Here is a 288,358-nt window from a genome sequence, read left to right as displayed (position 1 = left end):
CCAGGTCAAGGCAGGCCAGGCAGCCAGCACAGAGAAACAAAACACAGTGGACAAGGAGGTCTTCAGAGTCCAGCAGTTGCTACAAAGACACATACCTCCAGCTGAAAGAAGAGCCAGTTCCCATGGTACAGACTGTTCAGGGGATCCAGTGCAATGAGAATAACCATGTTTGAGTGACAAAATTTAAAAGGCAGGAAATGAAAGCAATCAATGCAAAGCAATAAATACCAGTACAGCTCCTGTTACAGTGATAGGGTCCAAGAGTACCAGTTTTAAAAAATTATTTTGTCGTATTTTAAAACATTTAACTATAAAATACACAAAACACCTGTGTCTTTAGAAAACTATTCTGGTATTAATTTTCAACATGTACTTAAACATTCAATTGAAAGCTAAATTATTAATTAAATAGCCTATCAAAATCAAGTTTCATAAAAGTTGCTACTATAAATGACCTTTAATAGAAGTACAATTCTGAAAAGACAAGAAGGTCTAGAAATCTGGAATGAGTCTTGCCTCTGATAATGTCTAATAATTGTTTTGGATGACATATAAAAGATAACACTCTATATCTCATTTGGAATTCAACCATTTCACAATAGCAACTAAATGTACATAACATATACATGGTTAAGTATCTTTAATATCATATAATGTTTAGAGAAGAAACTCTTGTGATTCTTCACATGGAATATATAATATCTAAGGTTAATGCCAGCTTAAATTACATAGAACAAGATACTAAAGAATACATGCATGTGTGTGATTAAAAAGTTTATTAAGATATATGTTGGCCTTGGACCACAAATAAATTTGTACAATCAGCTAAAACCCACCATAATACATGAATACTGTGTCCAGAATTTTTCCTTTTCCTTTTTATTTATTTCTGTGGTACTGGGGATTGAACCAGAAGCCTCAAATACATTAGGCAAGTGCTCTGCCTTCAATACTACATATACAGCCTTTTTCATTTTATTTTGAGACAGGGCTGGCCTTGTTCTTAAGATCCTCCTATCTCACCCAGCCTCCTGAGTTGCTGGGATTATAGGCATGCACAACCAGGCCTGGCTTTTTTTTTTTTTTTTGGTACTGGGAATTGAACCCAGGAGTGCTTTTCCACTGAGCTACATTCCCAGCCCTTTTTCTTTTCTTTTCTTTTTTTTAATTTTGAGACTGGATCTCACTAAGTTGTTTAGAGCCTCGAAATATTACTGAGGCCAGGTTTGAATTTGTGATCCTCCTGCCTCAGCCTCTGAAGGCCCTGGGATTACAGGCATGCACTACAGTTTCCCAGCTTCTTCTTTTAAAAGAAAAACAAAACAAACAAACAAAAAAAAACTTCAGGAAATGTTGGTGAAGGTGACCAATGTCTTTTAAAACTTTGAAACTCGCAACTTCCTCTGCCTGCACATTTCACATTTTTTAGCCAAGTCCTTTCTCTGTTATATTTCACATTGAGATAACAAAATGGGATTCAGCCTGCTGTAAAATGAGGCTGGCTAATCAGCACAGGAGTGGTGTTAATTCAGCAGCAAGAGTCTTAGAGGCAGAGAATAAATGGTTGCAAGATAACTAATAGCAGATCAAACTGGAGCACAAAAACACTTTGTTGTGTATGATAATTATGGTCCGTTAGATGCTCTGAGTTTCAAAAGTTTATCTTCAGAAAATTGCAAATAAAGTTAGTTTTCAGAGACAGACTTTATTTACTGTATTTTCTTCCTGACCTGATTTTGCAAAAACCTGGTGGCATGACCTTCAAGAAAATAGAGAAAACATGCCCCTTATAAATCTCATTTTTAAATACATTTTAATGTTATGACCACAGCTCCTCTGTTTTAATGTTATAATTGTGTTATTTTAAAGCAGGCTCCAGGGAACACCAACATTATTAGCTAACTATAGAGAGTAAAGGCTATACGATTTCAACTATATTTAACTTAAAAACAAGTTTTCAGAAATCTTTAATGACTCTTAATAAGCCCTAGGTTAGTTAAAACTAGAAGGGCAGTCAAATATATTCTAGAGTTTCATCTCTCTTACCCATGAACTTTTGCTCATGTTGTTTATACCAAATGCAATTCCACAGAATTTTCTTTGCCTAATCACAAACTAAATATTTTTAAGGGCTGCTCAAAGTCAGAACGTGTGTGTGTTCGTGTGCTTGTGTGGACATGGACACCTGTGGTGTTCTGGTCAGGGCTCATAAATACAGACACCCAACCCAGGTGCCCCACTGAAGGGATATTTACGGAGGGCATATAAAGATTCTTGTAGGAATAGCGAGCTTCATGCAAAACAAGGAGACCTTTTCTATGTCTCAGGAACCAAGTGACCTGATCCTTGTCCTTCTCTTGTCTGGATTCTTGCACTATCCGAACATGTTCATCAGTCATGGTTTGAAAGCCTGGCTTCTCAGCTCCAGTGAATACCACCAACTGAAATGGCCCTTTGTGTTTCTTAGTGCAAGTTTCTGAAAAAGAAACTTGAGTTGGCAATGTGACTTGTGATCGACCCTTTTGGGGTCTCTAATTAGTAATCAATTAAATAAAAAAAGACATGTCACAAACCTGATTATGCAGACCTCTTGGACAGAACAGGAAAAGTAGATATGGTATATAGTAAGACATGTGCATATGGATAGTTATTACTTGTATGGCACATTAGAGCTTCATAATGTTACTTTTTGAAATTTACTCTTTGTCTTAGTCAAAATTCAACATAAAAAAAAAACAGATTTACTTATTTACAATGGAGCCACTGCAATACAGAGAATTGTTTCTTGGCCAATTTATTGATTTTTTTTTTTGGTGTGTGTGTGTGTGTTAAGATTTTTGAGTTCTTTATATGTCTTATCTGATGTGCGTGTGGTAAAAAATTTGTTCCCATTCTGTAGGCTCTCTCTTCACCTCACTGATTATTTCTTTTGCTGAGAAGAAGCTTTTCAGCTTGAATCCTTTCCATTTATTGATACTTGATTTTATTTCTTGAGTTTTAGGAGCCTTGTTAAGGAAGTTGGGGCCTAATCTGACATGATGAAGAGTTGGGCCCACTTTTTCTTCTAGTAGGTACAGTTCTCTAATTTAATTCCTAGTTCCCTGATCCACTTTGAGTTGAGTTTTGTGCATGGTGAGAGATAGGGGCTTAATTTCATTTTGCTGCATATGGATTTCCAGTTTTCCCAGCACCATTTGTTGAAGAGACTCTCTTTTCTCCAATGTATGTTTTTGGCACCTTTGTCTAGTATGAGATAACTGTATTTATGTGGGTTAGTGTCTGTGTCCTCTATTCTATACCATTGGCCTACACGTCTATTTTAATGCCAATACTATGCCGTTTTTGTTACTATTGCTCTGTAGTATAGTTTAAGGTCTGGTATTTTGATGCCACCTGCTTTACTCTTCTTACTAAGAATTACTTTAGCTATTCTGGATCTCTTATTTTTCCAGATGAATTTCATGATTGCTTTTTCTATTTCTTTTAGGAATGTCATTGGAATTTCTATTGTAATTGCATTAAATCTGTATAGGATAAGGAACTGAACAGATACTTTGCAGAAGAAGATATACAATCAATCAACAAATATATGAAAAAATATTCAACATCTCTAGCAATCAGAGAAATGCAAATCAAAACTACTGTAAGATTTAATCTCACTCCAGTCAGAATGGCAGTTATTAAAAATACTAGTAACAATAAGTGTTGGCGAGGATGTGGGAGGAAAGGCACACTCATACATTGCTGGTGGGACTGCCAATTGGTGCAACCAATCTGGAATAGAATAGAAAACCTGGAATGGAACCACCATTTGATCCAGCTATTCCACAACTTGGTTTTTACCCAAAGGACTTCAAACCAGCATACTACATACTACATCAATGTTTATAGCACCACAATTCACAATAGCTAAATTGTGGAATCAACCTAGATGTCCTTCAGTAGATGAATGGGTAAAGAAACTGTGGTATATATACACAATGGAATATTATTCAGCATTAAAAGAGAATAAAATCATGGCATTTGTAGGTAAATGTATGGAGTTGGAGAATGTCAAGCTTAGTGAAGTAAGACAATCCCAAAACACCGAAGGCCAGATGTTTTCTCTGATAAGTGGATGCTGATCTATAATAGGGGGGTGTAGAGGGGGAGCATGAGAGGAATGGAGGAACTTTGGATAGGGCAAAAGAGAGGGAAGGGAAAAGAGGGGGCAGGAAGGTAGAAAAAATGGTGGAATGAGATGGACATCATTACTCTAGGTACACATATGAAGACATGATTGGTGAGACTCTATTTTGTGTACAACCAGAGACATGAAAAATCGTGCCGTATATGTGTAACATGAATTGTAATGCATTCTGCTGTCATATATTACAAGTGAAAGAAAGAGAGAGAGAGAAAGAGAAAGAAAGGAAGGAAGAAACTACAATCCTATCAGATTAGGGCCCTTACCTTTATGACCTCATTTAACCTTAATTACCTTCTAAAAGACCTATTTACTTATACACATAGGGTGTTAGGGTTTTAACAAATAAATTGGGTGGAGAGAACACAATCCCATAGGAAATACAGCTGCTCACCACTGCAATTAACTGTGAAACAGAAAGGGGAAGAAGTGGGTTTGAGGGAGAACAGGACCAGGACTGATAAGTCACCACAACACTTCAAGAAAGCTATCATTAGTCTTACTTTATAAATTAGGGAAAGGAAGCAGTTTAAATAAACTTGTTCAAGATTACCTAGCTAGGAAATGGCTATGCCAGATTCTAATCCAGATCTTCTAATTCCAAATCCAATTAACAATGACTTCCACTGAGACTCCACCATGCATTTCAACTGCCCTGGACCCACCTTTCTCAGGAATTATATACCACTTTTATTCTTTACTTTGCAATTCATCAATGATTACTATTTTGTTTTATTTCTATCCTTTTTATGAGAAATATTCTATCATTCTACACCTCTCCAAATGAATCCAAAGTACTTTAAGATCATGCATCATATAATATCTCAAATGGCAACCATCCCATTGTCTGGGCATACAGTAGGTGCTTTGACTGATTCATTTCTTCCATCACATTAATAAATGGTTCTGTTTGTTCTTGTTTCTAAAACCTTCCATCTGTTTTCCAAAATGCCATAGTTTTCTGGTTACCAATCAAATTTTTCTGTGGCTCCAGGGAATCATCTATATAAATATTGTTCATTATTTTAGTTGTAATTTTATAGAATTATCTATTGGTAAAAATCAGAATCTTTAAATGCTTTCCCTCTTAACTGAGTTAACCTGTCAAAGTTATCTTTTATCTTCTCCATTATTCATCCTTATTGGGAAACTGCTCTCCTCTTTTGTCATAGCTGTCCTGCAAATATCCGGCTTGGTCACTATCAATTGGCAATATGTCATACCATCCTTTGCAAATAGAGTTTATAGAAAAATCAGAGATTCCTTTGAAAAAGCTCCTCAAGGTAAAATGATAATTATTTCTTTTGTCATTGCCTACATTATGAAATATGGCATACATTTTGCAATCAGAATAGTATTAGTACAATGAGATATAAAATAAAACCAATTTTTTTGTAACTCTTGCATTAAAATATCAAAATAATACTGCCTTATACATTACCATAACTTGGCTGCCATTCTATACCCTGTCTAGGTATAGAATCCCACTCCTTGGTCACAGCATCTTGAATGAGTGTCCCATTTTATGACAAATGTAGTGTATCAGTGGGCACATGAGCACAAGGTATATTAGTTGTCTCTTTGACCATACCTGACCAAAGATCATCAAGCTTCTGAAATTGCCAAATGGCCTTTTATAGGCTCAGATAACCTTTCTATTTAAGGATGATATTCTGGGTAGGATGGTAAGGACCTATTATTCCCAAGAATGTGATGAAACTTTAATCAGTAACCTATAAACAGTATTGTGTCTCCCCAACGGTTCAGAGGTCCAGGAAATAAAGTAGAAGTGAGACCAGTCCCTCTCCCTATCACTACCATGACATATTTTCAGATTTTGCACTTCCCTTCTGCATAGCTTTTGGCTTTGCCATATTAGATTCTCATTCCTAAGAGCCAGGGAATACAATAAGAATGCTACTGAACTTGGTTGAAGCTGTCATTAGCATGTGATCTCTCTGGGGGTCCTTATGTCAGTGAACCAGTGGTCAAAAAAATAAGTTGGCTCTTCTGTTAGAGAAAATAGGCCATGATTGAGATGAGAATCTAAGCAGGACTATGGATGGCACTCAAAGGATTCACTGGGGTATCTCTTGATGCTTCCCTGTCTAGTGATAATTGTGAAAAGGTGATTTGCAGCCATAGTACACTCTGGCATAATTGTGGCTCAGATGCCACCACCACCTCCCATAAAGACAGGGCCATTTCCACCCTCTACACTAGCCAAGCAACCTATACTAACTGAAGTGTTAGCCAAAGGTAAGGGACATACAAGATGGTTAAGAAATAAGGAGATGATGAATGTAAGTTATGAACATGAGACTAGCTATTGCAAGAAGGACTGCAGTTTATTTCTGCTGTAGTCTGAATAGTTATGTTCCCTAAACTTCATACACTGAAATTATAATCCACAAGGTGATGGTTGTAGGAGGTAGTCTATTGGATGTAAATAGATTTTAAGAGTGGAGCCCATGTGAATGGGATTAGTGCCCTTATAATATAGTCCCAAGGGAACACATTTACTCTTTCCACCAAGTGAGAACATAGCAAGAAGACACCATGAACCAGAAAGTGGGCCTTCACCACACATTGAATCTTCCAGCATCTTGATCTTAGAGTTTCAAGTTTCTAGAACTGCAAAATAAGTTTCTGCTTATAGGCCATTGAGTTTATGGCATTTTGTTATAGCAATTATTATTGTGTGGTATCCCCCAAAAAACTCCTGTTAATGCAGAAATGTTCAGAAGTAGTGATTATATTATGAGTATTGTACCCTAATCGGTCCATTCCAGTTTGAATGGACTGACTGGGTGATAACTGTAGGGAGGTGGTGCATGGCTGGAGGAAGTGGTCACTGGGACCTGCCCTGGAAGGGTTATTCTTCCCTACATCCCCATATCCTTCCCCCCTTATCCCTCTGCTTCCTGGTCCCACCACAAGATGAGCAACTTCCCTTGCCACTAGGCCTTTCCCCATAGTGTGCTGCCTCAGCTTGGGCCTAGAGCAATGGAGTCAGCTGTCTCTGGACTCAGACCTCTGAAATCATGAGCCCCAAATAAACTTTCCCTCCTCTAAATTATTCTTTTCAGATATTTTGTTCACAGTATCACAAACATTCACTAAAACAGCAACCTAAATGGTATAATTCCACCTAACTCTCTTATATCGAGTCCTTAAGAGATTGCAGCTGACTATCAAGTTAAAGAAGATACTGAGAGAAATTATATTTAATGGACAGCATGAGAAGATCTGAAGTTTACTGTAAGGAGTAGACCATACTGGATATCATTTTATAATTTTAAATCTTCTCAGCCCTACCTCTTGCCTAATCTAAACACAGTTTCGTGCAGGTTCTACCCTCAGTGCCACCTTCCAGCCCCTTGCCTTGGGCCTGTATTCCGTGCTTCTTCCTTCTACACCAGGGTTTCTCTGATACCATGGCAGAAGAAGAGAAAGACCTCTGGTCAGTAGTAAATGTGCAACCCAGAAGTGTGAGGAATTAAAACTGTTAAACCATCCTCAACCAAAAGGAGCTGGGATACAATGAATAAATGTTTCCTCCTTATGTCCCCCAGAAAAATAATTCTAGGATGCATTCCTAATGTGATTCAGAAGATTTGGGGTGGGGGTGGGCAGTTTCCCTAGGGGTATTAAATTTGATAAAATATTATTTTTTGGGGGGGAAGACATGTACCAAGGATTGAATTCAGGGGTACTTGGCCACTGAGCCACATCCCCAGCCCTATTTTGTATTTTATTTAGAGACAGGATCTCACTAAGTTGTTAGCATTTTGCTGTTGCTGAGGCTGGCTTTGAACTCCCAATCCTCCTGTCTCAGTCTCCTGAGCTGCTGGGTGATAAAACATTCTTTTGATAAAGTATTTTCTTTTTCTCTGTTCATTCTCTGTCTCTCACTCCTATTCCCTGAGATCATTTCCCAAATCAGTTGTCTTCTGCCAAGCCCTTTCTGTGGCACTACTTACACACTGGTTAACAGTTCACACACTTATTTATTCCCCAAAATGAATGTACCATTTATATTACCTCTACCAATGTAGGAGAATGTTTACTTCCACCCCATCTTCAGCATCATAAATAGGATATTACAGGAATTTTAAAATCTTTGACAATTCAACAGGTACATGTAACCGTTTGGATTCCCTTTATTATTTTAATGTACTTTTTTAGTTGTAGGTAGATACAATACCTCTATTTTATTTTTATGTGGGGCTGAGGATTGAACCCAGTGACTCATGTGTGCCAGGCTAGCACTCTACCCCTGAGCCACAGCCACAGCCCCCTTTATTTTTTAAAATCCGGAATGAGCTTAAGCATTTCTTTTCAAATGTTCAAAAATCATCTTTGGGTGAACTGCCTATTTCTATCTGTTTTGATTATCTGTTGCTGCATAACAAACCATCATAAAACATAGTAGCTCAAGGGGCTGGGGTTATGGCTCAGTGGTAGCGTGCTTGCCTAGCATGCATGAGACACTGGGTTCGATTCTTAGCACCACATACAAATAAATAAAATAAAGGTCCATCAACAACTAAAAAATATTTTTTTAAAAAACATAGTAGCTTAAAATAACAAGTTTTTCTCATAGTACCCCCATCTCCACTCTGCCCCAGGAATGCTGGGGACCTAAGCAGGGATTCATGCATGCTGTGTGAGTGTTCTACCATTGAGCTACAACACCAGCCCTCTCTCATAGTCCTGTGGGTTGTCCAATTTCAGCTGGGCATTTTCACTTGGCGTCTTGAATGCAGTTGTAGTCATCTAAAGGATCCACTGGGCTAGACATCCAAATCTGCTTCCTCATTCCCACATAGGGTGCCTTAATTGGGATGATGGGACCAGCTGGGCTAGCTGGACATTTCTCTCCACACAGCCTCTCCATGTGGTTACTTGAGCTTCCTCACAACATGGTGAGCTCAGATGGATTTTTTTTTTCTTTTTCTTTTTTTTTTTTTTTGTGTGTGTGTGGTGCTGAGGATTGAACCCAGGGCCTTGTACATACTAGGCAAGTGCTCTACCACTGAGCTACACACCCAGCCCACTTAGGTGGATTTCTTAAGTGTGAGCTAACCCCAAACTGGAGAGGTAGGTAGGAGCCACATAAGGCTTTGTATTTCTTACTTTACTTTCCAAACTTGAACAGTGATGTTTTTATTTTACTATATTTAGTTTTACAGTTTTTATCTGATTAAAGAAAATGATATCAGTTTTCCTTCTAGAGTCATAATACATTATTTTCTGTTAAAATACATTTATTTCTTTATGTAGGAAAGTGTGTCAATCTGAAGAAAATTATTAAATAAATAATAGTTTAGAAGACATTTGGCCATGGGAAAATAATAAAGGTGTTACAAATATCTGAAAGTTGGGAACTCCTATTAAAAGGGGATATCACAAGGTTTCAAGACATTTAAATATTATCTATGTATTCTGGAAACCCCCAGATTCATAGCTCTGTCTGAGATCTGGCTCTCAAGCTTCAGATTCATGTATCCATTAACGTTCTGGAAAGTACCATATATAATAATCTCAAATGATACATTCAAAATAAATCTGAGTCCTGCCTCCCTCACTAGCCTATTTCTCCTCTCTTCCTAATGTCAGTAACTAGTACCACTATTCATACTCAATGGCCTGAGTCAGGTACTCAGGAGTCAGCCTTGAGGTGTTCTTCCTCTCTGCATCACTCTCCTGTCTCAACTCCTTTCTATACAACCCACAGCCTAGCCAGGCTATTTTCAAAATGTATCTTGAATCCATCTACTTTTCTCCATCCCTAATTCCATCTCATGATTTAGCCTTTCATTGTCTCTGACCTGGATCGTGACAAGACCTTCCTAACAGAATGCTCTGTTATCCCAAATTATTTTTCACGGTGCTATCCTTAAAACAAAGGTAAGATGTGTTTTTTCCCCTACTTCAAACCGTCAAAGTCTCCCCATTGCTTTGAAAATAAAATTCAAACTTCTGTCCAGGGCCCATGAGAGTCCATATGATCTGGCTCCAAATCGATGCACCAAACACACATATTTCATGCCCCTCTCTGGCTTGCGTACTGGATTCCATTCTGTTTTTTACACATCAAGCTTGTCCAGCCTGGAGGGCTTTGTAATTGCTGAACCTCTTCCTATGGGTAGGAAGAAAGAGGCTGCTCATTCTCCAATGTAGCTTCCTGTGAGAGGCCTTCACTCACACTCTATGCAGAGTTGGCTTTACCAGTTATTTTCTGTCATCCTTTCTTCAAAGTAATTATCACAATCTGTGATTTCTGGGTTTATTTATTTGCTTAAAGCTTTTCTTACCACATAAATGTAAGCTCCAGAAGTATCTGGGGTACTGGTCACAATATTCCCAGCACCTAGTACTTAGCTTGAGGAAGGACAGCTGAATAGAAGGCAGATAGTAGAAACTCAAACATTTGAATACTAGATAGAACCAGCTATCTATTATTCTGAGGAATAACTTCCTTCAAATCACAAAGTAAGTGGAAGAACCAAGATCTGAATGCAGATCTGTCTTGCTCCAAAGTTTATGCTCTTTCTCCTGTATGATCCTGAACCTTCTTTACTCCACGCTACTGTGTTCTTAGTTACTTACTAGTTACTTAAAATTAACACTAATAAAGAAATAAGTGGTGTTCAATGTTAATTTTTTATAGGTTTTAACATGAAGATAAAAGTGACACCTTGAGAGTATTGGTAAAAATCCATCTGTGTGTTTAATTAAATTCAGTAAAACATTTTCTTTTCTCCAGAACTTTAATTTCTGATTTGTGCTTTCCTGTAGAAAGAGTAATATGGAAAACACTTTTAAAGTCTGAATTTATCAGCTTTCACACTAGATTTGAGAAATTATCATCAAGCTATTTTACTGTAGCAAAACCATCCAAGTCAGGGACGTTTGGCATGCCAGAAGACATCAGGCAAAATCAGCTACTCCGTGACTGAAGATAGCACTTGTCCTAAATTCTGCTCAAGCCCAGACGCTTCAAATGAAAAGACAAAAAACATCTACCCTGAGATGTTCCGGGTAGATCTTACTCATGGCTTATCTGTGTTTCTGTTTTAATGAAAGAGTACTAAGTGTACACTGTCACAGAACAAATAGAACATGGCTTGTGTTTTCCAATTTATGTAGTTGATTTCATGTAGTACCATTCATGTCTATCATGTTACTAAAAATATGTTTCTTCTCATAACTGAATGGTGTGATACACATGGTCATGATACATTGTGGGGAGAATCTTATAAAGTGGAAGGGTGCTAAATTAGTGGGTAAACTAAAGGTCACAGACCTAGCAGTTTCTCAAACTGTGTTCCATGGATTATTGGATTCAGAGTTGCAAGAAATGCTTGTTACAAAGTGAAATTCTTCATACCCTCCCCAGACTTTATCCTACATCTCTGAAGAATTATCTGAGGGATAATATACATGTGGAGAGATTCTGAAATAATTTTACACATTTATCACATGGTTGAGGTTAGTTATTTGCTCTCTTTTTGTAATACTAACCATTTGGGTAAAAGTAATACATCAAAATTCTACCATACTAATGTTTTATTTAGTTGTCATCAAGGATATAATTAGATAGAAAATTAGATAAACTATAAAGAAAATTTCTGGAAATTTTCCATTTTTCTTCAATTTTTGAGTGACCTAATTTCAAGAACATCAATTAAAATATGAGTCAAAAGACTTCATTTACCTTGCTTTATCTCTTCATGTGAACACATCCCATATAGTTAGATTACTTACTAATCCAGCAATGGCAATTATACATGGCAGATAATACGTTTTTGTTGTTGTTGTTGTTCAGTTTTGTACCCCTTAGAAGATAAGCAATCTGCCAAGAAATTTCCATGAGTAGTTAGATTCCTTCTGCATCCATATGCAATGCACTAAGTCATTAGTCTAAAGGTATCATATTTTCTGGGAATCCCCTCAGAGACTGATAAAAATGATAAGTTAGCTATTGTTGCAAGGTTTGTTTTTTAAAAAATAATTCCATGGGAAATTTCAAAGATAAAAATTGCCATATAATCTGTAATAGTAGAAAGTATCAAAACCACTCATAACTTGGTGCAAAAATCTGTAACTAGATTAACTGAAAGAATTGATAAACAATACAAAAGTAAGTCTTTTTATTACTTAACTAAAATATTCATAGTGACACAATCATTGCTTTTGCAATGCATGCAAGTTGTTGTTTCTGTATAATTTAGAACTAGTACTATAATATCTGCAATATTGATTATTACTGCCCTCAGGATCACATTAACCATTTTAATATGCAGATGCAGTTAATGTTTCACTAAAGTAATACCTATTTCTTACATGATTATAATTCAAATAAATCATTTCTTTCAGCATGCTTTGTCTTAGTATTCTGAATTATTTTAACTTAAAATTATTGCCTGTCTTTGTTTTTTCTGTGATTACACTACCTTTTCTTTGGAGATTATTTATTTATTTCTTACCTAAAATACATGAAGCTGAAGTATTTTAAATGAATTCTCTAATATCAGTATAAAAGTAAAACTGACTGATGCCAACAAGGTTCTGGATGTTCAAGGCTAGGCTGGGAACTTCTGCTCCTGTATTTGAGATGTATGCTAACCAAAAGTAAGTTGTTTATCACTAAATCTATTTATGCCATTTGTATTAGTTGATATAACTATATAATTTCATTAAACATTACATAAATCAGAAATATGAGTGCAAAAACCTTAAGCTTGGGTTCTATAAAAACTAAGTAAAAATGCTTCAAGAGCTTCAAAATACTTTAAAAAGTGCTAAAAATATTAAATTACATGTAGATGAGGGGCTGGGGATGTGGCTGAAGCAGTAACTCGCTCACCTGGCATGAGCGGGGCACTAGGTTCGATCCTCAGCACCACATAAAATAAAATAAAGATGTTGTGTCCACCAAAAACTGAAAAATAAATATTAAAAAATTCTCTCTCTTTCTCCCTCTCTCTTCTCTCTCTCTCTCTCTCTCTCTCTCTCTCTCTCTCTCTCTCTCTCTCTCTAAAATAAAAAAATTACATGTAGATGAGGCAATTGGGGGAAAAATATATGAGTTGCAAAAGTCCAGAAAGATTCCACATTCAGAGGTAAAGAGAGAGCCTACATTTTGGGAGCAAATTTTTGCCACATGCATGTCAGATAGTGCACTAATCTCCAGGATATATAAATAACTCAAAAAACTTAAACCCAATCAACAAGTGGGCTAAGGACCTAAACAGACACTTCTAAGAAGAAGAAATACAATCGATCAACAAGTACATGAAAAAATGTTCAACATCTCTAGCAACTAAAGAAATGCAAATCAGATCTACTCTAAGATTTCATTTCACTCCAGTCAGAATGACAGTTATCAAGAATACAAGAAACAATAAGTGTTGGCTAGGATGTGGGGGAAAAGGCACACTCATACATTGCTGATGGGACTGCAAATTTGTGCAGCCAATCTGGAAAGCAGTATGGAGGTTCCTTAGAAAGCTTGGAATGAAACCACCATTTGACTCAGCTATCCCACTCCTCATACTACACCCTAAAGACTTAAAAACAGCATACTACAGTAACACAGCCACATCTATGTTTATAACAGCACAATTTACAATTGCTAAGCTGTGGAAGCAACCTAGAAGCCCTTTGATAGATGAATGTATATATATAAAAAAAACTGTGGTACATATACACCATGGAATATTACGAAGCATTAAAAAAGAATAAAATCATGGCATTTGTATGTAAATGGATGGAGTTGGAGAATACTATGCTAAGCGAAATAAGCCAATCTCAAAAAAACAGAGCCAAATGTTTTCTCTGATAAGTGGATGCTAATCCATATGGGTGTGGGGATGCATGGGATAAGTGGAGAAACTTTGGATGGGGCAAAAGGAAGGGGAGATGGGGCAAAGGGGTAGGAAAGATGGTAGAATGAGATGGACATCATTACCCTAGGTACATGTATGATTGCACTAATGGTTTGACTCTACTTCATGCACAACCAGAGAAGTGAAAAATTGTGCTCCAATTGTGCACAATAAGTCAAAGAGCTTTCTAATGTCATGTATAACTGATTAGAACTAATAAATAAATAAATAAGATTCTACATTCATGCTGCTCTGCAATGTCTTATATGTTGTCTCCATATTAATGAGACATGAAGAAAATACAAATGAGATTATGATTTTTTTCCTATTATAAAAAGGGTAACTAGCATGCATGAGGCACCGGGTTTTATCCTTAGCACCACATAAAAATGGACGGATGAGATGAAGGCATTCTGTCCATCTACAACTGCAATAAAATTAACCAGAAAACAAAAGGTTAAAACCCTAAACAAGGGTCAAAACTCAAAGAAAATAACTCCACTGAACATTTGGTGAATGGATGCATAAAATACAAACTTTGGTTTTAAAATATGTTGTATAATTTTTGTTTTCTTTTTCCCCTTCACCCACTTTTTTGATTAACCAACTACATCAGCAATGAATGTGTCAACAGAGTGTTCACTGTATTAAATTACAATGTAGAAGGGACAGTCTTACTGGTGAGTTAATATTCCAATGTGTCATAAAAAAGCTGAAATTTTTTAACAGTATAAGATTTATATCATTTGGTAAAACATACATGTTTGGGAGCTGGGGCTATAGCTCAGTTGGTAGAGTGCCTACCTTGCATGCATGAGGCCCTGGGTTTAATCCCTGGGCCCTGGGTTCAATTCCCATCACCCCCACCAAAAAAAAAGTGGAATATCTTGTTACATTTGAAATAATATTACATAAATTGCTATGTCTTATGAAGTATATTACCATTTTTCTTTCCTTTTAAATTTCCATTTAAGAAATAGAATGAATTGATTTTGTTTTCTTATTTGTTTTGTTCTACTTTGGGGATTGTATTTTTGTTATTGTTTTAATAAAAGATGGAGGAAGAGAATACAAGGGTAATACTTCCCTTTTCAGGCTTTAGAATTAGGAAGTATAAACACCAGCAAAAGAATCTTTCAGAAATACATTTTATAGCTTTATTAAGGCATAACTGACATATAATAAACAGCACATATTTAAAGTGTATAATTTTGTGTTTAGATATATGTATATGTATATATCCCCTATGGCTGTATATTTTACATTCCCACCATCAGTGTACAAGAGCACCTGTTAATTCACCTTCTAGCTAACAGTTGTAATAGTCAGTTTTTTTAATTGTACTTATTCTAGTGGATGCATACTGGTATTTCATTGCAGGTTTTTGTTTGTTTGTTTCTTTGTTGTACTTCAAGTTTAACCCAGGGGCACCTAACCATGAACTACATCCCCAGCCCGTTTTTAAAAAACAGGATCTCACTAAGTTGCTTAGGGCTCTCTAAATTGCTGAGACTGGCTTTGAACTTGCAATCCCCCTGTCTCAGCCTCCTGAGCTGCTGGGATTACTGTGCACCATTCATTGTGGTTTTAATTTGAATTTCATAATTACTAATGAGCATATTTTCATGTTTTTTTTTCTATAATTTTTTTTTGGTGAAATCTCTTCAAATCCATTTTCTAATGGATTGTTAGTCTTCTTATTAAGTTCTTCACATATATTAGATAAAATTCCTTTGTTAGATATATGTTTTGCAAATACTTTCCTCTAGTCTGTGACTTACATTTTGAATTTTATAATAATTCCCTTTAAGTGGAAAAACTTTTACATTTTGATGAAATATAATTTGTTGAGTTTTTCTTTTAACATTTGTTATTTCTGCATCCTTTTTAAGAAATCTTTGCCAAATCTAGTGTTACTAAGATTTCCTACTGTTTTCTTCATAGCTTTTTGCAGCAGTTAAAAAAAATGTTCTTTTTAGTTATATGTGATAGTAGAATTTTGACATATTATACATATAGGGAGTATAACTTCCCATTCTTGTGGTTGTACATGATGTGTGGTTACACTGATCAAGTATTCATATATGAGCATAGTAAAGTTATATCTAATTCATTCTACTGTCTTTCCTATTCTGGTTCCCTCTCACTTCCCTTCATTCCTCTTTGTCTAATCCAATGTACTTCTCTTCTTCCCTCCCCTGCCTTATTGTGCCTTAGCATTTGCATATCAGAGAACATTTGGCCTTTGTTTTCTTGGGATTGGCTTATTTCATTTAGTGTGATACTTTCCAGTTCCATCCATTTACCAACAAATGCCATAATTTCATTCTTCTTTATGGCTGAGTAATATTCCATCGTGTATATGTACCACATTTTCCTTATCCATTCATTTGTTGAAGAGCACCTAGGTTGGTTCTCTAGCTTACACTGTGAATTGAGCTGATATGAACATTGATGTGGGTATAGATTTTAAGTCCTTTGGGTATAGACCCCGAGAAGTGGGATAACTGGGTCAAATGGTGGCTCCATTCCAGGTTTTTTGAGGAATCTCTATACTGCTTGCCAGAGTGGTTGTACCAATTTGCAGACCCACAAGCATTGTATGAGTGTACCTTTTTCCCCACATCTTCACCAACATTTATTGTTACTTGTGTTCTTGACATTTTGACATTCTGACTGGAGGGAGATGAAAACACAGTGTGGTCTTAATTTGCGTTTCTCTAATTGCTAGAGATGTTGAACATTTTTTCATATATTTGTTGACTAATTGTATATCTTCTGTGACGTGCCTGTTCAGTTCCTTTGCCCCTTTATTGATTAGGTTATTTATTCTTTTAATTTTTTAAAGTTTTTTTGTTTTTTTGGTAGATGGACATAATACCTTCATTTATTTATTTTTATGAGGTGCTGAGGATGGAACCCAGTACTTCACACATGCTAGTGAGTTCTCTACCACTGAGCTACAACCCCAGCTTATTCTCTTAGTGTTAAGTTTTTTGAGTTCTTTATATATCCTGGAGATTAATGCTCTGAGGTGCAGGTGGCAAAGACTTTCTCCTATTCGGTAGGCTCTCTCTTCACGTTCCTGATTGTTTCCTTTGCTGTGAAGAAGCGTTTGACACCATCGGATTTATTGATTCTTGATTTTACTTCTTGCATTTTAGGAGTCTTTTTGAGGAAGTCATTCTTAAGCCAACATAATGGAGAGTTAGGCTTACATTTTCTTCTAGTAGGTGCAGAGTTTCTGGTCTAATTCCTAGGTCTTTGACCCACTTTGAGTTGAGTTTTGTACAGGGTGAGAGATAGGGGCTTAATTTCATTTTGCTACCTATGAATTTCCAGTTTTCCCAGCACCATTTGTTGAAGAGGCTATCTTTTCTTCTATAGTTTTGGCTCTTATATTTAAGACTATAATTCATCTGAAGTCACTTTTGTTTACCCATGAATGCCGTAATAGGTAAAATTCCTATTTTTATAATCTTGCTGTCTATTTGTTCTATCATCATTTTTTAAAATATTTTCCTTTCACCACTGAATTACCTTAGCACATTTAAAAAAAAATCAACTGACCTTGTATATCTGAGTCAGTTTCCAAATTCTCTATTTTATTCCATTGGTCCTCTGAAAATTTTCAAGTGGCTCATTATTATATTCAAAACTAACTATTGTTATAGGTTGAATTGTGTCCACCTCAAAATATTGAAGTCCTAAATTCTAGTACCTCTGAATTTGACCTTACTTTACAGAGATAGTTTTTACAGAGGTGATTAAGAGATAGTCTTTACAGAGGTGATTAAGTCATTAGGGTGGGCCCTAATCAGTATGACTGGTGTCTTTACAAAAGGGGAGATTTGGAGACTTATTCATATAGGCAGAATGCCACATACACATGAGAAGACCAGCCACAACCAAAGAGGAAGGCCTGTAACAGACCCTTTTCTCACAGCCTTCAGGAAGACCCAGTACAAAACCCTGTCCTAAACTAGAAAACCTGGGGTGAAGGGAAAGTGGTGTCAACCTCAAAACTGTTAGAGAAGGTTTAACTCAGAAGAAAGGGGAAAAATAAGATTCCCAATGAAGATGAATCTGCAATAAAGAGGGTAAAATCAAATATGTAAACAAAATTGTTACTATGAAAGAAAAAAATCACCAAACTCAACACCTGGAAGAATTCATTCCCAAAGAAACTGAAATAATAGAACAATCAGAAAAGTGCTTGAAAATAAGCATGCCTTATACATTCAAAGAGATAATGGAAGAAACAGCACCAATAAAAGAAAAAAATTAGTTACAAAAAATAGGAAGAAATAGAACACAAACAAATTGATTTAAAAAATTAGAAATTCTACAAATAAAAACATAATCTCTAAATTTCATTTTAAATGAAAAAGAAACAAACAAACCTGGAATCAACCAATAATACAGCACAGGAAAATAAAGACATGGAAAATGCTAGAGAAGTTAAGAGAGATATGTGGATGGATTGAGAATTTTCTTAACAGGAGCTCTAAAAATAAAGACATCGGCACACGCCTGAAATCCCGTCAGCTTGGGAGGCTGAGAGAGGAGGATTGCAAGTTCAAAGCCAGCCTCAACAACTTTGAGGTGCCAAGCGACTCAGTGAGACTCTGTCTCTAAATAAAATACAAAATAGGGGCTTGGGTTGTAGCTCAGTGATGGAGCACTTGCCTAATATGTGTGAGGCACTGGGTTCGATTCTCAGCACTACATATAAATATATAAAGTTCTATCAACAACTAAAAGAAAAATTTTAAAGAAAAATGCAAAATAGGGCTGGTCAAGTGCCCCCGAGTTCAATCCCCAGAACCAAAAATATATATATATAATAAAGACTGAAGAAAGTGAGAATTTTCCAGAATTTAAATTAAATTATAAATAGAAAGCATGAATCCTTATGTTGCATTTAAAAAAAAATGGTGGCAATTAAATTTCTTGTCCCATAACTCTTTCTAAACCCACTCAGAGGTAGAGTCTGTATTACCTCCCCTTGAGAATTGATGGGCCTTTGTGAACTCCTGGACCAAAAGAGCACAGTCGAAGTGCTGCCACATGACCTCTGAGGCCAGGGCATAAGAGGCAATCACTTACCACTTAATTCTCTCTGAAGATGTTTGCCCTTGGAACACAGAAATCATTTGTGGATTGGCCACAGAAAGGGGAAGGGGAACCAACCTCCAGATTTCAGACCTATCTGAGCCCTCAACTGATAGCCAGCATTAATTGGCCAGCCACAGTTTCTTCATTGCTCAATGGAGCTACCCCAGCTGACACCATATGGAGCAGAGAGACAAACTCCAAGCCCTTCTCACCAAAATCTGCCCAAATTGCATATTTGTGGGCAAAGTGATTATTGTTGTATAAAGCCACTAAGTGTCTGGTGGTTTGTTATAGAACACATACAAACACTGAGAGGTTGCTTCCCAGAGAGCCTCACTGAAAAAAAATTATTAAAGGACACATTAAGAAAAAAGAAAAACCAATTAAGAAGAAAGGAGTAAAATGCAAGAAGAAATGGTAAGCAAAAAAGTTGATATGTTTTTTTTTGATAAATCTAGTTAACTAATAACTAAAAAATTCAATGCCATCTATTTATGTTGAGAAACAAAAAGATGAAATCACAATGGAGACAACATAAAAGATGAATTCATGGATACAGAACTAAGTGTTTTATTTTATTATTTTAGATGTTTCTAGAAACACAAAGTATATAGGAGAATATGTGAATCAATAGAATCTCTTATTCTTTTAGGAATATAATTCAATACAACCATTTGGGAAACAATTGGACATTATTTTATAAAAATGCAGAGCCATTTTAGAAGACAATTGGCACAATCCTGTAGACTTAGCCATACTTATTTTACAATATAGCACTTCTGTTCCTGAATATATTTCAGAAAAATTCTATGTATGGTTCAGAAGATATGTATTAGAATATTCATAGCAGCAGCATCCATCATTTCAAAACACTGGAAACAACCTAGATGTCCATTAGTAAATAAATTATAGAATGTGGAAGATGTAAATTATGGGAAGTATTTTGATTCTTGGTTTGGGTGGATATTCATAATACCCCCTCCTTTTTTTTTCCTTTTTTGAGGAAGGGCAAATAAAAATAAAATAGAAGTTAAAATGAAACAACTAAATATCATTCATGAACCAATGATGACAAATTTTATTAATTCAATTGTGTTTACCTGTAATCCAAATAAAATATAATATGTATATAAAAATCACCAAAAGGGGGTTGGGATTGTAGCTTGTTGGCAGAGCAATTGTGAGGCACTGGGTTTGATCTTCAGCACCACCTAAAAATAAGCAAACAAAGTAAAGATATTGTGTCCATCTATAACTAAAAAGTTTTTAAAATACTTTTTTTAAAAATCAATGAAAGGGTAAATTCTAAACTATGGTAGGGAGTAAGTAGGGGGAAAACCACTGGTTAAAAAAAAATCCATAACTCCATGTATATGTGTGTGTGTGTTCTTTTTCATTGCCATCTATAGAAAATTCTTCATGCACTAGTTACTGGAAACCAATGACCCAGACTGAGCATGCCCAGAGTCCCAAAAGGGTTAGCATCTCATCATTCAACTTCACATACTATCTTTGGAACTAGGGCAAAGGGTTTTTATTTGTCTTGTTCAAGTCTGTATTAGTGAAAATGCCAGTGACCATGAGTGTTAATGCGATTGCACCTTAGAAACACATGGCTTAAAATGCATGTTAGCAGAAACCAGTCTGAAGATGTCACTCAACAAAAACATTTCCAGAAGCTTAGCACTTAATTGGCCTTATTAGCACCATCTGCTCATCAGTCTTGCTTGTGGAAAAGTGTTTTCATCAGATATCAACAAGTTGAAAACAAGGCAGATCACCACACTTTGCTTTTAATTTGACACCACATTTTGCCTGCCTCTTATCACGGTTTTAAATCATCACATTAAATAAGTGAGTTTAATCATTGCACTTAACATTACACGTTAGACCTTGGTTTTCTCTGTGATCCCTGAGGCATGTGTAGATATCCAGAAGTCCTTTTCCTCCCAAACCTGCCTCTCTCAAATTGCATAATGGGACATTTGGAAAAATCTTCTCTTAGTGATGATATTCAGGCAAACCCTGTTCACACACTCCTTTTTTTTTTTTTCTACAAATCTGGTTGCACTGATGTATTAGATGTAGAAAAAATGTGCAAAGGAACTTGCAGAAATTGCCAGCTACAATCATATGCTGCATGAATGATTTGGATGAACAATTACTCCTAGCTGGGTATGGATGGTGGCACATGCCTATAATCCCAGTGACTTGGGAGGCTGAGGCAGAGGATGGAACGTTCAAGGCCAGCCTTGGCAACTTAAGGAGAACCTGTCTCAAAATAAAAAGTAAAAAGGGCTGGGGGTGTAGCTCATGCCCCATACCAAAAAAACAAAACAAACAAAAAACCCTACTATTATTTATAGAGGCATTCTCCTTGACAGCCTTTTGACAACTAAAGACCAAAGATTCAAGAGTTTACTGCATGGACTTTCTAGCTTAAATGTCTGCTTTAATATTATAAATTTAATGTAGTATATTTTAAAGATAGTTGTATAATAAACTAAAGAAATATTATAATTGTTACAACATTCATTTCAGAATTTGACTTAAAATTTAGGGAAAGTTAAAAGTAAGTTTTCAACTCTTTATATTTACACATTGTTTGAAATGCAGAAAAATGTAACATTAAAAAGTGATTATTTGTCAAAGTGGCAGTTTAGCCAAAGCTAACATAACATTGAAAATCTGCAACTATGTATGGTAAACAAATGTCGAGCCTATTTTAGGAGATTTTTCTCTGATTCCCATTTCCCCTGCTAACAAGTTTGGTAATTACACCTTGTTAGTTTAACTCCTCTTTCCAGCAAAGAATTATTAAGGCTTAGTAAAAGGGGTTCTTATTACAAGAACTTCATCATCACCTAGACAAAAATAATATACTGCATTTATTAGCTTTCTACACAGTAAAAGTACAAGTAGTTTAACCTATTACATTCACACATTTTAAGTTTCACCTTGTTAATTTTAAAATCTGTCTACAAAAATATGTACTCTGCTAATCTGGAAAGGATTTCTTACTCATGATGATTAGTACAGTATGACAGTTCATCTCATGTTTAACAGTTTTGAGTAAAGCTGTATTATAAGTAAAGAAAATAAATATATTAAATGTATATTTAACTTACTGAAATGGAAAATATTTGTTATGTTATTTATCAAGAAAATCTAATATCTATTAAAACTAATCTCAACATCAACTTTGTAGTACTCGTGACTAAAATGTTTATTATAAATCCTGTCATGGGGAAAAAAAAAACACACTAATTCAAATTGAAGGAACAATCTACAAGACAATAGGTCTATACCCTTCTATGAGATCAATGTTATGAAAGATAAGAAAGCCTGGGAAAGTGTTTTGGATTTAAGAAGAGTAAAGATGTTACAACTAAATGCTACATGGAATCTGTGATGGGGTCCTCAGTCAGAAGGTAGATTATCTATATAAGATATTATTGGGACAATTGGGAGAATTTGAAAATAGACTGCATATATGCCAATAATAATAGATTCATGTCAAATTTAAAGTATAATAGTTGAATTGTTATTAGATAGAATGTCTTTGTTCTTGAGAGATGAGAAACAGAGTGTTGAAGCATCAGATGTCTACAATTTATGCATGTGTGCGCGCATGCTTGCTGGGGATTGACCTCAGGGACTTACAAATGCTATCCATGCATTCTGCCATTGAGCTACATCTCCAGCCCCAGTGATTCACTTTTTAAATGAATCAGCCAAAAAAGTTTATGTATACACATATCTATAAATACATATATAAATACATATATAGAGGGAGGAGGGAAACAGCAAATATGGCAAAATGTTAATTTTTAATCTACTTAGTATGTGACTGTTCATTGTACTATTTTTCAACTCTTCTATAGCTTAAAAAATATAAAATTGGGAGCAAAAATGCTGAAGTATCTTATTTTAAAAGTATGCTGTATCTAACAATAAGTGAGGGATTCTTCCTCCTTTCTCACCCATGCCCTTCTATCCTCATGTCCCCCAATGGTACCCTTGTTTGTTGACTAAACTGGTCTGTCATTGCTCTGGGTCTCTGGTGTGATGCAGAAACAATTTGAACAATAAATTCACTGTAGCCATTGGCACATTCTGTTTTACAAGAAGGCGTTCATTTTCAAGCGCACATTATTTATTTAGTTCAGACCATCTGCATGTATTTTTTTTGTCCTTTGGCTATTCAAAACCAGAATTCATATGTTATTCTAATTAAAATAAAAATTTTATAAAGCTTGTGGAGAGGAAACTTTATTAAAAATAAAAAAAATTCTCTGTTTCTCAGTTTTCCATCTGTCAGTTAAGGAAACATTACCTGCCACGCCATATTGCTGTGAGAATTAAGTGAATTAAATATATGAAAAGACTGAGTTCAGAACTAAAGAAAGAAACTGAAGACATTAGAAGATGAAAAGATCTCCCCATCTCTTGGATAGACAGAATTAATATTGTCAAAATGGCCATACTACCAAAAGTACTATAAAGATTCAATACAATTCCTATTAAAGTTCCGATGATGTTCTTTAAATAGAAAAAAAACAGTACTGGAATTCATTTGGAAAAATAAAAGGCCCAGAATAGCCAAAGTAATCCTCAGCAAGAAAAGTGAAGCAGGAGGCATCACAATACCAGACCTTAAATTATACTACAGAGCTATAGTAACCAAAATGGCCTGGTATTGACACCAAAACTATGAAGATCAATGGTACATAATAAAACACACAGACACAAATTCACACAAATACAGTTATTTCATACTAGATAAAGGCACCAAAAACATACATTGGAGAAAAGATAGCCTCTTCAACAAATGGTGCTAAGAAAACTGAAAATCCATATGTAATAAAATGAAATTAGACCCCTATCTCTCACCCTGAACAAAACTCAAAGTGGTTAAAGGACTTAGGCATTAGACCAGACAAGCTGTGCCTACTAGAAGAAAAAGTAGGTCCAACTCTCCATCATCTCAACTTAGGAACTATGTTCCTCAACAAGACTCCTAAAGTGCAAGAAGTAAAATTAAGAATCAATAAATGTGATTTTATCAAATTAAAAAGCTTCTTCACAGCAAAGAAAACAATCAAGAACATGAAAAGAGGGCTGGGGATGTGGCTCAAGCGGTAGCGCGCTCGCCTGGTATGCGTGCGGCCCGGGTTCGATCCTCAGCACCACATACAAACAAAGATGTTGTGTCCGCCGAAAACTAAAAAAATAAATATTAAAATTCTCTCTCTCTCTCTCTCTCTCTTTAAAAAAAAAAAAAGAACATGAAAAGATATACAACCAGAGAAATGAAAAATTGTGCTCTATATGTGTACTATGAATTGAAATGCATTCTGCTGTCATGTATAACAAATCAGAATAAATAAATAAATTTAAAATACAAATTTAAAAAAGAACATGAAAAGAGAACCTACAGAATGGGAGAAAATCTTTGCCACCTGCACCTCAGATAGAGCATTAATCTTCAGGATATACAAAGAACTCAAAAAACATAACACCAAAAACCAAATAACCCAGTCAATACATGGGCTAAGGAACTGAACAGACACTTCACAGAAGAAGAAATACAGTTGATCAACAAATATATGAAAAAGTGGTCAACATCTCTAGCAATTAGAGAAATGCAAATTAAAACTACGCTGAGATTTCATCTCACTCCAGTCAAAATAGCAATTATCAAGAATACAAGTAACAGCCTGGTGTGGGGTGCACACCTGTAATCCCAGCAGCTTGGGAGGCTGAAGCAGGAACACCAACAACAGCCTTAGCAACTTAGCAAAGCCCTAAGCAACTTAGTGAAACCCTGTCTCACAATAAAAAATAAAAAAGGCTGGGATGTGGCTCTATGGTTAAGCACCCCTGGGTTCAATCCCTGGTACCAAAAAAAAAGAATACAAGTAACAGTAAATGTTGACAATGATGTGAGGAAAAAGGCACACTCATACAATTGCTGATGGGACTGCAAATTGATGCAACCACTCTGGAAAGCAGTATGGCGATGTCTCAGAAAACTTGGAATGGAGCCACCATTAACCCACCTCCTGGCCCTGACAACAGAAGTTAGATCCAGTATCCTTGGACAATTCTTGACCCCCACCCAGGGAGGAGAATCTTTCTTCAAGTGTGTGATTCTCTTCTTGACTCCTGAAGACGAAGACAAGCTAATCGGGGAAGAAAGATCTTCCAAGTGAGAAGCAGCCCTCTTTAGCCCCTGTTGATGGCATTGAAAAGGTTTAAGTAAGCTGGAAATAGATCTCTACATGATGGAGGGAGGCTGTCCAGAGCCAGTCCTGGCATCAAGTTCATGGAAATATGCTAATGAGATTATGTTTAGAATTTGCACTGTAGGGGCTGGAGTTGTGGTTCAGTGGCAGAGCATTTGCCTAGCATGTGTGAGGCCCTGGGTTCAATTCTCAGCACCACATATAAGTAAATTAATAAAATAAAGGTCCATCAACGTCTAAAAAAAAATTTAAAAAAAAAAGAATTTGCACTATATAGAATGGCTTGGTTTGAATAATAGGTGCTCAATAAGTGCTCTCTAAGTGCATGGATGAAACACAAACAAAACCCTCCTTTTTAACCTCTCAGAAGTATAAGCCTGTTTACACCACCAGGTGTTTCAGGGGGGGCTCTTTCTCCTTGGAGGATTTTGATATTTGGGGGTGGGTGAACAGCTTTTCACACAGATTTCTCCCATAAGCAAAACACAACTTGAGAGGAGGGAAGGAAAGGAGACTTTCAGATTCTCCAGTCTGTTTTTATGAGAAAGTTAGATATTTAGACATTTCTGCTTTATTTGTCCATCAGTACTCTCAGTCAGGAGACTAAGAAGCAATCTTTTTTTTTTTAATTAATATTTATTTTTTAGTTTTCGGTGGACACAACATCTTTATTTTTATATGGTGCTAGGAATCGAAACCAGCGCCCCGTGCAAGCCAGGCAAGCACGCTACCACTTGAGCCATATCCCCAGCCCAATCTGTCTGTCTTTTCTCTCATCAGGGAAGATGTAATATTAATATTGCTTCGCACATCTTTGCCATTTCACCAGAATTTTCCAGAACGCTAGGCCAGGGACAATCTTGGTAGCAGAAGGTAGTGATATGTGATACATCAGATATCCTGAAAGGTCCTCCGAGTACCCTGGGAGTAACTTTCTGAATTGTTCAGTCTCCCCTCAGTGACCCCAAACTCCTTCCTGTCCCATTTTCCATCTCTGTCCCCATTCACTTCTCTTAGCCTTATCCACTCAGTGTAAAACAAATACTCACACATCTATGTTTGTGATCACGTTACTACTGTTGCCTAAAGACCAGGTGGCACAATAAAATTATGGCTATCATTACATATACATCAGATGGACCTTGTCATAAATTAATTTGATTACAATACTAAACCGGCATATAACTAGTCTTTGCTCTGCACCTGTATCAATCACGTCAAACTTTACTAGACAAAACAATAACAAACTTCCTTCTGCCAGGCTGGGCAAACCCCTCTTCAACAATCTCTTTCTGTTTCTCGAATGTTTTATTCATTTTCTTAACATTGCACTGTCAAATAACTATTAAATGTTACACTGTTAATATTTCGCTATCAATAAAACTGCTTTCCATCAATAGTGACATTACTATCATTAACAATATTCAAGGGGATATGGCTCAGTGGCAGAGCACCTGCTTAGGATGTGTAAGACCCTGGGATCCATCCCCAGCACTGGCAAAACAGAAGAAAAGGAAAAAAATGTTCAAGGTGCTAATTCATTGCTAAGAAGAACTGAATCTGCATATGGCTCTGTTGCCCCAATTGGGCAGTCATCATATTCATAATTTTCCAGTGTTTACTGGATGCCTACTGTGTGTTGGTCGCAATGGTATTTTTACCTTAAAAGTACTTGCCTGAGAGTCATGTTGGATCATGAAGTTTTCAGTTTTTTTTCTTTTTCTTTTTGAAAATATAACTTCTTGTAGTTATATTTCAATTACATGATTATGTAATGATAAATGTGATACGGTAAAGTAAATTTGAAGAAAACAACTAGAGAGCATGCTTTATTGTATTTGTCATTAATATTTAACACTCAACCATCAGCAAACAATTTAACCTTCATTGCCCAGGCTCAATTAGAATGTTCCTTTTTAACTCAGCCTCCCCAGTTAACTTTTCATGCTATTTGATTTATGTGCTTTTGGTTTGCCATCATTAGTCTAAATAATTCAAAAACACTTGAGTAAGTGAACACTAAATTAGACAATTATTTCAATTGATTCATGTTTCAGTTGTTAAAAATCATACTTTAAGTAATTGTGAAAAGTTTCTCTAATTATAGACATGTGTGTGTGTGTGTGTGTGTGTATATATATATATATATATATATATATATATATATATTTGTCAAAAACAAACCAAATTATAATTTATGTTGAACTTGTTTTTCATCATAAAATCTAGTGTGAAGAATTTTATATTCTACTATAAAATGTTTAATATTAAGTTTTTAGGGGGCTGGGGATGTGGCTCAAGAGGTAGCAATGATAAACATTTAGGTTGGGCTGGGGATGTGGCGCGCTGGCCTGGCATGCGTGCGGCCCGGGTTCGATCCTCAGCACCACATACAAAGATGTTGTGTCCGCCGAAAACTAAAAAATAAATAAATAAATATTTTTTAAAAAAGTTTTTAAAACCATCAACATCGTTTAACATCTTTCATTTTTAAAGGAAAAGACTAAAATCTTGCTCTTAACTAAAAAAAAAAAAAATCAAGTGAATCTCTGTTATTGAATTATGTTCCAGGATTTACTTCCCAAAGCATAAGGCTTTGGTTTAAAAAGACAATATTACAAACTTGTCAATTTCTCTTACATATTAAGAAAGGATAATACTGTTAAAACAGTTACATAGGCGAAGAGAGTTGCATTGCACCAACAGTGATTTTTAATTTACATACTTAAGTAAAAATTAATGTTTTTATAAAATGCCAACAAATATTTATTTATTAAGATATTATACTAGATAAACCAATACATTGATTTCAATATTGTTCATATCAATAGAGATTTAAATGTTTAAGATGTCGATAACAAATATACACTCTACTTCTGAAATAGAAGTTCAACTTTTATAAAATAAAACATTTAAGTAACCATTAAGTATGTTGACAGGTAAATTAATCATTCACTTACAGAAGATGTCACAAGCTTGGGGTAAAACTTAGCATTTTGAAATTATGTAACAAAAGAAACAAATTCTTTGTTTTAAACAACTTTAATGAGAATATAAAATAGTTGAAAGCAAACACACTTCCCAATTTTAATTAAGTAGATTTTAATTTTGAAACAATAATCCTTGAAAACATAACATTAGTCTAATAAAAAGCATTATTAGTTTTTCACCATTTTGCATTATATATAATTAAACAATGAAAAATTTGTTCTCCATAGATGTTAGGCTGACATCTCCACTTATTACTACCTGTTTGTACTGGAGGCATTCTTTTGAGCTACTTCAAGTATTTTTTGGAACAAAGCAAAACAAAAAAAAAATTTTTTAAGTCATTACATATATATATGATTGATATTTCTTTTTCCAGAGCATCTTAATATTTTGTGTGGTCTCCAGGGATGAAGATAAAGTCAAACACTACATAGTACTATGTACTGTAGTCTTCCATTATGAGTGAGTTCTAAGAATATGAAATCAAGCTGGGCTTTGTGACACACGCCTGTAATCCCAGCTGCTCTGGAGGCCGAGGCAGGGGGATTGTTACTTCAAAGCCAGTCTCAGCAATGGTGAGGCACTAAGCAACTCAGTGAGTAGGACTGGAGATGTGGTTCAGTGGTCAAGTGCCCTGAGTTCAATCCCCAGTTCCAAAAAAATTTTTAAAAAGAATATGAAATCATACTTTGTTCTATATTTAAGTAGGCAGCAGTAATATACTAAACAATTGCAATAAGCAATCTTATAAATAGATACATATCTAGTTCTTACAACATGTCTAGTTCTTACCAAAGCATCTTTCTCTTGGACATAACTGATCAAAATATCAAAAAAGAGGGCCGAGGTTGTGGCTCAGAGGTAGAGTGCTTGCCTGGCAAATGTGAGGCACTGGGTTTGATCCTCAGCACAACATAAATATAAAAAAAGTATTTCTGATCATATCTGAAATTTACACACTGGCTTATAAAATGACCTAATATTTCCAGAATCTGTCAAGGAAAGAGTTTTCCCAGATCACTGGCCAAAAGTTCTAAAATTGAATGCCACTGAGGAATTTGGTTGAGTTCCACCTGAGATGGAAACAACCAAAGGGTTATTTATTCACTTACAGAACATGTCTCAGGCTTACTATCACTTTTACTATTCCCTGTATTCCTTTACATGCTTTTTTAGGATGAAGCGCCTTTATGTTGCCCAGGCTGGTCTCAAACTTCTAGGCTCAAGGGATCCTTGCACGGCAGCCTCCCAGCTACAGGGATGCCCAGCTGCCAATACAATCTTTATAAACATATTTAGTTCTTACCAAAGCATCTTTCTCTCGGACATAACTGATCAAAATATCAAAAAAGAGGCCTGGGATTGTGGCTCAGAGGTAGAGTGCTTGCCTGGCACACGTGAGGCACTGGGTTTGATCCTCAGCACCACATAAATATAAAATAAAGATATTGTGTCCACCTATTACTAAAAAATAAATATTTAAAAAAAATATCAAAAAAGAAGGCCAACTTGTTCTCTGGATCATCTTTCATATACTTACTCCCACTCTATCCCCCCACCCCCATGATCCCAAGAGGCAATTCTAAGCATCACCTCTCCCTCTCACACTACTACCCCTTTCTCAATGCAGTAGCATTCTGCAACCACGAAGGTCCAAAGGATAATATCAAAACAGAAACTGATGAGATTGGCTGCTTCTTGCTTATTATGTTTTATAATTTATATGGCAATTTAAAGAACCTTGAATTTTTTTCTAGCACTAACATTTCAGAGAAGAAGGGCCTTCCCTCTATATCAGGGTGTGAACCATAATTAGTCTAAACTAAGAGTGTAATCTCACCCTACTTTGTTAATGGTTGGTGTGATCTACATGTGTCTAGTTCTGACCAAGAAGACATGAAAGGGCGATTTTGCTCCAAGATGATCCCTTCTTTCTTCCTGAATATACAAAGACATAGCAGAATTGTGACTATGGGGTGTTAAGTCTGGAACTATAGGTCAGCATACTGAGAATGGCAGAGAAGAGCGCACCTGAGTTATTGAGTTCTGTATCGGGAATCTTCTATGTTTAGGCTCCTGGTTTTGTGGGGTATCTGAATGTCTGTATTGGTCTGGATGTGGGGTGTCCCCCAAAAGTTCATGTGTGAGACAATACAAGAAGGTTTAGAAAGAAATGATTGGATTATGAGAGCCTTAACATAATCAGTGAATTAAATCCCCTGACTTAACTGAGTGTTGACTGAAGGCAGGTAAGGTGTGGCTGGAGGAGGTGGGTCATTGAGGGCATGGCTTTGGCAAATGGAGTCTCTCTCTCTTTCTCTCTCTACTTTCTGATCATCGTGTGAGCTGCTTCCCTCCGCCACACTCTTCCACTATGTGCTCTGCTTCACTTGACCCTGAGGAATGGAACTGGCTTTCTATGGACTGCCAACTCTGAAACCGAGAGCCCCCTAATAATATTTTCCTCCTCTACAATTATTCTTGTCTGGTTATTGAGTCACAGCAGGAAAAAAAAAGGGTGACTAAAACAGGGTCATATAATTAATGGATGGGTAATCTGTTACTTGCAGTGGGAAATCTTAACTGGTTTTCTGAAAATCAGAAGATGAGACTTTGCCTGTTCCACTCAACTTCAAGTACTGTAAGTAATGCTTTTTAATGACACCTCTTTTGAAGAGAGATGTTTTCCTCTTTCATTCCTTTTCCTGACTTATGCTGTATACCTAGTCTCATTTCTGATAAGATTCTATTACTCTAAAGAAACTTTATGAAATTATAAATAATTAAAAATCCTTAAAGTCCCCCATTTTTATATACCTTACCCTATCTTTATGATGTACTAACTTTTAAAGTATAGTCAGACCTTCATAGCCACAGTTTCTGCTACCAATGGGTTTGTATATGAGGATTCAAACCAACCACAGATGAAAAACCTTTTAAAAAAATTGTATCAAGGCTCACATCAGTAATCCCAGCAATTCAAGAGACTGAGGCAGGAGGATCACAAATTCTGGGCCAGAATTCAGCAACTTAGTGAGGCCTTAGGCAACTTAGCAAGATGCCACCTCAAAATAAAAAAAGAACTGGGGATATAGCTCAATGGTAAAGACCCCTGGTTTCAATCCCCAGTACCCCTCAAAATGCATTTATATTGAACATTTTTCTTGTCATTATTCATTTAAAATACAGTATAAAAACTGTTTATAACATTTATATTATATTAGTATTGTAAGTAATCTAGAGCTGATTTATAGTATATGGGAGCATGTGCTTTGGTTACATTCAAATGTTAGGTTTTTTACATAAGATATTTGATAATCTTGGGGCTTTGGTATTCTTGGGGATGGAGTAGAAGTGGTCCTGGAACCAATACCCCATGGATATAGGGAAATGACTCCTCCTTAACCCCACCCTCAACACTAGAATGTGATTTCAGGAAAGGATATTAGAAAGTTGTAACCTGATTAGAATCTTTAAATCAAGATGTTAGAATGCCTTTAGGCAGTGGATTTTCAATCTATACACACATATCACTTGCATCAGTTTTCTGTAGGGCTTATTAAAAACTCAGACTCCTCAGACCCATCCAAGAACTCATGAAACTGGAGTCTCTAAAGTTGGGACCCCAGTACCTGCATTGTAATAAGTTCCCTCATAAAAGACTGAGCCACAGGATTGCAGTGATTTATTTTGTATAGAATTGAATTAGAGGTAAAAGAGGCTTTGAGATGAGGTGCCTGAGATGCTTAAATAATCCTAAAGAAGAGGCTGGGGATGTGGCTCAAGCAGTAGTGCGTTCACCTGGCATGTGCGGGGCGCTGGGTTCAATCCTCAGCATCACATAAAAATAAAAAATAAAGATGTTGTGTCCACCGAAAACTTAAAAAAAATAAATATTTTTTAAAAATTCTCTCTCTCTCTCTTAAAAAAAATGGGGCGGGGGGCTCCCTTGGCCACTTGCTGTGTTATGATGATTCCTGGACAGAGAACATACGAACTTCTGCACTTTCATCAAGTGAATGTGGCACAGTAAGACCTCCCCTTCTAAAGAGATCACTCATGTAAATAATAAGGAAATAACATAGCCATCTCTGATAGAAAATTTCTTAAAAAGGGAAGGGAGGAGAATAGGATTAGGAAAGACAGAATGACTGAAGTTTCCTATGTTCATATATGAATACACGACCAGTGTAACTCCATATCACATAAAACCACAACGATGGGAAGTTATACTCCATGTATGTGTAATATGTCAAAATACACTCTACTGTTATGTATATCTAAAAATAACAAATAAAAAGAGATTTTTTTAAAAAAGAAAGAAAGAAAGAAAATCTCTGACAAAAGTTGCCTTTCCATGCCCCACCTGGGAAAGTAATTAATCAGAAATGGTCATTGTCCATCACCTCAAGTACTAAAGGAGGATAATCTTCTTAAGGGAAAGAAAAAATGGACAGTTTGTGGATGTAGTGCTCCACCTAGACAAACCTCTTTTTGTTCTGCTTCCCCTAAAAAAGATGGTTGAATAGAGAGATAGAGAGTGTGGTGGCATAGAGAGTAGATCTCTAATTCCTATTTGGATCTTTGAAATGATTTAGAAATTAAGGAAAGAGAGAGGATTGAGTAACTAGTATAAGTAGTATTTTATTATTTATCAATATAATTTTGCATAAAGAATAAAGAGATTGCCAAAAAGTATTTCCGATCATATCTGAAATTTACACACTGGCTTATAAAATGACCTAATATTTCCAGAATCTATCAAGGAAAAATAGTTTTCCCAGATCACTGGCCAAAAGTTCTCCTAAAACTGAATGCCACTGAGGAATTTGGTTGAGTTCCACAAGCACCTGAATTATTTAACCAACTTACTGCATTGTTCTGCCCCATCTGAGTCTTCAGAAGACTCAGGAACTAAAAAGAAAAGAGACCCCTAGTCCCTAGAGACTTATGGGAGACAAAGGGCAGAGAATGTGATGAGTTATGGAGGTTGCAAAACTCAAATAACCAGATTTGAACAGATATATCTATTGTATAAAGAAATGGGCCTCGGGTAATTGACCACATCAAAATGGAGCATGACCCCTCTGAAGCCCAGCTTTAGCCAAAGGGTATCAGGCTGGAGGATCATTTGGTGTGAATGAGTCTTCCTATTTTTTAAAGGGAGCCAGAAACTTGACTATTTATATGAAAGCTCCCAATTTCTAAATGTTGGCTCAAACAAATTTTAAACATTATGAGAGCCAACAAAACACATCTTTGAGGTTGAATTTGGCCTGTGAGCATACACTTGCAACCACAGAGTTTTGCCCTCCAAGGTAAAATATCAAAGTTAAAAGACTATTGAGTGGCTCAGTGGTAGAGTGGTTGCCTAGCACGTATGAGGCACTGGGTTCAATCCTCAGCACCACATAAAAATAAATAAATAAATAAAATAAAGGTCTATTAACAACTAAAAAAATTTTTTTGAAAAAAAAGACTCTTAAGGTTTCCAAGTTAACTACAGAGAAGACAGATCGGTAAAACTTGAAAATTATTAATGTACTTTATTTCTCTCTGCCTTTCTAAGTACATATCATTGGCTCCAATCTACTTGAAACATTACATCAACTATTGACCTACAGGGAAATTAGTATTTTTTTTCAGCAAAAATTTTTAAAGAAAATGGCTATGATAATATGTGCCTTCTGATATTTAAAAGCTATTTTTTCTATGCATTTCATAGAAAGAAGCAGTCAGTAGTCCTGAGTGGATGTGGTAAACCAGATAAGTCTTATATTCCAAACAGTTAAGCTTCCCACAGATAAAGTAAAAGGAGCCACAGAGAATCCAGCCTGTTGTTCTACTGGACAATGTTTTTTCTATAAAATAGAACTCACTTCTAAAACAGAAAAGCCTAAAAAATTGCTTGATGTTATGCCAAATACATAGTATCAGGACAATGTTAAGTAAGACAGGCAACAGGTATTAAGGGAGCTAGGAAAAACACCCATTTCTGGAACCAGCAATCCAAGAGTTAACTGTTCAAAGAGGTCTAGAAATAGGAAGCTATGTCAGAGTCAAGATAAAGTACTTGGCCAGGCGCGGTGGTCCTGGCCCGTGCCTCTAATCCCAGCAGTTTGAGGGACTGAGACAGGAGGATCTTGAGTTCAAAGCCAGCCTCAGCAAAGCCATAAGCAACTTGGTGAGACCCTGTCTCTAAATAAAATACAAAAAAGGTTTGGGGATGTTGCTCAGTGGTAAAGTGTCCCTGGGTTCAATCTCCAGTACAAAAAAAAAAAAAAGACAAGGCACTAGTAGAACAGTCACTACAGAACAAGGTAGGTTGTAATCACAGGTCTCAAAAGTCAGTGGAGGGCCTGGGGCTTTGGGTCAGTGGAAGAGTGCTTGCCTAGTATGGATGAGGGACTGGGTTTGATCCTTAGCACTGCATACAAACATAAGCAAATAAAATAAAGGCATGCTGTCCAACCACAAAAAAGAAAAAAATATATATTTTTAAACTGCCTATAACAATCGTATATAAAAAAAGAAAACCATTAAAAAAAATGCTAGAGGAGATAAAATCTAGAACTGCTTTGTTCAATATGGTAGTAGTCTCCAACCACATGTGTTAGTCTCAGTTGAGATTTGGTGTAAGTATATAACATACATTGGACTTAGAAGGCATTATCAAAATGTAAAATATCTCATTAATTTTTTAAAAAGTTTTGATTACATCTGACAGTATTTGAGATGTATGTATTGGATTAAATAAAATACATTGCTAAAATTCATTGCACTGCTTTTTAAAAAAAAACTGTGGCTATTAGAAAATTAAAAATAAAATATGTATTTCATAGATTTCTCTTTGTCTAGAACTTAATATGTTAAGGCAAGAGGAAGATCAGAGACATCACGATTACAAGTCATGCCATTCACATTCTTCTGTACTTCCTGATGAAGGGAGGGGCTTAGGTGTGGGAGGTGTGGCAGCTTTAGGTTTCACACATAGAAAATAAAGTTAGGAGACTCGGGGTGTAGCTCAGCAGCAGAGTGCTTGCCTAGCACTTGCTAGGCACTGGGTTCAATCCTCAGCACCATATAAAAATGGACAAATAAAATAAAGGCATGCTGTCTATCTATAACTACAAAGAGAGAGAGAGAGAGAGAGAGAGAAAGTTAGGCCAAGGTGTGGTGGCTCATGCCCTAATCCCAGTTACTCAGAAGTCTGAGGTAAAAGAATTAAAACTTTGAGGCCAGCATGGGCATTTAGTGAGACCTGTTCAAAAATAGAAAGAACTGGAGATGCAGCTCAGCAGGGAACACTTGCCTAGCATGTGTAAAGCCCTGGGTTAAATGCCCACTACCCTCCCCCATCCCCAAATGAAGAAAGTGAGAAAGAGAACTCTGGTAATAGCTATACCTGATTTTGGTTGCTAAAATGAAGGAGGAACAACAACAACAACAAAAAGGTGTATGTGGAGGGATCTCATAAAAGAAGAGCATTAAGATAAAGAAAGGAAAGGGGGGTGGGAAGGAAGTAAAGGGGAGATATTGGGGAACAAAACTGACCAAACTATGTTATGTGCATGTACAAATACACTACAATGAAATCACTATTCTGTATAACTAATATCTACCAATAAAACTACAATGTATGGAATTCATAGGTTTTTGAGTATTATTAGTATAAAGAGATCTAGTAGGATAGTCTTGATTCCAAAGAGCTCTAAATGGCTACCCCTGCTAAAAAGGAACACAGGCAAATTCAAGCTGTCTGATATTTTTCTGTGATAGATGCATACAAGTAAATCTAAATATTAAGATGGAAAATCAAAGAAGAATTAATACAAGAGTAAAGTGATAGAATGAGATAGTAAGGATATTTGTAAAAATTTTTAAATTTAAAGCAAGCTTAAAAGAAATGCAACACATGAGTTAGCTAGACACCTATTACATCAGTCTTCTACATTGCCAATCATTAGTAGAGCTAACCAATCCTGAGACTCTGGTGGCATGATCTGGGAACAACTGCTTATCCATAGCTCATCTTTGGCTTCAAGATTTCTAGCTAGGCTCCATCAATGTCAACAACTGTAATATTCATTCTTTTGCTAGAATTGTATTTTCACCCAAATTTTCCTCCAACAGGAAACACCTGACTTTCCTACTGTAGGTTATTAAAGGTTTTATATTTATTTTAGAATAAAATCTAGTTCTCTTACCATTGTTTCTTAATCTAGGACCTATTGTCCCCCAATTGCTATTACCAATTGATACACTGGAACCAATGGCATGCTCATTCTTAAGCAGAAACTTTGCCCTTCTTTTTTCCTGTACCTGCACTATTCATTTTTCAAATCTTGACATGGCTGACACTTCCTTTAACAAGGCTCCCCTGGTTACTCTCTTGATCATGCTTTGTGATGTTGCCACCCAAGATCATTCTTATTTCATTGTTATGTTTAATTTTTTTTCTAACAATCATCACTGTCTGAACTGCCTTATTTTTTTTTACTTATTTATCACCAATTTATCCATCCTTTCCCCAAAAGTAAATTCTACAAGAGCAAGAACCTGTTCACTGTTATATCTTTATCACAGGGTCATTACAGGTAGTTGCACAATCACATCATAGTCTGTTAGTATATATATACACATGATGCCCTGCTCTCTAGGTGCCTGGGGCATATGATATTCAATAAATATCCCAATAAGTGAATGCAGATCTGCCTTTGTCCTTCAACTTCCCCTAATCTTCCTTCAGCTCTTTTGTGTATATGTGAACCAAGAGAATGAGACTGAAGCCTTGATATAGAAAAAAAATGAATTCTGGTCCAGGTGAAATTCCTTCCAAGTCATCTTCAAATCAACAAATTCCCTTGTATCTATGTTCTATGTTTGAACCTTTTTATTCTAGCTTGGAAAAGCACTCCAAACATTACCTCCACCTGACCCAAGACATATATGCTTCTCATTTTATAATCAAAACCTTTACCTTTTCATAACTGTTCTTCCTCTAAGGGTGGCAAGATCTTGGCAACTTTGAGCTGTTGTACTCATTATTGCAATCACTCATTTGGGAATTTTTAAAATGACTTACCATATGAAATTTCTCTTCTTTTGTATTTGTTCCTATTTGCCACTTAAATTTACATCTAACTTTTTATAGTGTATCCCTGCTTTTTCTTCTACTATGTATCATTGAGTAGACAGATTCTGTCTTTTAATTCTCTAGACAACTAATCATGTGTCCTGTACACAGTAGGTTCTCAAAATCAAAAGCTAATTTGAAATGATTACCTTTATTTTAAGCTGAGTTTCTCATTTGAAATGAAATCTTTAAAATGACCAATCTAGTTCCCTCTCTAATGATATATCAATGAATATTATTTAAGTATATAAATCCAACTATTAATGTTGTTTTTATTTAGAGGTTATTGAATCGTGTGAGGTTTTCTTTCTAACATTTTTGAAATTTTCTAATTTTAAGTTATTTTCTTTGAGTTTAAATTAAAAAGTTAATTAGAAAAAAAATAACAGAATTGCATTGTGTTTTTAAAGGCAATACAATAATTAAACAGATCTTAGCAAGTTTTGAAGACATAAATCCTGCTCAGGACTCAGGAGGATGTATTTTCAAGACCAGAGCCTCCCCCATGTTGCCTGTGATGGTACTGCCAGAACTCACTAGAAGGAAAAAGAGTAGTCAGGTAGTGTCAAAAGTCCAGAACCATGAGCAATCATCTTGGGTCAGAGCAGAAGAAGATAGGCAGAGAGAGGTTGGAGAGAGTTTGAAGTGGTAAGTAAGGAGATCATTTTATTTTATTTCATTTGATGCATTTTCTTTCATCTGATTCATCTAGGCTGAGGCAGGAGGATCATAAGTTCAAGGTCATCCTCAGCAACTTAGCAAGACCCTGTCTCAAAAAAAGAATGAGGATGTAGCTCAGTGAAGTGCCCCTGGGTTCAATCTGCAGTACAAGAAGGAAGGAAAGATGGAAGGCAGGAAGGAAGGAAGGAAGACAGACTCATTTAATTCAGCTTACTAAGTAAGCATGTCAGCTACTTCCAAATTCATAATCTCACTTTAACCCTTGTACTAATCTGTGGAAGGTATTTATACATCAGGTTTCAGATGGGGCAAATTACTTTCTCAGAAATGTAAATAATTTGTATTGGATCACACAACTAGTAAGTGGCAGAGATGAGATTCAAACCTCATAATGATTCCTCACAAAATTCAAGCAAGAGAAGCTTGGTATTTCAGAACTAAGGTTGCAGCTGCTTAAGTTCCTAGAGTGATACTTGGAAACAATCCTGGACACTTCTTCACCTGGTTAGCTTCAGGTGTTTTAACAGAACTCATCAAACCAGTCATTAATTAGTTACCCACAACCTGTTCAGACATGAGCAAGCAAGTAGGAGATATGCTGGGGTTCAGGCTCCACAGGCCTTGCTCAGTCAATCACATTTATTATATTTGCCCAAATTGTGGGGTGGAGATGGGAGAATGAGGATCACGTGGATTTGTAAGCCTCTGTCTCTGTTGGCCTAACAGTGGCAACAAACTGGGCAAGACAATTTCAAGTAAATTCTCAGTTCATTTCTTCTTACTGGATGACTCTTAGGGCAGAGATGAACTTTTCTGATATTTAATTTTCTTCTCTGTATAATGGAGAAAACAGCAGCAAATATCTTGTAGGGTTTAAGAATTGAGATACTATATCTAAAATATTTGGTTCAACACATATCATTTTAAGTATTAAATTCATAGTAGCCACCATGATCATATTGATTCGTCATAGGTTCTTCCCTCACTAGTTTCTCTTTCTGGTGAAGGTCAGCTAGTTTCAATTCTTTGCCATCTCCTGAGACCAGCTAGGGCTGAATGCTATTGCCTCTCCAGCTCTGGTTCTAGCTCAGATGTGCAAGGGGAAGAAAATTTCATCTTGTGATTGTCCTGAGAGCCCTGAACTTGCCCAGATTTCTGTTTAGTTATACCATCAGAAGTGGCCAAGACCAAGCAAAGTATAGCTATTTGAGATCTAGTAATCCATAGAAGATGCTCAGGTTCTACCCCTTACTTAACCTTTGTTCATCAGTTTCCTCATCTGTAAAATGAGGATGAGTACCACTTAACTGGAAGTTTTGGAAGATTGAATGATTAATGCAGGAAACAGGGCTTAGTATAATATGTGCATAAAACACTCCTTTACAATTTAAAGATGAAGACACTGAGATTCAGAATTATAAATCTGATAAATATCAGAGATGTGATGTGAACCTAAATCAATATGATACTAAATCCTGTGCTCCTAACCATAACTAACTATAACCACTTCTGCCAGTACGAAATATACTTATTATTTAAAAACGTATAAAGTTTCTTAAATATAATGTTTACACATAAATGCAAGTATGGATATGTGCTAATACTTTGTTAATTATCTGTGGCTTATGACATTTTTCTCAAAGTCTATATTCTTCATCACATCCACAGAATCTGGGACTAGAGCATAACCATCTTTGGTGGAGTAGGGGGAAACTGGGCTGTGTTCTGCCTATCACAGATACCCAGAAGTTATTCTGAAAACCATTGTTTTAGGGTAAACATCACTAACATTTTTCAAGTTATCAAAAGTTGATGAATGTAGTAGATTACAGAAAAAAGAATCATTCACAAAGATTTTTCATGTTAATAAATTGCTAGAAATGTGTGGTCACCCCCCCCCAAAAAAAGCAACAAAACCAGGAATGGGCTGGGGATGTGCCTCAGTGGTAGAGTACTTGCTTAGTATACACAAAGCCCTGGAATCAATCCCCAACACGATAAATAAAATAGGATAAAAAGTAATTTTAAAAAAAGGAAGACAGTGAAGCCCAAGTTACAAAGTTAATACAAAAAATGTTTATTTTGGCTAATTATAAACATTACAAAACCAATTACAAAAAATACAAATCACATGTATCATGATTTTATTTATTTATATCTATTTATATCCTATCTCATCCTTAAGGCAGAAATGTGACATGTATTCTGAAAGTTTGCCATTTAGTTTTGTACACCAAGTTAAGCTTATAAGAGAGAAAACTGTATTTGGAAGTCATTTTTTCTACTGATAAGGAAATCATTTACAGATGCTTTCATCAAAAAAAGTATGGCATCAATAAAATATTAAACATTGTTAATTATTATTTCTCATTAATGGAACAACAATAAAAAGAATTTTACTAGGCTACTTTTTTAAAATTTATTTTTCAGTTTTCGGTGAACACAACATCTTTATTTTATTTTATATGGTGCTGAGGATCAGAACCCAGCACCCTGTGCATGCCAGGCGAGCACATTATCGCTTGAGTCACATTCCCAGTTCCTAGGCTACTTTTTACAGATATCTAACATGTACATTTAGAAAGGCTGCTACACCTGCCTACCAGTTGCCTCCTGTATATAGTCTCATGGGGGAGCTACTCTATGCTTTCAAGAGCCCCACAGCAGGTAGGCTGCAGAGCTGATTTCTTCCTCCCACTCCTGGAGGGGTCTCTGCTATCCCCCATATGCACAGTTTCTTCCCACCATTTCTTCCATTCCTAACCTCTGCTATTTCTGCCATTCCTTTTACTCTCAAATCTTCTTTCTTCTTGTGGTTTTCAGCTCCTCTCATGTATTCCCTGCTTAATGGATCTTACAAAAGCTAGCAAGGTGGCTTTTATGAATAGTACTCATCTATCAGGGCACCTTGGGTTTTGGTTTGTTTTGGTGTAGTCAACCCAATGGCCATGATGCACAGGCTCAAACTTTGGTTTGATGCTCTTCTCTGCAACGTAATTTTTTTTTTTTAAATTATAGGTTCAGAGTTGTTCCCAAAGATTCAGAATTGTTAGGATGGATGATGGGCAGGCAAGGACTTAGAGTAATTATATTGGAATAACAAAATAATTCCCGATCTGCTTAAAATTTTTGAAAAGTGTACAAGTCCGAATGAAAACAATTAATTATTTAAACACTTTCCCAATATTAATTGGTCCTAAAATATATGTTAAAAGTGTATAAAATATCAATCAGAAGCATAACAGGTATACATTATAAACTTAGCTCCATCTTTTTCTCACTGAATTGCATTTAAAAACAATCGCTTATTGCCTAGTGAACAAGAATAAAGGATTCTGGACATGGTGGTGCATGCTTGTAATCCCAGCTACTGGGAAGGCAGAGAAAGGAGGGCCATAAGTTCAAAAGCCAGCCTCAGCAATTTAGAAGCTCCTAAGCAACTTAGTGAAACCCTGTCTCAAAATAAACATGAAAAGGGCTAGGGGTGTGTCTCAATGGTTAAGCACCCCTGGGCTCAATTCCCAGCACCAAAATAAATAAATAAATAGATAGATAGATAGATAAATAAATAAATAAATGGCAATTTAATTTTCTTAAAAAGTCCATTCATTAAAAATATAATTCAGTTAAAATCAGACTTGAGTTTATCATAACAATTAGCTAAGTGGCACTAAAAGGCACTAACAGAATTCTTAGAGAACATGAACCAGTAATGATACTTTTAACACTATTAAAAAATATACAAGTGAGGAAATATTTCTTCAAAAATACTGTAACATGATCTTTAAGAAATGCAGCTTTAGGGCTGGGGATATAGCTCAGTTGGTAGAGTGCTTGCCTTGCATGCACAAGGCCCTGGGTTCAATCCCCAGCACCACAATAAAGAAATGCAGCTTTAAAAGACAGTGAAGGATTCACTGGATGAATACAGTGGATTCGCTGATGATTCACTGGATGAATTAAAAATATTTCTGAAATAATGAGATAATAATTCTGGCTTGGTATTAAGATAAAACCTGATGGTACAAAGTTGTATAGTAACGGATTTATTTGGACAGTGTTTATATCTGGTCACCGAAGAAGAAACCTAAATGAAGCATCATCAATCTTAATCAAATGTATACAAAACTCCTTTGTCTAATGACTCATTACCTATTACCTTGCATGGATTTTATAGCAAGGAATCAAACTCTACCCCATAAGAATTATAGAAATCCCAGGAGTCAAATTCTATCCTATAAAAATTAGAAAAATTCATAAATAAAGGCTGGAACAACAAAGTCACCATGTAAGGAAGCCTATTTCCCCACATCAGCATTACAATGGGGAACATTCTTAGGTTTAAAAAATATACTGTGATATTATATAATACTATGTCTTGGGCACTATCATGGGTGTAATAATATCAGAGTATATACTGAAGAATAATAGTAATTTTGAAGATTGAATATGACTCCAGATCAATACCTTATTAAATTTGTGTCCTTTGATTTTTAGTACAATGCTAAGTTCAATAAGTATTTGGTGAATGTGTGGCTAAGTGTTACCTATATGTCCAGATGCTAACTAAAAGCCAAAATAAGGGAAATATTTTTCACATTTTCCTCTTAATCAAAAGTTCACATTTAAAGGAATATAGGTGAATGGACTGATCAACCCTATATTTGTGTTATTAACATCTTGGAATAATTAAAATATAAGCATTTCAAATAGTCACATTTCTAAATACATAATCCCATCTGAATTTGTGAAATGTTTTTCAATTGAGATTTATTTTCTTTGTACCTCTAGTTAATCCATTCTTTGCTTGTCCATTCTACCTTCAGAATGTGGGAGATACCCAAACTGACCCTTTCTACCACACCTTCATTGCTCCAAATGCCTTTTCCTCTCACTTAGATTACCTCAGTAACTTTTGTTTACCCAGCAGTCTTCTGTGTACCCTAAACACAGCAGGAGGAACTATCCTTCTAGTCAGAATGGCAGCTATTATGAAGACAAACAACAATAAGTGTTGGCAGAGATGTGGGGGAAAAGGTACACTCATACATTGCTGGTGGGACTGCAAATTGGTGCAGCCAATATGGAAAGCAGTAAGGAGATTTCTTGGAAAATTGTGAATGGAACCACCATTTGACCCAGCTATCCCTCTCCTCAATCTATACCCAAAGGACTTAAAAACAGCATACTGTTTTTAAGGGACACAGCCACATCAATGTTTATAGCAGCACAATTCACAATAGCTAAACTGTGCAACCAACCTAGATGCCCTTCAATAGATGAGTGGATTAAAAAAAATGTGGCATATATACAATGGAATATTACTCAGCAATAAAAGAGAATAAAATCATGGCATTTATAGGTAAATGGATGGAGTTAGAGAAGATTATGCTAAGTGAAGTTAGCCAATCCCCCAAAACCAAATGCCAAATGTTTTCTCTGATATAAGGAGGCTGATTCAAAGTGGGGTAGGGAGAGAGAGCAGGGGAGGAATAGAGGAACTCTAGATAGGGCACATGGGTGGGTGGGGGAAGGGAGGGGGCAAGAGGTTAGAAATAATGGTGGAATGTGATGGACATCATTATCCAAAGTACATGTATGAAGACAAGAATTGGTGTGAATATACTTTGTATACAACCAGAGATACGAAAAATCGTGCTCTATATGTGGAATAAGAATCAAAATGCATTCCGCTGTCATATATAAATAAAATAAATAAATAAAAAACAAACAAAAAAAAAAACACACAAAAAAACTATCCTCCCTTTCTCACTGAGGGTCAATCAGATAAGCCTCAAGCAATTTTGCCCCTGGCTATGAGCCTGACCTAACCTCCTACCAATTCCCTGCTTCTTAAATCTCCTCCAGACTGACTCTTCTCTAAGTATCTCAGGACCCTAGCACTCCCTGTTCTTCCTAGGAGGCTCTTCCTCATTATCTGCGTGGCTTGCTCACCCCCACCTTTGTATTGAGAGTCCAGCTCAAAAGTTTCTTCTGTAAGAAGCTGTCTTTCCCCCCATTATCCTACATAGCACTCCTTTCTCCTCCTCCTCCTCCTCCTCCTCCTCCTCCTCCTCCTCCTCCTCCTCCTCCTTCTCCTCCTCCCCCTCCCCCTCCTCCTCCCCCTCCTCTTTTCAAAGCACTTAACACCACCAGACATATTTATGTGATAGTTTATTCATTTTACTTCTCTCTCCCCCAGTAAGTTCTGGGAGGACAGGGATTTGTCATGAGCTTCTCTCTTTCTGAAACAAAACAAGTGTCTTGCTGTACCTACAGCATGCAAACCTCCTACTTACCTTGTTTCCCACCTTTTTGGAAAAGAGCTCCCCAGATATTCACATGGTTCAACCCTCAGTCATTCACATCTCTTCTCAAATGCTATCTCCACAGACAAGCCTTGCCCTGACAGCTGTCAACATTCTCTATCTCCTCTATTTTTCCTTCACAGCACTTATCACACTTGTATATTCAATATTTATTTGTTCTTTATTTACTGTTTTCACTTGCAGGAATATAAATTCTTGTTTGCCATTGCATCCTCAGCATTCAAAATTGTTTTTCAATAAATATTTGTTAAATAAATGAATAAGTATGAGACAAATTTGAAATTTTTGTTATTATTATTTTGTACTGGGGATTGAGCTCAGGGGTACCCTAGCATTAAGCTAAATACCCAGCCCTTTTTAATTTTTTGAGTCAGAGTCTTGCTAAGTTGCTGAGGTTGGCCTCAAACTTGCAATCCTCCTGTCTCAGCCTCCTGAGTTGCTGGGATTACAGGCAAATACCACACCCAGCTGAGATGTAATATATATTTATTACAAACACATAGATTCTCAAGATGAATACCCATTAGAGATTCATTTTATTTTGATCAAAAAATGTTAGAATAACTTTTAATCAACAGATACCATTAAAACATTTGAAAAATAAAATAATACAAATATTATATCATATGCCATAGAAAATATATTTTTTACTATTATATTCTATATAGTATGTTTTCTATAGTATAAACATTTTCTATAGTATAGAAAAATGATGCTCATCATATGACCTTTGGTCCCCCTAGTCCAGAAAAGCCACAAAGTACATGGAATTTGTCTCCATCCTTCTTCCTCTCCAAGAACATATCCTGCCTTCTACTCACCCCACTTCCCTTAAGAATCTTCTTCTCCATCATCAAATGGTTGAATCTCTTTTTGTAGTAACAACTAACCAATATTTGTCAATGACCAGAAAATTTGTCTCATTGATACTTCTCCTAACATATAGTCATTGAACCACTTTTACTAGAAAATGTCATGGATTCATTATAAGATTTTTTTAAATGCAATTATTAGCCTTAAGGAAAAAGGTATTAACTCAAGAAAATGTATTGCCATGACCTACCTGGTGCATAGAATAGCTAGACTAATAACCCCTAAAGAATAAAGTAGAGGGAAGAAAGTATAACTGCACCCAGAGGTGAATTTACTGTAAAATTTAGGTTTCAAGACTCCTCATTTGCATGAGGCTCCTTGGGAAAGACCCACATTATGTTTTTCTGCATTATTTTTCTTAAGGTGATTGTTGTATTATGGCCATTTTTATGAATGTGTATTAATTGTACATATTAACAGGTTCCAGCACATTATTTCAATACATGTATATAGGATACACTAATCAAATCAGGGCAATTAATTCCCTTTCATCATTTCTTTATGTTTGGAGACTCTGAGCTACTCTCTTTTAGGTCTTCATAAAATATATAATAGGTTATTGTGAACTATAGTCATTTTACCATGCTGTGGAACATGGGAACTTTTTCCTTCTTTTTCTCTGTGTTGGGATTCATTATCCAACATCCTTTAGAGATTCTTCCCTGACCATGTACATCAAACTACAAAAATGTTTCAAGACATCCCTGAAAAATGATCTGAGTGAGAAGAAACTTTTAGGAAGAGGGAATAGAGATGGATGGGATAGTAAAGACAGCAGATTTTCTGAACTAAAAGAAGGCCAACATTAAGGTGGCCCTCACCAGAGGGATAGGAAAGACATCAGATCATGGAAGGGCTGAAAAGCAATGTTAAAGATTCAGGACTTACGTAAGTGGTTTTAAGCTTGTGCTTCTTTTTTTTTTTTTTTTTTCAGTTCTGGAAGACTTTTTTTTTTTGTTTTCGGCGGACACAACATCTTTGTTTGTATGTGGTGCTGAGGATCGAACCCTGGTCGCACGCATGCCAGGCGAGCGCGCTACCAGTTGAGCCACATCCCCAGCCCCTAAGCTTGTGCTTTTAAAAGATCATTCTAGTGCTAGTGTGGAAAACAAATACATTTTAGGTCTAATTCTAAATTTGATTATCTATGTGAAATGCCTTTAAAGATTAATGGAGAGTGAATATAAGGATCTATGACAGAATATATTATTTTGAATTTTTATTTATTTTCTGCTCAAAAGAATATATTTTCTTTATTTTTAAAAAGTGGGATTATTGGGCTGGGGTTGTGGCTCACTGGTAGAGCGCTTGCCTAGGATGTGTGAGGCACTGGGTTCGATCCTCAGCACCACATAAAAATGAAATAAAGATATTATGTCCACCACCTACAACTAAAAGCTAAATATTTTTAAAATGGGGTTATTTCCATCTTTTCTACTTTTCAAAATCTCTATGAATACAAAGCAAATTTTATAATGATTAATTTTTTCCTTGCACCCCCCTCTGGAAGCCAAATTTTATCATTAGTTGTTCTTTTAAATTTATTCCAAATACACACAAAGAAAACAGCAAACTAAAATATGGAGAAATCAAAAATATACATATTAAAACTGTAATAATGGGCAGGGGATATAACTCAGTGGTACTCTGCTTGCTTGCCAAGCATGAGGTCCTATGTTCCATTCCCACGGCAAACAAACAAAAGACTGTAATAAACTTCCCTTTAACATTTATCAAACTAACAAAATATTAATAACACTCAAAATTGATAAATTTGAAATGGATTAGTGGTATTGTACATTTGGAGAACAAAATGGTACCAGGTAACAAGAGTTTTCTGAGTGTTTATATTCTTTGACCCAATTAACTTACTTTTGAAAAATTTTCAAAGACACAAGAAGAAAAAGGGTTTTAAAAAACAGTTTTGTGGGGCTGGGATTGTGGCTCAGCACTTGCCTAGCAAGTGTGAGGCCCTGGGTTCAGTCCTCAGCATCACATAAAAATAAATAAATAAAGGTATTGTGTCCAACTACAACTAAAAAATAAAATATTAAAAAAAAAAACATTTGTAGAGGTGCTAGCTAAAACAGTGACAATTGATAGTAATTGTTGACATCCTAAGTCAATGAGGCACACATGGTAATGGTTGTTAGAATATAATGTTTGTTGTGAGAGGTCCTAAGACTTGATATATATTTCTGGCCCTGGAGGCTTCAGAGTGAAATGCCTTCCTCAGGCAGTCTAGAATCTACGTGAAGGTTCTAGCACCTGGGAAAATGAACTGATGGGAATATGAACTGTCTCACAAGCTAAGGGTTGAATTAGGTTTCCTTTCTTGTTAGAATATTGTAAGGTTGTGACATTGTAATAAAATTTTAATGGGTAGACTTTTGTAAAACTACTTTGAGGAGGACAGATGATAAGTAAATCAGATTACCTACCATGACATACTTCAGAAGCTGTGGAGCAGACAACCTGAGGATGGGTATCTATTTCATAATTCTTTATATTCTTATACTTTAAAATGCAATTCTAGTGCTGGGGTTGTGGCTCACAGGTAGAGCCCTTGCCTAGCATGGGCAAGGCTCTGGGTTCAATCCCCAACACCACATAAAAATAAATGAAGACATTTTTTTAAAAAAGTGGAATAATCTTAAAAAAAAATACAATGCAATTCTATAATTAAATGATAAGGTTTTAAAAATATACAAATTGGGGCACTTTATATAAACATGTCCAACATACCCCATAAGAAAAATGAAAAGGCAGATAAGTTGGATAAACTATGTTTATATTTGTTATTATAAGTTTAATATTCATAATATACAGAGTTCTAATAAATAAGAGGTAGCTGACTACCCCAATAAAAATACATAACAACATGAACAATGTCAGAAGATGAAATGAAAATGGACAATAAGAAAAGATTTTCAACTTAATAATAAAGGAAAGGCATTGAAAAGAAAAGGAAGGAAGGGAAGGAGGAAAAGAGGAAGGGAGGAAGAAAAGTCTTTTGGCTTGTCAGAGATGCAAAGGAGTCATAAGAGTGATGTGTACTAGAAAAGAATATTCTCTTGTACTTTGTGGAATTGTAAACTGATAGCACGTTTCTGGAGTGCAGTTTGAAAATATGTACAAAAATTTTAAACAGACATGTTTTTTTGTTTTGATCCAGCAGTTCTGCTTCTAGAAATGTATTCTTAGGAGATAACCCTACAAGTAAGTACTGAAAGATATATATACAAGGGCATTCTATATAATACTACTTACATGGAAACCATCTATCCTTTAACAGGGCTGAGTTAAATAACTTACTGTCCAACTACACTACCTAGTTGTGTAAAAATAATGTAGCTCTATATTTAATGACATCAGATGTAAACAACCTATTATTTCACTAGAAATCAGTATACAAAACTGTGGATATAGAATTATCCAGTTATATAAAATCATATACATGTAAGCACTATAAAATGGCTAGAAAATTGACAAAATTTTAGCACTGGTTATCTTTGAGCCATGACTGCAAGAGATTTTCTTTCTCTCTTTTGCCTTTGTATATTGTTTTCATTTTTAAAGCAATGATGAGATACTATAATTAAAATTTTTTAAATTTTTAATCTTCGGGCTGGGGATGTGGCTCAAGCGGTATCGGGCTCGGCGGGCATGCGCACCCCTCTGGGTTCATCCTCAGCACCACATACAAATAAAATAAAGACGTTGTGTCCACCGAAAACCGAAAAAATAAATATTAAAAAACTCTCTCTCTCTCTCTCTCTCTCTCTCTCTCTCTTTAAAAAAATTTTAATTCTCTTTTGAAAAATATATGTAGGTTATTTTTCATAATCTTTGCAGCTACTACTTTATACCTAGTATTCATTTTAATCCACTTAACTTGTATTGTCAATTATGCAAAAAGTAAAAATAAAACCCGTTTTTGATAGTCTGAATACGATAATGCTAATTTAATCCTAAATTTCTAGAATTTTTCCTCCTTCTCTCATTATTTACATTTTAAACGCCACGAGTATGAGCCAACTCTTTAGATGGGAAAATCGTCTCCTCTGTACTGTAATATTACAGCCCTCTTCCCTCCTTGCCCTAACACGCACACGCAACCGCGCACACCATCACTCGCAGAGCCGCCCGCAGCCAGGGCGCCCCCGGGTTGAGCTCATCCCGGACCACAAGGACCGCCAGTGGACTGTTCCATTTTCCCAGAGCGGCGGGGGGGGTGATTTTTAGAAATAGAGCCTACTTAGCCCCATATTCAGTAAAAGACCTCACTATCCCGAATGTAAATAGTGTGCATTGATATAAGTGAGTCTGAGGTGAAACTTTGAAGTCGAGATTCTCTTCTCCTTATTCATAAAAGAGCTCGCTGGGAAGAATGGATTAATCCGAGGCTTCCCGCTCAGGTAAAGAGGCGACACAGGTTTCCCCGGCTTTTTTCATAATAAGGTAACTCTCCAAAAATACCGAGACCCTATCAATGTGTCTCCTTCCAGATGTACAAGCAGTCATTCCGTCCCTCTGTGTGAATTCTCCAACGCTGTAACAGGTCACGGAAAAGCTGAATGCTTACCTCGAACCTCAGGGGGCCAGAAGGTCAGGGCCCGCGGGCACGGGGCCCCTGGAATGTTATAAAACCTGCTCTGAAGCTCTGTATCCCAGGTATTTTATAGACTCCTGACAGGTGGCTGTGGACAGTAGTAGGAGGAAGATCTTGCGCCTTGGATTTACCCCAACAGCCCTGACCTCGTCAGTGTATTATCAGGTTAGAATACTCATTAAGTATAATTTGATTTTTATAAATTTTAATGTTTAAAGAGGAAAAAAAAAATCCACGTGCCCACACTTTTGGCCACTGTACTTGAAGCCGAGGCCAAAGAGAAAATCTCTAGAGGATTTTTACAAGGAACAAGAAGAAATGTAGGTTCATCAGGGAGGAAAGGATTCTAAGCACCTGTGTGCCTGGAACTCTACATTCCTTGTCTGATTAACTTTTCATTGAAAAACCTAACGAAATCTCATTTCAGGAGATTAACTTGCTCAAAAATACAGAAGTTGAGAAGGGGTGTGAGCCCAAATGTTACTCCTAAGTCCATGCTTTTTATACAGTACCATGTTGACTTGAAGAACCTTAGGATTTACTTCTCTCTTATTTTCAATTGAAATAATTTAACCAAAAAGAATAACTTGAAACGATTATTAGTTTGAGGTAGATCCAAAATGAAAATATAGACACTGGGATTCAGGCTGTTTTCTTACTCTAATATTTTTTTTTTCCAATGCAGAATTGAAGATGTGAAAAGTATTGTTTAAATTCTTTCTTTAAACCAACTAAGGTCTTAAGAATATTAGTAATATTTTTTCGAGAATATATGATAAATAATAACCAATAGTGCTATACGGTATATATACTATTTTTGTGAAACTTTGGGTTTAAGTAGTTATGAGGCTTTAGTTTCATATGATGGTGAATTGTTAGGACTTACCCATCCTATTTTTGTCTTTCCTATAAATTCTCTATGACTTGGGCCAGTCATTTTTAAGCAGTTTATTCATCAGTGAAACAGATGCCAACTTACAACAAATTAGTCACAGCATATTAGTTTCTTAGTAAAGCCAAGGATATTTGTTGGTTTTCCATTTCAGTAACATGGAAAGTTTCAGAAAAATCTGAAAAGTTAACTGGTAATTTTAATGTTTTTTTAGAAGAGGGAAGGAAGTTTAAGAGGGAAAATGTGTTTTGTGTTTTAATTTAGTGGTATCTAAGGAGTTTTAAAAATATTGCTTGTCATTGAATAAAATCAGTCCTTTGGGGTAGATGGCATTTTAAAAATGCACACATTGAGCTATTTTTGGGTAATTTGCTTAATATGAGAGTCAGAATTCAAACTTACCACCAACAACCATTTATTTAGTTGATTATATGCCAGTCATTGTATTAAAACTTTACAGGTGTTATCCCCTTTAATTCTTACTTTTGGCCACATGAATTAACCACAACTATAATTTCTAATTTCAGATGAAGGAACTGGCATTTCGAGAGCTAAGTAACTTGCAGGAATAGGAACTGCAACATCCAGATTCTTAACAAACACCATTCCCAGTATGTCTGAATAATCAAAAAGGAAACATTTTCAGGTCTTTCTTTCAGCACTCTCATCTAACACTACCACATGCCCTAATCCTTAGTAAAAGCAATGTGTCTAATCCAAAGTACTGGTTCTGGAGTAGGCAACCTATATAAAGAGGAAAGTTCCAGACAAATATCTGCATAAGGACCATTCCCAGATATCACAATCTTTTTAGATTTGCTCTGTTTTTAATAGTGCCTGAAGTGGCATCTTTAACTTTAGCCTTTGTAATCAAATATTAGTTTAATTGAGAATGACTGAGCTATATAATAAACTGTATGATAAAAATAGCTGACATGTGTATTTATAAATAAGCAAAATACAAATACAGTTTGATTATGATTTTTATGTTATCCCTAATTCTCACTCTGGAAAGGGTGAAATTTTTTACAAAGGTGGTTAAGAGCGATGGTATTATTTTCTTTGAACAGATGATTTTCCATGGTCTGGTGTGGGGAGGGGGGGAGAAAGAGACTGGCTCATGCCAATTTATGTTTCATTCCAGTCTGTATTGGTTTCTCTCTCTTTCTTTCTTGCAGTACTGAGGATAGAACCCAGGGGGTTCTCTACCACTGAGCTAAATCCCAACCTTTGTTAAAATTTTGTTTTGTTTTTTGTTTTTGAGACTGGTTCTAAGTTGACCAGGCTGGCCCTGGACTTACAATCCTCTTGCTTTTTAGCCTCTGGAATCAGTAGAATTACAGGCTTGTGCCTCTGCCCCCTGTTGTGTTGGTTTCTTATATCAGGGTAATAAACTAATAGAAATAAATTTAAATTCTACTGTAATTGGTCAGAGTTCATTTATCAATCAAGTTGTAGCAGAAGAGAGAGAGTGACAGATTAGGGAAAAGGACACAGACTATTTCACTCCTTAGAGGCCAAACTCAGGTAATAGTGTTAAAAGGAGATGGGGCTGATTAGTTACTTGGGTTGAGCACCAGGCTACAGAGAATGGAAGAAGAAAGAATTAATAGGGTGGAGAAAAGGTGAGTGCTGCCTTTGTTACAATATGGTCTATATAGCTAGTTTTCCTCTTTTTCTTCAAATGTTTGCAACCTTTCTATTTTGCTTTCTCCACAAAATATTTTTTTAAATGAAAACTTGTAATTTTTTGCCTGCATCTCGCGTGGGCGATGGAAATAGGGTTCCCCTAGGTGGAATGGGCTGCCTAAAAAATAAAAGCTAGGAAAAAAGAACGATGAAAAAACCACAGGACTCAGAAAGTAGTTTCAAAATCCAGGACAGGATGGGTAAACCGATCAGACATGGATAGAGCTTCTAGACTATGGCAAAATCGAGCTTGCGCTTGCTTTATTTATATTGGGAAACATCAAAGGCTTTCCATAGAATGTTCTTCACCAAAAATGATTAAAGGTGGGCTGTCCAGTTCCCAACTGGCTATACCCATCTCTGGAGCTACTACAAGGGATCTTCTTAGCAGAGCAGAGATAAAGGTCACACACATTGGGCAATCTATTGCCTTGGGAGAGACATGGATAGTTAGAAATGCCAAACCTAAATCTCCCTGGCTACCATACTGAGAGAAGATCCTCATGTAATTCACTCATGGCTTCCTGCAGTAATTTTTCCTTTTTATCAATTTAATTTATATCATAGAAAAGTTAGAAAATACAGAGGTGAAAAAAAAGAAAATAAAAATAACTAAATGTACTATTACTAAGAGTAACTCCTTTTACCTTGGGATATTTACTCTTTTAACACAAGTGGTGGCTGATTAGGTGCTAAGACTCCTAATTATCATCCCAAGCCCTATCAATTAGATTTAATTTTTCAATTTAGGTTTAGATCTAAATTTTCAAGATTGTGTTTATGAAATTATATGCTTCACATAGAAATGAAGTTTCAAACTGCTAATAGCAAAGACTACACATGAAAATAACATTTTAGGGTATACAATTTGCTTCTAGGTAAAAAATTGACCTATTACTGTTATATTGTATTTCTTCTCCCATAAAATCCTAACACTTCATATTAAAAAAAAAAAAAAAAAATCTTACTGGGCTGGGGATGTAGCTCAGTGGCAGAGCATTTACTTAATCTGCTTGAGGCCCTGCTTCAATCCCTGGCACTAACAACAACAACAACAACAAAAACCCTGAATAAATTGCTTAAATTCACACAAGTGCCTTTAAAAAAAAAAAAAACACCTTTATTTCATGCATTTACATACGGTGCATGAGGATTGAACCCAGGGCCCCAAGCATGCTAGGGGAGCACTCTACCGCTGAGCCACAATCCCAGCCCTTACAAGTGCCTTTTTAAAGTTAAAGATTTATCATTCTGTGAAGAGAGGAAGATAGCTGTTGCAGCCATCTTGCTGACCTCTCCACATGGAACTGGGTGTGGAAGATTCAGAATCAAACCTCTTCTCCTTCCCTGCTCCTATGAGATTTCTTTTTTATATTCACTTTTTGTTTTTGTTTTTGTTTTTGGCTTCGTGAGGAACCTTATCATCAAACATGATTGCTAGCAGTATTACCAAAAAACAAACAAACAAAAACAGATCCATGCTCGTATAAACTCCCAAGTATTCATTGGGGATGTCAACCCTCTTGTGGTCAAGAAGTCTGATGTAGAGGCAATCTTCTCCAAATGGGTTGCTCGGTTCATAAGGCTTTGCCTTCGTCCAGTATGTAAATGAGAGAAACACCCTGGCTGCTGTAACAGGAGAGGATGGCAGATGGTTGCTGTCCAGGTTTTAGATACCATTCTGGCTGCAGAGCCAAAAGTGAACAGAGGAAAAGCAGGAATGAAACAATCTACAGTGGATATGTATGACTCCTCTTTTGACATGGAGTATGATTTTCAATGGGATTATTATGATGGGATGTAGAGTTACCCAGCATGCACTGTTCCTCCTCCTCCTTTATTGCTAGGGCTGTAGTGCCTTCTAAATGCCAGCGTGTGTGAAGAAACATGCTGTGCCAAAGTGGCTTCAATTTTAAGAGTGGACAGCAGGGATCTTCTTCCAAGTCTGGAAAGTTGAAAGGAGATGACCTTCAGGCCATTAAGAAGGAGATGACCCAGATAAAACAAAATGTGGATTTTCCACTGGAAAGCCTGGAGAAAAAATTGAAAAAGAACAGAGCAAACAAGCAGTAGAGATTAAGAACGCTAAGTCAGAACACGAGCATAGCAGCAGCTCCCTGAAAAAAGATGAGCCTGTGTTTTTTGCTGAAACCACAAGCATAGTTAAGGGAACAGATACTTTGAAAAAAAAAAAGTAAAATATATTAAGAGTATATTAATAGAGTCATGATTCACTTAATGACAGAGATATGTTGTGATAAACACTTCATTAGACAGTCTTAGTATACTTACACGAAGCTAGCCAGATATTATAGCCTTTAGGCTGTGTGGTAGTACAGCCTATTGCTACTAGACTACAAATCAATACAGCATGTTACTATACTGAATACTGTGGAAAGTTATAACACACCAGTAATGTTATATCTAAGCATATCTAAACAAAAAAGGTGCTGTAAAATTACTAGGCAATAGGAATTTTTCAGCTCTGTTATGATCTTATGAAACCACTGATACGTACGTGGTCCATCATTGATCAAAACAACATTTTATGCAGTGCATGACTCATGAATGTAATATATATATATGTATATATATTTATATATATGTATATATATTTTTATATATGTATGTATATATGTATAGTTATATATATGTTTATTACATATATATGTTTATTTCCTACACAACTACTAAGAAACAAATGAAGAAACTCTGTTGATCTAATCACTTAATTTAAAGGTCTGCTTTTCTTATATCACTACAACAGAATTTTCATTTGAAGTTTAGATTATATTGATCATTAATCCAAGAAATACTGGATTCATTGATCTATAATTGTGAATATTGAAACATTTTATCCATATTTTCACTTTAAAAATGTTCCCACTTTTGGAGCTATGAAATTCTTATTTATTCAAAATTTGGTGTAAATTCCTTGTTTTCTTTTAGATTTGAACTATTTTTTTTACTGTAATTCTTTAAAGTATATGGGATTTGGTAGATGACAAGTGAGACACTAAAGAAATTTTTCCCAAATGTCCAGTTTTTACAGTATTATTTATTGAATAATTTTCCATCCCACTGTTTTTGTTTCCCAAGATAATTTACATGGAATGGGTATTGATAAATACCTATTGGGCATCTGTTGAGATCATCCTGTTTTCTAACTGATTCATATAATGTATATTCATGGGTTTACATCTTTTCAGTGCTAAGAACATCAATTATTAGGGTAGATTCTTTAAATTATTATTGACAGAGTATTTAGTTTCCATTTAAGAATTTTTTTGGTTATATTTTTAGTCTCAGGATTCTGTTAGTCTACTAAAATGAGCTAGATAATTTTAATCACTTTTAAGTTCTGATTAGTTTATAAAATCTAGAAATTTCTCATTCTATAAAACTTCAATGAAATGATCTGTCTAGACTCAGCGATATTTCAGAGAAATTCTTTAGTTATTTAAAAAGTGTGTGTATTTTGGTTGTTTGGTCTTGGTCAACTATATAATGTTTGGATACATAAAGAACTTATGAGAAGAAAATTACTTTTAAGCCCACTTGCCAGAGATAACATTTTGGTGTAGTTCTTTCTAACCAATTTTAGTGACAAAATTGGTATTACAGTATATTACTTCTTTTTGATTTTTTTATACCATGTTATGTGCTTATTCTCCTATAATTTAATATTTTAAAATATGATATTTTTATAAAACATTCAATTGGTAAACATTTAACTTTTTTATTTCTGATATAAGTAGTACATTATTTTCCTATGAGTTCCTCCAAAATACTTTTTGAAAAGTCAGTTCATATCTTGAGTTCTATTAATTTACCTTAATAACCTGTAATTTTAAATGATTAATTTTATTTTTACATTAAACAACTTAGAACTTCAACTGCAATTTATTTCAGTGAACAATAACAACCAATGCCCAAGTTAGTATTTTTGAGGACCAAGATTAAGTGGACAGCTTCTATAGATATTGACAAGACAAAACAAACCCTGGGAAGGTAATTTGGTGGTAGAGTCCTGGCTTGACATTCTTGAGGCCCTAGGTTCAATCCCCAGCACCACACAAATACACATACAAAAAGACTTGATGACTGATTGAATTGGTGGTGGATAGATGGCATGATAGATTAAAGAAGACTTCTAGGTTTTTGGCTTGAACGAAACTGGATTTTACAAAAAACCGTTTCCCACTATCATATGTTAAATAATCTATTCCTGTTCTTTGGCTATGACACTTTGTAGTTTCTTCCAACTGTTAGTACATCAGTGTGACAGTTATGTTACAATTATTTTAGCTTTACAATGTGTTTTAATAGTTGGAGAGACAAATCCTCTCTACCCATAATTCTTATTTTGAAAAATCTTTTGTCTATTTTCACCTGTTATTCAATATTAATATAGAATCATTTAAAAAAAATAAATTAATCTGAGAACAGTTTTCTTCTCCTTTTTTTTTTTTTTTTAGCTCTCAGTATGAAGTTTTATACATTTCTTTATATAGATTCCACACATTTCTTGTTAGGATTATTCTAAGTATTTTGTTACTGTTGTTATTGTGCTATTTTAACTGCATTGGATTTAGTTTACTTTATTGATGTAAGATGTCTAGATTGTGGAAACGTTGAAGAATGCTACACTGATGATACTTTAGATCTAAAACTTTTGGGCAAGGACCCAAAATTGTTTAAGCCCAAATATAGCATGATTATATTTTCTGTTTGATGTTGCAAGCAAGATATGTTCATATACTGAACTTGAGACTGCAGAGAAAAAAGTAAAGAGAACTGATGAGTTTGTGAAAGAACTATAGTTATTAATATTTAAACCAGAACGTGGGTAGTGGGTAGTTGTTACTTGGCATGTGCATTCATGTCCAATGCCAGCACTGCCCAGTGCTAACTGCAATCACAGAATTTAAAGAACTGCTGAGCTATTTGGTAGAAATAAAATCCAAATTTCAAAAGAAATTTACAAATTTTCATTAGCAGCTGACTTTAGAGTGATGTGTTTGAATTTTCTAAGCATCTGCCTTGTCAATGTGACTCTACTTCAAGAGCAACTGATTGAGCTAAAAGCAAACTATGCTCAACAAAAACCCATAGTATCCCTGAAATTTTTAAGATGAATATACATAACACACATTACTATTCTGAAATGTCTGGGTCTTTGGCCAAATTCTTGCAATATTTTAGTCTACCAACTCTTTTAATATATATTCTCTTTTTTGAACTATGGAAATCAAATCTAAGAGCCACTTTCAGTAATGTAAACCTGGATTGATAATTAAGATGGGTTCTGTCTATACATAGTCCCGGTTTTGTTTTATTTTAAAACAGCTTTATTGAAACATAATTCACATACTGTACAATTTACTCATTAAAGGTATACAAGTCACTGGTTTTTAGTATAACAACCATCAACAGTCAATTTTAGAACATTTTCATTTAGAGTGCATACACCTCTGCTTTAAGCAACCACTAATCTACTTTTGCCTGTATAAAATTCCCTTTCCATTTATACAGATCTCTTCTACGAGTTCATATGAATGCAATCATAGAATATATGATTTTTATGACTGGCTTCTTCCACTTTTCTTTCAGATTCATTCATGTTGCAGCATGTATCAGTACTTAATTGTTTTCTTGTGGTCAAACAATATACCATGATATGTATATATCACATTTTAATTTATGTATTTGTCTGTTGATAAACATTTGGGTTGGGCTGGGGATGTGGCTCAAGCGGTAGCGCGCTGGCCTGGCATGCGTGTGGCCCGGGTTTGATCCTCAGCACCACATACAAACAAAGATGTTGTGTCTACCGAAAACTAAAAAAAAAATATTAAAAAAAAAATTCTCTCTCTCCTCTCTCACTCTCTCTTAAAAAAAAAAACAAAACATTTGGGTTGTTTTCATCTTCTGGTGATTCTGAATATTGCAATAATCATTTGTGCACAAATTTCTGTGTGAACATATTTTTATTTCTCTTGAATGTATACCTAGAACTTCTGGGTCACGTGGGAACTAGATGTTTAATGATTTGAGGAACTGCCAGGCTGTTTTCCAAAGTAGCAATACAATTTTCCATTCCTATCAACAGTATATGAGAGCTCCAATTTCTCTTCTTCTTTGCCAATATGTGTTATCTGACTTTTAATTTTGGCTATTGTAGTGGGTATGAAGTGGTAGTCCCTTGTGGTTTTGATTTCCATTTCCCTTGTGACAATGATGTTAAACATCTTTTCATGTGTTTTTTGGCCATTTGTGTTTCTTCTTTGGAAAATGTCTACTCATTATTCTTAGTCCATTTTTTAAAAGTTGGGCCATTTGTTAGTTATTGAGTTTAAAAATTCATTACAGTAGATGCAGATCTCATATCAGTTATGTGATTTGCAGGTATTTTTCTTATTCCTTAGGTTTTTTTTCACTTTCACTTTTCTCTTCATGGTATCTCTTGAAACACAAATGTTTTAACTTTTGATGAAGTCCAGTTTGTAGGTTGATTTTCTTTTAGAAGCTGGTGCTTTTGTTTTCACATCTAAGAATCTTTCACTAGCTACTCAGGGGGATTGCAAGTTCAAGGCTAGCCTGGGCAACTCAACAAGACCCTGTCTCAAAATAAAGTAAAAACAATTAAAAGGCTGGGGGTGTAACTTAGTAGTAGAATACTATTGGATTCAATCCCCAGCACGGTGGGGGGGAGGGGGAGGAAAAAGGAAAAGAAAGAATCCTTTACTAAATTCAAGGACTTAACTCCATGATGATTTCCCCCCGCCACCCCCCAGGGGTGGGTTGGGGATGGGTGGCAGAGTAGTTTAGTACTGGGGGGAATTGAACCCAGGGGTGCTTTACCATGAGCTGCATCCCCAGTCCTTTTTTTTTTTTTTTTTTTTTTTTGAGGTAGGGTCTCGCTAAATTGATGAGGCTAGCCTCGAACTTTTAATTTTCCTGCTTCAGCTTTCTAAGTGACTGGAATTACAGGCCTGAGTCACTGTGCCTAGCCTACCTCCATGTTTTCTTCCTCCTTTTTTTTTTTTTTTTTAGTTGTAGATGAACACAATACCTTTACTTTTATTTATTTTTATGTGGGGCTGAGAATTGAATCCAGCACCTCACACATGTGAGGCAAGCACTCTACCGCTGAGTTACAACCCCTCCATATCTTCTTATGGATATATTTATAGGGTTTGCTTTTATACATAGGCCATTGATCCATCTTTATTTTTGCAAATGGTATGAAGTAGGGTCCTAGTCTTTTGCATGTGGCTATCTAGTTGTCCTAGTACCACGTATTAAACAACAGCTCTTGGTTCTTGAGCAGTTATATATAAAAGTATTCTAACTTTGAAATTAATTGGAGAGTACTTGTCCCATAATTTTGCACCTTTATATTAACAAAGCTGATTATTTGGACACTGCTTTGTAAGTCTATAGAACTAAACACTTTTGAATAGCTAACAGACTACAATGCCATTATTGTTGATTTAAAATATACATAGCCTTTTTGACTGTTGTGATTCCCTACTGAAAAACATGAAAACCTCAGAAGTATGGCATAATCTTCACGTCCACTCTTTCACGGTAGTTTCTATCTTACCATTAAGTGACAGGAACAATCAAGATCATGAGATTACCCTTGATTTAGAGGAATCAAAATGTGTGGGAACAGTGGAAACCAATGGTGACTGGCTAGATATTATAAGAGGGCTTGGTAGTAAGAGAGAGAAAGGGTTAAGGAGTAATGATAAAAGTGAAGCTACAGGAATAGTCATGTAGATGCCTGGATTGGATTGGAGTTGGCCCCTGGGGCTACAATAAACAACAACTTGGAAAGCTTAGAAGCTGTAACTCAATGTTAGAAGTATTGTTTAATGAGAATTTGCTTCTTAAAAATAAAATGTCATTACCTTTTCTCTTATTCTTTTAGGAAAACAAATTGTTTTCCTATTCTCCCACTTTCAAGTAAAATACAAAAGACATAGTAAATTAAGATGGGTAATAATAACTCCCAGAATTAGATAATATTTTTATAGGTTGATTCTAGAGCCGAGTTCTGTTTTGACTAAATACATCTTGTAAATAAAAAAGGTTTTCTTGAATGTTTTAGAGAGACAGTAGTAGACTATTAACAGAAAAAACTTTGGTAGCTTGCGTTTTCCTTAATGCTCCTTAGAATTCTTTGACTCTTTCTCATTTCATAAACGTCCCCTGGATTCAACTCTGACTTCAATTATTACCTATATGAAGATGACTCCCCTAGCTACATTTCCTTAATATCCACACATATTTCTACTTGACCACACATTTCTAACTGGGAGTCAACAGGCATCTCAAATTTAACTTACCCCAAATCCAAATTATTCTTAACCCTCTCTGCTTTCAGCCTATGCTTTTAAAATCTCTTTATTTCACTTTAATGGCACCAGTGTCCATCTAGAGAACTAAGCCCGATTTGTCAGTAGTACTTGACTCCCATCCTTTCTCTGACCTTATGTATTCATTGCTTCAAGTATTTTATACTTTATCTTTCAAATTCACCCTCTTCTCACCAGCCCTGTTTCCATAGCCAAGTCCTCAAATCTCATTTTAATAGTTTTCTAATTCCTCCTTCATCATTTTTTTGTACCTGACTTGAACAATTACATTTATTTTGATTCATCCTTCTCCATCCTTTTTCACATTGTCATTCCTTCACACAGCTGCCTGTTTCTTTCGATTTTAATTGAAATTACAAAAGCAATATAGCCACATCAAAAGTTATAAGTATTATGTCAAAGAGTATGGAAATTTTTAACAGGTGGATACATATTTCTGAACTGAATACAATTTCCAGGTTCACCATACATCACTAGATACTTTATTGCAATGTAATAGTACCTTTTTTTAGTGTTAACTTGCAGAGGTATTCTAAAATGCAAATTTTTCATATTTACCTGTGTGGAGTGAAATCCAAGCTCTTTTTAGACTGGAATACCAGTATCAGCCTCTACATTCTATCGAGATTTTTCAGATTATGAATAAAACAAACTTTCTAGTGTAACTGTAAGTTTTTATATATTCCTCCCCCTCTTTCGAATGGCTGGTTTCTTTCCTCCCTTAACTAGAAAATTATTTATCTTTCTTTAATGTCCAAATTTTACTTTTTTTTTTTTTTTTTTTGGTGTGTGTGTGTGTGGTGCTGGGGATTGAACCCAGGGGCTGTGTATGCAAGGCAAGATGAACTATATCTCCAGCCCAAATTTTATCCTTCTTGTGAAACTTTTTCCAAAACATCCATGTGTCTTTGGTACTTTCACAACACTTTTAATACAAATATTGTTTATCTGTTTTAAATTCATATGATCTAGTTTTCTGGGTTATGAGCTATATGAGGAAAAAGACCAGGTTATTCATTTTATATTCACTGTTTCCAGGACACAGGTGTAGGGCACAATACTTGATAAATGAGTGATCTATAGTTACTGTGGATACACAAATTCAAATTTTCATTAGGGAAATTAAACACTTATTTATTCAGAGACATTTTTTCATATTGAATAGTGATATCATGGTCAACATAGCTTTCAAACTAGTTTTCTGGTAAGCATTCCTTAAAGAGAGGTTTCACAGCAATATTGTAGGCAGATTTAAAACCCAAAAGATTTAATGTGACTACAGATAAGGAACTATCAAGTTTAAACTACTAGCCAAAACAGACAAAATTTTTTACAGAAAGCCTGTATGATGTGCAGAAAGTTCTTTAAATTAAAAACATTTATAAAGTATTGTCAAATACTACTGTGGCTCCTCCAAATTCATAGTAAAAGCCACTTATCTTCAGTCAAGCAAAAGTTTGTTTGCTTAGCTGTGATCTCAAGGAATTATCTGAATGTATTGAAGAAGGCTAATACTGATGTTAGAATTAGAAAGAAGGCAATACGAAGTTATACCAGAGAGGTGGTTTAGAAACTATGGAATTCAACAGTGTAAGACAGTTGATAAATCAGAAAGATAACTACTAAAGAAATTTGGGGTTTCGTGCTGTTTTTTAAAAAAAATTATTATTATTATTTGGTGGTAATAAGATTGAACACAGGGGTTTGTGCATGCGAGACACTCTATCAATTGAGCTAGCTAATACCCCATCCCCTTTGTACTGTTTTTTTTTTTTTTTTTAAAGAGAAATATATAAAGAACAATATTTAAAACAGTGCTAAGAGCCATAGCCAAATAGTAATGTGTGTGAGTACAAATTTCTGACTAAACTTTTATATTAAATTTGTTAGGGGTAGAGAAATTCTTTACTCAGACATGATTTTGTTCACTGGATGATGCTTTCCCTAATGTAACTATTCCTTTCTCTGGAGAGGTATGAGCTATAAGGATTGAGCTCTTTTCTTTCCTTTGGCTGTAAATTTATTGTTATAGTCAGTCTTAGATTGTTAAATAGAATCTAGATAAAACAGAACTATTTACTATATGCTTATGTATATTTTACTTCAGTGACAAAATTATTAGTTTTTAATGGACTTTCATATGCATTAACCTGCACATATCAAAAAGGAAATGGTTCTTGGTAACACTATTGCTACTTTATTCAGATGATTTTTAAAAGATCATTAGTAACTATTTTTTCCACATGTGAAAACATTAACAAAATTAAAATATAATTTTAAAAGCTCAGGCTGTTCATAGAATCCTAATAGCCTGCATTCATCACAACTTATATTTAATGGAAACATATAAATAGAAGTAGGAATACTTGTTTATTTGCGTTTTGGGCATTAAAATTACTTTAGGACCGATATGAGATGAATTTGTTTTAGATATCACTGCCATGATTAGAACTGACTTGACACCAGATGCCAATATGTAAAATAACATCAGTACATTATAACATAGCATTATAAAAGAACTGACCTGCCAGAGGTTTACTGTATACCTTCTAGTACACTACTTAATGATTTGCTTCTAAGTACCATTTACTTAGAGTTAGTGATTGCATATTGAATTTGTATGACTGGTCACATATCAATGAAATTAAATCTTTCAAAAAGACTTAATTTTGTCTAGTTCATAATGAAGATATGCTTCATGTCTTATGAAAACATTAAGTACTCAAGAAATAGATTTTTGGAATGAATAAACATAAGTTAAAAAAATACATACATACATACCTACATATATATATATATATATATGGCTAAAGCTTGCCTGGATCCTTTGTCCTGATTTGGACAGTGTTTCCATAAACCTTGTAATGACTAAGGACTAGGCTACTATAATTCTGTTTATTAATTTAACTAAAAAATGCTTGGGTCTTTAATTTTATTTTGACAAATGTTATCGAACACCCAGGTTTTTTAGAAACTTCAAATAATAATAGAGAGATCATCTCTATTCATTTAATCCATTCTCTGAGGCATTCTGAGGCTCCTAGAAGATAATAAATAAACTAACAGTGAAGTTAGCTACTGTATTCCTGTAAATATTTTTCATAAAAAAAGGTGTTACATTCTTTGCAATGGTTATAAAGGGTAGTGGAAACAATTCTATTCTCTATTTTATAGTGAAACATCATTATTTTACTTCACTGTAACACTTTTCTACCAAAACATATCCCATGTTTCTTAGATTAAGTGCATATAACTCTAACATAAGTTCAATCTATTTATTTGTACATACTTTATTTTTAAACAAGCCTTTCAAGAATCCAATTTCAGCTTTAAATAAATATAGAATTACTAAGAATGTTCACCGTTACATCTGGGTTGCAGTTCATCATGACTGTCATTGTTTTCTGTTTTTCTATCTTAGATTATTATACTGACACGTTCCCAGTTTTAAATTTCTATTTGAGTTTCTTTGCTTAATGATTGAGGAGCTTTTGTTTTGTTCTAATTCACATTTCACCATCCATAGGAAGAAAATCAGTACCTTAATGTTTGCGTATTTTACTTGTTCAGTTTTCATCATCTGGTTTTAAAAGAACTTTCTTTCATGCCAAAGATTCTTCTATGGTCTGTCCTTAATTTGAACACAAGTATATTTTTTTTCAATTTGCTTTCTACAGGTAATTTTGACATTTAAAATTACCACTTTATCCACATATGATATATTGACAGCCAGTCTCTCCTTGCTTAGAATTGTCACCCCACCCACATTTGATACATTGGTAGGCTTTCTCTCCTTCCTTGCTTTTTGTTAGACTAAACTCAAAGAAAACAGCTGCTACAACAGTTAATTCAAAACAGGAAGTCATGTGGTCTTCCTTTCCTTTCTACTCCCACTTTTAAAGACTGATTTGACTCCCCCTGCTGGTCAGTAATATATTTGTTTCAAAGTTTAATAGGTCATGTATTGCATGGGTGAAAATTTGGCTCAATAATTGAATTAGAAGTTCTTTCGCTAACTCTCTAGTAATTTTTATCTAGCTAAGGTTTTAACCATCCTAGGACTTATCACTTAAAGGGACCTGGCATCATGTCCAAAAAACAAAATTCTTATTAATGCTTTTAAATAAAATGCACAATACTGAAATCTACACATAGCAAAAAAAAAAAGGTGATAGTAATGTTTAAACTTTATCAGAACATTTCAATATAACAAAGTCCTTCTTTCATTCTTTTTGGTAAGATTTTTTTTTCATTCCAAGATGGCAATTTGCTTTGCTCTGTGATTAATAAACACTTGTTTTAAATTTGAAGGAAAGCTGGGATGAAATAAAAATATCTTTTGCCTCACATTTATTATTTTGCTGTATCAGAAATGTTAGATTAGAAAATCTAGAACAGATACATAAGTCAAAAATCTAAATACACCAAATGTAAATACACTAGAAAAAAATTCCTCCTTAGAATCCAACTATATTTGGCATTTTAACAACCTAATTTTATTTCCTACTCTTTATCTTAAGATCATCTTTCTGAAACCAGTATCAAATCACTAAAATATCATAGTGCTTCCTCTAAAATGTCTGATTTCAATCAGAAATTTCTAACATTCCTCTTTTTCCATTTTCTAAGGGGGACGAGTAACGAAAGACATGAAGTGTAGAAACTAAACTGTAAAAAACATGAACTACTGAAATTAACAAAAATAAAAATTTCCTTTTTTTTTTTTTTTGCCTTTAACCCAGTGTAAGAAATCCTTTTACAAGGCAGCAAACACACACAAAATGTTTATTAAAAAATACTTTTACCATCTTTGAGGTACTCTTTTCTTTTTTGTATTTTAAATAAAAAATGCTAGTCACAACCCACTAAATTACTTTCATGTTATATTATGGTTCATGACCAATAGTTTAAAACACTAGTCTAGGGCAGACACTTTTTGACTACAAACTAATCTATGCAAAAGGGCAGTTTAAATAACTTTATGTTGAAATTGTATTTCAGAGATGCATTTTTAAGGACCCTATCCTACAGCATTGTTCAGTGAAACATGGAGTATAACATGTAACTGGTCACTTTTAGAAACATAAGGTATAGATAGATAATAAAACCCATAGAGAAAGATTAATGAAAGGACAAAACTTTTTTTTGAGGGGGTACTTACTTGGGGTTCAACCCAGGGGTGCTTAACCATTGAGTCACATCCCCAGCCCTTTTTATTTTTTATTTTGAGACAGGGTCTCACTAAGTTGCTTAGGGCCTCACTGAAGTTGCTGAGGCTGACTTCGAAAGTGTGATCCTCCTGCCTCAGTCTCTGGAGCCACTGGGATTACAGGTCTATGCCACACCACCCAGCCAAAGCTTATTCTTTAAGACCAGAATACAGGCCAGAATAGAAGACTAAGATGAACTGAAGACATTCACGGGAGAAAAATTAATATAATCCAAACAAATAGATAAACACATTAAATAAGTCTCAAATACTACCACAAATTGATTAAGGTACTTAATTTTAAAAAAACATGAAACATTTAAGTCATTGGATATTTCTACAGTCTGCCCTCAAAATCTGCATCCTGAATAAACTCTTCATCAAATTACTTGAAAGTAATTTAATTATCCTAAATATGAAATAATTTAGGAGTCTAATCTCCAAAACATACATAATCTTTTGCCTTTCCTCAATTTTTAAAATTTATTCCTGTTAGAGATAATTTTATCACTAACAAAGGATAACTGGCAGGCATAAAATACACAATTTTCTAAATTTTTTTTATCCCTATCATTTCATATCAAATTGCATTTATCTTGAATATTATTCAGTAAAAATAATAATTCATAATTTGTCAGTTGTGTCAATTTTTGGTAATGATATTTAATACAGATAGTTAAATTCATTTAATACAGATACTTAAAATTCATTTAAATTTTTAAAAATTAAATTATAATTCATTGATCAAAAATACATATGAAAATATCCAGGAATATTCACCGCAAATAAAACTGAGCCATACAACTTATTCCTTAAAGCAAGGAGACAATATTAGATCAGATTAAAGATCAGGTTACCTTCCAAACTAAAATTGACAAGGATATAACAGTGAAATACAACACCACCCAAAATGAAGTGCTTTTGGACATAAAAGACTGAAAAATATAAAAATTAAACAAACTGATGGTATTAGGAAGCAGTAAATAAGTAAAAATGAAAAAAAGACAATGAAATCAAGAAATCACTATTATTTATAAGATCTCAACTTGGATACCTAAATTTAAGCAAGCAAAATACTAGTTGATTTGACAGGAAATACTGATAGGCACTGAAACAATTTTTTCCATTCTAATATCTAGAAAAATTTTGTATAAAAAAGTATATATTATATATATACATAATATATATTTATGTGTGATATATATATACACCATACTTACATATACATATATCACACATAAATACACACAAAAAACCCTTGAAGGCAATGACCATGTCAGTTTTCACTCATTATTTTATATCAGGGGCCTAGCATAAGGTTGATTAGCACCAAATAAGTTCTTACCAGTATATTTAAATGTGTGAGGGAAGAAACAAAAAACAATAAGATTTTAAATTAAAACTTTAGATTGAATGTTAAAATAATGTCAAGACTTTGTACCACGAAGTTTATCTACTACTGTTCCCTAGACATGCAAAATTATTAGTTCATCAGTAACATTTAAGAAAATATACAGAAAAGTAATTGTGCTTCCATAAGCAAACTGTAATTGTATTTTGAAACTGAAAAACAGATTCTGAGTTACTTGTATATTACTTAAAGCTATTTTTAAAATTAACGGGTAAACCTATAATGAATAGACTATTAGAAGAATATAACAATGTTTAATTGATGTATTAATACTTGTAAAATATCTGCCCAGGTTGTCTTGTCTTCTCCAAAAAAATCAGTAAATGAAACATGAAAATTTCTAACAGCATAACCAGACACTTATATATAGCTTCTAGTTACTAGTATATTGACTTATTTCAATTTAAAAAGCTTGGTTTCCTAGCTACTATGAAATAGAATTTCTCACATTTTATAGTTTTAAAAAATCATTTTCAATTATTATATTGCTATTCCAGGTGCCAACAGGTAAGTAACTATAAACAAACAGCAAACTAAATGGTATATTTAAATATCTGACCTCAGCTTTCACTGAACCTTTTCTTTTGAAGAAACTAAAAATAAATCTCTAGCTTTTGCTTTATTTGAAAACATAAGTAGTAGCCATGTGTGATCCTTTATATAAGGTCTCCTAACCTCAGAAGTACACACCTTTTGAATCACTGTGCTGGCAAACATTTTATGCCCAATAAAAGACTTGCTGAATGAACTTTTCCAGTAGTGCTGGATTTGGGCCGAGCCAACCAAATTCTCAAACTTCAGTTCAGTGAAAATAGTATGTATTTTCCAAAAAAGGTGGCAGGATGAAGAATGCAGTTTGAGAGACCCAGGAAACACAATAAATTGAATTAGCACACTACAGATATGATCACAGGATCTCCTAAACACAGTTCTCTAGCATGACTATTTACAAAGACCTAAAATCAAATAATGATCACATTTGTGGGCTCCTGGTGCTGTAGCGGTAGAAGCGATCGCTTTTTTTCCAGAACTCTGTAATAAGCTTCCATTTTTCTGTCTAAATATTGTTTCCACTTTTCACCATCTTTCATAAACTTCTCTACAGCGTAAGTACTTATTACAGGATACAGCGCAGAAATAAGGGGGAAGGGTATCAAAAGCATCTATCGTGTGGCATCATTCTAGCCGCTGAACATAATACCAGCGGAGAAAAATAAAACCTCCCGTCCTCCTGGAGCTTAACCATCTACTGGGGAAAGAGAATAAGACAAGCAAGAAAGATCCATAGTATCGGAAGGATAAAGCCAGAAAGGAGGCAGGGAAATCTACCCTTTAAACCGTGGCCCCGGAGATGACATTTGAGCAGAACCCTGAAGATGAGAGCCCTCTGGATGCTTGGGAAAGTGACCCCCCGCAGAGACAACAGCAGAGGCACACCCCCCCCCCCCACAGCGCAGGCCCCTCCCGGCGGAGGTCAAGGCTTTGGCAGTTAGGCATCCACGGACGAGAAGGGAAGCCACGACAGTGACTATGGCAAAGGAGCGGAAGATCTCAGTCCCCTCCTTGACTTCGGAGGCAAAGGCTAACGTGTAGGCAAGCTTCCCCGACTTTAGGCGTGTTGACATCTATAAACACAATTAACTTAACTGGATTCGCTGAGATGACAAATTTCGTCCTGTTTAAAACCCGCTTACCTACTGCACTTTTTACCTGAATAGCCCCTTTTCATCTACACAAATAAACAGAACAGAGATCTGAGGCACGATGACGTTACTTCTTGTTTTACAATAAGACTACAACGGGTACGGTAGGGTACGTATAATCACAGGTTGTACTCCAGCCTCGTCCAGTGCCTCAGTGTGTTCAACTGAGGAAAACGTCCGAAGTCCGCCGGCCCCAGCCAGCCCGCGGCCCCCGCGCTCCCAGCGCTCGGCTCCACCCACACCTGGACGCCGGGCCCGGAGCCGGCTCCGTCGCCAGCCGCTCCTCGCTCGCACAGCGTCGCCTACAGGCCTTGGCCTGACAGTTAGGGAAGAATCAGAACCACCAACAAAAAGCAAGTCCAGCAGCGACTACATATTTCCATAAACAAATGCATCACAAACACGATTCCAACTCAATCCAGCTGGGAGTCTTCTTCGCCTTCAAGGATTGCATCCTTAAGCCGCAGAAATAACCCACAGGAGGGCACAAAGTCTGGCCTTTGAGAAAGAGAAGGTATTTGATACATCCATCCTCTCGGCTGCAGGCACACCACTTAAAAAAATGCACCATCGCCGTGGAATCGCCGGCGTCCTCTGCGTGGCCGCCCAAAGCTTGACTCCCTACAGCTAAAGACAGCGACCAGGGGACACAAGCGCGGCCTTCACCCGCCGCCGCCCGCGGCCTGGAAGGCCCTCTGGGCCTGAGCTCCCCCACGCACACGACCACAGCAGGACTCGGCCCGGCTGCTGTCGGCCTGCTGGAAAATAAAGCCCGTGAGAGCCGGCCCCGAGCCGCAGCGCAGACGCAGCCCCGCAGGATCGACAATAAGAACAACATCCACAGCCGCCCAGTGCAGCAGGGCGTAGAAACGAGGTGCTGCCGCCGGGCTTCTGGTCCCGGCCGGGCTCGGGTGCTGCGCGGCGAGGCGGAGACGCGAGCCCGAGCGGCGGCGGCGGCGGCGGCGGCGGCGGCGGTGGCGGAAGTGGAGTGGGGAAGAGGGGGTGGTTGTTAGTGTTTGGCGCCGGCGGAGGGAGTCATTCCTGCAGCTGCACTTCCGGTCGGCATTTTGTTCTGAGAGGGAGAGACGGAACGAGAGAGAGACACACACAGGGCTCCTTCCCCCCGCCCTCCCCCCCCTCCCTCCGTCGGTACCGACTCACCCGACACCACCAAGCCGCAGGGAGGGACGCCCCCGCCGACAGGAGGATTGGTTCCCGGGTCCGTGGCGATGCCCCCCCGGTAGCTCGGGCCCCTGGTCGGGTGTTTGTGAGTGTTTCTATGTGGGAGAAGGAGGAGGAGGAGGAAGAAGCAGCGATTTGTCTTCTCGGCTGGTCTCCCCCCGGCTCTACATGTTCCCCGCACTGAGGAGACGGAAGAGGAGCCGTAGCCACCCCCCCTCCCGGCCCGGATTATAGTCTCTCGCCACAGCGGCCTCGGCCTCCCCTCGGATTCAGACGCCGATTCGCCCAGGTAAATTCCTGCTCTTTATTTCGGCGGCGGCGGCGGCGGCGGCGCCAGGTCCTCAGCGTCTCTCCTCCTCGCTCCCCTCCCAGCCGTTTCCTTAGCGGCCCCAGGTCTCTTCCACGGGCGAGTCGAGAGTTCGCTTCTCTCTGGTGGCAGCCGCCCTGGGTGGCGGTGGTTTTGTACCTTCTCCCTGCCGGCTCCGGTGACGGGGACTGGGCTCCTGCCGGGCGGCCGGGGAGGCGTAGGCCCGGCGGAGAGTGCAGGCCGCGGGCCAGCGGAATCTACTTGAGCTCGGGGATTAGGAGAGCTCCGGGCTGAGCGGAGCGACTGCTGGTCGGTGACAGGCCTCGCCCGGGAGAGGAGCCGTAGCTAGCGAGGAGGCGGAAACAATACAACTAACAGCAAATGTGCCCCGATCGTCCCCATATTTACAACTTTCCCGGTCCCGGAGTGGGGAACGTCCCAGTGAAACAAACAACCCCCCTTCTTCCCCCTGTGACCCCATGAAGGGAGGAAGTAGTTTCAGTTAGTGAGACAAATGTAAATACTCAGACACGGATACGGTGGTAATTCTTTCTCTTTTAAAAACTTGTTTTGGACATTGGAAAGTTAATAAAGACTCATTTTCTTTTTGAAAGAATAAGATCGTCCACATGAATATTTAATATAGAAAACCATGGTGTAGTAGACACTACACAACCCCCCCCCCCCCAGCTTTTTGTGTTGTTTGACAGTGTGTGTTGCACATGGACTTTTTATTCAGAGACAAGTATAAAGTACTTGACAGGTTTACTCTCCCACTTTATATTTGTATGCGTTATGTAAGGACAATTTTAAACAACTATACATAAAACACTCAGGTACTTACTGACCTAAACGTGTGCAAGCATACAAAGAATTTTAAATGTTCTGAGCATTGTGCCAACAGAAGGCTAAAACCAGTTTCTTTTCTTTTAAAGGATAGAAATTAAGTTATACTTAAAATCCTTAGGAGGTTAAAAAAAAAATGTAGAAGGTACCATCCTTTCATGTCAGGGCAGATCTTCTTGAGGTCCCAGGATTGTCATTGGCTGTTTGTGCCATGATGTTTGACTGTGTAATGAGAGAGGTGTCATTTTAATAGGTCAAATGTATCTGTAAATGCTGGAGAAAAATATCAGTTCTATCTTAACAAGTTCTAGTTCACGAGTAAGTTAAGTGTTTGGAGCCTGTTTATGGAGGCCTTGGTAATGTAGATTGTGTTAAAGGGGAAACACTAATTTAAAAGTCCTCAGTCATACAAATTGTATAGAAAAATGCATGTACCTCTGTTAGTCTCTTTTGATACTTTGTTTCATATTCGCTGAAGGAAAACTCTCATTGGTTAAAATGAAGCAACACTGCTCAATAAAGTCCCTTGTTTTACTAGTGGGTGTTACATTGGTTCAAATTTTTTGTGTCTTATTAAATTTTTATTGTCACTGTAGAATAAGTAACTTTTCTGGAGGTTATTTTTGAGTTTAGCATCCTGCTTACAATAAATTGTTCCACATTTCCTGCAAACGATCGGATAAATGTTAAAAAGAGTGAAGTTAATATAGCTGTCACGTACTAGGCATGTTTTTAATGCTATAAATCCGTGTAGTAGTCAGTAGCGTGTCCGTGATTTGTATTGGTCAGGGAGCAGTTTGAATTTTAAAAAGCCTGAAGCTCCTGCTGAGCCCCAATCCCGGCCTCCCTCCCTCCCACTAATCTCCCATTCCTGTCTTTGTGCTGCCTGCTCCTGTTAGACACTGTTTGCTACGGGGCCTCAGGCCTACAGCGGGTGGGGGGCTTGCGGGTGGGGGGATTGCCAGGGAGGGAATGCAGAGAGGAACACTTCCCGTCTTCAAAAAACAGAGGGTTTGATTTGGGGTGGGGTGGGGGGGCGGGTAGGTGCTTCATTATAAATGTTTTAAAAGCCCTCATATGTTTCTGTGATCATCTTTACAACTTTTATTTAATTAAAATACTGAGATGAATGTCAAGGGATGAACATATTTCCACTAAAGAAAATGCAAAGAGTTTTCTTGCTTCGTTTTCATCAACAGAAGCAACTTATTTTTAAAGTTTTATAGTTAAAGGGAGCCTTTTGCAGATGTTTGAAATCAGTGCGTTATCAGTTTATATAATTGATTTTTTTTTTTCCTTGAGTCTTTGGAATTAAATTATAGTTAATTGGTTCCTCTTATTTTATTTTCCCACATCTACATACTTAATAATTTGTAAGTAATACAGGTTGTGTGATAACTTTCATTAAGATAGCATAATCATTTCTTCAAAGTACATTTGAAAATATTTTTGGTTTCGCTCAACCCAATTAAAGAGGTCATTTTTAAAGGTGAAAACACAAAACCTAAACTTGAACTCTAAATTTTTGATAACTTGGTGAGAGAGAATAATTTGTTTCACTATGTTGTACTTTTGCTGTATTGGTTGAGCTAATCACCAGTGGTTAATCTTGCTTTTCATTTTTAAAAAAGTCAGTTAAAAGAGACAACCAGTAAGTGTTCCCAGTAATCTTATAATTCTAGTTACTGTTTTTGGAGAAATATTTACTAATGTACCTAAAGGAAATCTCATGAATGTGGTTTTTCTCGAATCTGCAGTTACCAATAACTTACATAATTTGAAAAGAAAGTAATTTTAAATATTGGAAATCTAGTGAATCAATGTCCAACATTAAATACTTAATATTTCAGTGCTTTGAGAGGTATTTTTAAAGCATTCAACTTTGTTTACTAAAGTTGAGTGCATTTTTGAATCTCTGCTAGGAATCATTATATTACTGTTTAAACCTTAAAAGAAGAAAAAAAATTGTATTTGTAGAAAAGTGACAATTTGAAATTCTTTTGAGGAATGATAAATGAAAGTTTTTAATATGATAGCAAACAAACTTTTGGTTCTGCAACAGTAATCACTACTAAATTTCAAAAATATTCTGAACGAAGATATAACAGTTTGAACAGTTTTCTCCTTTTTGGGGAGCAGGACTGCCTGATTCAAACGTAGTTTCTAAGGCTTCTTAAACTAACTTCCTATTTGGTTTTTGGTACCAATCCATCATCAAATTGTCATAGAAACACAAGAACCAACTAAATCAGATTTTGACATGGCCTATTGTGCTATTTTTTAAGTTTTTTCAAAATAAGATGCATAATTTTCAATGGGAGAGTAAATAAAAATTAAGTTTGAGTTTTCTATAATTGCATTTAACTCTCCTTTTAACTGATTGGGAGGTGGGGTAAATAAAAGAAATAAAATAAAATTTCCTTTTAGAAAAATGTACTTTTAATTTTGTTTATCATGTTTATTTGCTATAAAATATATAGGAAATTCCTGTCTAAGTACCTTTATAGAAGTTCGATAATTAACTGTTTAGTTGAAGATGCTTAGTTGAAGTTTAGTTGAACTGTTTAGTTGAAGATTATTTTAATATCTTAAGCATAATAAGTTGACTTTGGGGATAACTTATGGTCTTACAGCCTTTAAAAATCATTTTAAAATTCATTTTTAAGCAGTTTTTCCTGTTTTCAGCAGTTGTCATTTATAATTCTTTGCATTTTTAATTGGTCCCTTTCAAGGTGATCTGAGTCCATTTATAAATATTCTCATATTCCTGTGAGAGAAGTGACCAGCATGATTTCTATTTTTTGATGAAAAACTTGACACTTAGAGACCACGTGATTTGTGTAGCTGCTTGTAGTGAGTCAGTTGAAGGAGTTCTCTGACATTAATTTTTTTATTAGAGTATGTTGCTTTAAGAAATGTCTGAGCTCTAATTTTGAAACTAGGTATTGCTGAGTGTTAACACTAATACCATTTGTGACTTTTTAAATTATATGAGCTTAAGATACTTTTCCATTTTTTTCAAAAGAGGGATGGTATCTGTTTGCTTGTATTTTCCTTGTATTAAAATAGTACTTTCATATTAAAAAACCTGAACTTGTATGTATATGTTTGGTATTTAAATGACTGCTTTTATTTTTATATGTCCCTGTGAGGGAATGTAAGTGATTAATTATATATGTTGTAAACAATATGTAAGGTTTCCTGAAACATTTGGTTTTTAAAATTTTCTTTTAAAAAATGAACATAAGTAGAATTACAGTGGTTCTAGTTGATTTAAAAATAACCTTTATAACCAGGTATCTTAATTTCAGGCCCTCATTATAATTTTAAGGGGAATTTTATGTACCTAGAATATTTTGCCCGAGTAAGTTAAGTAACAAATGTGATTTTAGATACTTGTTTTGGTGTAAATCTGGAGTCAGTTTTAATGAATTGAGTTTTGTGAGACTGCATTATATTTTAAGGCATATTCCCTTCTTTTCCCAAAGTGATATTAGATTATTTCATGATATACCATTGCCAGCTAAGATTTTTACCCCATAAAATTTGAGGGCATATTATTTACTAGGAATTACTTTAAGTATACCCTTCATATTATTACCTCATTTAATTCTTCTTGCAAGCCCATGAGTAGAAACAGTTATTAACCACAGTTTACAAATGAAGAAACTGAGGCTGGAAAGGCATCAGAAAATTGCCTGTAGTCTTACAGTTAGTAAATGATTAGTCTGGTATACATTTATTTTTAAGGATTTCAGGGTTCTGCATTTCTAGTTTTAACAAAATCTTACCTTTGGTTGCTCGGTTGATTGGCTTAAATGTCATTTTGTTAGAGATACATACTTGAGAGAAAGAAACTGGAATAGAATTCAGGCTGTATATCTTGTACATATTCTGTTTTTGAGATCAGAAATCTTTGTTATCTTTTATTAAGATGTCTGTGAATATTTTTACTTAATTTTTTTATATGCATCTATTTTCACGGAAAATTCAGCTTTAGGAAATGATTTAATTTATAAAAATATGTACAACCAATTATAGTAGATGAATTAATAAATTAGTATGACTAATAACTTTAAATTCCAATATTTACATAGCAAAAGAATTTTGATCCTTTCAAAGTAATCAACTGGGGAGTTTGTATACTTATTCCAGAGCTATTACCATTGCATAATAACCTTATGGGAAACCCTTTTGTGATTACCTCTTAGAACAGTTGATACAGTTCTTTACTTATCCTATTATGAAAGTTCATTTTTGGAGGTGAGTTTGAGTTTTTAAATATAGTAAGGAAATTAGGACTTAGTAAGATCTTTTTGTATCAGACATTGTGTTGAGTGTTTTTACATTTGTGATATGTAGTATCATTGAGTGATTTTATGTGTCAGGTACTTACATGAATTTTCTCAATTCTTCAAGGTACAATATAAGGGTAGGTCTATGATAAAACTGACTTATTGGAATGGTTAAATGACAAGCCCAAAGTCACACAGCTAATAATTGCAAGAAAGTAGAGAATGGACTCTGGAGTTGGTGCTTTTACTATCATGATTTGAGCCTCCCAGTTACCCAGTGAAGTTATAGTGTTCTCATTTTGCAGATAGGAAAATTAAAGCTCATCATGTCCAGGAAGCTTGTCCTTCCTTAGTGGCAAATCTAGCATCTAGATAGAATTCTAATCCAAATATGTCTAATTATAAAATACCTCTATTCTTCCCATTCCCTGTCTCTTTGAGATTTATCATACAAATTTTGACACAAAGAATGAGTTTGGATATAAAGTAAGCAGACTGTTTTTCTTGTTTATTATAAAGAGATTTTTTGCTGTTGTTAGTTTTTGATGATGGGAATCTAATCCAGGGCTTCATGCATGCTAAGCATTAACTGTATCTCTGAGCTATGTTCCTGGCCTCTCAGAATAATTTTGTTCAGTTGTAGCTGGTTTGTTATTCAATTGTAGTCTTTAAAAATTTTTTGTTAAATCTATCTAATGTATGTCTGTGTGTACAATATGCATTTAAATAAAATTTATGTTTAAATATATAATTCTGGAATATAGTAAATACATGTAGCAATAGAATATATAACCTCAGAATATTTTGCAAATCCACTTTATTTTCATGACTATTGTGATTCTTCGGTTTCTTTTTTCTGAAAATGTTAAGCATTAAAAGAACCCCCCCCCCCAAAAAAAAAATACATTACATTTTTTAAATAATTCATGTAGGTAAATTTCTTTGCCATCTTGAATGTGTGAAAATATCGTTGAACAGACACACCAAACTCCTTTAAAGTTTTCTTTTGTATATATTTACCTTTTGGCAGAAAGGAAACACCTTTTCAGCACCTAGAAACATGAAATCGGCAGTATTAATTTATTAAAATTTTACCTTTCCTGAGAAATTCAGAAGCTGTAACAAATTTTGAAATGCTAGATTCCTTTTTGTTGGAGTTAACATATTTAGGTCACTTGTCTTCTCAATTCTAAAGAATTGTGAAATCTTGGGCAAATGAAATACATATTTGACCATTATTTTAAAAATTACTTACTGTTGTAGATAACCTTAAATCTAATAGTGTTCAAAACACTAATACATTATTGAAATTCAAACTACAGTTTACTTTAAAGATATAATCTTTATGATATTTAATTTGTTATTTGGAAAACAAAAATGTCCTTCCTAGCAAAGAAATACATCACTGCATTTTCTCAACACTACTGTCAGGCAACCCTTTTAAAACACTTCAGTATTTTAAAACTTACTTTTAGTTGTCTTCTAATAGAATTGTGGGTTGCTAATATTAGCTAAAGAAATCAATCATCTGAGTGTAGGCTATATATAATTTAGTTTTTCCTTGTTGATGGCTAAGTTGAAATTTTACATGGGTTTAAATTAGGGATAGCACCTTACATTATTATTATTAATACCAGTCTTAAAAAATTGTTGCACATGAAAAACAGTTTTCATTGAGGTTCTGCTTATGCCTCAGAAGACTCTTAATATTGAATGTTGAAATGTAATGGCCTAAAAACTTCTGTTGAGATCATCATTTCCCTTTTGAGAAAGGAATCAAGTATACAATATTTATCCCATAACCTCCCTCAGGTTATCCTGACTTAGATGATATATATCTCCACTAATTCTTTTATTCTTTCCCTTTTCTTACATTGCTCTCCCTTTCTCTGTCCACGTCCCTTTCTTTTTTTTTGGGGGGGGGCAGTGGGCTGTACCAGGGATTGAACTCAGGGGCACTCAACCACTGATCCACATCCCCAGCCCTATTTTTTGTATTTTATTTAGAGACAGGGTCTACACAGAGTTGTTTAGCACCTCACTTTTTTCTGAGGCTGACTTTGAACTCCTGCCTAAGCCTCCTGAGCTGCTGGGATTACAGGCATGCACCACCATGCTCCGCTGTCCTTGTCCTTGTCCTTGTTCTTTTCATCTTTGTCAATTTTTACATAGCATGTGAAATACAGGTGTTTGTTGATGTCCATAGTTAATGTGAATGGTCTTGTAACATGTTACTTTCCCTGATGAAATCTAGAGTAATTTGAAAGGCCTTAAATTCTGAGATCTTTATGAATTCAAAATACTGCTGCTGATGGGCTGGAGTTGTGGCTCAATGGTAGAACACTTGCCTAACGCGTGTGAGGCACTGGGTTTGATTCTCAGTACCACATAAAAATAAATTAATAAAATAGAGGTATTGTGTCTATCTACAACCAAAAGTAATTTTGAAAATCTGATGAAAAAACATTGACATTAACCATGAAAATGTAAATTTGTGTAGTGTTTCTACATTTTTTCTATGGACATGCATTACTTTTCAAAATGTCTCTTCAAGGACCAGAAATTTTTTTTGTAAGGAGAAAAGTAAAGCATAGTTTTTTGTGTGAAAGTTTCCATGATCACTTATTCCATTATAGTATTTATACAATTTATTACTTATACTTCTTGATCAAATAATTGTTCCTATGTCAGTCATACAGTGCTTTTCTTGTTTTAGCTATACAATAAGCTTTTGTTGAATTGATTAGCTCAAATTGAGCTGTAGATTTCTTGATATTTCCTCCTCCTCCTTTTTCGAACCGGGATCGGGATAGAAGCTAAGGACCTTTGTGCATGCTAGGCATGTGCTCCACCACTGAACATCCCCAGCCCTGTGTGATGTTTCTTAAAGGTATATCTTTAAGATATATTAGTGAATGACCACTATATTTCTGTTAATTTCAAAATATAATTTTCTTAAATGTAGGTCCTTGGGTCCTCTTACATATGGAGTTAGAATATTTTATTTACATATATACACCTGACACTACATACATACATGATATATAACTTGTATATAAAAATAATGAAAAATTTAAAACAGTTCCTTTTTCAGCTGTTAGGACTATGAATTATAGGAAATTTTTTTTTTTTTTTTTTTTTTTTTAAATTCTGGTCCATTGATATAATTGAGTGTAAGCTACTTGGGTTTATTTCAAGAGGGTTGGTAACTATTACTTTGTTTTAATCTGAAGATAGATTTATTATAATTTCAAATTCTATGTTAATTTAAGTATAATATATAGTAATGCAGATAAGTTAATGAGAAATATAGCACATTAAAATGATAATTAAAATAATGATTAGAGGTGCTGGGGTTGTGGCTCAGTGGTAGAGTGCTTGCTTAGCATGTGTGAGGCACTGGGTTGGATCCTCAGCATCACATAAAAATAAATAAATAAAATAAAGGTATTGTGTCCATCTACAAATGAAAAAAAATTTTAAAAAATAGTGATTAGATGACTACATTTTTTAAAATTATAAAATTTAAGTTTCCTTGTGTCCCTTTGTAAACAGTTTCTGATTTTGGTCCCTATGGTTTGCCTTTTCTAGAATGTGGTGTAATGGAATCATATAGTATACAGCCTTTTTGTGTCTTTTTTTCAGTTAGCAAATGTCTTTTGAGAGTCATTCATGTTTCTGCATATTTCAGTAGTTTGTTGGTGACTAAATTTTGAAATTGTATTTAATGTGCTACTCAGATCAAAGAGTATTATTAAAAATGGTATTTTTAATAGCCTCAGATATTTCTTTCAGAGCTTAGCAGCTGCCTTATTGAACATTTTATTTGCCCATTTTACCCTTTACCTGCCAAAATCTTGTGTAATTGGCATTATTTTTAAGTAGCATTTACTTGTATTAGTAGATGCTGTTAGGGTTTCTGTGCTCTACCTAGCAGGTGAACAAGGCAGTGTTTTCTTTTTCATTATAATTAAGTAGCATTGTGTGTTTTTGAACATTTAGCATGTAGAGACTAGAACAAGAAATGAGGGATGGTATGATAATTAACTCATTTTAAAAACTGAGTTCACATTTTGCTTTAAAGGTTAGTGTTTATAAATTTATGCTAAAAGTATAGCATGGGTTATAGTGAAAAACAGTCATCGCCCCTCTTGTAATGATTAAAGTTGGAGAAGCAGTGCTATTTGCTGAAGAGGAGGGCATGATGAGAAAAGAGTCAATTTTCTGCTCATTTTATTTGATCCTCCATCTCTTTTTGAAAAAGTTCTCTCTTTTGGGTTCAGGGATATATTCTCTTGCTACTCCCCTATGTCTTTGACCTCTCTTTATATTCTTTGCCAAAAAGTTCTTTCTCCACTGTCTATCCCTTTAAATATTTGTATTCCCAAGGTGATTCTTCAGACTTAGTTCTATTTACTCTTCCTGTTGATCTCATTGATTCACATGACTTATTACATGCTACCTCTGTGCTGATGACTCACAAATCTAGCTCCTGAGTGTATTCCTCTCCTGAGTCCCAGATCCAGCTCTCGACCAGGTACCTCCTGATAGTCCCATAATACTAGAAATTCAAAATCTGAGCTTATTCTTCAGTTCCCTTTTATCCACTCATGTCCAAAAAGAAATTATTCTTCTTAAAAATATGTGAAGTAATTTAATGTTTCTTTCTTCAGCTCAGTTGCCTAAACTAGAAATTTGGGATAATCCTTGACTTTTTTACTGAACCTCCAATCAACTCACCCAATTCTGACATTTAGCATACTTCCCTGAATATTATTTGAATCCTTTTCTCCTCTGATGTCTTGAATCTGAATATGGGCTTGAATATACAGCTTGTCAGATTGACTAAATACATCTACTAATACAAGTAAATGCTACTTAAAATAATGCCAATTACACTAGATTTTGGCATTTAAAGGGTAAAATGGGCAAATAAAATGTTCAATAAGGCAGCTGCTAATCTCTGAAAGAAATATCTAAGGCTATTAAAAATACAATTTTTAATAATACTCTACCATTTTAAGATGTTTAGAGCTAATTATGAAAGAATTATATATTTAGTGTTTGGATACTTTTGCTTATATGCTTGGACTCTGTTATTTAAAATGAAGCTGTCATCCTCAGTAACATCTACACTGTATATCCTAAATGCATTGTCTTCTGTATACTTTTCCATTATATCTGAGATCTAGGGCTTTTGACTTATAGTCTAGTATATCAACTAGAGTTTAAAGTCAGTCTTTATCTTTTCATACTTTACTTTTTGTAGTACCACATTTCATGGAAGTGTATGTTCATTGTAATACTCTGTTTATGTGCTGAGGAATAGTATCTGAGTAGAGAATAAAATGGAATAAGGGAGAAAAGGTAAAAGCAGGGCTTTTAAACTTTCCCATACTATAGAAACATGTTTACATTTTCACTTTAATTGTAGACAAAAGAAAACTAAATAAATAATTCTGTGGTGTGTGATACCTTTCAGTTGCTGGTCATGAAAACATTTTTAATGACAATAGTCAAATATATTGTGACTGCATTATTTGTGAGTGTGGAAATTATTGCTCATTGATTTTTTTAAAAAAATATTTATTTATTTATTTTTAGTTTTCGGTGGACACAACATCTTTCATGTGGTGCTGAGGATCGAACCCGGGCCGCACGCATGCCAGGCGAGCGCGCTACCGCTTGAGCCACATCCCCAGCCCCGCTCATTGATTTTTATAAATAACTTCATGCCATTTCTTCCTTAGAATAAGAAGTTATACCTTCACTTTCCAATTTGAACGGAAGGGTTTGCTTGGAGTTACTGGTTTAAATAATTCTGAGTATCTTTTTTTAAAAAAATTTTTTAGATGTTGATGGACCTTTAATTAATTTATTTATTTATTGTGCTGAGAATTGAACTCAGTCCTCACACATACTAGGCAAGCACTCTACCACGGAGCTACAACCCCAGCCCCTCAGTATCTCTTTTGTGAAGTACATCTTGAAAATCAAAGTAAGTGTTTTCTTCATTATATTTAGAGTTTATAACTAAAGAAACAATGTAAGCCATATTTTGCTCTGTTTTAACTACTGTATTTTAGAGTAAGTAAGATCAATGGAAAGGCAGTTTAAAAAGGCTGAAAGGAGACCCAGTTTGGTAGTCTTTGGATTCCTGTAGTGGCTTACCCATCGTAAACCCTCAAGAAACAAGTATTGAATAAATGAATTTGAGTGTATTTCAGTTTGGAGACAGGATTAATTAGAGAAGATGTGTAGGGCTTGCTAAATATTGAGCAAGTTTTATAGAAGAAAGAAAACATGAAACCCAAAAAAGGTTAGGACAGCATTGACAGCAAAGAATTGGTATAGTTATTATTTGAATTTGGACAGTTAGGTTTGTTTAGCTGGACAAGTGAAAGATCTATGTATAGAAATTCCTTCTGCTCTTATTCCTACTCTAGCTCAGCTTCTGGATCTACACATGTAACTGCTAAGAAACAAAATTGGTAGACTTCAGGCTAAAATGATATGCATTATCCAGATATGCACATTAGAAAATTAATCTGGAGGTGTAGGTGAGAAAAAGAAAGAGGTATTTCATATAGCTTTCAGTATTTTCCAATTGCTCATAGTTCCTGGTATATTTCAGGGGGCCATTGCACTGTCCCTAGTTTTCATACTTTACTTGTAGTACCACATTTCATGGAAGTGACTATTTACAATAAGGCTGTGACTGGTTTAGGATTAAGATCACTGTCTGAATCTCTGTTATCTGCATGCTGCACCTATACTAGTTATCTTACTGTTTTAATGATTCTAATATTTCAACTAAAGATAGCCACTGACATTTAGTGTTTTTAATGAAAATTTTATACTTCAGTAATTCTCCATTCTCTTTAAGTTTTCTTAGAAACCAAAACACATACAGTTTTCTGGTATTTTTTAAGGCTAAATTGTGATATTTAGAACTTAAGAAATTTTGAAGAAGCTCAGAAGTTGAGGATTTCACTTCATTTTTTTTATATTATAGAAATAATGTGAAAAAATTACATGCTGTTTGGAAAGTAGAGAACATATTTGTAATTTCAAATTCTGTTTTTTCTACTATGTATTTCAAAGGGGCTGTAGATCAGTGGCAGATGCTTACCTAGCATGAGAGAGGTAGTAGGTTCGATCCTCAGCAACACATTTAAAAATAAATAAATAAATAAACAAATAAAATAAAGGCATTCTGTCCATCTACAACTACAAAAAAATTAAAAAATATTTATATGAGCAAACTTATAGTTAAATATATGTATTTATAACATAAACATACGTATGTATACCATGGAGTTATTCATTCTTTTTTTAATTTATTTTTTAGTTGAAGTTGGACACATACCTTTATTTTATTTATTTACTTTTATGAGGTGCTGAGGATCGAACTTGGGGCCTTGCACATGTTGGATGAGCACTCTACCACTGAGCCACAACCCCAGCCCCTTATTCTTCTATTAGATATTTTATTTGCTTTTATTTTTCTTTATATAAAGAGGCAGAGAACATCTTTCTGTGTACTGTCCCCCTTTTCCCCCTTTCTGGTTTTTATTCACTTGGAGTAGAATCATGTAAGTAGAATTTGGGCCAAAAGATTTGAACATTTATATGGCTGTAATACATATTTCTGTAAAATAGTTTTACCCTGCCATAATTTTTATTTTCAGTCATATCTTAATTTATGTAGTAAATTCATTTTATTTTCCACATAGAATATACTAATTGTATTGATTATTCTTAGGTCATTTAAATGTGTTCTCCCAATATTGTGTCTGTAATCTCTTTTTAGTACATTTTTAACTTCTTGATGATCCGAATTATGACTTTTCAAACTGGGTATATCATTTGGAGATATTATATAGTGAAATTAACTAGGTTACTAGCCAAGTGTCAGTTAGGCCAATTATTAACCCAATCTTGTTTCTTCAGCTGTAAACTCAAAGAGTTTTACAAGTTTTATGATTTCATGGACTAGTCAAATAAAACAATGGAAACAAAATCTAGAAAAATCAGTTTCTAGGTAAGATCTGTTATTTAGTCCTAATATTGGAAATATAAAATATCCAGTTAAAGTTTGGTCATCAAACATTGGATGTATCCTGTTTCTCTACTCAGTGACCATTATGCATTGGGAATGGTGATATAAAAGACTTCAGCCTACCCATCAAGGATCTTGCAGTCTAAATAAAAATCATGTTGCAATATCTTAGTGCTGTGATTGAGATAAATAAAGGATACAGTAGAAGCACTGAGAAAGTCACTAATTTAGATTAGTGTGTCAAGAAGGTAAATCAAGAAAGCCCTCTAGGAAAGATGGTATATAAAATAGATTTTGAAAGCCGTTAGTTAGGTTCAAGATCGTGGGGCAACAGTTTGATTTTGAAAACTACTGATGGCTTAAATACTAGAGTATGGTTTGAAAATGGGCATGCCAAAAAGATTTGAAGCTGCAGAAAGGAGCAAGGTAACCAGGGGGCATGGTACATGCCTGTAATCCCAGCAGCTTGGGAGGCTGAGGCAGGAGGATTGCAAATTCAAAGCCAGCCTCAGTAATTTAGTGAAATCCCATCTTAAATAAAAAATATAAAGGGCTGGGGATGTGAGTTCAGAGGTTAAGTGCCTCTGGGTTCAATCCCTGGTACCCCGCCCCCCCCCCCAAAAAAAAAAAAAAGGATTAAAATGGTATGGTGGAGGCTGGGGTTGTAACTCAGTGGTAGAGCGCTTGCCTCGCATGTGTGAGGTCCTGGGTTCGATGCTTAGCACCACATAAAAAAATAAATAAATAAAAATAAAGATATTGTGTCCATCTATAACTAAAAAATATATAGACATATTTAAAAAGATATGGTGGGAGGGCTGGGGTTGTGGCTCAGTGGTAGAGCACTTGCCTAGCATGTGTGAGGCACTGGGTTCAAGTCTCAGCACTGCATATAACTAAATAAATAAACTAAAGGTCCATCAACAACTACAAAATATATACATATTTTTAAAAAGGGGTATGGTGGGTCCTATGTTGTTTTTGTTTGTTGTTTAGATTACCAAAAGATAATAGTACCATAATTTCCTAACAATGAGTTTTTCAGGATATTGTATATATTACTGTGAACTTAACAAAATGAATGTTCTTTTATGACTATTTTCTGTTGTGCAATGCTCCTAGGCTTTTCTGGTGTATTCATTTTTCAAGCTTAGTCTCAAGACTGCCCTTTCATTTAGTTTTAAACTAATTTGTACAAATAATGAAATCTTATAGTGAGAACTGTGTTACTTTGTTCATAAGAGTATTCTCCTTACAATTATAATTAAAGGTCTACTTTTAAAATAATTAAAAATGGGAGCAGCTTTTTAAGTGTTAAATGCAGGAATAATTATAAAGCTATCAAACTAATTTATCAAAAATAATTGGCCAGGGCTGGGGTTGTAGCTCAGTGGTAAGAGTGCTCGCCTCACATATGGAAAGCACTGGGTTTGATCCTCAGCACCACATAAAAATAAAATAAAGATATCTACAACTAAAAATATTTTAAAAATTGGCATAACTGTCAAAATGAAAATAAGTACTTTCCTAGGACCTAAATACATTTAAGCATCTTTACTTTTAAGCATATGTACTTTTGTTTTGTTTTGTATTTTGGCTGGAGAGGTTACACAGGGAAATTTTCAAACAGTAACTCTTTTTTGAAGATACAAGATAAATTTATGAAGTTTTTCCTTAGCTGTTCCCTTAGACCTCTCAATCATTCAACAAGAATTAATTAAATAACTGCTATATAATCAGCAAATAATACCTGTCATTTGATGCTAAGACCTTTTTTCCATGGTCCCTCCTGAATTTTACATGCTGTCTAAAGGATCCCTCTATTCTATTCTATTCTGTAAAAATACCATCTGTGAGGTGTAAAGGAATGAGGAATCATATGAGCAGAATTATTAAAGTTTAAGAATTAACAATAGAGATGTGTTTGGTTCTGAATGATGGACGGGCAATTGCTGGATACTAGAGAAGACATAGGATTGAGGAAAGTAAGGTAGGCAGATACTTTAAATGCATTTGAGAAATGGTGAAAAAAAGATACAACAATGCATAGAATAAGATCAGAAATTATGAACTGACTGATGTCTTCCTAAAAGTGTCTTTTATTTAAAAATTGTTGGGCTGGGGATGTGGCTCAAGCGGTATCGCAATTGCCTGCCATGCGTGCGGCCCGGGTTCGATCCTCAGCACCACATACAAACAAAGATGTTGTGTCCGCTGAAAACTAAACAATAAATATTTAAAAAAAAAAATCAATCTCTCTCTCTCTTTAAAAAAAAAAAAATTGTACCCTAAAGCTGATTTGTGTTTTGTATGTTGGATATACACTACTTAAAAGTAACTCAGATATTTGGAACCATGTTATAGTAGTGCTTAGCAAACATATGTTACTTTTGTTAGTTGACAGTGTACTTTTTAAGTGTGATTTGAGGAAAACTATTATTGTTAAATATATTTCCAAATAGAAATTTGCTAATGTGTGACATTCTGATGGGGTATTTGGAAGGAAGGTATTTGATTAAAAAGCAAAGTGTAATCAAATAAGCTTAAGTTACTCTAGCATTAAAATATTATAAGTAATCCTCAACTAATATTACTTAGCTATTTACTCTAGATCAAATATTCCAAGTAATAATTGCTTAGATGAGAAACATTCAAAGATAATTATGCCTCTAAAAGTGTTGTATTATAGTATACTAATGTATATATGGCAATATACTTAATGTGCAAAATATATTCAAATATAAATGTATCCATTATATTTGATAACTCATGTTGTATTTTCCTGCTGTACACCTTTGATCAAAATATTTACCTCCTTTTTTTTCCTCTATCAGTCCAAGTCTTACCATCTTTCTAGGGCTGTTTTTTTGTTTGTTTGTTTCTTCTTTCTGGGGGAGATGGCATATCAAAACTATGATTTTTTTTTCAAGATTAAAATCCTTTCCCTGTTTTTTCCTGCCCTATTTCATGTGATTTTTTTTCATGTTATGATTATATGTTATGTTGATTTGTCACCTTTTCTTATTGTATATAAAGCCTAAGTTTCTTTTATTTGTTTATTTATTTGTGTATTTTCCCAGTTCGGGGTATTGAACCCAGTGGTGGTGTATCATTGAACGACTTCTCATTTGAGACAAGTTTTCACTAATTTGCCCAGGCTGACCTCAGATTTGCAATCGTCTTGTCTCCCCATCCCCAATTGCTGGGATTATAGGCATGCACAACCATACCTAGTTTATTTTATGTTCACCTTATCTGTTTTAACTTCTCAATCAGAATATAAAATATTCTGAGGACAAGTAGGCCTGTGATACTTGGTAAAAGTGTTTCACCTTGAGTAGTCTCTTAGTAAACATTTGCTGATAATTGATGTAGCTCACCTGGACTAGTAGGAAGAGGTTTGCAAAATATCTCACTTTCTCACAAACCATAAAACTTACTCTTGTAAAGTATACACTTCATTCTGGGTGTGGTGGCAAATGCCTATAATCCAGCGACTTGGGAGGCTGAGGCAGGAGGGTTGCAAGTTCAAGGACAGCATCAGCAATTTAGCAAGGCACTAGACAACTTAGTGGGACCCAGTCTCAAAAAATATAAAGGTCTGGGGTTGTGGTTAAGTGTTCCTGGGTTTAATCCTAGGTACCAAAAAACATTAAAATTTAAAAATTAAAAAAATAAAGAATTAAAAGGACCAAATACCTGTGGATTCAATCCCTAGTGCTGCCAAAAGAAAAAAAAAAAGAAGGAAATTCAGTGGTTTTTAGTATATATTAGTTGCCCCTTTTTCAAGACCCACTGTAGATGCCTGAAACCATAGATAATACTGAACTTATACCCTGTGTTCTTTCCCTGTATATATACACGATAAAATTTGATTCCTGAATTAGTCATAATAAGAGATAAACAACAACAATAAAATAGAGAAATTATAATGATAGAATGTAATAAAAGTTATGTGAATGTAGTCTCTTTCAAAATATCTTATACTATGCTTGCTCTTATGATGATAGGAGATAATACTTTAAGGAAGTGTGTACCCAAATTGCTAGCATCACTACTCTTGTTTGGGGGCCATTATTAAGTAAAATAAGATTACTGGAATACAAACAGTGTGGGACAGAGTGTTATAGGTTGCAACAGTAGGGTGGGAATGTTACTTAGAATGGCATATAATTTATTTATTTATTTATTTATTTTTTTTTTAAATATTTATTTTTTAGTTTTCGGCGGACACAACATCTTTGTTTGTATGTGGTGCTGAGGATCGAACCCGGGCCGCACGCATGGCAGGCGAGCGCGCTACCGCTTGAGCCACATCCCCAGCCCTAGGCATATAATTTAAAACTTAATTATTTCTAGAATTTTTTCAGTTAATATTTTCAGACTGCGGTTGACTACAGGTAACTACAACTGAGGGAAATGAAACCGTAGATGAAAGGGGACTACTGTATTTATCAATTGTACACCCATCACCACTCTGGAGTTCCAGAGCATTTTCATCACCCAGAAAGCATTCCTGTACCCTCGCTATTCTCCTTTTTCTGTAGACTTTGGCAACCACAAATCTACATTCTATTGCTATGGTTTTCCTTTTACACATATTGATATGTAAATCATACAGTGTGGCTTTGATTACTGTCTTGATTACTGTAACTTTGTAAGAAGGTTTGAAAATGGGAAGTGTGAATCTTCCAACTTAATTCTTTTTTAAGATTGTTTTGGCTATTCTGAATGTCTTTTATTTTCATATGAATTTTAGGGCCAGTTTGTCGAATTTTACAAAATACATAGTTGTGATTTTGATAGGGATTGTGTTGGATCTATAGATCAATTTGGGGAGTATTGCCATCATAACAATATTATAGTCCTATAATCCACGAGCATGGGATTGCTTTCCATTTTTTTAGCCTTAAACAATGTCAACATTATTTTCAATTATCAGTGTACATGTATTGCACTTCTTTTGTTAAATTTGTTCTTAAGTGTTTTATTCTATCACAAATGAACTTTTTTAAAAATTTTATTTCCAGATTATTCATTGTTAAGTATATGGAAGTACAGTTGATTTTTGCATATTGATCTTCTATAGAATCTTGGAATTAACCTTGCTGAATCCATATAGTCTGAGTCATACTCTTCATTTCTAGGGATAATTACATCTACTTCAATTTGATTAATTCAGCCTTTTATCAGCCTTCCAAATATACATATCAACAGCGGTTTCTAGATGAAATTTTCAGTTTGTCCAATCTTACTCATTAGTAATTTAAACAAATTTATGCACATATGAAAAATAATATTAGCCACTAAATTATGTTAATGTCTTAATTTAGTGCTATCTGACTGTGGCATAGGATTAAAAATTGAAGATTGTGGTGTAATACTTAAAACAGTGTACTTTACCTGTAGTAAGGATTTCAGATATTTGTTTCAGGAGTAAACGAATACCTAAAATGGCAAATACACACTTAAAAAAGATATCTAACCTCATTAGGAGTTAGGAAAATAAAGAATAAAACTCTAATTAGCTTATGTGTTCTGTTGATTAATAAGGATTAAATAAGTCACAATATATAAAAAGTAAAAAGTGTGCTAGTTTAATAAGTTTTAGTTTCCATTTTTTAGTAACATTGTTTTTATCACTGATCCTTAGGTGTTATAATAGATACAGAAATTGGTAGAGCAGTTACTACTTTTTTTCCTCTTAAACATTTATCAACTGCTTTCTATATATTATTCATGGTCATATTTAATACTATGGGAAAACAACTTCAACCTCATGAAGTAAATAATACTTTCATTTCACTGAAAAAGAAATTGATGTTTAGGAAATTAAGTAATTTTGTTCAAAGTTACACAGCTTGAAACAGGAGGAAGGAGAATTTGAACCTAAGTTTTTCTAATTCTAAAATCTAGTCTTGAACTCTATAATGCTTTTCCACTACCATTAAGGAGATTAATTTGATTGATTGATCTTTAAACCATATTTAGAAAGATTTAAAGTAGAATTTTTAAAATTTGATTTTTACTTCAGAAAACTTTCAAGTCTTTGCCCTGAGAAATCTGATACAGGATTTGCTCACTTTTTAATGTTGCATGTTACTGAGTTGTGGTTTCAGAAATTTCCTTGGTCTTCACTTTGGGAAGTAGGTCCTCACTTTGGGATGTGGGTTCTTGAACTTAGCCTCAGCTTAAGTTGCTGAGGCTGGCTTTGAACTTTCAATTCTCTTGCCTCAGCCTCCTGAGCTATTAGGATTATAGGCAAGGACCACCATGCTTGGTTTTGTTGCATTTTTTAACAGTAGGATTTCACAGAATGAAATTTAACCCAAGGAAGTTATCCAAAACTTTGGTATTGTGGTTGGTGCCTTAGTAGAAGTAAATGTCACTTTGCATCCTGAAGTGAGTGAACTGACTTTGTAAAAGAAGTCCTAGAAGTATCGCTTTACGGGAAGAAGTTATAGCCTCAAGAGAGGGGTGGGTAAAAGTTGAAGAATAAAATAACTTTTCTTTTCTCCATGTTGAAGACTTTCGCTTTACATTATATCTTTCCTGAATTAAAAAATGATTGCCTTGGGGCTGGGGATGTGGCTCAAGCGGTAGCGCGCTCGCCTGCCATGCGTGCGGCCCGGATTCGATCCTCGGCACCACATACAAACAAAGTTGTTGTGTCCGCCGAAAACTAAAAAAATAAATATTAAAAAATTCTCTCTCTCTTTCTTAAAAAAAATGATTGTCTTAATTGTACTCAGTATTTACTGTGCTTTTTAAATTGAATTTCTTGGGCTGGGGCTGTAGCTCAGTGGTGGAGCGCTTGCCTAGCACGTGTGAGGCCCTGGGTTTGATCCCTGGTATCACATAAAAATAGTAAATAAAATAAAGGTATTGTTTACTTTCTTTGTGTCATACCTTTCTTTGCAAATCTCATATTCAGTACATATCATTATATTGAATTTTATTTATTGTGTTTTGTTATTATTGTTGTTTGGTACAAGAGATTGAACCTAGAGGCACTTTACCACTGAGCTACATCCCTGGCTTTTTTTTTTCTTTCTTTTCTTTTGAGACAGGGTCTTGCCAAATTGCTCAGGACCTCACTAAGTTGCTGAGGTTGACATTGAACTTTTCAATCCTCCTGCCTCAGCCTCCCAAGCTGCTGGATTATAAGCAAGTGCCACCATGTCTGGTTTCACAGAATGAAATTTAACCCAAAGAAGTCATCCAAAACTTTGGTGTTGTGGTTGGTGTCTTAGTAGGAGTGAATTTTTAAATAGGTTTAAAATAACTGATATCAGACCATCTCCAAAGTGTTGCTTTCTAAATCTTGTGTTAGAGATGTTTGAATCTTGGTTTTTCAAACTTTTAAAAAATTCTAATTCTCAGTCACCCTATTCATGATTATTTATTTCTTCATTTCAGGCAATGTCTTTTTTCTTTCCTTTTCTTTGATCAGTGTCATTCTGCCAGGCATGGTGGTGCATACCTGTAATCCCCAGTGTCTTGGGAGGCTGAGGCAAGAGGGTTGAAAGTTTAAAGCCAGCCTCAGCAATGTAGGGCCCTAAGTAATTTAGCAAGATTGTCTGAAAAGAAAAGAAAAGAAAAGGCCAGGGATGTAGCTCAGTGGTAAAGTGCCTCTGGGTTCAATCTCTGGAACAAAAAAAGAATTATAGTAATAAGAATGTTTCTTGCCCTTTGAAATATTCCTTCCAGTTTAAATCAGCTTATATTTAATATTTTTAATATTTTAACTCCAAAGTAAATTATTTTTTTTGCCTTAGTTATTTAATATTATTTTTTAAGTACACATATACACAGAGTTGAAGATCTGCTAGTACTCAAATAAAATCAATCTCAGATTGTATCATGAGAGACTGCCTGCTGATGGATCAGGTATTATGTTCAATAACATTTTTTGGACTTTATGACACAGAGTTAGGGATACTTAATACCTTAGTTGATAATTACATTATCACTACTTGTACTTTGTTTATAGAATCCAGTTCATTTATGATTTAGACAATAGAAAAGGTTTTTAGTGAACTCTTTACCTCATTCTTAGCAATGATGATAATAGTAATAGCAATAGCAATATCGGTAATGGTAATATATATTAAGAGCTTTCTGGTTTGAATTTTTACTTGCATTTTTAATATTTATTGCAATCCTTTGAGGTATAGCTATAATATTATCTCCATTTTACAAATTAGAAATTAATGCTTACAAACAATTAATGCTTACAAACTCAGGGATAAGCCATTCAAAGCCAACGTAATTAACAATGAATATACATTCCTCTTAAACTGTAAGACTCTAAGTTCCTTGAGGTCAGGAACTTAATATCATATTTATTGTTTGATTTCTAGTACCGAGCACAGTACCAGGCATATGGTATATGCTTAGGTTATTTTTTTAATGAATAAATGATATTATCAGAGGCTGACTAATTACCTTAATTTTAACTCTTTTGGTGGGGATCCATATTAATTTGATTTGCATTGTGTTATTCTTTTTCTTTTGCCTTGGAATACCATTTTCCCTACCTTTGGCTGGAAACAAGTTGTTTTTTATTCTTTAAGCCCCAGCATCATTCCATCTTTTCTGTAATACCTTTCTTTTCGCTTTTGAATAGGACCTGTCATTCTATTTTCTCTCTCTTTTTAAACATTTATTATAATATCTATTATATTGTATTAACCTTCTTCTGGCTTGGGAATCTTTTATTAGATCAGGGAGGGGGGCAGTGGTGTACTACATCTTATTCATCATACTTGCTGATCACATACAATTTCTGGTACTAAGTAGGTGCTCACTAAATATTTGGGCTGAATAATTCGTATAAGCAAGCTAAAAATAGATATGTAGATAGTTAGGCATTTATTTAAATGTTGTTCTCTCTGAATTACTTTCAATTGTATTGTGATTTTAGGCTACTCCTTAGTTCATTAAAAAAAATCATTTTTCTAGACTACTTTCTTTCAGAAGTATTAATGTTTGAGAAGATACTATAGCATTCCAAGATTGCTACTAGCACTAAGAAGTTTTCTGACACCTAAGGAGGAAATTTAAGAAATAGAAGGCATGGGTCATGAATAAGTAACTTTCAGGAATGATTAAGTTTTTAAAAATTTTTGTATAGGATGGGGTATGTGAGATTGAATGCTAGAATCCTTGAATACAGATTGTGAGAATTACATCTTATCTGTACCATACACTGCATATGGTTGTTTATGAAAATCAGTTGAGATAATATAGATAGAAGTACTCATAAATAGATTACAGTTATATGTTAGTTTTTGTAAAAGGAATTTTATTAAATAATGTATTATGCTGTAGATTAAGTGATTTTTTTTTAAGTTGTAGATGGATACAATACATTTGTTTTACTTATTTTTATGTGGTGCTGAGGATCAAATCCAGTGCCTACCATGTGGTAGGCAAGTGCTCTACCACTGAGCTACAAACCCAGCCCCAAATTAAGTGATTCCTTTTTTGAGGGAGGAAGGGAAGGTTACTGGGGATTGAACTCAGGGGTACTCAACCACTAAGCCACATCCCCAGCCCTGTTATGTATTGTATTTAGAGACAGGGCCTCACTGAGTCGGTTAGTGCCTCACTTTTTCTGAGGCTAGCTTGAACTCACAATCCTCCTGTCTCAGCCTCCCAAACCTCTGGAATTACAGCGTGCACCACTGTGCCCAGCAATTAAGTGATTCTTAAGAGTAAAAAATATATATATTAGTTTTCTGTTGCTATATAACATATTATAGCTTCAAACAGTATACATTTATATCTTCTAGTTCCTGTGGACCAGATATCTGGGTGCAACTTAGCTGGGTACCCTCTTACTCAGGTGTCTAAACAGGGTACCGACTTCCTACAGTAAAGGTGTCAGTGGAGTCTACAGTCATCATAAGGTTTGACTGACAAGAGAGTGGTGGAACATAGGTTGTCTAGCTTTAGCTGGATTCTTGAGCTCCTTGCCTCATGAACCTAACCATAGAGTGGTCACAACATGGCATGTGGAAGAGAGGGCACCATGGCAGTGCCAAATCTCTTTGTAACCTAATCTCAGAAATGACATGTCATCACTTTCATTGTATTCTGTTTGTTAGAAGCCAACACTAAGTCCAGTGCACACTTGAAGGGAAAGGATCACACAAAGCCATGAGTAACAGGAAAGTGGCATCATCATAGGGGACCATTTTAGAGGCTGCCTACCATAATGCCCTATGGGATTAGTATGAGGATTTCAGTGTTACAAAAGTGAAAGAATTAAATAAAAATAAGGTCAGGGAGCAAGCTGAGTGTTTTACATACTCCTAGTGCATAGAGTGTAAGATGGCCAAAAATTATTAGTCAGGAATAGAAATGTAGCATTTGTCAGGAGTGAATTAAAAAATAATGAATTTTAATGGCATAACTGTTAAGAGATAATATTACTGTAACATGTGTGTCATGAGATCAGTTTACTTTCTGCTACATATTTATCATTTCTGTGTTAGTTCTGTTGTAGAAATCTCTTCCTGTTTGAGATAGATTAATGGAGATTCTTACTTGAAGATACAGGACTTAATTGTGGGTGGTTGAGCCAAGTCAGCTATATTTTCTTATAAGCCAGAATTGGACTTGACTGTGTAATATCCTAAATTCATTTTTTTTTCATGGGCAGTGGTCAATTTCCCCATATTTTTCTCCATCCTGAAATCAGTTTTAAATAAAAATGTTGGTCAGGTTTAAATAAAACATCAAAACTTGGAGAAAGATAAATAGGGAAAATATTTTGAAGGTACGTATTTCTAAATTATTATTGGTTTAATAAAATTTTCAATAAACTGTTGGAAACTTGAAATAATGTTTCTAAAATTTATCTAAAAAATTCTAAAATCTCTGAGTTAGTGGGGAAGGAATAACCAACATGATTTATCATATATTAAAATATTTCCAAGCTGCAGTAACAGTATGTCATGATCAGTAAGTCATTGGAAAATTAATCCTAAAATGAATCCCGCTATGGCTTTATTTCTGCAAATGAAATATGTAATTATTTTAATAATATGCTTTATACGTAACATATAGTATACAATATGTAATAAATAAACATAAAATATATAAAAGAATTCTACATTATTAGACCTCCCAAAACAAATTAGTGAACAGTGTTACAAATAACATAATTAGTTTGGGGCTCTCTTTTAAGACTGATTTTAACAAAAATGTGTTTTATGTGAAGTGTAATCTTGGTTGTTGATTACATATAAGTTTTCGTCTTGTTAAAAATCATTGTGTTGTCTTTCTTGGTCCTTTCATTAAGAATGATCTATATCAGCCAGGCATGGTAGCACATGCCTTTGATTTCAGCAGCTTGGGAGGCTGAGGCAGGAGATTCTCAAGTTCTAAACCAGTCTCATCAATTTAGCAAGACTCTGTCTCAAAAAATAAATAAAAAGGACTGGTGATGTAGCTCACTGGCAAAACTGCCCTGGGTTTAATTCCCAGTAAACCTCCCCACCCCAGGTATATATATGTCAAACAACTAATGCAGTGGCCTTTAAAAAATGATTCCTGGAGTTCAATGATACAGTGCTTGCCTAGCATGTATGACACCCTGCAATTGACCCACAGCACTTAGGGGGGAAAAAAATCTGATCAGAACAGATTTTGTTTTACTTATTGTTAGTAATTTAAGATTTTTGATTTACAGTAGAAAGTGAGGTGAAAATTTGATCCCATTTATAGACTGGTCTCTCCTTCCAATAGTTTTCCTTTAAATTAACTACCTACATCAATCAAATAAAATAATTTATTTGATTTTTGTATAAACTAAGGATTAGTCAGTATTTAATTATCTTTTAAAATCTTCCATAGAAGATATGATTAATACCGTACTTAGTGATTTCTAAATGTGATATTGAACAAAGGGGTACCAAATTGAAGAGTGCTAGATTTTTAATATTTTTTTGAACTTGGGTCTTTGTATTACTCAAGCGAATGGCCATTTTTCAAGCATTGTCTTGCATGGGAAATATGGACCTATTTTCCTATGTATTTTCTGTTCATCCCCCAAAGAAACATGTTAGTGTAACTTAGTTTTGACTGTATTTTTCAGTGTAGTGCTAAAAATGCTGTGGTGTATTTCTTTGCACAGGTATGAGTGGTAGATGTGGATTCTACTTATAATTCCACCATACTTATTCAGTTTTTCTAGGTGATTCACATAGACAGGTTTAGAAAGCACTGTGTGAGATGCTTGCAGATTGTGAATCAACAGATCAGGAGTAGGATCTAACAATATACATTCTAACAAACTCAGATGATATACCCTTGATAAGGTTCTAAACTGCTGAGTTGCTTAAAACAGATTTAGTTCTGATATTTTTATTTAAAAAGAATTACTCTTGGTTGTGTAACTGATATTTTATTAGGCAAGTCTTATACTTTTTCTCATTTAATTCTTAAAGCACCTTTACAAGACTGTAATCCTTGTTCATTATGGAAAATTCAGGGCTGGGGTTGTGGCTCAGCAGTAGTGCGCTTGCCTAGCATGCGTGAGGCACTGGATTGGGTTCTCAGCACCACATACAAATAAGTGAAAATAAAAGTCCATCAACAACTAAAAAATATTTAAAAAAAAGAAAAAGAAAATTCAGGTAAGTAAAAAGGAGAAAATGTTAGTTATGTAGCTACCAGAAATTAAAATAATATGTGTTTGTTTAAAACTACTAGTGAAAGTTAAAGTTTTAAAAGGAACCAAAGTTAAAATTTTATAATGCATTATATCATATGCTTTCTCCCACCTTACGAAAACAAAATATTCGAGTAGTATTACTAAAACTAAAATGCATTTACTCAGAAAGGACCAGAAGGAATTGTCAAAACATATAGTAGGGCTGGAGTTGTGGCTCAGCGGTAGAGTGCTCACCTAGCATGTGTGAAGCCTAGGATTTGATCCTCAGCACTACCGATAAATAAATAAAATAAAGGTATTGTGTACACCTACAACTAAAAATAAATAAATAAATAACATATAGTAGTTATATTAGGTTAATGGAATTACAGGCACTTTCTCCTTTTATCTTTAGTCCAAAATATTTGTAAGTACAGATGTTATCTTTATAATAAAAAGTAAAAAGCCTTAAAATGCCTCTGAGGATAGATCTGGAAGGCAGTAACTAAACTAAATAAATACTTGACAGTTCATCTGAAAATTGAGGTTTCAGTAGAAAGATGGACAAAGACTAACACATACAAGTGAAAGTACAACTTGTAAATGAAAGAATTAAAAACTATGATAAAACATTTTTTTTACATGTAGCCAGGTAGATACCTGCCTTTCCTGAAGAGAAGTGTTTTAGCACTAACTACCAATGCTGATGAAGCACAAAAGAACCAACATATTCATTCAATTCTGGTGGCATTATGCAACCTTCTGAAAGGCAATATGTTTAACACAAAGAAAAATCTATAAATATTTAATGTAATTACAACAGAATACAAAACTATTTCACACACACTCCAACTGTCATTGTGTAAATATAAAATGTTTATATGCTAAAGGCAATCTTTTGAAATAAAAATTATTTTTTAATTTAGGGGCAAAGAAATGAAATTACAGAGTGCTTTTATATTTATTTTAAAATTCTTTAATCTTGCAAAACTCCATTTTCAACCAAAAAATATATCTAAGTTAACCTTACACATAATAACCTTCTGATTATCAAGTGAGTAAAACACGTTTTAGTCTTTTTTTTTTTTTTGAGAATTTTAATATTTTTTAGTTTTTCAGCAGACACAACATCTTTGTTTGTATGTGGTACTGAGGATCGAACCCGGGCCACATGCATGCCAGGTGAGCGCGCTACCTCTTGAGCCACATCCTTAGCCCACGTTTTAGTCTTTATGAGTGTTTAGGTTTTTGTTTTGTGTTTTCAACCAGCTTCAGATTATTGCCTATAGAATTTTTCTAAATCAGAAACTAGTTTTCATTGAGATTTGTTTTTAACTTTCCTAATACTATAGGCAACCATTTATTAAAAATATATTGAGCTTACCTCATATATGGTACAGTTATTGCCCAGTAGTGGCACAGGGAACATAGATTTGGAACCAAAAGGAAATTATGATTTGAAAAAATAGACATTAAAGATATCATTTCACAAGTGACTGAAGGACTTTAAGTCTTTAAAAATAATCCATAATTTCTGGTTTCATTTTCTTTTCAGTGTTCAGTTACATCTTAAATAGTGAAGCTGGACCACTCTGGTTTAGTGTCTGTTATGGTTTAGATATAAAGTGCTCCCCAAAAGCTCATGTGAGACAATGCAAAAAAGTTTAGGGGTGAATTGATTGGATCGGAGAACTTTAACTTAATCAGTGCCTTAATCCACTTGAATGGATTACCTAGATGATAACTAGGCAAGTAAAGTGTGGCTGGAGGAGGTGGGACACGGAGGGAGTGTCTTTGGGGTATATATTTTGTCCCTGGTCAGCAGAGCACTCTGCTTCCTAATGGCCATGTCCTGAGCTGCTTTCCATCATCGTTTACACCATCATGTTCTGCCTTATCTTGGGCCCAGAGCTGTGGGAGTTGGCCGTCTGTGAACTGAGACCTCTGAAACGGTGAACACCAAATAAACTTTTCCTCCTTTAAAATTGTTCTTGTCAGGTCTTTTAGTCACATCAGTGAAAAACTGACTAAAACTGTGTCCTACTCACTACATTCATTTGGATACTTGCCACAGTCTGGCTGGGCACAAATCACGAGCCACTGAAGCAGGAACAAACTTTATTTCTGAACTCCACCAGCACACTCCACACACGCTCCCAGGAACTTTCCCAAACGCCTCGGCTCCTCCAGGAACCAGCAACCGGAAATATCCCTCGTCAGGCACTTCCCCAACCAATGGGAACTCTCCGGGAATCCCCGCGAGAGCTCAAGCGGAACTCAACGCGAATTCCGCCAGAACTCAAAAGGCTAGCGTCACCTCTCAACCACTACTTCTGGCAAAAATGCCATGCGTCATCCCGACTCGGTTGTGGCCCTCAACAGATACTGAGTACCAAAAATGCCCTAAAGGTTTTCTGTGGGTTGTTGAGCCAGTACTACCTTCTGTTAACATTTGGTTTAATCTCTTTTTTTTTTTTTTTTTTTTTTTTTAATATTTATTTATTTATTTATTTTTAGTTTTCGGCGGACACAACATCTTTGTCTGTATGTGGTGCTGAGGATCGAACCCGCGCCACACGCACGCCAGGCGAGCGTGCTACCGCTTGAGCCACATCCCCAGCCCCTGGTTTAATCTCTTGAAGAAAGCCAGTTAGTTTTTTTAAGAATAGGTTCATTTCATGTTATAGTGTTCAAGATGAAGCTTCACATTGGACCTGAATGGGAAGGATTAGGGTTCAGTGTATTAGGGAAACAAACATAAGGATTTTGCTTTTTTTTTTTTTAATTCCAAAAATGATAATTTAGAAATTCAGAAGACTTACTATCTTTGTGGAGGATAATTTTGTACTATTTCAATGAAAATTTGAAATTTTGGAGGGCATAAAATTCATGTGCTAGAATGTTCGTTTGCAATATTATTATTGGTAATAGCAAAAAGTTTAAAAACCTAATCAACAACAGCAAAACACACCTACCTACTTAGATATAAATAGGAAAATGGTTGAATAATATATGGAACATATTATATATATATTTATTTTCCTTCTTGTTTTGTTGTTGTTGTTGAGACAGGGTCTAACTTGTTACCCAAGATGGTCTTGAACTCCTGGGCTTAAGTGATCCTCAGCCTCCGGAATTTCTGGGACTATAGGCATATGCCACTGTTCTAGATGTATAAACGTGTTTAAAAAGAAGTTGAGGACTGGGGTTGTGGCTCAGTGGTAGAGCACTTGCTTATCACATTTGAGGAAATGGGTTCGATCCTCAGTACCACATATAAATAAATAAACAAACAAACAAGTAAAATAAAGGTATTGTGTCCATCTACAACTAAAAAAAAAAATTAAAAAAGAGGTTGAACTCTGTATCCTGAATAAATTGTTTTTTTTCTTTAATTTTTATTATTGGTTGTTCAAAACATTACATAGTTCTTGACATATCATATTTCATACTTTTGATTCAAGTGGGTTATGAACTCCCATTTTTACCCCGTATACAGATTGCAGAATCACATCGGTTACACATCCACTGTTTTACATATTGCCATACTAGTGTCTGATGTGTTCTGCTGCCTTTCCTATCCTCTACTATCCCCCCTCCCCTCCCCTCCTATTCCTGAATAAATTTTTAATAAACAATATATCACTTAAGAAAAAAAAGTAAGAACAGTATTATTAGTATGATTACAGTCTTGAAATAAAATGTGTGCGTATATGTGTAAATAAGGACTGGAAAGTAATTTCTTACATTATTTAAACAAATAAGTAGAAAAAAGCTTTTAAAGGTTAAGAAAGGGACAGTAATACTTTGTTTTGTAGCACACAGTTGGGTTCCCCCATCATTTATCTTCATTTCTAACAACTATCCAGTTGCATTTAATGGAAAAGTCTACATCTTAAACCTTTGCACAAAAATATTTTGAAAGAGATCTAGCAAACTACTGGGTCAGTAAGCAACACTAGTTTTTCAATGGTATTATAGTCTCAGAATTTATCACATTTGACTGTTTTCTCCTTTTCCTCCCGTATCTTCTATAGTAGTCTATAAAACTGGTCTCCTTTTAGCTTTAGCTCATTTCATTTCCATGCTTAACAGTGTCTTCTAAGCATATGACAGTACGCATTAGTTCTCTTAAATGTTCTTACGGAAGCAGTTTTATATGTTTCCAGATATAAACAGTATACCCAAACAAAAATGTTGCTTTAGCAGTTTGTACCTCTTTACAAAGAAATCATCTTTTTTGGATGGAGGACAGCACTGGGATAGAACCCAGGACTTCACACATGCTAAACTTTCAGCCCCAAATAAATGATCTTATGTCTTAATTTTTCTTTCTTTTTTTTTTTTTTAGTAGTTGTGGTAAAAGAAGGTAAAGGAATTGAGTCGATATTATTGTTTTTCGGTGCTGGTATTCTGTCCCTAAATACAGTAATTATTCATAGTCTCTGCATTTACTTAATAAATTATGTTTGAGGGTGGGAATTCTATAGTGAGTAAGCATGTCTGCTGTTATAATGTTTTTTTAAAAGTAATTCAGTGATTTCTTAAAATTTGTTCTAATTAGTTTCACATGACAGGATGCATTTTGACACATCATACATAAATGGTCATATAATATTTTTAAGTTTTGACTTTTTTTTTGATGTCTTTTATCTTCCCTTTGAAAACCTCTCAGTTGAACTAAGAGGGAAGATTGTTTTGATCTGTGTCTAGACTAGCATTGTATGAAAACTGCAGAAATCTGGGAATTTGCTGGAAAGTAGTCAGTTTCTAAAGTATCCCCTTGAGAGCAGTTTCCCACTTAGAGGACATTATAGGGAGGACATAGCATCTGGAGAACTTTCTCCTAAACAATAGTCATCAGATTCCAAGTTGCCACCACATTAATTACCTTTCTCCCTTTGAGAGTAAGTTTTAATGAGCAGTTATTATTCAAGATATACATATTACTCATATTCTTTGTGGGTAGGGGCAGAAAGGTAATATAGAAACTTAAAGAAAGTGAAGTTGGGGCTGGGGTTGTGGCTCAGTGGTAGAGCGCATGCCTAGCATGTGTGAGGCACTGGGTTCAATTCTCAGCAACGCATATAAATAAATAAAATAAAGGTCCATTGACAACTGAAAAATATTTTAAAAGAAAAAGAAAGTGAACATTGGCAGTAGCTATATGATTATTTTCTTCACAGTGGAACCCAAACCTTTCTTTAAGGTGGCCAACTGCAGCCTCTTCTAGGAAGTTTTTCCTGCTTTCCTTCTAACCTTTTCAATTTAGAATTAATTCCTCTCTCCTCTGAACTTTGTGTAATTATATCTGAACCTTTTGAAAGGAAAAAAAAAAAAAACCTCTGTAGAAAAGAGAAATTCTTCCTACAGCAGGGTATGCGTCTAACTTTTCTTGTATCTCACATAGTACTTACTATGTGTTTAAAAAAAAAAAAAAACCTCAGCAGATATTTCCTGATGAATTGTGAAATTTATATAGAAAACAAATTAATCAACTTCAAATGCCTTTGTTCTTCCTCCTAGAAAAAAAATAGCAAAAATCCTAAAGGTGATATCTAATGGCTAAAGTTAGGAAAATGACATATTAAAGAAAGCATTCAAATGCAAGTGAAGTAGTATGTAAAGATATATGTAGGTAATGCACAGTTTGATTTTAGTCTGTACTTGAAGGGAAGGCATTGAAGAATTATTTAAGAGATGAATCATTTAATCAAATACATTTTTTAAATAAGTTAGATACAATGAAGAAGCATCTCTAGAGAAAGACTGGAAGATGAGAACCAACCGAGGCTATCACAAGAGAATAACAAAGAAGAAACCCTAAAGTATAGTAGGATAGAAGAGAATGGATTTAATAGATACAGATGAAATTGGTAGTCAATCTTGGTGCCCTGTTTGATGTGTGGGGTAAGGCAGAAGGGAGTATCTTGAGTAGGCTTTAGAGATTGAATAAAGTGCTAATATTTAAGAAGGGAGAGAAGTAGTAACTTTTGTGACTGAGATAAATTTTGAACATAGTAAATTTGAATTCTCTCTAGATAGCCAGTTGAATAGATGTCCAACAGCCCATTGATTGTCTAAATCTCAGGATTCGGGAGAGGTTAAGACTGAGAGTCATTAGCAGACAGGTTCAAAGTAGGAGTGACCACTGTTTGTCCTAGAATGCACAAATTGTACAGTTTAGAATTTAGAATCCTTCCTTCTTCACTGCTTTCTCTAGTGTTCCCACTAGTCTCAAAGATTTGTTTTAGTATGCTTTCTCTATTTTTTTTTTTTTTTAAGTTGTACAAACACCGTTGCTTTCAACCTGAGTATCATGAGAGAAGACAATTTAAACTCAAGGACACTCTGCAAAAACAGTTGACAGTATGCTTCAAAAATGTCAGTGTCTTGAAAGTTTAAAATATAAGTTGAGGAACTATTAGGTTAAAGAACACTATAAGAGATGTGACAGCCAAATATGAATTGATTCTTGATTGACTGATCCTAGATTATTCCTTTAGAAGACATTATTGGGACAGTTGGAAATTTGAATATGGACTGTATATTAGATAATAGTATCAATGTTACATTTAAGTGTGATAATTTATTATATGGAGAATATCCCTTTTCTTCAGATAAAATATAATGTAACTAATTCAGGTTGGTTCAGTACATACAAAAAAGTGTGTATATATACAGAGAAAGGGATAAAACAAATTGAGTTTTGCATTCTAAGAATTTCTCATGTAATGTACTTTTATAAAAATGTCTAGTTTTCTTAATATATTTTTGCATATGTTTGCAAATGAGAGGTTAAATAAGATTGGTATTTATTACATGTTTGTGCTTTTCTCCACTGGTTATGGGAAATAATTAAGACGAAACAGTATTCACTGTAAAACAGCTGAGTTATCATAGGGTTCTATGATAACTAACTTGGTATGTAAGAAAAAAGCTGAGGATTCTTTGCTTATGTAAACAAAATATACTTCAAATGAAAATAATACCTTGTTTTAATAATAATAATGATAATAATAATAATAATAAATAATACTTTGTTTGCAGCCAGAATTATTATGATCTACTGTTGATAAAAGCCCTTTTTAGTCAGAATAAGGCAGATTAACTCTATGGTCTTAATGGCATAGCACAATCAAGGTTTATACTTGCTCATGTTAGCTATTCAGCAGTTAGGCATCTGCAACATTGAATTCCACAGAGACCACTATGGGGAATAAGAGCTGAATGGTCTTCCGTTGGTCATATCAAAACTATAAAATGAAAGGGAGACTATTATATTAATATTAAGCATGTATGAAGCTTATTTTAACTTTTGTTCAATTATAGAGAATTTTTTAAAAAGTAGCCACTCAGAATTTCATCATTTGCTTTTTAAATGATTTCTGACCTATCAGAAATTCTTAAGTATTTGTATCAAATAACCTAAGGTTTCAGCTGTTAACTTATAAGACAGAGAAATATATTTCATCATTTATTATTCTGACAAAATGCAGAGAAAAAGGAAATATATATGTATGCCAGCTTTCCTTTCCTTTTCCTTTTTCTTTCCCTTTCCCTTTTTCCCTTTTCTTTCCTTAAGAGGTGCTTAACCACTAAGCCACATTCTACCCCTTTTTATTTTTTATTTTGAGATAGGGTCCGGCCAAGTTGCTTAGGGCTTTAGTGAGTTGCTAAGGCTGGCATTGAACTTGAGATCCTCCTGGCTCAGCCTGCCTAGTCACTGGGATTACAGTGTGCACCACCATGCCTTGCTGGTATTCATTTCTTGACCATGTCATTATTTCCAATGAAAAAATATGTTGGAATTACTGCATTCACATGTTGCAGATGAATATCATTATCATTTCATTTGTAGTAGTTACCCTTTCTTTCTACAAACTTTTAATCTTGCTCCAGATGTCTACTTGCCGAAGAGAAGGAACATTAATGAAATATCTTTTTATATATACTTTAATCCAAATTTGAAGTTTCCTAATAAAATAGGTAATTGTCTTTTGGCCAGTTGCTTATTTATTACAAGTACATTTTTATGTTTGGGTTTGTTTTTCTTAAAAGTTAGGCAGGTATTTTTTCACAGGTATTTAGTAAATTTTTGGTTTAGTTGGGAAGAAACTGACAATGTTCTCTGAAGCTTTAAAAAATAAAAGTAAGCACCAGGCTAAAATACAGCCATCTTTGAATTTTTGGACCCATTTTTGTGCCATCTTCTCAGATGTGGATCACCTATAAAAACTTAAATTGAGCAACAAATATATTACTTATGACAACTTTGAAATAATATTTGAATATTACGCTTGCAGAGTTGAGAACTTGGGACTTAAAGGGAAGAACCAGTTTTCTATCATTTATTTCATAGAAACAACAACAACAAAAATGTTGGCACATAAATACCCACAATTTTTTAGAACGTTTTATTTTTTGAAGTGATTTTACCAACAAGTTAAATTTTAATATAGTATTACCAACCCTTTATATTAAGTAAAGACATTTATAAAATTATCTTAATTAAAGAGAGGGCATTTTAACTTCAAAGGAAAGACCTAACTTCAGAATAGAAAACAGCCCTTCCATATATACTTGATGATGATATATTTAATATTGATATATTTATTTCCCATGTTTTTTAACTTTTATTTCTCTGGTTTCACCATGTGCTTTTTTAGAAACTTAATTTTTATTGCTGTGTGAAAAGCATGATTGTGAACATATTCTATTATGAAGTTTAAAATACGTATTTCAGTAGAGAAGGAGCTTTTGATTTTGTAGGCAAGATTTTTGCATGGCAGATACAAGACTGGGAAACAAGGTATTATTTTCATTTGAAGTATGTTTTGTTTACATAAGCAAAGAATCCTCAGCTTTTTTCTTACATAGCAAGTTAGTTTGTATGCATGATGAAAGCCTCTGATAACACTGAACATACAAATTCATCATAATTGCAGTGTTTACAATTAGCATTTTTAAAGTACATAAAAACAGGTTTCTGTAGCCATCAATACCAGATGACTCGTAAACTAAATATGAACTTTATAGCGCTATCTTGGATGTCTTCTAAAATTGTCAGGTATTCATTCTCATTTATGTTGTAAATTCGAAAAGTGGGTTGTGACATTTGAAATTCACTGCAATTTCTTTTGTGCTTTTGATGATAATACTATTTTGCCATTTGCAGGATATAAGCTCTCACTCATTTTTTAACTGTTTCATCAAGGCAACTTTTTATGTAAGGGGAAGAGGATACAACATATCAGAAAAATATAACTATTTCACATTACACCCTTGATTTCATGGATTAAAAAAAGATTTAAAAAGAAAAGCTTTCTCAAGTAACAGAAATTGAAAATTTTCAAAGATTAGCAAAGCATAAGTTGAACTTGTGATTAATTTTGGTTTGTGTCACTTGAAAAGCACTTATTAACAAGCATCTCGTCAATTTGTCTAAGCGTTTCAACAAATAACCTTTTTAAAGAATAACAATAAGTAAATAATAGTATGCAGATATAATCAAATATGGTGAAATCATACAAGTAGATTTTGAGTAAATGAGCAGGTTGCTAAGTTTAGGACATGTGACTTTCAATTTCTACTACTTTAAGTTTAGAGTTGATGCTTTTATTTTTTAGTTGGTTGAATTTGAGAATCTAATGACTGACAATCTTTTTTTGATAATGATATACTAATGTCGAATAAGAAAGAATGTTTTCAGGGCTGGGGATGTGGCTCAAGTGGTAGCACGCTCGCCTGGCATGCGTGCGGCCGGGGTTCGATCCTCAGTACCACATACAAACAAAGATGTTGTGTCCGCCGAAAACTAAAAAATAAATATTAAAATTCTCTCTCTCTCTCTCTCTTAAAAAAAAAAGAAAGAATGTTTTCAAATGGTAATTGTAAGACTTTCATCTACTCTTAAAAATAGACAGGAAATTTTATATTCTTTGCTGCTAGAGGTTATTAAAATGGAATCGTTTTATATTTGTCTTCCAGCAAAGAAAAGTGTTGCCTGTTGTGGTCACCACCACTGTTATCTCATCTCAATAGTTTGGCTACCTTACACACTTTAACTGGATCTTATTAGTGTCTGGGATCTTATATATCTTTTCATTTGTTCCTTTAATTTTTTTTCCCAGAGACTGCTCAAGCTTATTCTTGCATCTCAAATACTTTATCAACAAGTTGTCAGCAACTTTTAAAAAATGCTTAATGTATACCTATTCTCAAAAGTAGAGATCTGTATTCCTCTGCTTTTTGTATATGCCACAATAGCCACTTTCTTCTTCACTCTTATCCTTTGCCTTTGATTTGTCATTCTGGACCTTACTGTAAATTATATTTTACTATGGGTCAGGCTTACTTTTCTATACATATAGTTGTCAGTGAATCTTTATTTATATTCAGTGCTGAGAATCCAACCCAGTGCCTTACACATGCTAGGCTCTGCCACTGCACTATTACCCCAGCCCCAGGCTTATTTTTCTTCAAAAAACTTGTCATATTACCTTAATAATACCCAATATACAGTACTCCAGTTCTCCTGAGTTTTTAGTGCCTCACCATTCTTCTACACCCTCCAAAAGAATCTTATTTTTTTACTCTTGGACATAAAGTATGTGATATATACTTGTAAAAGTAAAATTTTATCTCCTATAAAAAAAACCCATTAATGATAACTTCTATGAATGCAAATTGCTTCTGGTTTGAGTAGTTTGGGGGGGGGGGTGTAATGTAAAATCAAGACAAAAATCCAAAAACTAGCAAAATCACTATTACAAACATTATTATATATTAAACTCTTAGTCTGGTGACATTTATCCTGTTATAATAATCACACACAAAAAAAAATCTTGACTTGGATCTGTTTTCCTGTAATACTTTGCCTACCATCTTCCTCACTGTCCTATGAAAATATTCTACTCAGGATTCTTTCTATTTATATTCTTGTCAGACGAGAATCAAAAGTAATGATTTAGAATTTCGAAACTTGTTGCAATAGTCCATATTTTTGTAGCTCTCCAAAAAAAGTAAACACAATTTTTAGTTCTGTCTTAACTTAGGTGGAAGAGAACTAGTTTACCTCAGAGTCAGATCCTGTCTTATAAATTATTTTAATGAAAATGCTAGCTTTCCAAATTGAATATGATAAACACAGAATTGGTTGATGCTTAAAAAACTTTTAGATAAGCCACAAGCAATTCATTAACAAAGGGAGTAAGATCATTAAATTTTTTGGAGGTACCATTTCCTCATGTGGTTCTAAAAGTATATTACCAGTTTCTATTACTGCCCTTTCCCCTCCCTCTTATTTTTTATATAATGACCTTAGATTTTGACCCATTTTTTTAAAGTTGGATTTTATTATAAAATTTTTTATTATATCTATACTCTTGTCTGATTCCCTAAACCTATTTATTTGATTTTTGAATTAGAAAATCATGCTAATCTTAGTACAAGTAATAATCTCATCTGTGATTACCCAATTTGAGAATATATTAGAAATAAGTTTTTGAGTCCATACAAGTTATGTGTAAACAATACTTGGGTTTAGTTTTCCTTTGGCCATTATCAAGATTCATACTTTCAACTTAGCATGAAATGTGGTCAGTATCAAGCACTGGATACTAATTTCTCTGGGATCACTCTGGCTCTCTGGCCATGGTATTTGGCATGATGATACAACACACTTGTTTTGGAAGTTTGGCAAATAACAATCTTTCTGAGATTCACTTACTTGTTTTACTCACGTACCACCTAATTTTTCTAGATATGGTTGTTATGGCTAGACTTGATAATTTTATGTACCATGGCAATTTTGTTGAGAGGATAATTGCCAATAAAGCAGACCCTTGAAAAATTGGTTTGTCTTTCCTTACCCGACTTTTTATAAAGGGAATTTTAAAGTTTGACTGATGATAGGGCAGTAAATTTGTGTATGATTTGAAGTACATATTTGCTTTCATCTACCTTTAAGTACTTTTAGGTACTTCCCAGTAATCTCTGTAGACATAGTTAAGGGGAAAACATTTTAAAGAAAAATCTCTTGTAACCAACTAAAGCTGGCTTCTGTGGGGCAGTGATGTTATTTCCAGAGGTAAGAAATTTGACATTTTTTCTCTACTTCCATGAATAAGTTGAGGGCATTATCCTTTATATTATATATCTCTTGGTGATACTAACTAGGGTGATCTTTGAATGAGTGCTAGTGATAATTAGTTGCTATTAAAAATACTTATGATTTTTTTTGAAAATTGTCCAGTTTCTCACTTTAATGTTCATTCTCTTTTTTGTGGCCTGAAAACATTATATGGTTTTATTTATTACTTTATAATTTAGATAACCTATTCATTAATCTTTTAAAATTTCATATCCAGGAGAAGCCTTTTCTTCAGTTGTAGAAGTTAATATTGACCTGTTTTGACTTTCTGTGTAGTGTATTAAGATACCAACTGATTGCCTTAAATGTGAATCAAAGAAGAATATATTATTAAGTAGTAAGGCCCAGTTAATAGTAAGTTGTGAAAATATTCATTGTAGAAAGCTCGTATATAATATTGTATAAAAATTACAGATTGCATCTTGACAATTTCAAGTCTTATAAATGGGTAGAACAAGATCCAGTTTTGAATTTTTTTTAAATTGATGATTAATTTTATTCTGAATAAGTTTCTAGCAAGAGTAGTTAAAAATTGTTGGCAAGTTCCTAGTTAGTTGTCTGTATTTCTGCTAATTGTCCTATAGATGGCATTGTTATAACTTGTCAACTCACATTTTTGCTATTATTGTTTCATCTTGAGCATTTTTTCATTTGATTGCTTAAGTGATTTATCAGACTAGATCAGATAATATAGAGCTCTATGAATATAGTTAACTTTGATAACAACTATTTTTCTCTTGAACTAATACCCAAAATTTTAATATTATAATTAGTTAACATGAAATATTGTTGAATTAAAATTAAATAATTATTATAAACTTATTTTATACTGTTAAAGTATGATTTTTAAAAATATTTTATAAAAAATTATAAGTTTATATAGCTTTGTATCTTGGGCATTACAAAAATTTTTAATTTTTTCAAAATTGTTTTGAGTCCGTAAATGTAATGATTAAAACCATAGATTTAGAGTAAGATTTGAGTCTTTGTCCTAATGTTGTTCCTTCTTAGCTATGAGAATTTAGGCAAATTAGTTAACCTCTTTGAAAAGGGTTTGCAAGATTATTAAATAGTCTACAAGATTATTAGGTGTCATGAGTTGTTGTATCATAGTGTCTGGCACCTAGGTACTAGGTAAATTTTTGCTGAAGTGAATATCTACTTTGCAAGAGTGCCATGAAAATGAAACGATGATGTGAATGAGCCGCTGTTACCGTCAACAATAACAGAAAATCCCCTGTATACATGGAACCGACTTTTTTCTTTAAACCCTTTTCTTGTATTTTTCAAAATTTACTTGCCCATCCCTATCCCAAAAGTTTTCACTTTGCTTTCATTTTCTGATATTTCTTGGGGGCCTCCACCAAATGCCTTTTTCTTTGACTGCTTACATTTTTGATATTAATATTTTTGTCATTATAATTTCATGTATCTTATACAATTAACATCATCAATTGAAGAGACAGTAATTGTTGTGGGATTTTTTTTTTTTTTTTTTGGTAACAGGGATTGAACACAGGGGCCCTTAACCACTAAGCCACATCCCCAGCCTGATTTATATTTTGAGACAGGATCTGGCTAAGTTGCTTAAAGCATCACTTAGTTGCTGAGCCTGTCTTTGAACTTGAGATCCTCCTGCCTCAGCCTCCTGAGCCACTGGGATTACTGGTGTGCACCACTGCACCCAGCAATAATTGCATTTTTTAAAATAAAACATTTTACAATACTATTAAGCACTTATTTTGGCCACTTACCTTATATTTCAGAAATGTATTGTGGGGAGATAAATACCTGTCTGGCGAGAATCTAGTGAAGATTAACATATATATATATAACATAACAGAACAGAACAGAATACTGGCATATAAAAGGTACTCAACAAATGTTGCTATTTATTAATAGTCTTGATGTTAATAGATTAAAGCATGCTTTTTTTCTACCTTTTTTTTAGTTATAGATGGACAATACCTTTATTTTATTGATTTTATTTTTATGTGGTGCTGAGATTCGAACCCAGTACCTCACATGTGCAAAGCATGCACTCTACCACTGAGTTACAACCCCAGACCTCTACTTTTAATAGTTTAAAGCATGCTTTTTCTACATCACATGCATCTCACAACTGTTAAATAATACTTACTTGAAAGTCTTCTACATTGATTTTATATATATTAAAATCTTTAAAAATAATTGGTGAACTGGATACTGTTATCCTCTCTTTATATTTGAGGAAAGATTCAGAAAGGCCAAGTAGCCTAAAGTCACTCCAATAGTAAATGGAAGAATTATAACTCTAAAACCTCTATTCTTGCCACAGTTTTATGATTTTTGAAGAATATTTGTTCTTGAGGCTGAGTTAAGAGAAGTGTGTATGTCCTAAGTAACTTTTGTTCCTGTTGCTATTTATTTCCTATATTCCACTCAGGTTTTCCGCTTTATTTTTCTCTTCTACAGAAGAAAAATATGCCGGGAACCCAGTATTCTAGACCCTGTCTCCCTGACTTCTAAGTCATAGATTTGTTTTAATCTCCTGCTTTGCTCATTTTGCTAGATATCATTTATGAACTTAGTGTGACATCAAATAATAATTATTTTCTTATGTCTCATGATTTTGTGGGTCAGAAATCTAACCTGTTTTAACAGCATCATTGACTGCTATGTTAAACTACCAAGGAGTGTCAAGGATAGAAAAGATTAATCAAGGATCTGTGAAGGAGGATGGTGGATCAGAAATGGTCAAATTTCAGATAAATTTTGATGGTAGAGACACTCAACCATCCAAAATTAGGATGAGAAAGATTGCAGTCAAGGACAATTCCAACACTTTTGGTCAAAGCAGCTGGTTGAATGAGTTTGTCTCTTCAGTCAAAATGTAAGAAGAGTATTGCGGAAGGAGCTGGTGCAAAGAGTAACTTAAGGAATTCATTTTGGAAATGAATATGCAAAGTTTGCATGGATGTGAGCCTAAGGAAGGAGGCAAGGAGTAAATAAAAAGCAGATATTAAGATTTATTGAATTATACAAACAAAATAATCTGCATTATCAGTGAAAGATACTACATTCTTTTCAGAGGTGACAAACTAATATCCAAACTAATAGACCACATCCATCCTACAGACTTGTTTTCCTTAACCTATGCAGTTTTTTCCTTAAAAAGTGGCCAAGATTTAAAGAAACCACATTTTAAAAGAAGAAGAAGAAAAGGGAAGGGCAAATTTTCAGCTCCTCTGGCCTTATGACCCATGTTTCTAAGTGTCTACAGTCAGAGGGAGTGATGTGATGCCTTGGGCATTCAGTCTCCAGATTTATATTTCCTTTTTTTTTTTTTCTTTTTATATTAGCAATGGACAGACAGACAGAGAGAGAGAGAGAGAGAGAGAGAGAGAGAGAGAGAGAGAGAGAATTTTTTAATATTTATTTTTTAGTTTTCAGCGGACACAACATCTTTGTTTGTATGTGGTGCTAAGGATCGAACCCGGGCCGCACGCATGCCAGGCGAGCGCGCTACCGCTTGAGCCACATCCCCAGCCCTTCCTTTATTTTTTAAAAAATATTCATCCCAGAGTGATTTCACATTCACTATAATTACATTTAAGTTAGCAACCTCTGCTTTAATATGAATGCATATATATGCCTTAAGTTTATGTATGAACTCTAAACACAGATAACTCAAGGAAAAGAGCTCTTCTTGATCAGGTAATCCTATTTTGACAGAAAATTAGGAAAAAAAAAAACTTTCTCAAGCCAGTTTGGTTGTATATCATATACATATATGTGTGGTAAAGTGCTCAGCAGGTCTACAGTTCAGTTCAGCATAACATTTATTTATCATGTAAAACTTCCTGGCATTATGGTAGATACTAACAATATAAAAATAAATGAAAATGCTCTTGTCATTAAGTAGTACATAATCTAATACAAAATTTAGAATTTTATAAATAATTACAATAAAGTGTAAATGCAGATATAGAAGTGCATATTAGATAAAGAGGTAGCATGAGATTTCAAAACAAATTAGAATTTTAGAAGAATAACTGGAAAGTTAGTTTTTTGTGGTTTTTCGGGGTTTTTTTTTTTGTTTGTTTGTTTTTAATTGTTGTTGTTGTTCTTTTGTTTGTTTTTTCCTAAGATGGGATCTCCCTGATTTCCCAGGCTGGTCTTGAACTCCTGGGCTCAAGTGATCCTCCTACCCCAGAGCAGCTGGGACTTCAGGCACACATTACCTTTCCTGGCTCTTGAATTTCAGTTTTAACAAATGCAATTTTAGTGGAAGAGCATATTCTGATCTTCAGTTCCATTTGAAATTTAGAAATGTCATGTTTGTAACTATTCAATTGTGTTTGTTGCTGGCTGTAAAGCAATAATTTTTTTTTTTTTTTTTTTGGTCATTTTATAAACTAAAAAGAAGAAGAAGAAGAACTGAAGCAGTGGTTTTAAAGATAGAGCAGGATGATCAGTTTGTAGACCACCATTATAATTAGTGTTATCCATGAAAATTTGTGTAGAGGTATGTAATAATTGAGTAATTGCATTTATGGTAACAATTGAAATAAAGTTATCTGAAATAGATAACAATATGTTATTTCCTGTTATACCAACAGAAATAAACATTGTTGGAGGTAGGTGGTTAAGCCTTTTAGGGAGAAGCAGTCTGAATCAGTGGTTTTGGCTTTAGGAACTTTCTCAGTGATTACTTCCTTTCCCTTCATTTCACTAGCTTCAGTCTTGAGTTTTGTATATGTTTACAACCATTTATAATGTCCTAAGTGAAGTTAGTGCAAAGTATTGTAACCACCAAGTCTTTTGTAGTTTCCAGTCTTTCTTTGAATGCCTATCTTGACCAGTACTGGTTCTTTCCAGTGTTATTTTACTCTATTCCATGTTTTGAAATTCATTTGGGAAGATAAGACTTTCTTGAAATTTCTAAAGCAATAGAAATAAAACTTCCTTCTCTTTAGCTTCAGTTTGTCAAGTTATTTTTGAAAAGGAACTCCTATAACTTTATGATGTAAAGTTTAGTGAAAGACAATTAAGCACATGCGTTATTCAATTTTCACTGAAGGAGTGAAAATTGGTTGGGAAGAACAGAATCTTAATTATGAAACATTAGCTTAAGGAGCCTTGTTACTGTAGTAGGTAGCCTGTAGCTCTCATAATCTGAGGAAATTCTGGTTTACAATACAGTGATACGTAAGAGAAGTTTAATTAAGAAGGAGAAAGATTCTGATATCCGGGAGGTTACCAAAGCTGAATTTGAAAAGTGAGATTTTACTGTGTATTGGATTGCACTTTATATTGGTGAAAGGTAATCCAAAACTAGATATATTTTAGGCTAGATAGAGCTATTTATACCATATTTGTAATGATGCACAATGTAGGCTCATTGAATTCTAATGAAGCACACTCTGCAACTGATTACTGCTTTCTTGATTTCATACAGATAAAAATTGTCTCATATGTTTTTCTTAAATTCAAAGAACAAATTTTACTTTCTGTGAGGGTCAGGAGACTCTTCCTGTTCATGTTAAAGAGCTGATTTTAATGGGGGGAATGGTGGCTCCTGTCCTGTAATCCCAGCGGCTCAGGAGACTGAGGCGGGGGATCACAAGTTCAAAGCTAGCCTCAGCAACCGCAAGGTGCTAAGCAACTCAGTGAGACCCTGTCTCTAAATAAAATACAGAAAGCCGGGGAGGCTAGGGATGTGGCTCAGTGTTGAGTGCCCCTGAGTTCAATCCCTGGCACATACACCCCTCTACCTCCACCATCCACCCCTGCAAAATAAAAAGCTGACTTTATTATTATGGAAATATTTCCTTTTTTCTACCTAGATTTGTTTTTCTTACCCAAACATTATAATAAACCTTTCAACAGAAAACTTTCTGTCTTATCAGAAATATCATTTTTAGTTCTTCATAAAAGTTTTCTTCATAGTCATTTAAATTGATTTTAAATAAGAATGCCCAGCTTTATTGATACAGCAATTTGAGATTTTAAAGATACTTCCCAATTTCAAGAGCCTAGAAATAGAAGAATAAGAACAGCAAACTCAACTTAATATGGAAATTTATATAATTAAAAATATAGGGATTAAAGCTTTTAAATGGAGGTAAAGAGTCAAGAATAAAAGAAAATTACAAGGGAGGATGGTACTTAATTCTGGAAAAACAGCAGTATTTAGGATAATGGTTTTCAGAGTGGTGTATGCATACTGAAAAAGATGTAGTAGTGTGGGCCTAAGGGTGTGCATGATAATTTAGTTCCACGTGGACAGAGATTATAACTTCAGGTATGTTTATTTTTTATCTCATCTTTTTAAAATGTCTATTTTGCAACTTAAAATAAATATAACACATCTTGGGCACGTAAAGATACATATTTATTGAAAGATTATTTGGAGATTAGTGTTTTAAAGTACACTAAGAATTACTAGGGGCTTTAAAATTATGTAAATTTAATTTTTAAAATTTTAGCATAGTTATTTACAAGCTTTCTAACCTTGGCATGTTATTATTTTGAACCTTAGTTTTTCCAAGTATTAAATAATGTAGTTTTTACTTTCTGGTGATTTTTTTTTTTTTTCATATTAGATAATGAATATGTAAGACTGTCTAAGTTTCTCATCCTTTTTGTGGAATATAAAAGGAAACAATTTGAGGTCACAACAGATTTGTTCATGGGATGAAAAACCAATCCTCCTCTTATCTATTACCCTGATATTTTCCCTGTGATTACTTTTTATAAACTGCTACCACTTTTTTTCTTTCAATAAAACTGGATTTGGTGTTCAGAAAGAACAGGAAAGTCAGGACACTGGGTAGCTTTGCAACTAACTTTGTGGTGTAATCTTGAACACATAATTTTATTTTATTTTTTTTTACTGTTTTTATAAGGAATGGATGTTGGGTTTTGTCAATTTTTTTTCTGTGTATATTGGAATGTTCATATGGCCTTAGTTCTTTATGTTTTACATTAATAGATTTTCAGGTGAATATCTAGCTTTGCATTCTCAGAGTAAATCCCACTTGGTCATAATGTATAATCCTTTTTATATGCTGCTGGATATGGCTTACTGATTTTTTTTTAAAAAAAGAATTTGGTTTCTGGATTCATAAGAATATTGCTTTATAATTTTCTTATGTTTTTTTCCTGGTCATGATAATATTAGCCTCATGGAATAAGGTTGAAGTGTTCTTTATTTTTTTAAAAGTTTATAAAAGTTTTAATGTTTCTTATGTATTTTATATCCTTCACCTGTGCTTAGGCTTTTCTTAGTGTGAAGATTTTTAATGAGTAGTCTTATTTGTTGTCTTATTTGTTACAGATTTGTTCAGATTTTTGTATTTCTTATTCAATTGTTCTGGTAATTGGTCTTTCTAAGAATTATTTTTAATCTAAGTCATCTAATTTATTGGCTTAAAGTTGTACACAATATTCCCTAGTATTATTGTCTTTTTTTTGTTTGTTTCTGAGCTGAGTCTTGCTATATTACTGACGCTGGCCCCAACTTCTTGGGTTCAAGCAGTCCTCCATCCTCAGTCTTCCAAGTAACTGGGATCACAGACATGTTTCACTTCACCCAGCAATTCCTTTTTAATTTTTAAAGGATCAGTAGTGATTTCTTCCTCTTCATTCCACTTTGGAAGTTTATTCTGCTCTTTTATTTTCATTTCTCTATAAGAGATTGTCAGGATTTTTTTCTTTTTCCTGGTTGGCTGGTTGTTTTCAAGAATCAACTTGTAAATTCATTGATTTTCCTTTGGTTTTTCTTTTACTCATTTTTACTTGAAATCCTTTCTTTGTCTCCTCGTGTCCTTCTCCCTCTTCATTTAATTTCTTAAGGTTTGGAAACTGAGGTTCTTTTCTAACATAAGTTGAACATCCCTTATCTGAAACAATTTTGATTTTGGAGCATTTTGTATTTTCAAACTGGAATGGTCAGCCAATAAAGTTTTTATGTGGTGCTGAGGATCAAACCCAGTGCCTCATGCATTCAAGGCAAGTGCTCTCCTCTGAGCCACAATCCCAGCACCACTACCCCCCACAGACATTTTTAAAGTTATAAATGTTCCCATAAATGCTGCCTTACCAATGTTCTATAAGTTTGACATTACCTTTTAATTTTTATTTAGTTAAGTATTTAATTTCTCTTGCAATTTCTTCTTTGACTGATGGGTTTTTCCCAGATTTCTATTGTTATGAATTTTAATTTCATTCTTTTGTTGTCAGGGAACACACTCTATGATTCAATTTTAAATTTACCAAGATTTAATTTGTAGCTCAACATGTGTAAAGTTTTGGAGAATGTTCCCTTTTGCTTAAAAAGGATGTATATTTAGAACAAGCATTAGCAAGTTCTAAACATGTAAGCTAGGTAAAGTTGGTTCATAGGGTTATTGATTTTCTCTCATTCTGTTTCATCATTCAGTTTTCTCAGTTTTTGCTACAAGTATTCAATAGTTTTTTATTTATTATGAATACTTTTATAAATGTTATACCTTCCTGATATAGATTTTTATTATGAAATAATTCTTTGTCTTTAGTACTCTTTATCTTAATCTATTTCATAAGCTTTTCATTTAGCCACTTCTATTTTGTATTGTTACTGTTTGTATGGATTATCTTTTCTCTTTAAATTTATTTGTATTTTTTAATATAAAATGTGCCTTTTGTAGAAATATATACTTGAATCTTGCTATTTTCTGTAATATATGAGTCTCTGCCTTTCAAGTGGCATAATTTATTCCTGTTTAATGTATTTATTGATATGATTGGATATACTCTCACCATTTTCCTGTTTTATTTTGTGTTAAATATTATTTTAGTGTACGGTTAGTCAGCTTTCCATTGCTATGACAGAATACCTGAAAAAATCAACTTAGAGGAGAAAAGATTTATTTTGGCTCATCGTATCAGGTTTCAGTCCATGATTACTAGGCCTCATCACTATAGGCTGGTGATGAGGCACAATGTAAAGGTGGGGGGCACATGGAATAGCAGAGCTGCTTATCTTATGGCAGCTGGAAAGCAGGAGGCATAAAGGAGAGTCAAGTGACAAGATATACCTTTCCAGGGCAGACCTCCCCAGTAACCTACTTCTAACTAGTCACAATCTCCTATAGTTTCCATCATCCCCCAATATTCATTCAGTTATGAACCCATCAATGAATTAACCTATTGATGAGATCAAAGCTTTCATAAGTCTGTCATCCCAAAAGCTCCACCTCTAAACATTGCTGTGTTGGGGATAGTGTCTTCATTACATGGGCCTTTGAGGAGACATCCTAGATCTGAACTATAACATGTATCATTCAGGTTCCTCTTTAGATTTTTGTGAAAACATTTTTTAGAGTTACTGTCATAGTGATTGCTATTGGGCTTACAATATGTGCCCTAATTTACCATAATCTACTTTTATACTGGGTATTTATCTCAATATAGTAGTAGTTTAAAAAAAAGGTTCCTTTATTGACTGTAAAAGTAGATTTCTCTAAAGTTATAGTACTAAGTTTTGAAAAATGTGTTGTTTTCTAAATAGCCATAAATGTTTATGCCGTGATAATTCTGGCTATTTTATATTTCTAAGCTACACTGTCAGATCTGTATATATTTCCATAATAGTTAATTGATGTGTCAGTATGTAGTGGAATTTATATTTAGCTGAATACAGTGTCAGAACCTATATTGGGTTCTGTTATGTGTCTTTCATAGTTACTTATAATGAAGTCTCAGTTTGTCCATTACACCAGTTATTGTAATGGTATTTCTCCCCACAAGGTTTATAAATATGTATCATTTTTGTTTCTTATGTAAAATAGGCAAGTTGAACTAGTAACTTTAAATATTCTAAAATTTGTCATTCTATTAGATCAAAAGTATATGGAGGGCTGGGGATATAGCTCCGTTGGTAGAATGCTTGCCTCGCATACACAAGGACTTGGATTCAGTCCCCAGCACCACATACACACACACACACACACACACAAAAAAAAAAGCGTGTGGAAATTGTAATATTTAATTTGATATGTTTATATAGTGGTTATTAAAAGCTTACCCATTGGCTGCTGGTTTTGGATCATATAGTAGTAGTAAAGACATTTTTCACTTTCGGGCTTTTATTTTAGAGTAGAAATAATGTGGTCTTGGGCTGGGGTAAAACTCAGTGGTAGAGCAATTGCCTAATGTTCATGAGGCCCTAGGTTTGATTTCCAGCATTTGAAAAAAAGAAAAACCAGGAATTTGGTCTGATTTCAGGAAGGAAAAAAAAAGGACTGTAAATTAGGATCCGTAAATTGCTGAAAGTAGAAGTTTGTTTTTAATATCAACTTAATACTAATTTTTATAAAGAATTTGATTTTGTAGTTTAATAATCAAACCTAAGGCTGAACAGATTTTTAATTATTGTTTCACAAGCCAGTAGTGAAAATGACCAGATTCCATATAGTTTAGTTTAGATAAGATACCAACTGGCTTTTACCTAATTTACCTTGGTCCCTCCTCAGCTGCATAGCATTTATGTTTTATTAATATGTTATTAATATTACTTTTTATGGGCCTGTTTGCTTTTATTCAAGATTTGTTCCAAGGATTTAAAATTTCTTGTCTATGTAAAAGTTCATCTCTCAGTTTTCTATCATTAATAAGAGTATTCAGAGTGGGAGTATTCTAGAGTTTACTTGATAGGTCTCTATAAAAATATGTTCCCTTCCCAGTAAAAAACATGAGCCTGCAAATAGAAGCTTAAGGCATGAAGATTATGGTCTTAAGGTCACTTGATCTTATATTCATATATGATACCCCATATATCATCATGTTAAATATATGAATTTGCTCAGTGCCCAGATTTCAAACTCTTTTTTTTTTTTCATGGTTATAAAAATTTATTTTGGTACAAAAAAATAAACTAACCTGTAAAGTATCACTTATTTTCACACTGTTTTTTGTTATTTTGGTTCTAAGGATTGAACTCAGGGACACTTTACTACTGAGCCCTTTTTACTTGTTGGGACAAGGTCTCAAGAAGTTGCTGAAGTTGGTCTGGAACTTGCAATCCTCCTGCCTCAACCTCCTTAGTAGATGGGATTACATATGTGTAACACCACATCCAGCTATTTTCATACTATTGTAGAGCAACAACAGAAACATCTGCTACAAACTTCAAGAATATCATGTGTTCTTTAGAAAAAGTTCATTACAATTTGGTATTTTATCAATTTTCATTGCTAATTGGGGTCAAACAGTGTGAAGGAGGGAGTAACTAATTATCTCCCTCTCCTGATTTTCCATAATTTTACTAAATCTCCACTGGGAGACCCAGTGGTTGGGATGTTGCATAATTATGCTAGAGTATGGGAAGGGCAGTAAAACCAGAATCCCACCAAACTATAAAAATATCTTTCCTTAGGCATGGTAGCATATGCCCATAAATGAGCAACTTGGGAAGCTAAGGCAAGAAAATTCCAAGTTTGGGGCCAGCTTCAGCAACCTAGTAAGACTCTGTCTCAAAAAAAGGGAGAGGGGGATGGGAGTATAGCTCAGTGGTAGAGCAACACTGGGTTCAATCCCCAGTACCCTTCCCCCAAATAACACTTTTTCTTGTTCTTCTCTCCTGTTTCTATGGAAGGATTCTACTTTATATCCTTCATGAGCCAGCAATAGACTTCAGTTGTAACATGAAGGTTCCTTTCGGTTACAGTTGCAAAAGTCATTTACATTTATGAGGTTTTGACATCTCTTGGAAGGAAGCAAACTAGGAGACTGATTTGGATCTGCTTAAATGGATAACAGTTTCACTAGGAATCCAGAGGAAATGCTGGTAACGTTGAAGTAACCATGCCTATACTCATATGTAAGTTCAGTCAGCTCATTGAGATACTATCCCCAAATCTTTAAGTGACACATTTGAATTGAGTCACTGTGGAGAGATGGTCTTGACTCCACCAGCTGTGGTTATTTTCTTTGATCTGAATGTCTATCAATTCTTACCAGCTGTAGCAACAACTGCTTGGTAAAACTTTGCCACGAAGTCTGGGTCACTGACCTCCAGTTGTCTGACAAATTCATTGCGTTCCTGCTCAGCCCAACCTTGAAACCACTGATCCCAAAGACGTAGCTGACATTCAAAGATACAAGGTGGTCGGTTTGCACCAGATACACTAAGTTGCTCCAGACCATCCAGCAGTGGCTGTAATTTTCCTGGCACTGCCTTTGCTACCAGGTCCTGTAGAAAGCGTTCACGCTGGGGACCTGACCAACTGGCAAACCAGTGAAGAATACACTTCATCTCCTGGGAAGTGATGTAAGACATGGGGGGAGGGGAAGAGTTGGTAATATTGTCTGGTACTGAGGGTAATGGAGAAGGGAAGGATACTGGCATTGAAGAGGAAGATGATTCCAGTGGCATCCTCCTGGAGTCTCAGAGAACATGGAGACTGTCACAAGAGTTCTTTGACTCCAACTACCGCCGCTGCTTCCATATTTCCTGAAAAATCAGATTTCAAACTCTTTACCTGCATAAAATCTTGGAGTTTTTCATCTGATATATTCTCTAGCATTTCCCACTTGTTTACATTTCAGTTTAACCTGGAACCATAGGACCAGCCTTGTGCTGTATTATGGAAAGACTTTTAAATTATTGTAATTTTATTTTATAAATTGAAAATAGATTCTACCCTTAAGGTGAAATGATTAGATTGAAATAACTAGAAAGAACATAACTATGCATGGCCAGGTGACTTTTGTGCATGTTGTAATATGAGTTCACTAAAGAAAAAGATTCTCAAGTATAGTAAAGGAAGATACATATCAAGGATGATGTGGAGTCCACTTGAAGGATGGTAGGTAAAATTAAGATAGAGGAAGAGAGGATATGTAGAATTTTTTTAGGTGTATAGGGAAAAAAATGTTGAGGATAATATTTTGGAAATACTAAAAACACCAATCTAGCAAGAAAAGGGAGTTTATGTTCATTAGGGAAAATATAATTAAAGAAAGTCTGTAAATTATGGAGGAGATTGAATGTAAGATAAGGCTTTAGAATTAAGTTTGTAGATGTTGTTTTTGTTGTTAATTATGCAAGTAAGAAAATAGTTGTTTAAAAGGGTGAGTCATTAAGTAACTATATGATAGACAGCTGGAAACAGAAATAATGAAGTTTAAGAAGACTAATAGATAATTACAATAATACAGATGTCTGATAGTCTTATTTCTTAAAATAAGGATTAGAGCAAAAGAGTAGAAAATGAAGAATGGACTAGTTATCTAGAAGATGACAGAGAATCAAAAGTTTATATCTGTAAGTTTGGATTACTGATATATGAAAGCAGTGATAGAAATTGTAAGAGTACCAGTGGTGACTTACATTTTAGAAATATTTGAGGTGCTAACCCTAACCCTAACCCTAACCCTAAAGGGGAATGGTTGCCCAGCATACTGATACATTCACACATTGGTACTGTAAGAATTAATAATGCGTATAAGGAATTATCTGTGAATTCTCACATAATGAAGCCATAGAGGTCTTTAGGATGCCATAAAAATAAGTTAATTTTCAAGGAAGTATACTTGGGGCCAAGTAGCCACAGTTGGGAAATAACTAAAAATAATGAACCGTTGGAAAAAGTAGAGAGAGTGAAGAGTCAGTGAGGTACAAGGGACAAGCATCTCAGAAGTCAAGACATGATAAAAGAGTTGGAGAAGAGGACACGTTCACCACAAGTATCTAATGTTGATGTCTCTCTTTACGCCAATATCCCTATGAAATTTCCTCACTATACCTTAAATTCAGACGTCATTCATAACCACTTCCTTACACACATCCCCAGTTCCTTTGTTCTCTTTTTTTTTCCCTATGGTATGCTATCTTGAAGCTGAATGGACTAGAGAAAAACAGTAAAACCCTGATGACTGGTCTCACTTTAAATTTTTTTTTTTTTAATTTTTTATTGTGGGTTTTTTTTTAATTTTTTATTCACTTTAAATTAATGGCAGTGGATTCTTAATGATACCCAGCATATGTACCACTCCTAGATGCCTATTTTATACTTTCCCCCATTCCTCAAAAACCTTTAATCTCCTCTTCCATCTTTATCTGATAAACTTAGTCTGTTTCAGTGAGACTGAGTATTCAGAAATTTTCACAAGTTCCTTATTATTTATCATCTCATTTACCAACCCTGTGTCTCTGTACCCAGAAATACTCTGCCTTTCCTTCTGTTAACCATTTAGATTCCTAAAACTAGTAGGTCTCGATCCTCACATATATCAAAGGTGATAATTCTCCCCTCACCTGATTTCATTGCTTTCTCTCCCCTTTAATCACTCATTTTCATAAGAATACAAACTCCGTGTTTTTTCTCTAGTTTAAACCCCTTCTCTTGACTCTTTTTCTTCCTCTAATTCCCAGTTACAGCAGTCTATACTCACTATTTTATTCTTTTCTCCCATTCTTTCTTAAATCTCTCCTACTTAAATTTCTGCTCTTATATCCTGCTGATTTTGAAATGGGTTTTCTCAAGGCGTTTATTGACTGCTTACCAATTTCAGTGGTCAGATCTCAGTAGTTCATTGATGGTGGTGCCTTTGTTCTTAAAGATTCTTCACTTGGCTTCCTGAACACTATATTAGAATTGTTATACCAACAGCATAGCCAGCACAAATCACACTAGGTAAATTTCAAAGTTTCTTTTCAGTTATTTTTGTCCTTAGAATATATCTTAGTATTTAATTTCATATTAACAAATTACTATAAATTTTGGTAACTTGAAACAACAGAAATGTGTTTTCAATAGTTCTAAGGGCCACAAGTCAAAAATCAATATGTCAGCAGATACATTCTCCCTCTAAAGACTGGTAAAGAATCTTTTCCTGCTTCTTCCAGTTTCTACTGACCCCAGGCATTTCTTGGTTTGTAGCTGCATAACTCCAGTCTCTGACTGTATCTTTACATGGCCCTCTTTGCATGGTTGTACTGTAGCTCCCTATTCTGTCTTTTATAAATAAAATACCATTAGATTTAGGGCCTACCCTACATCAAGGATAATCTCATCTGGATATCCTTTTATTACATTTGCAAAGACCATTTTTCCATATCAGGTCTCATTTACACATTCTCAGCTGACTTCAGCGATGGGGGGCTTCACATTTCAATTCACTACACCCAGAAATATTCTCAGAGTACTGTTGTCAAAATTATTTGAATTTTTTTCTGTGTGATTATGTTATTATTAAATACACAGTTAAAGTTTATTTGTTGTTTGTGTTCAGTTGTAGGATTTGCTTCTTGTTCAGTAATCAAAAAGGTTGACTTTTGAGTGTAACATACATAGTCCAAAAGTCAGAATTAGGAAGATGCACTCAGAAGTTGCAGTATGATACATTCCCACCTTTCTTGTGGATTACCATTTCATTACTTTCAGGCTTATCTTTCCTGATTTCTTCTGTAATCAAGCAATTACCAATATATATTTCTAGGTTTCCTTCTTTATTAGAGAAAATATTGTATTCTGTATGTACTTTTTGACACCTCACTTTTTTCATATAGTATATCCTGGAATTTCCTCCATATCCAGGGTTTTTGTTCTTTTTAACTGATACATAATATTTCATCATATGAATGTGCCAGTTTATTCAATCAGTTTCTTATGCTTGGGCATTAAATTTTTTGCAATCTAATTTACAAAGAATACGCTAATGAATAATCTTGTGTGTATGATGTTACGTATCTGTGGAGGGTAAATTCATAGATTTGGAATTTCAGGGTAAAAGGTAAATTACATATGTAATTTTGTGAGATAGTTGTTATTTTCAACTCCTTTTTGCATTCTAGCCAGCCATGTGTTAAAAGTACCTTTTTCTTCCCAGTCACAACAACAGAGTGTGTTTAACATTTTTCACTTACCAAGTTGGCCAAGATTCAAAAGCTTGCTAACTCAGCATAGTTTTAATTTACAAGCTTCATATTAAGAGTGAGGTTGAACATCTTTTTGTTTAAGAGCTAAAAACCCTGATTGATGAACTATTTTTTGTTTTTACTTCCCTTGTAACTAGTTATTATACTTTGGGCAGTTTAAATTTGTTTTTGGGGCTTGTTTATTTTCATCTTTAAAATGAAGTAATGATTCTCACTTTTAAATGTGGAGGAAAGACTGAAAGGCAACTAGCACCTTCTGCACCTCAGAATATAGGCCATTTATTGCCTTTAATTAGCCAACCTGATAAATTTTTATCTTTCCTTTCTTTAAAGGAGAATTCATAGTGTATTGATCATTATGGGCATTACAAAATATTGCCTGGAATAAGGTGTTTTATCAACTTTTGCTTTTAGATTCTGAACATTTCAATGTATAGCATTTATCTATAGTTAATAGCACTGGTTTAGAAGTTTGCAGTCATAATTCTCTCACTCATTTATTCATTCATTTATTCATCTATTAGAGCACAGTCAGACTTTATTCTGAAGAAGAGTCTAGCCTCTCTCAGGCTTCTGTGTAGAAGCTTATTTTAGATAAACTTCTTAAGTTTTTAAAAACTATCTTTTCATTTTTCCTGATTGAATGATAAAATATATACTTCTGCCCTTAATAATACCAAATTTTGCATTCAACTAGGTACTCTTAGCCATCTGAATTTTTCAGAAGCCCAATTTTGAGAAAATATGTTAATGGAGTACTGACTGGGTGGCATTCTGTCCATTCCTCTGAATATTTTAATATTTGCTAATATTTGCTATTAGGTAACCCATATCATTAGAGATCTGCATGCATATATTTCATTATTTGGACCCCATGTAACTTTACATGCCCTGAATTGTGCTTTTTTTTTTTTAAGAGATTATTTTTAAAGAAGGAAAAACTCACCCAAAACAGATCTCTGAGTTTTTAGAAGGGCCATTAAGGACTTTCTCCATTATATCATTCAGTCTGCTTTAAGAAAGCTTATTGGTAAAATTTCTCACAGTTAATAGCATCTTAGAAAAGGTATGCTTTTGAACATCTGCCAGTTGTTTTATTTTACTGACAGGGCATTTCTTCTTTGCCCTACTAACCAAGAAACCTAAGCCCCATTTGGGGGTCCAGTTCTTGGAGTTTGAAGAACAATATAATGTGCTTTTCTGTGTGCCATTTTAATTTTGTTTCTCTATCTAAATGTATCATTTGCTCTCAATTTTTTATGTTTATTTTCATCATATGTGTTTTTCTGATAAAATGCCACAACTCTGTATGGAATTAAGTAGAATGTGGTGTGTATTAGCATGTGTTCATGAATGTGTGTGTATTTACACCCTCCCATTTCCCAAGGCAAACCCTTAAAGTTGTCTTAGATGCTTCAGTCTCATTTTCCACATCCAAGCAGTCACCATGTTTGTCTCTCTGATCTTTGTATGTTCATCTCTTTCTATCACCTTGTCCTGTCTTGATTCAGAGTCTCATTGCTTCATCAATATATTTCCTACTTACTGGTCTTTCTACATACAGTTTGATGACTTCTGCATCTTCTATAGCATTTCTATAGAGCATGTTCTAATACTAGGTTTGTTTATGTTATTCTGTCAATACAAAAATCCTTTTGTGGCTCCCTATAACTTTCCAGCATATTTGGATTCCTTAGCACATGAGGCTTTTCCATAATCTTCCCTGCTAATTTTTTTTAACCTACTCACTCTCCTACCTTTCAATTCTGTTCATTTTGAAGAACTTGAAGTTTCTTAAACCTGTTGTGCAGTTTCACATCATTTGCTTGTGCAACTGTTTTTCCCTCTACCCAGAATATTCTTTTTAGTCTTCTTTCCTATTACCTTTGAGAATTAATTACAGATCTATCTTCCCTAGAAGTCTTTCCTTATCTCCTAACTCATTGGTTATTAGTGTTGTTCTTGAATCAACAACATCAGTATCATGTGGGGAAATAGTTAGAAATGTATTGTCTTGTGTGTTAATCAAGATCTACTGAATTTAGGAACTTATTGGTAAGGCCCAGCAATATTTGGAGCCTAGTAACTTTAATTGAAATGTGTCAGAATCACCTGAAATATTTTTAAAATACCAACTCCCATCTTTGAATACCTAGGGTTCAGTGGATTTGATAAATTGCATTAATAATCCCAGTTCCTTGCCCCCTCCTGTATCCATACCCTTTGCTATGTAACTATGCAAGAGTATTTCCCTGCCCTTGACTTTGAATTTGGCTAAAGAACTTGTTTTTACCACTGAATTGAATGGATGTGACATCAACAGAGGCTTGAAAAGCACTTGTTTGTGCCTCTGCCTTGTCTGAAAGACCAGAGTAGTCGACCAGCCTGACCTGTGGTTCCAGGAAAAGATTGAGAGACTGTTTTAAGACGGTTCATATCAAAGTATATGGGTGAGTGGTCCTTGATATCTCCAACGTGCTCTCAGATGGTTCACGGGGATGCATGTGCATATGTTTGCATACTCACACAGAGAAAGAGGGAAAAATTGTGAATATTAAAGCAGATGGGACAAGATAAAAACAACTGGTGATTCTGAGTAAGGATTATGGCATTTTCTTATACTAATCATATAACTTTTAAAGTTTGAAATTATATCTCTTCAATCTAAAAAATGTTAATCTTTAGGAAAACAGTTCTGCCTATAAATTGCTATGAAAAATTTTTAAATCAGCTTAATTTTAAATTTTGTTCACAAAGCTTGTACAGATGGCCCCCTACTTAAAATGGTTTGATTGTTCATGATGGTGTAAAATCAATAGGCATTTAGTAGAAACCATACTTTTGAGTTTTGAATTTTGAATTTTTTCTCCAACTAATGATGTGCACAATCCTTTCTTGATGCTGGGCAATGGCAGCAGACTACAGTTCCTACTTGGCCATGCCATCATGAGGATAAACAGCCAACACTCTACAGTGTACTGTATATGTAGGTATATTAAATACATTTTGAAATTATGATATTTTCAGTTTATGATGGATTTATCTGGATGTGAAGTCAAGGAACATCTGTAAATTCTTATGAACTATGTTCTGTATAGAACAGAGTCCATAATTGATAAAAAATGTTTTTATTTTGAAAATAAGTATAGGTTCTTAGTTGAAAAAAATGTATAGGGAGGTCAGACACATCTTTACTCAGCTTCTTTCAATAGTAACATTTTGCATAACTGTACCACTTTTCAAAACCAGGATATTGATGTTAGTATAATTTAAGAGGTTGTTCAGATTCAGTCAGCTGTGCATGAACTATTTAGAGTGGGGGATTTCATATAGTTTTGTGTATATATTGCTACATGTAACCAGTGCCACATGGACTGTACAAGACTATTCCATCATTGCATGAACCACTCCCTTATGCTATGCTATCTCTTTATAGCCATATACCTGTACTGTTCATCTGTAACCCCTGGCAATCACTAATCTGTTCTCTATGGTGTTGTTCAATAATGTTACATAAATGGTATCATACAGTATGTAACCTTTTGAGTTTGGCATTTTTCCACTCAGCATAATTTCCTTCGGTCTCTAAGTTATTTTATGTAGTAATAATTTATTCCTTTTAAATGTTCCATAGTAGCATTTCATGTTATGGACCTAATTGCTTTTCTAGCTTTATTTTTAAAAATCATTGTTCCAGGGCCTTAAAGCTGTACCAAATTCTGTAGTCAGAGTTGTTGTAATTCAAGTTAACATTTCAGTGACAATATACAGCTTTATGTGAAAAGAGAGAAACAAATATAGTGTACCATGCTTAGTAAACTACACTATGTGTGTAAATAGCCAGTAGATAACTTTTTTAAGTGGCATCAATCAAGCAAAATCACATGGAAATCTTAACCCGTTCATACCTTTTTCCCCTAATCTTGTGTCAATCCTTAATTATGTTCCAACCCCATAATTTTTTTTCTTTTGTTTTAAGGTCTGTCCTTCAGGGATTGAGCATGTCGATCACTCCTCATCACCATTTCCTCCTGCACTTTTGCCTTTTAGACTCTTATTCATGAGATTTCCTGAGTGAAATACCCTTTCCCTAACATAAACTTACCTTTTTTTCTTCTCTCAGAATGCCTTGTTCTTTTCATTTTAAAAAGAGCTAGGATTCTGGAATGTTAAGAGTCCAGAATCTGTAATTGACTCTTGGACAAGTTACTTAACTTTTGTGTACCACAGTTATTATTATTGTAAATTGAAGAAATAAAAGTAGTACGTATTTCACAGGATAAAGATTACCTGAAATAAAATAGGTAAATCTGTTAGAACAGTGCCAGCCATTAATAAAATCATTCTTTATTGTTCTTGTTATGGAATTTATCACAACATGTAATTATATATTATATGTGATTATTCAGATATCATTCCCTACTGGACTCCACTAGGATATTAATCATGTCTGTTCTGGCCCTTTTCTAAATGTTAGTTATTAAGTGCATGAGAATGAATACATATTTACTTTTTTTGAAAATCAGATAAGCAAAAAGAAGGGAATTAGCCTGAAGTTTCATCAGATGGTAATAAGAATACTTAATATTATCAGGTAAAGGTAAAGAACTTCCTCAAGTTCAGGCAATTCCTTATTCCAGTTGCAATTAAAAGTGTTTTGTTTCTTTTTGAAGTTTAATGTACTCTTGTGTAATAATTGTGTTGAGATAATTTGAAATATCTATCTTCCTACATCCCTCTTCTTTCTACTCCCAATTTTGCATAGATTTGCTAAACAACAGTAATCCCCTATAAAATGAGATAATTTCTTTTTAATCACTTATCTTATTAAAAAAAAATCAGCTGTACACATTCTGTACATCGGAATTTACTAGCTATTTTTCTAGGACTTGGTAAACCAAGAAACAAAAATAAATAAGAGCAAAATGTTATTTTGAGAGTTTATGGTTTAATTGAAGGGATTTTCAGGTGCTTTTTTGCTGTTGGAAATTATACTATAACACACAAGGTCATTCGTTTCTGTATTTCCATTAGCCTTCTGCTTCAGGATGTATTACTGTTGCTTTTTTTCTTTTTTAATAATCATTGTTTTCATAGAAAACTTACATTTGCTTAACTGATAATTAAATAAACTAGAAACCTTAGTTAAATTTTGAAATGCCATTTTTCCTAATGAACAATTAATGACAGACTTTAAAGAACTATTTTTTTTCATTTTATATAGAGAAGGGACATGATATTTGATGTCATCAAAACCTATGTGTTATGTTTAGTTCATTAAACAATGGCATATTACTTTAGGAAAAAAATACATCCTTAATTTAGATCATCCTCAATTTATATGCATAAGTTCCATAAAATGACATGGTAGAAGGGTCCATAAATATTATTAAAAGATTATTATAGGTAATATGAGTCAGAAATCACTTTTCTCCATTTATTTTTTCTTTTCCTGTAAATTGAACTATTTAATAAATTTGGAACTTTAGGTCTGTAGTAAGAAGGTGTTTGTTCCAGGTTTGAATGGATTTTTCAAAAGTTTATTATACCTGGAAAGTTATCCTTCTATCCTTTTTTTTCATTTACTAATTATATTATTTAGTGATTATATAATATGGTTTCTTGAATTCATTTATGGATTTTTGAAACTGATTTCAGAAATAGAGGGAAACTTGGTTTTAGCAGTTATGGGTCATAAGTTAAACAACAGCAACATTAATTAATGCTGACCTAACCATGAAATAATAGTATTTTGAAACTGACAGAAAGTTTCCTCAAGTTTTAAAAGAACTTTTTGTTGTAGAAAATTGGAATATATACAGGGTGTAAAGAATATAGGAATGCCTAGTACTTATATCCAACTTCAGTCATCAACCTGCTGTCATTTTAGTTCATCTATATTTCTGCCCATGTCTTCTACCACTGCTCAGTTATTGTTACCATTGTTACCTTTATGATTTTTTGGAGCTTGAATATATATATTCAATTGTAGAAATCTTGGCTTTATAAGTTTTGGCAAGTTTTGATATCATGATTTAGAACATTTCATGACATCAGAAAGTTTTCACATGTTCCTTTGCAGTCAGACCTACAAAGCGCAATTCTATTGTTATTTATTTATTTTCCCCCCTCCACCTTTGATTGGTTTTGCCTGTTTACTACAAATGGAATTATTCAGTGCATATGATTTTAAAAAAACGTTCATTTTTTTCACTCAACATATTTATAAGAGCCATCCATATTTTGTGTATAAGTACCCCCATCCTTTTTATGCCTGGGTAGTATTCTCTTGTGGAAATATACCAAAATTCACATATCCAGCCTCCTGTTGATGAATATTTAAATTGTTTCCAATTTGAGCCTCTGAGCACATTTTTATGAACATTTCTATACTGTTTTACATATACATTTTACTCTCTCTTGGATGAATATAAGTAGAAGGAAGGAAATAACAAAAAAAATTGAGCAGAAATTAGTGAAACAGGAAACAAGCACACAACAAAGAAAATTTTTAAAGTTGATTCTTGTAAAAGTTTGGTGAAATTGATAAGCCCACTAGCAACACTAATCAAAAATAAGAAAAATACAAATCGCCAAAATGAAATGAAAGAGCAAATTGCTACTATATGCAGAAGAATAAAGAAATACTATGATCACTCTTAGACTTTTTTTTTTTTTTTTTTTTTTTAAATAGAGGAAGCCAGGCATGGTGGCACACACCTGTAATCCCAGGGACTCTAGGAGGCTGCAGTAGAAAGTATCACAAGTTTGAGGCCAACCTTAGAAACTTAGCAAGACCCTCAAGAACCCAGCACCTAAGTAAACAAATGGAGAGGGACAGTTCCCAACTCATCTCAGGAAATAGGTATAACATTGGTACAAAACCTGGCAAAACATGACAAGAAAAGAATCTATAGTCAGTATCCCTCATGGATGTAGATGCCAAAATTTTTAAATATTAGCAAATCAAATTTACCAGTGTAAAATACATTATGACTAGGGGTTTACCCAGGGATTTAAGATTGGTTTAATATTAGAGAATTAATTACTATAATCCACTATATTAATAGAAATAAAGGATAACAAGTATGTTATCTACACTGAATTTAAAAAGCATCTTTAAAAATCCAATGCCTAGGTCTGGGGCTGTAGCTCAGTGGTAGAGCACTTGCCTTGTATGTATGAGGCACTGGGTTCAGTTCATCAGCCCCACATAAAAATAAATAAATAAAGATGTTGTGTCCATCTACAACTAAAAAAATAAACAATCCAGTGCCTATTCAAAATGAAAGTTCTTGGTGAAATAAATCTGATAAAAGGAATCTTGTAGAAACCTACAACCAAATCATATGTAATAGAGAAATGTTTTTCCCCTAGAAACAAGAGTAAGGAAAGGCTTTTTGCTCTCTAGCTGCTAGATAGAACTATATTGAAAAATCCAGATTTGTAGGATGCCACTAAAGCAGTACATGGTAGGAATTTATAGCATTAAAAAGTGAAGATGCTTAAATCAGTTGCCTTGGTTGTTTCCATAAGAAACTAGAAAAAGCATAGCAGATTTAACCCATAGTAAACAGAAGAAGGGAAATGAGATCAAACCAGAAAACAGTATGAAAAGTCAAGAAAGCTAAGAAGGTCAATAAAATTGATAAGGCAGGACTGTTCAGAAAAAAAGAAGGCTCAAGTTACCCATATCATGAGTGAGAGAGGTGACAGCACTCACTATATATATATATAAAAGATGGGGAATATTTTATTTTATACTTATAAATTCAACAATTTAGGTAAAATAAACAGACTCCTTTAAAGACATAGCTAGTAACATCCATCAAGTACATGTAGATAATTTTAATGCCCTGTGTCTATTAAAGAAATTATAGTTAAACCCCCAAGCCCCAGAGCCCAGATGACTTTATTGATAATTCTTCAGATTTTTTTGGTGGGTTTGATTTGTTTGGTTGTTTTTGTTGTAGTTGTTTTGTCATGTGTCTTTCCCTCCCCACCCTGGATTTATTTATTTTTAGTTGGTATACATTATAGTTGTACATAATGATAGAATTTGTGGTTAAATATTTGTACATGCACACGATATAGCAATGTAATTTGGATAATATCACTCCTTAACACTTCTCCCCTTCCTTCCCTGTTCCCGTCCTCTGGTCCCTTTCCTTTACTGATCTTCCTTTGATTTTCATGAGATTACACATACACATACACATACACACACACACACACACACACACCTTTCTTTTCCTTTTTTCTTTCTAGCTTCCAAATATGGGATGAAAACAAGACCCTTCTGAGTTTGGCCTATTTATTTCAGCATATTGGACTCTAATTTCATCCATTTTTCTACAAATGACACAATTTAATTTTTCTTTATGGCTCAATAAAACTACATTCTGTATATAGACCACGTTTTCTTTATCCATTCATTCATTGATGGATACCTATGCTGGTTCCATTTATTTAATAAATAAGTAAGCATTTATTACTCTAGTATGATGGCTTTAATTCTTTAAGATAAATACCGAGGAGTGGTATAGTTGGGTCATGTAGTGATTCCATTCCTAGTCTTTTGAGGTATCTTCATACTGATTTCCATAGTGGTTGTATTAATTTACAATCCAACAGCATAAAAGTGTTCTTTTTCTCTACATTCTCTCCAGCATTTATTATTGTTTGTATTCTTTTTTAAAAAATATTTTTTAGTTGTCAATGGACCTTTTTTTTTTTTTTTTTTAATGCGGTTCTGAGAATCGAACCCAGTGCCTCGCACATGCTAGGCAAGTGCTTTACCACTGAGCCACAACTCCAGCCCTTGTTTTTATTCTTGATGACTGCCATTCTGACTGGTGTGAGATGAAATCTCAGTGTAGTTTCGATTTGTATTTCCCTAATTGCTAATGAGTATTTATTTATTGGCTATTTGTATTTCTTTTAAGAAGTATCTTAAAAAAGAAGTATCTAATTCATTTGCCCATTTATTAATTGGATTATTTCGATTTTTTTGGTGTTAAGTTTTTTGAGTTCTTTATGCATTCTAGATGTTAATCCTCTGTCAGAGAGGAGCGAGCAAAGATTTTCTTCCATTCTGTAGATTCTCTCTTCACTTTCCTAATTGTTTCCTTTGCTGTGCAGAAGCTTTTAAATTTGATACCACCCCATTTATTAACTCTTGGTACTATTTCCTGGGTTTTCGGGGTCCTGTTAATTCTCTAGACATTTAAAGAAATTATAACACTGCCAGACAACTTGCTTGTCCAGAAATTTGGATAGGGTAGAATGCTTCCCAATTCATTTCATGAAACGAACATCATCTCTTATCAAAGGTTATCAGAAGAAAAGAACCAGTGAGAAGCCAGTGTCTCATGGATAAGGATGCAAAAATTTTAAACAAAATAGTAACTAAATCCAGCCATATATAAAATAGATAATACATGATTGTTGAGTAGAATTTATTTCTGAAAGTTGCTTTAACATTTCAAAATCAAAGCCATGTAATTCACCTGACAAACTGAAACAGGGGGAAATGATTATCTCCCTAGATGCAGAAAAAGTATTTGCCAGATTTCAGCATCCATCATGATCAATATGAACTTTTATGGAGAAAATCCAGTGGATGTACAAAACAAATACCAGAATTAATATTTGAGGCTAGTAAGTTTTAAATATATAGATTAATTTACAGTATTCAATTATATTTTTGCATACTAGCCATGAAAAGTTGAAAATCAGAAATGTTTTCAGTTGCAGTTGCATCAGAAATTTGTAATGCTTAGAGATGAATTTGCCAAAAGAGTGAATGCAGAATAGATTGAAAACTAGAAAATGTTGCTAGGAAAAATTAAACAAAATCTACATAAGTGGAGAGATATACATTGTAGATCAGAAGATTCTATTATTAAGATGTCACTTCTACCCAAATTGACGTATAGACTGTATATTATACTTATCATAATCCAAATAATTTTTTAGAAATTGGTAAGATGGGGGCTGGGATTGTGGCTCAGTGGTAGAGTGCTCACCTAACATGTGTGAGGCCCTGAGTTTGATCCTCAGCACCACATAAAGATAAGTAAATAAAGGTATTATGTCCATCTACAATATACATATATATATATATTTAAAATATATATTTATATATGCTTTTAAAAAAGAAATTGGTAAGATGATTCCATATATAAAAATATGAAAAAACTACCTGAGCAGTTTGGGGCAGGAGGAGAACAAGTATGAACCAACGGTATCTTAATTGCAAGACTCATTACAAAGTGATAGTAATCAAGACAATATGGTATTTGTGATCAAGGTAGAAAAATGTATTGATTGATCAGAGTAAAGGGTCAAAAAATAGACCCACTTATGTATGGTAAACAATGTTTTACAACAGTACAAAGTTGTAACTCCATTCAATGTAGAGTGGATAGTCTTTTCAGCAAATAATGATGGAAACATTGTATGTTTATATCCAAAAAGGGAAAAAAGAAAAAAAACGAAGCTTGTTTCATACCTCACACTACATAAAAAATTAACAAAAGGATTATAGTTCTTAATGGTAACAAAAATTCTTGAAGAAAATAGGACAAAATCTTTTGAGTTGGGTTAAACAAGAACTTCATAGTTATAACACACAAATTACAATTCAGAAAAGAAAAAATTGGTAAATTAGACTTAGACGTTAAAATTAATCCTCTCAGGCTGGGGTTGTGGCTCAGTGGTAGAGCACTCGCCTAGTATGCGTGAGGCACTGGGTTCGATCCTCAGTACCACATTAAAAATAAATAAATAAATAAAGGTATTGTGTTCATCTACAACTAAATATATATATATATATATATATATATATATATATATATATATATGTATGTATGTATATACACACATATATAATTAATCTTCTCTTCAAAATATTATGTTAACAAAATGAAAAGACAAGCAAAAGACTGGGAGAAAATATTTGCAAACATTTTGTATCTAAAGTATATAAATAGTATTCTCAAAAATCAATAGTAAGATTGTGTCAACCTTTGTTCTACATTTGCACTTATTGAACATGAAGTTGTAATTGTTGATTAGGGAGTTGCATATATGAATGTACTATACAAGGGAGATATCAGTTGGTGGATGTGAATTTGGGAGTCATTAGCATAGATGTGCTCTTTTAAAATCAAGAAATGATAAATGAAATCAACAAGGAAATAAGGACAGGAAGATGAGGATACCGACAGGAATCAGAAAAGGATTCAGGAATAGGCAGTATAGTCCAAGGAAAACAAGTAAAGAAGAGAGTCATAAATTGTGTTAAATGCTAGGTCAAATCATATGAAGTCTAGCAGTTACTATGGTGGGACATTAGGTGGAATGATGAGAATGAAAATACACGTGGTGTGAGTTCAGGAAAAAGTAGACAGCAGAAAGAATTTTGCTGTGAACAGCAGCAGTTATTGGAGGGGGAGGGAGGTGTCAAGACATTTTTTTGTTGGTAATAGATATTTTATGCAAATTGGAATGATTCAATAAATGAAAATTGGTACAAGAGAGAGAAGAGTTGATAGTATGATATCTTTGAAAGGGGTACAGTACAATAGACCAGGATGCAGGTGATGCGTAAGTGATCCTTGATTTTTTTTTTTTTTTTTTTTTTGCTTATCTTCTATATATATCCTTTCACAGTTGCTCTCTCAGGTACTTTAATTAATAATCTTACCTGTTCAGCTGGAAGCATTTTCTAAAGATTCTGAACCATATTCATACCATTTGTTCTTATGCCAAGTTGTCTTGAAAAATGAAATGGTTAAGCCAGGTGCGGTGGTGTATAAGTTCAAAGGCAGCCTCAGTAACTTAGTGAGGCCTTAAGCAACTCAGACCTTGTCTGTAAAACATTAAAAAAGAACTGGGGATATGGCTCAGCGATAAAGCACCCTGCGTTCAGTCCCTAGTACCCACCCCCCCAAAAAAATTGTTCACATAATGTAGGAATGTATCACATAAGAGGATCAAAAGTCCAAGTAGTGGGGGCTGGAGTTGTGGCTCAGTGGTAAAGCACTTGCTTCGCACATGTGAGCCACTGGGTTTGATCCTCAGCACCACATAAAAATAAATAAAGATATTGTGTTCATCTACAAGTAAAAAATATTTTTAAAAAAGTTCAAGTGGCCAGTTTCTTAAAAAGATTTTTAGGACAGCCAAATTCCAAATGGTTAACAAAACTAAAATGGCTTAGACTATTACATACTTTTATAATTTTAATGTTAATGTAGAAGTCTTATCACTCTCACTTTTCTTATATTTTATGTGCTCCAAAAAGTTTCCATGTGTGTATTTAAATAAAAATACACAAGATCTCTTGCTTTCTAATGATAAATCTGTCCTGACTTCAGTGTACTAGAAAAAGAAGAAATCTAAATTTTTTAAGTTTTCCATTTGTTCCCAGGAGTTGAAAGTGTGCCCTCTTGTGGACTATTTAGTAATTTCCACATAAAAGCATTTTATCTTAGATTTCAGATTAAATTGTGTATTATCAAACTTGCTTTGCTCCAAAGTTGAGACCTAAATCTTAATGGTATAAAAACCTAGACCTCTTAGAAAGAAATAAAATAGTTCTTTGCTTTTGCATTTCTACTATCAATGTCAGGAAACTCTAAGATATGGTTTCAAACTTTATTAAGGACTTAAGAGACCTGCTTTTTTTCTTTTTTTTTTTTTTTTTTTTGGCAGTAAAAGAAGCTAAGAACTTTATTCTAGCATGTGCAGTGGACTAGGAACCCAAATTATAGTAATACTTGGACACTTGCTCCCATGGACTCTGTAAAAAAAATTAATTAAATCTCAGAGTTTAGGACCAGTTTTTCCTGATGCAGCATGTACTTTTGCATATTTTGGTATGATTAGACTTTGTGTAACTACTATTTAGGCGTAAGTGTATAATCAGCTGGGACTTTCTAAATGATGTAAAGGTGTGTTAAAGTCAGTTCATATAAAATGCATGTGAAATTGATTAAAACAAGGAAGAAAACTAATTCTGGGAATGTGTAAGTTTTAGTAATTATTGTATTTCTCAGCAAAAATACATATTTCTTTACACTGTCTTTGAAAAGCCCTGAATCTCAACCTGATATACGCATTAGTAACTTTTGTACATATAGTAGTACTCAGTAATGTGAATATATTCTATTAATATATACGTTATATATATATTATGATACAGCTACATTGTTGAGACACACATGTTATTCAGCATGGTGGCTGCAGCAAACTCAAGGTTGCAGAAAACAACAACAAAAAAATGAAGCACATGTCCTAGAAGAGCTTCAGAACTTTGTTTTATTTTACATCTTTCTTATTTAGTGGAGATAATTTGGAATTTTAGAAGATCAGAAATATTTTAAAGGAAGTGAGAATTTTCACAGTGCAGCTGAATGGGAACTGTTTTTGAGCGAGGGTTTGAGGAAGATTCTTTCAGAGTGTCTTAAGCAGAATGTGAAAAAAAAAATCTTTTCTTGAATGCAGATAGGGAAAAGGTATCTGAAGGTACTTGAGTAAAGGGAAAGTATTCTGGTGCAGAGGTGCCACTCTAGGGAATAACTGTGACATATAAAAAAGTAAGTAGAACAACATAAGTTTATTTATCTACTTATGCCGTATAGATTTTGAGTGCTTAGAACCCACATATTTCCCAAAAGAATTTGAGGCAGTTTATAATATTAAATGTAATATAAACTGAAACAATAAAAATATACTTAAGCCTCCCCACACACACCAAAAAATGTAACTCAACAAGGAAGAAAAGTGTTAGCTAAATATTCTACATACATGAAATTTGGGTTTATTGAAAATAATATGATCACATTGGTGACAACACAATAAAAAACACTGAACTGGAAATCCAAACATTTGTGTCATAGCTAAGTCAGTTATTGGTTCAGAGATCTTGAAAAAAACACTTAGCTTCAAAAAAGAACTTGTACTGTTTTCTATATCTTTTATGTCTGACTAATCTTTCTGTCATAAGATTGCAGGTATGTGTCTTGGTTTTATATTGTTTAAATATCCCTGAGAATATAAAATTTGGGTTAGAAGCACCTGAGTTCAGATCTCAGCTCTAATATATATTACCTGTTTATCCACAACTTACTTAGACTCTGAAACAATTTTTACATGAGTGAAATAGAGGTAACCTTGGTAATCTTCATAACCTTCTGTCATGGACAGGATAAAGGAAAGTTTTGTGTAACTAACACATAAGAAAAAAAAAATCTCCCCAACATTCCCTCACCTCTTGCGCCAGTTATTATAGGTTGAGTATCCCTTATCCAAAATGCTTGGGACTGGAATTGTTTGTGATTTCACATTTTTTTAATTGTCATCAACTTTCTGTGGGTCACTTAAATAATTATAGTTAAAACCATTTTTGTAAGTTTCGGAATTTCCAGCTTACTACTTAAGACCTCTCCAGCTAAATGTTACATTAGCATTTTAATCTGAACAAGTCCGAAATTGGACTATCATGGCATGTGAGTACTGTAGTATTCTTCTAACAGAACTTTCTACTTCCATTCTATCTCACTATCACTCCATCATCCTTATCCCTATTACATTATTCTTAACTTGAGCTTAAGTTTGCTTAGGTTGAGGATTTGAGGGGACAGCATTAACATTATATAATAATGTTATATAATTGGAGGCTTCTCATCACCTTACTGGTCATATGCTCTGGTCAGAGTGTTTATTATTCCTTTGCATCTAGCACATCACCTTCATATGCTCCATATATGTTTCATAATTATTTAAATACCACAGAAATCTATGTGTAGATAGCAGCAACTATTCAAAGACGAATTGCTATGGGAAAAGTTATCAAATAGATACCTTACATTTTTATCAGTATATATCAGTATTTTTCTGAATCATAAAGAAATACTTTAATAATAGAAAAGGCCAAGCAGTACAGATATAAATACTACAAAATGGGAATTCCTAAAAATTTTAGGATATATTCTAGCCCTAATCATTGCTAAAAGTTGACTAATGTATTTTAAAGACTTTTTTCCAGTTTAGAATTAATTTATTTTATTGAATGTTTTAATCTTAAAGACTTTGTATACCTAGACTATAATTTGTGTTAAAATATTTTGAACAAAAATGAACTATACTCTGCACATCAGTATTTTCAGTTAGCAATATGCCTTGGATATTTTTCATGAATTTTAAGAATCTTGGGATGGGATTGTGGCTCAGTGGTAGAGAACTTGCCTGGCATGTGTGAGGCACTGGGTTTAATTCTGAGCACTGCATATAATAAATGAATAAAATAAAAGGTCCATCAATGTCCATGTATATATATATATATATATATATATATATATATATATATATATATATGTGTGTGTGTGTGTGTGTGTAAATATAATAATCTTTACCATTTTTTCAATAAATTTGATGCAGACTAGTGGAGGGATTAAAGTTAGGAGTAATTACAGTAAGATAATTGGTTCAGATTTGATTTAATGATTTAAACATTCCCATAGCCGAACTCAAATTTTGAAGGACAGAGGATGTTTTCATCTTGTGAATTATGGTGCTTTGCTTGCTTAGCATAGAGTCTATGACACAGTGGTATTATTAGATACATTATTATGAAGGACTAAGTATTACAGAAACTTAGTGAGTTGTGCCATTTGTAACTCAAGGGATACTTGTATGGGTTTGGATGAACTATTGATCTAACCTATTAACTACTAATACTAAGCATGTTAGTGAAAGGAAAGTGTGTTGATTATGTCAAAGAACAGATGAAGTGGATTTTTTTTTTTTTTTTAGAGAACAACAAAGTATAGTTTAAAGGAATTTTAATTGTTAAATTACTAAGGCAGAGTGAGTATCTGTCAGGTAGTAAGATGAATTGCTATGGGAAAAATTATCAAATAGATACCTTACATTTATCTCATCATTGTTATATTCAGAAATGGAAGAAATAAGGTGTTTGTGCTTGGTGAGATTTATTAAAATGTCACTGTCAATTTTGAGAAGAAAGGTTTTGTACTTAACATAAAAAATACCAGAATAGTTATTTACTCATCATAATCTTTTATCTAAAACTGATTTTCTTCAGAGTTAGTTTTGCCCTGTAGCCCAGTTCAAGAAGTTGTTAAGAGTAATTAAAGTTCCATAGAAACATGAGCCATATTCTAAATGTGGTTATAAAGTAGGGAGTCTGACTCAATAAAACCATGTCACGTGACTTTATAGCCATATGATATTTTTTACTGAATAACATTAATTTAAAGTTGACATCAATAATATTAGAAAAGAATAAGGCAAATATACATATATAAAAGATGTGTAAGGTAGCATACATTGTAAAATCAAGATGAAAAAAAGTACTACACACAAACACAAATTCATTTCATCCTCACAGTAAAATTAGAAATAATAATAATTACCTGCCTCTTATTTCATAAGTGAGGAAATTGAGATACATGAAGATCAAGTAGTTTGTTCATGCTTACATAATAAGGAAGAGCTTGGATTCAAACCCATTTAACTGGATTTCTTTTTTTTTTTTTTTTTTTTTTTTTTTTTTTGCTATATATTTTGACTCTATTGATGGTACAGCATGGACTGGTGTTATAGCTCAGTGGTGGAATGCCTTTCCTGGCAACTGTAAGACCCTGCATTTTGATTGTAGAACACGTTTGGTGCATAGTAAACTTTCATGAGCTATAAAATAATCTATTATATTAATAGTGTTAAACTAATAATATTATTATACATTTTAGTTATATAGAGTATCCATGTGCCAGATAGCCTGGGTTTGACTCCTGTAGTACAACCTTAGGCAAATTTCTTGACTTCTCTGTATATTATATTCCTCTTGTCCTCTTGTCCTATTAAGATCAAATGAAAGTACATTAAAGTGTTTTTTAACCATTTTTATTACATAGTAGGTACTTAATAAACATTGTTAATCAGTTTCTACCAGTTTTTTAGTACTTAAATGTAGCACAGTGTTGCAGCAGTATCTTTGTGGTTTTTTTTTAATATGTGTTTGTGTGTGTGTGTATGTATTTAGTTGTAGATGGACACAATACCTTTTATTTTATTTATTTTTATGTAGTGCTGAGAATTGAACCCAGTGCCTCACATATGCTAGGCAAGCACTCTACCACTCAGCCACAACCACAACCCTGTGTATGTGTTTTTGAGCATGTATTTGATTGCTTTTGTATATTTTTAAAGTGAAATTATTGAAAAATTGTACATACTTTTTATAAAGGCTTTGTCATAGAATATAAGTTAGTACTCCAGAAAAGTTTATCTGCTATCAGGTATTTTATTCCAAGTCTTTCACAACTTGAATATTATTATAAAGTCTACCAGTACTGTTTTATTTGCATTTGTTTTCATGAAGAAATTATAAATTTTGAAGTGAAATTGAATGAACAAAAAGTTAGAATCTTTAAAAAAAAGTACTGGTAAGTGTTAGAAGTTCCCTTCAGACTCATTATAATATGCCAAATTTTGGGGGGAATTTATTGTATCTTCTCCCAATTGAGCATTCTTTTAATTAAATCTCAGCCATTCTTAGAATTAATTTATAAAGGACTTCTTGTTATTTTTTTATTGGTTCTTATTATACACAAAATATATTAGTGTAATATATTTTGACACACTACACATATATGGAGTATAACTTCTCATTCTTCTAGTTGTACATGATATAGAATTACATTGGTCATGTAATATGTATGCACACAGGATAGTAATGTCCAATTCATTCTACTGTCTTTTCTATTCCTATTCCCCTCCCTTCCCTTCATTCCTCTTTGTCTAATTCAGTGTACTTTTATTCTTCCCTAACTGCATCCCCCCCCACACACACCTTATTGTGAATTAGCATCCACATATCAGAGAAAACATTTTCATCCTTTAGTTTTTGGGGAATTGGCTTTTATCACTTAGCCTGATATTCTCAAATTCCATCCATTTACTGGCAGATGCCAGAATTTCATTCTTCATTAAGGCTGAGTAATATTCCCTTGTGTGTATGTACCACATTTTCTTTATCCATTCATCTGTTGAAGGACACCTCTGTTGGTTCCATAGTTTAGCTATTGTGAATTGAGCTGCTATAAATGTTGATATGGCTGTGTCATACATACATTGATGTGTATGCTGATTTTAAGTCCTTTGGGTATAAACCAAGCAGTAGGGTAACTGGGTCAAATGGTGGTCCCATTCCAAGTTTTCTGAGGAATTTCCATATTGCTTTCCAGTGTGCCTGCACCAATTTGTAGTCCCACCAGCAATGTAAGTGTACCTTTTCCCCCACATCCTTGCCAACATTTATTGTTGCTTATATTATTGATTATTATCATTCTGACTGGAGTGAGATGGAATCTCAGTATAGTTTGAATTTGTGTTTCTCTAATTGCTAGAGATGTTGAACATTTTTCATTTATTTTTTGACCATTTGTATTTCTTCTGTGAAGTGTCTGTCCAGTTCCTTTGCCCATTTATTGATTGGGTTATTTGAGGATTTGGGGGGGTTTGTTTTATTTTAATTTTAATTTTACTTTTTTTTTAACAGTTGTAGATGGACAGCATGCCTTTATTTGTTTAGTTTTTTTATGTGGTGCTGAGGACTGTACCCAGTGCCTCACACATGCTAGGCAAGTGCTCTGGCACTGAGCTACAGCCCCATTCATATGTTATCTGTTTTGGTGTTAAGTTTTTATATATCATGGAGATTAATGTTCTATCTTAGGCACAGGTGGCAAAGATTTTCTCCCATTCTTTTGTTTGATTTAGTTTTTAGTATTATACCAGGTCTTTTTCTACTTTTTATGGGCCACATTTATTTTTGCTACCCTATCATTTAAGTACATGTAGATGGGCAAGCCTAAAATTATGATTTGTAAGACTGGTGGGATACACACTGGACGTCTAATAATTTGTAATAGATCTTTCAGAAATAGGGATTAAGACCCCATTCTCCTTCTGTTCTGCCAAATCTGTTTTCCATAGAGCAGAAACACTTTAACTTTCTGGATCAGTTATAATGTGCCTAGTAGTATGTCAGATTACTTATATGCATTATTTTATTTCATTGTTGTCACCATTTAGGTGGTGAGCTACTTTCCTTGCTCTTTCATTTCTTCTGATCGGCAGCTCTCAAGGTGCTTTACCTACCTGCTCACAGTTCAAAGGCATTTTACCTAAACTCACAAAATAATGTGCAAGTTATCCTTGTGTTTCTGTCCCCTTCATCTCTCTCAGTATTAATTTCAAACCACTTAATTTATTTTATAATCTACTAATCAGTTACCATTTAGTTTATAAAGCAGTACCTTAAAGTGGCAGGTTTTTTGTTTGTTTGTTTTGTTTTGTTTTTGTACTGGGGACTGAACCTAGGGATGTTTAGCTTAACCACTGAGCCACATCCCTAGCCTTTATTATTATTATTTTTAATAATAATAATAATAAAGACAGACAGGGTCTGGCTAAGTTGCTGAGGCTGGCTTTAAACTTGGATCCTCCTGTCTCACCCTTCTGAGCTGCTAGGATTACAAGCATGTGCCACCATGCAGGCTTAAAGTGGCAGTTCTTAAGCCATTGCAGTGTTCTTCAACATTTGGTTACCATTTCATTCTGGACACTATTCCCCAAAGACAATGATTTTCAGCTTCAGTTTCATAAAAACCAATGTACTTTCTTAGGCCAACCAAACATTACCTATTACAGAGCCAGAAATGCTGTATCTAGTTAGTGGTATGTGCATTTATTTTTAGAATTCTAGGAATGGTGGTTCTTCATGAACTCTAGTCACCTTCCAACATAAGGTACAGCATTTCCACAGATTATTCATAGTAGCTAAAATCTATGGCTATAGCTAAAAGTATAAGTCCGTTTCTACCATATCTCTGCTGTTCTTTAAATTCTTGAATTCCAGTGAAATTATCGTAGTTGAACAATGAGGTATAAATTTTTTTTTGGTCAATAATCGTCTCCTCAGTATACAGTTAAAGTACTTTAAACCAAACAGATATTGTTACTCCCTTCCACTTTCCCTTTTACTTCAGTTTTGAGTTGATATAATATTCAGATGCCTTGTTATATGACTAAGAATAGCATAATCTTGTGGTTGACTTTACTAATCTTCCAGTTCATATGTGGTAACTAATTATATAAGTCATTTTTAAGCTAAAAGCCCTCACCTGGAGTTGAATCTGCTTTAAGTGTTACTTATCTGGGAATTAGGGAAATAAAATAAAGTCAGGTAACCCCCAATAAAACCTTCTAGCCTATAATTCTTTTTAAGTTCCTATTCCCTAGGTTAAATAACTAAAGACTATTATTTGTTGCTTAATCATTTTCGGTTTGACAATTTACATGTACAACCATGAGCTGTATATGAGTAATAAGGTATTTGTTTTTTGCACTACAGGGAATTGAATCCAGGAGCTCTCTATCATTGAGCTATGGCTCCCAGCCCTTTTCATTTTTAAGACAGGATCTCACTGAGACCTTGCACTTGAATTCCTGCTGAGCCTCCCTATAATCCCTGGGATTATAGCTACTTGCTGTTAAACGTTAAAATGTTGACTTGCACCACTACTTGTAATAAGGCATGTAGTGATGTTCTGTAAATAATTTACATTTAGTGATTTCTTTCCATGAATACTGTCAGAATTTTCCTATTAGCATAAAGTTACGAAAAAGTTACTGTATTTTGGTGGCCTCTATCAGGAATTTTAAAACTCTAACCTAGTTTTTAAAGTATTTGATGTACCTTGTGTTGGTTCTCAAAAGTGCAGGTATGATGCCAAAAAGGGAAACATTTAAACAAGAAGCAATTCAGTTTTCTATTTTAGCCTGTTGTCTCAATCAACATAGAGTATACTTCTTCTGATGATTCATCTATACTTTAATAAAAGCATATTTTTGATCAGTGTGCACATTATTAAAATGTTATATTATCCATTTACCCAAAAAGTTATACAAGAATTGTTAAAGAAAAGATAAATGTTCTACAAGCCACATGTTGAGACTAAGATTAGAAAGACTGTAATACATTGAGTAGAATAATAGACAAGATGTTCAGTGTTTTTACAGGATGTTTTTATATAGATGTAGAGAGAAAGAAATGAACACACCCAACAGAGAATGACACCATGAAACCAATGAAGTCATTTGTATGGGAACATTATATTAACATTACATAAACATTAAAAAATGTTAACTTATGCCTTTCTCTGTCCTTTATGTGACTGCATATTGATTATGTAATTGATCTGTATAAGTAGAATGTAGTGATAATTGGAAAGATAAGGTAAGTAAGTACATGAAAATTAAGAATGAAATAAGACAAGTTTCAAAGATGTCACAAAATAATATATAATTATCAGAAAATATTGGGTAATAAATGTTATGTTAGGAGTAGGTTAAGGTGGCTTTGGGGTAAATTTAAGGTTTCATGAAGTAGCAAGAAGTGGCTGTGGATCCTGAAGAATTACAGGAGTTGGAAGGACAGAAGGATATGGACTTCCCAGGTAGTGAGAATGTCTTAAGGACGTTTATACAAATGGGAAAGTACAAAATAGATTGAGGATAATCTGATTAGATAAGCTGGGTTGGAGAGTATGGTTTATATAGGGGGGTATTAAGAGACATAACTAAATAGGCAAGCTGAAGTCAGATAATGAAGTCAAATTTTAATATGTTTGTAGTGTAGAAAGAAATTATAGTGCTTGTCAAGGTTGGTTGGGTAAGCAAGTACCCCTCTCTGGCAATGCAATCCAGTGGTTAAGAAAGAGATTCTGGAGCCACATTGTTTTGAGTTGTAATTCTGGCTTCACTAGTTATTTTAAATTGTAAGTAAATTTCTTCATCAATCAAATGCAGAACACATAATAAATACTTTACAGGGTTGTTGTTAGGACTAAATAACAATATATGTAGAGTGAATGGTATGTGGATAATGACTTACTGTTGTATAGATAGAAAAAACAAAAGAAAAATTGTTTACATTAAGCATTAGTCTAGTATTAATATATTCAACATATTTCTACAAATAATTGTTTTTTTGTGTGTGTTGCAGTGTTTGGGAAATGGGAAGTAATGACAGCTGGCACCTGAACTGAGTACTTTTATAATAAACACCATTCCAGAACTTCAGGATGAATGGGGATATGCCCCATGTCCCCATAACTACTCTTGCGGGGATTGCTAGTCTAACAGACCGTAAGTTTGGTTAATTATCTAATTTAAGTTCTAGTGTGTGTTAACATTGATTTTTAGAGAAATTGTTACAAAAATTATCTTTAATGTTATAAATAACAAAAATTAAGATTTTAGATTTTACTGACATAATTTTCTTTGACTTATTGGCACATCTGTGGAACTAGCAAAATTAGTGTGCCAAATAATTATAGATACAACCTTAATTTCTGTTTCCTTTTATGAACCCATTAAGAAATGGTAACATGTGATGATAAAAGTTTTTATTCAGTAAAAGGATGAATGCAAAAGAGAAGATGATGCAAAACTTTTAAGAAATGCCCAAACTGAAGAAACACAGGTTTGCAAATAAGATTTAATGTGGACTTTTTTTTTTTAAAGAGAGAGAGAGAGAGAATTTTTTTTTTTAAAGAGAGAAAGAGAGAATTTTTTAATATTTATTTTTTAGTTTTCGGCGGACACAACATCTTTGTTTGTATGTGGTGCCGAGGATCGAACCCGGGCCTCACGCATGACAGGCGAGCGTGCTGCCGCTTGAGCCACATCCCCAGCCCTAATGTGGACTTTTTAAAAAATTTTAGAGAAACAGTAATCGAAACTGCCTTTCATGAAAGAAGATTTGATAGCCCTCCTCACCTAATTTCTTAAAGATGTTTATTTTGAATGTTGCATTGAAAAATCTCTTGGAGTTTGTCATAGATAACAGCAGCCTAGTTTACTCTGAACACTGGAATTTAAAGAACATTGTCAGTGTTTTTTTGAAACTTATTTAATGTTACACAGATTTTTAAAGGAATCATTCTTTCTTGTTGGCATCTCTCACTATTCTTTGCCCTTGTGGATTTGATGCAAAATCTACTACCCATAATGTTGGTCCCTATGTCATTCTATCTATTTAAATATAGGGGAAAAAGAAATGATAGAGGAAAGGGTAGAGAGTGAGAACATGGCATACTTTTCTTTGTATAGCATTATTCAAGATACGGAGCTTTATAATAAAACTACAAGAAGTAACTTATCAAGAAATGTGATTTGGGGGCTGGGGTTGAGGCTCAGTGGTAGAGCACTCGCCTAACACATGCGAGGCCCTGGGTTCAATCCTCAGCACCACGTAAAAATAAATAAATAAAATAAAGGTATTGTGTCCAACTACAACTAAAAATAATATTAAAAAAAAGAAATGTGATTTGGTTTGAATGTAATAAAATAGGTGACAGACTACAACTGTGAGCTTAGGAAACTAGCATGACTAGTTTATAGCATCTGAATTAACAAGAAAGTAGCTGGTTGGACTAGCATAACTTTTGTAAACTGGCTGTAGTTTTTGTTATTACTTTGTTATTGATAAGGCATAAACTCTAACATGCAGGAGTACAAAACTAGATATACTAGCTGGAATTTCCTTTTGGTTTTTCTCTCCATCATTTCTGATGTACTTCATATTTTTAAATTTGTCTTCCCACTAAGCCCCTATTTATTAAGTAATAATTAGTTTTTTATATGTTTTTCTTAATTAAAAAACCTATTAAATTATCTTCTGGGATTGAGCAGTAAGATAATTATATTGTAGAGTTGTTTAGTTATTAAGCCAAAAACAAAGATATCTGACATTTTAGTTTTTTCAACCTTTAGTTTACACAAATGAACAGATTTCCTTTAGATGAAGAGATATTAAATAACCGAATTTAAACTTTTATGAAACATTGATGTTGTTTTGTTATTAGAATAAAGTGAAGAAGAAAGGTTAGAAATTTATAACTTAGATCAGAAATTCTTAGATATCCTTTTTCATCCAGAATGCTGTGCTATGAATATTCTCCTGCTAATGTAAGCTCTTTAATTTTGTAACATTGTTAAGTTTTAAAAAATATACTACATGTGTCTAATGAAGAGTCAGTTATTGTTATTTGGTTCTGATAAGTCATGTAATCAAGAATAAATAGAGTTGCTACCTTGTAAGTTGCCTTACCTTTTGGCTAATAATTTGTTAGGTTAATAAACTGTTAAGAAATGAACAGCAAACATGAATATTAAGGACCTGAATTTCATTCTTAATAGTTTAATCTATAAGGTCTAAATGATGTTTTGAGGGCATTTCTGGGATTGATTTAGGTTTGTTTGGGGAAAGGAACAACACTTTAATATTTTGTCACATTGATGTTTATAGCTTATTTCTAGTACCCAAATGTATGTAAACACTAAAGAGACTTATTCCAGTCATTCCATTTCTAATAATTCGATTTTATTCCAAATAGTCCTGAACCAGCTGCCTCTTCCATCTCCTTTACCTGCTACAACTACAAAGAGCCTTCTCTTTAATGCACGAATAGCAGAAGAGGTGAACTGCCTTTTGGCCTGTAGGGATGATAATTTGGTTTCACAGCTTGTCCATAGCCTCAATCAGGTATCAACAGATCACATGTAAGTACAATCCATTTTACAACTAAAACAAAGTAAAAAGTTTGGGTCTTACTAAAAGAATCTGTATTCCTTGTTTTCTGTATTATTTTTAAAAATTTTAGATGTATAGCTTATTTTTAAAATACATCAGTATTCATACACAGCCTTCTGTGTCAAGATATTAATGAGATTTAAACAGGCCATACTTACTTTGTAACAATAGTTTTAACCTCCCTGTAATTCTATGGAGATCTTTTCAACTCTTTTGAAATTAACTTGGGTTTCCATCAGCTATGCAGATATCATAAAACTATCTCATTTTTTCCTGTTATTGCTAAAGTATTTAAAAATTCACAGACACTACAGAATATGCTATTAGGTTTATTTGGAGTAAGCCTAATATGTCTTTCATGAGAAGTTTGATAAGAACTCAAGAGCTGTGTTAGATTTCCATCTCTGTGACCAGAATACCTGGGGAAATCGAGGAAGTAAAAAATTTTGGCTCACAGTTTCAGAGGTTTCTGTCCGTGATTATATGGCCTCATCACTGTTCACCTCTCTCTGGTGAGGCAGAACGTTCAAGTCAGGGAGCATAAGACAAAACAGAGCTGCTCACCCTCTGACAACCAGGAACCAGAAAGCAAAGAAGGGGCAGGCTGCCAGTGACCTACTTCCTCAAAGTAGGCTGCCTCCTATAGTTTCTGTCCCCCAGACCCCCACAATAGTCCATTCAATTATGAACCCATTATTGGTAAGGACTGAGCCCTCGTGATCCAGTCATTTCCCAAAACCACACTTGAACATTGCTGCATTTGTGGCCCATCCTTCAATATTGAAGTCTTTGGGAAACCTTTTAGATCCAAACCATAACAAGAACTAACTCCATGAAAGGCTACAACAGAATTTGGGACTAATTTATTTTAAGATTTACTATAACGTCCAAACATGGGTATGTATTCTCATGCAGTAGATTTTTTAAGGTAAAATTACCTTAAATTATATGTATTTACTTCCTTAAATGTATTTTTCTTAACTTCAGAAACAGTGTATGACTTACCATGTCCTTAACACAAAAACGTATTAAACATTAAAATTTTCCATTCTTAGCCTTTCATGTCCTACTACACAATAGTACTCATATAATCTTCCATTCTTTATTATTATTATTATTATTTTTTAATTTCAAGATTCATTACTCAGAGGAATGAAGTATAAAGCACATTATATTGCAGAGTTCTCTGTTATTTGGTACAATGCATATTTTGGGGCCATTTTTAAAGTGGATATCTCTAAGATGAAATATTTCCTAAATGTGAATATTCTGATAATCTGAGAAATGATTGGTTAAAAATCAGAAGTGATACTAATTAATATATTGTCATTCCAGAAATTTTACAATGTCTAAATATTTTAAAATTTTTTTATACCTGTACCTAATTATGGAACAGTTTTTAGCAAATATTTAAAGAGGAAGGGGAAATAGCACATATATCATTAGGATTTATTTTAGGAACTCCTTTACGAAATTTATTGAGTCTTATTATTGGATGCCATCTTTATAGGTTTTTAATGTTGGATCCATTGAGTATAGAATAGTGATATATAGAAAACATTGCCTATATTTTGTTTTACCATCACTTTCTAAGGTTGTCAGTTTAATTTGTTACTTGGAAGTTTATTGAAAATTGCTACTATATTTGACCATTTGTTTGATCCCCACCCTGTACACACACCTCAAGTTTATTTAAGAAGATAGTATAGATTACACAACCTTTCCATCTTATCTTAATGGTCATGGCAACTGTATTTCACTTGGGGATATTTCCCAGGAAGCCAGACTCATTCACATAAGAGAGAAAAAATATATCCCAAGCCCAAAAAATATATTCCAATCCTATCCTTTCATTATTTTAAGTAGTTTAGAGTATGCTCTGCTTATTTTCTTATTTTAAAACTAATGTGAATATTTTTAAGTAAGTTCATAGTTCTATAATATAATGTTTGGGACTTTTTTTCTCCTGTGCATAAAGTAAAATAGAAAAAGTTGTTGTTTTTAATAAGTCTGTTTCTTCCAGGGGTAGCCTCTTTGAAAATCCATGCTTTTGTACATTCTCAAATCATTTGTTTTTATCCAATAAATCTTTTGAAATAAATCAATGTTTATTTTTTCAATGCCAGAGAGTTGAAAGATAACCTTGGCAGTGATGATCCTGAAGGCGATATACCAGTCTTATTGCAGGCGGTCCTGGCAAGGAGTCCTAATGTTTTCAGGGAGAAAAGCATGCAGAACAGATATGTACAAAGTGGTGAGGTTCTTAATTATTTTATTTTATTTTTATGGGTCCTATATAGAATTTGTTTTACACATAATTAAATACAAATGCATTCTCTAATGAGCTGGCTTATTACCTAGGAATGCCTGTTTGAACCTTAAATCAAGCCAAGAATAAGGAGGAAACAAATTGATAATATTCTTGTGTTTTAATGGGTAACTAAATTAATTGTGAATTAGAGCTATAAGAGTATTTTGATAAGTGTTTGGGGATCTATTAGTTTATTCAGTGAGCTTTAGAAATTTATTTCAGATCATAGAGTTGACTTGAAAGAACTCTACATCAAATAATAAAAGTATTTGAAAAGTTTTTGAACATATTATATATATATAAATAATACCAAGTATTAGTTTTATTACTCATTGTGATTATATTCATCTAGTAATTGATTTAATATCCCTGGTGCTTTAACAATAGAAAATTGGTTTACAGTAAATATTATTAAAGAAAGATGTATTTATAATAAGTATTACTAACATTATAAAAATATCCAATACACATACATATATGTTTATCTATTTTATTTATTTTTGGCATGAAGGATTGAACCCAAGGGCACTTAAGCACTGAACCTTATTCTGAGGCTTTTTTTTTTTTTTTTTTTTTTTTTTTAGACAGAGTCTTGCTAAGTTGCTCAGAGCTTTTCTAAGTTGTTGAGGCTGGCTTCTAACCTGTGATCCTTCTGCCCCAGCCTCCTGAACTGCTGGGATTATGGGCACATGCTACCACGTGTAGCACAGATAAAACATTTATTTACTTGGATAATACCTTTAGATTAGAGACGTTGTGTTCTAGAGCTTATTGAATTTGGCAAGTCCAGGTGCTTTCTTGGCTCTCAAGACTAAAGTAGTCAGGGAGGGAATACTTTACACAATTCTGTAAGGTCCAACCTACTTAATGACTAGTTGTATTCATTAATATTGTCACATTTAGTCTTGTTTACTTTATTGGTAGCATCTTTATAAAACTTCTCATTTTATTTTCTAGTTTTATGTGTGTGTTTTCATAGTATTGCTTGTTTATTTTATGTATTTGGATGTGAGTTATATTTTTAAAGCAATTGCATAGATTCCATCTATTTCCTAGAATGCAACCATGGAAATAACTGCCCAACTTACCTTTCAGCAACTTGGGAACAGTTGTATAGACAAGGACTTACACTAATAAGCTAGATTACAGTAGTAGTGCTTTCTAGAGGAATAGTCACACTGAAAGATAAGATAGGGATAATTGGTTGGAAGAAAGTTTAATAAGAGTATTAAGTCTTAGAGAATATCAGTAAATATAATATTGGCTAAAGAAAGTTATCCAAACTGTTAATACTACATTTTTATAATCTATATGTTTGAATATTTAATTTGGATAGTAAATCACTCTTAAGAAGTTTTAGGTCATTCACTTTTCAGTTATATTCTTTGTGTTTTATGCTATATACGCTTGCTTTTTTAGTCCAAAATGTTGTTTTATTTCTACATATCCTAGTTTTTAAAAACACAAACTATCATTTAAAAATTAACTGATTAGGGCTGGAGTTGTGGCTCAGTGGTAGAGCACTTGCCCAGTACGTGTGAGGCCCTGGGATCAATTCTCAGCACCACATTATAAATAAATAAAATAAAGGTCTATTGACAACTAAAACAATATATTAAAAGAAAAAAAATTTTAAATTAACTGATTAATTTTTAAATTAATTGTGATTTTTTAAAGGCATTTTCCTGGTAATGGGATTTAAAATTTTAAAAGGTTATTTTTTGATTGCTAAATGTCAGTATGAGTCACATGTGGAAAAAACTTAATAATATACAAGTCACTTCAATCATAGGTATTTGGAACTTGAGCTAATCTGAAAGGACTATTCAAATTTTATTTATCCCTTGTATTTAGAAAACCATTGCTTTCAAACTAGTAATTTCAGCTTGTAAAAATTATAACACCTATTTCATACTATTACACTACCTTTTTTTTAAAAAAAAATCCATCAACAATAGTTATAGTAATTGAATTATTAAACTATGAAACAAAACAATTTTGTGCTGAATTTGAGTAAATAGAAAGAAAGAAGCCTTTCTTTTTGGAAAGAAAGTTCAGGAATTTAAATTTTTACTACATACATAAGAAAATGCACTATTAGTGGTAGACACTGAATCCTGCTATCATTCAGTCATTGACTTGAGCACAGTAGTCTCTTCTGTAGTATTCCTAGAAAATGAACATGTAATTTGTTTGAATATTTTAATGAAATTCCCTTTTCATGTCAATGGCAAGAAATGAAGTTTAGGAATATAATGCTTACAGCTTCCAAACAGAGATGGGCTATAAAAATCATTTTTAAAAATCAGAGATAATAATAGATTCTGTCTTCTATTTTAAAATATCTAAATAACTGAATTTTTGTTTCTCCTAGATAACAAAATGCCATTTGTGTAACAATTGAGAAACAATGTCTAGTGTGAAATAAATATAAGAATTTGAAAACAATCCTCATGCTTTTTGGTTACATATATTCTTTTCATCCTTAAGTAAGAAGGAGTCATTTTGGAAGAGGGAAAAAGTATATTCTGTTTTGCTTCAGAAAGCATTTGGATGCAGATTATAAGAACTGGACTTTGGGCTCATAATTAAAGTAATATTTTAAACCTAGGATTGAACCAAAATGAAGCAAATAGCTTTGTGAGGTTAGGTTCCAAAGAAAGGAAGATGTGTATGATAAACTATTCCCATACAATAAAAAAGCTACCCAAAGTCTAGTAATTGTGTAATGTTTGATTAGAGGTTAGATAATGTGACTTCTAAAATTTCTTTTCATTTCTAAAGCTAAATGATAAAACCTTAAATAAGTAAAATTTAAAAATAATAATAATCAGGACTATGGATGTAGCTCAGTGGTACAGCATTTGCCTAGTATACACAAGGCCCTGGGTTTGATCTCAAAATTAATTGGGTTTTGCACCTCAAAATTAATCATCATCATCATCAACATCATCTCTGTTTCTAGTCTTAAATTACTTTTATAAAAAACTATTTTGTAAATTGGTTCTACTTGAAATTTAAAGTCTTACAGGGTCTATGTTTTGAACTTGAAAATGAAAAATGTATCAAAAATAAGAACTTTTGAATGAGAAAGGATGACTGATTTAAGGAATATTTTACTATTAGAAGAAAATAATATTTAATTTTTTTATGTATTGCATAGGAATGATGATGTCTCAGTATAAACTTTCTCAGAATTCCATGCACAGTAGTCCTGCATCTTCCAATTATCAACAAACCACTATCTCACATAGCCCCTCCAGGTAATATATTTGTGTATGTGTAATTTATTAAGTATTATTTTCTGTGGTAAATATGTTTGTGAATATATAGTATACACATTAAATTAATGAAATATTTAGTCTCATGAATGTGTGCCTTAAAATGTTGTATGCATATTCTAATATAATATGTATGTATATTCTAATATAATAATTGAAGTAGTTCCCATCTTAGTATTTGAATTTCACATAGACAAAAAAAAAATGTTTTAGATTAACAGCTAATGTGTTTGGGCTGTTGATAGAACTCAGTGGTAGGACATTTGCCAAGCATGCAGGAAGCACTGAGTTTGATCTCCAGCACCTCAAACAAAACAAAACAAAACCACAAACAAATATAAAATGATGAATTTGAGATAAATAAGAAATTTGTAGAGTAGATTGTATTTTAAGGAACATAGCTTTGTATCTCTTAATCAAATTGGTACTTTTATGTTGGTTAGCTGAATTACCTCAGTATTTAACTGCTTAGTTGAACCCATATTATGAATTGTGAATGATTTTTGTGTTTTCAACTTTGCAGTTTTCTTTTTGTTTGCATAGACTTTATTATATATAAATTAGTTAAGAGAATTTTATGACAGTGAAATTTCAAGGGATAGCATGTTTCTTATTCCTGATATTTTTTCTTTGGGGTTTGGGTTATAGCCGGTTTGTGCCACCACAGACAAGCTCTGGGAACAGATTTATGCCACAACAAAATAGCCCAGTGCCTAGTCCATATGCCCCACAAAGTCCTGCAGGATACATGCCATATTCTCATCCTTCAAGTTACACAACACATCCACAGATGCAACAAGGTAAGAAAGTTATTTGTTACTTTATTGGGAATACCTAAATACCTATAGTGCCAAGAAAGTTTATTTTCTTTGTTTTATAATTTTTAAAACAAACTGAAATATTATGTTTAATTGTCAACCTTTATTATTATATGTCTTAAATCATTTAAAAATGTTACATTTATCAATTGGGAAATTGTCATTTAGGATCTTTCGATCAGGATATTACATAATTATATTTAGTTATGAAATTAAGATCTGTTCTGTTACTTGGACTTTCTTTTTATAATAGCACCAAGCCAAAGAGCAATTGGGATTTAATTGGTAAAGTATATACTGTGAATAACTTTATGTAAGTATTTATCCTATCATAGAGAAAATAAATGATTTTAAGTGCAAAATTTTCTGGTATTAGATTATCAATTCTCAATTTATTGCTAGCTCTCAATATTGTAATATTGATATTATAATGTTCTATTGCTTTCAGTTGCATTTCATGGCTGCTAAATAGTTTATTAGTATAAATGTTTTTTACTTTTTTTGAAAGATCCTTAAAAATCAGAAAAAATTTTTGTACTGAATAATTAATAGCAAGTTTTAAACATTTGCTGTCGTTCATTACTTCCTGTATGTGTGTTCTTATTTTTTATTATACCCAGAGTGAAAATGTACTTCATTGTTAAACTTTTTAACTTATAAACTTTTAAGCTGAATTATCAAAACAGACAGCTTCCAGTTTTCTAAACATGTGATTTACCTTCCCATTTCCCAAAACTAGATAATTAAATATTAGGTTGAGCCTGTTTTATATACTAACTCAAGGAGAAACAGGAAGACAAATCACGTTTGGAATATATACAGTTATTGAATTTAGATTGAGTGATAAACAATATGTGTATGTATTATATACGTAGATTCTTAATATTTATAAAATATTGGCACACAAAGTATGAGGAATTTTTTTTTTTTTTTTTTTTTAAAGAGAGAGAGAGAGAATATTTATTTTTTTTAGTTTTCTGCGGACATAACATCTTTGTTTGTATGTGGTGCTGAGGATTGAACCCGGGCCGCACGCATGCCAGGCGAGCGCGCTACCGCTTGAGCCACATCCCCAGCCTGAGGAACATTTTTAATATAATTAATCAGAAAACAGATGACAAAAGATCACATTTGTTCTCTTGTAAATGAGCATATACACATCAGTATGTGTAGGAAAGAACATCAGTTTTTACTCTTAAGTTCTATTAATGTTTTTTAGCAAAATAAATTTAGCTTCTTAAAAAGAAACCCAAAAAAATATATGTAGTTGAAGGCCCTGTTCAGTAATGAGTCATTTCTTGAAATTTTCAAATCCTTGAGGAATTTAAAATGTTTCTTAGAGATTGATCCCACCCAGATATTAAAGTTATTCTAAATTAAAAAAATAATAACCTGGAAAGAAATGTGTAAGTCAGTAGAACAAAAGAATTTTTAAAATAGAGCAATTTAGCTTATGAAAAAGATAACATTTAAAACATTTTTTCAACTTTATAAAAAATTTAAGAATGAAGGAAAGCGTTTAATCGTGCACAATGAATCCCTTCACCAATGAGCATCATGACACTTTGTCCTTAAATATATCTGTCAAGAGATTTTCCTAAAAAAAAAAAGTACAAGAATTTACCATTGAAAAAAAAATTTTAAGAACAGTTCTATAGAATCATCTAATATCTAGTCTACATTCGTTTTAATATATATATATGTTAAAGACATTTAGAACAATTGGTGAAAATATATATATATATATATATATATGTTAAAGACATTTAGAACAATATATACATATATAAAGGAAGACTAGTGTATATACATATATATGCTTTTTTTCCTTCTCAAAATATAATGTAATTTCTCACACATCATATTTGTTTTTTTCATCTGTTTTGGCTCTTGGAATTGGCTCTTGGAATCTAAAACAGTTCTATATTATTTTTCCCATCTAATAATTTTTTTTTATTGAAGAGACTATACCTCTATTTTTGGAGAATATGTTGTATACTAGACTTCATAGTTGGCTTAATTAATTTACTGATATACCCCCTATATTTTTTTTTATCAATGGGATGTTAACTTTAAAGGTTGTATTCATTTTCAAGTACATATTTTTAGCAAGATTATTACATAGGTAATGTGTACTTTATGTTGCATCACATGAGAAAGCATATAATGCCCACTGGTCCAATTAGTTAGAGTGACATTTAGGTAGAGATCATCTGATCACAGTACATATTTTTTCTTTTGCAATTTCTAAGTAATGTGTGGGCTGATATTTTACAATTATAAAAATATCCTATTTCGTATTAATTTTTAACCTAAAGGGTTTAGAATCCAGTGATTCTCATTTCATCAGTTTTTATACTGGTCATTAGAAAATGATGAGATTTTTAATTCTGAAATTCTAAAGATGACATATTTAAATCAGTAAGAATGGATTATTTAATAAACAATGTTGGTAAATGTCTAGGTATTTTGAAATGTTAGTTGGATTCCTGAATTATTTCAAACAAAATTATTCTATAATTATAAGTATGAACTTTTAAATATAATTAACACTTTCAATGAAAACAAGATTTTTAGGAATAAATTTGATAAGAGATGCAGACCTTTGTGGAGAAAATTATAAAACTCGTGAAATCATGAAATAAAGGAAGACTTAGAAAATGGAGAGCTATAACATCTTTATGGATGGAAAGACTCATTAGTAGGATAAAGATTATTGTTTTCCCCAAATCTGTAAATTCAATACAGTATTACTAAAAATACCAGTTATTGTGAAACTTAACCTACTTCCAAAAATTCATATAAAAGAATGAAAGTTCAAGAGTAGGATAATATTGGGTTGGGGCTGTAGCTTGGTGGCATAGCACTTGCTGAGCATATGTGAGGCACTAGGTTCAATTCTCAGCACCATATAAAAATAAATTTAAAAAACTGTATTGTGTCCATCTACAACTAAAAAGAATAGAATAATATTTTTAAAAGGCAAGTCATATAAGCTAACAGGAATCAAGATTTGTTAAAATATTAGTACATGTATGGGAAGAAAAACATTGTTACTTTCGTTGAACATGATGAAGCATCTAGGAATATACCCATATCAAATAAAAATGTTATACATATGGTATTATATTTTAACAGGGGAAAGAATTATTTTTTAATTAATGGTGTGAAATAATTAGATACTCATAGAAAAAAGTAAAACTGGATCACTATTATAAATTATACATGGATTAAAGATCTTCATGTGAAATTATCAAACTTTTACAAGAAAATGTAGGAGACTGCCCTTTTATAACTGTGTTAAGGAGAGACCTGAATGGCCAATATACATGAAAAGATGCTTAGATTCTCTAGTAATCAAGAAAATACACATTACAGTGACCATCATGATGACAAAAATTATTGGCAGATAGTCAGAATTATCATATAATACTGATGAATATAAGTAGCTACTTGGTAATATTTAGTAAGATTTTAATATGGGCATATGCAGTCATTTTACTTGAATTGATGCCCAGAGTTCATATTATTTGTAAAAAGATCCATGTATAAGATTATACATTGCAACATTGTTTATGAGAGCCAAAAATTGAAAGCAATCTTCATGTCCCAATATAACGATTAATAAATTGTGTACATTATACAGAATATATGTAATTATTTATTTAACTCAAATGAAATACAACTACATATTTAAAAAATGGGTATGCTTCAATATAATGAGTTCAAAGGCAAGTTATAGAAAGATATATAAATGTGCCATTTACAATGTTGTAACCCCCAAAATGCCATGTATTATTTAGGAATATATTCATTTTCAATAAAAGTGTAAATATATGCGTAGGTAGAGTGAACTCTTACGTCAAAATAGTAGTTACTTCTAGGAAATATGGGGAAGGGAATAGAGGAAAGGAATATACAAATACAGAGATACAACCATATCTGTAATATTTTACTTTTCAAAAATAGATCTGAATGATATCTGACACAGTTTGATCAAATTGAGAATCAATATATGAGTGTTCATTTTATATTATTCTCTATAAGTTCTGCATGCTTAAAATTTTTCTTGTGAACAGTTGTTCTCTAAGAATTTTAAAAGTTTATTTTTATAAACCTGTTTTTATTCTTATTCTAGCATCAGTATCAAGTCCCATTGTTGCAGGTGGTTTGAGAAACATACATGATAATAAAGTGTCTGGTCCGTTATCTGGCAATTCAGCTAATCATCATGCTGATAATCCTAGACATGGCTCAAGTGACGACTACCTACACATGGTGCACAGGCTAAGTAGTGACGTATGTAATATGTTAGTTATCATTAAGGTAATAAAATAATTCTAGTGTTTGTCACATAACCTAGCATTTTTACTCCACAATTTAAAGGACACCAACTGTCCATAATTCTTGTGTATCAAGAATTATGCTAGGTACTGAAAGTCTGTTAACATGGTTCCTGTACCCAGAGTTCCAATCTAGACCAGTGTTAACTTTCTATTTTAATTTAATACTGCTTACACCAAAATAGTGTCTTTAAATAATGACCCTTTATTTATTAGTACCTGGCTCCTCTTCTCAGTACAAAGTGTTTTTTTTCCTTCCCTGAAATTTAATGTTGCCTTGGTGTTATTAAAATACTTGATACATTAAAAATTTGCTTTATTGTGGATTTGTCTATATTTTCATGTAAGCTACATATATTACATATATTTAAGGATAACAGATAACAATGGATTCTGCCCTGAAGACATGTGTAGCCTTGTAGACTGTTCCTAGCTTTTTTTGTAGAAAATGGCAAACCAAAATGGAGCATATGAGTAATACCAGTTTTCTTATTTATTGCCATGCTTAGACTATTGATTTTTTGGATACAATTTCAGTTCTTTAAAGATATATCAGGAAGAAAACAGGGAAGTGCAGAAGAACTATGCTATTAAATTCCAGCACTGTACCTGTCATTAATTTATGTCTTTTACTGGTTTTCTAAGATATCTATAAAACCTCTCCTAGCATGCAAAATACAAATTTTGTACTCTGGTCATAGGATGGAGATTCTTCAACAATGAGAAATGCTGCACCTTTTCCTTTGAGGTCTCCACAGCCAGTATGCTCCCCTGCTGGAAGCGATGGAACCCCTAAAGGTATTATTTGAATTAAAAACTTCCTTCAGCATATTTAAACTCAAGTAAATAACTAAAACCTTTTTAAAAAGATACCAGATGTTACTATCTTGTTTTTAGCTGAAGAAGAAGAAGGAGTAAACCTGCCTTTAAGCAGGTCTCGATCAGGGGATTTAAATTTATCTCTATTTTTTTGATTTATTCATCAACCATATTCTTTAAATCCCAGTTAACCCTTTGATACTGTTTTCAGGTATATCCACTATTGTTCTCAATAGCAAATCCAGTGATCTTTTCATACCACAGCTTTTTTATTTTTTTAACATATATTTTTTTAAGTTGTTGATAGACCTTTATTTAATTATTTTATTATATGCGGTGCTGAGAATGGAACCCAGTGCCTTATGCATGCCAGGCAAATGTGCTATCGCTGAGCCATAGCCATAGCCACAGCCCTCAAACCACAACTTCTTAATTTCTCTTAAATATTTGAAATGTTTGATCAGTCGTCATCACTTTCAACTCTAAAAAAGCCTATTTCATACTAAGCTCACCTGCTTTTCTCCTAGTCTTTTCATTGATGTTTTTTCTCTTCCCTTTTCTTCTTTCTATTCTCCTCCTCGTTTTTCTTTTTTCTTTTTAAGTCTTTTCCCTACTCTCATTTCTCAAAATTTCTGGCATTGTACTTTTTATTTAACTACCATTGTGGTTTTTTTCTTGGCTCTTTTACTCAGGTGGTGTTGTTTTGTACTGGGGAGTAAACCCAGGTATACATTACCACTGAGCCACACCCCCAACCCTATTTGTTTATTTTTTTTAAATTTTACCTTTTTAGTTGTAGATGGACATAATACCTTTATTTTATTTATTTATTTTTAAACTTTTGGGGGTTGTATATGGATTCTCAATGCTTTTTTTGTTTTTATGTGGTGCTAGGATGGAACCCAGTGCCTCACACTTGTGAGGCAAGTGCTCTACCGCTGAGCTACAACTCCAGCCCTATTTTATTTATTTTTATGTGGTACTGAGGATCGAACCCCATGCCTCACATGCATGGCAAACCTGCACCAGTGAACTACAACCCTAGCCCCTTTATTTTTTATTTTGAAACAGGGTCTTACTAAGTTGCTGAAGCTAGCCTCAAATTTGTGATCATCCTGCATCATTCTCCCCTGTTGCTAGTATTACAGGTGTGCACCACCATGCCTGACTTTCTTTTACTCAGTTTTGATGGCAACATTGATTGCTTTTGGGAATAAGGCTCCTAAATTAATCTTTGGCTCTAGTGTTGTCTCCAAAGTTATAATGTTTCTTTTCCAGGCAAAATGTTCTTATACCTACTGTATTTCAAATTTATTTTCAGCATTATTCTGCTATTCCTCTCTCTCTTAATATAATTCCAGTCCTGCATTATCTTGACTTAAAATTTTGAAGTCATCATAATTCTTTATTTACCAAATATATCCTGTTCTGTTACCTTCCTAAATCTCACATCTGCTTTCATTTCTGCTTATTAAAATTCTATCTGTTCTTCTAGGTCTCCGTTAAGTGTTAATCTTTGAGCCAAGCTCAGTGACTCACGCCTATAATCCCAGCAGCTCCAGAGGCTGAGGAGGAAAGTTCAAAGCCAGCCTCAGCAAATTAGCAAGGCCCTAAGCAACTCAGTGAGACTCTGTCTAAATAAAATACAAAAAAAAAAAAGACTAGTGGTGTGACTCAGTGGTTAAATACGCCTAGGTTCAATTCCCAGTATCAGAAAAAGGGAAAAAAAAAAAAAAAAGAATGATCCTTGATCCTTCATGGACCCTTCCATCATTTCTTTAAGTCATTAGTTAATTTTTTTATATGAATTTATTAAGTCCAGGTGCTGGAAGTTTTAGAAATACTTAAAAATTATAGTCAGGTAATTTTACTTATTAGATTTTGTTGGAAAAGAATGCTTCACGTTTGGGCTTGTGTCTCAACAGTAAAGTGCTCATCTAGCACGTGCGAGGCACTGGGTTCGATCATCAGCACCACATAAAAATAACTAAATAAATGTCCAACTACAACTAAAAAAAATTATATATGTATAAAAGAATACGTCACGTTTTAAAATTAACATAGCTACTTAATATGCAATATAACTAATATTTTATTAGTGCATGAAAATGTCTAATTATAGCCATCTGTAACATGGGATATGTTTAAAGATCTGGTAAAGATTTTATTCACCAGATAGTGTTCAACTGTTTTATCAGACATTCTTCGTGTGGTAAAAGTTTTGCCTTTATGAGCCATTTTAATCTTATAATAATGTATTTTTAGGGATTAAAACCCCAGCTTCTGCAAGAGAAAACAGCTTAAAGAGTAACACTATTTGTAGGTTAGCCATCAAAGTTAGATACTTATCATCAGATGTTGTCAGTATAGGAAGTCTAAATAACTTCTTATACTGGGGGCGGGTACAAAGGGAGATAGGTGGTTGAATTAGATAATCACTTTTCTTCTGACACTTGAGGGAGGATGATGGAGAGAAATCTTTAAATGGTCCTAAAATTTATTGTTTCTAATCTCATAAATAGATTATTCGTCAGAAACCTAAGCTTTCATTTATGAAATTGTTTTTTACAACTAGTTTTGAAGAATGAGTGGATTGGCAGTTATTCCAATTTGATTTTTAAGTGAGTTGTTGGATTTTCAAGTTTATTCTAAAGTGTGTATTATTTATCACATAAACCTCTGCAAATAGGAAGGCGTAATGGTGTGTTCCACTGCAGACTTAGGCAAATCTGATTCTACATTTTCATGTTTGCTAGCTATAAAACTTTAGGCAAATTTCTTAACCTTTGTGAGCTTCATGTTCCTTTTTAGCAAAATAGTAACAATGATAATTTTCAAGAATATTTTTAAAATTAAGTGAATGATATATAAAGCATCTTGTTCAGTTCTGACAAAAGTGCTTAGATAATTTTTTAATATTTGTTCTATCTTTACTATATTGTCACTTTTATAATATTTCTATCACACTATAAGAAAATATAAAATGAGCACAACTGATTATTTCTATTGAATTATTTTTCTAGGATCAAGACCACCTTTAATTCTACAATCTCAGCCTCTACCTTGTTCATCACCTCGGGATGTTCCACCAGACATCTTGTTAGATTCTCCAGAAAGAAAACAAAAGAAACAAAAGAAAATGAAATTAGGCAAGGATGAAAAAGACCAGAGTGAGAAAGCTGCAATGTATGATATAATTAGTTCTCCATCCAAGGACTCTACTAAACTTACATTAAGACTTTCTCGTGTTAGGTCTTCAGACATGGACCAGCAAGAGGATATGCTTTCTGGTATGGAAAATAGCAATGTTTCAGAAAATGATATTCCTTTTAATGTGCAGTACCCAGGACAGACTTCAAAAACACCCATTACTCCACAGGATGTAAACCGCCCACTAAACGCTGCTCAGTGTTTGTCACAGCAAGAACAAACAGCATTCCTTCCAGCAAATCAAGTGCCTGTTTTACAACAGAACACTTCAGTTGCTACAAAACAACCCCAGACTTCTGTGGTACAGAATCAGCAACAGGTATCACAACAGGGACCTATATATGATGAAGTGGAATTGGATGCATTGGCTGAAATTGAACGAATAGAGAGGGAATCTGCTATTGAAAGGGAGCGCTTTTCAAAAGAAGTTCAAGATAAAGGTAAGATAATCTCATTACCACTTCAACATCTGGACACATGTGCAATTAATTCTTTGTCTTTTCTCAAGTTTATATATATATATTTTTTTATTCTTATACCTCAGAAACTAAATTCTTAATTTCATTTTTTATGCAAAGCAACTCTCAGATTTGGTATTTTTCTCTACTGCAGATCTGTCATCTATTATGCACTGTATGATTTTACTTGCTTGTATTTTTCTACTAAAATGAACAATTTTTATATCACATGCTTTTTTCATAAATTATGTTAGTGTAATTGTGCATCTTCAACTTTCTCCCCCCAAACAAGTTTAAATACTATAAAATTATTTTAAAGCAAGTACATTTAAGGAACATTTATCTGTAGGCTTATTAAGTAGTTAGATATTTCACTAGGTTAATAAGCATATCATGATATATGATCTTTTTTTTTTGTAATGAGCAAATTACAGAAAAGATTTTAAGTTAATAGCAAACTTTAAGCAAGGATCTTTTTATGGTGGTTAGTTATTGTTCCCTTTTTATCTGACTAATATATTAAGATCAAGTTGGAAGACGACCCACCTATTCTATGAGTTTATAGGCTTACTTAATTAATGCTTTGTAATTACATTCTAATCAAACAAAAGTAAGTCCCTAGAATGTTCTTAAATATTTGATATGAAAGACGGTGGAATGCAATGGACATTATTATTCTAGGTACATGTATAACCGCTTATGGTATGATGCTATATCATGTACAATCAGGGAAGTGAAAAGTTGTGCTCTAATTGTGTACAATGAATCAAAATACATTCTGCTGTCATATCTATCTAATTGAAATAAATAAAATTTATTTTAAAAATTAAGAAGAATGATATTTAAGGGAGACCAATGAATCAGTTATTAAAATTAGTAAATAATTTATGAATTTTCTGTCTTTGCAAATGCATACACACATTTGATATAATCCAAACCTAAAATATGCTTTGTAAATTATTTTTATGATTAAAACATTCTAGATTGATAAACTATTCTAATATTTTATCCCTTGGTAATTATTAGAACACAACTTGATGTTGAATAGAGCTCATGTTTATATGATCTTCTTCCTTATGTGACTAAATAATTGTTCCTATTCTAAGAAACCTACCGAAGATTCATATTATATCATCTGTCATGGTGACTTTTTAGCATTATTGAAACTATAGACTGTATTTAGACATACTACAATGTTTGCAGAGTATGTAAATCATAAATAGGTGCAGTACAGAGATTGCTGAAAGTATTTTATTGGCTAGGGAACTAGGATTTTAGCTTTTTTAACTTCTACATAAATCTTTGATGTTAAGGATGAAATAAACTGCTGCTGGTTCCTTGTCTCTTTCTTTGTAGTATTAGGTGCAGAAAATTATATAGATTTTAAATTATATAAATTCCAAAGTGTATGTCCTTCTTTAACCTCTTATAAAAGTATATGTATGTCAAATGATGGTAGCAAATTACTCAGCTTCTCTTGATATTAATCTACTCCAAATTCCAGAATCCTACAACAGTCATTTTTGCCAGAAATATGCACAGTAGTGATCGTCTGACCCAGTAATATAAATTTCATCGAGAACTGAATTTCTGCATGAAATTTAATCTGTTATGGGAAATTGGGTTTTTAAAAAGGAGTGTAATTTTTAAATGATTTTTTTAGTAGCTGTTGATAGAACCAAAAACGAAATGGTGAAATTTTTTAAAACTTTCCTGAACTTTTATTGTATCACATTTGTTGCACACAAAATGTTTACTTTTAGAAACGGAACAAAAGTAAAAGTATTAAATAGTTGTATTTGCATATTAGCAAACTCGTTTTATGCTGCTAACTTCTTTGGAGAATAAACAAAATCAACAAGATATACTGTTCTTGTGAAAAGTTATAATGTATGTTTTACTTTCACTTATCTAAACAGTTTTCTCTGTAATCTGATTGTGTGGCCATAACAAAGGTAACCGAAAAGCTCAATGAACAGAGTTGGGTTTACAGTTTGGGTGAAGATATAGTTTTCTCTTGCTATCAGGATTAAAGTAGGTTTTGCTGGCTTCATATTAGAGTTGTCATTTCTAAGTTGTTTTTCTGAAAGCCTTGTTCTTTTCCATAGATTTGTTTTACTTTTAGAATCTAACCTTTGATTTAAACCTGTTGTTTGTTTTTTTTTTTTTGCATTCAATTTCTGCACTGTGATGGAATTGTGTGTGTGTGTGTGTGTGTGTGTGTGTGTGAAATACCTTGAGATTTTGGAAAGGTTAAAGGTTCATATATGTTGTTGCTACGAGGTTTTAGGTGAGGTCACAAATCAAAGTGAAATTCTAACGAAGTAGTAATTTTATAATCAGCCCTTGATCGATGAAATACTTCATCATTGGTTATCTTATTTTTACTTTTTAGGACTGAATTCCAAATTGACTTTATGTGTGTGTGTGTGTGTGTGTGTATTTTCGTTGTCAATGAACTATTTATTTATATGTGGTGCTGAGAATCAAACCAGTGCCTCATACATGCTAAGCAAGCACTCTACCACTGAGCCACAATCCCAGCCCCCAAATTGACTTTTAATGTATTTAGTGTACGTGGCACTAAAACAAAATTTTTTTACAACTATTAGTGATGAAAAATAAGTAGACAAGACTACTTACCTACATGATTTTACTGAGAGCTCTGCTCTTGGGTCTTGAGTTTGTTTGCCAATGTTTTATGCTATCAGAAATATTCCTTTCAGTAACCAGAAATAAAAACTTTATATCTTATAAATAAGATTATAGAGTTTAGCTTGAGCACAGTGATGCATTTCTATAATCCCAGCTACCCAGGAGACCGAGGTAGAAAGATCACAAGTTTAAGGCCACTCTGAGCAATTTAGCGAGACCATATAAGTCTCTAGTACTTTAAAAAAAAAAAAATCTTCAGCAAACATAGCTGATAATTATGGAATTCAAGAAAGAGACTAGAATAGTCTTTTTACTTAGGCTGTAGTAGAACCTAATATACCCTGGTTCCATACTTAGGAGACCCTTTTCTGGCTGTTAGAAAATTTCTGTCCCTTTGGCCTTATTTTCCTTCTTTAGACAGTTCTTATATACACTGATACAGTAATTCTGTAACATACTCTGTTATAATAGTCCAAAAGGACATTTTTATCAGTCTTTTTGCTAATACTATTAACATCTGTAATTATATAAATTAATTTTAAAGGGCTAATCATCTTTGCTTCTAGGATGACCTGTCATTGACATTAATAACTCCTTCATGTGCTGACAATTTCTGCTTTCTTTTGTCAAAGAGGAAGTTTCTTTGTTCATCTGCCTATTTCATCTTTTCCAAGGTCCACTTTCCATGTTAGCAAGTACAAGGAATGGCATAGCTTTACTAATATTTTTGTAATGTTATAATACTCTTGCACTATAACCCTTAGAAGAAGTAAATTACAGATCAAGCATCCCTAATCCAAAAATCCAAAATGCTCTGAAATCCAAAACTTTCTAAGTTTCAGATTTCAGAGGATTTTAAATTTCAGATTTTCAGATAAGGGATGTTTAACTGGTAAATTATATACGAATATTCAAAAATCTAAAATACTGAAATTGGAAACACTTTAGTTCCAAGTATTTTGGGTAAGGATTCTCAACCTGTATTTCCTACTATCAGTTGAAATAAAGAGACTGAGATTTTGGACAAGAATAGGATGATTCACTCAGCCTATACTTTGTATTAGGCGTGGGATGTTTTCATTTTTCTTAACTGGCTATTGTGTATATGATTATTGTGCTTTCAGTTATCACATGTAATGTCTTTAAGTGATAGTTTATTTCTTATGAGCATAATTGTTTAGAATTTCTATATGAGTGGATCTTATTTTTAAATATCAGAATCTGGATGGCAGTTGTTGTAGTATCCTTTTGTTTACGTTTTCTTTAGGAGTATATGAATTCTGATAGCTAATCTTAAGTTTCCTGATGCTGAAGAGGGCTTAAAGGTAATTAGTGTCCCAAATACTAAAATCATTCTTCACAGAGATGGCTTTCCATCATTAGATGACGGTTATGATATAATGAAGATATTACAAAAGTGAATAGACAAGTGACTTATGTAGACTGTGAAATAAATTCATAGTGAGTAAATTCATAGGAATAAATTCAACTGAATCAGACCAAGTAAATCAGAAATGAGTGCTTTTAAAATATCCAAGAATCCCTACAATAAAATGGTGAAATTTCCCTGATTTTACAGAAAAGGTGAAATACTTTTCAATGGGTGAAACATTAAAACTTTGTATTTAGGAATATCTTACATATCGTAGGGAAAATTTTTAAGGTTTTTCTCAATCTTAATGCATTACTTACATATAAATGCTTTTGTATATTTTCATTCAAATAATGATAGGATCTATAGTTTAAGATAGATTGAACCTGATAATTTCTTTGATATTGACTTACTTGCCCAATTTCCATCTTAATGGCAAGAGGTAAATTGTAATGAAGTTAATGATAATTCTGAAATGTTTTGATCATTTAAAAATCAACCTTCTGCCAGGCATGGTGGCTCACACTTACAATCTGAGCATCGTGGAAGACTGAGACAGGAGGATCTCTAGCCTTAGCAACTTAGTAAGGCCCTAAGCAACTTAATGAGACCCTGTCTCAAATTAAAAATTAAAAAGGACTGGGGAAACCTTGGTTCAATCCCTGGTGCCCCCCCAAAATTAGCATTCTGAGCTATTAAATATTTTTCTAAAAAAATTCACTTGTATTAATAAAAGAATATGCCACACATTTCTTTGCAAAAATTTTCAGATGCCTGAAACCAATAACATTGTAGTTGTTAAATATGCTTAGGTTGCCATTTTGATGACTTTCTAAAGCATACTGCATAAAAATAAAAGTTTTAGGCTATACTATATGAATTTCTGGGTTCTTGTCATAAAGGTTTAAGGTAAAGAGTATATGGTGATAGAGCATTCTATTTATAAGCTAGTAATTATTTGGTGTGCCCTAAAGTATTTTCTATGACATTTAAAAAGGATTCTATAAACATAAATTTAGTATTCTGAGTATTTTTCCTAAGTATCGATGCAGAAAGCTTTATATAAATTCTTACCATGTTATAATTTTAGAAAATAATCTAATGATAGCATACTTTATTATTAATATTAATTGTTTTGGAAATGAAGTATGTTTGATGGTATTTTTGACTTCTAGATGACTGAAGGAGTAGATTGGTTTAGTTTTATAAGAAATAACTAACAAATATCCAAAGTGAATTGTTTTCCCTTTTTGGTAGTGCTGGGGATGAGATCATCAAACTCAGGTCCTCCCGCTCTCTCAGCAAGCATCCTACCCACTGAAACACATCTCCACCCACAAAGTAAATTACATTTGATTAGATTTTAAATTGGGTTGAACTGCTGCTTCTCACTTTGAGAACAAAACAGTAGAATTTTGGTGTATTAAAGAATCATTTATCATTAAGTTTGGGGTTTGTTTTTTTTTCCCCCTTAACTCTGTTTCCTAACAATAAAGGGCTGCTTTTCACTCTTCAGTTTAACTTTTAACTTGGTGATACTGTTTCCTTAAATGATGTATCACCTTAGTCAATGTCATAAAAGAATCTGGACATTCCTTTTTTATTGACTTTTAACAGTCAAGCAGTTCAGCAAGTAAAGTAGGCAAATACTTTAATATATTAAAATGTAACTATGCTTAAGGACTAACTAGATACTCAATTTATAGCAAGTGACATAGCAATCTGGAGTCAGAAGTACAATCCTGCACAGAAATATATAACTTAAAAAAATACCATAACACTTTATTGCAGTGTGGATTTGTGATTATGTGTGTGTTTGTCTTTACATTTTAGAATACTCCAATTCTTTCTTTCTGAGGTCAGTATATAAACCCACAAAAATTTTTGTTGAAAAGTCAGAAGTATTTTTGTCACTGGAAGTTGCTTAAGACAGAATTTATCTTAAAAGTCCTATGGTTTATGTTGTTTCCTTATTCTAAATTTACTTCTATGTAATACTGTGTGTTACCTTTTGAACTCCACCTACTTTATTAACAACTTGAAGACTTCGAATTCTGAATCAGAAGTTAATGACAGATTATTGATTTTTAAACTTTTTTCTTACTTTCTTCATTAACCTTTTTTCATTGGCATGGTTTATATTTTCTTGTTTCATTCTTTTCCATACTTACATATGTAGTATAGTTCCTGTTTGGTATATGGATAGATATGGGGTTCTTAATCATTTGTGGTTAACAGTTTAAATTGCCTTAAGTGAGAATGTATGCTTTGTAACTGGTTGTCTTTTTTCTTATATAAAGAATCTGGTTTATACTTAACATACATGAATATAAGTGTGCATTTGTTTTTGATATATTATAAATTCTGTTCTTTTAAATCTTTGTACTTACATACTTTAAAAATATGCTTTTTTAAATGAGAGTCATTAATATTTGTTGAAGTCCAGCAAGCATGAAGATTCTCTTAAACCTTTATTTATTTAAAAAGTATTATGTCATTCATGCTTACTATTTTATATATACATATTTACTTTTGCATTCTCTATATTTTTTTTGAAAATATGACTTAAAAGATAGTCAAAATCCATAGGTTTTTAATAGGATAAGAATATGTCTATTACTGATATTGAATATTTATCTTTAAATTTCAGATAAGCCTTTGAAAAAAAGAAAACAAGATTCTTACCCACAGGAGGCTGGGGGTGCTACAGGAGGTAATAGACCAGCTTCTCAGGAGACGGGTTCTACGGGAAATGGGTCAAGGCCAGCATTAATGGTTAGCATTGATCTTCATCAGGCAGGAAGAGTGGACTCTCAGGCTTCTATAACTCAGGATTCAGACTCCATAAAAAAGCCTGAAGAAATAAAACAATGTAATGATGCACCCGTTTCTGTTCTTCAGGAAGATATTATTGGAAATCTTAAATCTACACCAGAAAACCATCCTGAAACACCTAAAAAAAAGTCTGATCCTGAGTTTCCTAAAAGTGAAATAAAACAAAACGAAAGTAGGTTATCAGAATCTAAACCAAATGAAAACCGATTGGTGGAGACAAAATCAAGTGAAAGTAAGTTAGAAACTAAAATTGAGACCCAAACAGAAGAACTTAAACAGAATGAGAGCAGAACTATCGAACCTAAACAAAATGAGAGCACCATAGTTGAACCTAAACAGAATGAAAATAGACTCTCTGACACAAAACCAAATGACAACAAACAAAACAATGGCAGGTCAGAAACAACAAAATCAAGACCTGAAACCCCAAAGCAAAAGGGTGAAAGTCGACCCGAAACTCCAAAACAAAAGAGTGATGGGCGTCCTGAAACCCCAAAACAGAAGGGTGATGGACGGCCTGAAACTCCAAAGCAGAAAGGTGAGGGCCGGCCTGAAACTCCAAAGCAAAAAAATGAAGGCCGGCCTGAAACACCAAAACACAGGCATGAAAATAGGAGGGATTCTGGAAAGCCATCAGCAGAGAAAAAACCTGAAGTGTCAAAACATAAACAGGATATTAAATCTGATTCACCTCGGGTAAAATCAGAAAGAGCTGAAGCCTTAAAGCAGAGACCTGATGGGCGATCAATTTCTGAGTCGCTAAGACGTGACCATGATAGTAAACAAAAATCAGATGACAGGGGTGAGTCAGAACGACATCGGGGGGATCAGTCTAGGATACGAAGACCAGAAACATTGAGATCCTCTAGTAGAAATGAACATGGCATTAAAACTGATGGTTCAAAAACTGACAAACTAGAAAGAAAACACAGGCATGAATCAGGGGACTCAAGGGAAAGACCATCTTCTGGGGAACAAAAATCAAGACCTGACAGTCCTCGTGTTAAACAAGGAGATTCTAATAAATCAAGACCTGATAAACCTGGTTTTAAATCACCAAATAGTAAAGATGACAAAAGGACAGAAGGTAACAGAAGTAAAGTAGATGGTAATAAAGCACACCCTGACAATAAGGCAGAATTTCCAAGTTATTTGTTGGGGGGCAGGTCTGGTGCATTGAAAAATTTTGTCATTCCAAAAATCAAGAGGGATAAAGATGGCAATATTACTCAGGAGACAAAGAAAATGGACTTGAAAGGAGAGCAGAAAGACAAAGTAGAAAAAATGGGATTAGTTGAAGATCTTAATAAAGGAGCTAAGCCTGTGGTGGTTCTGCAAAAACTGTCTTTGGATGATGTTCAGAAACTAATTAAAGATAGAGAGGATAAATCAAGAAGTTCCCTTAAGTCTATGAAGAATAAGCCTACAAAGTCAAATAAAGGTAAGAATACTTCTGATGTCATTTGTATTCTAATGAGCTTTATGTTTGAAAGTTACTGTTTCAAACAATGAAAATCTATAAAAATTAAAGCACTACTACATGAAAATGGAACCTTTATATAAAACAGTAGTAGACTGTTTCAGGAATACAGATAAAAAGTTCTCAATGAACTTTTTCTTCTCTCACCCCTATGTGAACTACTCTAATAGTAATCAATTTTACCTCTATTTAGTTATAGAAATAAGTTCTTTCAATGTTTAGTTTCAGATGTTTCTGAAAGTTGCTTCTTAATCCAATGACTGATGTATTGGAATAAATGTTTAACTCTCCCAAAAGTTCCTTTGGCTGTAGAGATACTTACTCCATTTTGCAATGAGGGAGTGAGTTGAATTTTAATATCTAGTATCTCACAGTAAAGCTATATGGTTTATAACAACTAATATAAATTATTTTAAGAAAATTATCTTACAATATTTTTTATGGAGTTCTCTCTGATTTAATTATCATGAATAGTTTGAAGTTGCATAATTTAGAAAATTGTATGTAAGGTTATTTTCGAAATAGTTTTAGCTGGGTGTAATGATGCATGCTTGTAATCCCAGCTACCTGGGAGACTGAAGCAGGAGGAACACAAGTTTGAGGCCAGCCTGTGCAACTTAAGGAGACCCTGTCACAAATTAGAATTTTTTAAATTCTGGGGCTGTAGTTCAGTGATTACCCAGTACTGCTGCAGCAGCAACAGAAGGATAATTTTCCCTATTTTACGCAAAGGTAATAGAAAATGATATTTGCCTCATAAATTCAGTTAAATTGTTAAATTCGTTGAGGTAGAGTTGGTGTTATTTTTGCATGATTTTTGGATGAAATTCTCTGGTTGCTTGAATACAGTTATTTTGGGTATGGGGACAGAATTGTAAGTGCTGAGAATATAATGGCAATTTGTACAGTAAATATAATTTTATGTTCCTTTCTGTACTCACATTTAAAATACAAGGATTTATCTTATGATACTATAGCCCATGGAGTCTAATACTTTAAGCAAATTGAAACATAGTTTTAACTGAAAGTTAATATTAAATTTTCATTGTATGAAAGAGTTTCACTAAGGACTTGTACTTTATGAACTTAGGAAATCTAGATTTACACTGTCCAGCATGTAGTCATAGCGTCTTTGGCTGTTAAATTCAAATTAATTTAAGTTGAAAAACTCACTTCTTCAGTAGTCCCATGTGGCTATTGATGACTATTGTTCAGCACAAATAGAGAAGATTGGCACCATCATAAAAAACAGAATTGTCTATCACCTATAATATTTTAGCAAATACATAAGTATAATGATTATTATTTTTGTAGCATACTATTGTAGCTTGTCTACCAAAAACATTGTATTATAAAGAACTCTTTATTCAAAGAAGTGACTTATAGCTAATCTTTTTATTTTTACTTGGTCTTTATTAAACATGAACTTTTTCCATGTTAATTCACTTTGTTTTTCTTTTAAAAATGAAAAAAATGACCTTATGAATAACTAATATTTGCACTATTTTAGTGAAGTTTATAGCTTTTAAGACATGGCAATCAGACTTACAGAATTTATAAGCAATCTTTTTTATTTAACTTGAATGTGTCTTTTCAAAATTACTTGTTAATATACAAGATATTATAGGATGTGGAAGCTAGTACCATAATTATATAAAGGTTTTATTTACATTTTTCAATGAAAGTTTAGGGATATATTATATTTATAAAGAACATAGTTATAAATTTTAGAAGAGCCAGTTGAAAAATGGAAAGTGGTACCCTCTTGTTTCCTTGATCTGGACCATTTTTCTCTCCCTGCCCTCTGTCAGCTTATACTAGCTTTGCTTTCTAAGCTCTGTTCTAACAAAGAGTCATTTATAAATGCTTAAAAAAGCATAAGGAAATTAATATATCTCCTAATTAGTAAAGACTATTATTTCTCATGGTTTGTTCACTTGTAGTTCTATTACCTATGAAAATGTGTTTTTAGTGCTGACATGTGTTTCTCTTAAGTGTATTTTTAATGGAAATGTGTATACCTAGTATCTCATGTTAGTATTTAGACTAGGTGTCTGCCTATTAGAGTGGTATGCATATATGTACATGTGCATGTTGTGTGTATATACACAGATATTAATTTATGTGCAATTATAATATAGAGAGCTCTTCATAAAAAAACATTATGTAAGTTGTTAGGTTTACTTCGTGATGCCAGCTGAGATGACTTTGGCTTTATGTCTTAGGAACTGTATTTTTTTTTTTAAGTAATGTTATAATTTGTTTTATTTAGATCTCTGCTTAAAAAAAAATCTCTGCTACTGTGTTAGCAATCATGAGTTAAATGATTGTGGGGATTTTTTTTATTACTTGTATATGAAGCACAGTTATGGATTGATGACCCTTTGTAATAAATCCCATTACTTGGGATTTTCTTTGCTGATGAATTTGTTTTGTTTTGTTTTTTAGTCTGCATATTACTAGGATACTTTTATGGTTGATTCCTTGGGCCAAAATTCTGAGTAGGTTCCCTTTCTTTAAAGAGCCATAAAATTTCATCTTTAAGTATTTTACTTGATGTTCATATATTAAATATTCATTCTTCAGGGTAATATAAAATCCTTGAATATACTTTAAGATGATAAATTTTGAATGTGTGGTAGGGGTATAGATTTATGACTTCTAATTTATTTATTGTGTCTTTTTGTAGCATATTAGATGTAAAGTAATTTAACATTTGATTTCATTACTGTGGTGATATGTTTCTATCCCTAGTATGTAGTATAAAACCTCATAGAAAAGAGCATATTAAATGTCTATTGAATGAGCCGAGATGATGGTGCTGCCATGTTTGAAAAAGCTTTTGTGTGAAGATTAAAATTGTTCACTCATCTCTTGTGTTCCCACCTATACACTCTAGTGTAAGAGCTATTTAACCTTGAAGTTCCTGATCTTTAAACTTTGTAATAACTTTTTCATCCTGTCAACTACCTCATTTTTTTTAAGATCCAAAGGAAACCCACTCATTCATGTCTATTTATTTCCATTTATGAATTTTGATCTGCAGCTTTTCCATGATGGGCTCCATATCAGTCCCATTCTCTTTTTACATCATCTTGTTTATTCCCTTTGGTGGTGAGGGAGAAAAATAATCTTTTAAGAAACCTTTTAGATTTTTAAAACACCTTTTGTTCTATTTCAGTCAGTATATTAAATGCCAAAAAATACTTCATTGTTAAAGTTTTATCAGATTATTACTCTAAAGTTTATGAGATCTTTGAAGACCAGTGTGATTATCATCTATAGATTTTTTCTTTTTTAAAGAGAGAGAGAGAGAGAATTTTTAAATATTTATTTTTTTTTTTTTTAGTTATTGGCAGACACAACATCTTTGTTTGTATGTGGTGCTGAGGATCGAACCCGGGCCGCACGCATGCCGGGCGAGCGCGCTACCACTTGAGCCACATCCCCAGCCCCTTCATCTATAGATGTTAACAGCTTAACATAAGTAATTATAAACCTTAATAACTTGACTGTTTTTTTTTAGATACTTCATAGTGTCTCAAAATATCTTTATGTCCAATGAAACCATTTTCTCTTGTTCCCGCCCCCCTTCCTTCCAACTACTAGTAGTAGTAGTCTCCATTTCTTGCAGTCAGTGCCTTTAAGAAATATGCTGTAATCTTTATCGGGAAAAATTTGATATCACAAAGTTGTTTTTACTAAGCCTGATATAAAATGGAAGTTTTATATAGCTGAATGTAATAACTATATTATTTTGTTATTTTCTAGTTCTTATTCAATATTTGTAATTGTAGTATGAAATTAACCATATATTTTTAGCAGGATAATTAGTATTACTAAGTACTCACCTTCACATAGTGGAGGTATATTAATTACTAACATTATTATACATATAATAAACACATAAGAGTTTAATTTATTCAGATTTAAATTGCTTTTAAAATATTTTAAGTTTGTTAATTTTGAAATATTTATAATACTTTTCTCCTAATGGGAATACTTCTCTAATTGAATATAGAATAACTAAGAACTGACTTCAGGATATCAGAAAGAATTTTCATCTGGAAAAATTTCTTGTAAGACCACATATTCATTCTAGACTTACATTAAGTATTCAGCAAATATTTCTAAACATCTTCAGTATCCCTAACACTGCTAGATACTGCAAACACAATACAGTTATGACTACATCAAGTATATGACTTCATGAAAGATATAGGTAACTATATAGTTCTTAAGTTGTTATATGGTAACAATGTAGAAGCTGTTAAGGAGGAGGTTCCTGGGGATCACACATTTTGAGAACAAGAGTGTGGGGGGGAAATATGGCACGTTTAGGAAACAAAAACATTTGAATGATGATGTTTAGAGTACAATGGAGAAATATGATGACAAGATTGGTTAATATTAAACATCATTGTATTAATAAAGCTATCATAAAATATGAACTGATATGGTTAGAAGATGTTTTTTCAGAAAGCGCTATAATTCTGTACACATCCAACCTAATGTAATAGTAGTCCGTCCATTGAATAGCTAATGACATTTTATTTTATTTTATTTTTTTTTAGTTGTCAAAGGATCTTTATTTTATTTATTTATATGTGGTGCTGAGTATTGAACCCACTGCCTCACACATGCTAGGCAAGTGCTCTACCACTGAGCCAAAACTCCAGCCCGACATTTTAGTTTTTAACTTATTTTGATCAACCCCAGCACCTCACACATTAGGCAAGCATTCTACCTTTGCCTAATAATACATTTTAATACTTGATCACATTGATTAAAATAATTAGAATAAACATCACTTGTGAATTTCTTTATCCTTGACTCCATTTCTTCTGAATTCTACACAACCTTAACATGTTCTGTGCATAGTTGATAGTATATTGACGTAAATCCTCATTTCCCAAAATGAGATATAGGAAGTACATAATGCTAATACGTATAACTCTCTAAAATAGTTAATAAATTCATAACATCTACTTAACAGTTCTCCACACCTTTCACGTAGACATTAAATAGCTCCTAGAAAATGACCGCTCTCGTGCAGTATAAGCAAACCTATGAACTTGGAGGCAAAGCCTGGATCATTTAAAATAGTCTCAAGTAGGCTTGTGTATTACAGTTAACTTCTATAGAATGTACAACATAGTGGAAAACTGGATCTTTTCAATAATGATCCTAAGTCAATAGTTATTTTTTTTTAAAGGATGATGGGTATAGTGCTTTCTAAGATTTACATAAAAATTTTATAATTCTAAGTAATCCAGGCTTTTATTTTAATGAACATTCATATCAACATTTACATCACAATTATAGTTGTAGATAAATAAGCTGTCTGATATAAGGTAACCAAATTCTATCAAGTTATGATGAGTAAAATCAAATCAGTTAGACTAATTTTGAACATGTTAATCAAATTATCTTTCATTGAACCTTTAGTTTAACAACATTGACTAAAGCCCACACTTTAAGTTAGATTGACCTAGAAAAATCTTTTAAATCTGAATTAACTCCTATATGAGAGAAGTAAATAATGAAGTTTAAAGGACTTTCAAAAAAAATTTTTAATGATGTTTGGAAAGAAAGAAAATGTATGTTGTGTCCTAATATACACACATAAACACATTAACAATACCACAAAATTGATTCCACAACTTGTTTCAGTCACACCTTGAAAATTACTTGCTAAAATTTAAAAACTGGCCAATTAATAGATTATTGTGATTCTTTGTATTAATTCCAGGAATATTTCCCAATACCATCAGAAAGAGAAAATAGCTGTAGATTTGACCCTGAACATCTCCGTCAGCTGCAGAAGAATGCCTGTTTGTTAAGCTTCTATTTTTTTAATTAAAAAAATTTATTTTTGTAATCCTAAGCAAGCATTATTAGGTTTCCAGCCAGTAACTGGGATCTCTGCTTTTTTTGGTCAAAAGTAAGACAACTTTAAACCATATTATCTCATCATGCTATACTTGCAGTTATCCTGAACCATCATATAAAATGTAAATCCCTCTTAATTGTTTTCTGACTCTTCTTGATGATATAATATACCTGATCCCGTGCTACCTTAAATTAAGGTATTGCTACCTCAATTCTGAAGAGATCCTTTTTCTTATTACTTTGATGATTATTAATATTACCATAGAAATGATTTCACTTAATTTTCACTCAACATGTGAACCTTAGTAGCAAAAAGTGCTATCTTCTTTCTCCTAGTTTTCTATTGCTTTTACCAAATAATTTGTCAGATACATATGTCAGAGTTCTTCCTTGGAGGCCAACATTTAAGTTTTCAAACAATACTCATTTAGAACCACAAGAAAGGCACATTGACTATCTGTACTATTAATTTTTTCTTTTTGTTGCCCTTGTTTACCTCTAGTTGGAGTTACAGATTGGTTTGATGATATTCCTGTGTTATATGAGGCATTTACTGGAAGGAATGTCACTGCAACATATGCCAGCCCAACTTTTGTGTGTGTGTGTATGTGATTAATAAATTTGGAGATTTATGTGAGGTTTGACTAGTTTCAAACTGTTCAAACTGACTGATAGTTTAGTCCCCAAAGGTTTGTTAATTAGAGTAATTAGTTTTACTCTCATGGTTGTTTTCTATTTAAAAAAACAAAACACACTCTTATTTATCAAATCAGTGAATCTTTGGGAATTTAAGTCTCTCAAAGACTTGTATTTTAAATAGTCTGGCAAATTTGCTACTATGAGTGATTTATATTAGAAATCCAAGATTGCTAAAATGTCACATATCTAAGAGTACATGAGTGTTTGGTCTTACTACTGTCAGAATGTAATGTTGTGTTTATGTAATGGAATATATTTATAAAAGTTGATAATGTGCTATTTCACAAAACTGACAAAATGGCATTATCCATCAAGCGAATAACATAAAAATTTGTAATAATTGATATAACTGCTTTAAAGAATAAAGTAGCTGGGACAAAAGAAATGAAGTGAAAAAGTAATCATAAAGCACTAGCATTCTGAGTTTCCAGGAAACAGTTTGGTAAACAACAGTAATCCCTAAAAATCATCAGTGTGTTAAGAAATAGTAAGACGTTATGTTTTTATTTAAAGGATGACCTCTTAATTCTAGAGAAAGAATATAACCAAATGAAAGACTCACTGTTTTATTCATTTCTGTTGAAACTGGGGGATAATGTTTTAAAGATCCTAGAGTGAGCTGGGCATGGTGGCGTATGCCTGTAATCCCAGCTGCTTGGGAGGCTGAGGCAGGAGGATTGCAAGTTCAAAACCAGCCTCAGCAAAAGCAAGGTGCTAAGCAACTCAGTGAGATTCTGTCTCTAAATAAAATACAAAATAGGGCTGGGGATGTGGCTCAGTGATTGAATGCCCTGAGTTCAATCCCCAGCACCCACCCCCGAAAAAAAAGATCCTGGGGTGAGTATAGAAAGTTATTTTATTTCTTACCCTTTGCAATCAAGGGATCTGAGTCCATTTGTAAAGTATTTCATAAAAAGAAAGGATGCAGCCAGGCATAGGGGTGTATGCCTGTAATCCCAGTGGCTAGGGAGCCTGAGACAGGAGAATTGCAAGTTCAAAGACAGCCTCAGCAAAAGTGAGATGCTAAGCACCTCAGTAAGACCCTGTCTCTAAATTTAAAAAACAAAACAAAAAGGACTGGGGATGTGACTCCAGTAGTTGAGTGCCCCTGAGTTCAATCCCTGGTACCAAAAAAAAAAGAGAGAGAGAGAGAGAGAGAGAGAGAGAGAGAGAGAGAGAAAGGATGCGATTAATTCAGGAAATGCATACATTTCTGGAAGAAACAGTTCGATTCAAAATGAAGCAGGGTTCACTTTTAGAGGACAGTACATTGAGAGACATTAACCATTGTAAGATTTTCAGGTTTTTTCCAAAGTCAAGTCATCTTTTGGAGTGGGGGGAAAGTTTAATTACTGAATTATGTTCCTGTAACTTTCAAAGTTGCACAGGGTTTAAGAGAGAATATTGGAGTTCTTAAATATGATCGTATTCTTGTTAATTTAGAGAAGGAGGGTGAACTACTGATACTTGCATTATTAGATAGAAGACTCAGGTTGCCTTTCTTGTTTTTTGATTGCTGTAAGGAACTTTTGTAAGAAGAGAGAAAGAAGAAATCAAAGTCTTGCGTATCTGCAGGATGTTATTAATTCTAGCATATTAATATCAAGTCAGTATACTTTTGTGATCTGAATTTAATCTCTGAAAAACAACCAGTTGGGTAAATCTTTTAAATAAATTCTTTCCTGGTGGCTTGAGCGTAGCTCAGTGGTGAAATGTGTGTTACTATGCAAAAGGAGACCCTGGGTTCAATCCCTAGCACCAAAATAAATAAATAAATAAATAAATGTGAATGGACTAAAGGCTACATGTGGCAATTCAGGAACTCTACAAGAAGTACATGTGTAAGTGAATGCAAGAAATTATGAACTGATTCTTTCATCAAAAACATTATTAGCCCTGCACAGTGGTACATGCCTGTAATCCCAGCAGTTGGGGAGGCTGCGGCAGGCAGATTGCAAGTTTGAGGCCAGCCTCAGCAGTTTAGCAAATATAGCAATTTAGCAACTTTGACCCTGTCTCAAAAAAAAGGAACTGGTGATGTAGCTTAGTGGTAAATTGCCCCTGGGTTCAAAATCCAGTTACACACACACACTAAATTAGACATGTTTAGAGCATTGAAGACTCTTAAGTTAGATGCAGAGTGTGTTTGGTTTGGGGCTGAAAAATAGTGACAATGCAAAGCTCCAGTTAATTTCTTTTACCTATACCATTATTCTAAAAAAAGGCTCTTCTTGATAAAATTTTGTTAAGCCAATTCAAAGAAATATTGCACGAGTTGAAAATGACACAGATAAGTTAAACTCACATTTTTTGACAAGATTCTTAGCAGTGAAGTCTTTAGAATAGTAGCAGTCACCAGTATTGCATCTTTGTTGGGTAAAATTGTTTCTATTGCATGTCCTTAGAAGAACAGAAGACTGAAAGTTACTGAAACTCCATTGTATTCAGTAAAACCTTCAAAAGAATAAAGAGGGTTTAGTCTTCCATTGAGATTAATATTTTGCATTCCTTTTCTTGAATTATGTTTATTCTTGAGACTTTTGAAATATATCTTAATTGATAAGTATTTTTCTTTCTTTTTTATTCTTTATGTGAGCACTATTTGAGTGTTAAGGATAGTTTTAATGTTGATTATAAGTTCCTTATATTTTCTGCCGTAAACTGCTAAGACACTCTTTGCTTCAAATTCATAAAATTTATGAGGTAAGACATTATTTTTATACTTCCCTTCAAAAGGTTTACATATGTAAGTGAAGTAAGTTAAATTTGTCTTTTTCAGTAGTCATCAAGGATGAATTATTCCAAATAAATAGCTTTTGCTATTTCTGTTTTATTTTGAAACTGTCAGGAAGATGATAATAAATTATTTCTAAACAGAAAATAAGTGTATGCTTATATATATGTATACAGCATTCAGTAGTATGTTAATGCTTCTTATTGTAATATGTTAAAATATTTTTATTTTGTCTTTACTCTTTTATAAGGAAATATGAAGTTAATTTTCTAACAGACTTGAATTTGCTAAGTTGTATACATTTTTGTTTTTAAATATTTTAGTCCCTTTATCTCACCTTACATGTTTCTGTTATGTTCTTTTAAATATATATTGGTTTGTCTGTTTAAAGAAACTCTCCATTTTGTAAAGGCATTAATATGCTTCTCAAAGAGACAGTGATAGATTAAAAACATATATAAAGTTCTTGCCCAAGCCACCATACTCAACTGCCACCATCATAGAGGAAGAGAAAGAGGTGGTAGGTGATAAGTGTCCTCCAACTCTTCTCATTTATACTAAGGAGTAGCATTAGTTTCATACAATGTAAGCCTACTCCAGACATGTATAAAACAAATTTGTGTGAGGTGTTTTTCTAACTCCAGTGGATCTCTAGTTTCAAAAAGCTTTTTTAATCAGTGTGAATAAATGAAACCATTTTATCAAAAATTGATGATATAACTACCATTCATTATTATAGTAATACGCCTCATACACATATAAATTGTATTATCAGTTTAGGGTTAAGAGTATTATAATTGTAAATGCAAAACCATTTTATTAAAATGAAAAGGTGATTTATAAAACAAATACTAATATTTTGTTTTTATTGTATTAATTTGGTTAAAATATTTCTTTTATATTCAAATTTAAATTTTTTCTTACCTTTCATTAATAGGTAGTATAGATCAATCAGTGTTAAAAGAATTACCCCCTGAACTCCTGGCAGAAATTGAATCCACCATGCCACTTTGTGAACGTGTGAAAATGAACAAACGCAAGCGTAGCACAGTAAATGAAAAGCCAAAATATGCTGAAATCAGTTCAGATGAAGATAATGATAGTGATGAAGCTTTTGAATGTAAGTATCACATAACTTTTTCAAAAAAAGAATTTAAAAGGTAGATTTATGTGTTTGTCTCATAATTCAGGGGGTCAACAAGAGCACAGTAACCTTAATTCTTAATAATCTAGAATCTAGTATAGCAAGTTGTTTTCTTTATATTTTAAAAGTATATGAAAGATGAGATCAGTTGGCACCAAGAAAAATATTTTAAATGAGCTATAATTAGTGTTAAGCACTAGGTATGTATCTGTATGTGTTCATTTATTAAGCTCCTACTATATGTTAGGCACCGAGAACAAAAATACAAATAAGATGTGACCCCTGTCTCAAAGAATCTTCTGTCTATTGGGGGAAATAATTGAGTAAATGATTGTGGTACAGTGGTAATAGTTAAATCTAGGATGATATGGGAACACATTGGATTGGCATCAAAATCAGAGTGGGGGTTCAGAGAATGCTTACTGGAAGAGGTGACACTTGAGTTGAGTCTTAAAGGACACGTAGGAGATAGCCAATTGAAGAAATATTTAAAACCATACTATCACTAAATTATGAATGGATTAGCCACATTGTGGATTATCTGTGTGGTTTGGACCTGGCTTCTCCTTTTTGCCCAGCTGTGTCCTGGAATTCCTCCCTTGTTTCACTGTTTTCCAGAGCTGGCTTCTTCACTACACAGCTACCTCTCTACAACACTGTGATCACCTGTCTTTGCACTAGACTTGCTATACCTCGCCTGTCTTCCTACTGGCCCACTGAAAAAGTTCTTCTCTTTTATCCCTATCTTCCTTCTTCTGGAGCAAGAGAATTGAGCCTAGCCAAGAGGGGTCAACAACCTTGTTTGACTTAAACGGCATTCAGTGGAAACAGACTATGGGAGATCTTCACTTGTGTGCCAACTGACTTAGTCATAATGACCAAAAGAAGTGGGAAGATCACCAGTGTGTTCTACCTTTTTCACCTAGTATCCATAGATTGAGGTGTGACAAGCAAGGGCAGGAAGGACAGATGCATGCTGCCATTTTTAAGTGTATATTGCTGATGGAAGCTCTTCACCTCCAAAGTTTTTAACCAATGTTCATTTATTCTGACCTTTTTAAAATTGTGAGTTCTTGAGCTATGAGCAGTAGACTATGACTGAACAAATCTGAACAGTTTTAAGAGTGAAATAAAATATACAGCAAACATAATCTGACATATTTAATTATATGTATGATTGTTATAATTTTGTATTACCTTGAGATGTATTTACACACAGTATATTAAAATGGCTAAGGTTAATTTTTTATTACAATCAACATTTGGTCATATGGGGACATGATTAGCTCGGGCAAGTAAACAGAGAAAGGATATTTGGTGGCCCAGAATCTCCCTCCCTTTCATATACATGACTCCACTCCCTTCCCTAATATGTTACCACTTCTAGAACATCCAAGAAGTCCCTTAATCACAGATTTATTTTCAATTTTACTTCAATTCCAGTTAATTGATAGTGGCTGCCTGTATTATTAAATTGATGAGAATTCTGAAGCTACCTCACAGATAAGTGGAAAGGATAGCAGAATTAGAAATGTCCGCCAAGTGTAAAATGTAGAGCCACACAGGTCTCATGTTTGTCAGAAGTGCAACCCCTATTCTTTTTCTTACTTTCCATTATGAGAGATGCTATTTTATGGGAACAAATAGATTCATCTTAAAGCCATGGATCCTATTCTATCTATCTTCAAATATTTTGAAAGCTATTATTGCTTATTTAGAGGACCTGAGCTTCAACCCTAGGTAAAAGGAAAGTTTCTCTAGGATTTTAAGGATAAGTGGCCACTAGGGCTATTGATTATGAAAGAAATTCAATTGGAACTTGGAGTCACCAACCAAACTGTCATTATACTGCAGAAGAAGTAATAGTGAAAATATAGCATATTACAAAATGTAACATTATTGGGCTGGGGCTGTAGCTCAGTGGCAGAGCACTTGCCTAGCATGCGTGAGGCACTGGGTTCAATCCTCAAAACCACATAAAAATAAACAAATAAAATAAAAGCATTCTGTCCATCTATAACTAGAAAAAATATATATATTAAAAAATGTAATAAAAGTATTATGAGAACTTAAGTTTCAAGCATTATACTGCTTTTAAAAGAGACTTTTAATAATGTACTTTTTTTAATGTACTTTAATCAGTTGGTTTCCTAAAATCAAAAACTAAGGAAATATTTTGTTTAAAGATAGGGGAAAGGATTGAAGAATGACTTTGAAAGTTGGGCCACACAGGCTTAGATAACTGTAGAACAAACATAAAGTCAGCGGGTGCCCTGGGGAAAACAAAGAGTGAGTATATAGGAAGCTAAAGAGAATTTTGGAAAGGGAAGGTAAAGAATGCCCAAGTCGTAGTTTATGTACCTCTCACTTGAGTCCCTTCCTCTCCCCTGCTTTTTCCAGAGTAATGAGGGAAATGAAAAAAGCCACAGTGAGTTGGGATCCTGGTAACCTCATTACAGCACACACAATGTCATAGAAGTTGTTTGGTTTTGTTATCCTCCACCCCATTTTTATTCAAACTACATAAACTAATGAATATGAAGAAAAATCTCAAGGGTCTATAAACAGTTGTCACAATACAGCATATATGTAATTACTAACAACTGTGAGACTTTTTAAGCATTTTCTATTCATGAGATTTCACACTAGAGGGGCTGAGGTTGTGGCTCAGTGGTAGAGTGCTTGCCTAGCCTGCATGAGGCACTGGGTTTAATCCTCAGCACCACATAAAAAATAAAAAAAAGATATTGTGTCCACCTAAAACTAAAAAATAAATATTAAATTTTTTAAGATTTCATGCTAGAAATAGATTTCTTATCAAAATAGTTACAGTGCAGAAAGACTAAAGTAGCTCATTAATTTTGGTTCATATCAGACTTCATATCTGAGATCCCAGAATACTACTTTCTGAACAAGTTTGTTTATTAGTTGCCAAATCCTTATTTGGTGGGCATTTCAATACTTGACAAAACTTTGAGTGAATATTATAAAGAAGTGACCTGTTTCTCATAGACATACACACACACACACACACACACACACAAACCTACTTATAGTAATATATGAGACAACCCTTAAAAGGGAAAAGGGGAAAAATCCTATTTCTCTTCACATACTTCATAACCAAATTCATGACTGATTATGAAGAAAATCATGATTTTAATATATTTATTTACATTTGTCCTTTATATGATCTCTTGCTATGGCAAACCTATGACCACAAAGAAGTGGAAACAGAATTAAATTCCTTTTCCTGCCATGTTGTTGATAGATTGGACAGAAGGGTTGGAACCAGAAACCAAACTAGACTTGAATAGGAATAGTTAGGGCAGCAGATAAGAGTAAGTAATTTTGTTATCCACATATAAGGACACTAATAGAAGTATAGATAGGTGAATGAGCCAGAGATTGACATCCTTAAATCAAAGCCAAGTAGGGAACTCAAAAGATTTGTCTTGAGTATTTGTGTGTTGATCAGTTAGGGATTCAAAAACAAGCCAGTCAGAAAGAAGCAAGGGAGTCAAGTAGCAGACTAGATAATATGTCTCTGTCAGCAACAAGTGTTCCCTCTGATAACCAGTGTATGATTTCAAGGTAGGACACATCAGTTCTCTACCCTGGTTTTAACTTGATGGTGCCTACACTCTAGAGTAGGTATGATAAATATGTCTCCCTTGTACTTCGCTCCACCTGTCACTGCAGAAATTTCTAATCCGTCTTTTTTTCTTGAACTGTGATGCTTTCTTGGGGCTCAGAATTATATTCAACTTAATACTTTAGGCAGCTATTACCAGTTGATCAGAGTTGATATATCAAGTGAAACCTGTTTGCCACATTTGCCTAGAGAATCCTGTCAGTCTTGTGATTTTAAACAGAATGCTTAGATTCCTGGAAAGATGGGGAAAAGACTGAAAGTAACATATAAACATGCTAATGTAGCATGCATAAACTTCGTCGCTTTTCTCCTTGGGTTTAACAAGCCTATTGTTGGAGAGCTGAATTCAGTAATTAGTGTTTACAATATTGGTTTATTCTATCTCTGTGGGTTTGTAATGTTAGGTCATAAGAGTCTATGGAGTTTATTGCTAAGTTGTGGGTATAACTTAGCTATTAATTGATGACATATTTGGTTACTCATATTCTGTAACACAAAAGTTGACTCAGCATCCAAATCCTGCTCCCCATCAATAATATAAATGCTTTAACATGATTCTGTTTTTTATCCAAATATTAAATAAAGGTTGTTTTACAAGCCTTAATTAATCTTGACGTTTACATAAAATCTTTACTGACATATTGAATACCTTTTATTGAAATGTGTACTGTGTTTTAATTCCCAGAACCTTCCTGTTCTGTTTAGTAACAAACTGAATTAATGTAAAAATTTTTAATTTTAGATAAATCTAAACTTCTGAATAGACAAAATTACTCAATTCCTAGACCCACAGAAAGAATACCCCTCCCCCCAAACATGGTTCATTTGTAAAGTACAAGTTTTAATAGTCTTTTTAAATGAGGTAAATTATTTGTCATGGGGATTTGCTTCTAGCCTCTAGGAAACGACATAAAAAAGATGATGATAAAGCTTGGGAATATGAAGAACGTGACAGAAGAAGCTCTGGGGATCATAGGAGAAGTGGCCACTCTCATGAAGGAAGAAGGAGTTCAGGTGGTGGTCGTTATCGAAACCGAAGTCCATCAGATTCTGACATGGAAGATTATTCTCCTCCTCCCAGCCTTAGTGAGGGTAAATCATCAGTGTAAACAGCTTTCTTACATACAGATTTAAATTAGGGCTTTAGCTTTGAAGAATATTTTATATCTTGTTTTGAGTTACTTAACAACTCTTGATTTTAATTAAGACAAAAGTAAATATTTAGTTTGGATTTTTTTATCATTATTGTTTAAAGTATTTAATTAATGTTAAGGAACAAACTAGGAACAGAAATGGAAATATTTTAAATTGTCATTCCTGCAGTTTAGTATTTCTTTTGTTTATTTCAGTCGCTAGAAAAATGAAGAAAAAGGAAAAACAGAAGAAAAGGAAAGCTTATGAACCAAAACTAACACCTGAAGGTAACATTTTAGGGTTTGTTCTTTTTTGTTTCCTTTTATTTTTGTGCTTCTTGATTATTTTTTGTTTTTTTGTCTTCAGCTTCATTTATCTACTTGGAATCTGGATATAAAAAATTTTTTTTCACTTACAGAAATGATGGACTCTTCAACTTTTAAGAGATTCACAGCATCAATAGAGAATATTTTGGATAATTTGGAAGATATGGATTTTACTGCATTTGGTAAAATCAATTTAAAATATATTTATTTATCTCTTGTATATACCTAGCTTTTTGCGAATTCTCTAGAGCATTATAGAGGCATGTGCTGTGCCAAGGTACTTAAAATCTAGTTGTGCATTTAGATCTAGTGCATGTTATCAAGAAACTGAAAACTTTTACACAAAAATCTAAATTAGTCAAGTCTTTTTTTATAGAAGTCTGGGGGTGAGGGAAGAAGGATCAAATCCAGGGCCTTTAGCCAGGTGTGGTGTAGCACACTTATAATTCCAGCAGCTCCAGAAGGTGAGGCAGAAGGGTCACAAGTTTAAAACCAGCCTCTAAATAAATAAATAAAAGCCTCAGCAACTTAGTGAGACCCTGTGTCAAAATAAAAAGGGGCAGGGGATGTGGCTTAGTGATTGAGCGCCCCCAGTTCAGTTCCCAATACAAAATAATTAAAATTTAAAAAAGCAAAAACAAATCCAGGGCCTTTCTTCCATAGGCTGTACAACTGTGGTATCATTGATTTACATCCTCAGGCCCCAATTAGTTAAGTCTTGGTATACCATCTTTTTAGAATCCTGAAAGTTCCGCTACAATACTAGGTTAAAAGAATTAAAGAAAAGTCTTAATGCAGGTGAGGTTTGAATAGGCAGAAATAGGAATCTATTCATTTATTGTAATTGTATTTATTGAATACTTACTGTACCATGTGTGTAGTGCTTTATTTTTACAATAGTATGTAAAGATTATCTCTGTAAATATAAAAATGAGTTCATAAAAACACTGCTTACAATAAATAGAGGAACTCAAAAATATTCAGCTGATAAAAACACTAAGGCCTAATTTATTTGAAAACCTTATGGCATACGTTAATTCTGATACAATTCCATCTATTTGAGAATACCTTTAAAGGTATGTTGCTCTCTTTATTTTTATTTTTTAGTTTTGGTGCTGGGGATTGAACCCGAGGGTGCTCAACCACTGAGCCACATCCCCAGCCATATATATATATATATATATATATATATATATATATATATATACATACACATACATACATATACATATATGTATATGTATGTATATGTATATACACACACACACACACATATATATATTTAGCTGTAGATGGACACAATATCTTATTTATTTAATTATTTTTATGTGGTGCTGAGGATTGAACCCAGTGTTTCACACATGCGAGGCAAGCACTCTACCACTGAGCTACCACCCCAGCCCCCTTTTTATATTTTATTTAGAGACAGGGTCTAAGTTGCTTAGCACCTCGCTTTTGCTGAGGCTGTCTTTAAACTCATAATCTTACTGCCTCAGCCTCCTGAGCTTCTGCGATTAAGGTGTGCACCACTGTGCCCGGTGCTCTCTTTATTTTAAAAGTGTTTGTTCTGTGAAAATTAGTGTAAATAACATTGTTTTTTATGATCATGTTGAGTATCAGTTTCATCTTTTTAAAAATTTTGCAATTCTATACTGAGAAATTGTCTTCTGTGTCATTTAGGGTCCCAAAAGGAAAACAGAAGCACTCTCAAATTAGGATACTTTGAGGTGGAGTTATTTACAAATAGATTAATTATGAAGATGGGGGTGAAGTAGTGCCAGAACCCAGAGTTAACTGCCATGGACTGTTACCATCCCTACACCCAAATGAATAAGGGTAAAGAGAAATCATAAGAATTCACTTAATAGGAAAAAAAAAATGTTATAGAGCAGGTACAAAAGAAGCAGTATTTTTGGACAGATCCAGCCTGAGACCTCATAAGAAACGAGTCAGGGATATAAATAGCCTGACCTCACTCTCCTTCTCTTTGATCTTCTGACAGGGTACCCCACTGGCTGAACCCAAACAGAAGCCAGAGGGCATGGGAGACTATTGATGTAGTTCATACAGGTCAGCCTCCTGGGACAGAGAGAATGGTTGAAAAGGGTCAACAGTGTACCTGTCTACTATAGTAAAGACAAGAGAGCTGTCTGTCTTCCCATTTTAGTCAGAACTCTTTAATTTTACTCCTTCCCCTTTTCATTTAGGGTTTGCTTGAGATTTACAAAGGCCTTTTAATTTATTTGTTTAGTTTGTTTATATTTTTGTGGTCAAATTTTTTATTAAAAGTTAAACTTACCATCTTGAGCTATTTCTTTTACCTAAATTCTATATTTGTTTGTTTGGTTTTTTAGGTGATGATGATGAAATTCCTCAGGAACTGCTCTTGGGAAAACATCAACTTAATGAACTCGGCAGTGAATCCGCTAAAATTAAAGCAATGGGTATAATGGATAAGGTATCTCAGTAAAGTAAAATTTATAAATTTTCTGTTTTTTTTTTTTACTGGGGATTGAACTTGGGCACTCAACCACTGAGCCATATCTCCAGCCCTATTTTGTATTTTATTTAAAGACAGTGTCTCACTGAGTTGCTTAGTGCCTTGCTATTGCTGAGGCTAGCTTTGAACTCGTGATCCTCCTGCCTCTGCCTTCTGAACTGCTGGGATTACAGGCATGAGCCACCACACATAATGTTTTCAGGGTAAATTTATAAAGTTTACGGAAATAATAATGAAAACTCATTATTATTCTTAAAAAGCCCTTGAGTGAAAGTAGTATACTATAGATATTATAAGGAAAATTATATTATTGTTTTGAAAGAACATGGGCCTTGAAATTTTTTTCAGTTTTACAAGTATTTAGATTATTAAATGCAGAAATACACTACATTTTTCTTTGACCTTTACTCATTTAGGGTTATTAAAGAGTAGATGTGCAATTTTAACATGTTACGTCCCATGGTTTAGAATATTGGTTTTAAAATTGTTATTAAATATATATAGCCTCATTTTTTTAGGCTTTTGTGAGTTGTCTTCCTGTGAGTGCACTGTCACTAAGAAATAGTTTTATTTCACTAACGAAATAGCAAATTATTTTACCAGTGATAACTGCAAGCAACAATGACAGCATCAAGATTTAGCTTCCTGAGCCAGGCACTGTGGAGCATACCTGTAATTCTGTAGCTCGGGAGGCTGACGCAGGAGGATTGCAATTTTAAAGAAACTCAGTGAGAATCTGTCTCTAAATAAAATATAAAATAGGACTGGGGATGTGACTCAGTGGTTGAGTACCCCTGAGTTCAGTCCCCTATAGCCCCCCCTGTCTACCTCCCCCCCCAAAAAAAAGAGTTAGCTTCTTGCAGTCTTTATCTGCTATCATTCACACCTTAAATTGCTGTATGATTGCTATACAAAGAGAGTTTCAAGACAATTTCCCTCTCCTTCTCTTCTGATCAAGGTCCTTTCTGTACAACATTGTAACTGAGTCTTAAGTCTCCTGGTCTGTAATGTAGATACAATGATCTAATCTTCAGAAATACTAAAAGAATTAATAAAAATATTATGTTGACTTGTGGAATCAATTCCAAGCAATTTAATCCTGTTTAACTTTTCTATTTTATAATTTTAAAGCAACTTATAAAGTATTTTGATGTTTTTATAAACCTAAGGTATAATTGGTTCTTCATTTTTTGTTGAAATATTATGCCATGAATTTGATTTTTAAAGCCAGACATACCACAGTTAACAATTATTGTGCCATTAGTTCACACCAGAATTTCTATATATGGTTGGAGATATTGGTGTAGTTGTGTATGAGAATATGTCAAGGGTTTTTTGAGGTGCCTGTGCCAGTCTTAGATATTTCTTAATTCCATAATTACATGTTAGTTAATATTTCAACTTATTTGCAAAGGAAAATTTGCTAGGTACAACCAAAGTATAGATATTTATGAAAAGTCTCAATGCTTTAATCTATTATGAAATAGTCCAAAGCAGTATTTGGGGAAACTTGCTTCTGTACTACAGCATGAGTAATCAAACTGGGTTTAACATCAGTTGCTTTGTTGATCTCCTGTTGGCTCTTCTGGCTGATTTGGTTGAATGTCCCGGCAGCATGCTAGGAACTAAGTAGAGTACTATTAAATCAAGAGAATCTGAGTAAACAGTTACCTCCTGATGATACTAACTTTTTAAATACAGAAAATATCCTTTGTAAGAAACTAAACAGGAAACATTTTTTAAATGTCTAAGAAGGATTTCTAAATAAAGCCGTGTTGTTTCAATTCACGTTCATAACTTTTATCATTCACCTTTCCATGCTTCCATTATTCAAAATGCTATCTGGGATTATAAATCTGCTGAATAACATTATAGTGTGAAGCTAAGTGATAATTATATCAGTGGGTGAAATCTTTAATGTATACATGTGTTCATGTGCAAATTCACTGTCACTTCCACAAGGGCAGAGGGCCTAGCATCAGAACACATTGAGTCTTACCTGGATATATGCCCATTCTCTTTTCTCAGGGTGTTTTCAGAAAAAGTTGAGTAATTCTTTACATACATGGAATTTAAGGTTCTTTGAACGGAAGCTATTTTTTCCCCACTCTTTCAAGTAGTAATGTTATGTTTTCCACAGCCCAAAAGGAATAATTGTTTTTTGAATAATTTATAGTTTTTTGCCAGTAATTGATAAAAAAATTTATGTTCTCATTTTAGCTTTCAACTGATAAAACTGTGAAAGTTCTAAATATCTTGGAGAAAAATATTCAGGATGGATCAAAACTCTCCACTTTGTTAAATCATGTAAGTGTAAATTAATATTGTTGATTTTACCCTTAATATTGTTAAGATACAAATTTTTTCACAAGCAACTTCAATTTATATGGAAAATTCCATATTTCATAATTTGAGCTTATTACTACAAATTATTAGTTGCATTTCTTAACATTTCTAATAGAATTTCACTTTTAGTAATTCAAAATTAGTGTTATACATTGTCAATTTCCAGCTTTACCATAAATAATAAAGTCAGATGACTTTTTTTTTTATATTTTTTTTTAGTTGTAATTGGACACAATACCTTTATTTCACTTTTATTTTTATGTGGTGCTGAGGATCGAACCCAGAGTCCTGCACGTGCGAGGCAAGCGCTCTACCACTGAGCCACAACCCCAACCGCCCCCCCAGCTGACTTTTTTTATTTTAAAAGTGAATCTTAACTTTGTTCTTCCTTGTATGAGTGTTTAAATTTTCATTTTATAATGTAGTATAAGTAGTAAATCTTTTTGTTGATCTTCTAGAAAAAAGTTAGAAACGTTATGCTGATTTCCTAATGTATACTAAAACATTAATCTTTTATAAGCCGTTTTTAAACCTAGTTCAAAGGTAGGTGAAAGGATACAATGGGTTAGTTCATGTAGTGTTTAAAACCATATCTGGCATGTTGTAACTATACACTAAATGTTAACTGCAACTGTTACTGCATTTTAATGTGTTTATATCAAAAGCAATTGGAACATGGTTGCAGTGGTTTATGAATTGACCAAAGTACATTTTCAGACGTCTACCTTCCTAGCATTGTAGCTAACTTTATAAATCACGTATGCATTCAAATTGATCTTGATATTTCTAACATTAATGAAAACAAACATTGATGTTTATAGGAATTTAGTATAAGAGATAAGATTTGGGGAAGTTTTAAGTCAATGAACTTTCTTTTTTTAAAAAAAGTCTAGGGGATGAGTTGAGGTTGTAGCCCAGTGCTAGACCACATGCCTTTTGTGAAGGATGCCTGGTTCTGGGTTCATTCCCCAGCACCACATAAAGGAAAAGAAAAAATACAGTGGGGCGGGGGACTTGCATATATGTCAGCAGTAGATCTCTTGCCTAGCATGTGTAAGACCCTAGATTTTATCCACAGCACCACAATTTAAGATGAAAGGGGGAGGGGGAGCCTGGAGAAAATTTTTGAAAACATAAAAAAGTTCATACTCTCCTATAGCACTGGCCACTTTTAATACTTTTGAGATACAACCACAGTTCCATTTTTGGATATATGTGTGGGTGTGTGTATTTGTAACACACTGAATTTTATTTTATCTTATGAAATAATTTGATGTTTTTAGAAGCCACAGGTTTGCTAAGTACCCATATGGAATAAGACATGGAGAAAAATAGTCTTAGGTGGTAGTTCTCTGGATTATTAAATGTATGTTTTGTTTTGTTTTGTTTTGTTTTTGAGGTTCTGGAGGTTGAACCTAGGAACTCTACCACTGAGCCATAGCCCCAGCCCTTTTTATTTTTTGTTTTAACAGAGGATCTTACTAAATTGCCAAGGCTGGTAGCATCAGCCTTGTGATCCTCCTGCTTAAAACCTCTGAGTAACTTGAGATTATAAGTGTGCACTCCTGCACCTGGCCTTTATCTATACTTTATTATTTTTTGTAGTTGTAGATGGGCGGAATGAAATGCCTTTATTTTATTTGTTTATTTTTATGTGGTGCTAAGGATTGAACCCAGTGCCTCATACATGCTAGGCAAGTGCTTTGCCACTGAGCTACAGCCCCAGCCCTGTATCTATACTTTCAATACCCTCTTTTTTAGACTAGTTTTGACTTATTTTTTTTTATTGTTGTTGTTTGGTTTTTTGTTGCTAGGGGTTGAACCTAGGGCCATGTATGCTGGGCAAGCACTCTACCCACGGAGCTACATTCTCATCCCCTTGGCTAGTTTTTTAATCATATGAAAAAAAGGCTAAAAGAAACCTATAGTGGCAGTCTACTCTATTGTTTCTATAAGTTACTTAAAACTTAGCCAAGCAATTATGGGTTCTGGGACTGGCAGTGTAGCTCAGTTGTAAAGTACATGCCTACCATTCATAAGACCCAGAAGTAATACTATAACATGAAGTTTGTATTTCATAAAAAAGAGTGTGATAGGGCCTGGGTTGTGGCTTCGTGGTAGAGCGCTTGCCTAGCAAGTATGAGGCACTGAGTTCAGTTCTCAGCCATATATAAATGAATAAATAAAATAACAGTTTATCAACAACTTAAAAAATATATTAATAAAAAAAGAATGTGGTAAAAATATTTGCACTTTTAATAGTAAGCTTTAAAGTATTCCCTCCCAGTTGTAATGTCAAGTTGCTAATGTGTGAAGTAAAAGGAAGTCTTTTGTCAGTTGTTGAATTATCTACTTTAGAAAATGAGTTATGTCTTCAGTAGTCTTTATATCACTACTTTGGGTGCGGTGAAGTTGCTGATGTTTGATTCTAAGGTCTCTCATGCATGGTAATAAGTGCATGTTCTACAGCTCAGTTATATTGCCAGCACTGAATATTTCTACTTTTAATTTCAGTTTCAGAAATACAGTGTGGTTAATAAACAGGTATTAGGAACTGCTCAGTCAATAAATTTGACTACTTATAAATAAAAACTTCCCATGTTAATTTCTCTTTGTTTTTACTTAAAAAGTTATTTTAACTATATTTATACCCAAGACACAAAATAAATTTATATGCAGTGTAGTGTGGTAAGTTAAAATCTTAGATCTAGATAAAGTACACAAAAAGTAAAGGTAACCATAATTTATCACTGGAGTGTCACCTACTGGGGAAATTAGGAGGCAAGTATATCATGTTTGCAAATACTGATAACAAAATTTTTAAAAAAGAAAACCTTGCCTAAAGTAATATAGTATTTGTGCTTTATTCCGGATATTCTTTCAGAGTATGCACATCAAAATCCTGTGTTTTCTACCATTGAAAATCAAATATATCAGAATTTTTTATTGATGTTGTAGACTTATACATGTGTTTATTTCCACTTCATTAAACATGTGCTCTTTTATAGAATAATGATACCGAAGAAGAAGAAAGATTATGGAGAGACCTTATTATGGAGAGAGTTACAAAATCAGCAGATGCCTGTCTTACAACTATCAACATTATGACATCCCCTAACATGCCAAAAGCTGTATACATTGAAGATGTAATAGAAAGAGTTATACAGTACACTAAATTTCATTTGCAAAATACACTTTATCCTCAGTATGATCCTGTTTACAGATTAGATCCTCATGGAGGTTAGTTTGTCCATGTATGTGGGTATTTTTTAATATAATATCAAAAATGTCTATTGTAAATTTTCTCATGTTAGATGAGTCAGAATATATGAAATATATAAAATATTCCATTTTAAAATGGAATCAAAACTATTAGATCACATAAATCATACTAAACATTGACTTTGGCTTTGTATTTGAGTAGAATATAGAACTCTTAGTTAATATAGTGTTTCCCTAATTATGATTTTTTTTTTTAGCACTGAGAGGTTAGCACCCTAATCTGAAAATCTAAATGCTCTGAAATCTGAAACTTTTTAAAGTTCGTGGGTTTTTTTCCCTTTTATTAATGCATTGTAGTTATACATAATAGTTGGGTTCATTTTGCCAAACATATACATGCATAGAATTTGATTTACTCCATTTCAGTCCCAAGTTCTACCATCCTCACCATCCTTACTCCTGAAATCTGAAGCTTTGTGAACACCATCAATAATGCTCAAGAAACTTGGGGATTTTGGAGTATTTCATATTCTTGTATTAAGGATGCTCAACTGGTAAAGTCTATCCAAGTAGTACAAAATCTGAAGAACTTCGAAATCCAAAACTCTTTGTTTCCAAAAATTACATAAAGGATACTTAACCTGTATTTATGTATGATTGAAGGTACTTTTACTAGTCAAGAGAAAAATCCCAGATGCTCCCGTTTCTGTTACCACTTTTCCCTAATTTTACCCAGGTAGTTTTCTCTTTTAATAAATAACTGGCTTTATTTGCCAGATTGTGTTTTAATGTAGCCAGAAGCAAGATTGTGTTCTTTTAATTCAGAAAATCGATTTTAGCTTTCATTATGGAAAAATATTAAAAGTTGCTATTTTCCTTATCTTGATATTTCTTTCTTTTTAGGAGGGTTATTAAGTTCAAAAGCCAAACGAGCTAAATGTTCCACTCATAAGCAGAGAGTAATAGTAATGCTTTATAACAAAGTTTGTGACATTGTTAGCAGCCTGTCAGAATTGCTAGAGATACAACTTCTTACAGACACAACAATTCTTCAGGTAACTTTTTTTTTCTTTTTTTAAGCATTTTGTAAATTTTTAGATGAAACAATATAAGAATAGAGGATCTGATGAAGTCCTGTGTAATCTTGTTTTACTCGGTAATAATGTCATTTCCACATTAATTTTTCCCATTCAGACAATGTTATATTCAAATTAAAGAAATTAAAGTTCAGGGGAGTTTTCAGGGAGTTTTGGGTAGAAGAGAAATGAATGTAGTATAAATTCCAAACTCTAAATTCTTTGAAAGATATTTCCTTTACAATATGTCAGGATATTTTCACCCAGGAAAATGAATGGTTTTTGTTTCTTTATATTTACATGGCATTTATTAATCTAAAAGATAGATATTAGAAAAATGGCAGCTATGAATCAAGGTAACTAATGTATGGGCTAATGTCCTTGAGAGATGAAGGGGAACAGAGAAGGGAATAGATACTGACTACATGAGGGAAAGAAAATGCCCTCTGAATGTCTTCTGGTATAGTTATATGTTGTTGGAGTACCAACTAGTAAGATACAATATTACTGAAATCAACTAAAGATATTTACTTAAATTTTTCTTTTCAGGTTTCATCCATGGGAATAACACCATTTTTTGTGGAAAATGTCAGTGAACTACAGTTGTGTGCCATTAAATTAGTCACTGCAGTAAGTATAATCAATTTGTATTTTTAGTTATCCCCCAGTAAAATAATGTTTACATTATTTAATCTAGACTTGGAAAAATTAATGTAGATTCCTGGTTTCTAGTAGGTTAATTTTGCTATCAGGATTATTTTATGTATCTTATTAGATTCTGGGAACTAAGGATTCATCTTTTTGTTCCATGAATTTATCCAATTAATCTGTGTTCCAGCTAAAAATTCCTTAATATTTATAATAAAATCAGAATGGTCTGAAGTCACTTAAATTTTGTCTTGTTTCCATATCCAAAATTTCATACCAAATGATATAATATATTCTTTGACTTCTTTTTTTAGTTGTAGATGGTTACAATAAATACCTGTATTTATTTTTTTTTATATGATTTAGGATCGAACCCAGTGCCTCACACATGTTAGGCAAGTGCTATACCACTGAGCTACAACCCCAGCCCTATTCTTAGACTTTTATAAGAATGTTGTAATCAATAACAGAAAATTTGAGCAAATTGTCTTAAGACATTACCATTGAAAATGAAACATCTTCATTCTAAATAAATAATATTTTTATTACATGTATCATTTTTGCTTTGTTTTCTAATACAATAGTTTAATTTGTAATCTTATAATTACTTAACAGGTATTCTCAAGATATGAAAAACATAGGCAGTTAATTTTGGAAGAAATTTTTACTTCACTTGCAAGATTACCAACCAGCAAGAGGAGTTTAAGGAACTTCAGGTAACTAATTATAGAAGTAGTCAAGTAATGAAGAACTTCGTAATATTATAACCAGGATACATTTATTCATCATTTCTGCCTGATTTATATTCTTTATTTTCTAATGACTAATTAAAAGGCAGTTTAGTTAGAACATCATGAAGAGTAGCTTAGATATGGGGAATCTTATTTGGGGAATTCAAAGTAGTTCAGTCATCCTCAAACGTCAGGATCTATGGCAGTATTTTAAAATTTTGGGTTATATAATCAATCAACAAACATATGACAAAATGTTCAATATCTCTAGCAATTACAGAAGTGCAAATCAAAACTACTCTAAAATTTCATCTCACTCCAGTCTGAATAGCAGCTATTAAGAATACAAACAACAATAAGTGTTGGCAAGGATGTGGGGGGAAAGGTACATTCATACATTCCTGGTGGGACTGCAAATTGGTGCAGCCAATATGGAAAGCAGTATGGAGATTCCTTGGAAAATTTGGAATGGAACCACCATTTGACCATCTATCCCACTCCTCAGTTTATACCAAAAGAACTTAAAAATAGCAGAATACAGTGACGCAACCACATCAATGTTTATAGTAGAACAATTCACAATAGCTAAATTGTGGAACCAACCTAGATGCCCAGTAGATGAATGGATAAAGAAACTGTGGTGTATATATGTACACATATATACACACACACACACACACACACAATGGAATATTACTGAGCATTAAAAGAGAATAAAATTATGGCTTTGCAGGTAAATAGATGGAATTGGAGAATATTATGCTAAGTGAAGTAAGCCAATCCCCAAAAACCGAAGGCCAAATGTTTTCTCTGATATATGGATGCTAATCCATAATGGGTATGAGGGTGGTGCATGGGAGGAATGGAGGAACTTTAAATAGGGCAAAGTGGAGGGAGAGGAAGGAAAGGGGCATGGGGATAAGAAAGACGGTGGAATGAGATGGACATTATTACCCTAAGTACATGTATGAAGACACACACAAAAAAAAGAGTGAGGCCTATGACTTGGACTTAATTTTAAATAGTTGTAAGCCATTGAATGTTTTGGAAAGAGCTGAAAGATTACTCTTCACAGCAATATAAAGAATAGACATGAGGGCTGAATACTTTTAAATCACTAAGTACACTGTAATAAGGAATGTTATCCATTGCTATGGTATTATTGTCTTTATGTCAAAGGGAATTCTTTAGTGATTATGTTGACCTGGCATGTAGGTTTATTTTTTAGATTACTTTGAAGGCTGTCTTCTATAATTATTTTTATCTTAATTTACTTTTAGACTCATGTTTATTGATAAATGTCTGTTATCTGTTAACCCTGAAAAAAATAACTATCAATATATAAAAGAACTCTTATTTTTGTACAACCTCTGTAGAACAAAGCACTTGTCAATTGATTTTTCATATTCTGTGCCACTGACCTCATATTCACTAATGATCAAGAGTTGAATTTGTATTCAATTTTTTTTTAAAGAGAGAGAGAGAATTTTTAATATTTATTTTTTAGTTTTCGGTAGACACAACATATTTATTTTATTTTTATGTGGTACTGAGGATCGAACCCAGTGCCCCGCACATGCCAGGCAAGCATGCTACTGCTTGAGCCATATCCCCAGCCCCAAAGAGTTGACTTTGTATTCAATTTTAATACCAAATGACCACTTCATTCAGCAGATGGAAACTGAAAGCTTTTTCATTTTCAAAATCATTTTGATAAACATTCAGTAATTTTTCATTATAAATTTATCTGCAGTGCATATAAAATAGAAATTTGGATTAACTATTGTATTTTTCTTCTGGCTACTTTAATTATCTGAGCACACATTGCATTGGCATTTATTTGGTTATTTTTTATTACTCATTAAAAATAATTAGACCTAAGAACACTGTTAGAAGGACTAAAGACAATGCTTAGAAATATTAGTAAAACTGAAACTTTCAGATAATGATTGACTTGTAAAATAAGATTGTCTTCATACTCCATATAATTCAAACCATTTTTTCCTTACTAAAGGTTAAATAGTAGTGATATGGATGGAGAACCTATGTATATTCAGATGGTTACGGCACTGGTTTTACAACTTATTCAGTGTGTAGTACATTTACCATCATCAGAGAAGGACTCTAATTCAGAAGAAGACTCAAATAAAAAAGTAAGGAAATATTTTAAAGTTTTATAACTTTGCACTTTAACAATCAGAAACACATATATTCTCTGTAATTCTTTAAAAAAACTGAAGTTCTTAATTAGGATTTCATGATTGGCCTTTTAGTTCTTATAGAGCATTGGATAAGGTTTTAGAAGACTGGAATTCTAGTACTGATTTGTAGCTACAGGTCATAAAACATGAAAATCTTTTTGACCATTTTGGGTTTCTTCTCCAGCTGTAAAATGAAGGTAATAATACTTAACAGGCCTACTATTCCAGATTGTGAAACTCTAGTGAGATATTGAATATGAAAGTGAATATAATAACTCTAACATGTAACATAAATGTGCAACATATAAATATAATTGATATGTAATTCATATGGAAATGTGTCTATGCCTTCCGTGATAGGTAACTCTTTGCTAAGGTTTTCTCTGGTATCTTTGTTTTTGTGTTGTTTTCTTTGTTGTAATTCTGGGAATTGAAGCAAGGCCTTCTTTCCATTGCTACGCAAGCGCTCTACCACTTGGCTACACCCCTATCCCTCTCTTGGTTCTAATAGACTCAGTTGACACTTGGACTTTTCCAAGTTCTATAGTTGTACCCCAACAAAAGTTTAAGAAACAGAAATAGTTTTGTCTATTCTGTTATAGCTAAATACTAATAAATGTTACTAATATGTCATAGTTGACAAATATTGTCCAAAAAGTTGAGATCCTGTTTGTTTCTCTCCTCCTTTTTTTTTTTTTTAAAGACCTTTATTTTGTTTGTTTATTTTTATGTGGTGGTGAGGATCAAACCCAGTGCCTCACATGTGCCAGGCGAGTGCTCTGTCACTGAGCCACGACACCAGCCCCTATTTCTCCCCTCTTCTGGTCCCATTGTTTTGTCTCTAATCTTCATTTCTTTACCGTAGGGGACCAGTAACATGAGTATGTTTATCTTCTTCCATTAATTTATTTATCATTATAGATTTCAGTAGGACTATTTTGTTTTTAAAATGTACATAAATGATAGTGATATATGTACAGTTAAGATTTTCAGTCAAGATTTTGGGGAGGGGTGTGTGCTGCAGATTGAACTCAGGACCTTGTGCTTATAAGGCAAGCACTCTACCAACTGAGCTATATTGCCAGCCCTCAATTATGTGTTTTTAATACACATAACTCAGGGGTTTTTTTAGTTGAATTAATAAAGCTATAGTAGAATGTTGTCATAACTTAAAGCAAATGCTTTTTAGATGTACTTAGAAGTATAATTATTAAATTATAGAATATATACATTAATTTCACTTAATGTTGTCAGTTTGCTCACCAAAGTGATATTTTAGTTTACGTTTCTTTATTATTATTATTTTACCTAGTATGGTCATTATGAAATTGTATATCAGAGTTTTATTTCATGTTTCCCTAATGAATATTTGTGAGTTTGAGCCCCTTTCCTTGTATTTATAAACATTTGGATTTCTTCTGCTATGTGTTGAATATTTATATCCTAATCTTAAAATTTGCAATGAATTTGTTGAATTTTCCTTTGAATTATATTCCATTGTTTCATAAACTTTGAGGTTGGAGTATTCTTTGGTTGGTTTTTGTTTTACTTTTGCTTTTGTTGTTGTTGTTGCATTGCTGAGGACAGACCCCCAAGGCCTCATTCCTACACTAAGCACGCATGCATTCAGTTATCACTGAGCAACACCCCCCAGCCCTGAAAAATTCTTTTTGTACTTTTAGTTCATATCTTCTTATCCTGACCTGTATCGCTATAAGCAACGACTCACTACAATTTCACTCTTAAATATTTTAACAAACTCTACCAGTATTTTTATCCTTATAGTTTTAAAATTTGTTTAGTATGCTAACTGTGGCTTTTCTCTTTTTACAGAAAAGAATAAATATTTAGTATTTGAATGTATTTATTACCTCTGTTCAGTAATAACACGGCAGTAGCAACAATAACTTATTTCTTACATCATAAGTTCATTTTTCTCACTATAGGTTGACCAGGATGTTGTCATTACCAACTCTTATGAAACAGCTATGCGAACAGCCCAAAACTTCCTTTCCATCTTCCTTAAAAAGTGAGTAAGATTAACTTAAGTCTGATTTTTATTTTCCAAGTATATACTTTATTTAGAAAAAAGATGAATCCAGTTTCCTGCCATAATCTGAACTTAGGGTACACCTCCCTGGTCCTTGCTTTCCTTATCTTTAAAATGAGGCAGTTAGAATATTAACAGTTTAAAATTTTTTTACTTTCTTATGTTAGACTTTAAGGTACTACATTGAAGTTCGGTAATTTTTCTTCACTAAATTTTGAGATATTTTACTCAAAGTTTGTGGAGAGAGGTTACTTAGCGTCATAATTATCATAATTGTGGAGAGAGAAAAACAGTGGTTGTTTTTTAAAAGTTGTTATGGTTTCCAGAAAGTAATGTTAATTTTGGTTAATAAGTGAATTCCCTATACTGGGGGGAAAAATGGGTTTGAGAAATAGATCCATAGATCATAGTTTATCTAATGTCCTCCCATACGCCTTGTTTCTAAAATACAGAGGAAAGATAAATCAGTTAACAAGTTTAGTTGTAATAGTAGACATGTCACCTAAATTAACATCCTTTTCATTATTTGTCCTTGAATAGATGTGGTAGTAAGCAAGGTGAAGAAGATTATAGACCACTCTTTGAAAATTTTGTTCAAGACCTTCTTTCAACAGTCAATAAGCCTGAATGGCCAGCTGCCGAACTACTCCTTAGTTTGTTAGGGAGACTGTTGGTAAGAGTATAGCATTTAAAGATTATTAGATTTCTAGAAGACAACATAATGAGGATGTACTCTGATTCACAGATGATGAATTCTTTAAAATGTGTAAGGAAATATGAACATTGCATCTCTATTTTTGCATGTGTATAACTGTACACTATATTACCAGTACTTTGTGGAAAACTTTAAAATGTGAATTTTAGTAGTTTCATTTTATTATATAAGAAAACAATGCTTTAACATTTTTGGTTTGGTTTAGTTTGGTTTGATTTGGTTTGGGGCTATTAACATTCTTAGTTTAAAACATCTCAACAATGAGCCACAAGTTATTTTATTTACTCATTTCAAAGCATGAAACTAACTAATTTGAAATCTTCATCATCTTTAAGAGTATTTCCAAAACTATATGGTTTTAGTCCTCATGAAATAAGAAAATGAAAAGAAATATTGTGATTTTTCTTTTTACTTTTAAAGTACATTTGGATTTGTACAATATAAACTGTGACAAAGCTTTTGAGAACTTTTTGTGAACTGGGAAATATGTTAATATTATTCTAAAACTATTTAATGTTTCATAGGCATCAGAATTCAACCCCTAAGAAATTCTTACTCAGTAACATTCAATTTTCTACAGTTGAGTCTGCACTTTTTAAAAAGTGACTATGCTTTATCTGTAAATTTTTTTAGCAAATGAAAATGTTCAGATTTCACAAAACCATAAGGCAAAAATCACTTTATGGACAGTACACAAGAAAAAAGTTTAAATTCCAAATAGTACAACATAGATTTGAAATTTATAATTTTACAATGATTATTAAATATAAAATGGTAAATTTATATTAAATATAAAATTACTTAATTTTGATGTTTAGGTTCATCAGTTCAGTAATAAGTCAACAGAAATGGCTTTAAGAGTGGCATCTCTTGATTATCTTGGAACTGTTGCTGCGCGACTAAGGAAAGATGCTGTTACAAGCAAAATGGATCAAGGCTCTATTGAACGAATTTTAAAACAGGTATTGAGATAAAGATTTAAAATTATGGAGATAAATAATAGGTAATTTCTTTAGATGTTTTTACATTAGTGTTTTATTTGTAGTTTCAAAATAAGATTTATACTTCTAAAAGTGGACTTTTCGAAGTTCCAAAGATGAATTTAATACTTTAGGGTGAATTATGTAAAGTCCTTAGTTTACTTTTTTTTTTTTTAACTACTGTTGTGAATGTATAATATTATTTTTATATTTGGTTTGGCTTAATGGAGATATAACTCAGTGGTAAAGTGGTCACCTAGCATGCTTACAGCCTAGGGTTTCAATTCTTAGCATCACCAAAACAAAACAAAGAAAAGCTATGTTTGGTTTGACATTTAAATTTTTTAATTACTAAGATGGTGATGTGGCGTGCCCATTCAGATTATTTTGTATCTTTAAATCTTGTATATCTTATATTAGCGAGGGTTGGAGAGGGCTTCTTTTCAGATTATATTATTAAAGAGTGTTCATCTAAGGGAAAAGGTGTTTTATTGTTTCATATATTCTTTTTTTAAAAAAATATTTTGTTAGTTGTTGATGGACCTTTATTTACTTATTTGTGGTGCTGAGAATAGAACCCAATGCCTCACACATTCTAGGCAAGCACTCCACCACTGAGCCACCACCCCAGCCCTTTTTATATTCTTTCAAAGTATGGATAAAAAATTAATTTTCTAGTCTTATGTTCAAAACTGTGTCCACGTTGGTAGAAATGCCTGATTTTTTTCACTGTACTTTGTGTTTTGAAATGATTGCAACCTTATATGTAAGTTGTTAAGAATAGTACCAAAAAATACCATGAATTCTTCATCCAAATTCCTTAATTTTTCACAATTTGTTACATTTGCTTTGTCGTTCTCTTTCAAAGTATGCACATCTTTTTTTTTTATGTTTATTTTTTAGTTTTTTTTTTTTTAGGTGAACACAATATCTTTATTTTATTTTTATGTGGTGCTGAGGATCGAACCCAGTGCCTCACGCATGCCAGGCGAGCACGCTACCAGTTGAGCCACATCCCAAGCCCCTGCACATCTTTTTGTGGTACTGTAATGGAACAAAGGAAACTCCATCTACTGAGTTATGTCCCCAGTCCTTTTCTTTATTTTTATTTTGAGAAAGAGTCTCACTAAGTTGCCAAGGCTAACCTTAAACTTGCAGTCCTCCTGCCTCAGTCTCCCAAGTCTCAGGGATTACAGGCATGCACCACTACACCCTGCTTATATATGCACTTATTATTATTTTTAAAAATATTTTCTGAACCATTTGTGGTTAAAGTAGACATAATACCCCTATTATCCCTACTGTATTCTCTAGAACATTGGTTTTCTTGTGATTCCCTGTCAAGCAGCACCAATATTTATATGACATGGGAACTTCTTAGAAGTATAAATTTTTTAGGACCTTCTCTGTGTTTACTGAATCAGAAATTCTCAGAGTGTGGCAGTTACTCCTCCAGGTGATTGTAATGAATGCTAAAGTTTGAGAGCCACTATTTAGTGTATATTTCTTCAAATAAGAGCTCTCACTTAAATATCCATAGTATAGCTATCAAAAGTGAAAAATTATCATTAATGTTAATATAAATACTACTATCTAATGTAATACTGTCATTCCTATTCTATTTAATAGATTATAACTTACTGCTACATTATTTTAATGTTCAAATTGTCCTACATTTGCCCAGTTTGACTCTGTAAGCAGTCTTTTGTGTCCTTTTGATATGTCCCATCATTCTTTAAGGACTTTTCTGGAACAGCTTGGTGTTTCAGAGACACTTTTTACTTTTCCTGCCTAACCCTGCCCTGGAATCAGCTACTTCTCCAAAAATCCTCTTCCTTCTTAGTGAATGGTAATGTGGAAACCAAGATGTAGATTGACCTTCAGTATTTCCTTGAGAGGCCCTGGAACCTGTTATGCCATATATGCTGTGTAGATTGTTCACTCAAGGGGAGGTATCATTTGTGGGTGGAAAATGTTTTTTTAAATATCATTTGTAAATATGAAAGCATACTTTCAAATTGTTTTTGAAGTTTATAGAATGTTTCAGTTTCACCACCCTCCTAGATCAGGGGTTACCTTAATCTTTGCTTTCTTTTTGAGATATAGTCTAAAGTATGTGTTTGGCATTTCACATGAAGCTAAAACTGCTAAAGAAATAACTGTGGACAAAAATATCAGCTCACAGTTAATTTCTGCCTCTTTAAAATTCTTGACAAAAACTAAACATTTAATCCTTTTATGCACCTAATTCAGTAAACAGCTCACCTGTTATCTAATATCCTACATGAAATAAAGTACTATTGTCATATTACTTATAAGGAAAAACATATTTCCCTTCACAATGTTCTTTTTAAATAATGTCTTAAAGAAATTTGTAATGCTTGGGGCTGAGGCTGGAGCTCAGTGGTAGCACACTTGCCTGGCATGTGTGAGGCACTGGGTTGTATTATCAGCACCATTATAAATAAATAAAATAAAGAGTTATCAACAACTAAAAAAAAATTTGTAATGCTTATTAATACAGATGATAACAATTTCCATTTACCGATTGAAAAGTTTGAAGACCAGGATTTTCCTACATCTGAAGATTTAACAGATTGTTCTGATAACTTTTATGTCAATTACTTGTAAGCTTTTTAAATGAAATATGACATGTAGTTCATAAAAATAAAAGCTAACTTCATCTATTAATTTATACTTCCAGAAATCATTTTTTTGTTCCTTCCTTTGAGTTGCTATAATTATATTTTCACTTTTAATATTAATGTTTCTTCTCTTAGATTTGTGTTTATATATAGACAATTTGCTAAAACATAACAGTAATATCTTTTTGGTTCCTAATTGATTTATTTTATAGGTTTCTGGAGGAGAAGATGAAATCCAGCAATTGCAAAAAGCATTGCTTGATTACTTGGATGAGAACACTGAAACTGACCCTTCACTAGTGGTAAGATTGTTTACTTTTTTAATTTAAATTTGGTCTTAAGAAACTTTGGAAATGAAGAGGAAAACTTGTTTTGGAATATGGATTTTGAAACAAAAAATTACTTGGTCTTCTAAATAGAAAAGAATGGTTAACTGTTATTTTGTCTGATGTGGGATTCTGATTACAGATACCATAAGCTGAACAAAAAGAACTTGTGTAAAAAGGGGAATATTTGGGCTGCACATGTGGCTAACACCTGTAATCCCAGCCACCTCTTGGGAGGCTGAGGCAGGAGGATCATGACTTCAAAGATGCCCTTAGCAACTTAGTGAAGCCCTAAGCAACTGAGTAATATCCTGTCTCTAAATAAAAAGGGCTGGCAATGTGGCTCAGTCATTAAGTGCCCCTGGGGTTCTATTCTTGATACCAAAAAAAGGGGGATGGGAATACTTGGAAATCTTCTCATTAATTGTCTTTGAATCTAGGGTAGGTTGTTGCCCCTCAGGATAGGTATATGTGATACATAGATGATCTCTTCGCATTATTTTTTAAAATTATTATATTTTATATATAACCATTTTTAAGTATAATCTTTATTTTTATGTAAGTTATATAAACTAACCAAATTTATTAGTATAATAGGCCATGTATAAAATTTGTAAAGTATGTTAAAGAAAAGGATGCATATATTGGAGTGTTATGTTTTTGCTGAATGGCTATTCTGCTGAATGAGATTGGAGACCAACACATTATTCAGCCAACTCCTGCAAGTGTTCAATTTGTATTCATAGAACAGATTTATAGGTGTGCCTCCATATTAAACTATTTCAATGATAACTGGCCTTTGCATTTCTTAGAAAAGTAAAACAAGGTTTGAAAATGGATGGAGTCTTCTACCTTCAGTATTTTATCCATTTATTCTAAACTTTACTAGTTGACCCATAACCTATCTAATCTTACTAATTCATGTGATATACCCTTGGTTAAGTAATTGATAGCAGTATTTTATATTTCATACAGATGTATTTATTATCTTTTGACCTCATTAGTATAAGTGTTTTATCAAGTCTAACTAGTAAGTTTTCTATTATCCAGGCTATTCCCAATTTTCTGTTCTTAAAATTGGATTTTTTATGATATGAGTTGGTTTACAGTAAACCTGAATAGTTGTATTTCTGATTGTGAACATTCTAACTTTATTAATGACTGGAAATGTTGTTACTAATTTCATCAAGCTTATCTATCTAATTTCCTTCTAGTTTTCTCGTAAATTCTATATAGCCCAGTGGTTTCGTGACACAACTCTGGAAACAGAGAAAGCAATGAAATCACAAAAAGATGAAGAATCATCTGAAGGAACACATCATGCAAAAGAAATTGAGACAACTGGTCAAATTATGCATCGAGCTGAAAACCGGAAAAAGTTTCTTAGAAGTATTATCAAAACCACACCATCTCAGTTCAGCACATTAAAGTAAGATCCAGGGAGAAAATGTATTAGATGTATAGATTGCTTTGATACCTATTTACAAAAATAAATAAATAAATAAATTAAAATTTTAATTACTTTTTGTTGCAGGATGAACTCTGACACCGTAGACTATGATGATGCTTGCTTGATTGTTCGATACTTGGCCTCTATGAGGCCGTTTGCCCAGAGCTTTGATATTTATTTGACACAGGTAAACTGGGCCAGAATTCCTTATACAATGCTGTTGATTTTTTTGACTCTGGATGCTTATGGAGTAGCATATAATATCTACTTATTGTTGAACACAAATATTTCAGAGATCATGGAAATAGGATTTGTTGTAATATTCCATATTTGTTAAGATGCCATTGTTCTACATGTCCTTTTTATATTGGTTGTTTTGTTCTACAGATAGTTGCGTATATATCTGTATGAATAGACACAGGGTATAGGTAGTGAGGTTGTAAAAAATTATTCAGTTGATCAAATTATGTTTGAATGATACTAAATATTCTTTAATAAAGTTCACATAACAAGATTTTAGTGCGACTGTAGATTCTCAAAAAAGGAAACATAACAGTTCGTGTAGTTGAGAATGTTTAGCTGAAAGAGACCCTGAAGTATAGAATGCTACACTTCCAAAATGTACTGATCTTTAAAGTTTGGGATCAGTAAGATAATGAATCTTGTACTCACTTATATACAAATTCAAAGGAGATAAATAATAGATTGTTTTCTTTTGTATGTCTTCATCTATGCTTTGTTAAATTTTATGTTTTAAAATTTGCAAAATGTCAATGTTTGCTTGGCAGATACTTCGAGTTCTTGGTGAAAATGCAATTGCTGTTCGAACAAAAGCCATGAAGTGTTTATCCGAAGTTGTTGCTGTAGACCCCAGTATTCTAGCAAGGGTAAAGAGAGCAAAAATAATTTTCTTCCTCATGTTTTCTAGTGAGATTAAGATATTATCTCTACTTAGTATAAATTATAATATCTTTTTTTCATTAGCTTGATATGCAGCGAGGAGTTCATGGACGACTGATGGATAATTCCACTAGTGTTCGAGAAGCAGCAGTAGAATTACTAGGTCGATTTGTCCTTTGTCGACCTCAGCTTGCTGAACAGTATTATGATATGCTGATTGAAAGAATATTGGTATGTTTGTTTTGCCATTTTTATAATGAATGCAATTTTGACTTTAAAATATCACAATTTTTAAAACAATAAACTAGAAAAGAGACTCACTTCTTAGTATCATAAAGCAAATCATTGGCAAAAATTGTATTCCTCTTTTCAGTCATGGCAGTTTACAGTGAGTAAATGATAGGAAATGAGATAATTATTTTTGGACAGGAATCTAGAGTAATTACGTATTTATACATATGTATGTATGTATGTATGTATGTAAACAAGAAGAATTATTTCAGTGAGAGACAGTTACAGAACATTGGTATCTGAGAATATTTTTGGATCCTTTATATGTATCTGCATGTTTCCTTAAAGCTAAATTATGGTAAGCTCAGATACCTGCAAGTTAAGCCAGAAAGTTACTTGAGGTTTAAGAATGAACTTAAGGGCTGGGGTTGTGCTCAGAGGTAGAGTGCTCGCCTACCATGCGTGAGGGACTGGTCGACCCTCAGCACCACATAAAAATAAAATATTGTGTCCACCTATAACTAAAGAATAAATTTTTAAAAATAAATTTATTTTTAAAAAAAAGAATGAACTTAAGAAATACTGTTCTAAGGTACTCTTTCCTTGCATATCATAGAATTTTCTGGCCCTGAAGGATTTTCCTGGAAAATAAAAGAAAACATTGGCATTCAGAAATGACTATTCTTCTTACCACCCATTGTAGGCACATTGACTTCTTTTTGTAAATTCAGCATAGATACATTAATACACAAGATTAGATGTGCATATAGTGAAAATAATTTGTTTTATCATCATTAGTCAAATATCAGAGTATTGTGTGATTGAGCATTATAGAGTAGTTTTCAGCCTCTGCTAGGCATTAATTAATTTTCATTGAATAAGAAAAGGGTAGAAGAATTTTTTCCCTTTTTGTGCCTCACTCTTTCCCCAAGAATAAAGGATATAATTAATAGGATTCTCAAATATCTAATGAACTCGGATAGAATTAATCCTAGAAGAATATCCTAAAATGTTTTTAGGACTGCTGAACTGTATATGAGAAATTAAAAGTTTATATTTTAAGCATCTAGAGTTTGTTATTTATGTTAAAAACTGTTAGGGTTTATATTAAAACTGTTAGGGTTGAGGTGAGGATGTAGCTCAGTGGTAGAGCTCTCACCTGTCATCCATAAGGCCCTGGGTTCTATCCAGTATAACACACACACACAAATTTAATATGAAAATGTATAAATTAAAGGAAAATAAAAAACCCATCTTTCTATTTCACATATGTTTTTGCTAGATTATTTTAAATTAAATTATAAATATTTTACTACTTTTCCCAAAGATACTTCAACTTGCAATGCCAAAAAATAAGGATATTGTAAACAAACCCTATCTTACCTAACCAAACTAACACTTTCTAACATCATCTAATAACCAGTTCATATTCACATTTTCCTATTCTTCCCAAAATAATGTCTTTTCCAGTTTGTTTTGAGTGTGTGTTTTTTGTTGTTTTTTTTAATGCCTCAGATAGCACATTGCATTTGGGGATCTTAAAATTGAACTCTATTCTCTCACTTTTTTTATACTTTCCCCTTAACTGAATAATTTTAAAGACCAGGAATTTTATTATTTTTCCATGGTTTAATATATAATTTGTCCCTTCTTGCATTTCCTGCAAGCCTAAATTAGGTAGTGTCAAAGGTTTTATTAGTTTCCATTTAAAATTTTATGTTAATTCTACTATATAGATGCTTCTTCCCTGCCAGACACTGTTCTAAAAGCTTTGTTATTTTTATCCCACTTAACTCTGGAAAGCTTGTATCTAGTACTAAACTATAGAAAATGTTTCAAATATTTATTTAAAAGTACAGACAATATCATAAGATTATCCATATTTGTAATAACATTAATAAGAAAGCATGTAAAGAGTAAATGTGCCAGGCATAATGATGTACAACTGTAATTCCCGTGGCCCAGATGGCTAATGCAGGAGAATCTCGAATTCAAAGGCAGCCTCATCAATTTAGCCAGGCCCTGGCTGGGGATATGGCTTACTGGTTAAGTATCCCCAGTTCAATCCCCAGTACCAAAAATAAAAGAGTAAATGTTTGGACCGTGTTTATCATATTACCATATAGTGAATGTGATGGTTTGATATATAATTACTAATTTTATTTTATCAAATTGTGTTCTCCTAAAGCATCTGAAAATTTTCTAACACTTGAAAATACCTTTCTGCTCTTAGGATACTGGTATCAGCGTCAGGAAAAGGGTAATAAAGATTCTAAGAGACATTTGTATTGAACAACCAACATTTCCAAAAATTACAGAAATGTGTGTAAAAATGATTCGAAGAGTCAATGATGAAGAAGGCATAAAGGTAAGATGAAAATTTACTAATATAAAATTTATTTTTCATAAATATTTGAAATAATGCATGTTTATTGCATCTAAATTTTTTTTGCTTTAAATATACGCTTTACAAGTGAATCAACATTTTTGGTTTGTAAATTTAAGAAAAAGACATATTGGACACTATTTCTTTCTTTGTTACCTGGGATTGAAGCTGGAGTGCTTTACCACTAAGCTATTTCCACAATCTTTTCTATTTTTTATTTTGTGACAGGATCTTATTAAGTCACTGAGGCTGGCATTGAACTTGGAATCCTCCTCCTGCCTCAGCCTCCCAAATCACTGGAATTGTAGGTGTGCACTCCACGCAATCTGCTTAAGTAAATACTTTATTAAAATTTTAATCCTAAATTGTAATTTCCATATATACATGCACACACACACACACACACACGCATACACTTATAATCATTTATTTGTCCCTAGTTTTTTAAGTTGAGCAAGCGCTGTAAAAATGTCTCTCTTAAAATGCAGTAAAAATAGCCAGATATTGTGGTTCACGCCTGTAATCCCAGTGACTCAGGAAGCTGAGGCAGGAGGATCGCAAGTTTAAAGTCAGCCACAGCAATTTAGTGAGGCCCTAAGCAACTTAGCGAGACCCTGTCTCAAAATTTAAGAAAAATGAAAAGGCTGGGGATGTGGATCAGTGGTTAAGCCACCCTGGATTCAGTCCCTGTAACCAAAAAAAAAGGGCAAAGAAATACTTTTTTAGTTGGATCAAAAATATTTGTTTACTAAGCATAGGTTCTAGGCTAGGCATAATATCACCCAAATTATTTAAAATTTCGGTGATATTAAAAAGTTTATAATTTCAAAAAATTAATGGTGATTTTAATTATAAGGAAATTCATACCAGAAACTTTTGGGAATTTTGTTTTGGCTAAATAGGCTTTGTGTTGGACCTAATGAGAATTTGGAGTTGAAAATTTGCCATATTTGTTGTAGTTACTTAATTTGAAATTTGTTTTCTTCTAGAAATTAGTAAATGAAACATTCCAAAAACTCTGGTTTACTCCAACTCCACACAATGACAAAGAAGCAATGACAAGGAAAATTTTAAACATCACTGATGTGGTAAGAAGGATAAACAAGTTTGTGGTCACTGTGGGTCCAAACCTGAGACCCATTGTATCTTATGAAGGGGGAGAGAAATGTGATGAGATATTTGGTTTTAATCTTTACATTTAGTACTACTTCCTGCATATTTTTGAAGTTTCTCACAGACACAAGTAAGATTGAAATTGATGTCTTACAAATGCCACAACTTCTTGACATTTGTTAGTGTAAGCTCTTATTGATCATCTTCTTGTCTTCCAACAGTTGAAATCAGAGAGAGAAAAAGAAGAATAGATATATTAGCCAAGGGACAGCAACATACAATTCAGAAAATATGAAGTCAGTTTAGCTTCATTTTGGTTTTTAAGCTATAATTTTTGACCCCAAATTTGTTCATGTTTTGAATATAAGAAATTTTTTATGCTCAATGACATGATCATCGACATTTTCACTGATACCTTTAAACCTACCATAAAGAAGGTTAAGAAACAAATATCTTTATTTTTATTGTTTTAGACCTTACAGATTTTTCTGATAGAATGCACTTTAAGTTATTGTACAAAATTTAGTTCCATATTAATCCTCAATATATTAAATTAATTGATTGCTTTGGAATAAAATTCTGTAACATTGGCAAATGTTTAAATTACTGATAAAAGATAGTTATAACTAAAGTATGATGTTTGGTTTGTTTTGTTTTTTTGTGGTGTTGGAAATCAAAACCTAGGGCCGTGAGCATGCTAGGCAAGCTGTACCCTAAGATACATCCCCAGCCCCCAAAAGTATGTTTTTTTAAAATAAATTTCTAACTTTGATAGTTTCACCATCAATTATTTCCCCCAGGTTGCAGCATGCAGAGATACTGGATATGACTGGTTTGAGCAACTTCTTCAAAATGTGAGTATTATTTTGACTTCTGATGATATGAAATTTATATAAGGTGGTTCTATACAGACTTTATGATCTTAAAAAATTTGTTTTTTAGTTATGTTGTTATGTATTTGTCTTTTGATGGGAGACATTTATTTCAGTATGCTAGGCTGAATGTTTTTAATTTCCCTAGGATGTGATCCATTATTCCTTTGCCTGTTTTTGAACCACTAATGAAAATTCTTTATTTCTCTTTCAAGATTATATTTTTTTTCTTATCCCTTTAATCTAATAATAGACATGATATATACAAATAGATATACAGATTGCCTATGTTACTTGTCATATTATAAAATCCATAGAATTTCCTTTAGTGGTGTAGATATAACAAAAATTTGTTTTGTGAATGGAAATGTTTCTCTCTCTAAGAATTTTAAATTATTTTAATTTCAGAAACTTTCAAATAAAAATATTCATCACTCAGCTTCGAAAGTTAGCATTTTTTCAGTCTTGTTTTATCTATCCTCTCATCTTTTCTCTTTCTTCCTTTTTCTTTTTTTATTTTACCCTCCTGTAATAATTTTTAAACAAATCTCAAGCTTTATATTTATTCCAACCATAAACATACAATACTAACTCTAACAGGTAATGACTTTGAGCGGGGGGTGTCATCTCTATCAAAGTAAATTGTATATTGTTTCCCATTACCTAATATCTATAAAATGCTCACATTTCTTCAGCTATCTCAATGTATATTTATAGTTAATTGACAGTGGGTTCTTTTTTATATAGCTTTAAGATTTTTTTTATAAATATTTTTTGTTGTAGTTGACACAATATTCTTCCTTCCTTCCTTTCCTTTCCTTTCCTCTCCCTCTTTCTTTCCTTTTTTCTTTTTCTTTTTTTCTTTTTTTCCTTCTTTCCTTCCTTATATGTGGTGCTGAGGATCGAATCCAGGGCCTCGCATGTGCTAGGATAGTGCTCCACTGCTGAACCCCAGCCCCAGCCCCCAAGATTTCTTAATAATAGTTGATCCCTTTCCTCTTTAGTTTTTTTTTTTTTTTTTTTTAATGCCATTTGTGTTATTGTAGATTGTCCCACATTCTGTATTTTGTAGATCTCATCTAATGTCTTTGTTGTTTCTCTATCCAACATTTTTCCTATAAACACCGGGTTAGATCTAGAGGCTTAAATAAAATTGAAGTTCAGTGTTTAGGATAAGGATACAAATACTTCATAGACAGTGCTGAATATTATTGCATCACATCAAAAAGCACATAATGTCTAGGCCTGTCCTTAGTGATTGATCTTTGAGTTTAGGTGTTGTCAGTGTGATGCATTATTATAAAGTCTCTCAGACTGGTTTTTATGATCATTATCTAGACTCAATATTTCTTTCATTCTTAATGTATTAATTAGGTGGGACTTTTCTTTAAAAATAATTTTTTAGGCCAGGTACAGTGGTGTACACCTGCAATTTCAGCCACTCAGGAGTCTGAGTCAGGAGGATCATAAATTTAAGGCCAGCCTCAGGAACTTAGCAAGACCCTGTCTCAGAATAAAGACTAAAACGACTGAGGATGTACATTAGTGGGTTTAAAAAAAAAAAAAAAAAGTGCCCATATATTCAATTCCCTGTCCAAAAGCAAAAAAAGAGAATTTAAAATTTTTAAGTTTCATTCCTGATTAACGATCTGGTTACTGTGAAATACAATTTGTACAGAAAATGCTTGATTCTTTTATACTGTCAATCTTCAGAATGAGTTTTATCAACATTCAGAGGTGACTGTTGAGTTTTGTTCATTTTTGAATCAGTGTGAACTAATAGATTATGTATATTATATATTTTATTGCAATCATGATTTGTTTTGAATCTCAAATTCTCCCATCTTTTTCTAGTAATAGTCTGTTCAGGTTAGTCCTGTATACTTTTTTTTTTTTGGTAAATTGGGATGTTATGGGATTTGAATATAGGAGCTTATGCACAAAGAATTAAATGTAGCTATAAGAAATTACATTATTTAGGATTACTAAAAAGAATCTAAAATAATATCACTGAATTAGAGCTGTGTATTGTGGGCAAGTTAGAAGCAAAGGGGAGATGTCCATCCAGATTCATGATCTTTTAACAGTGGTAGATTTATTCTTACATTTTTTGTATCTTTGTTCTACAGTCCTATTTAGTTAGCTAATTAATTGTCCATTCAATTCATGCCTCCTATACTTTCTTACTTTTAGTTTCTACCAGCAATTTAGTTTCCAATAACATTCTTACTTTGTGATCTAGTTTCTTAAACTAGCAGAGTTTGATTTGATGAAAGAAATAAAGCTCAAAAATATTTATGCAAATACATGTGACAGACATAATCACCCTTAGTAATTTTAACAATATGTATGCATAAGTTTTAAGAGAAGCTAGGAAGAATATAAACAATGGACTCTTAGAGATATTGGAAATTCTTGAGTATTATGTTCACACATATATATATACATTCTACTCAGTACAATTTCATATATTTCTAATTTTTGTTTTTGGGTTGTGTTCATTTCTTGTAGATCAGTGGTTTCCCATTTATGGAATTAACTTCTTAGGGAACCTTGAAGTACTACACTAAATAGCTTGAAATTCATATATGTACCAAGTTCTGCCCATTGACTAAGTATTTATGTTAAAATATCACTTTTAAAAGATCTGTAGAGTAGACAAAGGGAAATAAAGAGAAGGGAGGAGGAATGGAATTAGGAAACACAGTGAAATGAATCTGACCTAACATTCCTATGAACAAATATGAATATACCCCAGTAATTATAGGGCTGGGGTTGTGGCTCAGCGGTGGAGCGCTTGCCTAGCATGTGTGAGGCCCTGGGTTCTATCCTTAGCACCAAATAAAAATAAATAAATAAAGTAAAGATATTGTGTATCCAACTATAACTAAAAAATAAATTTAAAAAATAATTGTAAGTAAATAGCAGAAAGATCAGTAGAGGAAAGGGAGAAGAAGTATTGGGGACTAAATTAGAGCAAATTATATTTCATACTTTTGAAATACTTTTATATATTATATTTAAATACTTTTATATATTATATTTATATAATTATATTTCATACTTTTGAAATACTTTTATTTTCTTGTTTTTTTTAGTTATACCTGACAATAGATTTCATTTGACATTATTAAATCTATTGTCATGTATAACTAAAAAAAAATCAAGAAAATAAAATATCACTTTTAAATATATGGAGCTAGCTGGGCCCAGTGGTGCACACCTGTAATCCCTAGGGAGACAAAGACAGAAGTATTATGAATTCAGAGGCAGCCTCGGCAACTTGGTGAGACCCTCTCTCAAAATAAAACATAAAAAGGGCTGGAGATGAGGCTCAGTGGTTAAGGGTCTCTGAGTTCAATCCTCAGTATTAAAAAAAAGTATGAAGGTATCATTTCCTTTAAAACCTTAAATGAAAAAAAATAAAAATTTTAAATGAATGAAGTCATATTTGAGTTTTGTGCCATAGTTAAGTAATACATGAAAGAATAACTTATGATAAACGTTCCCATTTTTTTTTATATTTTTAGTTGTAGATAAACACAATGGCTTTATTTTATTTATTTATTTTTATGTGGTGCTGAGGATTGAACCCAGTGCCTCATACATGTGAGGCAAGCACTCTACCACTGAGCCACAACCCCAGCCCTCACATATTTTTATTTCTAAAAAAAAAAAAAAATTAGTTTAACCATTACCATATGTTTAGTACTTTCCTAAGAAGCTCTACATTTACAGCCTTCAAAAGGTACTATCATAGCCCTGTGATAGGTACACTAAAACTGAATTGATTTTACAGTGCTATTTATTTTAATTAGCTTATAATCCAAAACTGGTCAATTTTTAGTGTATGAAGAAAATTCACACAATGAAAAAAAATAAGGATGGTCCCATGTTTTCTCTCTTTCTGGGTAATATGATCCATAGTATGGTCTTCTTGAAGTTTACAGTTAAACACTACCTCTGTCGACAGTAAATGAATAAACTAACTGTGATGATTGTATACAATGTAATAGTACTCTGCATCAGAAAGAAACCAGAATATTAATGCATACATCATAAATGACCAATGAAACATTATGCAGAATGAAATTAGACTTACTGAGGTGTGTATGTCATTATTCCATTTATATAAAATTATATAACAGACCAAACTATTTGTACTAGAAAAATTCAGAGGAATGGTTGAAGAGAGTTGGAGATTGGGAAAGAACATGAGGGAGCTTTCAGGGATTATAGTAATGCTGTATGTCAGTGTTACTAATTGGTGCATCAGTATTACCTGAGGAATTCTTAGAAGTGTAAATTCTCATGCCCTTCCCCAGACTTAATGAATCAGTAACTCTGAGGATAGGGCCCATCATTCTATACTTCAATAATCTCTCCGAATGATTCTGATGAAAGGTAAAAACTGAAATCTCTATTCTCTATCTTGGTGTAGGGGTTTGTGAGGTATAATAGTGAATCTGACAAAAGTGAGCAAAGATATGCTGAAGATTTACCCATTTTATTACATATACATTTTATCTCGGAGGGAAAAGAGGGGCATATACTAGTAGTTTGCAAATTACTTTGAAATGCATCAAAAGTAAAATAGAAGGTACTGCAGATAAAGCTCAGTGATAGAGTATGTGTTTAATAAAATATTGGTGGTATAAAATCTAAAGGGTAAGTTGGGTGTATTTATGGTGAAAGAATTTTTTAACTTATTTGTATGCTCAAAATTTTCATAATAAAATATTACTGTGAAGTACCTAAGTCATTTGGTATGTTGGTACCTTTAAAACATTTTTAGCTAGGAAAAATACTGTATTAGAACATTTTATGTACCTTAATTAGTATATTGTGAGTGCACAGCTAGTATACATGCATGTGATTAAAAGAAATGATCATTTCCAAGGATATAAGAAAAAAATTAATAAAATTTAATATCTTTGAGTATAAATTATAATAAAATATGAATTCATTAATTTGACAGAGAATAAACTATAAAACCTAAAATAAAAATAACGCAAAATGAGGAACTGTTAAGAGATTTTATTAAAATCAAGAATACAAAATATTCATCATGTGGCTGTGGTTATAGTTCAGCAGTAGAGCTCTTGCCTCTCACATGTAAGGCACTGGGTATGATCCTTAGCACCACATAAAAAGTAAATAAAAGATATTTTTTAAAAATATTCATCTTTAATGCCAAGATGATTATAAAATGTACGTGGAAATGTAAAGGGAAACAAAAACAACTAAGCTACTGTTAGAACTTATTTTTAAAGATAAAGTAAATGAAGATATAACAATAATAAATAGATCAATACTAAATATACCAGTAGAACAAGATAGCCTAGACCTACATTTGCTATTAAGATGTGGCAGTGCAGATTACGGAAGAAATGAGGTTGGAGCAATTGACTATTCATCAGAATTTTTTTTTTTTAAATCGATTCTACTTGAACTCAAAAATCAACTCCATATAGATTTAAAAAAAAAAAAAAAAACCTTTGAAATTTTTAAGCAGAAAATAATCGGTGAATACATTTTTTTTAACCTTTGTGTAGGGAATGATTTAAAGAAGTCACAAAATTACTGAACCTTAAAAGATAGATAAGTTTCACTGTCTTAAAATGAAGAACATTTTTAAATCAAAAGACATCTTAAAGGGAGAAGACAAGTTACAGAGAAAATATACTCGACATACACATAACCACCAAAGAATTAATATTAACAATCTATGTAGAATTTCTTTGTTTACAAGCAACATAAGAGTCCTAGTAGGATAATAGGTAAAAGGCTTAAACTGTGTTTCATAGGAAAAATGGTATAAATGTCCTATAAGGTGTTCAACCTCATTAGTTTGAGAAATAGAAATTAAGATCACATTTTATGTCATTTAATTGGCAAAAATTGAGAAGTCAGATAATAACAAGTGATGAAAAGGAAGTGGATTAAATAGTTAATTTTAAAAACAAATTTTTTTTAGTTGTCCATTGACCTTTATTTTATGTATTTATATATGGTACTGAGGATCTAACCCAGTACCTCACACATGCTAGGCAAGCACACTACCACTGAGCCATAACCCCATCCTCAATAGTTAACTCTTAACACTGCTAATAATTAAGTAAATATTAAAAAGGTTGAGCATCTCTAATTTCAAAAAACAAAATCCAAAATGCTCCAAAACCTAAAACTTTCTGAGTGCCAAAATGATTCCATGAGTGAAGAATTAAATACCTGAACTCCTGTGACAGCTTGCAGTTAAAACTCAGATATAGGAAAATTACCTTCAGGCTAGGTATATAGGTTTATATGAAACATGAATTTCATATTTAGACTTAGGTCCCATCCCCAAGATATCTCATAATGCTATTTGCAAATATTCCCAAATCCAAAACACTTGTAGTCTCTTGACAGTTTGAAATAAGGAAGACTCAACCTCTCACTTTGGAATAAGATTATTTCACAAAATTATCTCATGAAGTTGAATATTCATACATGCAATGACTCAGCAGTTCCACTTCAAGGAATATACACCAGAAAATCTTGTGTGTGTGTGCCAGAAGATATATATACCAGACAAATATAATTTTATGCCACTAAAATTGGAATTAACCTACATATATATAGAAGAATGAATAAATGAATTGTTATACAGCCGTGAAAATGAATAAAATCCAACTGCAGGCAATAACCTGGATTACGTTTAGTGGCTTAATGTGTGAAAAAGCAAGTCACAAAAGATTGATCAAATATGCTCCCTTTTCAAAAGTTGAAAATCAAAGAAAACTATAAATACTATATCAGCTTAGACTTAGACATGTCTTTAAGCCAAAACATTACAAAATTTCTTGAGCATGAAACCCAAGGATAAGAGTAAGTACATTGAAAGAGATAAATTATTGAAAATTTTTTATTGAGTTTGTAGAATATCAGTTACTTATAATTAGTAAATATAAGGGTGCATATAAGTCAGTGGTGATAGTGTCATGAATCAAAATTTACAGTTCATTTATGTGTGCCTAAAATATTGGAGATTAAAAAGAAAAAATAGGATGTGATTCTGCAATCTGTATTTGGGGTAAAATTGGGAGTTCATAATCAACTTGAATCTAATGTATGAAATATGATAATGTCAAGAGCTTTGTAATGTTTTGAACAACCAATAAAAAAAAAATCAAAAAAAAAAAAAGGAAAAAAAAATAGGAATGAGGAGACTGTTTTCTACTCCTTCTTAAAAAGACCAAGCTAAATGTAATTGATGTTGAAGGCTACTTCAGGGAATGAGTTACGGAGTGGGACAAGAGTTATGACAAGTGGGACAGTTCAGAGTTGAAACCTGATAAATTAAATCTGTCTGCTTTATTTGATTAATATTTTTAATTGAAAAAGGAGACAGTGCATATGTTACATTAGTCTAGTTGCTGTCAGTTCATTAATCCATGCATCTTGTAGGAAAAATTCAGGGCTGGAGATGTAGCTCAAGTGGTAGAGTGCTTGCCTAGCATGCATGAGGCCCTGAGTTCTATTCCCAGCACTACAAAAAAAAAAAAAAAAAAAAAAAAACGGTTTAAACTTGTGCTGTTGCAAACTAGCTACATGCATTTTTGAAAACTTAAGTTAATTTGTAATTTTACTTAATTTTAGTTCCTCAATCCCACTAACCAGTGTTTAAAAGCCACTTATGACTTATGGCAAACATATTGGATAAGTTTCTTAACAGATATAGAACATTTGCATTATTGCATAAAGTTATAATCTGACATTACTGAAATTCTTAATAGAAATAAAATATAAATTTTGATTCCTTTAATATCTCCAGAATTGTATTAACTAATCATTATTAGCAAAACAGATATACCTTAATGATTTTTCCTTGGATCTATCATGAAAGATTGGATTAATGCCATTAACTTAGAAGTGATCTCTATTTTCATCTCATTATTCATAGTATTTTTAGCATTATTTATAAATGATTTAGTAGAAGATAATAGAAGAAATTGTTTTGTGTTTGCCAAATTTGAGATGTAATCACATACAGATACAGTTATTAATTCTGTAAAATAATTAAATTAATACCGAATGATATTCTTTGTTTGGGGTTGGAGTAACAGAGAGAAGGAAAATCATCTTTTCTGTATATCTCATATTCTACTTTAGGTCCAACACACAGCATAATAAAATCGCTTGAAAGTATTTGTAAATTATTGGTTTATACTTTTAAACATGTCATATATTTTTGTTATTAATTTGACTTTCAATATTTGTTAATGACAAATTGAAAAGCATATTACTTACAGACACGTTTAATGTGTTTATTATTATTGCCTAATGAATAATTATACTGGGATTTTTTTTTTATATATATATACATATATAGTTGTTGAAGTCCGAAGAGGATTCCTCATATAAACCTGTGAAGAAAGCTTGTACTCAACTTGTTGATAACCTAGTTGAGCACATTCTTAAATATGAGGAATCTCTAGCTGGTAAGACATTTTATCTATTGGTCCTTAAGTTTGATATTATGTGATATTTTAAAATACGTTGGACACATTTCTCATCTTTACCTCTGATTCTGCTTGCCTAATAATTATCTACTTTACTTTTCAGTGAAGTTTCTTTTTATTGTATAAATATCTGTTTAATGATGCATTCTACATTATATTTTTAGAGATGACTAAAATTATCTAGCACAATATAGTGAAAACATAAGCCTCATCTCTTCTACATATCTTTCAGTCCTGGGTCTCAAATGTATTTAGATAATGGTACTTATCACAAAACTATTTGATATCTTTTAAATCACATAAAATTTTCTCTCAAATGAAATTATTTTACTATTTTGTATTATCTATCACACTATTTATTAGTTACAAATCTGAAATTTTCATCAGTTGTAAATAATTATAGAAAAATACGAAAGTCATAATTAATACCCATTAGCTGAAAGCATGTAAGATAAACGTTATTTTCCATCTCCTAAAGCACATTAAGGAGAAAGAACAATTAGCCTCAGTCATTCTTCATGCTGGGGACAGATAAGTGTCTTAACAGAGATACCATTTATGACACCTAAGGAAATTGTTGATATTAATATTTTTATAGCATTTTTTCTTTAAATTTTCCCCATTTTCCATGTGTACCTCTTTTTCCCTTTTATCTCCTTGTTCTGTTTTTTATCCTAGATTTTAACGGTGATACTGATGTCCTGTTCTTTCTTGTTAAAATTTGCTAATTCCCTCAAAAAATTAGTTTCCTATAAACTAGTGTATCTCCTAATTAGTATCATTTTCTTCCCACCTGAAGAGCATTTTTTCAACATCACTTTTATTTTTTAACATTTTTCAGCTAGAGCAGCATCCCTTTTTTCCCCCAGTATCCCTTAAAAACAGTATCACCCTAGCTAAATTGTTTTTGTTCCTCTTTATACCACATTTATTCCCAAAAACCCATCCCTGAACTTCCCAACTTCCATTTTACTTTTTAAACTTTAGTCCTATCCTCTTAGTGTGAAACTTGCCTTTCATAGTGATGTCTCTTTGTCCTTTATCTTCAGTATATTTAATTTCTATAACAGAAAAAAAATGCAGAATAGTATCAGAAGAAATGCTAGTCTATTGTATTGAGACTATCCTGAATCTATTTAAGGGATAATATTGAATAATTGAAATAATATTCTGTATTATTTCCTCTGCTTTGTCATATTTTAGTGTTTTATTTCTCTGTTTTTTCAGACTCTGACAATAAAGGTGTGAATTCTGGAAGATTGGTAGCTTGCATAACCACTTTATTCTTATTCAGCAAAATACGACCACAACTCATGGTTAAACATGCCATGACTATGCAACCATACCTTACCACTAAGTGTAGTGTAAGTATAATGTTATTTTAATGTTCTTTCTTACGTTAAACTTCCAAGTATTTTAAATTTAGAATTCACATTTGTTACCACATTCTCACTGACAGATCAACTGTGTCATTTACTTAAATGTACATTCTAATATTTGTAGCAAGTATATTTTAAATAAAATTTAGGCTTCATTTCTCTAAGTTCCTCAAGACAAATCCTCAATAATTACTTAATACATGCAGCTATTATTAAAACCGCAAAGGTGAATGAACCAGAGTTCCTGTCTTTGAGAAACTTATTATCTTTTGGATTCTGACTTTGCTTTTCCTTTGTTTGTCATTTATAATATATTTATATTAATCATTTTTATGGCAGAAGTATATTGAATATAGAAGATCTAGTATCACACCAGAGATATTAGACTAATTAATATTAGATATTAATGTTGATACTTTAGATCAACATTAACGTATATGGTTTTCCAAAATAAAATCCAAAAATTAACATTGAAGTAAAGCAATTTAGCAAATAAATTGAGATTTTTAAAAATATATATATAAGACAGCATTGTGGATGTGTTATCTGTTACAAATGCTAAATTTTAAAATACTAAAATAAGTTCAACATACTATGTTTTCAGTATTTCTAAGGAGCTAATTGTAACTGTTTGTCTACTATATTTGTTTTTCTTTGCTGCTGTTTTAAATAATCTGAATTATAAGTGAATGTGAAAACCTCAGAATTTAAGAGTATTTTAAGGACTTAGGAGAGTAGCAGAGGATAAAAAATACATTAAAAACAACATATATTACTTCTGAGATACCAGTTCTATCTTTATGTCTTGTATTAAGCCAGAAATAAATTAGTTAATATGTAATCTGACTAGTAATAGCTCATATTTATTAAACACAATTATTAGGCACTTCGAAGAATTTTGCATGCATTGTCTCATTTGCTTGTTAAAGTTGGCACTATTATTATCCTAGTTTTACAAACTAGGAGACTAAAGCTTTGACAATATAAATAACTTACCTAATGTCACATAGCTCCCCAGTCCCAATGTTAGAATTTAGTTCTATGTCTGTCTCCCTCTATCTAGAGTCTGGACTATAATGTAAATGTCCTTGCATGATTTTTAAGGTTTTTGGTTTGATTTTGTGTGTGTGTGTGTGTGTGTGTGTGTGTGTGTGTGTGTGTGTGTGTTTTATTTGTTTGGGGTACTAGGGATTGAAACCAGGGGCATTTTACTACTGAGCTTCATCCCCAGCCCTTTCTATATTATTATTTTGAGGACAGTTCTCACTAAGTTGCTTAGGACCTTGCTAAGTTGCTGAGGCTGGTCTTGAACATGCCATCCTCCTGCCTCAGCCTCCCGAGCTGCTGGGATTACAGGTGTGCACCACTGGGCCCAGCTATAACACTGTTCATATATATTTAAGCACTTCTGCTTTTATTCCAATGGGACAGATTTTTAGGACTGGACTTGCTAGGCAGAGAATGTGATTTTTTTTTTAGTTTCTAACTTTTGAATAGATCTTACCAGATTGCTGGGGGTATGTTTTACAACCTTTTTCGAAATCTATATGTAACCATTAATGTCATTAATTTTGTATGCTTTACCAGTCTAACAGATGTAAAGGAATACTTCATTGTTGCTTCAGTTGTTTTCTCTGACCTCCAAGAAAGTTAAGCAGTTTTCATAATATTGAGCAGATGTTTTTTGGTAAATTCACTATTCATATCATTGGCTCATTTTACCTTTGAATTATGGGCCCTTTTTCAGATTTTGAAAGTTCTTTAAATATATAGCTGTTAAACCACCTTACATTATATTCATTTCAAATACATTTTTCTTATATTCTGCTGCTCTTTTATTTCATGATCTTCTTCATTATTTAAGGTTCTTTTCTAGATTTTTAAGATATTTCACTTACCTGGTTTTTCAGCCTGGTATTTAAACAAGTTTCAGAAAATGCTGCTACTGCTTTTATTTTCTTTTAAGTAAAATGTTAACAGTGGATCTCAAATAAATTTATCTTACCCAACAAAAACTCTTAACCTATCCCCTTTTGCTTTAAGGAGTTAGGAGTGAAAGATAAGGAAATGACAGAATTCCTGTGTTACTTAGAAAATAGTATTCTTTTTTTCCACCCCCCAATGTATTTATTTAGTCCTGTGGGAATCCTGAAGGATGAACGTAAGGTAGGAAAGTTTTTAACCAGTGATATAGTAAGCTCAAAAAGTCCAGATGAAGGTAGGTAATCAGTTGCTAAAAACAAGGAATGGAAGCTTGGCTAGATTAAAAGCATACATTAAAAACCTCACTCCACAAAAAAAAAAAAAAAAAAAAAGTAACTTTGGTCACCTTTAAGAGACTTTATCATAATCTTTTAGTACATTCTTCAATTTTTGTCTTAACGTTCCACCAGTTTTTAAAAACATGTTTGCTTTTTTTTTTTTAAATCAAAGAAACATTTAAATTTAAAATAAAGAAGACATGCCTAGTTTTAGGGTTGTACTTTTTTTTTTTTTGTACCAGGGATTGAACCTCAGGGGGCATTTGACCACTGAGTCACATCCCCAGCCCTATTTTGTATTTTATTTAGAGACAGGGTCTCACTGAGTTGCTTAGCACCTCACCGTTGCTGAGGCTGGCTTTAAACTCTCGATTCTCCTGTCTCAGCCTCCCAAGCTGCTAGGATTACAAGCGTGCACCACCACACCTAGATGGGGTTGTACATTTTTCATCACAAAGTTTAACACAGGATTTACCATTCTCAGCACTATTGACAGAGCAGGATTATTCATTGTTGTTAGAGATTCCAGTATTCTTTGCATCATAGGATGTTTAGCAGCATCCCTGACCTCTGTTCACTAGATGACATCTGTGCTCCCATCATGACAAGCAAAAATATCTGTAGACATTGCTAGATACTCCTCAGTAGCGAGTGGAGAGCCATCTCATCCCCAGTTGAAAACTACTTGGTTAACGTACCCCAGTTTGAAAAATACTAATCTTTAAAATATACCAGTCTTTGTAAAATGTTCTGCTAATGCTTAAATAACTTTTGTTTAGCATTAACTTGTCTTTCCTTTTAGGAAAAAAAATAACTTTAGCAATGTAATTAAGTGACCCCAGGTTCACATGGTAGGTTAGTTGTTAGAGCTGGAATCCAGATTTTTTTCTTCTTGTTACTCTTCCTTCCATACTTTAAACAAAAACTCTTTTCTAGCTAGACCTTTTTATTTTTAACTGAAATTTTATATACATATGTCCCATAAATGCCTCCAAATACATAAATTTGTTTATAGTTTCATTTTAGATTTTGAATATTTATATATTAATTTTGTTCTTATAGACACAAAATGATTTCATGGTTATCTGCAATGTTGCAAAAATCCTAGAACTGGTTGTACCACTGATGGAGCATCCAAGTGAAACTTTCCTTGCCACTATTGAAGAAGATCTAATGAAGCTTATCATCAAATATGGCATGACTGTAAGATCCGGTTTACCACCTCTGTATTAATTGATATATAATTTGTAGATGATAACTTATAAAGTATTATTGTGTCAGATTAAGTTCCAATGTATTTTATTATATTTTTAAAGCAAATATATATAAAGGATAAAATTAATAGTACATTTTAACTTCATCTTTAACTTTTACCTAAACAGTAACACTTTATTTATCTTTTAGGTAGTGCAGCATTGTGTGAGCTGTCTTGGAGCTGTTGTTAATAAAGTAACACAAAATTTTAAATTTGTGTGGGCCTGTTTCAATAGATACTATGGTACGTTCAATGCCTGAGCTTTAAAATTATTGTAGTAGGTTCTGAAGTGTGTCTAATTCATTTTTAATACAATTGATAAAGGGTAGCATCAAGAGAATTATAACCAGTGTGGTTTTCCTCCATGGTCCACAATCAGAATCCTCTGTGTGAACATGGTGTAGAGTCACACTGGTATCGTAATCATACATGTATATAGGGTAATAATGTCCATCTCATTCTACCGTCCTTCCCATCCCCCCACCCTCTCCCCTCTATTATCTTTTGTATTCCTTTAAAACTCCTCTATTATTCAAAAACTTGAATCCTTACAAATAAAGGCTGATAATTTTTCTGTCTACTATGTAAAGTAGAATCTAAATATTTCTTCCTACATTAATTATTTTACCCTTTAAGAAATGTACCTGTATTTCTAGACATATTTAATTATTGGAACCTTTACTAAAAACTAATTGTAATTCTTTAGTAATTATTTGAACCTCATAGTTTAACTATAATGGGTTTATTATTACTTATCTTCAATAGGTGCCATTTCAAAATTAAAAAGTCAACACCAAGAAGACCCAAATAACACTTCACTTCTAACAAATAAGCCAGCACTTCTTAGATCCCTTTTTACTGTTGGAGCACTGTGTCGGCATTTTGATTTTGACCTAGAGGATTTTAAAGGCAACAGTAAGGTAAAAATCATAATATTATCATTGTGCTGTAAAATAGTCCTGTGTGGCCATCTGAGCTGAGAATGACTATAGTGACAATGGATGAAGGCAGCATTAGAGCAGTCAGGTTAATGAGAATTCTGAAAGCAGCAGTACTCAAAGCATGGTCCTCAGACTTGTTTCTGATCCATAAACTGTTTATTATTGGTCTGTGACAAGTTTTGAAGTTTCCACCATCATCTATATCAGCTCTTTAATAGTCACACTATTTAGATCAGTACTTTCCCCCACCCCTCCATTTTCTCAATGAATGGAGCAGTGCATTGATTTACATCCCAACACAAGCCCTTTGTCACAATCTGATACTTTGAATGTGACTATTCTAAAATAAATGGAATTGGGTTTTATTTGTTTTGCGGTGTTGGCAGTTGAACCCAGGGCCTTTGTGCAAGTAGGCAAGCACTCTACCACTGTCCTCAACCCAGTTTATTTATTTTAAAATTCACAAGTGGAAATGCTCATTGTTTTAAATTTCACATGTGGAAATGCTCATTATTTCTAGGCCTTTTTTTTTTTTTTTTTTTTTTTTTTTTGGATAACTAAAAATTGATCTAAATTACTCCTTTTGAATACTTTAATGTGATTTCCCCCCCTTAGGTTAACATAAAGGACAAAGTACTTGAACTGTTAATGTATTTTACAAAACATTCAGATGAAGAAGTACAAACAAAAGCCATCATTGGTCTAGGTAAGTTCAGACTAAATTTATTTATAGCTTTTAGCTCTTTTAAAAGTGGAGTAAACTTTTAAATGTTGTGAATCTAAATTGTTAGTTTATTTAAATATGTTTCTACTGGCAATGTTGGTATGTAGAAGGAAGGACTGGGGTTTAAAACACCTGGATTTCATTCATGCCTCAGCCAGTGACTTTGAGTGACCTTGAGAAAGCCACTTAATTTCTCAGTTCACCAGTCTCTTCATTAGTATAATAGAGGTAATTTACTATCTCCCATCCGTACTTCCTAGGATGTCTTAGAATATTCAGCCAGGTTCAGTGGCGTACACCTGTAATCCCTGCAACTCAGGAGGCTGAGGCAGGAGGATCTCAAGTTCAAGGCCACCCTTGGCAACTAGGAGAACTTTTTTCAAAATACAAAATAAAGATGGCTGGATGTGGCTCAGTGGTAGACTGCCCCTGGGTGCAATGCCCAGTACAAAGGAAAAATAAAAAACATTCATTATAGCATTTTTGATAAAGAAAGATAGCATATAGAAACTTGGTGCTATTTGCATACCTTTTGTTATTTTTCATTGCAAAATTTTGTCATTACACATAACTACCACTAAAGGTTAAAACACTGGGCAGTATACACAGCCTTATATAGAAACACATGGTAACCAACCCAAGAGGAACAATTTGTGTACATACTTTTTTCATGTCATTTTTTCAGGAGCATTGGTATAATAAAAATGTGTTCTGCCAACAGGTCTATATGGCTTATCTGGAAAGAAATTAGAATATAAGAAATAAGAGAATAGTACTAAATCACCTAAATTGAATAATCTTTAAAAATATGAAGTGTAAAACTTTCTTGCCTTAATTAAACATGTAATAAATTTTCTTTCTCTATAATGTAAAATACAAGTACAAGAAGATCAGTTTGTCCAGTTTTGGGGTTTTGTTTTTACTGTTTTATGCAAATTGATATAAAGCTACCCAGTAAGTTTTAAAAATTATTTTTATTTATTTGGAAATGATATTTTGGTAGCATTGTCAAGGTTTATAATTTAACTCATATGCATGGGTAGTCATTTGAATTAGTCTTTTGACAAAAGTTAATAATAAAAAGATTCTGAGTTACCTACACCTCTGTAAATTTTGTTCATAATATCTGTAAACAAACTTAAATCTTATTACCTTATAATTCTTCTATTCCTTTCAGAAAATTATTTATAGCAAGTATAGTGAAAATCCAAACATCATTTACTAGGAAGTTAAATTGATGTAATATTGCTTTTGAGCCAGTGTATATCATTAAATATTCAGTCTGAATATAGGTTACATGGAATGGCAAAAACCATTGTTACAGCTAATTCAGAGAACAAATAAAATTTTAACTTAAAGAAGCAATACTATCCAAAAAATCGAACCTCTAGACAAATTAATAAGACATCTTTCTTACCTGGGCCATAGTTATCCTATGTCTGATCACTCCATGCTTTGAGTTCAGTTGGGTATTTGGCATCAATTCTTGGTGTCTTCAAGGATCATCTTTTTTTTTTCCTCAAATATTTATGTATAAACATTGATAATATTCTTTTGCTATTTATTAGTGGTTATAGAATTCAGCATTGTGGCCTCGTGTTAATTCCATATGAGAAAGAAATGGAAGGTATTTTTAACTCTAGTTAAATTTAGAAGTTTTTCTGTTTCATAAAATGGATCTATTTCAATATATTTTTAAAATAATTTCAATATGGTGCCTTCTGCTAGGGATCTGAAAAATGTTTGCAGACATTACTTCTTAAATCCTGAAAACATCCCTTTGAGGTAGGCGGGTGGTAAATATTATTGTCCCCATTTTACAGATGGAGAATTGAGGCACAGAGAGATTGTATGACTCACCCAGGGTCACAATACAAGTCAGTGGTGGAGCCAGGAATAGAACCCAAGACTCCTGACTCCTAATCCACTCCCCTAGCCACTAGGCCCTGCTCCCTCCTCAAGGTTTCCTCTTGTGTGAAATTCTCCTTTGAAATGCAATTTCTTGTTTTTAATTCATGGGGAAAGAAGTACCTGCTCTAATACTGCTCTAGGTAAGGCCACCAGCATATTCTTCCAGTCATTCATTCTAAGTTTTAAATATTTGAAATAAGGAGCTTTTTATATAATTTAACATTTTCAGTAAATGTCACGTTTAATAGGAACATATGAAGAGTTTTTCCCCCCCTCTTTCTTAGGATTTGCCTTTATTCAACATCCAAGTCTAATGTTTGAGCAAGAAGTGAAGAATCTATATAATAATATTTTATCTGATAAGAACTCCTCAGTAAACTTAAAAATACAAGTGTTAAAAAACCTCCAGACCTACCTACAAGAAGAAGATACACGTATGCAGCAAGCAGATAGAGACTGTAAGTGAAAATATATTCTTAAATTTCACAGTACAGTTACAGTTACAATATTCTGTAACTCATTTTCTTTAATCCAGATATCTAAATTTCCTTATATATTAGATGAAGGAATTTAATTAAGTAGGAGTCCTTGAGCTGACTTTGGGATATTTTAAAATCCCTAAAATAGTTGTAACATTTGGATATATACAAACCTTAATATCTTGAAGCAAGAGAAGGAATTACAGTTCACAGTGGGGTCTCAAAGGAGCCTCTGACACAAGGAAAAAAAACATTTTGAGGTTTGAGTTGTAGCCTTAGTTTATAGCTAGTAAAGTTAGTATGCTCTTACTCTGTGTTTTCCATTTGCTTCCTTTTTTAGGGAAGAAAGTTGCAAAACAGGAAGACTTAAAAGAAATGGGTGATGTTTCCTCAGGGATGAGTAGTTCCATCATGCAACTTTACCTCAAACAGGTGCTTGAGGCGTTTTTTCACACCCAGTCAAGTGTACGCCACTTTGCCCTAAATGTCATTGCTTTGACTCTAAACCAAGGTCTTATTCATCCAGTTCAGGTAAGCAAGTTTCAAAGTAGTAGCACTACTAAAGAGCCACTTTGTCATTTGATGACATTGTGATTAGAGAATTAAGTAGTTCTTGATTCCTCTTAATCTTTAATTTCTTTTTCTAAACTCTTCTTTTGTTTTTCTTAAGAGTTAGAGTCTTGCTATATTACCCAGGCTCTCCTCACATTCTTGGATTCAGGTGCTCCTTCTGCCTCAGCCTCCTGAGTTGGTCTAAACTTTTAAAAGTCTCTAAGTTTTGGACAGTCTCTTAGGTTGTCATTACTGCAGAGTACCTATATATTCATAATACTATCTCTATTAAACTTTACTTCCAATTTCTATTGATAGAACATGGACTCAAATCTTTTTTTAAGTAGGAATGACAAAATTATTTTAATCCATATTTTACCCTTAGCCCCATTAATCAACAATATGATAATAATACTCAAGAGAATTAACCGGGTTTAAGAGTATATGTTCTGGGGCTGGGGTTGTAGCTCAGTGGTAGAGCACTTGCCTAGCACGTGTGATGCATTGGATTTGATCCTTAGCATCACATAAAAATAAATGAATAAAAGTGTTGTATCCGTCTACAACTACCAATATTATTTTAAAAAGATTGTATGTTCCATAGAATAGAATTTTAACCATAAGAAAGTAAATTTTATAATCTGAGCTTAGTTTGCCTTTTTAATTTGGATGTAATATGACCTATCCAACATGTTAAAGCACTGGTGTGAGGATGAAATGATTTGATAAAGGGCTGGGGTGTAGCTCAGTGGTAGAGTGCTTGCCTAGCATGCATAAGACCCTGAGTTCAATCTCCAGCACCACAAAAGAGAGAGAGAGGAGAGACAGCAGGACGATGTAATAAACCTATTAATATTGGTGAGGATTGACAGCCAAAACTAAGGCAATATCTTGTGCTCAGGAGAATGCCATAGACTACAAAAGTAATCTTATCAAATTGTCTACTCTGTGCCCTTTAAAATTTTTTATTATTTCCTTGCTTTTTTTGGATTTTGTTTTTTTGTTTTTTCATGGGGCTTTATCTAAAATATGCTATATTTAAATATAACTGAGCTCAGTCAGTGATGGAGCGCTGGCCGAGCATGCCTGGGGCACTGGGTTCGAGCCTAGCATACATAAAAATAAACAAAATAAAGGTATTGTGTCCATCTACAACTAAAAATATATATATATTTTAAATAAATATAATGTGCTCTTCCCTGTGGTCTGAAACAAAATACATTGAGAAATATTTAATCAGTTCTTCATGCCTCACAGCTGTCATCAACAAGATCACTTATCACAGTGTACAGCAATATGTTAAGAATTTCGCCTTTTGCAAACTTAAGTTCTTTTTATTATTATATAGATTGCAAATCCCTTATCTGAAATATTTGGAACCATAAGTGTTGTATTTTAGAATTTTTCATAGTTTGAAATATTTGCTTAGCTTTTACCAGCTAGACATTCCTAATTGAAAATATGAAATGTTCCAAAATCCAAAATTTTCTGCTGGGCAAAGATTTCAGATTTTCAAATTATAGATTTTCAACAAGTATCTGCTTATTTAAACCTTTTATTTCATTTGTTTTGTTTGTTTTGTGGTACTGGGTATTAAGCCCAGGGACATTCTGCCACTGAGCTAAACCCACAGCCCTTTTTATTTTTTGAAATAGGGTCTCACTCACTGTGTTGCCGAGGCTAGCTTTGAATTTGTGATCCTCCTACTTTGCCTCCTGAGTCACTGGTATTATAGATATGTGCCGCCATGCCTGGCTTGCTTTTCAGAACTGATTAAAATTTTCACAAAAAGAAATTATAAGAGTGGTACAATAAATTGCTTTATGCTTTTCACCTGTATTCACCATCTGCTTTTTTCTGAATCATTTGATAGTAAATTTCAGATGTGATTCTTTACATGTCAGCATGTATCTTTAAGAACAAGGATATTGTCTATATACAATCATCAAGTTTAGGAAATTTAAAAGTTGATCTAATAAATGGGTCCGTTTTCAAAGTTTTCCTAGCTAAGCCAATTATGTTCTTTAGAGACATTCTCATTTCTGGTCTGAGATTTAACCCATGATCACCCATTTCATTTGTTGTGGTATCTGTATCTTAAAGTAGTTTTATGTATTTTTCTGACCTTCTCAATGCTGTCTGATTCAAATTCATTTAACATAGAAATGGTGTGTCTTAGGATTTAGCCCAGCACTTGCTTAATATGCGTGAGGCCCTGGATTTCATCCCCAGCAACAGGAAAAAAAAGTAAAACAAATATAGCTTTACAAACTATCTGATTGTTTAGATCACACCTAAAATCAGCTTAGTGAAAAAATTATATTTTCCTAAGCTTTCACATATGGGAGGAAATTACTTTTGCCCTGTATTATTTTTACATAGCAATTTTAGTTAAGCTTCAAGAATTATTGAATTACACATTTGTAGTGTATTTTATGTGATAATCTTAAGTGAATAATCTTAGTGTGGGAGTACTCTAAAGAATCTTAAATTTACTTTGAAATTATTTAAATTTCACATCAATATTTTGCTAATGCTTTCTTATTTAAAATCAAAATTTATTATTTTAAAAAGAACATTAAAACACAGCATTTGTAGGCAAGCCTATAAAGCTAAATTTATATGTCCCAGATATACAAATTTTGACATATGTTGAGGTACATATATTTTTTTTTTACTGTAATATCTTATAAATATTTTTTTTCCAGTGTGTTCCATATTTAATTGCTATGGGCACAGACCCAGAACCTGCTATGCGGAACAAGGCTGATCAGCAGCTTGTGGAAATAGACAAAAAATATGCTGGATTCATTCATGTATGTATTTTTTTCCTCTTTTCACATTTTTTGTTGGTGCATTATAATTGTATATAATGATGATAATAATGGGATTTGTAGTTATATGTTGCACATGCACGCAATTTAACAGTACGGTTTAGCCAGTTTCACCCCCAGTACTTCCCCACTCACTTCCCACATTGTACCACCTGGTCCCTTTCCTCTGCTAATCTCCCTTTGATTTTCATGAGTTCCTGTCAGCCCTCCAACTTTCTTTTCATTTTTCCTTTGTAGCTTCCACATATGAGAGAAAACATATGACCCTTGCTTGACCTTCTGAGTTTGGCTTATTTTGCTTAACATAATGGTCTCTAGTTCTATCCATTTTTTCTGCAAATGATGTGATTTCACTTTTTTTATGGCTGAATAAAACTTACATTGTGTATGTATGCCACCTTTTCTTTATTCGTTCTTCTGTTGATGAATGCCAAGACTGGTTCCATAGTTTGACAATGGTGCACATATATATATTTTTAATAGAATAACATGTATTTAAACATCTTTCTTTAACAAACAGGTCATTTATTTTAGAATAATATGTTTTGCTTAGTACTTATCTTTTAAACATGCAATTAAGTATCCCCAAACTGTTTATTCTAGTTTAAAATTAACTTAAGATAGGTCCAGTAAGTACACTGGCTGAAAATTAGGAAGCGTTAGTTCTAGAGCCTACTCTGTGACTATGGCAGCAAAGACTTCCAGTCCTCAGTTTTTTCTTATAAAGTAAGAGGAGATGTCTAGAGTTCCTTCCAGCCTTTCATTCTGCAAATTGTATTATTTTAAATGAGAAAAACAAATTTCAAAGTTAATCTCAAAATGTTATGCTGAAAGTATACTTTCAATTTAATTCTTTTAATTACCTTACCAAAATTAGACTTTTATTGATTTCAGATGAAAGCAGTGGCTGGTATGAAGATGTCTTACCAGGTACAACAGGCAATCAACACGTGCCTAAAAGATCCTGTAAGGGGTTTCAGACAAGATGAGTCCTCTAGTGCTTTGTGTTCACACCTTTACTCCATGATCCGTGGAAATCGCCAACATAGACGAGCCTTTCTTATTTCTTTACTCAACCTCTTTGATGACACAGCAGTAAGTATAGAAACTTGTTATTTTAAAAATATAAATGTTTTAGAAATATTATGCCTCAAGTAGTCATCACTTTTAAAATCTTGCCATTTTAGCAAATTTAGTAACTATATTATGTGTTTTCTTACTCTGCTTTTATTTACATTTAATACAATCAAAACTGAAGGGGAGGGGTTGGGGTTGTGGCTCGAAGGTGGAGCGTTCGCCTAGCATGCATTAGGCACTGGGTTCGATCCTCAGCACCACATAAAAATAAAATAGACATTGTGTCCACCTATAACTAAAAAATAAATATTTTTTAAAAAACTGAAGGGGAAATTTTATATGAGAATAAATATAATGAGGAGTAAAGTATAATTGTACCTCCATCCTGAGTATCATATTTATTCAGTACCTGCTGTTATATCAGTCATTGTATAAGAGATTATAGGATAAAATACAAAAGCATACTTTAATTAAAGAGTAGTGGTATCTACTCACTTAGAGCTTACAGACCAGTCTCTGTATATAGCAGCTTTAAAAGAAAATCTTCTAAATCTTTAAATGTAAATCTTTTTTTTTTTTGACCACTTGTTAGCCTAACACAGATTTCTCACAATAAAATAAAATTATAATTGCCAGAGTAGAGATACTTTACTAGACCTTTTCCTTTTACAGTGCTACATGAAATTTTACTGAGTATGACCTAGCAAATAAATATTACAAACATCTGTTTCAGAATTGCCTGGGATATAATTTGTCATCACCACCATCATCATTATATCATCAGTATTCTGCTTTCACTATGTGTAGGACTCTTTGCTTATGATGTAGTGCTTTTGCCCTCAGAGGATTTTTACCTCCAGTTATGGGGATAGGACACAAAATAAAAAGAATAAATAGTGATTGAGGGTAGCATATTCTGAGTGCTTGGTGGTTTGTATTGAAGCTATTACTGCAGTCCTTCCTTGTCTCTCTATTGAGCTTACTTCCTGTGTGATTTCACTGCCTACTGTGTATTATCCACTGGACATTTCTGTTATCTCAGCATTTGAAACTGGAAATTCAGCTCTCATGATGCAGTATTTTCTTCAAAGCACCTCCAACAAAGGTTATCAGAGGAGGAGCATATCACTGAAAGCCTAAAGGGATTTGATGAGCCAAATCTACTCTATATACCAGAAGAGGAAGATGTTTTTACCCCCAGGCAGGGGTAATACAAATAAGAATATGTGGCAGATAATAAATAGATTGTCATTTGTTGGGGCAGGAAGGTCTCAATGAAACATACTATCTGAAGGATCCTATAGACATTGGAGGATTGTTGAAAATATTTAAATAAAATGATGAGAACAAGTGCCAAAGAGCATTTTTAAAACGTGATTTTTTCCATCATTGTGTTCACAATGAAGTTTATAAAGAATTGATTTGGGGCTGGGATTGTGGCTCAGCGGTAAAGCGCTTGCCTAGCATGGGCGGGACTCAGGTTCAATCCTCAGTACCACATAAAAATAAAAGCATTGTGTTGTGTCCATCTACACCTAAAAAATAAATATTAAAGAAAAAAGAATTGATTTATTTTAATGATAGTAAAGAAAGAAGAATGGGTAATAGGTAAGAAAAGGAAAAACATTGTGAGGAAGAAATAAATCAGATTATGTAAGAAGAATAGGCAAAAAATAACTGGAATATATTTGTCCTGAGCACCAAAGAGAATAATGGGACTGTTGCTAATGCCAGTTTGAAAAGGAGTTGACTTGAGTAGGATATGTAAGGGAATAGTCGAAGAGTTAGGAAGAGAAAACTGAGGAACATTTCAGGAAATAAAGTATGGGTAATAGTGTCAGACGCTACTGAGAAGTCAAGGAGAATAGAAGTAAAAATAAAAATACATAGGTTGGGATGATTGGTGAACCTGGTAGACAGAAACAGTCAAAGAGTGAGATACAAAAGCATACTTTAATTAAAAGAGAAGTAGAGAAGGATGGAGAAAGCAGTCTAAACTTTTTTAAAACCTACTATGTTCCATTATCCTATACAGAATTGAAAAATTGAGACTTAATGAGTTAAGAAGTTTAATTTTGAAAGGAAGGAGCAATATAAGACTTTTATGACAAAAGTTGCAGAATTTCAAGTTTCCTTTTTGCTTTTTTTAATTTATTTTTGAACTGTAAGTATGTAGAAGGAATTTGAATATTATCAAGTCCTTCTGTTTACATTTTATATGATTTATGAAATGCTGAGAATCTGTTTACTTCTTTTTAAAACCAAAAACTAGCAAAAACTATAATTTTTCTCTTAAATTTTGCCTATCTGGTAATGCTGTCAAAACAACTCTGACATTCTAAATTACAAATATATAGGAAACTGACAAATGTTTTATTAGTACATGAATTTGGGGTTGTTGTTTTTTTTTTTTTAACCCATGTATTAGTACTATAATTACCACTTGATTTTGAGGGCAGAATAGTAACTGTGTGTAACTGATCTCCATATGAGTTAAACTCTTAGAAGCACAATGACAAACAATGATGAACTCATAGGTATGTTTTCTGATGCAGTATGGCTTTATCATAAAGGTCACATATACTCTATAAGAAAACTTCAAGGATTTTCATTTGGGTACACTAAAAAATTCACCTCTTACCTCTTAAGTTAGTATGGTGTAAGTTATCATAAAAATCTTCTAAAATAGGTATAAGATTATTTTATAAACTCTATTTCTGTCCCCAACCCTTTTCTTTCTTATCTACCTTTCTTCCTCTTTCTTTCCTTCTGCCTTCCTTCTTCCTCCCGTCTTTTTTTTTAATCCATCCCCTCTTTTATTTCTCTTTGTCTCTCTTTAACATTAACTGAGGTGAAAGTGCCCTGTAATATTTTTTCTAAAACGTTTTTTTGGATGGGTTTTTAGGCTATCCACTAAATGTGTGTACCTTTTTTTAAAATTTACAGAAAACAGAAGTGACTATGCTCTTGTATATAGCAGACAATCTAGCCTGTTTTCCATACCAGACACAGGAAGAGCCGTTGTTTATAATGCATCATATAGACATTACACTCTCAGTTTCTGGTAGTAACCTACTGCAGTCATTCAAGGAGGTAAGTTACACACATTACTATTCTTAATGAATCTTTCAAAATACAGGCATGCTGTTTTCATTGTTTTGTTTTTCATTTTTATTCTTTCACAATATATTAAATCTTTCTAAATTAACTTATTGAAATCTGGGCAGTCCTTGAATTGGGAGAGGAAGTGGGTTACCATTTCTAGTCAGAAAGATCTAAAACCATCCATTTCTAGATCACTTAGGTGATTTTATAAAATATACACACATGGATTATTCTGATAAGCCATCCCACTTCTTATTTCTCATCTTAAACAACAACCTTAAGTGTTTCATTTTCATTCATATATCCATTTAAACCTCATTTTAGAACACCTTACTATTCTGTAAATCTTGTGCTGTAGGTCATAATAGTGTACATAAAGATATGTAGATGTGAGTATATAGCCTACTTATAGAGAAACATTAAATTCATAATACCATTGATCACCTTGTCCTTCAGCAACAGCTTCATAATGGAGTTATAGCATTTTACATGTCCAAAATCTTATAAACTTTGTCTTTTCTGTTATGACTTTTAGAAAATTTTAATTAATTATAAAAGCACCCTTAACATAGTTAAGCACTCCGTAAATTCTTTAAAAGTTGAATGGAATATTTTTATGTGCTTGATAATGCAATTAGATCTCATTTTACAGTAGTAGTGCTCAAAACAGCCTTGTGAAACCAGTAAGTCAGGGAAATTGTTTAAGCTATTTTATTAATTTTAAGCTATCTTAAATTATTTAAGCTATCTGGAATTAAAGAAGTATTTAAACCCTTGCTAATTTAAGTGTGAACCTCAGACTAGAAGCACTAGGTTTACCCAAGAGCTTATCAGAGCTGCAAAGCCTCAGACCCCACACTAGCCCTGCTGAAATGCCCATCTGCATTTTTAACAAAATCCATAGGTTATTAGTATGCCCATTAATGTTTGAGAACTTAATGATTATACAGAAATTTTAGCCATCGTGCTTATTTTATTTTGTTACATTTGTAAATAGAATTGTAACATTTTTCCTGTTTTATTTCGAGGTATTGGGGTGCACTACCACTGAACTACATTCCCAGCCCTTTTTACTTTTTATTTGGAGAATTGCCAAGGCTGTCTTAAACTTGCCATCCTCCTGCCTTTGCTCCAGAGTCACTGGGATTGGAGACCTGTGCCACCAAACCCAGACTATTTTATTTCTCAGCAGTTAACATTTTGAATAATTGTTTTTGTAATTAAGTTATCCTCCCCATTCCACCACATAAACCCAGTTGACTTAGAGCTAAAATTTTCAAAAAGTACAGAGAAACAGGATTTAAGTTTTCAAGGAGTAGTTTGATAGATGCTGAGGATGTTTAAGCCTACTGTATTCTCATTTATATAATTGCTTTATATAAATGGCATGCCTCTGTACCAAACTGATACTTTTGTAGAACTGTCTTTCATTACTATCCTTATGAGAAAATTGTTTTCCTTCTAGTGATATTTCAAAGGGGTATTTTGAAATTCAGAGGTATTTCAGGGGAGAGGAGGATGGCTATTTTATATGATTTTACTTATTATAAGTCTTGGGACCTAACTTTTCCCCAAGACATACTTCTCCAATTGTTTATAGGAAGTCATGGGCTTTATAAAATGTTAGTTTAAGGAAGCTTTTTTTAAGTTATTGAATGGAACATACTTACATCTGTTAGTGGTAATTTATTTTTATTATTTTTCAAACGGAAGAATTTCCTCTTTCTTTCAGTCTATGGTAAAGGACAAAAGGAAAGAGAGAAAATCATCACCTAGTAAGGAAAATGAGTCAAGCGAGAGTGAAGAAGAAGTTTCCAGGCCTCGGAAATCGCGGAAACGTGTAGATTCGGATTCAGATTCAGATTCAGAAGATGATATAAATTCAGTGATGAAATGTTTGCCAGAAAATTCAGCTCCTTTAATTGAATTTGCAAATGTCTCCCAGGGTATTTTATTGCTTCTCATGTTAAAACAACATTTGAAGAATCTCTGTGGATTTTCTGATAGGTAAGTTTACATAAGCAGTGAGAGGAAACCAAAAATTCACTCTGTTCAAATAATAAAGAAATATAAACCTAGTTTTTATTGCATGCTTATCTTAATATTGGAAATAGTTTTGGTAAAAAAAAAAAAATGCATGAAGTGGTGAATGCCCATAAGCCTAGCGACTCAGAAGGCTAATAAGGCTGGAGGATCACAAGTTCAAGGTCATCCTAGGCAACTTAGACCCTATCTCAAAATAAAAAGGATTGGGGGTGTAGCTCAGTGGTAAAGTGTCCCTGGGTTCCATCCCCAGTATCAAAAATTAATTAATTAATTACAATTTTTAAAATTAAAAATGCACAAATTGCCATGCATGGTGGCTTGTACCTCTGGCCCCAGCTACTTGGGAGGCTAAGTCAGAAGAATCACAAGTTTGAGTCCAACCTGGGCAACATTAGGCATCATTGAGATGCTGTCTGTTTAAAAAAATGTTAAATAAATACACAAATATATGAATTGGTCAGTCAATCTCATGATCCTGAATTCAACCCCAGAACGAACGTGATCCTTTTTATTATTACATAATATTCCACTGTGTAATATATTATTAATTTATTTATTTTCTTACAGTATTCAAAGAGGAAAAACTTTTTTTTTTTTGGTGACAATACATTATGAATAAAAGGGTTCATTTTGTTGATTTCTTTAAAAAGGCTTTCCTGAAGACAGTGAAATCTTAAAATAGATAACAACTTTAAATTCATAAGGAACTATGAAATCAAAATAGATATAAATCAGGGTGGGGATTTAGCTCAGTTGGTATAGGGTTTGTCTTGCATGCACAAGGCCCTGGGTTCAATCCCCAGTAGCACAAAAACAAGATATAAATCAACTAGGCTGAGCTCTAAGAGACCCCATGCTTGCCTTCGTGTGTATGGGTGTGTGGGGGGTTGTGTTACTGGGTATTCTGGGGATTGAACACGGGGGTGTTCAGCCACTGAGCCTACATCCCCAGTCCTTTTCATTTATTTTGGGATGGAGTCTCCATAAGTTACTGGGTCTGGCCTCTAACTTGTGATCCTCCTGCCTCCGCCTTCCAAGTTGGTGGGATATGGGCATGCGCCATCATACCTGGTTGCCAGATAATCTTTATAAAGTAGGAGATGGAGAAGTGCTAATTATTATGAACGTTATTAGTCACTAAAGGTATCTTTAGTATTCTTGACATGTCTTACAGTCTGAAACCTTAGAATAGGAATCAAAAATTCAAATTTAATAAGAGACAAATAATGAAATAAGTGGACCAGGTCAATGGCCAACTAGAAAGAGTATGTTTCATGTAAAAGGATCACTTAAGTGGACATTTTTAGGACTTAGGGATGTAACTCAGTGGTAGAGTATATCACTAGCATCTGGAAAGCCCTACGCTTGATCCCCAGCACCCAAAAAAAAGGACGCGCTTGCCTGGCATGCACGGGGCGCTGGGTTCGATCCTCAGCACCACATAAAAATAAAATAAAGATGTTGTGTCCACTGAAAACTAAAAAATATATATTAAAAAAAAATTCTCTCTTTCTCTCTCTCTCTTTTAAAAAAAAAAAAAAAAGATGCTTCTTAGGTTTTCATTCACATGTTTCCCCAGGAGAAGTGGGTAGAGTTCCTACATTTTCAAGAGAAATTTAAACTATTTTTTTCTAACACGGTGCTGCAGATTGAACCCAGAGTCTTCACACACACTAAGCATGTGCTCTATCACTGAACTACATCCCCAGCTTTAGAAATTCAGAATTTTGTGATTGGTAGGTAAATCTTAGCAACTAATCTAGAGTAACTTAAAACCTTATAAGATCTTGGCAGTGTAAAGGAGTTGGAAAGATTTATAATCAGAGTTGCTAGTAATCTGAAACAAGTTTATAAACCATCAGTCTGGCTGCTGTGCAAAGAATGAATAGGCGGAAGGCAGCAAGCAGAGGGCAAGCCAGCTAGGTTTTAGTAAGTCATTGTACTAAAGCTGCCTTGTAATCACAGTATTATAAAACAGACATGAGAAACTAATTTCATTAAAAGAATATTTCTTATCTATAATCAGATTTCTCCAAATTTGGTGCTTCCTTACATCCAGGTATTTTTTTCTCCATCCCCATCCTTTTGATGCCTCTATTTAAGACAAACACTGATAGAAACAAGATAAAATTATTTTTTCAATCTTTGTTTCTTATTTCTTTTTTAAAATTATATTTTTATGTCCAAGTTCATTAGTTGAAATCTATGTAATAAAAATGTTGTTAATAAATAAAATATAACTTGAATCAGTTTAAATGTAAGCACCTGAAAATTTTTTAAGCTTTTGGTTTTATTTTCCCAAAACAGTAAAATTCAGAAATACTCTCCATCTGAGTCTGCAAAAGTATACGATAAAGCAATTAACCGAAAAACAGGAGTTCATTTTCATCCCAAACAAACACTGGACTTCCTGCGGAGTGATATGGCTAATTCCAAAATCACTGAAGATGTGAAGAGGAGTATAGTAAAACAGTATCTAGATGTGAGTAGTAAAACTGAAAATATTTCTTTCTCATTATGACTGTTTTGGAAAGTACATTTTCAGGAGAGAGATAGCTGTCTCATTTACATTGAATGTAAGCTTCGTGAACTATCAATTTATTATTCTCTGTATAGTTTTAATAAGGTACTTTAAGAGTGACTTTCCTTTTGCACCCACTACATCATAATTATTGTTCCTTAGGAAAAAACAGTTCATAGATAAAATATGAAAGATTATAGTAAAAGTGTGTGTATTTTTAACTCAATGGATTATATGTTATATTTCATAAAGGAACAACTGTGAACAATCCTCTTTTTACCTTTGGCTATTCTGTTCTCCTTTCTGACAAGCAATATTACTTTTCATGTATTCTTACATGAGTAATATGTTACATATTTATATATCTATGTATACTTACTTACAAAGTATGTGAGACAGTGTGTACAAAATGTGCTTAAATGTCTTTAAGTATTCAAATTCATAGAAACAGAAAGTAAAATCTAGGTTGCCAGGGTCTGGGAGGAAGAATGGATAAGTAGTTAACTGTTATTAATGAGTATAGGGTTTGTGTTTAGAATGATAGAAAAGCGGGGCTTTTTTATTTATTTATTTTTATGTGGTGCTGAGGATCAGACTCAGGGCCTTACACATGCTAGTTGAGCACTCTACTGCTGAGCCACAACTCCAGCTCCAAGTTTTGTATTTTAATCTGCTCAAAGCAATAGCTGAACATAAGTCATATCAGCTTTTTGACTAAGAATGAAGTCTACACAATGGTCATATTATTCACACATTTTACTAATATTTTACTCTAAATTTTTTTTTAAGTATTTTAGTTCTCTTTTGTGCATGGTGAGAGAAAGGGATTCAGTTTCATTTTGTTGCATATGGATTTCCAGTTCTCCCAGCACCATTTGTTGAAGATGCTATCCTTTCTCCATTGCATGCTTTTAGCACTTTTGTCTAATATAAGGTAGTTGTAATTTTGTGGATTGGTCTCTGTGTCCTCTATCCTGTACCATTGGTCTACCCGCCTGTTTTGGTACCAGTACCATGCTGTTTTTGTTACTATTGCTCTATAGTATAGTTTGAAATCTGGTATCGATATACCTCCTGTTTCACTCTTCCTGCTTAGAATTGCTTTAGCTATTCTGGGTCTTTTATTTCTCCAGATGAATTTCATGATTGCTTTTTCTATTTCTGCGAGGAATGCCATTGGGATTTTGATTGGCATTGCATTAAACCTATAGAGTACTTTTGGTAGTATGGCCATTTTAATGGTATTAATTCTGCCTATCCATGAACAAGGTATATCTTTCCATCTTCTGATCCTGCAATTTGTACACATGGAAAAATGAGAATTCATACCCTATTTGAATCAAATGTATGATATGTCGGGATCATTGTATTGTCTTGAGCAACTAATAAAAAAAAAGCAAAAAAAAGAAAATCTATAGCTTTCAAACAGAAAAAAAAAGTATTTTAGTTCTCATTTTGAATTCTTCACCATTCTTTGTTTCCTTTTTCCTCTTGTTTTGTCTTAGCAGAGAACAAAGAGGGCAAAGAACTAAAAAGATGTCTAACCGAATTTCTAATCACCTGAGTACTTGATGACTTAGACCAAGAGTTAGCAAACTATGGCTTATGGGCCAAATCTGACCCATTGCCTGTTTTTTTTTGTTGTTGTTGTTTGTTTGTTTTTGTTTTGTTTTAATGAAGTTTTAGTGAGATAGCCATGCTCAGTCTATAGCTGCTTTCTACAACAGTGGTAAAGTTGCATAATAGTGACTTAAGGTTTGCAAACCCAGAAATACTTATCCAACTCTGTTTACCAACAGTTATTTTGAACAGTAAATGTGGTCTTTTCACTCACTACTGCCATAGGATACTGTATGCCATAATATACATTTAGGAATTTGACAATCTTGTGTGAAATATTTACTTAAAACTCTGAATTAATATCTATTTTTTTATAGTTCAAACTTCTCATGGAACATCTAGACCCTGATGAAGAAGAGGAAGAAGGAGAGGTGTCAGCTAGCACAAATGCTCGGAACAAAGCAATTACCTCGCTGCTTGGAGGAGGCAGCCCTAAAAATAATACAGCAGAGACAGAAGATGATGAAAGTGATGGGGAGGATAGAGGAGGAGGCACTTCAGGGGTGAGGCGGAGGAGGAGTCAACGTATTTCGCAGCGTATTACGTAAAATGATTTTTATGTGCTTATATATGTCAGTCTATTAAATGTACACCAAGTAATGTAATACTTATAAGAGAAAACATTTTGTAGATAGAGATTCTCTACCTAACCATTTATATACATCCTTTTGTAGAAAGTTTAACATAAAAGATAATAAAAAAAAAACAGAAATGAGATTTATGCAGCAAAAAGGGTTATTAATTTTTCTTTGAATTGTATTAACGTGTGTTATCCTTTTTATTGTTGCTAAGTTTTATGTAGCTTTATGGTTCATATGTATATATAATTTTATATCAAGAGTAAAGACACGGGTACAAATTAAGAGTTTTATGGTTTTACAAGTATATTGTTAACCCCTTGGCGCTGGCGGTCACGGTGCGTCTCATTGCCGGCAATGGAAGTGTGCTGGGAAATCCCAACTCCCGGCGTCAAGGGATTAAAAGCAATAAAAACAATAATTTCACTAAAATTCTTTTGTGTAACACTTCGTCTTTTTTCCCCCCCTCCCAATGTTTTAGTCATTGAGAAGGTCAAAACGAAATTCAGACTCTACGGAGTTGGCAGCACAGATGAATGAAAGTGTTGACGTCATGGATGTCATCGCTATTTGCTGTCCAAAGTACAAAGATCGACCACAAATTGCAAGAGTAGTACAGAAAACCAGCAATGGCTTCAGTGTTCAGTGGATGGCAGGCTCCTACAGTGGCTCCTGGACTGAGGCTAAGCGCCGTGATGGCCGCAAACTGGTGCCTTGGGTAGACACTATTAAAGAGTCAGACATTATTTACAAAAAAATTGCTCTAACGAGTGCTAATAAGCTGACTAATAAAGTTGTTCAGACTTTACGATCCCTGTATGCCGCCAAGGATGGGACTTCCAGCTAATGAATTTGTACATGCAGCCAAATTTACAGGAATTTTTTTTAAAGGCAGAAAAACTTGAAATATCAACATTCTGGCAAAAAAAAAAAAAAAAAATCAGTTTTTTGAAGAGTAAGAGTGGAACCTGGGATGCAGGAACAAAAGAAGGAAATGTTGGGCAAACATTTTTGTGGGAGCTCCCTTCGCTGTTGTGCAGCAGAAACAGATTCTCAGTTCATTTTTACTCCCACTGTATTATAGTTTAACAAAAATTGTTTATATCTTGGAAAAAAACTTTCTGTTTAAAAAAAATAAACAAGTGAATGTTGGAAATTAGTCTGTTAATGTTCTTAATAAAGTGTTCTTGGAGTTTAACCTAGCAGCGGATGGCTTTCTTTAGCTTAGCCCAGTTTCCAGGGAAGCATTGTTTTTTCCAGGCTGTAAAATGGCAGAATCTCCTGGATATATAATTTATTATGTTGAAAAAAAAAAAAAAAGCATGCAGTATCTATGACCTATCTGCAGAAGGAGTTTTTGTAAATGTAGATTTTGTTGTATTAGGTCACCCTGAAAACAATACAAGAAAAGGGATCCCCAGGCAATCTGGTGGAGCGAATACTGCAATAAATTTTTTTACTTCTCTTTGTTACTTGTCTGTTTCCATTTGAATTTCTTATTGTAAAAAATCTGTTTAAATCCATTTATATTATTTTGCAGTCTTATGTAAAATTTATTATATCACTGATTTTCAAAGCAAAACATAAAAATATTGTTTATACAGTTTGTATAGGCTGACTTCTGAATAATTGGTATCTTATTATTTTCATTCCCATAAGAGGGTGTAAACAATTAACTCCAGGGTTTTATTGTATCCTGCAATATTTAGTATTAACTATATATGATTTAGCACTGTGCCAAACACATTTTCAAGAGTACATTTTGATATAAAAAGAAACTATAGTTTATTCCTTGTATGCTTCAATTTCTTTCTAGTGATGTCATAATGGTAATATTTATTTTTTAAACCTTGGGGAAAGGTAACAGTTCCTCTATTTTGAAAAAACAGCATTTCTCTTTAAATGATGCCATGCTATTTTAGAAATAGAATGAAGATGAATGTGACACTTCATCATTACACACATTTTTCACAGATTATTTTTTAATGCTGAAAGAGTAATTTGAAATATTTCTTCATTTTCTATTATAAATGTTTTATCATACATTTTTGGGGAGCAATTGTCATTTATACATTAGTTACTACAAATACCTCAACTAAATTGGGAGAAGGGTATTTAGCCTTAGATCTACATCGTTGATACTCAGTAAAATAGTAATGTCTAAAATTTACAGTGGATGAGGTCTGTTTCAAGTTTATTTTTAAAAACTGTGTACTTATTAACACTTTGAAAAAAAGTTGACTTAGCTCTAAAATGCTAAGTTTCATGAATCTGGCAAGTAATGAAGGTATTCAATTTGTGAGGAAGAATGACTGCCACAAAATACCTTTTTGTGAACACCTATTAAACCACTGTGAAAATAACTTTTCAGGATCTATTTCCTATGTGGAATTCTTTCAGAATGCTTTCTTGAAGGAAGTGTTTTCATTTTTTTCCTCATAATTGCATGTTCCCTTCCCTTTTACTGTGAACTCTTTGCGACAAAACTAGATTGGGTTTTTTCCCCTCAGAATTTGTCATTTTGTATTAAAAATGGATTTGAGGAAGCCTATAAAAACAATAATATCAATAAGAGTAAAATACCAGTTAGAGAAAATATAAAGTTCAGCCTAGAGTACTAAAGAATAAAAATGTGAGTAAAAAAAAACAACTTTCTATCCTATATGTTTGGTAGTGTTGCATGTTGTCATTTTATTCTCACAAAACCCCTACTAATTAAAACATTTTATCCCCATTTTGTACATGAGAAAATGGGCTCAGAGAATTCAGTAATTTGCTATTTAATGTCACAATAGAAATTTAAATCTAGAATTGGAACAATTGTGTCTCATTACTTTTTTTACGCATTAAGCATTAAGATAGAGTATCTTTACTCAAAGTAAACCAGTTTCTAAAGGATCCTTGCAGCATAGCTACTTGGGAATCCTATTTAAAGTAAGCTTTAGAAAATGGATTGCACAGTAATAAGTGTTCTGTTGCCTATGATGATCACGGGTGAATTGCTGTGTTTGTTGTTCATTGAAATTTTAGGAATTCGAAGGTTTGGAGTTTTCCGTATATTCTAAGGACTGATATTTTATGTATGAGTAATACAAGCTGAATGTTAATGGATAGGATTCAACTCTTAATGTATAGCCAAAGTTTTCAGAAAGTTGAAGATTTCTCAAAGATGATTTTTTAAAAATATTTATTCACAATACCTTTATTTCACTCATTTATTTTTTACGTGGTGCTGAGGATCGAACCCAGGGTCCCACGCGTGCGAGACCTGCGCTCTACTGCTGAGCCACAACCTCAGCCCTCCAAGAAGATTTTTTTTAAGATCTAGGAATATAATTTGGTGGTAGGACACTTGTTTAGTATGCTTGGGGCCCTGGTCTTAATCCCTAGCACTACAAGACTTTTATGTCTTTAAAGTTAAGACCTTAGAAATGTTCCAGTACATCTGTATACACACATATGTGTGTGTGTATATATATATTAGTATGAAATTTAAGTTTTCTTATTCAATTTGTCTTATTATTTTAAGACATTATTTAATGTCTAGTTTTTAAAGACATTTATACCAAAATATACATGGCAGAAAATTTAGAGATCTATAGAATTTTCTAGAATTTCATAATCTCTAATAGAAATGCTGTGCTTTTAGAGAAACGTGATGTGTGTGTGTGTGTGTGTGTGTATGTGTGGTGAAGACAGGTAAGTCAAGTTCATTTGTGCCTAATGGGTTTCATAATCAGCAAGCACATTTATCATATTTTTGTATTTATTTTTAGTTGTAGATAGACACAATGCCTTTATTTTGTTTATTTCTATGTGGTGCTGAGGATCGAATCCAGTGCCTCACTCGCATGAGGCAAGCGCTCTGCCTTTGAGCCACAATTCCAACTCTATCATTTTCATTTAGAAAGTAAACCAAACCAGGGAAATCCATGGTTCTGTGCAACACACACACACTTTTATTTGCATAAAAAATGTGATCACTGCACTGATATCCAGGTGGTCTTCATCTTCAGAACTAATGGTATGGAATAAGTTAACTTTGGCAAATATAAAAGTCCTCAGACTGCTCACTTAAAATAATAATGTCATTTGTAGCACTCAATAATTTTTGCTCTATTAAAAATCCTACTTGGGAGTGTGTGTAGCTCAGTGAAAGAGTGCGTGCTTAGCATGCATGAGGTTCTGGGTTCAGTCCCCAGCACCACCACCTCAAAAAACCCTACTTTTTGCTGTTTATCGTGCTTATTTTAAGACCAAAGTTTCATCCCCTAGCTAATTTTTCTCATAGCAAACATCATACATTGATTCTACTAATTTTATTTGTTGTTGTTGTTTTTTTTTTTTTCTAAAAATACCCCTTGCTGTCTTTATTGGCCCTTTCTAAGAAAAGTAAAATAGAAATTTAGGGTGATAGAAAGGTCACTGACCAAACAAATTAATAGCTTTGTGGCAAAGCACTTACCTTGCATTCAGGAAGCCTGAAATTCAATCCTCAGGTTAAAAAAAAAAAAAAATCCAGTTTCTGTTACAAAAATGCTGTTAGTTTTACATGACAATGTGGTTATCACCAAACCATTCTTTTTAAAATCTCATTGTACATGGCTTCTTTGCTCAGAGTAGTATGGTACAGTGTAAGTTGTACCCTGTGTGTTCCCCTCCCCCATATTTTTTTAAACAAAGCCAGGCATCGAATTGTTTCATCTATAAATTTGTTAAATATTAATGTTCCCTTAATATCAAATATCCCATATGCATTCAGATCTTTAATTTTCTAGCCAGGTATGGACCTGTAGTCTGGGCTTTTGGGAAAGCCAAAGCAGGAGGACAGTTTGAGCCCAGAACTTGAAAACAAGCATGAACAGCACAGCAAGACCCCATCTCAAAAAAAAAAAAAAGAAAATTGTCTCAAGTGTTATATATTTTTAGGTGGTGGTGTGTTTTTTCGTCTGTCTTTGTTTTCTTGCAAAGTTTTTTATGAAAAAAAATTTTTTTCTTTAGTTCTTAAGAAAAATAATTGATTCTAAATGGAAGAACTATAGTTACTTTGGGTTTTACCCCTTTTTCTTTATCTGAATTATAGATTTGAGCAGTACTGGATCTTCATATCCCATAATTTTTAAAATGCAGGAATCATACAATAAGAGATCTGGGAAATCTTTCAATCCAGATGTTCTTACTTTTGAAATTTATGAACCCCTTTGACAATCTAATCAAAATCTCCCCTCAGAAAATGAAAAATTCACACCCAGAATTGTGCCTACAATTTTAGGGGATTATTCATGATTATTCCTATTCCAATTCCATATATGACTTGTGAAAACCTGGACTACACATTTACCAGTCCTGTTCAAACACTTCTTTCTATAAAGCGAAATTGAGGCTAAAGAGGTGACCTGACGCCCACAAGCTGTAGTCCTTATTAGTACTGCAGCTTCTTATCTCCCAGATGAGCCGCTCTTACAATGAAGATTTCATCTCAGAAATTCTTCATTCAGGCTCCTGATAAGATCTAAATGTGGGCTACATAACGACTTAACTTGTTGATTTGATTCTTAGATTTTGTGATGCCTACCATTGTGTTATATAAATGGGGAATAGAAAATAAGGAATTTTATCATGTATTTTTATTAATTGTTTTCCACATTACCTCTTGACGTACAGGATTAAAACTTTAAAAAAAAAACTTAATTGGTAAAGAAAAAAAAAGTGTTTTGAAATCAGAAGACACAGTCTGCAGCCATGTGTTTTTGAAATCAAGTGTAAAATGAAGTTTGGTGAATAAAATCACTTAGCATCTTAGATGGAAGCTGTATTTAAAGAAATCCATAGCTATTTTTGTATGTATTCATATATGTACATCATTAGAACATTAAGTGGGAAATAGAACCCCACCTTCAAGTGGGAACAGCAGTAGAGGAGAGGAACAGGGATGCATGTACAATATCAAAAGACAAAGCTATACAGAGGAGGGATAAGTGTGCAATTTTGATTAGTAATGTAATTTGATTGTTTTAATGTTTAGGCATTTGAAGGGCTTTAAGGTGTTAATGAAAGCCTACTGCTATGCAGAGGATAGATTTAAGGGTGTCAAGAAGTAAAGGACACTAACAATAGTCTCAGCAACTGCAGTAGGATGATGATGGCACTGGGAATAAAAAAGGATCAGAGTGATTACAGATGAATCTAGAAAATAAAAATAGGACATGACAGTTGATTGAGGTAAATGCACACAGAAGTGTCAAGGATAGACCAGGTTTCTCTAGCTTCAGTGAATAGTTACGATTGGCCCACAGTTTGCTTCAATATTTAAACATTCAGTTCATGTGCAGAAGGAATATGCACAAGTGCAAGACTTGCAGAGGTGAAGCCTGGACTGCACTATGTTTGGGAGTTATCAGCACGTAAGCTATAGAACAAGAGTAGCACAGAGCAAAAAAGAACTTAGGAGCCTACCAACATATAAAGTATGATAGGAGGAAATTAATTCTTAGGGGAGTCTGGAAAGAATGCAGGAAACATGAACCAAAAAAGTTCAAGAAAAAGCTGAGTGCCATGGTACATATATCTTTGATCCCAGTGACTATACTTGGGAGACTGAGGCAAGAGGGATCACAAGTTCCAGGCCAGCCTGGGCAAAAAATAAAAAAGGATTGTGATGTGGCTCAGTGGTAGAGTACCCTTGGGTTCAATCCCCAGTGGCAAAAAAAAAAAAAAAACAGAAGGGAAAAAAAAGTGGAAACATAGTGGTGAGACCAAGACTGAAAAATGTGAGATCTGATGTTCAGGATGTATATTTTAGCCTTTAGGAGAGGAATATCAGAGGCCATGAGAACAGAAGCCAGATTGTAGCTAAATTGGAATTGGGAAATGAATGAGAATCTTGGGGACAGTGACAGAGCAGGGAAGGAAATAATACAATACTGAAATTCTGAGAAGGGCAGCTGAAGAAGAAAGCTGATAATAAAGGGCTTCGAGTGCCACATTCAAAGATTTGGAAGGACTTTAAAATTTTTAAAAATTTTAAAGGACAATTTTAAAGGACTTTGAAGAGTATGAAATGGCCTGTGCATTAATCAGTGGCTGCAGTGGACAGCATTGTGGTGATGCTAAACTGTATGATTGTGCTATTTTTTAATACTTATTTTTTAGTTGTAGATGAACACAATACCTTTATTTATTTTTATGTGGTGCTGAGGATGGAACCCAGGGCCTCACAGGTGCTAGGAGAGCGCTCTACCGCTGAGCCAAAACGCCATCCCTGATTGTGTTATTTCTCTCCAGCAATGTTCATTGAGCCAGATTTGGGAGGAGGCATAGTTGAAGAGCTAAATTGAGAGCAAATGGGAGGCTGAATGTTCAGAGGTCTACATCAAGTGAAAGAGCAAGTATAATAGGAACAGCAGACAAGGAATGATGGGACGACAGAGTCAGGGAAAGAGGTGTATGAGATTTCTAGAGAGTGGTTCTGGAGGTGAGGCACAGTGTTCCCCAACAGGGAATGAGTCAAGTGAGAAGACAGAGGTCTGGCACTGAAGTCTGCACTCCTTTCTTGAGCTAAAGCATTGGCTTATTCTTTCCAGCCACTCTAACAGATTGTCCTAGAGATCATTAGGTACTGACACTCATTCTATCATTTTTATTTTTGCAGATTCCATCTTTCCTTTTCTTTATTTTTTTTTTCCTTTTTATTTGGGGCTGGGGATTGAACCCATGGCCTTATACATGTGGCAAATTCCATTGTTTGACAAGAATTTACTTGAGTGCTTGTGGACCCATTGGCAATAAGCTTGCATTCTAGTAGTTGTAATTATACTACAAAGTATACAGTATCCGATCATTTAATTACAACTGAGGTGAGTGAAAGAAAAAGTAATAGAAGTCGGTGATCAGAAACGCTTCCTTCTCCAAGTGAAAGTCAGCCTCAAATAAAGCCTGACGTATAATGGATATAATAGATACCAAATAATGTTGGTTGACTCTTTTTGTTTTTAGAATTTTTTAATATTTATTTTTTAGTTTTCGGCGGACACAACATCTTTGTTTGTATGTGGTGCTGAGGATCGAACCCAGGCCGCACGCATGCCAGGCGAGCATGCTACCGTTTGAGGCACATCCCCAGCCCCGGTTGACTCTTGATAAATACAAAATGACAATATTTTTTTTTCTCTCAGCAATTCATTACTTAAGGGAAAAGAATAGGTGAAGGGAGGTGTTATGGTTTAGATCGTAAATGTCCTCTGAGGGCTCACGTGTTGAAGGCTTGGTTCCCAGCTGGTGACACTATTGGGAGGTGGTGGAACCTTTAAGAGTTGGGGTTAGGTCATTGGGGGCATGCACTTGATGGGAGTATTGGGAGCCTGGCCCATTCCTCTCTCTCTTCACTTCCTGGATGTCACAAGCTCCTATGATATGCTGCCAAACCACAAACCCAAAGTAACATGACCAAGAGACCATGGACTGAAACCATGACCCAAAGTTAACCTTTGTCCTTTGTCTATTTTAGGTATTTTGTCACAGTGATGGAAAGCTGACCAACCCAGGAGGAGAGGAAGAAGGAACACATGGCCTGTAGCAGTTCCAAGGAATGGCAGGGAAGAAAAGAAAGAATGAGGAGGCTGACTAAAAGAGAAGGGCCAACTCGTGCTTCTGCAAGCAATGTTAAGGATGTCCAATGAACCAGCCGTGAAAGAGGTTAAGATGGGTGGGAGTGAACAGGAGATTTACATGTGTGGAGTCCAATTCGCATTTTCAAAAGACCACTGACTACAGCCAGGTGCTGTGGTGCACGCCTATTATCCCAGCCATTCAGGAGGTTATGGCAGGCGAATCAATAATTGGAGGCCAGCCTTGACAACTCAGTGAGGCCCTAAGCAACTTAGCAAGACTCTGTCTCAAAATAACAAATAGAAAGGGCTGGGGAGGTAGCTCAGTGGCAAAGTGCCCCTGGCTTCAATCCCCAGTACCACAACCTATAATATTTTTAAAATTTTAAAAATACCACTACAATTTATGGAATGATTGGTGGGGGGTGATGGTGACAGGATGGAGTGATAGTAATGGAAGAAGAGGAATGAACTCATTTATAGACTGTTTATGAAGTTACATCAATCACATTGTTTTGTTTGGTTATTTGAATTGTAATGAGATAATTGGTGTAAATTTCCTTAGGAAGGTAAGGGTATTTATCCCCATAGAAGACAAACTGACGGACCCTTTGGTTCATCTACAGAACAGCCCAAGAATAATAACTATGATTTGAAAAGAAGAAATAAATTAACAGATGGTGTTATCTAGAAAGGAGAAAGGTCTTACTGGATTTCTGCATGATTTCAATCAATTACACCTTTAAGATCCTGCCTTTCATACAATTCAAAGTAATTGTATAAACTATTGATACAAACTATGAGTAGACAGGATTTTAGCTCAGTATTAAAGTTTATTTTATTTAATACTTTCATTTTTCTAACCAACCTTAGGGAAATAATGCCTTGCCCCACCCTTCCCCACCCAGTTCAGTCCTTCTGTGTAGTGGCAACTATTTTGAACCCTTAGCTCTTTCTTGGGGTCATTATATCTATATTTCTAAAGAATATATTCTTAAAATTTATGAATTCAAAATCTATATATTGAATTAGGATTGGCTTTTTATGATGGATAAAGACTTGGCTCTCATATCTCCCCCCCTCAATATGGGTATCAATATATTTAATAAGCATTTAAGTAATATAAAACTATGTAAATATTTTTCAATCATAACCAAAACTTAAATGTTATGAATATTTTTTTCTTATGTGCTTTTATTTCTGCTTCAGTAAAATTGCTTTGTTTCTTCACTCATATTTTTTTCATAAATAGAAATATTTAATTCTTTTGGAATGCTTGTTGACATAATTCGTCCTTTGTTTGCTTTGTGGTCCTGGGGAATGAACCAGGGGCATTTTAGCACTAAGCTAAATCCCCGGACCTTTTTTTTTTTTTTTTTTTTTTTGAGACAGGGTCTCACTACGTTGCCAAGGATGGACTTGAACTTGTGATCCTCTTGCCTCAGCTTCCACAATGGTGGGATTATAGGTGTGTGCCACCACACCTGGTAGCATAATTCATTATTTTAGTCTTCCCCCACGCTCTACCCCGACCCACCCCCTGTGCCTCATCAGGAAACTCTGGCCTGGGAATATTCTTTCTTATGCACTAATTAAGACTGGTTTTCTGAGACTGATGCACAGTTGTACCAGTTTTCCTTCCTTTCCCTAGTCAGATCCAAAATCCACCTCGGGAATCCACACCTCCTTTTACCTTAAATGCGCTCAGTTTACTTAAACATATTTTGCTGTAACTCCCTAAGAATGGGTGCACAGACACAAACTTTGGAATCATTAGGTGTGTGGAAATTTCTCTGCTCTCCCTCTCATGATGATAACTGGGTCTAGAACTCCAAGTTTTTCCCTTTGAAAACATTTTACCATAATCTTATAACCTGTGCAGACTGATACCATTCTGTTTGTTCCTTTGTATCTGGCATTTATTCTATCTAGAAACTTTTAGGATATTTTCTGTATTTCACACTGATGTCCCTTAAAGCGTATCACTTTTAAAAATTCCTTTTTCAAGATATGTTGTAGACTTCTTTAATCTGCCCCTAGCACTGAAGAATTTTCTTTAATAAAAAATAAAGAATTTTCTTTAATTTCTTCCCCTTTAGTTTCTTTATCCTCTCTGAAATTTCTGTTACTTATGTTCTTTACTCTTTTTTTTAACTCTTGTCATTGAGGCTTTTTCCGTTTTTTAAAAAAACACTTCTTCTATTTCCTCATAATTTGTTTTCTGTATTCTGTGTTTCACATGTGTGTCTGTATGTATGTGAACATGCACACATGCTGAGAATTAAACCCAAGGTCTCACACTGTTAGACAAGTGCTCTACCACTGGCCCTTGCCTGTTTAATTTGGATTCTCCTTTCTATAGTGTGAATTTTCTCTATGCATCTGGTTATAGCTAACAGTCATTTTATTGTATTTTTATTTATTTTATTTTATGGTACTGCCAATCAAACCCAGGGATACTTTACAACTAAGCTCCATATGTTCCCACCACTTTTTAATTTTTATTTTGAGACAGGGTTTCACTAAGTTGCCCAGCCTGGCCCCAAACTTGGAATCCCCTTGCCTCAGTCCCTCAAGAAGCTAGAATTATAGGCAAGTGGCAACGCACCCAGCCCAACTGTCCATTGAGGCACAGAGGTACATTGAGGCACAGAGCATGTAGATGTGGTTCCTCTGGAGGGCTCCACTGGAGGACAATGGCCAGACAATGTTTCTCTGTGAAGTCAGAAAATAAGTATTTTAGGCTTTGCTGTTTATAAGATCTATGTTGCAATTTTGCAACTCCCACCCTGAGGCACCAAAGCAGCCACAAGGAACATGTAAACTGATGGGAAGGTTGTGTCTCAATCACATGGACAGTTGTTTGAAGATGATGTGAACATATTGAGCTAACAGGCTAGAAACCAAGACTATTAGTTCTCTGATAATCTCTGCTCTGCTCTCCTTTATTCATTCTTTCAGGTTTGCTATTTGGAGATAAAATTCCCTAAGAGAAGACTCACTTCCAGCTATGACAAAATAACTAGTACCTGCTCAGCCTACAAAACATATGTGAGATGCCTTCTCCTCGATATCAGACACCATGTGGCACAAGAAGACCTGAGGGGAGTCCCATGGGCCCCCAGCTGTGTGCTTCAGGATATCATCCTGACTCTAGCACAACTCCAAGAAGATGACAGTGCTCCCACTGGTTGAGGAGGCAAAGGTAAGAGTTCAAGATATTCAGAGTGACTGTCTGCAGGGGAGAGCAACAACAACAACAAAAAAAACCCCTCACATTAGTACGCCATAATCATGGGAATTTTTTTTCCACTTTATTGTGATAATCCTAAGCAGGGTATCTGCTGATATACTATCCTGAGTCCAAAAAGGTATATTTCTTATGAAGCCTTACATTATCTTGACAAAAGTCCATGTGGGACTTTCCTATGAAGTCTTTTCTAAGGGTTGCACTGCTTGTTTGAATGTAACACTATGTGTGGCTTACCAAAAAGCAGGTTGTAGGAGAACAGATACTCAAAGTTGAGTAGTGTGGGGAATATCTGGGCCCAGACCAGCCAGAGTGGGGTGCTGACACCTCCTTAATTCTCCAGACACACAAAAAAGGATGCCTCAGAATTAAGGGCTGTGCTCTGGAGTAAGGTCTAGAAAGCCAAAAATCAAACCTGGATTTTGGAGATTGTATTCTACCAAGTTAGAGAGATGTGGGATACACCTGGGGCTTTCCTTAAGATGACATTAACAAAATGCTAAGCCTACACATAAGCAAGATGATTAGCCTTGAACTGCCTATACGAATAACAACTATCAGCTCTTCAGTGGAAACTAACAGAATCCAGATCTATTATATATCACCTGCCGCAGTCTGGCTGGGCACAAATGCAGCAGTCTGGCTGGGCACACAATCACGAGCCACCACACAGCTTGTAGATTCAAACAGCAACTCTTTATTCCCGAACTCACCAGCCGTCTACAATCACGTTCTGGGGAAATCCACGTTCTCTGCCCAAATCCACGTTCTCTGCCCAAATTCACCTCCACTGGGCTTCTATCTCCAAAATATACTGTCTGAATCCCGTGAGAACTCAAGGGGAACTCAGGCAGCAGGATACGCCCTATTCCCAGCAGGAATAATCTTAAACCTTAAACCTGGAACCTAAACTGGGAACGCCCTAAACAAGATTATCTTAAAACCGGGAACACCCTAATCTGCCTTGGTCCTTGAGCAAGGTTAAGTACATTCAATGTCACTGCAACATGGGGTACGCTGGCAAGGAAATTGTCATACTTACTTGGCTAATGGCTCCCAGCAATCACCCACTGTATTCCTTACATAATAAAATTAGTAGACATTCAAAGAAAAAAAAAGTCAACAGAAACAAAGTTTGAGATGCCCCAGAGAAAGACTTTAAAGACACTCTTATAAGAACAAAAATAAAATGTTTTAAAAATTAAAGGAGTCTCTCTGCTTCCTGATTACCATGTGCTTTGCTGCTTTCCTCCTCCACATTCTACTGCCATGATGTTCTGCCTCACCTCAGGCACAGAGCAAAGGAGTCCGTAGTCTATGGACTGAGACCTCTGAAACCATAAACACCAAATAATCTTTTCTTCCTCCAAAAGAAGGAGGAGGAGGAGGAGGAGAAGGAGAAGAAAGAATTAAAGGAAAATGTTGTTTTAATGAATGAGCACATAGGAGGGACTCATTCATTAAAACAACATTTAACTCAGAAGATCAATGGAAATCATAAAAAAAAATATCAAGTGGAAAATCTAGACTGTTAAAGTACAATAACTAAAAAAAATCATTCAATAGGCTTAATGATGGACTGGAAGTAGAATAAGAAAGCCAGTGATGTTCAAAGTGCACTTGATAGAAATTAAAGAAAAGAGAGAAAGAAAACATGATCAGAGCTTCAGGGACTTACCTGACAGTATCTGTTAACCTATCATATGGAGACTCAGAAGAAGAGAGGGAGAATAGGGCAGAAAAAATTATTTGAAGAAGTAGTACACGCGAAACTACAAAGACCCTAAATAGCCACTGCAGGCCTAAGCAAAAAAAAAAAAAAAACCACCAAAGTTTAGAGGCATCACATTACCTGATCTCAAAATCTATAAAGCTAGGGACCTGGGGATGTGGCTCAAGTGGTAGCATGCTCACCTGGCATGTGTGAGGCACTGGGTTCGATTCTCAGCACCACATAAAAATAAAATAAAGATATTGTGTCCATCTAAAACTAAAAAATAAACATTTAAAAAATCTATAAATCTATCGTAATCAGACAGTAAATACTGTTATATTGCTTGATTAAAAAATTCAACTAGGATTCAAGAACTTAGGTATAATGCAAAGAAAAACACACTGTAGTCAAACTGCTGGAAATCAGAAACCACGAGCAAATATTAACAATATCCAGAAGAAAATGACCTATTACACAGGTAGAAGTGATGGAGGGAATGGCCAACTTCTCCCTAGAAACAATGCAAACAAGAAGACAATGCAACGAGACCTCATGAATGCTGAAATTCTACATCGAGTGAAAACACCTTTAAAAAATGAGGGTAACTGTTATGGTTTGGATATAGTTTGCTCTTGGCCAGGAGGTAATGCCCTCACCGTGGAGCATGTGCTGTGCTATTTGGACTTCCAGGATGTGAGCTAAACAAACCTCTTTTCTCTGTATGAGATTGTGTGAGGTGTTTCATTACCGTGAGGAAAAGCTGACTGAGGCAGTGATTGAAGACTTCATGCAATTTCTATAAAAATTCAAATAACATTTTTTAACAGAAACAGAAAAGAGAATTGTAAAATTGATCTGGAACTACAAAAGACCCTAAATAGCCAATGCAAACCTAAGTAAAAACAAGAAAGTTTAAAAGCATCACATTACCTGATCTCAAAATCTACTACAAAACTATCATGATCAAAACAGTATAATATTGTTATAAAAATAGACACATAGAGGACCATAAGAGTGCTGGCTTAGCATGCTTCATATGAAGCCTGGGCTCCATCCAGCACTGCAAATAAAATAAAATAAAATAAAATAAATTTAAAAGACACACACACACACAAAATGAAACATGATAAAGCCAGAAGTAAACTTACGCCTCAATGGTCAACAGATTTTCAATAAGAGCATCAAGAAGACACAATAATGAAAGCATAATCTCTTTGATAAATGATGTTAAGGCTGGGTGCACTGGCACATGCCTGTAATCCCAGCAAGTGAGGAGGCTGAGGCAGGAGGATTGCAAGCTAGAGGCCAACCTCAACAACTTTAGTGAGACCCTGTCCCAAAATAAAAAAGGATAGGGAGGGAGCTCAGTGGTAAAACACTCCTGGGTTCAGTCCCTAGTACTGAAGAAAGAAAGGAAAAGAAAGGAAAAAAGGAAAGGACAGACTAGAAACGCTCATGCAAAAGAATGAATTTGGACCTTTTCCTCACACCATACACAAAAAGCAACTCAGAATAGATTAAAGACCTAAATGTAAGACCCCAAACTGTAAAACTCCTAGAAGAAAACACATGGGAAAAGCTCCCTGACATTGGTCTTAGAAATCATTTCTTTTTTCTGGATAGAACCCCAAAAGCAGAAGCAACAAAAAAATAAATGCTCAGCAAAGGAAAACATCAGGAGTGAAGACACGGATTGGGAGAAACTGTTGTACACATATATCTGATAATATACAAAAATATATGAGGAATTAACATAAAAGCAAAATAGCCCCCCAAAAATGGATAAAAAATAGGCAAAGGACATGAATGTGCATTTTTCCAAAGATGAAATAAAAATGGCCAACGGGGACGTGAAAAGGTGCTCAACATCATTAACCATGAGCAAAACCACAGTGGGCGAGAGGGTTGCAGTGTTGCATATCTGCCAACTACTTGAAGGCTGAGGAAGGAGGATCACCTGAGCCCAGGAGGTCAGGGGCCAGCTGGGGCAACATGGCGAGACCCCATCCGTTAAAAGAAAATAATAATAAAACCACGATGAGATATTGTCTAATAACTGTTAGGATGGTTTTTATTAAAAACAAGAGGGTTGTGCGTGTGACTTAGTGGTAGATTGCTTGCCTAGCAAATATTATTCAACCATAAAAAAGTGTATCCTACCAGGTGCAGTGGCACACGCCTATAATCCCAGAGACTTGGGAGACTGAGACAGGAGGATTGCAAGTTCAAAGACAGTCTCAGAAAAAGTGAGGTGCTAAGCAACTCAGAGAGATCCTGTCTCTAAATAAAAATCAAAATAGGGCTGGGGATGTGGCTCAGTAGTTGAGTGCCCCTGAGTACAATCCCCAACACCTCCCCAAGAAAGGTATCCTGCTATTTGTGACAATAAGAATGAAAATAGAGGATATTCTGTTAACTGAAATAAATCAGATATAAAAGTGTTATATAATCAGTTACATATTTACTTGTATTTTACTTTTTGCTCTTAATTTATTCCTTCCATATTTTTATTGCTGCTTTATAATTACACATAATAGTGTTTTGTTACATATTTATACAAGTATCTGATATAATTTGCTCAGTATTGTCCCACAGTATTTCCCCTTTCCCTCTCTCTTCCTTTGATCCCTTTCCTTTATTCCACGGATCTGAGATCTTCCCCACCACCACCTTTCTTTTCCTTTATCCTGTCTAGAACCACACACGACAGAAAACACAACCCTTGACTTTCCGAGTATAGCTTATTTCCTAACATAATGCTCTCAAGTTCCATCCATTTTTCTACAAATGAGATAATTTCATTCTTTTTATGGCTGAATAAAACTCCATGATATATATGCAACACATTTTCTTTATCCATTCAGACATTAATTGACACTTAATGGCTGGTTCCACAATTTGTCTGCCGTGAACTATGCTGCTATAAATTTGGGAGTGCACAGATAAGTATACATTTTATTTTGTTGTTGTTGTTACTGGGAGTTGAACCCAGGGGCACTTAACTACTGAGCCACATCCCCAGCCCTTTTTATATTTTATTTAGAGACAGGGTCTCACTGAGTTGCTTAAGGTCTCCCTAAGTTGCTGAGGTTGGCTTAGAACTCAAAATCCTCCTGCCTCAGCCTCCTCAGCAGCTAGAATTAAGATGTACACTCCCACATCTAGCTTGATTTTAATTCTTTAGGAATAAATATTGAGGAGTGGCATAGGTAGGCCATATGGTGGCTCCATTTCTAGAGTTTTGAGGAACTCATTTCTATGGTAGTTATACTAATTTACAATCTCACCAACAGTTAAAAGTATACCTTTTTACCCTACATCCTCTATAGCATTTATTATTGTTTGTGTTCTTGATTCTAACTGGAGTGAGATGAAATGTAGTTTTGATTTGCATTTCCCTAATAGCTAAAGACGTTTTAAGATTTTTAAAAAATATTTTTTCAGTTGTAGATGAACACAATATCTTTATTATTTATTTTTATGTGGTGCTGAGGATCAAACCCCGTCCCTCACACATGCAAGGTAAGTGCTTTACCATTGAACTACAACCCCAGTCCAGATTTTTTCATATATTTTTGACTACTTGTATTTCTTCTTTTAAAAAGTGTCTGTTTAGTTAATTTGACCACTTATTGATTGGGTTATTTGGAATTTTTTGTTTGTTTGTTTTGTATTATTAGGGTATTTTCAGTTTTTTTTATATATTCTCGATATTAATCCTCTATCAGAGGAATAGCTAGCAAAGAGTTCCTCCCTTTCTGTGGGTTCTCTCTTCACATTCTTGTTTCCTTTGCTGTGCAGAAGATTTTTAATTTGATCCTGTCCCATTGATTAACTCTTAGTATTATTTCCTAAGCTTGAGGAGTCCTACTAAGGAAGTCACTGCTGGGGCCTACATGTTGGAATGTTGACCCCACGTTTTCTTCTAGGAGTTTCAAGGTTTCTGGACTAAGTCCTATGTCTTTGATCCATTCTCAGTTGACTTTTTTTGCAGGGGGCAAGAGAGGGATCTAGTCTCAATCTTATACATATGGATAACCAATTTCCTTAGCACCATTTGTTAAAAAGGCTGCCTTTTGCCAGGCATGGTGGTGCACGCCTGTAATCCCAGCAGCTCAGGAGGCTGAGGCAGGAGGATCGTGAGCGCAAAGCCAGCCTCAGCTACTTAGCGAGAACCTTTTTCTAATTAAAAATATATAAAAGGGCTGTGGATGTGGCTCAATGGTTCAATTCTCCATACCTCCCCGCAAAAGAAGCTTTTTTCCAATGTATGTTTTTGGCACCTTTGTCAAAAATCAAACTGTGTGTGTCTGTGTGGGTTTGTCTCTGTGTCTTCTATTCTATGCCCTTGATCTCTGTGTCTGTTTTTATGCCAGGACCATGCTGTTTTTGTTATGATGGTTCTTTATTAATTTGAAATCAGGTATTCTGATGTCTTCAGCATTGCTTTTTTTTTTTTGCTTAGAATTGCTTTGGCCATTATGAATCTTTTACTCTTTCAAATGAATTTCAGGACTGTTTTTTTCTAGTTCTGTGAAGAATGTAATTAGTATTTTGATGGGGATCACATTGAATCTGTATATTCCCTTTAGAAAAACAATATACTTGTTTTTCTATGTTCTCTTGGAATTCATTGATCATTTTTTTTTAATATTTATTTATTTTTTTAGTTATCGGCAGACACAACATCTTTGTTGGTATGTGGTGCTGAGGATCAAATCCGGGCCACACGCATGCCAGACGAGCGCGCTACCACTTGAGCCACATCCCCAGCCCCCCATTGATCATTTTTATAATCATTCTTTGGAATTCTTTATCTGGAATTTATCTACTTTAGTATCTTTGAGTTAGTTGCTGATGAATTATGAATTTTAGGATGTGTCATGTTACCTTGTTTTTTCACATTTCTTATATTGCTGTGTTGGGTTTTGTGCATTTATTGGAATGGATTTCTCTTGCACTCTTACTTAGGGGCCTTTTTAAGACCCAGCCTTCTTCTGGCAGCATGTTCTTGGATATCAGGTTGTTGTGAAATTTTCAGTAACTTTCCAAAGTGGGTTTTGTCATATAAATTCCCTTCTAGTTCTTTGGTGATGTTAGTGTATTTTGATATAGTGTGTATTTTGTCAGAGTTTGAGAATCCACTTTTCTTATGTCTCACAAGAATGGAATCCTTATAGATCTGGCTATATAACCTCTGTGATTGCTATTCTGAATTTAACAACTCTGTGTATTCTAAGCAGATGTATTAATCTGGTTTTTCATTCTGTTGCCAAGAAACAAACAAGAACAACCTTAGAGAACAAAAAATTATTTTGGCTCATGGTTTCAGAGGTTCAGTCCTTGGTAGGCTAACTCCATTGCTCTGGTCCAAGGTAAGACAAAATATCATGGCAGAAGGGCAGCGTGAAGCAGTGCTGCTCCATTCATGGAAACGAGAGAGAGGGGGAAGGAGTTTCAGGGAAGATTTACCTATCCAGCGCACACCCCCAGTGCCCACCTCTTCCAGCCATAACCCACCAGCCGATCGTTAACACCCAGTTAGCCTTCAAACTAGAATGGATTGATTAGGTTACAGCTCTCATGATCTAATCATTCTACTTCTGAATATTCTTTTTTAAAATATTTTTTAGTAGTAGATGGACACAATATCTTTATTCATTTTTATGTGGTGCCAGGGATCGAACCCAGTACCTCACATGTGAGAGGCAAGTGCTTTACCACTGAGCCATGACCCAGCCCCTGAATATTCTTGCATGAACACAGGAGCTTTTCAGAAACACATTCTCTGCAAACCATAGCATTCTGTCCCTAACACTCAAAAGCTCATGAGCACAGTCTCAACTGTCTGCATTCCTATCAGCATTCTGGTCTTCTCAGGTCCCACCAAAATCACCTATTATGCACCTTTGGAACTTTTTCAGGTTTTTCCTGCAAACCAGTTCCAAAGGCTTCTGAACCACAAGGTAAGGTTAATCACAGCAATGAGTCCACTTCTCAGTACTTATTTGTTATACAGCTTTTTGTTGCTGTGACCAAAATGCCAGATAAGGACAACTTAGAGAATGAAAAGTTTATTTGGCTCAAGTTACAGAGGTTCAATCCATGGCAGACCAAGTCTATTGCTCTGGGCCCAACTTGAGGCACAGCATCATGATGGAAGGGTGTGATGGAGAACTGCTACATTCATGGTGGCCAGGAAGCAGGGGTGAGGGCCACAGGGAAAATGAACCCTTCCAGGACTCACCCTGCAGTGACCCACTTCTCCTAGCCATGCCCCACCTGCATACAGTTACCACCCACTTAGTCCATTCAAACTAGGATGGACTGATTAGGTCACAGCTCCAATGATCTATTAATCTCACCTCTGAATATCCCTGCATTATCACAGAAGCACATATCCAAACCAAAGCAGTGGGACCTGGGAGCAAACTAAGTTGAGACGCCTTGTAGGTGTGGTGTTCACAGTGTTTATTTATTTATTCATTTTTTGCTGTAGAAGCACATGGTCATGAGTGGGCTTCATGGGTCCCCCAGCCATTCCTATTTGGGGACTGGTCATTGATTTGGGGTTTTCCCCCTCTCCTATCTTTTCAAGTATCATTGAAGCTTGAGTGTGGTTAGTTGTGTGTGGAGCAAGGTGCAGTGTCTCTTGGCTGGGTTTTGTGTGTAGCTCAACAACAGAAGCTCTAGCCTATGAATTTGTAGTGTCCTAGTATATTCCCAGAGCCTCACAGAAAATGGGAAACAAACAACAACAATAGCAGTGAACACCATCTAGCATTAAAATAAAAGACCCAATGCCTACTATGACACCTATACTACCAATTACCACAAAAACAGGAAAGGCAGCAACTGCCAATGGCAACAGCAACAAATAACCATGAACTAGATCTGGCACTGAAGTAAACAGCAGGTGTCAAACATGCCATCCACATACTAATAACTAAAACAAAATGGTGGGGGCGGAAATTATGTCAACAAAACAGTTCTAAAAGATGATAAAAATAGGGGCTGGGGATGTGGCTCAAGCGGTAGCGCATTGCCTGGCATGCGTGCGGCCCAGGTTCGATCCTCAGCACCACATACAAACAAAGATGTTGTGTCTGCCGAAAAACTAAAAATAAATAATATTTTTTTAAAAAGATGATAAAAATAGTTTATATGATTAAAGAATATGTAAAAGAATGTATAGAATATTCAAAATATGAACAGAGAAAGCAGAAGAGATGTAACAAACAATGGTTATAAAGAAGGAGAAAAATTAAAGAAAATAAATATCCATATATAGAGAGAGAAAAGGAGAATTTGGCTATTAAAGGAAGAATAACGGAGAGAATGAGAAACAAAACCCCCAAATAAACAATAAATCCTAGCCCTGCACAGTGGCACGTGCCTGTAATCTCAGCAGCTGGGGGGCTGATGCAGGAGGATTGCAAGTTCAAAGCCAGGCTCCACAAGGTAGGCCCTAAGCAACTTGGCAAAACACTGTCTCAGAATTAAAAAATAAATAAAAAGGGCTGGGGATGTGGCTCAGTGATTAAGCACCCCTGGGTTAAATCTCCAGTACCAAAACCACCAAACAACCCCCCCAATTAATCCTAACCCCTCAAAAGACCCCTCAAAAATGTTAAAAATAGAAAAAAATGTACACATTTCATGAACCAATCAGCATAGCAAGAATAACCCCCCCCACACACACACACACACACTTATAAAGGCAGTGGGGAGAGTCTTTAATAAAAAACGAAAGAATTGGGCTGGGGTTGTAGCTCAGTGGTTGAGCACTTGCCTTGAATGAATGAGGCACTGGGTTCGATCCTCACCACCACATAAACAAATAAATAAAATGAAGATATTGTGTCCATCTACAACTGGAAAGATGAAAAAAGAAAAAAAATGAAAGAATTGTCTCTGCATTTCTGCTGAGGTGATCAAAACTATTGGACAAGGACAAATGTTCGCTGCCTATGCCAGACTGCCCTAGTTTCTTCTTGGGCGGTTAGAGCAAGGGCTGGGATTGTTCAACCCATCCTCTCTTTGTGCTGCTCACTGAGCTGCCAGTTGGAGTGGCCTGGAACTGCAGGTGGCTAAAATAGCTGTCAGCTTCCCCTGTCATCAGTACAATAGGACAGAGTGGAAAGTACTCTTGATTGAGTTTTGTTTGGACAGAACAGATCACTGAGCTCCTGGGGTGGGGCTGCTGCAGAGTTCTAAATGGGAAGTTCCACTGGCTGGACTTTCACTCTCATCAGATCTTTGGGACTTTGTTGGATGGTATCTGTTTTGGAGAAATCAGACCAACACACCCTTAGGGTTGGGCAGATGCTGATCTCTCCAGGGCTTCCCAAAATCTCTACCCATAGGCTGCGGAAGCCAACCCTTATAGGTCTCACACATCCAATTGCCTATGGATGTGGTATTCCCGGGCTGAGTCCCCAGGTGTAGTTTCCCAACACTCTTTAGCTGGTCATGTGAGCTGCCAGATGCAAAGAGAAGGGGTTGCATCCCCTCTGTATCTCTGACTCGAATCCCCCGGGGTACCAGTTTTCACTGTGCCTGTTTCAATCATGTTCTGCTAGGCACACCCTAGTCCGCCCAGTGGGCACTTGGCAGGACAGTAAGGCCATGTTTGTTATGGTCTGGGCTTCCAAAGTAGCAAGTTGCAGTGTGGACACCTCAAGATGGTTCCTGCCTCACTTCTCCACCTGCCAGTTGAAAAATGGGGAGCCCCTTTCAAACACCAGTTGGCCCTGTAGCCTCCACATCAGCTAAGTTCAGGTTGCTCTCCTGATCTGCAGGTTTTTCTGTGCTAAGTTTATCTGTTGTGTCCTGTTTATGTCATCCCTCCCCCTTGTGGCGAACCAGTGCTATTGCTGCTGATGCCGCTGGCTTGGCTCCAATGTTCTTTCTTGTTTTGTTTCATGCCCCAGAATTTCTGGGTCTCTAAGAGTTTCTGACTGTCTGATGTTGAACTTCAGTGAATTCCCTCTTTTACCCACCTCCCTGAGAAATGGCACCCCGCTGCCTGAGCCATGGAGCAACTGGATATGCAGCCTTTCTCTAATCTGCCATCGTGAATCTCTTACACATGGATTTTTCTTGGGGGGGGGGGGGCTACTGGGGGTTAAATCCAGAGGTGTTTTACCCCTGAGCTACATCTCCAGCCCTTTTTATTTTTCATTTTGAGAAAGGTTCTGACTAAGTTGCTTAGGGTCTTGCTAAGTTCCTGAGGCTGGTCTGAAATTTGTGATCCTGCTTCAGCCTGCCAGCCACTGGGATTACAAGTGTGCCCCACTACATATGGAATTTCAAAACAATAAAACATAGAAACAGAGAAGAATGGTGGTTACAAGTCAGGTATGGGAAGATGTCAATAGGTCAAAGGGCACAACGTGGCAGCTCTTTAGGATGCATAAATCCAGAGGCCTAAAGGTACTTGAGGACCACAGTTGGTAGTGCTGCATCCTGCACACACAGTGGAAGATGACGCATGCTAACTTACTGGACCATAGTAATAACTTCACTATATATATATCAAATAATGCTGTACTCATGAAAGTTTATCAGAACACGTTGTACTCCTCAAATAACAGAATTTTAAAAAATTAAGACCAAAGATGAAATAAAGCTACACTTGGCCTCGATGAAATCTGAGAGAATTGCCAGAGATATACACTATAAGAAATGCTGGAGTCAGGCATGGTGACTCGTGCTAGTAATGCCAGCGGCTCAGGAGGCTGAGACAGGAGGATCTCAAGTTCAAAGCCAGCATCAGCAAAAGTGAGGTGCTAAGCAACTCAGACCCTGTCTCTAAATAAATACAAAATAGAGGTGGGGATGTGGCTCAGTGGTTGAGTGCCCCTGAGCTCAATACCTAGTACTCTCCTCCTCACCGGCCCACCCAAAAAAATGCTGGGCTGGTTGTGGGGCCACAGGCCTGTAACCCTAGCTACTCTGGAGGCTTATGAGGATTGCATATTCAAGTACAGCAGCCTGGGCACTTGGTGAGACCCTGTCTCAAAATAAAATTTAAAAATGGGTCTGGGAGCCAAGTATGGTGGTGCACAGCTGTAATCCCAGAAACTGAGGAGACTGAGGCAGGAGGATCACAAGTTTTAGGCCACCCTCAGTAATTTAGTGAGGCCTTTAGTAACTGAGACCCTATCTCAAAATTAAAAATAAAAAAGGTTGGGATGGAGCTCAGTAGTAAATCTCTCCTACCTGGGTTCAATCCCCAATACGGGGTGGGGGGGAACAAATGGGTCAAGGATACAGTTCAGCAGTAGAGTGCTTGCTTAGCATGTGTGAGGCCCTGTGTTCAATCCTCAGCACAAAGTAACAATAGAATTGCTGGGCTGGGGTATAGCTCAGTGGTAGAGCACTTGACTAGCATGTGCAAAGCCCTGGGTTCAATGCTCAGTACCAGCAACAGGAAAAAAACAACAAAACAAACAAACAAAAAACCACAACTAATATAATCTTCAGATTGAGGGAAATACTAGATAGAAATTTAGATCTATAGAAAGAAATTAAAGAAGTCTGAAAAAAAATTCCTTTTTTTTTTTTAAAGAGAGAGTGAGAGAGGGAGAGAGAGAGAATTTTAATATTTATTTTTTAGCTATCGGCGGACACAACATCTTTGTTTGTATGTGGTGCTGAGGATCGAACCCGGGCCGCACGCATGCCAGGCGAGCGCACTACCACTTGAGCTACATCCCCAGCCCAAAAAAATTCCTTAAAAAAAACCAGACTGTTTAATGGCGATAAAAGGAATTACTCTAAGAGTAGCTCAGCTGAAGGGAGTATGAAATATAAAAGAACCGTGAAACTTCAAGTGACTTTTGACTCTGAATAGCCTGAATACGAAGGATTCCTCCTACTAACTATGAAGTAGCAGTTGCCAAATTTTGTTCTCCTTACATTAAAGGAGAAACCCAAAGAACTTTTATGTGGCTATACCTGTAATTAAAATTGTTAAGCATTGTTTTAAAGGACTGCAATAGTTATATCATCTAAAATATACTGTTATATCATGTGCATGAGCGTATATGAATATGTAATAACAAATATTATGCACCAATGAAAAAATGTGGAAAAAATTGTAAAATGACTAATAATTCATTCAATATCACATTTTTATAAAAAACATTATTTTTTAGTTGTAGATGGACACAATACCGTAATTTATTTATATGTGGTGCTGAGGATCAATCCCAGGGCCTCACACATGCTACGCAAGTGCTCTACCACTGAGCTACAGCCCCAGCTCCTTTATAGAAACCATTTTCAAAAAAAATTAGAAGAATGTAATTAATTTACATGTTCTGCAAATCTCTTTAATGTTAACGGCTAAATTCCCTGCTTCTTCATTCATCCTGCAGCAATATGTTCTTTTGGTTGAAGTATACGACGAAAATCTGGCTTCACAGCATTGGGAAAGGAGGAATAACTAGCATTGGGATTCTTTTTTTTTATATTTATTTTTTAGTTATAGTTGGACACAATACTTTTATTTCACTTATTTATTTTTATGTGGTGCTGAGGATCAAACCCAGGGCCTCGTGCTTGCAAGGCGAGCGCTCTACCGCTGAGCCACAACCCCAGCCCAGGATTCTTTGATACTACACCAACAATCAACAAGTGGCTAAAGGGTCCTAGTTTTTAGTTAAAACCGAGTATAGTTCTAGAAACTAGTGGGCCTCTGCACCTTGGTTTTTACAAGGTTAAGATAAGCCTTTGAGAACAGGATTCACATTCTCTTTCCACCTAAAGCGTCCATTCCTATTTCCATCCTCCAAGAATGTAGGTTATAGGGCAGAAGACATGTCTCTAGTACTACATGAAACCTGGCTTATTTACAAGTTCAAGATCCATGTGAAGTGGCCAAACATTATACAAGTAATTTAAGAATATGTTTTATTTTTGGTTTTGTTTTTGTTTACTGATACTAGAGGTTGAACTTAGGGGCACTTTATCACAGAGCTAATATCCCAGCCCTTTTTAACTTTTTAAAAATATTTTTTTAGTTGTTGACAGACCTTTCTTTTACTTATTTATATATGGTGCTGAGAATCAAGCCCAGTGCCTCGCACATGCCAGGAAGTGTGCTACCGCTGAGCCCCAGCCCCAGCCCCTTTATTTTTAATTTTGAGACACAGTATTACTAAGGCACAGGCTGCCCTTGAAATTGTGATCCTCCTGACTCAGCCTCTTGAGTAGCTGGAGTTATAGGCAGGTGCCACGATGCCTGGCAAGGGTAAGTTCTAAAATAGTGTTCATTATTGAGTTTTTCAGGTGAGACTAGTGATTTTCTTCTCAATGAAAGAATTTTTCCTATTAAGTTCACCACAGAAAGTCATTTCTCAGAACACAGAATGTAGTAAAGGAAGAGGGATGATATATTTTTACTGAAAGTAGTTTATTATGCAAACATGGCTTGAAAGGTACTTATGTGTTTTTAAATGATGCCTAAACATAAGCCAAATGCAAAGACTTAGCACATCTATTATAAACAGCCCTTATGAAGACAAAACCATTGAGAAATGTTTATTTTCCCTCTTGAAAGGACTAATCCAGGAGATAATATGGGTGTAGGTGGTGAATTCAGTTTGCTTCCTTCATTGTTCCTCTCCTAAACCCCCAAATCTTTCAGAAGCACTTTAATGAGTTGCTTGTTGGTGCTTGGAAACAGAATGATGTCCAGACTTTACAGGTCCATGGCCCAGCGGACGGACAGGCTCTTTTCCTCCACACTGGCCACCATATCTTCAATGGCATTCCAGTCAAGATTGCTGAGGATGCTGCCAGTGCTCTCAGACATGCTGTGCATGCCAGCCATCCCAAAATGAGGCTCAGACTCTTCCTGTGACAAGTCCTGTAGAATTGAGAGGGAAGACAGTTGTGGTAGCAGAGTTGTCCCATCCATCAAAGAGCTGAAGGGAGTCAGGGCTGAAATTGCCCAGCACACCCAGACTGACAGTGAGCTGGACGTCATCTGACACTTACCCTGGCACAAGATCTGAACAGTGAGCAGAATGGATTTTAATGCCTATGGTACAGTTATTTGTTCTCATGTTTGCTGTTTTGTAATGAAAAAGAAAATATAAACACTAGGAGAATTCTGAAAGAGAAATGCTGGAATACTATCCCACAAGGGTGGATGCCTTGAACGATTATCTCAAACTGACTTAAACAATCACATCTCACAAAAAGCAAACAAAAGTAATAACAGTAAGAAACCACGTAGGAACACAGCAACTATCAGACAAACCCAAGACTAGAATGGTGCTCACCTGCGAAAGGGAACCAGGAGTCTCATGAAGAATTTGGTGGATTTCAGGAGGTAACGTCCAGGGACTCGTCATGATCTCCTCTCTCTCGTATTCTATATGCACCTGCGTTGTTTGAGGTGCAAGCCCAGCACATCTATGTTTTTTTGTATGCTGCAGACATGGAGCATGAGAGCCTTTGGAGGGAGAAGGACAAAACATACGTTGGAACTGACTGATTCATCAATTCGATTGTTATTTTATTGTGATTTTACTGTCAAAGCCAAGACAGATAGATTTTACCTAACATTTGAATCACATGATCTGGAGTGGGTTCACTGTATAGTTCCAACGATTCCTGTCCTGTCAGTGTGTGTGATGGGCCACCTCTTTTGATTTGAAGTGTAATGGTAATCTTTACGACAAGAACTTCTAGGGAGGAGATCAGGTAGAACTGGGAAAAAACTCAGAATTCAGAATCCAGAGCCAGGCTTTGCTTGCCTCTGTGGACCCTGGGAGTAGCTTTCTACTTGCATGTGCTCTAGCTGTCTGTGCATAGTCTGCCTTTGGGCACAAGCCCTAGGGTGAGCATGGTGGAAACACATTATTCTCTTCCTCATTACCACATATATCAATATTTGTGGAAACTTTCATCTCAGTGCCTGGGAGCAGCTTGGCAAACCCCTCGGGCATCAGGCTCTAGAGGAGCTTGTCTTGACAGCACATTCTATCCCTCACCAAGGTGGCCTCCTGAAGAAACACCCGAGACATGGAAATAAACCCAAGCCGCCCAGAGGCAGCCATGTGGCTCCCTGAAGGGAGGAAAACGAGGTAAGGGAATGATGAATTTTGGGCCCACATGGCCTTTTATGGCTCTATATGTGCTTGAAGCCAATATACCTCCCAGAAGTAAGCCCAGAAACAATGACAGCACACAATCTGTCATTTAGTGTGGGCTAAGCACTCTACGAACATTTAGTCCCTTACCAGAGAGCCATGGGCTTGGTCTTCGGTTCCTCTTAACATCTACACTCTGCCCAGCTGATCTCCTCTAAGTTCCCTGGCTTTAAATATCACCTACATGCTGAAAATTCTCAAACCTAAACCTCCAGCCTCACAGAGTTTAAAACTGCTTTCTTGACATCTTCACTTAGATGGGCAATAAACATCTGAATCTTAATATGTCCAAACAAAAATTAATTTTTACCTCCAAAATTCCATCCCAGTTAATGCTTAGGTTAAAGTCCCATCATCCCTCATCCTTTCTTAAATACCACACCTATTCCATTCAGTACATAGTAATCTAGTCTATGTTCAAAATATATCCTGAATCTAGTGAATTTCCCCCATTTTCTTTATTTTAACCCTAGTCTATACAACCTTTCGTTCCTTGTTGACTTCTGTTTTTCTTCTCCTGCAGGTTCTAAAACAGAAAATGTTACCTACATTCCTAATTTCCTCCAGTGGAGCCTCATGAATCTAAAACTCCTTGTTTTAGCCTGTAGTATTTCACCTCTCCCCCCAACCATACCTCTGGCCACTTTTCCACACAGATCTTCTCTGTCATGCCAACTTTGTTTCTGTTTGGTGGCACTGAACTTGCTGTTCTCTTTGTCTGTAATTGTTTTGCTTTATCTTTACAAGATTTATCTCCTTATCATCATGCAAGATCTGTAGTTCAACATCACTATCTCAAAGAGATCTTTACCAACTCCAGCTAATATCAGCCCCACCTAAACAGCTACACTCTCCCTTCTGTGTCAAGGTGCACTTCATGACTAAAATGACGTCATGTGGTAGGAACTCACTGGATGGTTGCTGAATTAATGTTCTTCATGACAATCCTTGAGGAAAGTGTTATTATCTCCATATCACTTGCCTAAGATGTGGAAGATGACCTACCCCAGACCTGAGTTAATGCATTAACTTTCTATTCCTTAGTGTGCAGTAGTACACTACTGAGAGAGGCCTTTAATGATAATTTTCATATCTGTGAGAAATGAATGGTCTACTTATTTTGGTCCCTAAGGCAGCAACTTTCCAAAAGCCTCTCCCTGGGGTGGTGAAGGAAGGGAGTAGGTGGCAATTCAAAAAGACCTAGCAGTTTTCTTTGAAAAAAAAAAAAGTCCCCTGGGTCTGAAAGAGAAACTAAGTTAACATCACTTGGCAGCACCTGTGATTGCCACTTTAACTTCCAGTGTGAGAGCGTGTGATCTAGTTGAAAACAGTTTGACTTTTTTTTGCTAAAGTCTATTTTGGGATGCCACTGAAAGTTCCAAGTTAAGTATTTCAATAAATATCACTAAGGAATAAATATTGAAAAACTCAATGCAAGAAAAAAATCTAGGAGCAGACAATGGGAATGCATATGTGAACAAACACTGTAGTTGAAAAAAAAAGAGAGACAGACTGAAGACACCAACAAGTGGAGTAGGGTGATGAGGCTGTTCCTTCAGGTACTCAGGATATGGCCAGATCAGTGAAGGCCATGAACACCCACCCCACCCCGTCTCCGCTACAACTGATTTGGTATCTAGACCTCTACTCTTGTTTTGTTAAATAATTATTGCCATCTAGAAAGAATAACAAAAGTTAAACCATTGCCGAGTCTGCTGAAATTAAGATTAACATTTTAAAATTAAGGCTAATATCCCTACATTTAGGATAAACTTTTACCTGCGGAGTCTCTATAGACCTTGAGAGACTAACACTGGCTTTCTCTCACCTTGCATTACCCGTGGATGGCTCTGTAATTTCCTTTTCTTCAGATCATAATGAGTTTCTCTAGGATTTATTCGGGATATCAAATCTTGAGATGAAAATACAATACGAGAAAAATTCAGTGAAACTGAGGATGTGAACTTTCAAAGGGAGGGCATTCCTGCCCCCAGTGTGAATAGTAAAATCTATATTTATTTTTACAACAAATTGTATTGTGTATATTTAAAGTATGTAACACATGTATATACACAAACGTCTATATGGAGGGCTATACATATGTGTGTGTGTGTGTACATATACACACATATGTGTGTATATATGTGTGTGTATGTAAGACGGTCACTGTGGTGGAACAAATTAACATATCCATCTTGTCACATACTCACCAGTTCTTCCCCCTGACCCCTATGGCAAGAATGACTACAATCTATTCATTTAGCAAAAATCGTGAATGAAATGTGCTACTATTAACTACAGTCCTCATTTTGTATACTGGGTCTTTGGACTTGTTCATCCTACATATCTGGTATTTTGTACCCTCTGACCTACACTGTCGCATTTCCTACCCCTCCTCAGAAACGACTATGTCTATATATGTTTGATACCTTCCCTTTTCTTTTAGAGTCCACATGTGAGAACATGCAATGATTTTCTTTCTGTGTCTGGCCTATTTCACTTAGCATGTCCTCCAGGTCCATCCATGTGGAAAATGGCAGGATCTCTTCTTCTTTTAAGGCTGATAATATTCCATCATGTGTATATATTGTAATCCCTCCTTATCTGCAGTTTTTTGTTCTATAGTTTCCGCTACCCTCAGTCAACTATGGTCTTAAAATATTAAATGAAAAATTCCAGGACACAAGTTTTAAACTGTGTACTCTCTTCTTCATAGCATGATGAAATCTTGTGTAGTCTTGTTCCATCCTTCTTGGGACATGAATCATCCCTTTGTCCACTGTATCCATGCTGTATATGCTAACCACCCAATAGTTACTCAGCAATCCGGCGGACGCAGAGGTATCAATTCTCTGACCTCTTCAGCTGCGCGGGCAAAAGGAGTCTTAAACTGTCTGAATGCTGTTTGCTCAGGATCACTAGGCAATGCTGGGCTGACGTGGACCTGGGGCGAACAGTCTGTGCCCCTCAGTACACACACCAAGCCCGAAGCGGGTGAATTAAGGCTCCCGTACGCAGTTTCTGGCTGACCAGCTGCGACTTGCAGCCAAACCTGCATCTTGCAGCCAAACCTCTACGACTCAGCGCTACAAATGCTCCCGCTGAATAGAGAAACAACTCGTCACCCCTCCGTGAACCTTTTGAGGTTAATACCAACCAAGCCTTCAAAGGCAGTGGCCACAGGGTTGAGACGGGGCTTGGGAGAGCCGGTCCGGACCCACCCGATGCATCAGACATCTGGCAAAGGGAAAGAACTGCCGCCATTTGCATGGGATATCACCATGGCAGAGAACAGAATGCAGTGGAGGAGATAACTTCATTGAAACCGGCAGCTGCAGGTGTGTAACCCCCTAGCCCTTCCTCTCCACACAGCGGGGAAACCTCAAGGGCCCCTCCCAGCTCTCCTGTGAGCACAATAGTCAGACCGAGGGAATCAGGAGCGGCGTGGGACCCGTGGTGCGGGACCCCGGATACCGCTCCCACCAGAGGTCTCTTGCACCAGCTCCCGGGGGCGTGGCTACCAGAGGGCAGGCAAAATACCCTGAGGGTTCTCAGCCCCATGCTCCACAACCTTAGGGTCTGAGGGAATGGCAAGCAGGGAGAATGTGCCCAGTCGTTTAAGAAAATAGGGCTCCCGGGAGCAGCAGACCTGGTGTGTAGACCTCCTGTAATCCCAGATACCTGGGAGGCTGAGGCAACAGGATCACAAGTTTGAGGCCAGTCTTGGCAACTTAGATCCTGTCTCAAATTTTTAAAAAATAAGAAAGGTTGAAGATGTACCTTACTGGTACTAGACTCAATCCCTAGTAATACAGACACACACACACACACACACACACACACACACACACACACAAATTTACATATAATTTCCACTGCTTTTAAGGACAACATTGGGGACATTTTATCTGATGTACTAAACATTGTTAGATATTTGCTTAGAAAATAATTTAAAAATTACCGATGGGCTGGGGATGTAGCTCAGTTAGTAGAGTGCTTGCTCGCATGTACAAGGCCCTGGGTTCAATCCCTAGCACACACACACAAAAAGATTATGGAGTACTCTAAACTAGAAAATATTCTATAAAAGATTAAAATAAGAAACTGAAAGAAAAAACATCTAGCCTGGGATTATAAAATTAAAAGCACAGGAAATTAGGCTACTGGGATTCAAAGTGATCCTAATAACTAAAAAGCTTAGGTTTTAATGCATTCATGTGGAAATAATGGAAAAAGAGCCAAATAGAACATTGAGAAAATACAGCCATTCACATTAAGAACTTGATGAATGAGTTGAACATCAGATTGGAAATAGCTAAAGAGAAATGTAGTAAACTGGAAGATCTGCAATGGAAAGAGGTATCGCAGAGAAAAAGGCAGTTCTTTTCTTTAAGTGTGGATAACTACAGACCTCATTAGATTAGTGTGGGGATTAAGTGAGATCATGTACATAAGGTGTTAACAAATTGGCAGAGTAAGCACTCTTTTTTCTTTTTTTTAATTTACGGCCACTCAACCACTAGAGCCACATACCCCCCCATCACAATTTTGTATTTTATTTGGAGACAGGGTCTCACTAAGTTGCTAAGTGCCTCACCTTTGCTGAAGCTAGCTTTGAAAATTGTTAACTACTACTATTTTTATTGTCCTACGGAGATCTGAAGGTCCCTGGACTTCTCTATGCCTTATTGTGCTCAGCTGTAGGACTGGGATAGCAGTACCCTGCCTATCTACCACAGTTCTTATGTACATTCTATTAGAGCCTGTATTTTGTAGGTGAGAAAAATGAGACTTGTATAAATGGAATTGCAACTCTGTCCATCGTTACCAAGTAAGCAGTGAATTAGGATTTCATACAAATAAACTTTCCAAAGCCTTATCTCTGAAACACATCCTCCTGTAACTATACCCTTCAACCTGAAATCTACATTTGAAATTTCTAAGTCTGATTTGTGATTACTTAAAATTTACTATTAAATTTAAGAACGTTCTATTCTTTATTCCTTACCTGTTGGGAAGGTAACTGGAGACTGCACAGCCTTTCTTAGTGCCTCTTTGGCTCCACCAGCTCTTTTCTCTATGGGGAAATTGGCAGCTCCTATAAAATCAGACACAATTTTTGTAGTTCCATAAGAATATATGATTTTTCACACATCATAGTCTTAAGTTCTTTGAGGATGGAAACCTTCTGGAAGTTCTGATTCTGTTCAACAAGCCTTGCTTATAGTAGGTGCCCGATCAATATTGGTTGATCCAGGGGCTGGGGATGTGGCTCAAGCGGTAGCGCGCTCGCCTGGCATGCGTGCGGCCCGTGTTTGATCCTCAGCACCACATACAAACAAAGATGTTGTGTCAACCGAAAACTAAAAAATAAATATTAAAATTCTCTCTCTGTCTCTCTCTCTCTCTCTCTCTCTCTCTCTAAAGAAAAAAAAAAATGTTTTAAAAAAAATATTGGTTGATCTGAACCAAGAAAGCAAAGTAAAGGTATGTCAAGTGTTGGGGTTGTGGCTCAGTGGTAGACACCTGCCTAGCATGTGTGAGGCACTGGATTCGATCCTCAGTACCACATAAAAATAAATAAATAAAGTTATTGTGTCTATCTACAACTAAAAAAAATCATATATACATATATATGTATATATATATGTATATATGAATGAGAGTTATTTTTTAAAAAAGTAAGACAAAGGAAGAGGGGAAACTAAACTTTGGGACTTGATATCCAAGAGCACAACTATGGTCATTTTTCAAAAGGCAAATGTGTTTCAATAACATCTCTAACAACTGGAAAATCCAGGAGCACAATAGCCTATTAGTAGTAAACACTCAGATAAAATGTCAAGTTAAGGGGCTGGGGTTGTGGCACAGTGGTAGAGTACTTGCCTAGCAAGTGCAAGGTCCTGGGTTCAATCCACAGAACAACATAAAAATAAATAAATAAAACAAAGGTATTGTGTCTAACCGGAACTAAAAAATAAATATTTAAATAAGTGTCAAGTTAAAATTTAGCAAGAGAATAATTAAGGTTTCTTAAACTCAAAGATTAATAGCAACCATTTGCCAAACATTACTTATAATCCTCAATGACTCTCAAGTAGGTTTCTTTCATTCATTCATTCATTCATAGATGGGGTTGGCCTTGAACTCCCGGACTCAAGTGATCCTCTTGCCCCAGTCTCCCACACACTGGAACTACAGGCATACAACATGGCATCAAATAACATAGGTTTGAAAACAATTTCTTTTTTCATGATTGAACCCAGAGGAGCTTTACCACTGAGCCATATCCTCAGCTTTTTTCATTTTTTATTTTAAGACAGGGTCTCGCTAAGTTGCCATGTCAAGTTGGTGAAAATGGCCTCAATATTTTGATCCTCCTGCCTCAGCCTCCCAAATTGCTGAGACTACAATTGGTGTGCACCATGATGCCTGGTTAAATGAGGTAGGTTCCAAAAAGAGCATCTGAGGATATAAAATAGGCAGCAGAACTGGGAAATGAATCTAGATCTTGATTCTAAAACCTAGAACTTCATTAAAGTGACAGTTAAGTTGGGATAATAGCTGGGCACATGGTAGTACTGTTGACACTGTATAAATGCTATGGTACCATCTATTAATATCTTTGAACATAATTTATTTACATTTAGCTATTTTTAGGTCAATCAAAGCTAAACAGCCATTTTTCATTTAGCCAATTATCCAAGTATTTCATTTGTTCCATGTAAGGGGTAGTACAAACAGGAGGAAGAGAGTGTTACTACACTCTAGCATGGTTCACAACATTTTATAAGAAACTACAGCGTAAGACTTATTGTATCTCTTCCAGAGGGGCATAAACATGTTATTAAGGATTCAGAGACAGAAAAATAACTATTTTAGCCACCATTTACCACTAATCTTCACAGCAAACATGCAAGTTAAATATTAGCTTCAATTCAGAAATGATAATGCAGAATTTAAACAGAATATATCAGATTGGAAGAACTAAACAAGAGTAAGGATGCTTTTAAGATACAGAAGTGAGACACTATGAGTGTGAAAGTATAAGGGAGAATTTCAAATAAGGAATGCGAGTTCAAAAGCATAGCAGGTGGCTGGAAAATTAACACAGATTATATGAGGAAAGGAGACAGGAACACTTGGAAGATGGCCTGAGGCCAGGAAGGGTCTATACATATCTCTGAGCTTGTAGCAGATCACCTCACCTGGTATATTCAGCAAGAGCAGGTGGACCAAAAATTGGCTGAGGCCACACTACACAGTCAAGAGTGCAAGGTGGGAGCTGAGGATATAGTCAGTTGGCAGAGTGCTTGCCTTGCATGAACAAGTCCCTGGGTTCAATCCCCAGCACCATCAAAAAAAAAATGCAAGGTAATAATGAAGAATTTTCATGGGGCAGATATGAGAGGAAGACACATTTCCATGTATTCCAAGACTTCCCTCAGATATTAAAAAATCATAGTAACTATAGAAAACATTCCACTGCTGTCGTGTATTTAAAAAAATAAAATCAATGACAGATAAAAAAAATTAATAATGATAAACAAAGGCTGGGATGTATAAAAAAAAAAAAAGAAGTGTCTGTTTCAGGACTAAGGTTGTGGCTCAGCGGTAGAGCGCTCGACTAGCTCATGCAAGGCCCTGGGTTCAATCCACAGCACCACATAAAAATAAATAAATAAAATGAATGTATTGTGTCCAACTACAACTACAAAATAAATATTTTAAAAAAGTGTCTGTCATTCATTTCCTCATTTATTAATTGGCGTGTGTGTGTTTGTGTGTGTGAACTTCTTTGAGTTCTTTACATATTGTGGATATTAATCCTGTGTCAAAAGAATAGCTAGCAAAGATTTTTCTCCCATCCTGTGGGTTCTCTCTTCACATTCTTGTTTCCTTTGCTATGCAGAAGCTTTTTAATTTGATGTCTTCCCATTTAATAACTCTTGGTATTATTTCCTTTAGGAATCCTATTGAGAAAGTCATTGCCTGTGCCTACATGTTGGAATGTTGACCTTATGTTTCTTCAAGGATTTTTGTGATTGATTTTTGTGTGAAGAAGATCATTGGTATTTTGATTCGGATTATACTGAATCTGTACATTGTTTTTGGAAGTATAGCCATTTTAACAATGTTAATTCTGCCTATCCATGAATATGGGAGGTCTTTTCATCATTTTTTGTCTTCCTCATTTTCATTCTTCAATGTTCTATAGTTTTTATTGCCCAGACCTTTCACCTCCTTGTGAAAGGAGATTTATTCTTCAGTATTTTTTTCTTTTTCTTTTTTGAATGGTTTTATTTTCCTGATTTCTTTCTCAGCAGATTAATTATCGGTATAATGAAAATCTAATGATTTTTGGGTCTTTTCACATTTTTTATTGATGGGGGAAAGCTATTGATTTTTGTATGCTGATTTTCTAATCTGCTACTTTACTAAATTTGTTTATTAACTCTAATAGTCTACTAATGGGGCTTTTTGGAACTTCTAAATACACAATCATATCATGTGCAAACAGTGATAATTTGACTTCTTCCTTTCCTATTTTTAATCCCTTATTTCCTTCTCTTGCCTACTGCTCTGGCTAGAACTTCTACTACTATATTAAATAAGAGTGGTGGGAGTAGACATCCACACATCCTTGTCTTATTCTGGATTTTAAAGGAAATGCTTTCAGTTTTTCCCCATTCACTCTGATGTTGGCTTTGGACTTGTTATATATAGCCTTGATGATATTGAAGTAGATTCCTTCTATCTCCACTTTCTTCAGTGTTTTTATCGTGAATGCATGCTGAATTTTGTCAAAAGCTTCCTCTGCATCTACTGAGATGACTAAGTCCTTAATTCTATTTTGTGATGAATTACATTTATTGATTTGTGTATGTTAAACCATGCTTACATCCCTGGAAAGGAACCAACTTGGCAATGTTGAATACAATTTGCTAATATTTTATTAAGATTTTTGCATCTAGGGGCTGTGGCTCTGATTCAGTGGTAGAGCGCTTGCCTAAAATGTGTGAGGCACTGGGTTCAATTCTCAGCACCATATATAAATAAATGAATAAAATAAAGGTCCATCAACAACTAAACAAATATTTTTTAAAAAGATTTTTGTGTGTATGTTCATCAGGGATATCAGTTTATAGTTTCCTTTCCTCGATGTGTTCTTATTGGTTTGAGTATGAGTTTGACACTGGCTTCATATAATGAATTTGGAACTGTGCCATCCCTTTCTATTTCATGAAATAATTTGAGAAGCACTGCCTATCCATGAATATGGGAGGTCTTTTCATCATCTTGATGTTAGTTTTTTTTTTAATATTTATTTTTTAGTTGTAGCTGGACACAACACCTTCATTTTATTTATTTATTTTTATTTAGTGCTGAGGATCAAACCCAGGGCTTCGCTCGCACATGCTAGGCGAGCGCTCTACCGTTGAGCCATAACCCAAGCCCTTGATGTTAGTTTTTATTTAATTGTCTGGTAGAATTCAGCTGAGAGTACATCTGGTCCTGGGTTTCTCTTTGTTGAAAGGCTTTTTATTACTGCTTCTATCACATTGCTAATTACTGGTTGGTTTAGATTTTCTATGTTCTCTTGATTCAATTTTGGCAGGTCTCGTGTGTAGAAACGTATTAAGTCTTTCAATTTATTGGAGTATAAATTTTCAAAGTATTCCCTTAGTGATCTTTGGATATCTGTGATGTCTGGTGATTTCTACTTTTTAATTTCTAATTTTATTAATTTGGGTCTTCTTTTTCTTTTGGTTATTTTGGCTAAGGGCTTATCAATCTTGTTTATCTCTTCAAAGAACCAACTCTCCATTTCATTGATCCTTTGAATGTTTTTATTGTTAATTTCACTGATTTTTACTTTGATCTTAATTATTTCCTTCTTTCTACTGTCTTTGGAATTGGTTTGTTCTTTTTCACGAACCTTAAGATATATCACTCGGTTATTTATGATCTTTCTGATTTTCCTATGTAGCCACTCATATTTGTAAACTGATTTCTTAGAACTGCCTTCATAGTGTCCAGAGGTTCTGGTATATTGCATAACTATTATTACTTCATTATAAGAACTGTTATATATGTGTAATAAGAATTGTAATGCATTCCACTGCTGTCATGTATTTAAAAAAAATAAAACCAATAAAAGATTAAAAAAAAGAATTTTTAAATTTCCTCCCTGGTATGAAATAAAATTAAAAAACAGAGGTGGGATGGGGATGTGGCTCAAGCGGTGTCACGCTCGCCTGGCATGCGTGCGGCCCGGGTTTGATCCTCAGCACCACATACAAACAAAGATATTGTGTCCGCCGAAAAACTAAAAAAATAAATTCTCTTTCTCTCTCTCTTTAAATAAAAAACAAAAAACAGAGGGACAGTGTTTTCTATCTTGAAATTTTAGTTTAAAACGAACAGTGTGTTTTCTTACTATAATTCAATCAAAAGCAAGAGAACAGGCACAGTAGAACATACCTTTAATTCAACTCACTCAAGAGCCTGAGGCAAGAGGATCACAAATTTGAGGCCTGCCTCAGCAACTTAATGAGACCTTGTCTCAAAATAAAAAGGGGTAGGGATGTAGCTCAGTAGCAAAGACCCCCCGTTTAATCCCAACTTACCCTCCTCCAAAAAAAAGCAGGAGTTGGAGATCCAACATGGCAGCGGGCGCGGAGAGATCAAGTCTCTGACCTCTTCAGCTGCGCGGGCATAGGGAGTCGTAAACCGTCTAAATGCTGTTTGCTCAGGATCACTAGGCAATGCTGAGCTGACGTGGATCTGGGGCGAACAGTCTGGGCCTCTCAGAACACACACCGAGCCCGGATTGGCTGAATTCAAGCTCCCGTTCGCCTGCTTCTTGCAGACAAACTGCTATGACTCAGCACTAAACGATCCCGCTGAAACAACTGGTCGGCCCTTCTGAAACTACGGAGGTTAATACCAACCGAGCCTTCATAGGCAGTGGCCACAGGATTGAAACGGGGCTTGGGAGAGCCAGTCAGGACCCACCCGTTGCATTGGTCACCTGGCAAAGGGAAACGAACTTTCGCCATTTGCATGGGATACCACCATGGCAGAGAACTGACGTCACCAGAATGCGGCGGAGGAGATAACTTCATTGAAACCAGCGGTGACAGGTGTGTAACCCCCTAGCCTTCCTTCTCCACACAACAGGGAAACCTTAAGGGCCCCTCCCAGCTCTCCCGTGAGCGCGATAGCCAAACCGAGGGAATCAGGAGTGGCGTGGAACTCCCGGCTACCGCTCCCACCAGTGCTGACAACTGAGGTCTCTCACACCAGCTACCGGGGGCGTGGCTACCGGAGGGCTAGCAAAATTCGCTGAGTGTTCTCAGCCCCAAGCTCTACAAACTTAGGGTCTGAGGGAATGGCAAACAGGGAGAGTGTGCCCAGTCGTTCATGAAAACAGGGCTCCCGGGAGCAGCAGACCTGGCGTGTAGCCAGTATTGTGGTGAGCGTCACCGGTGAGCGGGGCCTGGCTTGAGGAAAAGTGGGGAAGTGGCTAGACACAAGAGAAGGCCCTAGGCACTCAGGATTGGAGACCCGCCCAGTCTGGGAGGAGGAGCTGCGGCACAGTGATTGGTTCCCGCGTATTGAGAGGAGAAGCTTGGCCCGGTAGGCACAGCTCCACCTACTGGAAGAGAAGTTAATCAAACTTTAAGACTGCATTTATTAATTTTTTTTTTAAATTTGGGGTTTTTTTTCATTTTCATTTTTTTTGTTGTTTTAAAAATATTTTTTTAAATTTTTTAAATTTTTTTAATTTTTATTATTATTTTTTAAATTTAAATTTTTATTTTTTTATTATTTTTTTTAAATTTTTTTTCTTTTGTAATTTTCTAATTTTTTTTGTCTTTTCATTTCTTTTCAATTTTCTTATTCCCCCTTCCTTGAATTCTACCTACTTACTCTCATTCCCTTTAGTGACTTCTTCCCTTCCCTCCTAATACCTTTCCTCCCAAGCATCAAATAAATTTATAGGAGTAAACAGTAACTCAGCAGTCAAACAGAACAAGAAGTAACATGAGCAGCATGAAAAAGCAAGGAAGAAAAGGACTACAAACAATGCAGGGCAGCCTAACTATTCAGGAGGACCTAGAGTCATCAGAAAACTGGTCAAATAAAGAACTCAAGGAATACCTTAGACAGATGGAATGTAACCTCAAAGAGGATATGAGATAGCAAATTCAAACAGTGAAAGAACACACTGAAAATGAATTACATAAACAGATAAAAGAAGAACTTAAGCATCTTTATCAGAAGATAGAGATTATAAAAAAAATCAAACAATAATTCTAGAAATGAAGGAAACTATAAACCAAATTAAAAATTCAATTGAGAGTATCACTAATAGAGTGGAGCAAGTAGAAGTCAGAACGTCAGATAATGAAGACAAAATATATCATCTTGAAAAGAGTCTAGCCAACTCAGAAAGGCTGGTAAATAATCACGAGAAAAACATCCAAGAGATATGGGATAACATAAAAAAAAACAAACCTACGAGTCATCGGGATAGAGGAAGGTATAGAGATTCAAACCAAGGGAATGAGTAACCTGCTGAATGAAATAATTACAGAAAACTTTCCAGAAATAAAAAAGGAAACAGATATACAAATTGTAAATGCATACAGGACACCGAACATACAAAATCACAGTAGACCAACGCCAAGACACATTATTATGAAGATATCCAATATACAGAACAAAGAGAAAATATTAAAAGCTACAAGAGAAAGGATGCAGATTACATTCAGGGATAAACCAATAAGGTTAACAACGGATTTTTCATCACAGACGCTGAAAGCGAGAAGATCCTGGAACAACGTATTTCAAAAACTGAAAGACAATGGATGCCAACCAAGAATTCTGTATCCAGCAAAATTAAGCTTCAGGTACAACAACGAAATAAAAATCTTTCATGATAAAAAAAAGTTAAAAGAATTTGCAGCCAGAAAACCAGCATTGCAAAGCATCTTGAGCAAAACACTACACGAGGAAGAAATGAAAAACAATACCAAAACCATCAGTGGGAAGTGCCTCAGTAAAGACAGAGGGCGGGGGGAAAGCTAATCATGGAGAAACAAACTAAATTAAAAAAAAAAAAAAGATAAATATTCAAACATGGCTGGAAGTACAAACCATATATCAATAGTAACTCTAAACGTTAATGGTTTAAACTCTCCAATAAAGCAACATAGGCTGGTAACATGGATTAAAAAAACAAATCCAACAATATGCTGCCTCCAGGAGACACATCTGATTGGAAAAGACATACACAGGCTGAAGGTGAAAGGTTGGGAAAAAATACACCACGCACACGGTCCTTGTAAGCAAGCAGGGGTGGCCATCCTCATTTCGAATAAAATCGACTTCAAGGCTAAGTTAATCAAAAGGGATAAGGAAGGACATTATATACTGTTAAAAGGAACCATTCACCAACAAGACAAAACAGTTATCAAAATTTATGCACCAAATAATGGTGCTGCGACGTTCATAAAACAAATTCTCCTCAAGTACAAGAATCCAATAGACCACAACACAATAATTATGGGTGACTTCAACACACCTCTCTCACCATTGGACAGATCCTCCAAACAAAAGTTGAATAAAGAAACTATAGAACTCAATATCACAATCAATAACTTAGACTTAACTGACATATATAGAATATATCAACCATCATCAAGTGGATATACTTTTTTCTCAGCAGCACATGGATCCTTCTCAAAAATACACCATATATTATGCCATAGGGCAACCCTCAGTAATTTTAAG

The 288,358-nt window shown here is 34.2% G+C and overlaps 4 protein-coding genes and 1 pseudogene across 23 annotated transcripts in view; 2 read left to right on the top strand and 3 right to left on the bottom strand.

Moving 5' to 3' along the window:
- Positions 1–49,487: 49,487 nt before the first annotated feature.
- Positions 49,488–54,922, top strand: LOC124077771 (heterogeneous nuclear ribonucleoprotein C-like; annotated as a pseudogene).
- An 8,467-nt stretch (positions 54,923–63,389) lies between these two features.
- Positions 63,390–75,521, bottom strand: LOC124077770 (uncharacterized). Its single transcript, XM_046422287.2, has 5 exons — positions 75,488–75,521; positions 72,342–72,361; positions 70,948–71,195; positions 70,523–70,845; positions 63,390–70,433 (listed from the first exon to the last, which is right to left on the bottom strand). Exons 1-5 carry the CDS (start codon positions 75,519–75,521, stop codon positions 70,024–70,026), a joined length of 1,035 nt encoding a protein of 344 aa, XP_046278243.1. The 3' UTR covers positions 63,390–70,023.
- Positions 70,695–248,289, top strand: Nipbl (NIPBL cohesin loading factor). Of its 2 annotated transcripts, none has more exons than XM_046422262.2 (47): positions 70,695–70,832; positions 146,881–147,023; positions 149,276–149,441; positions 151,599–151,726; positions 154,947–155,046; positions 155,713–155,864; positions 160,021–160,181; positions 160,927–161,023; positions 164,068–164,694; positions 171,390–173,015; positions 183,317–183,499; positions 188,073–188,270; positions 188,528–188,599; positions 188,731–188,820; positions 190,993–191,096; positions 193,359–193,445; positions 196,493–196,724; positions 197,610–197,761; positions 198,332–198,412; positions 199,046–199,146; positions 201,176–201,314; positions 203,309–203,391; positions 203,953–204,085; positions 204,946–205,089; positions 207,965–208,054; positions 209,293–209,507; positions 209,613–209,715; positions 210,317–210,415; positions 210,513–210,659; positions 212,893–213,027; positions 214,035–214,133; positions 214,959–215,012; positions 223,405–223,513; positions 224,762–224,898; positions 228,237–228,377; positions 228,579–228,672; positions 229,195–229,349; positions 229,986–230,076; positions 232,290–232,463; positions 232,825–233,015; positions 235,745–235,852; positions 236,765–236,965; positions 239,894–240,040; positions 241,785–242,059; positions 244,406–244,580; positions 246,557–246,742; positions 247,299–248,289. In XM_046422262.2, exons 2-47 carry the CDS (start codon positions 146,960–146,962, stop codon positions 247,662–247,664), a joined length of 8,412 nt encoding a protein of 2,803 aa, XP_046278218.1. In that variant the 5' UTR covers positions 70,695–70,832; positions 146,881–146,959; the 3' UTR covers positions 247,665–248,289. The 2 variants fall into 2 exon arrangements, with proteins under 2 accessions (XP_046278218.1, XP_046278219.1); XM_046422263.2 differs by having other exon boundaries at positions 246,557–246,783; positions 247,299–247,438.
- Positions 119,722–121,349, bottom strand: LOC124077759 (uncharacterized protein C14orf119 homolog). The gene has a single exon (XM_046422264.2). The coding sequence runs from the start codon at positions 121,269–121,271 to the stop codon at positions 120,843–120,845; it is 429 nt and encodes a 142-aa protein (XP_046278220.1). The 5' UTR covers positions 121,272–121,349; the 3' UTR covers positions 119,722–120,842.
- A 24,498-nt stretch (positions 248,290–272,787) lies between the features above and the next one.
- Cplane1 (ciliogenesis and planar polarity effector complex subunit 1) overlaps positions 272,788–288,358 on the bottom strand; it is a 136,127-nt gene continuing 120,556 nt past the window's right edge. For 14 of the 19 annotated variants that reach the window (XM_046422244.2, XM_046422247.2, XM_058572059.1 and 11 more), the window contains 4 exons: positions 279,564–279,653; positions 276,384–276,467; positions 273,683–273,855; positions 272,788–273,264 (listed from right to left, as the gene is read on the bottom strand). In XM_046422244.2, coding sequence (XP_046278200.1) covers positions 273,097–273,264; positions 273,683–273,855; positions 276,384–276,467; positions 279,564–279,653 — 515 coding nt within the window. In that variant the 3' untranslated portion in view covers positions 272,788–273,096. Of the gene's footprint in view, positions 273,265–273,682; positions 273,856–276,383; positions 276,468–279,563; positions 279,654–288,358 lie in introns of those variants that run through there. The other 5 variants (XM_058572068.1, XM_058572069.1, XM_058572071.1 and 2 more) reach the window with 3 other exon arrangements.

This window comes from Marmota monax, unplaced genomic scaffold, assembly GCF_021218885.2.
Source record: "Marmota monax isolate L192 unplaced genomic scaffold, Marmota_monax_Labrador192_F-V1.1 WCK01_AAM20220418_F8-fsc00077, whole genome shotgun sequence".
Lineage (NCBI taxonomy): Eukaryota > Metazoa > Chordata > Mammalia > Rodentia > Sciuridae > Marmota > Marmota monax.
This window is presented reverse-complemented; position numbering and strand designations above follow the sequence as displayed.

Bases quoted from the DNA above. Each gene is read 5' to 3' on its own strand.
- Nipbl (XM_046422262.2), top strand. From the start codon at position 146,960: ATGAATGGGGATATGCCCCATGTCCCCATAACTACTCTTGCGGGGATT. The intron at 149,442-151,598 runs GTAAGTACAATC...TTTCAATGCCAG, and splicing joins CAGGTATCAACAGATCACAT to AGAGTTGAAAGATAACCTTG. The intron at 209,508-209,612 runs GTAAGATCCAGG...TTTTTGTTGCAG, and splicing joins TCTCAGTTCAGCACATTAAA to GATGAACTCTGACACCGTAG.
- LOC124077770 (XM_046422287.2), bottom strand. From the start codon at position 75,521: ATGACATTTAAGCCAATCAACCGAGCAACCAAAG. The intron at 70,846-70,947 runs GTGGAAGAGACC...GCCGAAATAAAG, and splicing joins AGCGAACTCTCGACTCGCCC to AGCAGGAATTTACCTGGGCG. The intron at 70,434-70,522 runs GTGAGTCGGTAC...TCTCCCTCTCAG, and splicing joins CTGCGGCTTGGTGGTGTCGG to AACAAAATGCCGACCGGAAG.
- LOC124077759 (XM_046422264.2), bottom strand. From the start codon at position 121,271: ATGCCACTGGAATCATCTTCCTCTTCAATGCCAGTATCCTTCCCTTCT.